The following is a 232,043-nucleotide window of genomic DNA, read 5'->3' as shown; positions in this document are numbered from 1 at the left end:
AATTGAATCTCTGGATGAAAGATAATCCTTGCCCTTAATACATTTAGTTTATTAAAAAATTCATGGCAGCCTCCCTATTTTTTTCACTTCACCACAGACTAGTGACAAGTTTGTCACAGACGGATATCTGTTGTCATCCAGACTTCTCACTTTGATTCCTCTGTGTGATCTAGGTTGTAATAAGCCCAACTTCCCCAACTGCAATATAGGGATTTGAGTGAATCCACCATTTTGTCATTCATTTGTATGACAAAATCTAAAATTTCAGGGTAATTGGGTCCATCCATCCATCAGAAAGATATTTACGTTCTTTCTACTGCATCGCCAACATATAGTTACCCAAACTGACAGCTTGACAACTGGGCAGTTCTCTGCTTGTGCTATGCTTTAAAATGCTTATTTACCACCAGCTTCCTCTTACAAACCCCTTATCAGTGATTTAGCCACTCTGAAATGAGACCGAGAAACATGAATGTGATGAAGTATATACATTTGACGTAATACAGATAAGATGCCCCATTTTTGCATGTTTAAGTTGTCTCCATTTTTTCAAAGCTCAATGCAAATGTGCCCTCCTCCAGGGAGTCTTCCCCATCTCTCCTGCCAGAAGCAATCTTTTGAACCTCCTCCACAGTGTTCGACCATATCTTATGGTACTACTTTCCAGTTTCTTCTACCTTTGCATTACAGTAAAATATGTGAAAATCTTATTTCCTCTATTTAATTGCAAAGTCCTTGGTGTCAAGAACTATGTCTTTGAACGTTCACGCAAAGCCAAATGCATTTAGCAAAGTATCATGAAGGAAGCAGACTGTAAATTGAGGGAAGAATGAAGCAAAGGAAGAAGGAAAAAAGTCTATTATATACAGGAGAGACCTTCCTACATGGAAAAGACCTTTAAGGGAATAAACAAAGGGAGACTGAACATAAAAGTGATCTGAGTTAAAAGCCAACCCATCAATGAAAGGGATTACATCTAGACAAATAAGGAGCAGAGGTTAGTTTGGGGGGGCTGTCTGGAAACATGTTATCATTATGGGTGATACTTTAATAGCCTGACTTTCCTTCTTTCCTCATCTGCTGCTCTCAAGTCCACTTGATGAATGAGTACTTGCTGCCCTTAAAGAAAGTCTGAGGTAGCAACATGCAATAACCACAGGTAGGCTTAAACTCTAACAAGACAGATTAATTCCTTCCCTAGAATGTAAGCGCCATCTCTCTGAGAGCAATCAACTGACCGAAGCAGAAACTTTTCTCCACTGCAAATGCACAGATTTGTTCCTACAACTAAATCACTGGAACATCTTGTTCAGCCAAATTACTTCTTTATCAAGGAAACCTATGCCAGTGTTCATGATGCCAGACAGTTCTTCCCCAACCCAGGACACTGTCTTGACAAATCAACTTAGCCTGAGTCAGCAGGGGCATTGGGCAAACCCTCTGTCTCCGATTAGATGATAATGCCCCTCGGAGCACCCCTCCCAACCCAGAACTAATTTTCCTTTGTCCCTAGCTTGGTTTCCACCACTGAGCCCATCAGTCCAGGTCTGGCTCCCCATGACTAGAAGGTCCTCAAAGAGCCAGCACCTCAAACTCAAGTTGTCCATAATGGAACCCTTCACCTCTCCACACACCAGGTATGCTCTTCTTCCTGCTTTCTCTGTCCTTGCTAAACTTGCCTATTTCCCAGGTCAGGGAGTCTCACAGATTTTTCTACTACCCAGCCCCCAAGGCTCTTTCTTTCCTGGGTTTACTCAGAGGCTGGAATCTCCTCCCATCTTTGCTGCAAACTCCAGGGATGAAGCCAGCGTTCCCCTCCTCATCCCAGGGTTCCATCAAAGCCAAAATGAAGCCAAAGAATACTGAATCCCTTTTCCTAAGAAGGGTTTTCTAGCTACTCCCATGGCACAGGAAACATTGGTTCACTGTAAGTAAACAACACGTAGTTGATAGAATTCAAAAGATCATAGTCTAAAGGGGCTTCCAGTCTCTGTTTCCAAAGCAAAGCTCTCCAGACCTCACTATTCCCCTTCCTTCTGGCCTACCCTTCAGCCAGGAGTGTGCGATACTCACAGAAGAGATGAGCTGTCCTCCCTCAAACAGGCGGTTTGTATTTCTAAGACTCTCCTGTTTCTGGGGACTCCGCTTGAACAAAAAAGATCACTTTGCATTTTCTTAACATCTTTTTTTTTTTTTAACCAACAGTCTTAAAACTTTAGACTCTTCCCTCTTCCTCTCAAAATTGTAAGGCTCTATTCTCCATCCTTCCCTTTCTGTTCCCATACAATTGTCCTGGGTTTGGCCCTCTTCATGGTTTCACTAGACTAGGCTCTTGCTCTACCCTCTTAACTGGTCACCTGATTTCTGATAACACTCTAGAATGGTACTTCTAAAGCACATTTTGATCATGTCACTACTCTTACTCCCTCCCCCAAACTTCCAGTAACTCTCTATTGCTCACAGAGCAGAGACAAGATTACTTAGCATGGTAGTCAAGGCTTCCACGTTTGCTCCCAACCTGCCAGTGTAGTCTTACATTCTCATACTCTAAATTCCTGCCAATGGAACAAGCTCTAAGATTTTAAACCCACCTCTGCATGGAATGTATATCTACCTATTAAAACACTAGCAATCATCCACACAAAAACCTGCACTTGGATGTTTATAGCAGCTTTATTCATAATTGCCCAAACTTGGAAGCAACCAAGATGTTCTTCAGTAGGGGACTGGGTAAATAAACTGGTACATCCAGACAATGGAACACTATCCAGCACTAAAAAGAAATGAGCGATCAACCATGAAAAGCATGGAAGGAACTAAAACACATGTTACTAAGTGAAAGAAGCCAATCTGAAAAGGCTGCATGCTGTGTGATACCAACTATACAGCATCCTGGAAATGGCAAACTTTGGAAACCATAAAAAGATCAGTGGTTGCTAAGATTGAGGATATGGTGGGGTGAGAGGGATGAATAGACAAGAGCACAGAGAGTTTTTAGGGCAGCGAAAGTACTCTGTATGGTACTATAATGGGGGCTACCTGTTACCTATTTGTCTGAGTCCACAGAATGTCCACACCAAGCATGAACCCTAATGTAAACCATGGACCTCGGGTGCTGGTGATGTGTCGATGTGGATGAAGACTCATTGACCGTAACAAGTGTACCACGCTGGTGGGCGAAGTTGATAATGGCGGAGTCTGTGCAGGTGAGGGAATCGGCATGTACGGGAACTCTTTGTACCTTACTCTCAATTTTGCTGTGAACCTAGAACTGCTCTTAAAAAATTGAGTCTATTAAAAACAAACAAAAACCTTTAGCTGTCTTTCAAGGCTCAGATAAAGTGACACATGCTACACAAACCTTCCCGACTTTTCTCCGTCTGAAATGCTCTCCCTGGACTCTGAGGGCCCACGACACTCCCACATGCCTCCTCCCGAGCACTTGTCACCTCTCAGTGAGTATTATGGTAATTGGCGTGTGCATTCTATCTCCTCTGTCAAATATAAACTCCATAAGGTCAAGGAAAATGTATTGATTTTTATAACCCTTTCAATGCCTCACACATTCCCTTATACAAATTTACTTAATAAAATACTGGTTAACGCCATCAATACACTATCGGTGATGTTAGTCAACGACTTTTGTTTATAGGTAGATAGCTTCAACTTCAACTTACCACCTTTTTGAATTTATGTACATTTTGGCAGGAAATTAGGTTAATCATTTCTTATGTAATCATATTCTCAGTCCAGAGGTTAATCCATATGGGGATGGACTTTAATTACAAATTCAAGTGAGTTCTATTCCAGATAGCTGTGGAGTGCCTACTTAACACTCTATGTAAAAACGAACTCCTTTGTGTTCCTTAAGTGTCAGGGGAGGGAAGGAAACCAGATGGGTGAGGAACACAGTCAAGGTCCCCAGCAAATGAGGGCAGAGATTAGATATAGAACATTGCGAGGTTGAGGGAAAGGTTCGTGTTGAGTCTCCGGGGTATCATTCTCTGAGCAGTTGGTGAGTCACCCATAAAGGTTCTGATTAATACACAAAGAGGTTTGGCCAGCATTGCACATACATGCCAAAGAGAGCTAGCTTGTGGGCAGATGGCCAGCCTGTCAGTGTGGTAGGTGGAAGGGTGAGTTCTGGCCCAGCAGTCAGGACAGCTGGGTTTTAGCTAGTCTTGACCCCTGTGGGTCTTCAGGGAACTCATTCACCCACTTGTCCAAGTTTCACTGCATCTCCAGAGAATGGTAAGGACGTCAGACTTAGGGAACCATAAGGCTCTTTCTAGCTCTACGGCTGTGATTTGTAGGAATTCATTCAGTGAATAGACATTCTGAGTGAGTGCCTTTGTTGCATCCCTGGGAAGAAAAAAAAAATGCCTGGAGCCCAAATGGGGAGTGAAAAACTAACACACCTGAAAAAGAAAATTAATATCTGGGTTGGGAATAAAATAGGGAAGGAATAAAATGAGGCCAATTCATGGAGAGTCTGGGGAGTCAGGCTGTGAAATCCCAGCTTGACATAGGAAAGGGTAAGAGGAAGGTGAACAGAAAATATCAGACTTTGGATTTTACAGAACCTCTCTTATCTCATCTGAGCTTCACAGTTGGGTGAGATATAGGGACAGTGAGCAGGTTCACTAGAGGTGAATAAAATATTTCAGGACCCAACAATAATGTCCCAGCTACAAATCTTGATAGGGGATAGATTCCAGGCCCCCTGGACCAGGAGCCTCCTGAAATTCATACTGGCTTTTCACTAGCACTGGTTTCATACTACACCTCCCCAGATTCCAGCAGATGAAGAACCTAAAATGAGAGAAATAACATGTTTGCTAGACTCTTGATTTGAAGTTCACTGCTTCCTTCCACGACCCTGACACAGGGGCATGATATGATAACAGTGCTGTTTTTGAGAGGTAAGTTAGGCAGCCATTCGTAAGAATGATGAGCACTGGAAGAGGAGGGAGAAACAAAGGTAACCAGTTAGCAGGGGTGGCAATTCATAAGGGCTGGGGAAGGCATTGTAAAGAGCAGAGATTGGGTTTTTCTTGGTGATGTATTCAATGTAGGGGGTGAAGGAATAATCATATTGAGATTCCATTGTTATCTATTGAGCATTTATTAGATTTCTAATTATACACTTGGGTGCTTTCACATGCCCATTTAATTTGGTCTTCAGAGCAACCATGAAGAGATAAGCTCGACAAGGGATGTTGAGAGAATCACTTGTGATCTCTGACTAGTAAGTGCCAGTGCAGAATTTGAATCCAGCTGTCCTAACCCCCGGTCCCATGTTTTCTTCATGACACCATGGATCTAGAGAGATGTGGCATTTACAGAAATGGCACAGTCAAGAGGAGTGGCCCACGGAAGGGGAGTATGCTGGGTTTGACGTTGGACCCACAAACATGAGCCACAGTGAGACAATCAGCCAGTCGGAGACATTCTGTACTGACTTGGCTCAGCCTCGCCTTCCAGCCTAACTCATAAACGCAGCCCTTTCACAGGGCCTGTGACCTCCAGTGCATTTCTCCCCCTGGATCGCACCAATCCTACCATCTCAGACAAGTGCTCCGCCCCCCAACCCGTTTTCTGCCTGTGACTCCCCAGCTTCCTCAGCTTCCAGTTTTCTTACTCCCATTAAAAACGCCTTTGACCTTTTGGAAACATCAGCCCTTGATCTTTCTCTTTTCTTTCAACCTTTTATTAGTTCTTCCAGGTTTCCGCATCTCCCCAAATCACCTTAGACTCCGTGGCTGATCATTTAAATCACGCTCTTACCAGCACGTTCAATTCCCCTGCACCCCCTCCCTCTGTAGCATCTCTCAGACAACATCCCAAGCTTGGCTCAATACTATCATCCACCTTCATGCATAGCTAGTTGCCAGAGAAAAAATTCTCAGTCTTGCAGAGAATACTTACAGATCTGTGATCTCCAAACTCAACTGGGCCCTCAGCACTTCCCTTCATCCTTTCCCTGCCCAGGGTCCCTCTCTGTTGCCTCCTACATTGTAGAGAAAACCTCGAGCTCATCATGCGTGCTCTCCCTATGTCCCTTCTGTCTATACATGTATCAGTATGTACCCCTCCTCCCTGCTCGTCCTCCCACAACAGAGAATCAGCCATCCCTTCTGCCTAAGGCCAGGCCCCATCCTCTTCTGCTCCCTCAGGACTCTGCTTCTTCACAGCACCATGGGTCACCTCTCCTCCTTGGCTGGCCCCTTTCTTTCAGCTTCTAAACATTCTCCACCCTCTCCTCTTTGACCTCCCTTGACCTCACCATCCTCTTAGCCTTTGTCCAACTTCTCTTCCCCTGCTTGTCCAAACTTCCCAGAAGAGAGTCAGTCTTTACTTCCTCACCTCACACTTGCTCCTCAACCCACAGTAGTCGGACTTTCGCTTCCAACTAGCTCATAAAGCTACATTCCTGTGAGCTTAAATGCCCTCCTAATTGATACGTATAATTCTTATTTTCCTCGAGTTCTCTGCTCTACTTTTTTTATTGCAGTGAAATACACGTCACATAAACTTTACAATCTTAACCATCTTTAAGTGTAAGTTTAAGAATGTTAAGTACACTGTTACGTAACCAGCTTACAAAACTGAAACTCTGTGCCACACTCTCCTTAGCCCCTGGCCACCACATTCCACTTTCTGGTTGCTATGAGTTTGACTACTCTAGATACCTCTTTGTCTTTTTGTGACCGGCTTATTTCACTCAGCTTAATGTCCTTAAGTTTCATCCATACTGTCGCATGTGTCAGAATGTTCTTCCTCGCTAAAGTTGGATCATATCTCACTGTATGGATGGGCCCCATTCTGTGCATCCACTCATCTGTTAATGGACACTTGTGTGCTATGAGCACAGGTGCACAAATACCTCCTTGGGACCCTGTTTTCAATTCTTTCAGATACATACCCAGAAGCAGTATTGCTGGGTCATATCATCTACAACATTTTTTAAAGTTTATCATTTCCTCCTTCCTGAAGCTCTCTGCTACACTGTTTCCATGAGATACTGTCCTCATTCTCACTCCCAGTTCTTTTTGTGGCCTTCCTTCTTCTACCTTCTCTATCTCATTCCAAGGTCTCCCTCTGCCTGCCCAAGGGGTCTGTGTCAGTCAACATCCAATTAGAAAAACAGAAACCACATTTCAAAGAGAGGGTGTTAGGCAGACTGTTGGCTCCATAGAGATTGGAAAGCTGAAAGAGTAAAAAGGGGAATGTTGAGGTAGCCCAAATCGGTAACTGTGGGGTTAGTCGCTGCCGCTCCCACCACAGGGTTGGGGAACAAAGGAAGAGGTGAGGTTGACCCTCACCACCAACGCTGGTGACTAGAAGTTCTCAGAAAGCCCCTGCTCTGCTGCATGGTGCTTGGACCCTCACGCGTGGCACTCAGCCTGCTGACGCTGGTAGCTCTGACTGAGGCACCTTGGCTGGTGCTGGGAGTGAGTGAAGAAGCCTGAGACTGGTGCTCTGGCCATCTTCTGTAACTTGAGTGACAACGACAACAATTAGAATCAGGAAGAAAGTCAATTCTGTCCTCTTCATGCCTTCCCGTTTCCCCTTAGTGGTTCTGTGGGCAGAAGACAGTGGGGATCCACCTGGCAAGGGAGACTGGGGAGAAAGCAGCTTGCCACTCTGGCCATGGCCTCTAAGAGCACAGTAGAAAGGTGACTGGGAGCTGAGAGACTGCACAAATGACCAGCCGGGGCCCCACCCTGGGTCCACTATTCTCGCTAAGTCCACGTCCTGGGAGTGGTCGCGGTTCTGTGGGAGTAAGCTCTCACAGCTCCAACCACTACCTGCGTGCTGACATCCAGATCCGCCCACCCAGTGCAGACCTCGGACTGAACTTCAGATGCACTGTTTCTTCACTTGCCTGCTAGAAAGCTCCACCCTGGTAGTTCTTGATGGAAACAGGCTACAAACTGGACTTGTCATCCTTCCCCTCAGCCTGCTTCTACTCCTCTGTTCTCTGCCTCAGCTGTTGGCTTCACCTCTGCCAGTGAGCTACTCCAGAAGCCTGGGGGGTCCCCCACACTTCACTGGCTCCTTCACCTCCCAAATACCTCTGCAGTCCCTCCCTCTCCTCTGCTCCCTCTGCATGACTCTCCCAGCTCAGGCCTTCATTCTGTTCCCGTCCCCTCCACAACCTCCTCAGTATTCAGTCGGACTTTCTTCTTGCCTACCTCAAACCCACACAGCTGCCTAAATGATGGCCTCAAAATCCAAAAATGACTGTGTCTCCCCCTCTCTTAAATAAAACCCTTCCGCAGCTCCCAATAGTCCTTCCCTGGGCTGGCCTTCCCCTCTCTCCAGCATCATCTGTTGCCCCTCCCCACCCTGTTGCCCGCTCTAGCAATTCCAAATCCCTTGAGCTATGCTGTTTCTCTCATTCTGTTCCCTCTGCCTGGAAAACTGTTCCTTCTCCACACTCCCTCTCTTCCTTTAACTTAACCCTACTCACCCTTCAAAACTCAGGTCAGATGCCTCCCCCCAAAATCCTCCCCAATATTCAGATAAGAAATACTCAAGTCATGAGGTACGGCAAGTGGTGAGGCATGTGGAGTGGCATCTCCAGCCCTCTAGCCACTGGTCTCCTGGCAGCACCATGGTCACATTACAGCCACCACTGGACTCCCTTGACAGTTCAGTCCTGCCATCTGGCCACATGCTACTCCGGCCCTAAAATCCCAGTACTCCTAGGCCACTGTCCCTCTACCTTCTTGGAAAAGCAGCTTCTCCTATGAAGTTTTCTATCTATACCTCTCTGTAATCACCAACATCCAATGACCAGGCCCCATAGTTTCTCCTTCCCACACATTTCTCAAATATGTCTGCTTCTCCCCATCTCTATTGCCCCCCCCCAAGACCAAGCCATCCCTAACTTCTTTTTTTTTAAGATTTTATTTATTTATGTATCAGAGAGAGAGAGAGGGAGTGCACAAGCAGGGGGAGTGGCCGGCAGAGGGAGAAGCACGCTTCCTGTTGTGCAAGGAACCTGATGCGGGGCTCAATCCCAGGACCCCAGGATCATGACCTGAGCTGAAGGCAGACGCTTAACTGACTGAGCCACCCAGGCGTCCCCATCCCTAACTTTCATCTAGAAGATTGCTATAGTTTCCCTCCTCATTGGCTCCTGCCCCCTCTCCAATCTATTATCCCCCTGTAGCCAAACTGACCTTTCCTGAATGGAAATTTGATCTTGTCATCTACCTATTTAAAAACTGTTGGAAGATTGGTCTTTTTCTTTTTTTTAAGATAAAGGCTACATTATTTAACTGCAAGGGCCTGCAAATCACCTTGTGCCCTTTGTCAAATTCTCCTTCCTCTGAGTCATCATATACCCAGCCTGCTCTTCCCTCCCTTTGCCTATCCTCTACACAACTTCCAGCCTCTGCTTAAATGTCACTTCCTGAGGAAAGACCTCACTGATTTCTCAGCCAGATTAGAGCTCCCTATTAAACACTCTCTGGCACTTTGTGCTTACCTCTTTGCGGCACCGATCACAATTATAAAATTGTATGACTCATCTAATGTCTCTTTCTCCCATTTAGTCAGACTGTAAGCTCCATGAAGGCCAGGACCAGGGCTGCCTTGCTCACTCTCATGGTCTTAGTGCCTGGCTTTCCTACTAGTGCATAGCAGATCCCTGCTACTATTTGTTGAATAGATGTTAATGTTTGTTGAATTAAAATTAATAAGTTCCCCCACTCTCATCCCTGATGGGTCAGGTGTCTCTTCTCTACATCCCCATCATACAGTGGAAGACTCATTTCTGTTAGTGCACTGACATCATTATCTGTACAGGTGTCTGCTCCCCCCTCTTCATTCTTCAGTCTTTCACCCACCGCCCCCTCCACCTCCTCAACACTCCTTCAGGGCGGGGACAATTAATCAAGTGTTTGTGTGAAACCAAGTAGGCACTCTAAAAATGTTTCCTGAATGAACGGAAACTTGGGGAGGTAAGGCCAGGATCAAAGGTGAAAATTCAAGCAGAGGACCCAGACTTGTAAGCCTTCAAGACGGATTAGTTTAGTATTGAACCTCGGGGATCACCCTTCATTATGGGGCAGCAGGAAGGAGAGATGGTAAAGGTGTGGCCAATGAGCGAGAGTATTGTGCCACGGACACCAAAGGAAGTGTTTCAAGAAGGAAGGGAAGGCCAGCTGGGGCAAATTTTGCTCAAAGAATAAGGATTAAAAATACGGTTTGGGGCATCTGGGTGGCTCAGTGGTTGAGCATCCGACTCTTTGTTTGGCTCAGGTCATGATCTTAGGGTCATGGGATTGAGGCCTGCATCGACATGGAGTCTGCTTGAGATTCTGTCTCTCCCTCTCCCTCCATCCCTACCCTTCCAAATAAACAAATAATTACAATCTTTTTTAAATAATAATATTTTTTATTACATTATGTTAGTCACCATACAGTACATCCCTGATTTTTAATGTAAAGTTCCATGATTCATTAGTTGCATATAACACCCAGTGCACCATGCAATACGTGCCCTCCTTACTACCCATCACCAGCCTATCCCATTCCCCTACCCCTCTCCCCTCTGAAGCCCTCAGTTTGTTTCTCAGAGTCCATAGTCTCTCATGCTTCATTCCCCCTCCTGATTACCCCCCCTTTCTTTATCTCTTTCTTCTACCGATCTTCCTACTTCTTATGTTCCATAGATGAGAGAAACCATATAATTGTCTTTCTCTGCTTGACTTATTTCACTTAGCATTATCTCCTCCAGTGCTGTCCATGTTGCAGCAAATGTTGAGAAACCATTCTTTTTGATAGCTGAGTAATATTCCATTGTATATATGGACCACATCTTCTTAATCCAGTCATCTGTTGAAGGGCATCTTGGCTCCTTCCACAATTTAGCTATTGTGGACAATGCTGCTATGAACATTGGGGTGCATATGGCCCTTCTTTTCACTACATCTGTATCTTTGGGGTAAATACCCAGTAGTGCAATGGCTGGATCAGAGGGTAGCTCAATTTTTAAATTTTTTTTTTAAGATTTTATTTATTTATTCGACAGAGATAGAGACAGCCAGCAAGAGAGGGAACACAAGCAGGGGGAGTGGGAGAGGAAGAAGCAGGCTCATAGCGGAGGAGCCTGATGTGGGGCTTGATCCCATAACGCCGGGATCACGCCCTGAGCTGAAGGCAGACGCCCAACCGCTGTGCCACCCAGGCGCCCCTCAATTTTTAACTTTTTAAGGGACCTCCACACTGTTTTCCAGATTGGCTGTACCAACTTGCATTCCCACCAACAATGTAGGAGGGATCCCCTTTCTCCACATCCTCTCCAGCAATTGTTGTTTCTTGCCTTGTCAATTTTTGCCATTCTAACTGGTGTAAGGTGGTATCTCAGTGTGGCTTTGATTTGAATTTCCCTGATGGCTAATGATTTTGAACACTTTTTCATGTGTCTGTTAGCCATTTGTATGTCTTCATTGGAAAAGTGTCTATTCATCTCTTCTGCCCATTTTATGATTTGTTTATTTGTTTCTTGTGTATTGAGTTTGAGAAGTTCTTTGTAGATCTTGGATACCAGTCTTTTATCTGCAGTGTCATTTGCAAATATATTCTCCCATTCTGTGGGCTGCCTCTTAGTTTTTTTGACTATTTCCTTGTCTGTGCAGAAGCTTTTTATCTTGATTAAGTCCCACAAGTTCATTTTATCTTTTGTTTCTCTTGCCTTTGGAGATGTGTCATGAAAAAGGTTGCTGTGGCCGATGTCGTAGAGGTTGCTGCCTATGCTCTCCTCTAGGATTTTGATGGATTCTTGTCCCACATCAAGGTCTCTCATCCATTTGGAGTTTATCTTTGTGTATGGTGTGAGAGAATGGTCAAGTTTCATTCTTTTGCATGTAGCGGTCCAATTTTCCCAGCACCATTTATTGAAGAGACTGTCTTTTTTTCCACTGGATGGTTTTTCCTGCTTTGTCAATGATTAGTTGTTCAAAGAGCCGAGGGTCCATTTCTGGGTTCTCTATTCTGTTCCATTGGTCTATGTGTCTGTTTTTGTGCCAGTACCATGCTGTCTTTGTGATCACAGCTTTGTAGTACAACTTGCAATCCGGCATTGTGATGCCTCCAGCTTTGTTTTTCCTTTTCAACAACTTCTTGGCGATTCAGGGCCTTTTCTGGTTCCACGCAAAGTTAAGGGCTGTTTGTTCCAGTTCTTTGAAAAATGTCATTGGTATTTCGATCAGGATAGCATTGAAAGTGTAGATTGCTCTGGGTAGCATGGACATTTTAACTATGTTAATTCTTCCAATCCATGAGCATGGAATATTTTTCCATCTTTTTGTGTCTTCTTCAATGTCTTTCAAGAGTGATTTGTAGTTTCTAGAATATAGATCCTTTACGTCTCTAGTTAATTCCAAGATAATGTATGATTTTTGGTGCTACTGTAAATGGAATGGATTCCCTAATTTCTCTTTCTTCAGTCTCATTATTCATGTATAGAAATGCAACTGATTTCAGAGGATTGATTTTGTATCCCGCCACATTACTGAATTGCTCTAGAACTTTTAGTAGTTTGGGAGTGGATTCTTTTGGGTTTTCCATATAGAGTATCATGTCATCTGTGAAGAGAGACAGTTTGATTTCTTCTTTGCTGATTTCTTTTATCCCTTTTTGTTGTCTGAATGCTGTTGCAAGGACTTCTAGTACTATGTTGAACAATAATGGCGAGAGTGGGTACCCTTGTCGTGTTCCTGATCTTAATGGAAAGGCTTCCAGCTTTTCCCCATTAAGAGTGATATTTGCTGTAGGCTTTTCATAGATGGTTTTTATGAGATTGAGGAATGTACCCTCTATCCCTACACTCTGAAGGGTTTTAATCAGGAAAGGATGCTGTATTTTGTCAAATACTTTTTCTGCATCTATTGAGAGGATCATATGATTCTTGGCTTTTTTCTTGTTGATATAATCTATCACACTGATAGATTTGGGAATGTTGAACCACCCTTGCATCCCAGGGATGAATCCCACTTGGTCATGATGGATAATCCTTTTAATGTACTGTTGGATCCTATTAGCTAGGATCTTGTTGAGAATTTTAGCGTCCATATTCATCAGGGATATTGGTCTGTAATTCTCCTTTTTGATGGGGTCTTTGCGTGGTTTGGGGATCAAGGCAATATTGGCCTCATAGAATGAGCTTGGTAGTTTTCCTTCTGTTTCTATTTTTTGAAACAGCTTCAGGGGAATAGGTATTATTTCTTCTTTGAATGTTTGGTAGAATTCCCTGGGGAATCCATCAGTCCCTGGAGTTTTGTTTTTTAAGGGTTTTTAATCATTGTTTCAATCTCTTCACAATTAATTGGTCTGTTTAAAAGTCTTGGGGGGCGCCTGGGTAGCGCAGTCGTTAAAGCGTCTGCCTTCGGCTCAGGGCGTGATCCTGGCGTTCCGGGATCGAGCCCCCCTCAGGCTCCTCCACTGGGAGCCTGCTTCTTCCTCTCCCACTCCCCCTGCTTGTGTTCCCTCTCTCGCTGGCTGTCTCTCTGTCACATAAATAAATAAAATCTTAAAAAAAAAAAAAAAGTCTTCGTAGTTTATAGGTTTCCAGGAAGGCCTCCATCTCTTCCAGGTTACTTAATTTACTGGCATAAAGTTGTTGATAAAAGTTTCTAAAGATCCTTCCTATTTCATTGGTGTTGGTTGTGCCCTCTCCCTTTCCATTCATAATTTTATTAATTTGGGTCCTTTCTCTATTCTTTTGGATAAGTCTTGCCAGTGGCTTATCGATCTTATTTATTCTTTCAAAGAACCAGCTTCTAGTTCTGTTGATCTGCTCTACTGTGCTCCTGGTTTCTAATTCATTGATCTCTGCTCTAATCTTGATCAACTGCTTTCTCGTCCGTGGATTAGGCCTGTTCTTCTGTTGCTATTCCAGCTTCTTGAGGTGAGAATATAAAAACTGCATTTTAGATTTTTCTATTCTTTTGAGTGAGGCTTGGATGGCTATGTATTTTCCCCTTAGGACTGCCTTTGCAGTGTCCCATAGGTTTTGGACCATTGTGTTTTCATTCTCGTTGGTCTCCATAAATTGTTTAAATTGATTTTTGACTTTCTGGTTTATCGAATCATTCTTTTTTTTTTTTAAAGATTTATTTATTTATTTATTTGACAGAGATAGAGACAGTCAGCGAGAGAGGGAACACAAGCAGGGGGAGTGGGAGAGGAAGAAGCAGGCTCATAGCAGAGGAGCCTGATGTGGGGCTTGATCCCATAACGCTGGGACCACGCCCTGAGCCGAAGGCAGACGCTTAACTGCTGTGCCACCCAGGCGCCCCTATCGAATCATTCTTGAGCAGGATGGTTCTTAGTTTCCAGGTGTTTGCGTTTCTTCCAAATTTTTCCTTGTGTTTGAGTTCCAATTTCAAAGCATTGTGGTCTGAGAATATGCAGGGAATAATTTCAGTCTTTTGGTATCGGTTGAGACCTGTTTTGTGACCCAGAACATGATCTATTCTGGAGAATGTTCCATGTGCATTAGAATAGAATGAGTATTCTTTTGTTCTGGGGTGTAGTGTTCTATATATATCCATGAGGTCCATCTGTTCCAGTATGGCATTCAAAGCTCTTGTTTCTTTGTTGATTTTCTGCTTAGGTGATCTATCTATTGCTGATAGTGAAGTGTTGAGGTCTCCTACTTTTAACGTATTTTTATCTATATGTCTCTTTATTCTGGCTAAGAGTTGACTTGTGTATCTTGCTGCTCCCCTGTTCGGGGCATAGATATTTATAATTGTCATATCCACTTGTTGGATACATCCTTTAAGAATAATATAATGCCCTCTGTATCTCTAACTATAGTCTTTAGTTTAAAATCCAATCTGTCTGATATGAGAATTGCTACCCCAGCTTTCTTTTAAGGTCCATTGGCATGAACGATGATTTTCCATCCCTTTACTTTCAGTCTGGATGTATCTTAAGGTTCAGAATGAGTCTCTTGTAAACAGCAAATGGATGGGTCATGTCTTTTTATCCAATGTGCAACCCTGTGGTGTTTATGGGAGTGTTTAGGCCATTCACATTGAGAGTGATTATTGAGAGAGATGATTTCAATGATGTCATATTGCCTGTAAAGTCTTTGTTTCTATAGATTGTAATTTTCTGTTCTGTATCACTCTTGGGGCCTTTTTACTTTTATAGAACCCCCCTTAATATCTCCTGTAGGGCTGGTTTTGTGGTTACGAAATTGGTCAGTGACTGGCGATCTTGGAAGGTCCTTATGTCTCCATCAATTCTGAATGACAGCCTTGCTGGATAAAGGATCCTTGGCTGCATGTTTTTCTCTGAAAGAGCTTTAAAAATGCCCCCCCCCCACCCCTTCTCTCATTCCAGGTCTGTGTAGACAGGTATGACGTAATCCTAATAACCTTGCCTTGGTACGTGAGACATTTCTTTGCCCTGGCCGCTTTCAATACTGTATCCTTGGATCTAATATTTGCAAATTGCACTATGACGTGATGTGGTGAAGGTTTGTCGTGGTTGAGCTTGGGAGGGGTCCTCTCTGCCTCTTGGACATGAATGTTTGTTTCCTTTGCTAGATTAGGGTAGTTTTCAGCTACAATTTGTTCAAATATCTCTTCTAGACCTCTGTTTTTCTCTACCGCCTCGGGGATGCCGATGATTCTGACATTGGAACGTTTCATTGAGTCAGTAATCTCCTGTAACCTACATTCTTGAGATTGGATTTTTTTTGAGCCAAGTTTCTGTTTTAGCTTTCTCTTCTACTAACCCTTCCTCCAATTTGCTGATACGTTCTTCTGCCCCATTTACCCTGGCCGTCAGAGCATCTAGTTTTGACTGCATTTGATTCATATCATTTTTAATTTCTGCCAGATTCGCTCTCATTTCTGCCCTTAGAGATTCTATATTCTCATTAATATTTTCGTTAATATTTTTTTCAAGTCTACACGTCGTCTTGACCATTGTTACTCTGAACTCCATTTCTGATAATTTGGTTATATCCATATCCATCAGTTCTGTGGCAGAGGCCACAGACTCATTGTCTTTTCTTTGCTGGGGGGGATTTCTCCTTCTTGTCTTTCTGATGAGGAGAGGTTGCAGGGTTATCCAGAGCCCAAATTATTGACCAGGACCCAGGCAGTGTGCACTTGTTTTATAGGGACCTTAGGGATGTGGGCTTCTTGATTTTTCAGCCTGCCTTCTGGGGGGAGGGGCCTGCCACGCTGATACCCTGTTTGGGTAGAGTCTCCGTGTCCCCTGAGATGGGGGATGGGGATGGGCACACTGTGAGATGGTATTTCCAGGCTTTTGTTCTCTGGCGGCTTTCCCTGGCGGTTTTCTGTGGCTCTTCTGAGAGTCTGAGCAGCAGTGGCCGAATCCCAGCCTCTGTCTCAGAACAGAGATATCACAGTCCGCTCTCCACTGAGCTCTTCTGGCCACTTTAACTCTGTTTCTGTTGGTGCTGCTAAGCCCTGCAACGTCCCGGGATGTGTGCCCCACACCCGGCGTCCCAGCCCTCACTTCCAGGGCCAGCATGTCTCTGTCCTTTGTGTTTCTAACACCGCCAGCCGCCTGCCGCCCCCACGCACTCCCGGAGCTCCGAGCTCCGTTTCAGTGTGGTTCCTGCGCACTCCAGGGCTCAGGTTTTTAGACTGGTCACGCGCGTTCCCAGCTCACGGTCTCAGTCTGCTCTCTCGAGGGTGGCGGTCCGCGAGTCAGCCCGCTCCCCAGTGCAGGTGGCTGCGGCTTCCTGGTACCTGAGTGGGGAGGCTCCCTCCCCCTTCCGTTTCTCTTCCGATATCTGTGCGCGGATTCACGGCTCTCCGCTTTGTACCTCAATACTCAGCGCTGGAGATGTTAGTTTGTAGAGATCCAGATGTATCTTCCTGAATCTCAGGCTGATTCCGTGGGTGTTCAGGATGGTCTGGTACCTATCCAGCTCGACTCAGGGGACCAGCTGAAAAAGGGGACTCCTACTCCTCTGCCATCTTAACTCCCGGCAATAAATACAATCTTTTAAAGAAGGTTTGAATTCCACCCAAAAAGAGCAAGTTTGCAGTTTTAATAAAGCTGGGGAGAAGGAAGCCAGACTATGTGCAATAAGGAGGGGACTGGTTTCCACAATGAGATACCACCTCACACCGGTCAGAATGGCTAAAATTAACAAGTCAGGAAATTACAGATGTTGGTGAGGATGCAGAGAAAGGGGAACCCTCTTACACTGTTGGTGGGAATGCAAGCTGGTGTAGCCGCTCTGGAAAACAGTACAAAGGTTCCTCAAAAAGTTGAAGATAGAGTAACCTATGACCTAGCAATTGCACTACGAAGTATTTACCCCAAAGATACAAATGAAGTGATCCTAAGGGGCACTTGCACCCCAATATTTACAGCAGCAATGTCCACGATAGCCAAATTGTGGAAAAAGCCCAGATGTCCATCAACAGATGAATGGATAAAGAAGATGTGGTATACACACACACACACACACACACACACACACACACACACACTGGAATATTACTCAGCCATCAAAAAAAGTGAAATCTTGTCATTTGCAACTATGTGGATGGAACTAGAGGGTATTACGCTAAGCAAAATAAGTCAATCAGAGAAAGACAATTATCATATGATCTCACTCATATGTGGAATTTAAGAAACAAAACAGAGGATCATAGGGGAAGGGAGGGAAAAATAAAACAAGATGAAATAAGAGAGGGAGACAAACCATAAGAGACTCTTAATCATAGGAAATAAACTGAGGGTTGCTGGAGGGGAGGGGGGTAGGGATGAGGTAACTGGGTGACAGACATTAAGGAGGGCACATGATGTGATGAGCACCAGGTATTATATAAGACTGATAAATCACTGAACTCTACCTCTGAAACTAATAATACATTGTATGTTAATTGAATTTAAATTAAAAAAAAAAAGGAAGGGACTGGTTTCATAGGAGCAAGCAGAGCTGCAGGCTATTTGTTGAAAGGGCTTAACACTTGGAGACAAGTCAAGCTCCCTCATTTGGATAGAATAAAATGAGTTCCAGAATGTTCCTTCTCATATTTTCTTCTCACTTCTCTTTTCCACCCTAATAAGTACAGAATGGGCTGAATTCATGACCAAACAGTTCGATTTCCCTTTTTTCATTGTTGGCATAATGCTTTTTGAATGTTATTTTCACAGCTGGCATGAAATAAAATTCTATTTCTTTTCTAAACTTACAGAAGGATGATAGTTGATTTTCACGTCTACTCAGAAAATGTGAATGAAATTAAAAATATGAACAAGTCATTTTTCTTCTCGAAAGGAGCTAAGGTACATTTTCCTACCAAGGGAAAAAAGATTGCAAAACGCTTTTTAAAAAAAGTCCTCATGGTAGGCTTTCAAAAATGTATTTTAGAACAATTACTCCAAGGGTAAGAATGTCAGTAATAAATTACTTTCTTAACATGTCTAGCAGCATGTGCCTCTGGCACAAGGAGAGACATGAACAAATATCTCTTATCAAGGAACAGGAGATGACTAAGGGAAGTTTCCTAAATTATCAGCCTGGGAGGCTGGGAAATTTGGCCAATTTTCAAGTTGAAAGCAACCTCTGCAACGCGAACCAGGTAAACCCGAGTTTGTGTCGTAATGCTGAGTCAGTGGGCCAAGGGAAAGCCCAGGTGGCACTGTCCCAGGTAAAGCTCAATAAATTGAAATGGAGATTTACTGTAAGTCACAAAAGACCTGTTGACAGGGTATGTCTCCGCATATCCTTGAAACTGGAGATCTGACAAAAGAAACTGCTACAGGAAACTATTTTCCAGTTTCAGAAGTTGAACTCCTAAATTGCTGACAGGTAGAAGGAGGTTCTTAGCTGAACTTGGCTAAAAACAGTCCAGTACAGGGGGTTCTTAAGCACAGGTGGTAGGTGAACTTGGATTGAGAAAAATGTTGGGGCGCCTGGGTGGCTCAGTCAGTTAAGCATCTGCCTTTGGCTGAAGTCATGGCCCAGGGTCCAGGGATCAAGCCCCAAGTCCAGCTCCCTGCTCAGCAGGGAGCCTGCTTCTCCCTCTCCCACTCCCCCCACTTGTGCTCTCTCTCTCTTCAAGTGAAACATAAAATTTAAAAAAATATATGTTTATTTTTTTTATTTTTTTTTAAAGATTTTTTATTTTTATTTATTTGACAGAGAGAGAGACTGCCAGCGAGAGAGGGAACACAAGCAGGGGGAGTGGGAGAAGAAGAAGCAGGCTCATAGCGGAGGAGCCTGATGTGGGGCTCGATCCCATAACGCCGGGATCACGCCCTGAGCCGAAGGCAGACGCTTAACCGCTGTGCCACCCAGGTGCCCCTTATTTTTACTATCTCTAACTGGAATTTAGCATTTTGTTCAATTATGGATGAAAGCAACAACTGCTAGGATTAACCAAAGCCACAGATTTTTCATACCACCTTACGGTTATTGCAGATACTTTCAAATATCATTTATACTCATCATTACTAGCTATTAGACCCACTATTAGATTTTTATTTAATGCATTATAAAGTAGTACATGTACTATTACATCAGAAATTTGGGATTTAAAAATATTTTGGGGGCACCTAGGTGGCTCAGTCGGTTAAGCATCTGCCTTCAGCTCAGGCCATGATCCCAGGGTCCTGGGATTGAGCCCCACATCAGGCTCCCTGCTCAGTGGGGAACCTTGCCTCTCCCTCTCCCTCTGCCCCCAACTCATGCTCCCTCTCTCACTCTCCCTCTATCTCAAATAAATAAATAAATAAAATCTTAAAAAATATTTTGATCATTTTATTTTATTATAATTAGATTCTTTGGTTATTCTACATGTTTTATTTTATACATTAAAAAAAAACATTCTGAAGAGTCTGTAGGCTTCACCAAACTGTTGGTGATGTCCATTGCATAAAAAAAGATGAAGAACCTCTGATCTGATATTTTATAATAAAGCTTATGGTTCATCATTTCTAGTTGCAGGCACAAAGATATGAACAAGAGATTATGTTTGCACAATTTGGTGCCCTTAATAAGCTGGAATCCAGATATAACTTTTCCAAGGTTGTGTTGTTTAGGGCTAATGTTTTATTCTATATTCTTTTTTTTTTTAAAGATTTTATTTATTTATTTGTGTGAGAGAGAGCACAAGCAGGGAGAGTGGCAGGTATAGGGAGAAGCAGGCACCCTGCTGAGCAGGGAGCCCAACGCCGGGATAATCCCAGGACTCTGGGACCATGACCTGTGCTGAAGGCAGACGCTCAACTGACTGAGCCACCCAGGTGTGCCTTATTCTGTATTCGTCTGTGCAATATACTTCTGGTTCCAGTGCAATGAAGGAAAGATATTCTACTTCCCTTTGGATGCCTATTAAGACAGAATGCTCCAGTTAATTGCTGCCATTCTTTACAGACCCCACAATGGCCAAGTTCTAATGTGAACCATCAGCATTGAGTCAAACCTCCAGGGAGGCCCTGGGGTCCCCAAACATTCATGAGGTAACCAATGGCCATGGAAAGGACACATGGAGGAATGCCCAGCCCAGGAGTGCAGCTTGGTGTGGGAGATGATTCACTTTGAGAAACATTTCAGAAAGCTAGCAGTAGACTTTGCATACATTCTATTTGGCGCAAATTTCTATGTGGTCAAACAGTAAAGGGAGGAAACGCATGCCTGGGAGATTTCTTTTGTGTTTAGACCACATCATCTTGTTGATCTAAAAGATATGAAATATTCAACTTAACAATATTAAAGCTGTTTTTAGGATTTTGATATCCCTTGTGCCAAAGAATCCACCATTTATTGCTCAATAGGAAAATATATTGGATAATCAAACCCAATTTATGAATTCATGGTTTTCTTAAATTACTGTATCTATTATAGCTACTTTCTTGACCACAGAAATTTTGAAAACTTTGTAGAAAAATGTCCCAGTACTGCCACCAAGAGATAGAATCTCAGAGGTACATTTTCATCCAATCTGGGCTAAGAACTACGAAGTGTGCAGGGTCTATTAAGGACCCGTATGTAAAGTAATGCTCAAGATACCAGGGGTGCTATTTGGGTGATCAAGGCAAACATTTCTGGGACATTTTTCCCCTGACATCAGACAGAGACTTTGCATACATTCTATTTGGCGCAAATTTCTATGTGGTATCTAGACCATAACTACAGATCTGGTGAATGAAGAATAAAATTGTGCTGCTCATGGTTAAAGCATAACATATTCTCAGCATGGGAAGAAAAGAACAACTGCCTTGGCACAGGAACTTCTTGAAGATAAAGTTTCATGGGTTTCTCATGATCCCATATCTAGAAATAAAAATTCTTTCACAGCAGCATAAGTTCACAGAATCTAGAACTTCAGAGGTTCTCCATGCTTCTCAAATGTTAATGTGCATAGAACAGCCTGGGCATGTTGGATTCTGATGCAGTAGGTCTGGGGTGGGGATCTAGATTTCATTTTTCTAATAGTCTTGTGATGCCAATGTTGCTGCTCCTTCAATCCCCTCTTAAGGGCTTATAGATAATGATGGAGCCAGACTAGGATTTAGAATGAGTAACACCAAGTGGCCAATGGCCCAAGAAATTTTAGAAGTGGCATTAGTAAGACTGAATCACCTTCATAAAAGAAAGAAGGTATTTCCACAATGATATGACACTGGCAAATTTTGCTCTCTCCAGGTTACCTAAGTCCTAAAGGAAAGTCAAGAGGTAAAATATCCATAAACATCAAAGAGCTATTTTTCTTTAAGGAGTAAAAGTTCTTCTATTGTTAATAAGCCTGTGATATTAACTTCTTTGTTCTTTACAAGTTTTTAGAACTTCCCTTAAAATATTTTGGTAATGAAGGTACTGCTTATTATGGTATTAATTACTGCTTATTATGGTGTTAGTTTACTCTTTTAGTAGACAGCCTGATAAGTTACATAAATCATATAAAAAACAGTACTGCTTTTTTAGCGGTAATTACCATCATTGGCACTTCAATGTATTTTAAAACGTCATTGTTTTTTAATGATAGTACTTGCCTATACCAAATGCCTTTTTTTCTTAACATCAAATGCTTGTGTCACTTCCAAACTAGGCTGACTGGAGGCTTGTTTCTGCCATGTCTAGCATAAATGCCTTTAGATACACTGTTTATTTTCTCTTTCATTTTTAAAGAGTTTGCATTTTTAATGGACCTAATTTATTGAAAGATAATTCCCAGTGGTGCAGTCAGCATTCATTATTAATGTTTCCTAGTCTAAGGCAGATGGGGTTGCATAAACCTAAACATGTGATTAGCACAATCCATCTGCTTTTGCTATAGATGATGTGCCAACCTAAAACCAACGATCCTACCACACATATTCTCATTATGAGAATGACCTTCTATAATTCTCTGAAAACTCAATCATATGGATTTTCCTTAAGGAGACACACTTGGTGCTTAGATGAAAAAAAGTTGTGCTATTTTCATGGCAACTGGTACTAAAGTTTTTCCAAGCATCTTCCTTTAATTTTGAGCAAGGTGGGCAAAAGTGTGTCCATCTTGAGATAACTGGCATATATAACACTTTAAGCTGCCTACTGAAGAGCTTTATAGGGAAGTCACCTTGTCAGGTGAGCCCTGGAAGCCTGCCCCTTTACGGCTCCTCCCACTTCCCAGGTGAACTAGCCAAACCAGAGACAAAGACTGAGATAGCAGCCTTGACTCCCAAAACCACAGGGCTCACACAAACTCATCCACACCCATGTCCTTCTCTATTTGTTTAGTCAACAGGCCCTACTCCTATTTCCTCCTCCTACCTTTCCATTAATTTGGGCCTTGGCACCTTGTTTTACCAGATCCCCTGCCTTATAACCTATCTTTCTTGGAAGAGCTTGTGCCTTCTTTCCAGGCTTGTATATTCTCTGTCGTTTTGACAACTCTGCAAGGCCTGGTGAGCTACACTCTGGACAGCCAGGAACGGTCCCCTGCTTTTTCTGAAAGGGTCCAGTAGGGGATACCAAGGAAGAAGCCTAAAATGAAGTTACGGGATCCACAACTGAGTTTAGAGTTATTTACTCCAAAATGAAATAGCAATGCGCAATGCAAACGGTTAGTTTATATATTGGTTGGGTAGATATAGAATTCATGCAGTGAGGTGTGTAAAGCACCTCACTCAAGTGTGATGAACTTTAATGTATGTATACACCTGTGTAGTCATCATCCAGACTGAGATATAGAATGTTCCCTTGTCTCTTTTCATCCAACCCCCCCATTAAAGCTAAACACTTGGGGCACCTGGGTGGCACAGTCAGTTGAACGTCCGACTCTTGGTTTTGGCTCAGGTCATGATGTCAGGGTCATGAGATCGAGGCCTGCGATGGGCTCCACACTCAGTGCAGAGTCTGCTTGAGATTCTTTCTCCCTCTGCCTCTCCAGCTCATTCTCTCACTCTCTGTCTCTCTAAAATAAACAAATCTTTAAAGCTAACCACTTTATTGACTTCCATCATCAACAATTTCTCCTTAAAAGCTAAGTTCTTATAACTCACCCAATCAGTCATTTTTGTGCTCATTGCACCAAGTAAAATGTCATAACATTCTTTGTCATTCACAATAGATTTAGCTTGACTATTATAATAAGTAATATTTACGTAATAAATTATCTGCTCAATTCCAGCAAAATTGAAATTAAAAACTATACATAGCCTTCCACTAATTTATTGTACCATAAGCATTGCACTTTTGGATTACACAAATGGATGAAGCCCTTGGAGCCAGTTGGACTTGAGAACTTAGGAAATCCCGGATTCGAAAAGACATGAAAGGAGCATATACTATATGTTATATACTACCTGCAGTGGGGTCTAGGGCAGTGTGCCTCATGCAAACAATAATTATTGAAGGATATGCAATATGCAAATATGTAAGAACAGTAATATAAATACAAATATTTACATTATGTTGGGGGCATACAGGCCATAAATAGCTTTGTGACAACTGTTATTTGCCATCAAATAAGTTCTGGCACCACCAAAAATTACAAATAGAAACCTTTGGATTTGAAATTATGGATAAGAGTTTGTGGACTTGTAGGTAATACATTACTTAAGGAACTTCTCTAGGTAAGTCAAGCCTTGCTTTCATAGTATGTCCTCCACAGAGCTTTCTAGGTAAACCAAGTATAAGAAGTGGTTACTTCTTTTGAACTACTAGAGCATTTTTAGCTTATTTTTCACATATTGCTTAAAAATTTTTTTTATAATGAAGTATTCAATTATACAAAAAGTGGAGAATATAGTATAATAAATTCCCTTAAAGATATCACCCAACCTTAATAATAGCATTTTGTCAGTCTTGTTTCATCAATCCCCATTTTTTCCCTAGAATAATTTTTAAAAGATTTATTTATTTATTTTAGAGAGAGAGGGAGGGAGAGAGAGGGAGAGAGACAGTGTGCGGGGGGCAGGAAGACAGAGGGAGAGGAAGAGAGAAACTTTAGCAGACCCTGTATGAAATGGGGAGCCCAATGCGGGGCTACATCCCAGGACCCTGAGATCACAACTTGAGTTGAAACCAAGAGTCGGCCACTTAACAGACTGAGCCACCCAGGAGGCCTTCCCTAGAATAATTTAAAACAAACCCAAGACATCATGATCCTGTTACCTCCCCTGTAAATACTTAACAACTTGTTGCTTATTAAATTACACTTACATGAGTAAACGTTTTGTCTCCATATTATAATGTAGACTCCGTGAGGGTAAGCACTGTATCTTTTTCATTCTTGTTTCCCAATGAGCTCTTCTCAGTAGGAAATTCTACACAAAAACATAAATTAGATTCTTGATCAATGCATGTCATCAGACAACGGTTCTTAAACTTGAGTGTGTATCAAACGCAACTGGAGGGTTTGTCAAAACACACAGTGCTGGGCCCCAACCCCAGAATTCCTGATTCAGTGGGTCTGGAGTGGGGCCCAAGTAGTCGCATTTCTAACAAATTCCCAGGTGGTGGTGGTGGTGGTGGTGGTGGTGGGTAATGGTTATGATGATCTAGAATCACACTCCGAGAACACCTTCACTGGAACAAGGAAGATGTTGACATTTCTAAACCTATTAATTAATCAAACATTAATCATATGTAAGGGCTTGAAAGGAATACAGGGAGAAATAATCTTTATAAGCCCCTATTCTCATGGAGCTTTTACTACATAAGTAGTACAGAAAAAAGAAATACAGGAGAATTATTAAGAAACACAGGTGCTGGAGTCCCATATCAGAAGGATTTTATTTAATTAGTATAGGATAGGCATCTTTTTAAAAAAATTTTTTTTATTTTTTTGTTTTTATTTTTTAGTGTTCCCAGGTAATCCCAATGCGTATTTACATACTATCACACCAGGCCTTACTGAAGAGGTGAGATTAGAATTTGTCGTTGAGTTATGGAGAAGATTTGAATAGACAGCTCAAGTGGCAAGGGCCTTCCCACTTCCTGGGTTGGGGGTTGGAGTGGCATTATGTTCCAAATGCTTTTTCTGGTCTTTCCAAGACGTTGAACTGTACATAAAGATATCCAAAAATATTCAGAGTTTGTATAACATAGTGTGTATCCCCTTTTTCTTGGATGAATCAACCACTAAATCCTCAGATTTCCCATATATAAAATGGGAATAATAATTATACCTACATCATAGTATTGCTGAGACAATTAAATGATTTTAGTATATATATAACAAACCTTAGGACAATGCTTAGCAAATAAGTGATCAATGAATGCTAATTATTATTTATTGAACATCATCTATACACAAGGCAGGGAACCAGACAAGAATACTTCGCATTTGTATCCCTTTGGCTTTACAAAGCTGTTGTATATTTTCTATCACACTTCCTTCTTTCAGTGACCTTTGTGATAGGTAAAGAAAGTCTAATAACACCTACCTGACAGGAGAAAGTTGTTGAGTGACTTAATAAGAGCGCAAGAGTACTAGAACTCCAGTGTTTCAAACTCCCAAAGTGTGCTCTTTCCTTCAATATAAATAAGCAACAAACAAAACAAACAAAAAACGAAAACAAAAGCAAAAAACTGTTGAAGAACGAGGCATTTGCTCAGATAATTTGCGCACATACCCCACTATACCTAGACACATGTCAATAGGAATCTCAACAATCTTCCTTCTATCATTCCCAGGTTATCCATAAAGGGGACATTTAATTAGTGGATGATCTGTATTCTGCTTGGAGTTACATTTCTTTTTTTTTTTTTTTAAGATTTATTTATTTATTTGAGAGACAGCAGAGAGAAAGAGAGAGGGCACGAGCCTAGAGGAGGGGCAGAGTGAGAGGGACAAGCAGACTCCCTGCTGAGCAGGGAGCCAAGGATGTGGGGCTGGATCCCAGGACTCTGAGATCATGACTGTAGCCTAAGGCAGGCAGATGCTTAACTGACTGAGCCACCCAGGTACCCCTGGAGATACATTTCTTATTCAGCTGTGTTTCTAGTCAAGGATTGTCAGGTAACTGCATTTACTGGAGAGAACCTGCATGTAGGAAAAGTTCTTTCATTCTCTTAAGGAACATCCAGAAAGTGGAAAACCCAAAACTAAACAAGTTTGAGCAAGAAAGTTTTCCTCTTCAACACACACATACAAAATGGAAAAGTTAATATAACAATTAACATGTTCTTTCATGTAACAGGTACTTGGTGACGTCTTATTATGTATATTATATTCTTGATCTGGACAATGCAAGGGTAGGAAAACAACAAGTATAATTGGAAAACAACAAGTATAATTGGAAAACACGAGTAATCATTAATAGAAACACAAAGCCTAAAACCTCCCAAAGTTTCCTCTACTGGTTTCTACAGGTGGGAACTGCAGTGAAGGATACAGCTCCTGGGTTAGATAATGCGGCCATTACTCTGTAACTGCAGGTAAATTTTCTGTATGACTGAAAACAGATGTGTGGAAAATCTATTGTTATTACTACTGCTGCTGCTACTACTACTACTTTGGGTTTGTTATCCTCCATTTGAGTTATGAGCTATTCTAAAGAAAAGTATTATGGCAGGGAACACAATTTTTGTGCATTTTAACAGTACTTGTTAGAAATTACTTTTAGTCCCAAACAACAGAAAACCTATTTGAGTTGATTTATACAGAGGCTTATTTCACAAAATAATAAATATAAGGCTAGGAACCAAGGCTGAATGTGGTTCAATAATACTATCAGGGATCCAAGTTCTTAATCCTGCCAATACCCTTAGAGTATAAGCCTTCATCCATTCGCTTGTCATCTTATGGTCCAATGATGGGTGCCATGCCTTCAAAGTTTTCTGGCAAGAAGTGAAATGAAGCAAAAAGCCAAAGGTACATGCCAGTTGAGCCTATTTTTTAAAGCCTTTCCAGAAGTCCCACCCAGCAGCTTCCAAGATTGTGACTTTAACAGGGTCTTCTTGGATTAGTATTGTCCAACTGAAATATAATGCAAGCCACAAATGGGAGCTAACACATGTAATTTTACATTTTCTAGTAGTCATGTTAAGAAAGTAAAAAAAGAGGAAATTAATTTCAATAACATATTTCATTTAACCAAAAATTTTTTGATGTGTGATCGATATTTTAAAAATCAAGATACATGTTTTACATTCTTTTTTTGTATTGTTTTCATACTCACTGTGTATCTCAATTTAGACTAGCCACCTTTCAAGTGCTCAATAGCCATATGTTACTGTCTTGGATAGGAAGCCTCAGACCAATCACCAAAGTGACTCAGGATAAATGAATTGGGATGGGCCAGCCAAATAGCAGTGTTTGCCTTCTTGACAGTAAGAAATATTTCATTTAAGGAATGAAATGACCTCAATTTAACCAAAATAAGTCCCATCCATGATAGCTCTACAACCCTTCAGACTAGGGTTATTCTAATGTAGGACAAACTGTCTTTCAAAGACAAAACAATTCTATCTCTATTAACGAAGCATTTATGATGCTTGTAATTTTTGAAGTTTCCCTCATTCAGCTTGATGTTCTTGACAATTTCCCCAGAGCAGGGTTATTTTAGGTGATGCTTATTTACAGTCCTTCTTTTACTGCGGTGGTTACTATAGCAGCCACACCTATCATTTATCATCTAACTACAGTGTTCCCAAACATGCTCGCCCTTTGATGCTCACAGTGGCTGGGTTGCTCCAGATTTCATGTTATTGTCAGCGTTTAGGAAGGGACAACTTACTTTTCTCTACTTCCACTTAATTTTCTCTATTTTACATTTCCATCACTTTCAGTTTTCTTATTCCATCTTCCCTTGACTCCTTTTGTATTCTTTACATCTTCGCTTTAAAATTATGATTACCAGAGGCACCTGGCTGACTCAGTCCATGCAGCATGCAACTCTTGATCTAGGGGTTGTAAGTTCGAGCCCCACTTTGGATGTAGAGATCATGTAAAAATAAAATCTTAAAAAAATAATAAAATTATCATTACCATACTTTAAAAGTGCACAAACTCATTTACAACAAAGAATTTTTGGTGATAAGATTTTTCTGAAAAAAGAGTGAAGAAAAATCCTCCAATGTCATAACCGTGAATAGGTAAAGAGGTACTAAGGTACAGTCCCTGCTGCTTTCAATTTAGTGTTCCAGACCTTTTCTGAGAGAGGACACTGAACATCTATTTATGGTGACTGTGAGGATAGAGATTAGTAAATTCCCTGCGGGACAGTAACTGTGCCAGCAGGCGTGGAGAATGGCAAAGAATTCTGCAGAAGATCGAGGCCTAGACACACAAACAAAAATTGCTCAGAAATAGAAAGCGTTCCTTAAGTGCAGAGGCCTCACATTTCCTGGGTTCCCCCTCTTCTTCCCAGCCACCTGACCTGTATCCAGCTCTTTATCTCTCCTTCACCTTCTGCCTGCCTCCGCTCTCTGCCCACGATGGACCCAAACTCCCAGCCTTCCCCTGGACTACTGGGGCTGGGAGACTGGTACCCGCGGATTTTCCCCGGCCCGCCCGCGCCTGCGCAGAGCCTCTTCTCGCGCGAACGCGCTGCCATCCCCCCTCGAGTACCCCGGCAATCTGGGGGATGCGGGGTCCGCCGTAAGCCAGCCCCCGCTCCTTTCGTGGAACAACGGGCGTCGCCTGGGTCTTCGGACTCCTTCTCCTCTACACGGCCCCTCTCGTATTCCTCGAGATCGCGTCCACACTGGCGCGCGCCCGGCCTCAAAACAGTAACCTCAAAGAAAGATCGAGGAAGGTCCTATGGGGAAGGAACCCGGGCGCGCCCGCCGCGAAGTCGCGGCCGGAGCCCCGCCCCCCGGACCGGCTTTCTGCCTTCGCATTGGCCCGCGCGCCCGTCAGTCTCCGCCCGAGCCGCGCCGGCCCGCCTCCCGGCTCCCGGGCTCACTACGCCGCTTGACTGGCTGCCCAGCCGGCTGTCGGCCGCCCATGCTTGTCCGAACCTGAGCTAGCGCCGGCTCCGCGAAGCTCAGGGAAGAGGTGGGCCGGATTCGGCCTCAGCTGAGCATCGCCTGTGTGGGCGGCAGAGCCGCGGCCTCTCCGCCGGCAGCACCACCTGTCGCGGGGCCAGACTTAGGGTAAGGCTCCGCGCAGCGCGCGGTTGCAGGCGGCCTGGCGCGGCGGGGCCCGGGCGGGAGCTCCGGGAGCGGAGCGGGCGCCGGCCTCCTCCCGCCCGGTCCGCCGAGCAGATTGCGGACCCGCCGGCGGCTTTCACGAGTGCGGCCGGCACAGACCCGCTTGGCGGATGGGCGGGGCGAGGTGAAGGGAAGCGTCTTCCCGAGCCCGGGCTGAGGGCGGGGAAGCGGTCAGGTCGCGGCGGTCCCCAATACCGACGTCCGCGGCTTTTCCCCGGGCACGGTGTTGAGGTGCGACTTCCCCGTTTCTCGACTCGCTGGTCCCAGCGCGGCCCCCTTTCCGCCCCGGAATGAGGTCCTGTGGCTTCCAGACCACGAGCGTCGCTCCCTCCCGCGCCCTTTAAAGACCGATTTTGTGGCTTGATACCTTTTATCAAATCTCCTGCAAGGATGAATTAATGACAGGAGTTAGGCTGTGTGTGTGTGTGTGTGTGTGTGTGTGTGCGCGCGCGCGCGTGTTTGTTCGTTCGTTCCTTTCTCGCTTTAAAGGAAGTTTGCTACAAGCTAGAAAGTTCTACGATTGGGACGGTTCTGTCCATTCATGTGAAATGGCATAAATAGACCAGAATTGTCAGGTGTTTCTTTGACACTGGTAATAACCACCTCTGCTTGTGTGGTGGTGGTGTTACATTTGCGTTCCTGGATTTGACTTTCTTTCGTGGTTACGAAAATAATTCTAGAAAACTTGTTGCCTTTTGATGAGAAGCATAATCAAAATAATACATCTTAAAGTAGTGCTTCCTTACAAAATGCGTTATCTCCTTATCTGCTTGATTTACTTTCCTAATGCTTGTGGCAGTCACTTCTAAACAGAATAGTTAATAGCATTGTTGTTTCCTTTAGTGTTGCAATTGGTAACAATAGAAGCACGTATAAATTGTCGGTTATGGGCTGGACATTGTTCTGTACATGAATCATCTCAAAATAACTCTTTGAGGTTGGTACTGTTATTTCCACTTAACAAATGGAGAAACTAAGGCTTAAGAAGGTGAAGTAACTTGCGCAAGATCACAGATTTTAGGTGGCCAGGTCTGGACTGGAACTCAGGTAATTTAACATAACAGCTCAGCCCCCTCTTAACCCTGTCACTCCTTAAGCATTGTTCATGTTGTTAAATTAATTGCAATGTTGTACTCATGAAGTTTAATCTTAATCTTTACTCATGGATTTATTCTTTAGCTTCCAGGCATCCTGGAAGTTGGAGAAGAAATGGTTGCCCACACTTCCCCTCCCCACCGTCCCCCATGTGTGTATTTGTGTGTGTATGTATACACATATCACACACTGACAAAATATAGATAAATATATAATCTATTGTGTAACTACTAAAACAAATTGAGTTAAATGTTACTATGTTGCATGGTCTGCAGAAATACAGAAAAAACAGTTTAACTCTTGTCTTCTAATGTTGGACCTTTAATTAGCTTTGAACTTTGATTTGCAATCTGTATTTGACTCTTTTATGGTAGTTATAAAGGCTTAATTAAAAGTTAAGCATAGATCCCAGATATGCTGATAGAACTTTTATTATTTATTAAGGAAATATTGAGCTATGCTTTTATAGAAGTTCTTCATTCTCTTGAGAATTAAATATACTCTTGCTTGGTACTTACTCCTGAGAAAGAACTACTTATAGGTTTGAGCTTTACAAGGTGTTTATGTATGTTTTTGTCTTTTATAATACACTTGTTATGGAAACATGTTAAAAATTCATAAAAGAAAAACTTATTTACCATTTGAGAATTTCGTTTGCAAATTAACTCCTATAATGCTGCTCATGCATAACTTGTATTTAATTTCCTATAACAACAAGGTATTCTAAACTATATTAAATTTTATATTAAGTGAAACTAAAATAAATTATAATTAACTTTGGTGAATTTTCGGCAAACTTAGTCATATTTTATTTTATAAGTAGGCTCCACACCCAATTCAGGGCTTGAACTCACAACCCTGAGATTGAAACCTGAGCTGAAATCAAGAGTCAGATACTTCACTAACAGAGCCGCCCAGCCACCCCAAACTTAGTTGTATTTTAAAACAAATAATAACTGAAACCTATGGTTGTTTACTGAGGATCAATTTTAGAAGGTGGACAAAATTCATACTATCAAAATCACTCTATGATTTTCTAAAAATCTATTTTATAAAAAGTTAACTTTTATTTTAAAGTCACCATTTTGATTATATGGCTGTATATTTCCTTTGATCAATACATACAAATTTCAAAAGTAATGAAAAATACTATATTGATTCTGTAGATGTTGTTCAGAATGACACTGATGTTGCCTGGATCTGTATACCATCCAAATTCTCATTACTGACCTAGAGATTTAATTTGAAATAGTTTAAATAAATGCTAACCATGACTATCCTTATAGCCTCTTAATAAGGATTTCACAGATGTTGATGCAGAAACTAACAGGCATTCAGAAGACACCTGACTACCTTAATCTATTACGACTACTAATAGTGCTTAGATAACTAACATTTATAGAGCACTTAGAGGGCACTGTGATGAGCATCTTACGTGGATTATCTAATTTAAATCTTAAAATGGCCCTGTTTAGTAGGTCCTGTTGTTTATCATCCCCATTTGAGTGATGAGAAAACTGCAACAGACTTATTCAAAATCAGAGTTAGCATTGGCCAAGCCAGGATTTAAATCCAGTAGTCTGATTCCAGAGCTTGCCTTTGACTACTCTGCTAAGCTGCCTGGATATGGATTTTATTGAATAAAGTTTCATGTCAAGTAGTCAAGCTCTTTATGATGATGATAAAGCTCTTAATTGCTTGATACTTAATAAATATCATCATTACTACACAGCTCTGCAGAATAGAGTTTCCCCTCCCCTGTTTCATTGATGAGAAAAGTGAGACTTCTAAGGCAGTCCCCAGACTTTTGGACTTGATGGGCAGGTGTGTATAGGGGGACAATTGGGACCAGACACAGACTGCCAACTTTTAATTCTGTCAAGGTTAAGGACCCTTTTAAGAACTATTGCAGTCCACCATCCCCATCTTTTCATAAAAGAAAAGACATTTTTATCACCAAAAAGGTTGGAAGATCATAATTAGAACAGGAAAGCAAAGAGAATAAATTTTGTTTTATGAATGACTATATTGCATTTGGCCACACATCAGTGAAAAATGTGTTCCAGGCTAACACCAATTCAGAGACCATTTGGGAATGCCTGGGTGACACACTGAATCCAAAGCGGTGATGAGCCGAGTCCAGATTCAGACTCCAGTCTGACTGCAGAGCTTGTGCTCATTGCACCTAATCATGACCTCTAATTTCTGTCTCCCTTGCACTGACCTCCTTTAACCCCAAGTAGGGGGCCAGGGAGAGTAGTCTCCAGCAGCCAGTGGCCTGGCAGTTTCTGGCCCGGTCCCGTTTGTAAACACCAGAGAGTAAGTTCCAGGGCAAGACCATGGGAATGACACACCAGGAGGAGAAACCAGAGGCATATCTCAGTTTCCCAGAAACTGTCAGGTAAGCAGGCAGCTTAATTTTACATATTAATTAAAAATTAGAAGCCCTGCCTTTTGGTTCCTGTTTGTACTTCACTGATTCTTAGAGTTTTCCTTCCATCACACCTGCATAACATAACATTTTATCTTGTTGCCTCTCATTGTTCTCATTTCTGGTATTGAAGCCTCCCTGTCTATCTCTTAGTGCTTGGTTCTAGTTTGGGCAGATTTTTTGTCCTTAATATTTTTTTAACTTATGAGCACTGTTTTACAGACACTATTAAAATTACTTTATATTTTATCTTACTCTCTCACGCTTCCTAATAAAGTAATTTCAGTGATAAAACATTCTGTAATTATAATACTTTTTTGCATATAGTCTCATTTGATCATCATAAATATATGTAAAGTAGATTTGATAAGTAGTATTATCTTTATTTAACAGACTAAATTCAGTATTGGATAGAAGCAAAACTTTTTTTTTTTTATAGATTTTATTTATTTTATTTGAGAGAGAGAGAGACAGCCAGCAAGAGAGGGAACACAAGCAGGGGGAGTGGGAGAGGAAGAAGCAGGCTCCCAGCGGAAGAGCCCGACGTGGGGCTCGATCCCAGAACTCCGGGATCACTCCCTGAGCCAAAGGCAGACGCTTAACAACTGAGCCACCCAGGCACCCTGGATAGAAACAAAACTTTAACCAGGAGTTGAAAATAGATTTCATGTATTAGAATGCTGTTCTTAAGTTAACTACTGAAAGGGAAAACTTTAATTTTCCTTACCTGCAGTCTAAATTCTTCTGGCCACTAAACCCGGGATTTTTTTCCCCCACACCCAGTAATTCTCCAATTCTCAGCAAATGCTGTCTGGGTTTGCTTTAATTTAACTTAATTCTAACACTGTTCATACGAAGATAGCTTCAGATCCCATAGGTTAAGAGTTCAATCCCAAAAGACTGCCCCTACGTGAGATGCCAGTTACGAGTCCCAGGTTGTGACCCACACTTCTGACCAACTCTCTATAAATTGAGGCTTCCCACAACCCCCTCCTGTTTTGATGATTTGCTATAATGGCGCACAGAACTCAGAGAAATACTTCACTTACATTTGCTGGTTTATTATAAAGGGATACAACTCAGGAACAGATGGAAGGGATACACAGAACTAGGTATTGATGGGGTGGGGGTGGGGAGACATAGAGCTTCCTTGCCCTCCCTGAGTGCGCCACTCCCCCCGGTACCTAATGTGTTCTCCAACATGAAAGCTCATCAGACCTTGTTGAACCAACTGAGCTACCCCGGCACCCCTCAGATCTCCTTGTTAAAGAGTCTTCAGCCCCTGCCCGCTTCCTTTTCTGGAGGCTCTGGAGTGGGGCAGAAAGTTCCTACTCTCTTAACCACTTGGTGTCTCTGGTGACCAGCTCTGTCTGAGGCCTTATAGTGGTCAGCCCTAGGTCACCTCATTAGCATAAATTCAAGTGTGATCAAAAGTGACTTCTTACGAATAACAAAAAATACTCCTATCATTCAGGAAATTCCAAGGATTTTTAGGAGCTCTGTGCCAGAACTTGGGGACAAAAACCAAATATATTTCTTTTTTTTTGAGATTTTATTTATTTATTTAGGTGGGGGCAGAGGGAGAACTAGAGGCGGAGAATCTCAAGCAGACTCTGCAAGCCTGTCTTGGGGCTTGACCTCAGGATCCTGAGATTACGACCTGAGTGGAAATCAAGAGTCAGACATTTAACTGACTGAGCCACCCAGGCACCCCCCCCCAATATATTTCTTATTATACCACAAGTACTGATTACAAAATGAAATTTTTTTCAGATTGTCTTTGATGTAAAGTAAAAAGTATTCCATACTATATCTTAGATTTGCCTACCTCACCAATATACTGCAATACTAATCCAGTCTTTTGGTACCAAAGTTTTGATTTTGACAAATAATGCTGTCTCTCCTGGAAGAACCACATGAACACATAATCAATGCTACCATTTCAATCTTTTTAAAATTTATTTTGAAATGATTTGAAAGGCTTTGGTTGCATATATCATACTTCCTGGCTCCTTAATACTTCACTGTGTTTTCAGAACAAGGATATCTCTTCCATACGGTTATCAAATACAGAAAATTTAACATTTTACAGTACTTTTATTTAAGCTACAGTATATCTTCCAGTTTTGCCAGTTGTCCCAATAAGTGTCCTTGATAGCATTTTTTTAATTCAGGTTTACTGTTTGTCTTTCACTAACATTTTAAAGTGACCCAATTATTTTGTTGTATATCTCTCATAATTCTTTGTTATTATTATTATTGAAGTATATTTGGTGTATGGCATTGTATAAATTTAAGGTGTAGAGCATTAATTTGATATATTCATATATTGTAATATGATTGCCATTGTAGTGATAATTATCACCTCTCATGCTTTATAATTATCATTTCTTTTTAGTGGTTAGAACAATTAAGATCAGTCTCTTAGAAAGTTTGATGACTATAGTACAACATTGTTGTCTATATTCACTATACTATGCATTAGATCTTTAGGAATTATTATTTCTTAGGACTCTCACTGCAGGTTTATACCTTTAAACATCTGTCCTATCCTCCCACCCTGCAGTCCCCATCTCTCATGATTCTTTTTTTTTTTTTTAAGATTTTATTTATTTATTCGACAGAGATAAAGACAGCCAGTGAGAGAGGGAACACGAGCAGGGGGAGTGGGAGAGGAAGAAGTAGGCTCATAGCAGAGGAGCCTGATGTGGGGCTCGATCCCACAACGCCGGGATCACGCCCTGAGCCGAAGGCAGACGCTTAACCGCTGTGCCACCCAGGCGCCCCCCATCTCTCATGATTCTTGATGTCCTTATAATCATACAGATTTTTTGTTTTTGTGGCCACATTTGTGCACCACATTTATATGAAATATCCAGAATAGGTAAATCTATAAAGACAGAAAGCAGGTTGGTGGTTGTGGGCACTGGAGGAGGGGGAAGAACTGTTTAATGGGGTAGTGTTTCCTTCTGGGATGGTGAAGATGTTTTGGAACTAGGTCGAGATAGGTTGCACAACATTATGGATTTTCTAAATCCCTCTGAATTGTTCACTTTAAAATGGCAAGTTTTATGTGAATTCACTTCCATAAAAATTAACTTAAAAATAATCCCATTGTAATGGTTTGCTGTACCCCATCTACAAACCTTGATTTCTAAGCAAATAAAAATTCCAGTAAAAACTTATTGTGGGATAATTGCAGTGATTTGTAATGATTAAGAAAAATGGGCTTTGCAAATTGATTTTGGGTAGCAGAATTGATATGCAGAAGAATCTATTATAGTCCCATTTTAAATATTTAATGTGTAATGTATTATGTAGAGTTTCCAATTTTGAAAAATTCCCATGTGTTTGTGATGTTTGTGAAAGGGCAAAAACGTGTTTTCTAGCCAATCTGCATGTTTTTTAAAATATGAAATAACAGAGTTTTTAAAAACAAAACAATTTTAGTACATTATATTTAAACACTGATTATATTAGTACATTAAAATTCTACAGCTAGATTAAGAATTTGAATAGCTTCTCTTCCTCTGAATGTTTATGCTCCAGGCTTCTCTGTTACTTACTTTTCCACCTTCAACCTAAACTCCCATTTGCATTTACATGGACCACATATCTTTGTTTACTAGAAGTTACCTTGTTTCTTAATCTCTGGATTTCTTTCTTTCTCTCATAATCAGGAGATATATAACTTGCCACACTTGTGGTTTATCACACTGTAGTATACAGTATATACAAAATAGCAGTGATTATTAACTAGGGACTTGGAGTATTGTCAGGAAAAGTCAGTCATTGTCTTCACCCAATTCTTACTTTTTTACAATGGTTACCACCTATAGAAACATAAATGGACTTTGATAAAGCTTTTTCAGGTGTGGAAAATTAAGCTTTCTTCTATCTGCTTTTGAAAACTGATACCTGATGTGCATGCAGTTCTATAATATGTTTCTCATCCTTTATTTGCTTCTTTTTCCCCAGGTGAAAAGAAAGATGTTGTCCCGGTTAAGAATAGTTGCTACTCCCTATACTCTAGTATGCCGTCATATGCACATAAAAGAAAAAGGGAAGACACTCATGTTGAACCCAAGAACAAACAAGGTTAGTAACATTAATACTAACATAACATTTTCTCTCTTCCTGGTAAAGATTTGATATATTTTAGACTGATAAAGTATGACCTTTTTTTATTTGATAGCTTTACACTAAAACTATTCAGAGGTATTTGCTTTTTCTGCATGACTTTCCACATTTCTCCACATGGCAAGAATCATGACTGCTTTATGGCTCCCAGTTTCACCCCTCACAACTTCTACCACCAGAAAAAGATAGACTTTGTTTCCTAGTTTCAGCTCAAAAACTTCCCTAGAATAGCAATCTGGCCAGGTCTTTTGGCCAGTGTAGGATATTTAGATTTACCCAGTTCAAATCCAGTTGAGCCCTTGGAAGATGGGGTTAAAATTGTAGAATGAAATTTTGTCTAATGTCCATACTTCCACCAGCTTTTTGGACACAAATCATTGCACACAAGTGCTTTTGCCCATTAATCTCACAGTACTGCTTCAAAGTGGAGAGACTTCTGACCCCTCATTATGCTCTTGGGGCAGAAGTGATGGGCATTATCTAGTCTTGCCTTTATTCTGTGTCCAAGCTGTGTTCAGTGGGCAAGTCCCTCTCTGTTTTCTAGTGGTGATAATAATTAGTAAGTACACATACTTCTAGAAAGAGACGTCTTACCAAAAGCTTTTAAGAGGATACATTGAGCTCATTGTAATGTGTGAAATTTACCTCTTGGGAATAATGCATTCAGATGAAGGCGTGATTTCTTTTAAAACAACAGTCATCAGAAATTTGCCAATCCCATTTGTTTCGCATGATGGGGGTTGAGGATAACTAATTGTACAGTATGATATATTTTCAAAACACATCAGGCCTACAAAGGGAAGTTAACCGGGGGTCATCCAGAGTGCCTTATCTTTGCATTTTTGGTACCTTGGACAGAGTGAGAATTCAGCAGGCAGTAGCGAGTTAAATGAAGCTTAAAGAGGTGTATTCTAATCCTCTCTTGTTTTTGCCTCGCTTCCCCATATCTTGCTTAATCTTCAAGATGCAACTCATTCAAAATCCAGTTCTCCTGTAGAGCCTTTTCTTACACCACAGACTGAAATAATCGCTCCCTTCTATGAAACCCTGTAGCAGTTTTTATCTTCCTGTTCCTATGGCAAGTAATCGATATCTGTTGCTGTGTGCTTCCTTTCATGTCTTAAGTTGTCATTGTTGGTATTTATGTTTCCATGAATTTGTATTTCTTAACTATATTTCAGGTTCCTTTGGCGCAGGGACCATTCAAAATACTGTATTTTTCTACAATGCCATGGGTATAGTAAATATTTGCTAATTATGTTGGTTTTATTTTATTTTTATCCTTACAGAAACTATTTAAAATGTACTATGAGGGAATTATGAGAAATTTATAAAGTACATTAAGTGGCAAATTAATTTTAAGGAGGAGGGTAGTCTAAAATGCATTACAGTACTTCTGTAAAGAAAATAAAATCTAATGCTCTGGCCCTCTGAAATCTCTAAGGTTGGGTAGCATCCGTAAGGTTACCTCATCGAAAGATCATTTTTGGAAACCCCTTAAGCATCAGGAATAGTTTTTTGTTATGTGTTCAAGAAGGAACATAGACTAGTGATTCCTGATTTGAGGGTCATGAACTCCTTGGGAACTTAAAAGAAATCAGGTTTGTGCTTCAAACGTTGTAGGCTAAATGTTTTAAGAGTATGTTGCTATCATTAATAAAAGAGTAATTTTAGGCGGTATTGAATTCTTTTAAGATTGTCTGTAATCTTTTAAGATGTCTGTAATCACTGTCTACTAAAGGCAGACCTGTTACTATGTCTTTAAGACTTTTTCATTGTGGTAAATAGTGTACAGTTTACAGTTGTAACAGTTTAAAAGTGTATAGGTCAGTGACATTACGTACATTCAGTGTGTGCATCCATCACCTGAAATGGAAACCAGATGCCATTCTGCAGTCACTCCCCCTCCCCCTTCTCAGCTCCTGGCAACCACGAATCTGTTTTCTCTTCCTATAGATTTGCTTATTCTGGTATGAATATGAAATTCTTTATGAAATTTTTTAAAAGTCCTTATACTTTAAAGGATTGGACGTCATTGTGCTAGGTTATAAGCAGGAGTTTCAGTGTGAATTTGGATTTACTAGCCATGAAACTTTGACTCTTCATTTAACCTCTCCAGACCTCAGTTTTCTCATTTAAATCATGTAGGTAATACAGCATTTTGAAATGTTCAAAAGACTGTGCAAGTGGAAGATTGGATTTCCCCTTTTCTCCTCATTTGGTAAACTTTTTAGATAATTTTTTGAAACTCAGCACTGCATCCTTTCCTGTAGGAACTATGCACTTTCTAGTTTGTACCTGGAGCTGTGGTTTTATGGTTCTTAATTCTGCGAGGGTTTTTGTTTGTTTTTATTTTAACTTCCCCTGGCTAGATGTCTAATAGTAAACTAATTCAAATTTTTCTTATTATTTTCATAAATAATAAGAATTATATTATGACTAATAAAAGAAAGAAAAATCACATTCCTACCATCCCAGCATATCATCTGTTTTTATTTTGCCAAATCCCCTTAAAAGTGTATTTACTTTGAAGATCATAGGATACAATTGTATATGCCATTTTAGTACTGGGAAGAGTATATTATAAATAATGTCCATGATGGTTCATAAGCCTTCTATATATGGCTGCATCATAGTCCAGTAGGTAGATTTGGAATCAGGGAGACTGAAGAGAGACCCAGCTTGACCCTTCCAGGCTGCGTAATCTTCAGCGTAATCCACTTTGGATCCCAGTTTCTTCATCTAAACTGTTACGGAGGAAAAGGAAAATTGTAAAGCTACTTAAGGCACTGTAAATTCTATGTGAGTTGCTCCTTTCAGGGGATGTTTTATAATTTAGTTAGCCATGATGCTATTGTTGAATATTGTTTTCAGTCTTGACATTATGAATCATTAGTTACTAGTTATCAGTTTTATAAATAGGTATTTGGTAACTTCCTAATTCCTGACAGTTTATTCTAATTGCACTTGGAGGGAAACGAATAGAAGGGGCCTTTTCTTTCTTCCCAGTATTCAGATGTAGTTAACGGATGTTTATCAATATTGGCTTAGTGAAACTGGGTGTGTCTAAAGGAAAATAGCATAGGGGATCTTTCAGGATCAGCCAAAGGAGGCACACTTACCACTGTGTTAATTGGGAGGGCATTGCTGTGGCATAGATGAGAAAAGGGCAGACATGGTGGAACAGGTGGCCCAGGGAAATGGACAGAGGTGGAGAAGTGGACTGTTAAAGGTGTTCATTTGAAGCTAATGTTATCTTTGCGGGGCTTGCTTCACTTGTTAATACCAGGCTAGCAAATTTAAGCATTTGATCAACTATTAACATAAATATTTAATATATAAAATTGTTTTTTAAATCACTTTAACTTCTCTGCATTATAAATAAAATGCTTTCTTTTTAAACTTTTTTTTTTAAGTAGGCTCCACGCCCAACGTGGGGCTTGAACTCATGACCCTGAGATCAAGACCCAAGCCGAGATCAAGAGTTGGACAGCAGGGGCACCTGAGTGGCTTAGTTGGTTAAGCATCTGACTCTTGATTTCACCTCAGGTCATGATCTTGGGGTCGTGAGATGGAGCCCCACGTCAGGCTCTGCACTCAGCTCAGAGTCTGATTGAGATTGTCCCTCTCCTTCTGTCCCTCCCACTGCTCGTGCTCTCTCTCTTTCTCTCAAGAAATAAATAAAATCTAAAGTGTTGGTCACCCAACTGACTGAGCTACCCAGGCACCCCAAATAAAACGCTTTTGAGTGTCCCTTAAGCCTAAATAGGAGATAGGCAGTGACACCTTGTGTAGCCAACTCATTTATCTTTGGCAGTAGGGTAGGTAAAGCACCTTTAAGTGAACTAATTAGTTCATTTAAATCTAAAGTTAAGGGGTGCCTGGCTGGCTTAGCATACGACTCTTGATCTCATGGTCATGAGTTCATGCCCCGCAGTGGGTGCAGAGATCACTTAAATAAATGAATGATTTTAAAAAATAAATGAAGTTTAGCTTTTCCACTTTAGCCTTGTACTAGAGTGGGAAAAGGAAGTAAGGGTGACAGTTTGGGTTTTACCTCTTTTATATATCCTGGCCTTAGGTGAAATCTTACAAGGAGAAACATGAGTTGCAAAGATTTAGTGATTTCAGTCTTCTCCCTTTTTTTCCTTTTCCAGTATAGCTAAAGGTTTATCAATTTTGTACATATTTTCAAAGAACCAGCTCTTGGGTTCACTGTTTATTTTTCTAGTTGTTTTTCTGTTTTCTATTTCATTTATTTTCACTCTGATATTTTGTATTTCCTTCTTTCCTTTTTGCTTCAGGTTTAGTTTGCTCTTTCTCTCCCCCACTAGTTTCCTAAGGTAGAAGTTTAGATTATTGATTTGCGATCTTTCTACCTTTTTAATGTGGACATTTATAGCTGTAAATTTTCCAGTAGGCATTGCTTTCACTGCATCCCCATAAGCTTTGGTATGTGTGTTTTAATTCATCTCCAAGTATCTCCTAATTTCCTTTGTGATTTCTTCTTTGGTCAGTTGGTCATTTAGGAGTGTGTTGTTTAAAATCCGTATATTTGTGAATTCCCCAAATTTCCTTGTATTATTGATTTTTGATCTCATTGCATTATGGTTGGAGATCTTATTTGGATTATTTAAATCCTTTTGAATTTATTGAGACTTGTTTTATGGTTTAACATATGTCCTGGAGAATATTCCATGTGCACTCGGTTGGAAGGATGTATATCCTGTTGCTGTTGCATGGAGTGTGTCAGACATGTCTGTCAGGTCTAGTCGCTTTACAGTGTTGTTCAGGTCTTCTGTCTTCTTCTGAGTTTTTATGTAGTGGTTTTCTCCATTATTGGAAGTGAGGTATCAAAGTCTCCAACTTGTCTTTCTTCATGGATTCTGTCAGTTTTTGCTTCATGTATTCTGGGCCTTTTTCACAGATGCAAAAATATTTATAATTGTTACACCTTCTTAATGGATTGACCTTTTTATCATTATAAAATGTCCTTCTCTTTGAACAATGTGTATTTCACAATCTATTTTGTTTGTTATTAATTTAGTCATTCCAGTTCTCTTTGGGTTACCATTTACGTGGTGTATCTTTTTCCATCCTTTTACTTTCTACTTAATTGTGTTTTGAATCAAAGTGTGTCTCCTGTAGACAGCATAAAATTGGATCATGTTCTCCGTCTTACCAATTCATGCCTTTTTATTGTAGATTTTAATTAATTTACATTATATAATGGTTGATAAGATACAGTTTATGTCTGTCATTTTGGTGTTGGTTTTCTAAAGGTCTTGTCTTTTTTGTTCCTCTATTTCTCCATTGTTCCCCTCCTTTGTGTTAAATTGATATTTTCTAGTATACCATACTCATTCCCTTGTCATTTCTTCTACTGCCTTTTTCTGAGTTATTTTCTTAGTGGTTTGCCGTGGGGATTATAATTACCATCTTTATAACAGTCTGATTCAGATTGATTCCAACTTAATTTTAATAGTACATAGAAACTGTTCCTGTATAGTTCCAGCCTTTCCTTTTATCTGCTTTGTCATAAAAGTTATATGTTTATGCACTGTATGACCATCAATACAGATTTATAATTATTTCTTTATGTAGTTGTCTTTTAAGTCAAGTAGGAGAGATGAAGAGCTATAAACAAAAAAATATATTTATACTGACTTTTATATTTACCTATATGGTGATCTTACGTGTGTTCTTTATTTCTTCATGTAGATTTGAGTTACTGTCTAGTGTCTTTATTTCAGCCTAAAGGACTCCCTTTGATATCCTTGTGAGACAGGCCTGCCAACAATAAGTTTATTTGAAAATATCTCAATTTCTTCTTCGTTTTTGGATAATTTTGTAAGGATTTAGAAATTCTTGGTTGACAGGTTTTTTTTGTTTGTTTGTTTGTTTTTTTTTTTTTTTTTAAAGATTTTATTTATTTATTTGACAGAGATAGAGACAGCCAGCGAAGAGAGGGAACACAAGCAGGGGGAGTGGGAGAGGAAGAAGCAGGCTCATAGTGGAGGAGCCTGATGTGGGGCTCGATCCCACAATGCCGGGATCACGCCCTGAGCTGAAGGCAGACGCTTAACCGCTGTGCCACCCAGGCGCCCTGACAGGTTTTTTTTTTTTTCTTTCAGCATTATATGTCATCCTACTGCCTTATGGCCTCTGTGGTTTCTGTTAAGAAATTAGCTGTTCCTCTTTTTGAGGATCCCCTGTACATGATGGGTGACTTCTCTCTGCTTTTAAGTTTCTTCTTTTGTCTTTTAACAGTTTGAATATGATGTGTTTAGGTGTAGATCTCTTTGAGTTTTTTTCTGATTGGAGCTGTTGAGCTTCTAGGATGTGTGTTTCTTCCAGGGGTAATGTTTCTCATTGATTTGAGAAGCTTTTGGCCATTATTTCTTCAAATATTCTTTTGTCCTTTTCTCTCTTTGCCTTCTGGGACTCCTGTTAGGCATACACTGGCACAGTTGATGGTATCCCACAGGTCTCTGAGGCTCTGTTCATATTTACTCATTGCTTTTTCTTTCTGTTTCTCAGACTGGATAATCTCAATTGACTTTTCTTTATGTTTGCCAATCCTTTCTTCCACCTGCTCAAATCTGCTGTTCAGCCCCTCTGAATTTTTTTATTTCAGTTACTGTACTTTGAATTCCAGAATTTCTACATTTGGTTCTTTTTTATATGTTTTCATTGATATTCTGTAGTTAGTGGGATATCATTCTTATACTTCCCTTTAGTTCTTTAGATGTGATGTCTTTTAGTACTTTGAACATATTTAAAATCCCTAAAGTCTTTGTTTAGTTAGTATAATGGTTGACCTTCCTCAGGGACAGTTTCTATTAACTACCCTTTTTCCTGTGTATGAGTCAGCTTTGTCTTTTTGCATGCCTTAAAATTTTTTGTTGAGAACTGGACATATTCAATAATGTCGCTGTTCTGGAAACCAGATATTCCTCTCAGGGTTTGTTGTATTGCTGTTGTCTATTTAGTGACATTTCTGAACTAATTCTTTTAATGTGTGTAAAGTATAATTGAACTACTTTTTAAAAGTCTTTATTCTTGTTTTGATATGCCCACTAAAGTCTGCTTTGTTAGCTTAGTGGTCAACTAATGATTAGACGGAGACTTAAATACCTAAGGGCTCTGTGTACCTGTTGGGGCATGCCTTTAGTACTCAGGCAGTTTACAATTACACATCAGCCCTACACAGAGCCTCAAGGTTAACCAGAGGTGGGAGCTAAGGGCCTTCCCAAGTCTTTTCTAGACTTGCCTATAGCTCGTGGTGACTATCTAGAATCTTAGGAATATGTCAAGCTTTCAAATTCCCATCTACCCTGTGGACATTTTGTTCCTCAGCTTTTCTTTTGCAGCTTTTTGGTTAGTCTATTGTTTGCTGTTATCCACTGCCTCAGACAGCTGCCATGTTAAATAATTACCTCTGATTGTTTTCAACAAGCTCTTCTGGAGAAAAAGCTGTTCACACGGGGTACTCCAAATCTGATTAAATAAAGACAGCCTTGCAAGTGGGGTCTTCCACCAAACCACCAGACAGGTCAAATAATGGCAAATTTCCTGAGTATGGGGCTTTAGAATTATCTCTGGCCTCCCTTTAGTAGCTGCCAGGCTCTGTTTTTCAAAGTGATTGTTTCATAGTGATTGCTATTTTCTAGGCTACAGGGGGCTGAGGAGGGAAGCATAGGAATAAGACAAATAAAAATGTCATGAAACTTGCTGTTCTTATGAGAATTCAGTTGTTTTTCTTGAATAAAATGTTCCCTGATTGCTGAAGCCTTTGGTTAGTTTCCAGAATTCTGAAGAAGTTTATTCTGATCACTTGGCCAGTGTTCTTTTTGCTTTTATAGAGGAAAAGATTTGGGAAGTCCTTACTCTGGCATTTTCACTGACATCACTTCTATGAAAAGAATTTAACACACAACTGAGTATCAGAAATTGGAAAAGATTTTCTTATGATATAGGTTAATGTCTTCCTAAGTATCATTGTTTCCTTTGCCCTCTTCAGCTCAGCCTCACCTTTTTCTAGCAAGGGTAGCTTCTGTCATCACTTTGGTCTGTGTTCTTTCAAGCTGTAGTCTGTTAATTTTATTTCTAATGTATGCATGCAACTGTGTATAATATGTACTTTATGGGGGTTTTCTGAACACAACAGTCAACAGTGAGTATGTTTGATTTGCAGCTTGCTTTATTTTCTTAACTATGTGTCTGGGAGATACTTCTACATAACTGGAGATCTGTGTTTAAGTGTATGGTATTTCATGGTATGGAAATACCATGGGTTCTTTAACTGTTCCGTAATTGATGGGCTTTTAGTTAGTTTGTAATAGTCAAGAGAACTAGAAACAGTACTATAATTAATTTTTTTGTATATGCCTCCTTATTTTATGTATGAATATTTCTCTAAGATGGCTGTCTAGAAGTAGTGTATGTACATTCAAATTTAAAAATATTTTTAAGTTGTTTTCTAAAAAACTAAAACCTGTTTACATTTCCAGCAATGGTATGTGAGAGTAACTCTTTTACCACACCCTTACCAATACTAGAGATCATCAGTCTTACAAATTTTTGACGGTCTGGGCAAAATGATATCTTAATGATTTTTAAAAAATTTACATTTAAATTACATTTTGCAGGATAGCACCATTGCAACCTCAGTAAGCAATAATTTTTCATCTTTTTCTCCTTTTTAGGGAATGGCATTTACATTACAAGAACGACAAATGCTTGGTCTTCAAGGACTTCTACCTCCCAAAATAGAGACACAAGATATTCAAGCTTTACGATTTCATAGAAACGTGAAAAAATTGAATGGCCCTTTGGAAAAGTAAGAGTTGTTTAGATGTTTAGTTCTTTATTGATGCTCTGATGAGAAAAATTAGGAGCATTATGGTTATTATTGTGTAAGAAATATGCAGTCTTATAATGAAGCTTGTGTTTTAGGCAGTTAACTATTATTTTTATAGTGATTATGTTTCCTTTATTTCACCGAATACTTGTGTTCACTATTGTAAAATTTAGCAGAAATCTGTTTTTTAAGCTTAAAATCAGAGAGCATTTCAGGCTTCAATGGACTGTTAGAAGCAGAGTATCATCTGATTTGTACCCTTTCTATTCAACAACTTTATTAATCCTGTATTTTGTGTGTGCCACTGTACTAGCCACTGAGGTTGTAAAGTAGGTAAAGGATAGCTGACAATTTAATATATCGTCCAATCCAGGGAAGTGAAAAAGAGAAATAAATGAAACTGTCCCAGGCAAACTAGAATGTATTGCCACCCCAGTAACATCCAGCCCTGCCTTCTAGAAGCTTATCAATAGTTATATTGTGATCATCATTGTACTCTATATGGCAGTGTGCAGAACAATGAGAAAAAGGAATATGCAGAGGATATTCTGAAAGCACAAATAGGGCTCCTAGCCGAACTTAGGGAGTCCATTAAAGCTTCCTAGAGGAAGTGATACCTGAGCTGATTTTTAAACAGTATGTTACAGGTGGCAGGTAAAATGAGAAAGAAGGGCAAGGTATTCTGCATAGAGGGATCAGTCTGAATGCAGAATTAAAAATACCTTTTTGGGTTTGTTAAGTACAGGAGATTGTTTGATGACAGGTGAGAGTGGTTTCTTTGATCTGATGGGGCAAAAGGAAGAGTACAATAGACTGAGAAATGATTGAGATGAAAGGAAATGCAGACTCTTTCAAGAAGTTAGGTAAGGGGATAGGAAAGATGCTGAAGAGTAAGGAAAGCAAGACTTGGATTTATAGTCCTGTTTGGGGATTATATTTGAGGTGGTATATTTCAGGCTAGGAGAAAATTAAAGGTGCTTGCGCTGTGAGGAATGAGCCCAGAAGAAAGGGTAATTGATAGAACAAGATCCCAGAGAATGGAAAGGGACATATAGTCAAGTGCAAAAGTAGAGCTCATAGGGTCAAATGCAAAGATAGAGAGCATTGGGTTGAGTGCAGAGGTAGAGGCTGGCCTTGAACAAGAAAAAAGAACAGTTCATTCTCTAAGGCAAGAGCGAAGATAAAATACAGGCACAGGTAAGGGTAAACTATGCAGCTGGTAGAGCAGCGCTTGGAGATCTCATCCCACCCGATGACCTTGATTTTCTCTTTGATGTAGAATATGAAGGTCGTGGCTAAGATTTATAAAGGCCAAGCCGAGGTTAAATAAAATTGGTAAGGAGAGTGATAAATGTTCAGAACAGCCATTTATTTATTTATTTATAGAGAATTCTTTTATTTAAAAAATTTTTTTAAGTAATTTTTTATTATGTTATGTTAGTCCCCATACAGTATATCCTTAGTTTTCGATGTAGTGTTCCATGATTTGTCATACACAAATAATGAATCACAGAACAGCCATTTAGCCAAAAGTGAAGCTAAACAAGGACAGATTAAAGGCATGGGTAGGCCCGGAAGGCCTAGTGGCATAGTCTTGTTTGTATTGATGCCATTCTGCCCAGCAATGTTATTTTTTCCACAGAAAAGGTGAAATGTAACAATAATTCAGGTTTGGGGTTTGCTGAGCTGGCAAAGATGCTACATTAATTCATTCAGCTAATATTCATTCAAGGCTCTTAATGTGCCAAGCATTATTTTAAGCTCTAGAACTACAAAAATGAGAAATTCCAGCCCTTGCCTTCCGAGAGTTCATGGCCGGAAGAGACAGACACTGTGGCAGGGTAGTGCACTGATAAAGCTGCGGGCGTGTTCCACAATGGTGAAGATTTGTTGAGAGTGAGAGGGTCGATCGTGGGATCCAGAGTAGGGAAAGAAGAGATGCTAGGAGGGAACCTAATAGAACAGGAGAAAATGAAGCGATCCAGGAGCCAGAGATCTCCCTAAGAATTGTGAAGCGGGCCATTGTATAGCTAGCCAAAGGGGAGAGGGTTGTGATCAGAGTACTGCGTTAGTGGCATTCAAGATTTCTGAGCTGTAACAATCCTCGGTGGAGACAAGATTCAGTGGGAAGCATTCAGTTCAGTGACCAAAGTGAAATGAAGGTGAAAGTGAATCACATGTGCCTGATAGTTCATCATCATCTGTTCTTGACATCTCTGCTGTTTCATAAAGCTGTTCAATCTTAATTGTTTTCTTCCTTAGCCTGAGGAGCGATCTTCTTCCCTTTACCACCTACTGGTATTATTTCTACCTGCAGTAACTACATAGAAAATATTATTCCTCTTACAAATAGAATCACTTCTCCCTATTTATTCATCAAATATTTGCACACCATTTACATTCCATTTACTTTGCCAGATACTGGAAATACAGACTTCTATAAGGCAATAGTCCCTAGCTCATGGTATCATCCAGGCTAGAGGGAAGACAAAGTCAGGAAGTGGAGTGAGAATCGCAGAAGTAGGAGTAGGGTGCTGAGGGACCTGAAAACAGGAAAATCTGTGTATATATGTGTGGTGCGGGAGGGGAACGGGCAGAAAGGGAGAGCGTGCCACCTGTGTTGCATTCGGGGGGTGTAAGTATGGGACTGTGCATGGATAGAGGGTGTTCCAGGCAAAGGGTGCCTTGTATATAGCAACACTAAGGTAAGAGATGTGTGCATTTGAGAAACTGAAGTAAGTTCAGTAGGAAGATGAGGCTAGAAAGTAGGCAGAGGTCTTGTTAACTATCTTAGAAGCATAAGCTTATTTAATGGGTGTTCGGAAGGCATTTAAGGAGAATAGAAATGGACAGAGTTATTTTTTTTAAAGAGAAGAATAGATTGGAGCAGGGGGCAAAATTGTGTATATAAAAACTAGTTAGAAAGTTCTTGAGGTGTGGCGCATAGGTGGCTCAGTCAGTAAAGCATTCAACTCTTGATTTCAGCTCATGATCTCAGGGTTATGAGATTGAGCCCTGAGTTGGGCTCCATTGCTGGTGCGGAGCCTGCTTAAGATTCTCTCTCCTCCCTCTGCCCCCACCTGAAAGAAAGAAAGAAAGAAAGAGAGAGAGAGAGAGAGAGAGAGAAAGAAAGAAAGAAAGAAAGAAAGAAAGAAAGAAAGAAAGAAAGAAGAAAGAAAAGAAAGAAAGGGAAGGAAGGAAGGAAGGAAGGAAGGAAGGAAGGAAAAGAAAGAAAAAGAAACAAAAAGAAAAGAAAGAAAGTTCTTGAGGTAGCCCAGGTGAGAAATGATGCTGGCTTGGACAGGATGAGGTTGGAGGGGAGATATAGGTATATTTGAAAATTATTTAGCAGGTGGACACTGTAGGTCTTTTTGATTTATTAGACCAAGGTAAGACAGAGTGGGAGAGGAAGAAATCAAGAATGGGATCTCAGATTCCCATTTGGTCAGATGATAACAGGAGGAGAGACAAGTTTGAGTAAAAAGTAGTGAGTCTGTTTTATACATATTTAATTCAAGGTGATCACTGGCTTTTTTCTTTTTCTTTTTAATAGTGGAAGCATCTACGGCTTTTCTTTTTTAAGTTCATTTATTTTATTTTATTTTTTAGTTCTCTCTATACCCAACATCAAACTCACAACCCCGAGATCAAGAGTCATACACTCTTCTGACTGAGCCAGCCAAGTGACCTGTCACTGGTTTTTTCAAGTCAACATTTCCCAGTTTTCTAAGCTTTATTCTTGAAAAGCCATTATTTATATATGTATACGAACTGACCATTGCCTTTGTGGAACCTCTGCGCTCTATATAGACCTTATAATGCCTTTAAGCTACTGGATTCTAACTCCACAAGGACAGGGGTCACTTCTTTTTTTTTTTTTTTTAATTTTTATTTTGTTATATTAGTCACCATACAGTACATCCCCAGTTTTTGATGCAATGTTCCATGATTCTTTATTTGCATGTAACACCCAGTGCACCATGGAATATGTGCCCTCCTTAATACCCATCACTGGCCCATCCCAATCCCCCCCTCCCCTCTGAAGCCCTCAGTTTGTTTCCCTGAGTCCACAGTCTCTCATGGTTCATTCCCCTTTCTGTTTACCCCCCCTTTCATTCTTCCCCAGGGGTCACTTCTTTTTTTTTTTTTTTTTAAGATTTTATTTATTTATTCGACAGAGATAGAGACAGCCAGCGAGAGAGGGAACACAAGCAGGGGGAGTGGGAGAGGAAGAAGCAGGCTCATAGCTGAGGAGCCTGATGTGGGGCTTGATCCCATAACGCCGGGATCACGCCCTGAGCCAAAGGCAGACGCTTAACCGCTGTGCCACCCAGGCACCCCCCAGGGGTCACTTCTTATATCCTGGGAATCTAAGTAGCGCCTGGCACATAGTATATAGTAAATATTTGAATGAATGCCACTTTATTTTGCTTTCATATTTACATGTCAATCACCTTGAAAGTTATTTCCTTAAGAGTAGGGTGGTCTAATGGTAGTCTTTGCATTTCTAGTGGCTGGTATAGAGCCTGACTCATAGTAAGGGCTGAGTAAATGTTAGCTCTTGTTTCTTTTTTTTTTTAAAGATTTTATTTATTTATTCAACAGAGATAGAGACAGCCAGCGAGAGAGGGAACACAAGCAGGGGGAGTGGGAGAGGAAGAAGCAGGCTCATAGTGGAAGAGCCTGATGTGGGGCTCGATCCCGTAATGCCGGGATCACGCCCTGAGCCGAAGGCAGACGCCCAACCACTGTGCCACCCAGGCGCCCCAGCTCTTGTTTCTGCTGTTCTCCTCCTCCTCCTCCTCTTCTTCGTTATCATCATCTACCATTTAAGTACATTTTTATTTTTGTTAATTTTTGTCCTTGGTGTTAAATAATGATAATTTAGGGTTTTGTTTTCTGGTAGGGAGGGAAGTCCTTAGTTTTAGATGTTTACATATAACTTCTAATCCTAAAGGCCAAAACTTCGAGTGTAAAAGCTGACTGATGTAGACATTATTTACTATGCTTAATTTCAGATACATCTATATAATGGGAATACAAGAAAGAAATGAGAAGTTGTTTTATAGAATTCTGCAAGATGATATTGAAAGTCTGATGCCAATTGTATACACACCAACAGTGGGTCTTGCCTGCTCCCAATATGGACACATCTTTAGAAGACCTAAGTAAGGCTTATTTTTAAAGATATATTTGTAAATGGTTATTATATAGGAAAAATAGCACTCACTAACACCTCTTACGTTTCTCTTTTATGTATTACAGTCTTAATGTCAATCACATTTCCCACCTCGCAAAAGCTTAATTTGGACAAAAAGGAGTTAATAAAAACCCAGCATGTTCATATCTTGTTTTTGTAGAAATGGCAACATTCATTCCTAACCTTCTGCAAGTTATTATGATTGGTAAAAGAATCGTGCATTTCTGTACAAAAAAAGGAGGGGGCACTCTTAATTTTGGTGGCAGGTTCTCCAGAGTTATCATTAATATCAGTTTGACAATCTGCCCAAATTAAAAGATTCTACTTTTTTGTAGGCTTTAATTTCTGTAGTTTATTCTGTTTTATGACTTTCCCCAAATTTTAATTTCATATAGTTCTAGCACCTCAAATATTGTAAATAGAAAGAGTATGGGAATGGGCATCTACTTAAGTCTTTCCGTAAGTCACTTTCTGCCTCTGAATCTGTTTTCTTGTAAAATAGGAATGCTAGTACCTATTAAAGAGGAACCGAGAAGGTCAGATGAGGAACTGATGGGACAATTCTTTGTAAACTTAAGATTAATTTGTGTTTTCTTTTCACATTCCTCTAATGTATTAGCATTTTCAACAGTCCTCACACCTTCCTGTCTTTCTTACATACTGATACAAATGAAGACCTTCAGACAATGGATGATAGCATTGATCTTCACTCTGCCCTCATCTAGCCTAGTGGCTTTCAGAATTTAATGTGTGTGCAAAACACCTGTGGGACTTAAAATGTTGATCCATGCCAACCTTCCTCTCCCTCCCCTTCCCAAGATTCTAATGAAAAAGAGAAAGGTGTGGAGGTCTGGATTTTAATGAACATGGTTGGTGACAGTATTGCAGGTGTTCCCTGGAAGACACTTTGAGAACACTGTCTGTTCTGTGTGCTGACATCAATTAATGTGTATTAAACATTTGTTAAGCTAACCCAGCTGTTCAGCTCTTTTATGGTTTATTTTTCATTCAGAATAGTGGTTCTCAATCCACATTAAAGGACAAAGAGAAACTTAAAAATTTATTTATGCCTGGGCCCCACTTAGATTCTGGTTTAGTCAATCTGGAGTTGAGCCCCCATGTAGGTGTTTCATAAAAGTTCCTGGTGTAGTTCTGATGGGTACCCAGCGCTCAGAAAGGACATGAAGCATAAAGAACATGGCTTTGGGGTGAGGGCAGATACTGTGTTTTTTACATAGAAGATGGTCAGTAAATCTTGATCTAAACTCCAGGTCAGTTAAATCAGAATTTCTGGGGGTGGGACCCCTGGCATTTTTTTTTTTTTTTAAAGATTTTATTTATTTATTTGACAGAGATAGAGCCAGCGAGAGAGGGAACACAAGCAGGGGGAGTGGGAGAGGAAGAAGCAGGCTCATAGTGGAGGAGCCTGATGTGGGGCTCGATCCCAGAACGCCGGGATCACGCCCTGAGCCAAAGGCAGACGCTTAACCGCTGTGCCACCCAGGCGCCCCATCCCTGGCATTTTTTTTAAAAGCCCATCAGGTGATCCTATGATGTAGCTATGGTTGAGAAACTATTTAAACTGATTTGAGTTAGGAGAGTAATGCCAAAGTTGAGAAAGTTAAGTGTAAGAACCAGTTTGAAGGCACTGGGGGCCTGTTGGACTTCATCTCTACCCAACCCATTTTCTACGACCTATGTTTCTCCCCTGCCCCTTCTTCCTTCCTCTCTTCCTTTTTAAAAATCTGGATGATTTATCTCAACCAGATAACAATATACAGTGTGTTTAAAATAACTTTTCACTTTTTCCTAATGCTTCAAGGACATTCTCTTTTGTGTGAAGTTACTATACTTTTCTTCTTTCCCTTCTTGCTCCTTCAAATTTTAGATTTTCAGTTTTAGTGAATTTTAATAGTAGTTTACATAGCTTTATTATGCTGTCCTGCGTTGGTGGTTTATTTTTATACTGCGTTCTACCAGAGGTGTATCGAGTTTCTTCTTGGGTAAAACGATCATGTCATTTAATAATGATCTTTGTTGCAGCTACTGTGTGAGCAATGCAATTACAGTTTGGAGTAGTTGAAAATATTTGAAAATAATCCAGTGTGATTTAGCTAAATCTGCTTGGAAATGATACTATGTCTTGATGTTTTATTAAAATATCTAAATATTCCAGTTGTGAGCAAAAACTTAGGAGAAAACAAAAAACTGTTGTGAAATGCAAAGGTGTTTTTGTTCTGTTGCAGGGGATTATTTATTTCAATCTCAGACAGAGGTCATGTTAGATCAATTGTGGATAACTGGCCAGAAAATCATGTTAAGGTACTACTAATAGCACAACCTTCCTCTTCATAATCTTTTTTTTTTTCCTTCTTTGTAAGTTATCTCTGAATTTCCAAGAATAGTTTTCATTGTTGCTGTGATTTATTTTGCACTTGCATACATGCAGATTTAGTGCTCTGAGGAGATCTTGATAGTAATAATTGCAAAATGGGTCACCAGTACAGAGTTCAACTCTGGTAACAAAACGGGAGTTAGTTCACAAGGTGAACCTCTCACTGTTGATCCCATTGGTGTTTCTTGCATTCTCTGTGTTCCTTTTCTGTTTCTATTAATATGATTCTAGGTAGAGAAAACACATTAAAATGCTATGAAAACTTTCATTTTGGTGGGTGGTGAGAAGATTTATGACATCTTTTTTCTTCAAAGTCTCAGATAGATTTAGATCCTTAAGCAAATATAAAACTCTTAGCGTTTCAAATGTAATAAATATAAATCTTGGCCTATCTGGCTGTCTTTCATAAAATAAAACCTAGTGATTTACCTAAGATCTTTTGGCAGGCTTTAGTGCTTGTTACAGGCAGTAATCCTACTTGCCTTTATAACATGTCTTCCTCACCAAAATAATCTTTGATGAATAATCATGAATTCTAATAATCTAGAAAAAATTTGGCCAGATAATTAAACTCATATCATCTTCAAACCTTGTAGATAGGTGTATTTTTTAATTTTAGATCTACCCCCCCCCACACACTATTGTTAAGGTGTTTCTTGTTTGGCCTCAGTTATTATGTGAAAGCAGCATATTGTTCATTTCTAACCTTGTTTTTCTCTTCTAGTTAATCTCTATCAGAAGTTTGCCTGCCTTTCCCTCATTTAGTTTTGTGAAGATACATAAGTTGATCCTCCAGTCAGAGACACTCTGTTTCTAAACCAAACACAAAGGGAAATCAGATCTAGTTCATCTTTATTTTACACCTAGATTCCAGAAATCCTAGAATTTTAAATATGCTTGGTTGGTTTACTTTGGAAGTTAGTCAAGAAACAATTTTATTTTTAAAAGTGAGAGTGAAAATACATGAAGAGGATCTTTTTTCGAATGCTTTTTAGTACCCCACTTTTGACAACTTTTAATTTATATATATATATTTTTTGTAATTAAGGCTGTTGTGGTGACCGATGGAGAGAGAATTCTGGGTCTTGGAGATCTGGGTGTCTATGGAATGGGAATCCCAGTAGGAAAACTGTGTTTGTATACAGCGTGTGCAGGAATACGGCCTGATAGATGCCTGCCTGTGTGTATTGATGTAGGAACTGATAATCCAGTGAGTAAACCCATTTTCCCCCTTTGATCTTCCTCCCATATTTAAAAAACAAAAGTTTTACTACAACCTTCTTTTGAAGATAATATAAGATGGGAAAATTTTGTGATTAAAGTTAGTCTTTGTCTTAAACTGTGCTTTTATTTATACAAATAACAGTAAATTAAGTCTATTAAGAGTTTCTTAAAGGAAATGTAGTAAGGTTTTAAAAATTACATTAGTAATTTTTTATTTTGCAATTTTTTTATAGAATATGTTTAAGCTGGTTATGTAATAACAAAATGATTTTATTTTTACATTTGGTCTTTTTTATAGTCACTCTTAAAAGATCCATTTTACATGGGCTTATATCAGAAAAGAGATCGATCACAACGTTATGATGACCTGATTGATGAGTTTATGAAAGCCATTACTGACAGGTATTTTTTTTTTTAAGTTTGAGTAAATGAAAGCGTCTTTAATTAATAAAAGAAAGGAACCACAGTTTTGTTTTTCTTTATCACTTTTGTAGATGCATAGAGGGAGATTACATTTTTGAGAGCTTGGGTTCTGTCCTGCCTGCTTAGATGTGCTGATACTTGTGACAGCCTTCGTATTCTGCCTTGCTCTCCTGAGTTGTCTGACCTCTTGTGGGAAGTCTGCACTCCCCGCTCCTGCCAGATCCTCACTGTTCAGTTCTCGCAGCCCTTGGCATCTGGGCTTCCTTCTACCATTCCTGGGACTCTTTGCAGCTTTCATGTTTAGAATTCACTGACCATTGATCCTCGTCTCTCTCCATTTCTGCGGCATCTGATCAGGTTTTCCACTTCTTCATCTTTGAACTTCTGTCTTCTCTTAACTACTAAAAGGCTTTCCTAGCTTGGTGTTTCTCCCACCTCTTTCTGTCTTTGTCATCTTCACTGGTTCTTCTTTCTCACTTTTATTAAATGGGGATGAATCCATAGTTCTCTTCTCTTTGAGCACGTAAGCTATGGTTTTATGCATGTGACTCCTAAACCCATGAAAACCCATCTCTAGTCCAGCTTCTCTCCGAGGCCAACATACAGAATCCTCCACCTAGACATTCTGTTTCTCCTTCATGTTCGTGTCCAAAATAACCCCTTCCCTTAGCAAACTGCCCATCTTCTGTTTAGCCGGCCTCTATTAATGGCAGTAACATTCACACTCTGGCCAAAACTTTGCTCTTAATATTATCTTTGATTTTTCCTCCTTCTCCATCAACCCTCTACAGAGTCCGTCAGTCCTCAGACCCAGATGGTACCACCACTTACATGCCTCAGAGATACATCTCCTCTTCTCCATTGCCACAGCCTTTCTGCAGATCTTCCTTTCCCTCCGGGATGCTTCTAAACCTGCCTCCAATATCTCTCCTCTCCATTTCATCTCCACCTTACCTCCATGTTAATCTTTTAAAAATGTGCACTTCATCATGTCGTTCTATTGCTTGAAATCTCTCAGTGGTTCCCTGTTGTCATAGGGTAAAGTCCAAACTCTTTATGATCCAACTTGGCCCTAGTTTTTACATTGCTTGTACATAGAAGATACTAGAAAATTAATGCCTTTTTAGAGTCGAAGTTGACTTATCTAAAACTAAACTTTTCATCTTCGCAGAAATTGCCATCTCCTCCCTTCCCTCCCTACCTTGGACAATCAAACAGTATCTTCTTAGTCATCCAGATTGCCCTGGCACTTGAACAGCGTTTCGCTTACGTCTCAGGAGGTCCTCATCAAGTTCTGTTTGTTCATTCTAATGTCTCATAATTGTCCCTTTAACTTCCCATGGCTTCTCCTTCAGATTTCTTGTCCCCTTACCATAGGAGCCTCCTAGGTGCTTCTCCACACACCAGTATGGACTGCATATCACTCACAGGTCTGTCCTTCCTAAAGAGTCTTTCCTTCCCTGAAGCCTTCAGCGATTCTACACTGGATACAGAATAAAGTCCCCATTCCCTAATTTTGCATTCAAGAGTCTCCCTTATCTGGCCCCAACCTGCCTTAACCAACTTCTCCTTATTCTTTCATATAAACCCTGAAATATATAGCCTGACCGTTGAAATTCAGGGTCACCAAAATACACCTTGCTTTTCTTCCTACCTCTTTACTTTTTGTTCTTTCAGGGCCCAAATAAAGTCTTTTTTCCTTTTCAAGCCTTCCCTTACCCCAGCTCACTAAGATGATTGGGGTCTTTTTTTGAATGCCAATGAACTCCTACAGAAATTATTTTTTAACCTCTTATTTAATATATACTTTCTTATGTTGCTGTTTAACTGCTAATATAATAAGAATACACATATCAAATATATACTTTATGATACTCTGATAAAAATCTCTTTCTTTTTAGGAAGTTATTTCATGCTTATATATGCTGGGCAACCTTGTAGGCACTTGGAAATAGTTTATACCATAAATTTTTCTGATTGAGTAATAGATTTCTGCATTTCAACCCCAGTTTTTATAGCTCTGAAAATTGCCAGGTGGCCTTAAATGGACTAACATGATACATTATTTTTAAACGGGATCATAAGGAATATTAGACAGGAAAGCTGTTTAATAATGGTATTTTCAACACAGCCATTATGGATTTTGCTGTTTTTAGATATGGACAGAACACACTTATTCAGTTTGAAGACTTTGGAAATCATAATGCGTTCAGGTTCTTGAGAAAATATCGAGAAAAGTATTGTACCTTCAATGATGATATTCAAGGTAAAGCAAAAAGAAAACCTTAGGGTTTTGATCCCTACCTTCTTTAAATATTTTTAATCTGCCCATTTTTTATTTTAAAAAATCTTTATTTTGGGGGGTGCCTGGCTGGCTCAGTTGGTTGAGTCTTGATTTTGGTTCAGGTCATGATCTCAGGGTCATGAGTTCAGGCCCTGCATTGAGCTCTGCACTCAGTAGAAAGTCTGCTTGAGATTCTTTCCTTCTCCCCCTCTCCCCCTGCCCCGTTTGCGAGCTCTCTCTCTCTCTCTCCAAAATAAATCATTTCAAAAAATCTTTATTTTTCCTACAGGGACAGCTGCAGTAGCTCTAGCAGGCCTTCTTGCAGCACAAAAAGTTATCGGCAAATCATTCTCAGAACACAAAATCTTATTCCTTGGAGCAGGAGAGGTAAGTTGTTGTAAACTTTTAGAATTTAAAACTAATACTCTCTTTCAGAACTGGAAAAATGAGACATAATGAGCTTCTAATTTTGTTGCGATCTTGTATGAATTGAAGATCTCTGTTGTAAAGTAGATCATTTAGAATATGTTTTGAGATAATACTGTGTTTAGAGAGGATATCACAAAGAACAACTTTTGCGTGATTTGTTAGAGAATAAACCAAATATTCCTCGTAACATATAATTCTCATATATATAAAGTAATTCAAGCATTGTATTATACCCTCGTCTTTACTTTTTTTAATTTATGTTTTGTTGGACAGGCTGCTCTTGGAATTGCAAATCTCATAGTTATGGCTATGGTAGAAAATGGCCTTTCAGAAGAAGAGGCACAAAAGAAAATTTGGATGGTTGACAAGTTTGGTTTATTATTTAAGGTAAGGTATTTAAATTTTGGAGAAGCAGAAGAATGTTACAATGATACTTTTATTTTGACTTTTTAAAAAATATTATCAGTTCTTAAAATATTGTATCACACTGGACAATCCAGATTGTACCATTTGGGGACGTTCCAGTATATTCTCAACAGAAATCCTCCAGTCTCCTTTTTGTCTTTTATAAAGACTCTTGCTTCATATTCAAGTCATAGTCTCCATGTTGGCACCAGATGTATTCTTTCTTGCTTTGTTCTCTGACTCTTGAGAGATCAAGTAACCATGCGAATAAGATTGTACTTGACCTTTCTAAAACTAGGTTTTTAATTGGAACTCAAACATTTCTTATTAAATTGTTAGCAAGACATCTGACATTTGAGCAGAAATTCCTTAACCATTCAGAGATCATAATCCCTTGTAACAGTCTGAGAGAAATCCATGGACCCTTTCCTGAAGCCAGTTCATGGATTAATTTAGTATCCTTTGCACCTGCCTGCCTTCCTAGCATTGATTGCCATTTTTAGTAGCTTAAGAAATGGGTTATATCTTACACTGTGTAACACATTAGGTAATCCATTTCAGAGTTGAACTTATCCAGTACACAATGCTGTTGTATTTTTGCTGTATATAATGACATACAGCCGTTACTTGAAATATACCTCTTTGGAGCAAGCTTATTTCAACGTACTTTGTTTCAGTTATGCAAGCTTTTCTACTTAACTAGTACTTGCAACTGTTGGTACAAAAAATAAAATGAAAAAGTGTGTGAATGAAAAATCTTGAGTGCTTGAATTATACATAATTTAAAATAATAGTTTAAAATGTACCAGATATTGTGATAAGACTCTACAGGTATTATCTCATTTAATCTTCTCAAAAATTCTGTGAAGTTTTATAAATAAGGAAACTAAGGATTTAAAAGGGCAGGTGACTTTTCCAAGGTCATCAGCTTATAAGTAGTGGACGTAAGAGTCACATCTAAGCAACCTGTGAAGCCAAGTGCTTGTATATAAGATACAAGGATTATAAACTTTGTACTTTTAGAAGGTTATTGGTGGAATACATATTTTTACTGGTATACAGTTTAGTGCTTCTTTTTTGTGGAGTTGATTTTCACAAATGTTTTGTGTTTCTTTTTTGTATTTGTAACAAGTGAAATCTAGAATGAATATGCTGTTGGTTAGCATAAATGAGAATCCCTGTATATCTGCAAGTTAAGGGTGTATTTTTCTTTTAGGGTGTGTGAATAGCTTGACCTATGGGTTTTAGGCATCTAGACTCTCCTGCTGACCCAAAACTGCCCTCCTTTTTGAGACTTTGAGAGTTTCCTGTTGAACCTGCATATTGGAGTGCTGTGGTCCTCCTGGGGGCAAGCATAAGAAGCCACTGTTCTGAGAACCTGGATCTGTTGAGGCTATATGTCAGTCCTTCAATTGACTTCCCATCAACTGATGATGGTGTGGTGCTTTTCCCAGACCCTGCTAGTTACTTATCTGGGGTTACCCCAGAGTTTTGATGGAAAAATTCACCTCTGCAGTGGGGTCTTCTCTTTTGCCAAAATAAGGGTATGGATTTCTCAGCCTGGTTGTTTTTTTGCATTTGATACGTTTTTGACTGCTTTAAATTGTTGAGAGATTCTTCATTGTTATAGTTTGTCAATATGTTTCCTGGCCTTATAACACTACTAAGGCTTTAATTTTTAGAGTTTTTGGCTTTGGATTTCGGGAAGAAAGCATGTTTCTTCATTCAGCCATCTTGAACCAGAATTCCCTGTTCCTCTTGTTTCAGAACTCTTGCTAGTACAAGTCCATGATGTCTATTAGCAATTCTGAAATCCTAAAAGCTCTGAAATTCCAAAGTTTTTTTGAAATTGGTAACAAATACGATTGACTTGAACTTATATAGCAAAACCAGAGAGGGTGTTTGTAGTCTTGACCTTTTCTACTTAGTGTACTAAATTTTGTTCAGTTTGGGGTGCTCATGGTGGGGGGGGATTTATAATATTTGATATATTACCATAATACATGTCTAAAATATGAAAATATTTTACATCTAACCCAGATGAGGGATTGTAAGTCTTTGTGCCATATTGGATTTAGAAGCACTTCACAAAGTAAATGAGTCTTTGAGAGGGACTTGGAAGTTTCTGGTTATGACCGGATTTGATTTATGTTTTATATCTGGGTTTTGTAGACACTGCAAGATAGAATTGGAAGATAGAGGCTGAAGAGGAAAGTAAATAAGAATGAAAAGACATTGCTATTGTAGAAACAATATGTGACTCATAATGATATCTTCTCAATTAATCCTCAGTAAGCATTTACTAAAAAATACTGTATTTTTCCCAAAACTTCAGGGGCGGAAAGCTAAAATAGAGAGTCATCAGGAACCATTTGCTCACTCAGCCCCAGGGAATATACCTGATACTTTCGAAGATGCAGTAAATATACTCAAGCCTTCAGCTATAATTGGTAAGTAGAGTTGTTGGCAACTCATCGTATCACTTAACTATATGTTGCTCGTCATAACTACCATGCAGGAGTACTAAAAATGAAATGACCTATTTTATCTAGCTTTCAGCGTATATAATGTGTTTTTCTGTGATAGCCTTTTGGTCATAGTGTGTAAAGTTCAATTAACAGATGTTGCCTGTACTCTTAAGTGCGGGAAGCTGTGCAATTGATCATGCTTTGCTTTTAGAGTTGGTGTGACTGCTGTGCTCAACACCTGAAAAAGACCAAGGTCATCTGACAGACTGAACCAAGAAAGTCCTATGCAGGGTCAAAGCTTTGCACTGGCAACAAAGCAGAAAGCTTTGGTATGTTTTGAGAGTCAGGCCCTGCATAGCTGACATCAGACTATGCCAAAATGTCTCATGGGGTTCACTCCAGAAAATGTAAAAGTCTTTATTTTTTTAAAGATTTTATTTATTTATTTTAGAGACAGAAAGAGAGAACATGCGAGTGGGGGGGTGGGGGGGTGGGAAGAGCAAAGGGAGAAGCAGACTCTGCGCCAAGCACAGAGCCTGATACAGGGGGACCCTGAGATCATGACTTGAGCTGAAACCAAGAGTTGGATGCTTAACCAACTGAGCCACCCAGGTGCCCCAGAAAATGTAAAAGTCTTTAAAAGAGGAGCTATTTAATTTCCTATATAGCTGTGAGATTAGAATCCGTAAGTTTTTAATAATTTTATCACTTTCTTGTAGAAGCCCTATTGAATGTTAAATAGTAAAACAGTCACAAACAGTAAGTTTCTATGGTCATTAGCTTCTTCATTGATTAGAACTCTTAATTTCTTAGAGCAAGAGGACATCTTGAAGATCACCCAGTCAATTTCCCTCAAAACTCAATATGAAAACCTAAGAATCTGTCCATGGATTCTATCTCTGGAGGGTCAAGGAAACAAAAATTTTAAATGTTTAATTCTTTTAGAACTCATAGACTCCTAAAAATATGTCCACATGCTTCTACATGGAGAAACACTGAATATAAATTCCTTTTTTACATAAGAAAAACAAGCACAGAGATGTTAAACAACTTGCCCAAGATTTGTGAAAGTTTCATATAGCCAGGAATGGCAGAGCAAGCACTAAAACTCTAGTCTCCAGATCAGTATTTTTCTTTATTGCATATCAGTTTATAAAGTGGAATTGAAAATTAATTATTTTGACTGTTGAATATAAGTCTTCTTACTAGACGAACTGGCAAAGTACTCAGCTGAGGTATTGCTTGGTCATCCCCAGATTCCCATCACGGGCTGAGTACCCCTCATGCTTCCATAACACTGCATACTTGGCACCTGTTACAGGTTTTCTCATTTTCTGCTTACTTTGTTTTTCTCTCAACTGTAAGCTGCATTGTATTCATATTTATATCCCAGTGGCCTAATGCAGTGTCTGAGGCATTGTGGGGGCTTAGGAAAAGGTCATTAAATTGCATCAAGAAAGCAGATTGCTTTAGTCAAGATGATTTTTTATCCCTTCTGAATTCCTGTTATTTTGTAATGAATACCAGAGTTTAACAATTTAACATTTGAGATGCAAGTTTTTATCTTTTTAAAATTCATTTTTAATTGTGGTAAAATACATATAACATAAAATTTGCCATCATAACCACTTTTTTAAAATTTAAATTCAATTAGCCAACATATGGTACATCATTAGTTTCAGATGTAGAGTTCAGTAATTCATCAGTTGCGTATATCATAATTCTTTTTAAGTGTACGATTGGGTAGTGTCAAGTGCATTCACATTGTTGTGCAGCCAGTCTCTAAAACCCATTTTGAAAAACTGAAGCTCCATACCCATTAAACAAATACTTTCCCTAGCCCCTCACTACCACCATTCTACTTTTTGTGTTTATGAATTTGACTACTCTGGGTATTTCATATAAGTGGAACCATACAGTATTTGCCCTTTTGTGACTGGCTTCTTTTGCTTAGCATAATGTCCTCAAAGTTCATTCATGTTGTAGCAAGTTTTATCTTCTTAATTAGACAGTGATGGAGATAGTCATACTCTTTTTTTATTTCCTACAATTTACTATGTTTGGGGTAAACAATAAATATTTTAGTGAAAACTTTTGGCATTTTATTGTTGTTTTCAGATTTGAGATTGTGTTCCATGGCATTTTCTCAGCAATACAAAATCTGTGCTTTCGTTGTATTAAACCTATTATAGAAATGTTGATAAGAATTGTTTTATGTTACATGTAAAGAAGTTGCTTTTCTCCCCTTATGTATTATAGGAGTTGCAGGAGCTGGCCGACTTTTCACTCCTAGCGTAATCAAAGCCATGGCTGATATCAATGAAAGGCCTGTAATATTTGCATTAAGCAATCCTACAGCAATGGCTGAATGCACAGCTGAAGAAGCATATACACTTACGGAGGTACTAATAATTGCACGAATTGGTTATGTCTATTATTTTCCTTCTATTAGCCTTAGTTATACATTCTTGCATAATTCTTTTCATGGATAACTGTAGAGATTACAGAATGCACCCATGGATCACTACTGCGTGTATGAATTCTGGAAGTTATTACCTTATATCTTCGTTTTAACACATTCATGTCTTGTGTGCTATTGTTGTGCATTTTAATTATATTTTAAATCCCAAAAAACGTTATTGTTCTAAACACAAAATATTCATTTCGATACATTTTAATATCTTCTCTTGCCATTCTGTTCATCCTATATGTCTGTGCCTTTATCTTGGGTCATTTTCCTTCTACCAGAAGAACTTCCCTTGAGTGTGGGTCTGATGAATTTCTCTCAGTAATCTCTTTATTTTGCCTTCATTTTGAAGGATATTTTTTCACTGTACATAGAAGTAAAAGTCCATAGAGATATTATTCTACTGTTTTCTGACTTCTGTTTTCCTTTTCATATATCATTTTGTCTTGGGTTTTGCCACAGTGAGCGTAGTTGTCTTTGTGTTTATTCCATCTGGGACTGCACGGCTCTCTCTATTGATGCCCTCTTTTGGGGCCTGTGTTGGAAATATCTGAGTTGGCTGCGTTCTCTGTCTCCCCTTGTGGGTCTCCAGTTGTAGAGTGTCAGACTTGTTCGCATATCTCACTTACCTCTTACACTACTTTCTGCATATTCCATCCTGTTGGCATACTGTGTGGGTTTTTTAAAGAATTTTATTTATTTGTTTGAGAGAGAAAGAGCAGGAGGAGGAGCAGAGGGAGAGGGACAAGCAGACTCTATGCTGAGCACAAAGCCCGACGCAGGGCTCGATCCCATGACTCTGAAATCACAACCTGAGCAGAAATCAAGAGTCGGACGCTTAACCGACTGAGCCACCCCGGCACCCCTGCATACTGTATTTTAATCTGGTGATTTTCTTTGGGTTTATCTTCCAGTTGCATATACTATTTTTAGCTATGCTAATCTGTTGCTAAGTTCTTAATTTTATTGTATTTTTCATTTGTAGAATTTTGATTTGACTATTTTTCTGATCAGTGACACAGACTTACAATGATATGTTATAGAAATAATCAATTCATGAATAAATTCTTCTTTCTTGCCCTCACATTAAATAAAACAATTCTTTTTACACTTCAAACGTATCTTCACTGTCGGTATTTGTCTTTATGAAGGCCATTGTTTTCAGTCATCTAACAGCCGTCAGGAACAAGTGTTTACTTTCATCCAAATCATTTAAGCTTTAGTTCTTCTGAATTTTTTGACACTGCCACAGGGTTCTATCCCAATTACAAGTATCTTCATTTGCCATTAGGACAGTTGGGTTTTTCCCTACTGTTCTGTAGGGATATATTTTTAATCTCCATAATGTAGTCACATTCTGTATTGTTCTTGTACGTGATCTTTAAGTGGGCCCAGGAAGCAATATTTAAAGGCTTGTTTACAATGATACCCAGCAGGAATAATTATTAGGTCATGTCCTTCAGAATAGGTAACAAATCTGTGATAAATGTTTTTGTCTCCACTCTTTTAAAAACGTCTTTTATTATGGAAAATTCCGAAAATATACAGAGGTGGAATAATCTGATCACCTCCTCGTCAATGTTGTTTCTTCTACATCTTTCCCATCCTGGGTTTTTTTGAAACAAATCTCAAGACATCATATAGTTTCATTATAAATATTATAGTGTATCTCTTAAAAGTTAAAAGTTCCTTTAAAGATATAATCACAGTATCATTATCACACCTCACAACTTTTAACAGTAATTTTAAAATACTTCATCTTTCTGCATAGCTTATAGTTCTGCTCTAAAATATTCTGTCTTGTTATTTAATTTCTGAAATGTCTGAATCATGATTAAAGTTAATGTCTGATAGCAAGAAATACTTAACTTGGGACGCCTGGGTGGCACAGCAGTTAAGCATCTGCCTTCGGCTCAGGGCGTGATCCTGGCGTTATGGGATCGAGCCCCACATCAGGCTCCTCCGCTAGGAGCCTGCTTCTTCCTCTCCCACTCCCCCTGCTTGTGTTCCCTCTCTCGCTGGCTGTCTCTATCTCTGTCGAATAAATAAATAAAATCTTTAAAAAAAAAAAATCTTAACTCTCTGTAAGTCCATTTCTATTATCTGTTTTTGTTTTTCTTGGTTATGCGGTCTTTAAACCTAGTTTTATTTTTGTTTTTGGTTTTCTTATTGAATGCTAGATGGTGTGGGTGAGCAATTGTAGCAGTAATTTGCGGCTCTGGGTGAAGGGGTCTTCCCTTTTCCTCTGGTGAGTGTTGCTCTGGAGCAGCTCAGCATAATCTAATCAGGGTGTAGTCCATGGGGTGCCGGCTCTATTGCCACAGTTCACCCTTGCTCCCAGTGTGTACCCCTTTGAGCATGAATCAAAAGTCCTGGGGTATTTATTAGCACTCGTCATCCCTAGCAGCCCCTGAACTTTACTTTTCTCTTTCTCTCATTGTGAGGCTCCTGATAGCTTTGTTGCTCAGGCTCCCAGCCACAGTTACTCCTTTTGAAATTCACGATCACCTTGAGCGGGAAAGCTTCAAGTGCTGGGCTCACAGACCTTGTTTTCCTATTCTTCTGCATCTGCCACACCCAAGCTTTCACTATCTTGATAGCACTGCTACTTTCTTAACAAATATTTTTAATGTATTTTATCCAGAATAATGTATATTCTCCAGTTATCAGAAGGAGAATTGGTGTGAAACAGCCTAGATCATTGCCAGAGCAGAACCTTCTCAGAACTTTCCAGACTTAGTGTTCACGCTCCTTATGCCTTTAGCATTCTTTTTTTCTCATTACCGAAAAATTTATTTTGATACATACATTCCCCCTCTAAATTCCTTTCACTTCATATTGCCACTCAGTTTAGTCAAAATAAATTCTCCTGACTATTGGTTTCCAACAGTTATAGTAGTCACTGAAACTTCTAATAGTTATTGAAATCTTTTTCTTTGAAATCATCCACAAAATCAGCATCCAGATATTAAAAAAAAAAAATCAGTCTCTTTAGTATACTGTCTTATCGTTTTACCAAAGTGTGGTATCCTGTTTACCAGTCTTTACTACTTAAAACTAATGGTTATTGCCCCAAAAAGTAAATCTTAGTCTTATACGACGACTGATAAATATACTTATGTATCAGTGGGTTTTGGCATTTTAGAAATAGAAAAAAATGTAAATGTTTTGGGCAGCAGTAGTATATCACTAGAAGATTGCCCAAACATTTAAGAATTTTTTTTTGAATAAATACTGTTGTAAGAGCTGTGCATTATTGGAATGAATAAAAATCCTCCAGGGAGACTAGTTTGATATATTGTATTCCATCAGTTCTAAGATGAAATTTTTTCTCAATATTGTATTACGTCCTAAAAATGATAAAAAAAGTATTGTGTCATAGTTTAATTTTACATAATTGCTTCTTAGTGTTACATAAAATAACGGCATAAATTACGTATTTGCAGTCACCTCTTAAATTTTTAGCGTCCTTTTGTTTTCAGTAGAGAGAAGTCTTGGTGTTACTCCAACACCCTCTGCTGCTTAGTGAGAGAAATACTTTATTTTAATTCTTGAACTTCAGAATGAACACTTGGTTATGGTTAAGATCCAGCTACATTTAAACTGTAGGTTGATTATGAAAGAAAAAAAAATAGCCTGAAGAAGATGAACTGCTATAGAATCTTGCCATTCTAGAGAAGATACCCAAGATCTTTCTAAATCTCCAAATTTACTGCTATCATGAGAATGTAACATTTTTCTTATAAAGAGTTGATATTGTATAAGCCATGTTATAAAGCTATTAAAATTAGTGGTATCACAAACAGAATCTATATTATTACTTGCATTATCATTGTAATGACATATGGCTTTAACCATGAACTGATTTTAATCTTCAAAGAAACACAATTTCATCACAAGTACAGCTGTGCTTAGAACAGGTAGAGAATGATCATAGCTATCTGTAGAAAATGATACAGCCGCCTGACACTGTAGCTTCAGGATGGTCACCTGGGCGCAGCACTAGCACAGTTAGATAGCTTCTACCCTTTGTGTCATGTTGAAACTGAAAGTATGTCTTATAAAAGTAATAATTAATACATATTGTAGACCTTCAGATGGTCCAAAGGGTCAAATTGTTGAGTGTTAAATCCACTAATGCAAGGATCCACTATACTTCAAAGAATAATTAGCCTTGGTATAACACACATTTTTGGATCTAGAGATAAGACAAGGCATTGTCTAAACACGTACTATTCTGTCCAGTGTTCAGGTGCCATGTCAGTTTGTCCATCCTACTGTGTGGAGATAGTTCAGTTTTCTGTAAACCATTTCTTACTTAATCCAGGTAGCTGTTTAAACATGACTTACTTTTGGTGTACCTGGGTGGCTCAGTCGGTTAAGCAGCTGACTCTTGATTTCAGCTTGGGTCATGATCTTGGGGTTGTGGGATCGAGCCTGGTGTCGGACTCTGTGTTTAGCATGGAGTCTGCTTGGGACTGGCTTTCCCTCTCCCTCTCTCTAAAATACATAAATAAGTCTTTAAAAAATAAATAAAAATTAAAAAATAAAAGAACTAAACATGACTTACTTTAGTCATACTTCAAGTATTCCGAGATAGATTATCCTGTTTGAGAACTACTGTTTTCTTGCTCTTTGTGGTTTCTTGCCAAGGAGGAGTGGAGCAGATGGGATTTGTGGTAGGGAAATGATATTTAAAGGATTTATAGGGGCATCTGGATGGCTCAGTTGGTTAAGCGTCTGCCTTCGGCTCAATCCCAGGAGCCCTAGGTCCCTGCTCAGCGGGGAGCCTGCTTTTCCCTTTCCCTCTGCTGCTCCCCTGCTTATGCACTCTCTGGCTCTCTCTCTTTCTCTCTCTCTCAAATAAATAAAATCTTTAAAAAAAAATAAAGGATTTATAAATTTACTTTCAGGTACTCTTCAATTTCACAGGTATCAAATTCTTTTAGAAATATTGACTATGGGGTGCCTGGGTGGTTTAAGCGTCTGCCTTTGGCTCAGGTCATGATTTCATGGTCTTGGGATGGAGCCCCAGTAGGGAGTCTGCTTCTCCCTTTGCCCCTCCACTGCTCATGTGTGCTCGATTGCTCTCTCTCTCTCAAATAAATAAATAAAATCTTTTTTAAAATAAAGAAATAGCGAATATTCTAGCAACATTATATGCCATTGTTGAGCACAGTGCTAAAATTTGGCGACTTATTTTTCTTCAACAAGGCAACATGCTGTATTTTTCTGGGGTAATAGTCTAGTTATACCATACATCTGTTACGTAAACTGCCCACCCAGGGCATTATTAGCATAATAGAGAGACCATGGGCTTTGGAATAAAAAAAAAATCTGGATTCAAGTTTAACTGCTTCAATTGTAATGTGTGACTTTTTACAAAGTACTTGGAAGTCTAAGCTATAGTTTTCTGAGATTCTTTTTTTTTATATCAGTGAGATGGAGATGATGATAATCTCGTAAGGCTTTATGTGCAGGCTAAACTGAGTTAACACATACAAAGCACCTGGTACAGAGCCAAAGATAGACGTACAGTCAGTGATCACAGTTTAATTTTTGATGTGTTCCCCTTCATTCACAGATGTTGAGAGCCATGTGTATTATTCAGGATGGTATTTGTTGGCCCATCTACGTTTTAAACTTTTTAAAGGAAATAGAAATGTGAGGTTTTTAGTTTATTAGTGGACCATTTTCAATTTTATTTGAATGTGTGCTATGCATAAACACACATTCTGATAAGAATTTTAATGGAAGATTATGTTATATAGTAAATTATGCCTGTTTGCAAGTAATATATTGGTCTGTTTTAGTACAGGATTTAATTTTGTTTTGATTCACCTCAGTGTTAGTCCACGTGAATTTACAAATTGAGCTTATTTCATTTCTTAACAGGGAAGGTGTTTGTTTGCCAGTGGCAGTCCATTTGAGCCAGTGAAACTCAGTGACGGACAACTCTTTACACCAGGCCAAGGAAACAATGTGTATATTTTTCCAGGTAAGTGCCACCATTATTTATGTTAAAAATAATGGTGTTACATCTTTTTAAAAAAAAAGATTTTATTTATTTATTTGACAGAAAGAGATAGCAAGAGAGGGAACACAAGAATGGGGGGAGCTGGAGAGTGAGAAGCAGGCTGGAGAGGGAGAAGCAGGCTCCCCTCTGAGCAGGTAGCCCTATGCAGGGCTGGATCCCAGGACGCTGGGATCATGACCTGAGCCAAAGGCAGATGCTTAATGACTGAGCCACCCAGGCGCCCCTATACCACATCTTCTTTATCCATTCCATGTAGTTGATAGGCAACCTGCAGAATGAGAGATATTTGCAAATTACATATCTGATAACCCCGAGATCATGACCTGAGCTGAAACCAAGAGACAGATGTTTAACTGACTGAATCACCCAGGCACCCTGCACAGCAGACTACTTCTTGTGACCCATGTTGTCCTCTCTCTCATGCATATGTGCTATTTCTGTCTTGGTGCTATATTCCTCTCTGTCTTGGTCTCATTTTTCTGGAGTACATCTTTTGAAAAAGCGTGGATGAAAACTTCCTGAGTTTTTTTCCATATCTTAAAAATGTCTCTTTTGTCTTTTCACTTGATAGTTTGGTTGGATAGAGATTTGTAGATTGAAAGTCCATTCCCTCAGATCGTTGAAAATATTTCTCCACTTTTAGTGTTGCTGTGAGAAATCTGATGTCATTGAGATTCTCATTTCTTTATCCATACTAGCTTTTTCTCCCTAAAAATATTTAAAATTTTCTCTTTAGATTTCTGAGAGGTTACCAGGATGCATCCAGGTTTGGGCTTATTTCCATTTATTATGCACATCTGTATGGGGGCCAGTTCACTATATCTTCTTTTCCAAAGGATTTTTTTTTTCTTTCTTATTTCTTTCCTTACATTATTTCTGTTTTTCTCTTATAGAACTTTGTTAGACCATGGTCAATTACCTCAGTTGTCCTTGACTTATAAATTTTATTTCACATTTTCAACTCTGCCTTTTTTAAATTCTGTAATGTGGGGGACTTCTGTGGCATTCATTCATTCATCTGTTTTTTAGCACTTTTTGTGTACATTTAAAAAATCTTTTTTTATGGGGTGCCTGCCTGGCTTAATCCATAGAACACGCAACTCTTGATCTCAGGGCTGTGAATTCAAGCCCCACGTGTGGGCATGGAGCCTACTTAAAATAAAAACTAAAAACAACAACAAAAAAAGTCTGTTCTTAATTATAAAAATTTTCAAACACACACAAAAGCAGAGAGAAGAATGAAGTCCCATGTTCCAATCTCCCACATTTCAGCAGTTATCAACATGTAACCATATTTTCCTAACCATTCCTTCCTCTTTGGGTTATTTTAAAGCAAATCAGAGACATCATATAATTTCATTCATAACTACTGCAGTATGTATCTCCAAAAAAGTAATTTTTTAAATTAAACATAACCATAATGCTCATATCATACCACATGAAATTAACATTTGCTTAATATCCTATATCATCTGTTCAGTAGGCTCAAATATTATTTTTTCATTCCCAGTACCGTTATCTTATCTTAAATCACTCTTTTCAAATAGCCACTTTTTTAAAAAAGGTTACAGGATCCTTTTGAGTTTCTTCTGAGAGCTAAGATTCTTTTAAATATTTCTTCCTTTGTGCTGTTCATTTTCTATAAATTTCTTTTTTAAAAAATATTTTATTTATTTATTTGACAGAGATAGAGATGGATGATTCAGGGAATCGAATGCGTATTTCAGTGTGAAATAATTTTAAGTACTGAAAAAGTAAAATAAGGAGAACAGGACAGTAACTTCAGGGAAAACCAAAAGTTATGTAGAAGAGTAGAAATAATCACGACAGTGTTAATAATGGCTCTGCTGTGAGTAACACTCATGAAGCCATAATAATACAAACGTTGACTACTGATTGATTCAGCCAAAATGGTGCTCTAACCATCCTGGAAGAAGGGACGAGGCTGGAAATGTGAAAGAAAGCCAAGTACTTTTTTCCTACAGGAAGGAGTGGGTGATCTATAAAACTCAATCAGGAGAAATACAAGCAAGCTGTTTGAGAGAAAGAAATATAAAAATCAGCTAAAAGAATTGAAAGTAGCTGCCTCTCTAGAACAAGAAGTGGAAGGGTTAGAGGTGGGCTGGGAATTGATGTTTCTTGTAACAAGTGTTGATGAATTGTATGCATTGTAATTTTGCTAATTGTAAAAACTAAATTGAGAAGAGCCATTTGATATTTCTAAGGTTATTCTAGGAGATAAGAATTGTAACAGTTAACAAAGATCATTTGATTTTAACTCTCAGATTTGTTTTCTCTTGGCTGCTTTGTTTGGGGGGGGTGCGTCTGGGGGTAGTGGTTACCATTAACTTGCTTTAAGTCTGGGAATTTATTTGGTTCCTTTCATAATTTGAAAAGTGACCTTACTAAATTAACTATTTAAAATGTTTTGTAGGCGTGGCTTTAGCTGTTATTCTCTGTAACACCCGGCATATTAGTGACCATGTTTTCCTAGAAGCTGCAAAGGTAAATGTTTTAAATATTGTTTGGCTCTTTTATCAGGTTGAATTATAAAGATGAGTGGATCTTAATTAAAAGCAGAGAGAGAAAATAGGTTAAATCTGCCTTATGAATGGAAAGGAAGTTATTCATTTGTTGCTTTTTTGATTTGGCTATCTACTTTTGCATAAGATTAATTTTTTATCATGATTTTTCAAATGTTTGAATGTTAAGGTATGAATCCTTTCATATTTACAACACGTACTATACGTGTTGCGTATATACATCTGAAGGTAATATATTGTGACAGCATAGATAAAATGTAACACCTTCATTTTTTTAATGGACAAATACTAGTTTATTTGGAGTGTGCTGGCCTATTAGAGTGCCAGACCATAATATGAGTTTTGAAGAATTCACATTAATACAGATTTTAATGTTTATTTTCATAGTAACTGATGTAATTATGCCAAACTTTGTATGTATTAAGTAGAATATGTCAATAAACCCTTCAGTCTGGTTATTTCTTGTTTAGTGGTGAACAATTTTAATCTCTGCAATGCTTTAAGCATATTCCTGCTAAAAATAAGGAGAATTATGTTACCTGTATTATTTTCTGCTCCCCAAACCCCTTTTCCATTTTATTAGGTCCTTAGCCTGTGTTATTTAAACAAACAAAAATAAAATGTTATTTTTCTCTTCAGGCTCTGGCAAATCAATTGACAGATAAAGAGCTAGCTCAAGGGAGACTTTACCCACCACTTGCTGATATTCAGGAAGTTTCTCTTAACATCGCTATTAAAGTAAGTATTAATTTACACTTCATATAAATTTTAATGATGTTTAAGATTTATTTATTTGAGAGAAGGAGAGCAGGGGGAGAGACAGAGGGTGAGGGGAAAGAATCTCAGGCAGACTAGACTCCCCTGCTGAGCAGGGAGCCCAATGTGGGACTTGATCCGAGAACCCTGAGATTATGACCTGAGCCAAAGGCAGACACTTAACTGACTGAGCCACCCAGGCGCCCCTGGGGGGCATCCACACCTTTTAAATTATTGTGGTATGGGGGTACCTGGCTGGCTTAGTCAGTAGAGAGTGCAACCTGACTTGGGAGTTGTGAGTTGGCTGCAAAGATTACTCAAAAATCTTAAATAATAATTATTATGGTATGTAATAATGTGTATTATTTGATACTATATGTTTCCCATTATTATGGTTTTTCAGTATTTTCTTATCTATTTAAACTGTGCATTCTTTTGGATGAATTTTTCTATCAATTTTTTTAATTCAAAGGAAACTGTGCATCTGTGTATGAAACTATCGGACTTACAAATTAAATTAGTGAAATTGAGTCTTTGGTCCTGGCTCTTCCCTTCCCAACAGCACCTCTTCCCACACAGCACAGTCTGTTTCTTTTTTTAAGTCATTCAATATAATTTTGTTGTTTTCTTCTCTAAACGTGGTATGTTACTTAATACTTACTTGCTTTCCTAGATATTTAAAATTTTTTGTTCTTTATAATAAATGAAGATTTTTCTTTCCATATCTGTTTCCTCGCTTGTCATTTCTGGCATATAGGGAAGGTATTAATTTTTATGAATTTACTTGATAACTAGTTTGTTGAGCAATCTTAACTCTTTCAATTAACTGTTTTGGAATTTTGAATTTTGAATCATTTGCAAGTAATTTTTTTCTTCATTTTTTATGTATTGCTCTTTTTCTCCCCCCCTTAAGAGCAGTTTTAAGCAACTTATTGATAAGGCCATCCTTGTATTTTAATACTAAATGTGATACTAGCTTTTGGTTGAAGTAAATATTTTCTATCTTTTTAAAGAAGTCATCTTCATCCCTAGTTTACTAAGATTTTCTTAAACATCAGGATCAGATGTAGAATTTATCAACCACATTTTTGACTGTATACTGGTGATCATAAAATTTTTACCCCTTTGACTATAAATGTTATTCTTGCATTATTTTAACACTCATAAACTAAATAAAGATTGGGAATTAGAGGATGATATGTTTAAGAAATAACCACCGGGGGCACCTACATGCCTCAGTCAGTTGAACATCTGACTCTAAATTTCGGCTCAGGCCATGATCTCGGGGTCATGTAAAGCACGTGGAACATGCCGGGTACTCCATGATGCAGGTGGTGAGTTGGCATGTGTAGGTCCTAGCCCTAACTTTACTTGACCTTATAGTTCTAGTGTCCAACACCTGATTTATAATAATTTCTGTGTCTCTTAATCCAAATTCTAGAGCAAAAACACCTGGCTCACATTAGGTTAGGTTTTCACCTCAGTCCAGTCAGCTGTGGGTAGGAAGTAGACTCTCTTACATGGTATTTGAAAGTGGGGGAAGGACATGGGTAGGCAGGTCACCCATGTAGGGCTCCTTGGCTCACACAAAGCAGAGCTTAAAATTGTTTGTTATATTGAAGTATTAAGGAAATGCCAATAATGGGGGGCGGTGACTTTAAAACACATAAAATTTACGGTAAGATTGCAGATTATTTTTATTTCATCTTTCAAGTTTTTAATAGTTTCCAAATGTTTTGAAATGAGTCAAAGTAATGTTATTTTTTATTTTGAAAAAAGAAAAACGTCATTCTTCTAAATTCATTTCTTTGTGTTTTAATAGTACTTTTCCTCTCAGATTAATACTCAGAGCCTACACAGTAATCTTACTTATTTTTCAGGTTACAGAATACCTGTATGCTAACAAAATGGCTTTCCGATACCCAGAACCTGAGGACAAGGCCAAATACATTAGAGAAAGAATATGGCGAAGTGAATATGATTCCCTGCTGCCGGATGTGTATGACTGGCCAGAATCGGCATTAAGCCCTCCCCTGATAACGGAATAGAAGGACATCCACTGAAAAATACTTCCCATGCTTCAGGGAACCTCCCTTCTTTTTCAGACAAAAAGAGATAATGTTCTCAAATTTATGGTTTTTTTCTGTGTTTTATTCTCCCCCACTGCTTTGCTTGACTTCTTTTTTTCATGAATCTGTACTTCCATTGAGGATCAATGTGTTGGCTACTTTGTGAATGCCCACCAGCACCCTGCAGTCAAATAACCATAATCCTTTTCTTCTGATTTGTTAACTCCTACCACATCAAAGAGATGTTACAAGTGTATTTGTAAATGTCTTCACCTTGTGCTGTTGTTCATGCTTGCCAAAGTATTTGCTATGTACTATTACACTAATAATCTCTCCCCAGCTTACTTTTAGGGTTACTAAAATAGAAGTTTACTTCTGTGGATATGAGTATAGAATTTTAAACCAAATTTAACCAGATTATAAGGACAAGCTGTCAGTATCTAAAAGTTCTTTTATTTCAGCCTCATTTTATCTTCATGCTCTGAAATTCCTTTGCAGTTGATAAATCTAGAGACATGCAAAAAATCTACCTTGTTTATATTCTGGACCTAAATTGAGGCTTAACTATAACATCATGAGAGAGAAATGGGAAGTACTGCTGTCTTTAGAGAAATAAACAAAATAGTCATTGTTTTCAACAGTGTATAAAAATCATAGTGTAACTTTTTTATTTAATAAAGGTAATATCTTAAATTTGATTGCTTCAATTAATGCGATTTTATTGCCCAACTAGAAATTTAGGTTTGCTTATTATGAAAAACATCTATTTTCATTTTATTTATTTCTAGATGATTCAAAGGAAGGGATATAATGCATAAATTATAACTGACATCATGTGACTTTTAACAAATTAGTCCTGTTTCATATTTGAATGAAGCATATTTAACTGGAAAGGCTACACCCCCTGTTCTAATAGTGGTGCTCTTTATTATTTGGATAATTTTGAAATGTCTTTTTTTTTTTTTTTAAGATTTTATTTATTTATTCGACAGAGATAGAGACAGCCAGCGAGAGAGGGAACACAAGCAGAGGGAGTGGGAGAGGAAGAAGCAGGCTCATAGCGGAGGAGCCTGATGTGGGGCTCGATCCCAGAATGCTGGGATCACGCCCTGAGCCGAAGGCAGACGCTTAACGACTGAGCCACCCAGGCGCCCCTGGAATGTCTTTATAATACATTCCTTTGAATACCATTAGTGACAACTCTTTCCACTGAAAATGGATTTAATTTTTTGAAACCACCAAAATTAGAGCTAAGTGGGCATGAGTGAGGTAGGTGTACAGACCAGGAAATGCCATTGTTAATCCCAGTAAAATGGGTAACTATTGGCTAGTGAGACCAGTTTTCTGAAGTGACTATTGCATCTGGAGAGTTAGTAGTATTACTTTATATGTGCCTAACACAATTGCTTTGAAGGAACAAAATTTAAGTGCTCATTTGAGAAGATTAACTACAAAAAGTTATTCATACCTACATGTAAGGGTACACGTTATTTGGTATTTCTCTCCACAGTCCTTGGTATGTTAGATGTGATATTCTGTAGGGAAAAAGGGCATCATTTGTACGTTCATATGTCCTTCTATGTACAGGTAGAGATTGAGTCATACTAATTTGAATATAATTTAACATTTTAAGAATGCTTGAAATGGCACTGCTGTTTGGAGTATTTTAAAATGCAATTGATTAATTTAACAGATGAGTAAAGTCAGAAATCTGTTATATAAATCTGTTTTATAAAATAAGCAATCAGATCACTATTTGCTTCTTTAAATTAAAAATGAAAGGTTTATGTTTTTCATGTTACCTTCGTCAAAACAAAATCACCCCCAAAAATACTCTTGATTTGAGTTTAACGTTACAAGTATAATTACAAATCCTGTTTTTTGCTTAGTGCTTACTGAAGGCAGGACCATATGCTGAGTTAATGTAATTTTACTAAAATGTTTGCTTAGTAAGTATGTCTAGTACAGTCTTTATGGAAATTATATTTTAAGGAAAAAACAAAGCCAACTGGCATATAGCCTCCTTATTTAAATAAGACAGAAATCATATATATATATATAAAACCTGTAATATACTGATTGGTAAATAACACATGAGAATAGATGGCTTTTAATGAATACATATTTATCTGGAGAAATAGGATATATTTACACATATACTATATGAGATACATAATAAATATTTTAGAATATATATATATAAATATATATATATAATGTATGTTTATTAAAAGCCACCTATTCACATGTGCTATTTACCAACCAGTATTTTACCAACCAAGTAACAACTATTGGATGTAAACTGAAGAAAAAATTCAAGAATACAGGCAGGGGCTACCAGCATGGTGGGAAGGAGTTGGTGGCATTATGGCATCAGATTGGAAAAGAAACAAACATTCAGATCTTCTATGGAAACTTTTACCGAGCAAGAAGATAATTATTTTTAAAAACAGCAATGGAGAATCATTTTCATTCTTTTGAATAGAGAAGAAATTTTGTAAGAATTCTGTCAGAAATTACTTAATAGGGAAAAGTGAGAACACATGTTCTCATCTGGCACCAGCACCCATGCTGTGAAAGAGACTGGGTGAGTTGTGGGGGTAAGCTTTATTGACTTTAACGTGGTGAACATGTTACAGATTTTGGTTAAAATCTTTTTTTAAAGGATGGTTTCTTAACCAGGAAGTTGCTTCAGAATCACCCTGAAGCTTCTTTAAAATGCATATGCCTCTGCCTACCACCCCCCCCACCCCCCCACCCCCCGCCTCCTGGACCACCAGGGGCAGAGCGCTGGCAGGTGTATTTTCAGCAGGTTCCCAGGCGACTCTGACACACACTTCCCCTGCCTCTCATTTGCTGCCTGAAAGTGGACATCCGAATCATCTGGAGAGCTGATTACTCCTCATGATGCAGTGGGTCTGGGGTAGGGCCTGAGATTCTGTGTTTCTTATCAGCTCCCGGGTGATGTCCAGGCTGCTGGTGCAGAGAAGACATTGAGTACTGACTGTGCCGAGCAGTTTGTTTAGTGCTCACAGAGTACATACTTCGTATGAAAAAGAAAACTGAAATTATGTTCTTACGTGGAATTGGTTTCATCTGTTTTTGTTATGTCTAGTTTTTATGGGATGTTTGTAGGGACAAAAATACAGAACTTTTAAACAGATTTCTCTGAAAAGACATAACTAGAATACTGTTCAGTTCTCAAGTATAGTTTTTAAATTCACTTATTAAGTAAAACCTAGCAACCAATTTTCATTTTTGAAAAGGTTAGCTATCAAATGGATAATCGTTTCTTCTCTATTGTCTTTTAATTTGACTTCCCCTATCCTTTGTCTTTTCTTTTTCTAAAATTACCAGCTTCTGGAGAAATAAAATTCTGCATTCTCCTTTGCAAAGGAGTTGCTAATGAATGAAGATCAAAGCATAATTATTAAGGGGCATTATTTACTGCTTTCAGATAACTGAGGAAGTCCAAAGGGGCTAGGGGAGTGGGAAAGCCTTGCCTTCATCCGGATGTTCTGTAGCTTTCTTCCCAAGCCCATTCAGTTCCCTCAAAGAGAACTTTATATTCTTGAACAGTTCCAGGGTTCTGTTGGACTCACCAAAATGGAATCAGTTCTGCCGAGCATAAATAACACTTAAGAACATTCATGTAGCTATCAAAGCTCTCTACTGGGATTCCATATAAAGGAACTGTCGTAAATAATGAAACAGCATCAACATGTTTCCATTCAAAACAAGACCACGTATGTTCAGGTGCAGGCACACTGCTGACTTTATAGAAAACACAGATTCATTATCTACTTTGGTTCCTAAATGATGTGTGGCTTGCACTTCGATGTGCATCTAAAATGTTAAAATGAAATAAACCCTCTACAGCCAAGCTAAATGAAGTAACACTTAATATTTAAAATATTCAAGATAATTTGACTACAGACAACTTCCCCCTCATCTGAAATGAGGATGTTTTAATATGAGCAGAGAAAAAGCCTAATGCTTTGTTTCAAATTTTTAATAAATTCAACAGGGCCTAATTAGGACATGACTCTTACTTATTACATAATTATTGCCAGGGGCTTCTCAGGTAAACTGGGGATTAGATTTTAAAGTAACAATTATTTCCTTTTTTTAGAAAAGAAAAATTGTGCCTCTCAAAGAGAAAATTGACATGAGATGATATTATATAGAAATGTGTTCATAGTTTGGTTGTGTAAAATATACAAATTAAGTCAGATGACTTTGGATGGTTCGTATATTTATGTAACAGGTTTTTTACCAATAAACACTTTTACATATGACTAATCTTGTTTTTTTTTTTTTTTTTTTCCAAATACAAGCTTATTTGCCACTTCTATCTTTGGGAAGTTATCCCTACATTCAGAACACTTTTTAAAGTTGTATGACTAAGGGAAAATTTGTGGGTATCTATTCCCCGGTTTTCAGTATGTCCTTTTATGTCCTAGAAAAATTATTTTCCCTTTCCTAATTTTAAGTGTCTGTTCTAGTAAATCACTGATTCCTACAGAGTCACTGAATTGTCACTAACATACTAGGTATGTACAGTTAGCAAACAACACTAAAGTAAATTTTATGGATAGCACCAGGCCTTGTTCTAAGTATCTAACAAGCATCAGCATAATTAATTCTCAAATCCCTTCCTGTCACTGCACCTGTTTTACAGAGAAGACCACAGGCACAGAGAGTTTAAATGCCTTGCCCAAGATCTCGGCTGGTGAGTAGCAAAGCCAGGGCTCCTAACCTCAGCCCTTCTCAAGGAAAAAGGGCCTCCGTGACAGGTGATTTTATCTGGATCTTAAATAAAGAATTGTTATTTCAAATGAAAACTCTTCACCTATTATGAGATTAGGCTTAGGTCTTTTTTTAAAATGTGTTTTAGCAGTTTACTTATTTTTACTTTGTTCCCATTTATAACTCAAATACATTATAAACCTGTTTTATTCGTTAGTCTTCAGCATTTTAAGTACTGGATGTAAACGTAAAAGATTTGGTTTTGAATTTGGTAAGTTACATCAAAGATTCTCTCAATAGACAGTTCACGAACATCTTTAGATTTGGTAATCTTTCTTGCTATCACTTCTGTGCAAACCAGTTTCAATAATGCTTATACAATTTGTGACTCTGCCAATGTCAATGTGAATTGTAAGATCTATCTCCCTATCCTGATACAATGATATTCTGATACAATGATAGCTATTGTATTATATACATACATATAACTTCCTCCATTAAAAAGTAAGAACAGCTGGGGTGCCTGGCTGGCTCGCTGGTACAGCATGCAACTCTTGATCTCGGGCTGTGCGTTCAAGTTCCAAGTTGGACGTGGACCTTACTTTTTAAAAAAAAAAATATGAGAACAGTTAAAAAGAAATATAAAATGTATGTGTGGAATAAAGACTTTCTGAGACTTATTTTAGCTATTTGGCAAAGTAACATTTTTGTCTAATGTTTAATATACTTTGCCTAATGGCCTTTAAAATTAACTGAAATTGGGGCGCCTGGGTGGCTTAGTCATTAAGCGTCTGCCTTTGGCTCAGGGCATGATCCCGGTGTTCTGGGATTGAGCCCCGCATCAGGCTCCTCTGCTAGGGGCCTGCTTCCTCTCCCACTCCCCCTGCTTGTGTTCCCTCTCTTGCTGGCTGTCTCTCTCTCTGTCAAATAAATAAATAAAATCTTTTTAAAAAATTAAAAAAATAAAATAAAATTAACTGAAATTAAAATCATATTTTTGCAATTGATATTGTGTTCCTTTTGATAACATCCCAAGCATTAAGTATTAACTTCGAGGAAACTACACATTGCTTAGCCTTTCTCACCTGTGCATTTAAGATAAAAGGACGGAATAAACATGTGGTAATTGCTTATGGGAACACCAGTTTAAAGGGGAATGCACTGGGGGCGCCTGGGTGGCTCAGTCGTTGGGCTTCTGCCTTTGGCTTGGGGCATGATCCCAGGGTCCTGGGATGGAGCCCTGCATCGGGCTGCCTGCTCTGCTGGGAGCCTGCTTCTTCCCCTCCCCTCCCCCTGCTTGTGTTCCTTCTCTCACTGGCTGTCTCTCTCTCTGTCAAATAAATCAATAAAATCTTTAAAATAAAAATGGGGGGGATGCCTTGAGTAGAGTGGATTATACCAGATCAACTTATTACAGATGGTTCCAGGAATCTGCCTAAATGCTCCATAATGATGTGAATTGTTTTTTCTCTTTTGTTTTATATAAATTATAATGAGATGTGTACATTTTCTTAGTAAAATTTCCCATGCATAAAAAATGTGTTAGGACCTTGTTTTTAGAGGCTGCTGTATAGACGGCACTTTTAAAACTCAGTATTAACTCAATCCTTTACCCTCCCCCAGCACCCTCGGGAGTGCTCTGTGGTTAGACTGAGATTCACTCGTGGGGCACTACTCACGCTCGTTATCTTTTCCTTTCCTTTTGTTCGGCGGCCTACTTTATGTCTCTCCTCATTTAGTTTAATCATAGCAGTAAAGGAACTATTCCTCAGCCCTTCTCCCCACCACGTACACATTCCAAGACCGGAATGTTAGAACACTAAGTCAGGAAAGGTGGTATGTTGGTAAGGGCTGGTAAAGGGATAAAATGGTATAACGGCTAATACCTACCGAGTGCTTGCTTCAAGCCAGATATCAAGTACCTGATATCTATTTACTCATTTCACCTTCACGACAACTTTCTGAGGTGTAGGTGCTAATACGTCCCCCGTTTTGCAGAATGTGAGGTGCAGAGCCCTTAAGATCACCAGCAAAGCCAGGATTCAGCCCTCTTGCATCTGATGCTGTATAGAGGACTCAACCACCCGCACTGAGCACAGCGCACGCAGCAGAATGTGGCTGCTGCCGGTCTCACTCAGTCATCACGAACTTCAAGAAAACCTGTAACGCTGCTGGCACTACGGGCATCCAGTGACTGACGCCTTCCCTGCATCAGACCTCGGACATCCTCCTGCATCCCCACTTCGGCAGACAGTCTTGTTTCCTGTTTCACAGAAAAATAGAACAGTCAGAAGAGAATGTCCTCAAGCTCCCCTTTCCCCATCTCCCCCGGTTCCTTGAGAAAGGCAGAGGCAGGAGCTCCAGAAGCTGGCCTGATACAATCAGCCGGCCTCGCCGGAGCCGGGAACTCACAGCTAGGCCTTGCATTCTCCTGTGGAATGGGAACCATCTCCGAGAGCATCAGCATCAGACAGGGCTGCTCTGAACGTCGGTGCTTCCTCCCCACCCTTCTCTTCTGGTCTCCCGGTTTACAGAAATGTCTCCAGTCAAAAGCCGCAGAGTTATCCTTGACTCCATCCCTTTCTCTCACACCTCCCATCAAACCCATCAGCAATTCTTGTGGGTATCTTCAAGTATCTTCAGAACGTGGCCACTTCTTAGCATCTCTCCTGCTGACTCCCTAGACCCATCCACAGTCACGGTCACCTGCGTGACTGCAATGCCTTCCTCCCTGGTCTCCCCACCCCGGCCACCTACAGTCTATTCTCGGCAGAGCAGCCAGAGTGACCCTCTTCAACATAAAATGGAGCAAGTCACTCCTCTGTTCAAAACCCTAACTGGCTGAGCCAACGTCCTTATAGTGCCACAAAAGCAACTACATGATCGCCCACCACCACCACCACCTACTTCTCTGACCTCACCTGCTGCTCTCCCTGCTCTTTCGCTCTCTCTCGGCACTACTTGTCTTGAGCACGCCAGGCAAACTCCAGACAGGACTCGGCATCTGCGGCACTCTCTGCAGGGACAGTCCCAGTGTCCCCGCTGCTTGCTTCTTCACCCTCTTTAGGTCTTTGCTCAGATGTCACTTCTCAGTGAGGTTTTCTCTAACTCACCCTTTTAAAGTTTGCAACCCGAACTCCCCAGCATTCTCTCTCCTCCCTATTTTTCTCCATTGCACTTATCACCTCCCCACGGGGTATAGTGTTGCAGGGGGTAGAATGTGCTCCTTTCCTCTGTGGAAGCCAAAGCTAGTGGGGGGAAATCTTCCATCTCCCTACTTCGTGGCTGCCGAAAACAGTGGCCAGTTTCAAGTGGTGGTTCGTCAATGGCGGTGCCCTAAGAAGGCACTGAGGCAAGACCTTGGCTGTGCTTTCTCCATTAGTTCATGTTTTCTGTCAGTTCTGTGGGCTCTCTAATCTCCTTTCAATCTGCAATTTAAATTAGCCAAAATTGATTTCTATGCTTATAACCAAGAATTCTGATTGACATCAAGTTACGATGTCAGCTACTTATAAGTATGTAAATATTAGCCCGTCCAACAGTACTTTGAGCAAATCAAGGGCTGGGTCATGTTTTTTGTTTATTTTGTATAGTCTCAAAATCTCTTCCTCACCCAGTTCAGGGCTCTTTCTCTATATAGGTTTCAGCAGTGACCGATTTCAAATAATGGAATGATCAACAAAAGTTTCTGAATGTAAGTTGAATGAGAAAAATAAAGTCATGGAGTCGGCCATGTTATCCCTTTGTTGGCTCTGAAACTTACCCACCACTTTTACTAATTTGTGATTAGAGTCATTATCCTTCCCCTTAATTCCGAGTCAGTTACAACTGTAGATGTAATGATAGGTCAGTTCGTTTACTGACTTGAGAAAACCACTATTATATCACATCTAGGTTACCTCTAAGCAGAGAATGGAAGAGAAAAGAGAAGCCAGGTTTCTCCTACCTGTATAAATTATATTATTAGATGTGCTAGGTATCACTTGGGAATGACTCATATTTGAATAACACTTTACAAGCCATTTTCAACAAACACCATTTAGTCTTTATAACAAAAGTTTGAGGCAAGGAGAGCAATTATTATTCTCATTTCACCAAGGGAAAAACAGAGGCTCAGGAAAGTTAAATAACCTGACCAAGGTCACCCAAATACAAAGGGGTAAAATCAAGACTCGAACTGTCTTTTGACTCAGAAGTTCACGTTGTTAAGCAATGTAAAAAGACAGATGACAAATTTGGAAAATATTTGCATCTTACATCATAAAGAGTTATTATCCCTAATATTGTAGGGATTTCTCAGGTCATTGTTTGAATTTTTCTTGACCTCAGGTAAGCTCCTGCCATTTGTCTTGTGCCCACTGCCCCTCCTTAGGAAAACTAGCTGCTGACAATTTAGCCTGTATGTCTAATGACTCTACCAATCTCCCTTTCACTGTCATCTCCATTCATTTTAAGAGTGCCCTCAAGCTTGGGGTCTCCACAGTCCATTGCAAGTGAAGCCAACATGTTGGAAGAGATTAAAACGTACATTTTCGGTCTGCTTCTCCCTTTAGGCAAAATCTCTGAGCCAAATCTGTGAAGCTGGAGACAATGGCATGTACTCATTTAGGGACACCACCAATTTAGGAGCTGGGCACTTGAGTGGGTCAGAGACCTCAGGTCTTTTTGGCTGGCCTCTCCCTGCATGGAACCACCACTTTATGAGCCAGGGCAAGGCAATCAGGGTCCTAGTATTCTCCCTAGGCCGTGCCTAAACTAAAGCCTCCATCTCACCTCTTAGCAACACTTGTCTGGAATTTAGCCTCACCAACCAGTAGCTGTGGGCAGCATGAGAAACACTGCTGGGCTAGCCCTTGCTAGAAGACAGCTCTCTGACGGAGAACTGGGAGGAGAGGGAGACCTGTGTTATTGGTTGCACCAGTCTAGAGTGGAAGTTCCATCTCACTGATTAGCGAGGGGAAAGGAGGCAAGCAGGTCTCAGTTCAAACACTATAAACTTTCACTGTTCCTACTGAATTTTGGTAAAGTTTTTGAAAAAATGTTTCTTCATTTGCTAAATTCCTTAGGACCATTTCCAGAGACTTTAAATGACTGTTTTTTTGGTTGTTTTTTTTTTTTTAATCATTTTAACCAGTTTTTCTGGGGATAGGGTCCATAGAGCACTTCATGCTGTCATATTGGAAGTTCCTCCAAAACTGATTTTAATAAAGTGTCACCTATGAAGGGAAGGAAGTAATACTTTTCTGAATATAATTTTGACTTTGGAACCCATGTAAGTAATTTACATAATTTAAAACAAATTTTTAAAAAGAAGTACCTAGGGGCGCCTGGGTGGCGCAGCCGTTAAGCATCTGCCTTCGGCTCAGTGCTTGATCCCAGAGTTCTGGGATCGAGCCCTGCATCAGGCTCCTCCGCTGGGAGACTGCTTCTTCCTCACCCACTCCCCTGCTTGTGGTCCCTCTCTCGCTGGCTGTCTCTCTCCCTGTCAAATAAATGATAAATAAATAAAATCTTAAAAAAATAAAAAATAAAAAAAATTAAAAAAAATTAAAAATATCTAAAAATGGAAAATAAATAAAAGAATCTAATTGTGTATCAGGTTGGTGGCATAACAACATGGAAAAAAATAATTCTTAAGAAATCTGAAAATAGTTTTTTGACTGTACATACCTAGTGTGATATATCCAGTAGTTGGCTGGAGTTCCTTTACCAGAGCTAAATCAAATTATGTTAATGTCATTAGGACCCAAGATTTTTTATATAAGTGACATCAGTATACAATTAAAGAAATTAAGTAAAAACTCTATAATCTTACACTTGAATTGAAAAAATCAGTATGAATTCATGACTTATTTCACTTTAAAAAATATATATTTATTAGCTCGGTCCGCTAAAAAGGCTTAGAACAAGCCTCTAGATCTATTTCGCATGTGGTAGGAAATGCAAGAGACAGAGAAACATGTTAAATGATACCATGGAGGGGCGCCTGGGTGGCTCAGTCGTTAGGCATCTGCCTTTGGTTCACAGCGTGATCCTGGAGTTCTGGGGTCAAGCCCCACGTCGGGCTCTTCCGCTGGGAGTCTGCTTCTTCCTCTCCCACTCCCCCTCTGCTTGTGTTTCCTCTCTCGCTGGCTGTCTCTCTCTCTGTCAAATAAATAAATAAAATCTTTAAAAATAATAAATAAATAAATAAATAAATAAATAAATAAATAAATAAACAAAACTATGGAGATGCAATCAGCCCAGTCCAGAATTTGGGAAATCATAAAGGACAAGTGACCCAGTTTCTTCCACAAATAAATTACAAGAAGAAAGGAGAGGGAAAAGAAACTATTGAAGTTTAAAAGAGGGGCACCTGGGATGTTCAGTTGGTTAAGCATCTGACTCTTGGTTTCGGCTCAGGTCATGATGTCAGGGTCGTGAGACTGAGCTGCGTGTTGGGCTCTGTGCTCAGTGCAGAGTCTGCTTGAGATTCTTTCTCTACCCCCCCCCCCGCTCCTCCCCCTACTTGTGTGCTCTCTCTCTCTCTAAAATAAATAAATAAATAAATAAATAAATAAATAAATAAAATCTTTTTTTTAAAGTTCACAAGAAACTTTAGAAACTTATACTAAATGCAATGTAAACCTTTTTGGAATACTGATTCAAGCAAACCACTGACATATGAGACTCTTTGGGAATAACTAGCGAAATTTGAACACTGAAGAGTTATTAGAGGATATTCATAAGTAACTGGGTATTTTAACAAATCATCAGGTGAGACAATAACATTGTAGTTAAGTTTTTTAAAAGAGATTTTTAATGTTTTTATTGTATATTTTTATTTTCTGACTTGAACAAATGAGCCTCAGAAAGTTACGAGATGATCAGGAAAATTTAAACAATGAATGAACATTTGATGTTAAGGAATTATTGTCTTTTTATGATAATATTATGGTTATATTTTAAAAAAATATTTATCTTGGGGCACCTGGGTGGCTCAGTTAGTCAAGAGTCTGACTTCTGCTCAGGTCATGATCTCATGTTGGCTCCCCACTCGGCAGGGTGTCTTCTCCTGTTCCCTCTCCCTCTGCTCCCCCCCCACTCATGCTCTCTCTGTCTCTCTCTCAAATAAATAAATCAAATCTTTAAAGCAAAGAACAAAAACCAAAAAACTTATCTTGAGGTGCCTGGGTAGCTCAGTAGGTTGGACAATGACTCTTGATCTCAGCTCAGGTCTTGATCTCAGGGCCATGAGTTCAAGCCCCACATTGGGCTCTACACTGGGCATGGAGCCTACTTAAATAAAAGTAAATGAATAAATAAATAAATAAATAAATAATACTTATCTTTAATATTTATATACTAAACTTCCCACCATCATTACACAGTGATGAAACTTTACCAAAAAAAGGATCCTTAAATATTAGAAGTATTTATGGATAAAATGATAGTGTGTCTGGAATTTGCTTTAAAATAATCCAGGTTTTTGTTGCCTTTAAAAGGGAAGGGTTTGGTTGTAGGTGAAACAAGATGAACCAGATGTTACTAATGAAGGTGAGTGATTATTACACATAAAGGTTCATTAGACATTTTCTCAACTTTTGTGTATGTTTACAATTTCCCATATAATGGAAAGTTTTAAAAATAAAAAGTTCTATCCATGATTCTCTAAAGATATAACAACCTTGAGAAGAGGAGTTGTAGGAAGCCTTGATGGGTAAGCAGGAAGCTCCAGAGGGATTTAAGTCTGTGGAGAGTACTGCTGTGGGCAACCCCTCGCTAAGTTGTGATCAAGACCCAGCTATGGAATGATGTGTGTCTTTCTGGGCCCTTCTGAGCTAAGCAAGTGTCAGGATAAATAAAGTTCAAGTTCTGGTGTTTAATACTTTGCTAAGTCAGACCCCATGTAACCAAATCCAACTTACTGTTCCATTTTGGCAACACCAATTCAAGTCTCAACCATCCTACCAGACCCAGCTCAAGCCCCACCTTTTCTTAAATAACTGCATATCCACTAAGCTCCCCTTTTCTATATTCTTATCACTCATTTTGTCTTCTCATTTGTTCCCTCATATGGTTAGTTGCTGGCTTTCCAATACATACTTTTCCAGCCTCAGTGTATGCTCCTAAAACCAGGGGCCATGATATACTTAAAAAATTCTTTTGGCCTCAAAAATAATATAATCCACAAAACTGGAGCTCAATTAATACTTGAATTAAAGCTTTGAAGAAGCCAAAAAGTAAAATATGTAATGGTCTATTGGGCAAAGCAGTTAGGGTGGGGCAAAATGGTTCTTGATCCCTCTCTTCTGGTAGTTTCAAAAACCCCACAGGCACAGCACCTCTATTCCTGTTATGAAGCTGCTGGATGCTTAGACCACCTCAAGTACGTCGAGCAAAAATCAAGGAGCTTGAAATAGCCTTTTTTGTTTGTTTGTTTACGTTGGAATTTAAACCAAGTTTTTTGTCCTGGTGGTGATCACCACGTGCAGTTTCTGCACAGAGCAGGCCCGGGCGTCCAGCAGGCTCTGCTGTGCCCAAAGAGAACACACCAGCGATGCTTGTGTTTAGGGTATCCCTAAATAGGATAAATAAATAAATAAAGTGGAATAGAACGGAGACTCGAGATCTATAGTAATGCCGCTGTGAATTCTGATTCCAAGGCACACTGCTTTTTCTTACAGCATCCAGGCTTAAACGTTTACACTTAGTGATTAAAAGACAGAAAGATTCATCCCAGCGAAAGATTAGAAACTACACAAACATGCAGGAACAAAGTATAGGGGACAATACTCCTCGAGGAGCACTCTGGAAAACAAAAAGCAGAATAGGAAACGTTTCCCTTTCGGGAGCTCTGGTCCTCATAGGTGACCGCTACCACCTTACCCAGAGAACGGTGCGGTCGACTTAAGGCGGACGGGGACCCAATGGGGACAAAAGGGCCCCCGCAATCAGTCGCGAGCCCACCCGCGCGGCCCGGCCTGGCCGGGCATCACCGAGCGCGGACCTCCGGCGCGTCCTAGAGCGGCCACACGCGGTCACAGCCCGCGGCGCACTTCCGCCCGCGCCGGCGCCGCCCCGTGGACGGCTGGGCCTTGCCGCGGGCCTGCGCCTCCCTCGGCTCCTGCCGCGGGCCTCGGGGAGTGGGTGAGTGGGACAGGGCGCGTCGGAGAGGGGCGGGCCAGGGTCTGCGCCGCCGCCTGCCTCGCGTCCGCCGTGCGGGCCGAGCCGCGCGGGCGGGCACGCTTCCTCCGGACTCGCGGGCCGGGCCCGGCTTGGAGGACCCAGGCCCGGGGAGCGCCGGGGAGCGAGGACGCGCCTTGTCTACCCCCCCCACCCCAGGCGGGAGCCCCCCGCCGCCCCGCGGTCCTGCCGCCGCCCACCCCTCCTTCGGGAGATTGACATTGACTTGGGGAGAGCCTGGGCTCGCAAGTGGTCGGAGACCTGGCTTCTGGCCCTGACTCGGCCTTGGCCTCTCCGTTTGTCTCTCCCCGGGCCACGGTTCTTTCATCTCTAAAATGGAGGCAGGCAGTATCCGCCCTCCCTACGCCACAGGGTGATTGCAGGGTTGGCGCTGCCTGTATGGAAACTGGTTCTCGACCTGGCAGCCTTTAGAGTCATTGGGAAGTCTTCCAGGTGCTGAGTCCCCAGAATCACCAGGAGATTGTGATGTGCAGCCGGGACGAGAACCACTGGCCCGGGGAGTGTCAGGTGACAGTACTGTGGTCGTGTGCGATGTTCTCGACCGGAATGTGCACTTGATCCAAGGTGGATAATAGCCATGAGAAAGCAAGCGGCTGGTTTTATGTTCAAGAAGACAGGGACCAAATCTGGTCTGGTTACTTTTAATTCCTGGTGCATGTCACAAAATATGAACCGTTGATTAAATAAATTAATTTCTGATTACTTCCCCACCTGGTGGAAGGGTTTTGATTATTTGGCTCATTTTTAATCTTTTTATTATGGAAACTTTCAAACATAGGAAGATAAGATCAATCTTGTTTCATCTCTTACCCTCACCTCATTGGATTATTTGAAAGCAAATCTGAATGTACCGTTTTATCGGCGAAATACTTATTTATGTTTGTAAAACACAATAACTCCTTTTTAAAACAAAGCCATTATCAATTTAATAAGCATTTCGTGTTATCATTTATCCAGTCAGCGTTTACATTCCCTCAATTGTTTCTTTTTCTCCCAATTCTCTCTTTTTCAGTTTGTCCAAATCCAGGTCCAGACAAGCTACACATACCACGTTTGGTTGACGTCTTTTCTATTGCATTTAATCTCCTTATGCCTTCCCTCTTTATTGTTTTTTCCCCTTGTATATTACTTGTTAACGAAACCTATTCATTTGTTCTGTAAAGTTTCCTACATAACGGATTATGCTTGTTCCATCCCTGTGGTGTCCTTTAATAAACTGGTGTTTAGATTACAGTTTTTTTCGGTTTCAGGTTCTACTTTTTGGCAAGAAAACCTCATAGGGTTATTGTGTACTTCATACTGCGCACACCCGGAGTTAGATAAGATCTTGTTTCTCTTTGTGGTGTTAAGATTGGTCACTGGACCTTTTCTGTGCAGATTGCACCACAGGGTAACTAAATAATTGACCCAGGATTTACAGAAGGATGTCAGCTAATAACTTCAGAGGAATAAGAGAATATCACCTTTTGGCAACCTCGAATGAAATAGTGAATCCTGGCAGTGAACATTATTGGCTGTTAACATCGGAAAGAGAGGGACAGCCAGACAGCATGTGCTTCCTAATGGAAGTACCCAGTACCACTTAAGTATACTCAGATGAAAACTTATCAAATAGTCTTGGATAATGGGTGGGAGATATGCACCAAACAAGATTGTCCATGAGTTGATAATTGTTGAAGCTCAGTGATGGTTATATGGTAATGCATTACACTAATCTCTCTACCTCTGTGTTTGAAATTTTTATAATTTTTTTTTTTTTAAGATTGACTGCTTGACTAGTGAATTCAGGTCAGCCTGATCTATCTTTTGTAGTTCTCCATTAGCCTTTCACTAAGTGATTCTCAAACCTGACTGCACGTTAGAATCACAGGGGAAGAAAAAAAAATTTTTTTTTAAATACTAAAACACGTCTTACTTGCAGAATTTCCTTTTTAATTGTTCTGGGATGGAGCCCAATTATTGATATGGTTTAAAAGCTCTCCAGGTGATTGTAATATGCTCCAGGGTTCTGTACCACTGGCCTAGATCCATTATTTGTTAAGGATTGCAAAGTGATTAGATTTTATTATTCCTTCTGCATTTATTCGCTTTTAAAATGTTTAACTTTCTACATTCTGTTATTCTCACCTCTGTTGCAAACTGCAATCCAACAGGAAAGCCTCTGCAAGTTAAATTACCCAATTATCAGAGGAAGCCTTGATCTTGGAAATGAAAGTGTGGAGTGACACATGGAAGGGACACTAGCAGTTACCTAAAACCTGTGCATGGGTTGGGGAGATGTACCGTCTGTGTGTGTGAGGAGTGTGTGGGGGGCGAGAGGGTGGGAGGGCTGACCGGATCTCCAAATGGTAAGAAAGATTAGGTGATGTATAGTTAGAAAAGTATGTTCAGCCTTATGACACATTTTTTTAAATAATATTAAATAAATTGAATATAAAATATATGGAAAATAAAGACATCAGATGCTGTTCATTGCAACCAAAACCAATCCGAAGATTTAAAAGAAAACCACTCCCCACCATCACCATTTTAATCACTCCTGAGATAACCAATATTAACAATACGGTGTGTATCCTTCCACACAGACCTTCTCTGTCTTATGTAAATGCAGAGGTTTGGGGTATTGTAAAAATGAGATCATACCATAGCCATCTATAACTTTTCTCACTGTCATCCCTCCAGGACAAGAATTACAGACCTGACTTAACTGCAAAATAAATAGTTCGTGGTTATGAATGTACAATAAAATATTCAATCATTTCCCAATTGAAATATATTCAGATTGCTTCCAAATTTTAGCCACCTTAAAAGTACCACCAGAAACATCACTGTACGTAGGTCCTTTATTTCTGCAGGGCAGATTCCCAAAAACGGTGTAGCTGGGTTAAAAAGTGTTGTTATTAGCAGCATCACTGTTGTCGGTAGTATATACTGCCAGCTCACTCTCCCAAAACATAAAAGCAGTATATACCTCCACCATAGTAACATGAGAATACCCTTTCCCCTGTGCTTCACCTATTCATCCATCCCTCCTTCTCCCCAAACCACTGTCAACCATTGGTGTTTTTACCATCTCCATAGTTTTACCTTTTTCAGAATATCATCTAGTTGGGATTCAACTATAGTTTTTAATTGACTGGGTTTGGCAGTTTTTTAACTTGTTTTTGTGTATGTGAACAGTCATACAAGGTTTGTAACTTGTGGTTTTAACTCACTCTAAGAGTTATTAAAATTTTACTTGGTATTTCTATGGAAAACTATTAGAGAACAAGAATCCAATCTCTTCTGAATAATTTATAAATAATACTTAAAATAAATAACAGTAAATCTCACAAGAACATGTTTTTGGTGATTTTGAGCAGTGATGTGTAATAATCCCTGGATGATCTTTTCATTGCAGGGTGGAAGATGTCTATGGATGTGACATTTCTGGGTACGGGTGCAGCATACCCATCCCCAACCCGGGGTGCCTCTGCTCTGGTCCTTCGGTGTGAGGGCGAGTGCTGGCTCTTTGACTGTGGGGAAGGGACTCAGACACAGCTTATGAAAAGCCAGCTTAAAGCAGGTTAGTATGCATTCAGCTATCTCATTAAGACTATTTCTTATTCCTTGTGTTGGCTCTCCTTGGGCCTTTAGCTCAGAAATAGCCCAGACAGTTGCATCCCACTTCAGTGCTAGAGCCCTGGCAAGATTTGGGAGGCCCTCAGGCATCCGGCCACATCCACTGAACTTTGTTTATTTACTTTTTGTTCTTCCTATAAATGTTGAGAGCAAGGATTTATATAAGCATAGGGGTTGGAGGATGGAGTGGGATACATGAGGCATATTACACGGATAACTGCAGAAGCAAAGGAACAGCGTACATACTTATTTCCACCAGGAGATAGTTGTACGTATCACAAGAGGATACAAAGAGCAATAAGTGTTCAGGAGAGTGAGGTGTTCTTTTTCATTTGGGGTTATCAGGGTAGGCATCTCAAGGTGACCCGTGAGTTGTTGAAGGAGGAGGAGGGATTCACTGGGCTGGGAAGAAGATGAGCATGCCAGCCAGTGGAATTGGCATGAGCAAAGGTCCAGCACCAGAAACACCAAGGAATACAGTAGTGCAAAGCCTTGGCCCAGAGTCAGGCCAGCCTGGGTTGCAGTGCCAGCTGTGTCTTGGCTTGTGGCCTTAGCAGATCAACAAACTTAAGCTTTATTTTCTTCATCTTGAAAATGAAGATAAAAACTCAACCTAGAAGGGATGTTGTAAGAATTACAGATAATAATCCCTTCTCTGTAGAGTTGTCTCTCAGTTAAATCTTAGTTCAAATGCCGTCTCCTCAGAGGCTTTCCCTGAACCTCTGGGTTTAAGTAATTCCTTGTTCATCCCAAGCATTCTACTGTTTCATGCTATTTTTATTGATTTCTTAGCATCAGTATGTAAAATTGTTATTTAAATAGTTGTTTCTGTGTTTACTGTGTATTTCCCTGTATGATAAAGTAAGCTCAAGGATCATGTATATACCTAGTAGATGTCTAATAAATATTTTTTCAGTTGATGCATGAATAATGTGTTCAGCCCTTAATGTGGTGCTTCTCACTTATTGGTCTTGATAAATGATAGTTCTTGAAATTGTGTGATTCATCACAGTGTGTGGCATTGATGACTAAAAGAAAGTTAGTTCTAGCATCCAGGGATCTCTTAGTCTAGTGGTGGAAACTGACATGTAAACAGAGGTAGTGTAATGTGATAACAGTGGAGCTATTTTCTAAATACTTTTGGAGCACAAAGGAGGGGGACATTAACTGTGTGTTCAGAGAAAGCATCCCAGAAATGGTAACAGTAGAGCTAAGGTCTAAGAGTTGATTAGAAGTTTCTCTGGGGAGAAAAGTGGGGATGGACATTCAAGGAACAGACAATGAGTGAGCAAGAAGTAATAGAATTTCCAGGACAGAAGTGAAATGTTTAGGGAATGTTGAACCATCCAGAGCATTGAGTGGTTGGCCAGGATAGATGAGAGATAAAAATGCTGAAAAAGTGAGGGCAGAGTATGAAGTCCTCCATGGTCTACTAAGGTATTTGAACCTTCTTATTCTATTGGCAATAAAGAACCATTAAAAGTTTCTAAGCAGGGGAATGACATGGTCTGATTTGTGTTTTAGGACAGAGTTTTTCTATGGCAAATATACTGGGAGAGACCAGTTTTTGTTTTTGTTTTTTTAAGATTTAGTCATTTTAAAGAGAAAGAGAGAGAGGGGAGGGGCAGAGGGAGACAGAGAGACTCTCAGGCAGACTCCCCGTGGAGCATGGAACCCAACTTGGGGCTCAAGATCACAATCTGAGCCGAAACCAAGAGTCAGATGCTTAACCAGCTGAGTTACCTAGGCGCCCCTGGGAGAGACAAGTTGTTTTTTTTTGTATGTGTGTTTTTTTAAGATTTTATTTGTTGATTTGAGATAGAGAGTGCAAGAGAGAGAGAGCACAAGCTGCAGGGAGGAGCAGAGGGCGAGGAAGAAGCAGTCTCCCTGCTGAGTGGAGAGCCTGATGCAGGGCTAGATCCTAGGACCCTGAGATCAGGACTTGAGCTGAAGGCAGTTGCTTAACCGACTGAGCCACCTAAGAGCCCTGAGAGAGACTAGTTTTAAGGCAGTTGCATTCATCTGAGAGAAGAGATAGCGGATGAGGATGTTGAAGAAGGAAGTAGGGATGGGGATGAAGATGAGAGACTCAATTTAAGAAATACTTATACAACTAGCAGGGGGTGATGACTGATTGAATGTCTAGGATGTGAAGAAGTGTAGGATTACTACAAGTTAATGGAGCTGGTGTCCCAGACCTAAATAGGAAGTCAAGAACAGAGCTGTTGGAGGAAGGAACTAATGCATATCAGTTAGGACTCAACAGCCTTGAGGTGTACACAGTTCAACCTAAGACCCTGAGGTGAGGGCAGGTACTATTCTTTATTTCCCTTGGGTCACACAGGGGTTCCTTTCATGAGAACTCTCAGGGACGAACAGGCTAGAGTGGAGGCTGTGATATTTCACATTTTAGACAGTAGGGATTGAATTGGTGGGATGATTAAAACAGAAACAAACTGTTAAGTGTGGGTACCAGAGGTTTGGGTGTGGAGATAAGTCTTTTCTCTTTATTTAATACCTGTATCAGTTATCAATGCTGCATAACAGATGATAAATTTAGTGTCTTATTTGCATTTATTATCTCATGGTTTCCGTGGGTCAGGGAGTTCGGGCCTGAGTTGGCTGGGTTCTCTGCTTCGGGGTTTCAATGGGTTGCAATCCATGTTTGGCCAGGGCTGAGGTCTCATCAGGGGCTCAACTGGGGAAGAATCTGCTTCAGAGCTCACTCGAGTTGTTGGCAGAATCTTTACAGTTGTAGGACCAAGGCTGCCACAGCTCCTCGAGGCCTCCTCTGGTTCCTGATCATGTGGGTTTTGCTTCGTGGTAGCTTGATCCCTTACTGCCAGCCAGGGAGAAAGAAACTCAAGAGCAAGTCTGCCAGCAAGATGGAGTCTTATAATGTAATCACACTGTATCCCTGTGCCGTATTTTACTGGTAAGAAAAGTCACAGGTCCCACCCACACTGAAGAAGAAGGAACTGTAGAGGGACATGAACATCAAGAGGCAGGGGCTGTGAGTACCACCTCATGTCTATTTGCTACAATACCTTTCTCTAATATTTTATATTTTGTAGCCGTATATATGTTTTATATATGTTTTAAGTAAACATTTTGCAAAGCTGAGCCTCACAAAGAATAAATAAAATGAAGCCTAAGGGAACCTTTAGTTTACTAAATTCTTACTGCTAAAAAAATACCTGGCCTCAGAGACGAGGGTTAAGATGGTAATCATAGAACATTATCTCTGACTGTAGCGTTTCAAAAGCCCCCAGTCTTAAACTGGAATGGAGTACTTTCAAGTCATCTGCATTACTTTCAACCCAATATGGACCTATCATTATTTGATTCACTCAAACCCTTTCAGCTTGTACTCCTCCTGGGATAATAATATTTTATGAGTTTCATAAGGAAGTACTTTTTATTTATCTAAACACACTTCTTTTAAGCTCCCTTGGTCCTAATGTGCAAGGATCTGATTACCAGTATGGGTTTGTCAGATCTATTTCTTTCATAATTTTAAAGAGTGAGCTTAAGCCTTCCTTTTTCTTCCCTTAAAAATGATTATTAAAAGTATTACAAAAGTAAAATGAAATGATTATAAAAAGTATACATGCAGGGCGCCTAGCTGGCTCACTCAGAGGAGCATATAACTCTTGATCTTGGGGTGGTGAGTTTGAGTCCCACATTGGGTGTAGAGGTTACTTAAATAAGTAAAAAAATTTTTTAAAAAGTATACATGCTCATTGTAAAAATTCAGACAAAGCAGAAACATAAAATAAGGAAAGCCTGAATTCCCCTTATAGGTAAAATTACGTTATAGGTAAGTTTTTTGTGGATGTAGATATGTTAATGGTATAGTTGTGTGTGTGTGTATATGTGTGTGTGTGTACAATTTGTGTAAATGGTATCATACTGAACAATTATATTGCAGATATTTTCCTATGGCAGGAAATATAACTGCATCCTCACTTAGGGGATGTTTAGTATTCTGCTTCTCTGTGGTGGCATATCCCCCTGTAACTTTCTTGTTCTCAAGTGAAAGGAAATTCGTGTACTCTGCTTTCTTCATTTGATAGCATCTCCTAACTTTGATCATTGTGGTTGCCATTCCTTCTCCCTCCGAAATCAAGTTTCTTGAAAAATGAAATGTTTGTCTTCCCTGAAACTGCGATAACTGTGGGAAGCAATTTTTGACTTACCTAATTTGTCTAACTTGCTTTGGGCTCACAGATTGTTTTGGTGTTCAGTGTTGGCTTTGTTGTGCACTAGATAGGGAGAGGGCCCAGAACGTCTGACTTGGCAGTGGTAAGGTCAACGTGAGGTCATGACTCAATAACCATTATAGTCTGTCTGCAGAGGCCTCGGGTCACATTTACGGGCGCCTCAGCAGCCCGGACAGCAGGAAGGGGAGAATGAAAGGGTTTCCAAGAAGTCAAAAGACAATAAAAGCAAGGCCTAAAAAGAGAAAACAAAAAGGAACATGCTGAGGAAACTTCTAGAGTGCTTCAGGATTCTCTAGATCTCAAATTAGCCTCTACCCAATCTATTGTTCCCTGACACAGGGACCTGGATTTGGTATATTAACTCTGGAAGACTTACTTGGAGAACATTTTTGCCTTGATGTCACTGGACAAATCACTTTACAATAAACTGTTCCTGTTCTTTTATGGTATCAAATGTTTGAAATAGGTGGACCATGAGGCTAGGATCAGAATTCTGTTACACTAAAATTGTGTTAATTGTGATTGTTACTTTTAAGATGCCCTGGTGCATCTCAGAAAAATGCTAATGTGGCATCCTGCCACATACCAGCAGTAAATTCAGTTTACCATTGGCTAAGTCAAGTTACAACCTAAGCCAATATGCACTGAAAAAGCCATTGTGTTAGCTCTCACTGAAAAGAAGGGATGGGCCCACATACCTTTATATAACACCCTAGGGGATCTGCCCTCTGAGCTATATTCTAGCATCTATTGCCCACCTCCCCTCCGGTTCTTCACCCCCATTCTCTCCCACCTCCTTTCTCCCTCCTGCCTCAACGTCTTCCTTATTCTCCTCCCTCTTCAAACTCACTCAGACAGGCAGGCTCTTTCTTGGTTAGTTAATCTCTGTCCAGTGTGGAGAGTCCTTAAGTGGCAGTTTGGGGTTCAGGCTTTGGTCAAGTTGGAGCCGGGGTTGCTGGAAGTATGTATTTGTTATTCTCAGAGGGAGCAGTAGAGGGCATTGTAACTGTCAGATGCTTTTGACATTTGAGGCCGGTCTAGTTTAAGTGAACTATTTCAGTACGCTTTCTTATTTTTCTCTCTTACTTTCTCCTTTCTTTCTTCTTTCTTTCTTTCTTTCTTTCTTTCTTTCTTTCTTTCTTCAAGAAGATATGTAGAAAATACTCTTTTTTTTTTTTTTTAAAGATTTTTTATTTATTTATTCGACAGAGATAGAGACAGCCAGTGAGAGAGGGAACACAAGCAGGGGGAGTGGGAGAGGAAGAAGCAGGCTCATAGTGGAGGAGCCTGATGTGGGGCTCGATCCCATAACACTGAGATCACGCCCTGAGCCGAAGGCAGACGCTTAACCGCTGTGCCACCCAGGCGCCCCAGAAAATACTCTTAAAACTGCGATACTATGTAATTTGAAGATGTTTTATGGAAAAAGTTATATCTTATTAAAACCATAAAGCCTATCTTCCTTGCTTCTAGAATCATGTAGCAAAATATAAAGAAATAAGTTTGTGGTGATAAATAGGACTCTAAATTCATTTTGCTGCTTTCTATGTAAGTTGTTATACATGTTTTAAGTAGCGTCGTATGGGTTTTTACTTCTGGAAAAATTCCCAATTTTATTTCTCTGCCTCAATCAAAGGGAGAATTACCAAGATCTTCATCACACATCTTCATGGAGATCATTTCTTTGGCCTTCCTGGCCTCCTCTGCACAATCAGCCTGCAGAGTGGCTCTGTGGTCACCAAACAGCCTATTGAAATCTATGGCCCTGCCGGGCTTCGAGACTTTATCTGGCGAACCATGGAACTCTCTCACACAGAGTTGGTCTTCCCCTACGTGGTCCACGAGCTGGTGCCTACAGCAGATCAGTGTCCTACAGAAGAACTAAAAGAAATTATGTATGTGAGTAAAACAGACAGCCATCCCAAAGAGGGACAAGGAAGAACTATCCTGTTAGACTCAGAAGAAAACTCATACCTTCTGGTTGATGATGAACAGTTTGTTGTAAAAGCATTTCGCCTCTTTCACCGAATTCCCTCCTTTGGGTTTTCAGTTGTGGAGAAGAAACGCCCAGGTAAACTCAATGCACAGAAACTGAAAGACCTCGGTAAGTGGTGGGTTTGTTTTTTTCCTCCCTTCTCATCAGTTAAGCTGTTGTTAGCTGAAGCTGCTAGAAGTGTCATAATAACCTTCCTTTCCTGTGTCCCAGGCCTAAAACTGACATTTTCTCCACTTATTTCTTTTGCCCAAAGTTTGCTCATTAAGGGAAATACGTGGGGCCAAAAGCTGCTATTCAGACCAAAACCCAAGTATATATGTGAATCCTTTTCTCTTCACCCCCTGGATCCACATTTTTAGTCTGTCTTACCTTCAGCTGGCTATCTTGCATGGCAGGGTGGTGGTGGTTGTCTTAGGTCTAGGCTTTGATGTTTTCATGTCTTCCTTTTGAAGTATGTTTTCGTTGACTTATTTGGCCTGAGAATTTTTGCCATAGTTCTTAGCTGTGCAACTGCAACCAGCTACTTTCAGGGTTTTCCTTCTTTATCAGCCTTGCCTACTCATTCAACCTTGATAAGTTAATTTGGTGTTCAGAACACCACGCCTCAAGTGTTTCACACGCCTGGGTTCCTCATAGGCGGGAGCCAGCACAGAGACAGACTTGGGCCCCCTCTGAGGCTTTGTACCTCCTCCATGCCGGGCCGTCGTGCGTGAGGGGGTCTTCACCTGTCTCGAAGCAGCGTCCAGGTTCCTTCCACGCCCAGCATCACTGCCTTCCTTGGCATGGCCACAGCGGAGCCTATAAAAAGATGATGGTGTCTTTTGTATATTTGTTTCTTTTTGCAGTCTCTTCCTTCTTCCCCAACTAAAACAAAATATTAAATAATGAAGAGAAGTGACTTAGGCCAAAGATATTTTTCTTATCTAAAAACCTGTGGAAATACTATTACATTGGGAAACTTTAAACATGATGCATGATGGAATTAGTGAACACGTTCTGTTCATAGATGTTGTTCAGAGTGATGGTCACGTGTCATTCTGGATGCATATGAGATAATTAATATAAGGTTTACCAAAAACTGCCACTGTCTACAAAGAAGACTGATTATGTATGATTGCCAGAAATGCTTCTTGATCTGATTCAAATGATCCTCTCAAACCATTTTTTTATTGTTAGTCAGTTTATAGATACTCTGTCATTATTTAAATGGATTCATTGAATTTATTCAAAGATGAGCTTGTTAAGTAAAGTGGTCTCAAAAACTGTTACTCCCATTCACAGCAGAGAATCAAAGCTGGTAGCTTGACTGGAAGAAGGTCTTAGTCTTAGTGGGACTTAAAAGCTTAAAGCTCGTCTGACACGTGTGCTTGGGAAATGTTTTAGGTACTAGGCCATCACTAATATCAATAGCCAACACTGAACTTTTAAAAATGTATAAATGTTCCAGCTTTCCACGAGTAGTAAAATATTTATAACAATTATGAAAAGAATTGGATGCCTTTTCCGTTTGCTGTGCTGTTAAAACAGACTCTGTTAACAAGTCATAAATTCCATTCCTGTGATGTGATGTTATCTGCCTCCATCATTAGGTGTGCCACCAGGTCCTGCCTATGGGAAGCTGAAAAATGGCATTTCTGTTGTTCTGGAAAATGGAGTTACAATTTCTCCCCAAGATGTCTTAAAAAAGCCTATTGTTGGAAGAAAAATCTGCATTTTGGGTGACTGTTCTGGGGTCGTGGGTGATGGAGGAGTGAAGCTGTGCTTTGAAGCAGACCTGTTGATCCATGAAGCAACCCTGGATGACGCTCAGATGGACAAGGCAAAAGAGCATGGCCACAGCACGCCACAGATGGCCGCCGCGTTTGCAAAGTTGTGCCAAGCGAAGAGGCTAGTTCTGACTCACTTCAGTCAGAGGTACAAACCGGTTGCCTTGGCCAGAGAAGGAGAAACAGATGGGATTGTAGAACTAAAAAAGCAAGCTGAATCAGTGTTAGATCTCCAAGAAGTGACTCTAGCAGAAGACTTTATGGTGATTGGCATTCCAATCAAGAAGTGAACCCGGTATTCCGGAATGCATACTAACATGCCTGTGAATATGTTACTGAACCAGCAGTCAAGTTGGTGGTGGTGGTGGTGGTGGTGGTGGTGGTGGTGGTGGTGGTGGTGGTTTCGGTCTAAAATTATTTGGGTCCTCATAATCCTAAAAAGGATAGAGCTGCATTGCTGAGCTGACTCAGCAGTGAGAGGGAGCAAGCTTTTTGATAATAAATCATTTTGAAAAGAAAGAAAAAACCAGCATCCTTCTTAAAGTCCAGATTTGACAAAATGATAGACAATTTAGGTATACTTTTTGTTTTGTGGCTGCTGCCTCAGATATAAGCCAATACCCCCGTGCAATCCTGGGCTTGCTTCTGCCCAGTTTTATTGCTATTGTTGGCAAAGTACAGAGGGCTCAGCCCTCTTGGCTAAAAATGGTATTTTAGCAGTTTGTTGAATCTGTTCATGTTATTAACAGAATAAAGAGAAATGTATGAGACATTATACATGCAGGATTGAAGCTAGCATATTAAATCTTGATTTGTTTGCTGGAATACTGAATGCAGGGTCAAGGTAGGTGTTTATCCTTCAGTGAATGTTTTTTGGAACTTTCTGGTTTGTTGTAAACCTGTGGGTCTCAGCCAGGGGTGATACCACTCCCCTAGAAATTAGGGGGATGTTTCTTGTCAAAATGACTGGAGGGCTGGAGAAGAATACTACTAGAATTTAGTCAGTAGGGGCCAGGGATGCTAGCTCCTACAAAGTTGGGGTCAGTCCTGTACAACGAAAAATGATCTCACCCCAAAATGCTAATTGTAGGCCTATTGAAATATATAGAAAGTTAAAACTTATACTCCCAATGTGAATATACTTTATCAAAATTAGTGACGTGAATTGAACTGGTTAAGTCAAATTCTTACAACAAACTAGAGAACTAGAACAAACATTAGAAGATGTTGGGATTGGAATATCATATCAAATATTATTTGACAGAAATGAGCCATGAACTATAACTTCTGAATCTGGAAGTAAAAAAATGATATTTGTTAAACTGAGGCTTAGTTTATGTGTCCCTATTAATAATTCTTTGAGCACAGTTTTAATAAGCTAGCTTTTCCTTCTGAGCTCCCTTCCACCTCCCTTCTGTCTGCCGTGGGATATCTCTGATTCATTTGATCCACAGTATTTCTCAAAATGGATTACATGGAAAGCTAGTCTCAAGCACAGATTCATTCAAAAGGATTTTCTCATCCCAGTTTGGGAAATGCTTTATGTTGTGTGTCCCTCTGGAGGTGTTCTAGTGCCCATCGATATCATAAAAACAGTACTCCTTGGATGATCACAAACCCGTCTTTGGTGCCAGAAAGATGTGATTTCAGAGTCCCATTCTATACCTTGTGGTCTGGTGCAGATTACTTACTCTTCGTGAGGTTCAGCTTGCTCATTTCTAAAATGGGAAAAATAATAAGACCAACTGTGTAGGATCGCTGTGAAGATTAAATAAGACAGGGTGTAAAAGGAACATAGCACATTGCTTGCAGGTGTTGAGAAGCCCTGCAGTGGAGGGGTCTGTCAACTGTTTTGAACCCGTCTCAGTCCTGTTTCACCATATACTATCTATTAACATTTCAGGAACCTTGGGAGTTTTATTGTACACGTATTTAGAAATTCTATCATGGTATATACTATTAAATTCTTTAGGGTTCTGGGGCTTCTCTCAAAAACTTCTGACTCCTGGATGGACCTAGAGTCCCTAGAGTAGTGATCATCAGGATGGTCTAGTTACTCAAGATCTCAGTCATTCTGAAACAGTTTCCAGAATGGTCTAATTCTACCCTACTCTAGTCTCTTGGACCACCAAAGTTTGACCAGCTTAAAGTGTATCTTGGTTTCTGGACTCAATTAAAACAAGCATTTATTAGACACCTAATGTGTGCCCAAACTTGTACATCCAGGAATGGCTGATAGTACTACTATATGGAGCTCTTGAGGGCGAAGACTGTATCTTAGTCACCTCTGCATTCTTGGAATTACCCACTCATAATAAGCACTCAAATGTTTATTGAATGAAATGAGGCCTTAATATCGTGATAGCATAAACTTTAGCACCTGAAGTTTAGGACCTGTGCCTAGCCCATTTCATTACTCTATTTGTCCAAAAAATTTTGACCACCTGTTTGGTGGTACCTTGTTCAACTGAGTACCAACTAAGTGCCAGTGCCAGGTTTTACTGTGTTGGGACTATGTAAGTGAATATAAGACAAAATTTCCGGCTCACTGTCTCGGTGATAGATACTGATAGTAAAAAACAAAGGTGAATACACAGGTCCTTCACATATTCTAATCTTGTAGCCTGGCTCAGCTTTGCTGTTCTTGAGCATTGTTTGTAGCTGACTTGAGCTGTGCCCTTAGAATCAGGCCCTATTAACCTATGGGCTAAGCCCTCAGAGACCATGGGAATGTGGGAACAAATTGATACGATGGATCGATCAAGCATAGGGTATCAATCCATGGTGAGAATTGCTTCTTGGGTTCTCTTCTGGCCTAGAACTTTGTTCGTAATGGTAGGACACATTCTAAGAATTTGTGGAGCTAGAATTAAAAATGAAGCTTATACTGGACTTCCCAAAGCCTGTAATCTGCTCGTGGTTGTATGACTCTAAGAAGGGATAAGAAAATGTATTGTGCCCCAAACTTATTTGATCACTGAATCCTCTTTTGCCAAGGAACATCTTGGAACACAGAGAAATATTATTACCTAATACTTCTCAAAATTATTTTATTTACATTTTTTATCTGAACAATTTATTGAGGTAATGAATTCCATATCTATGCTTAGTATTTTCCTTGTCCTAAACTGGCTTTTCAGTTGTCAGGAATCTATAGGTACCTGCTTACTTTAGATTTCCAATTCTCGATATCTACCAATATCTCTTGGTAGATAATTTTTTTTAGGGATTCCAGAAAGAAGATGATTACTCATAATTCTACCACCCCAAAAGCAACTACTTCTCACTCAGTGGTGTTCAAATGAAGGTGTGAGTCAGTATTAGTCAAGGTAGTATGTAGGTGGACAAGGTAGTATGTGGGTGGACAAGGGTGTGTAGGTAGGCAAAAATCCCTGGGCTGTGATTCCAAAGCCTCTAATTTAGTTGGTCTGGGGTGGAACCCAGTGATCTGCATTTTTAGCAAGCCCTCTGTCTGGGTGATTCTGAGATACAGGGTAGCAAACCACACTGGGGAAAAAAACTGTCTTTTTCTATGCACTTAAAAAAAAATTGAGTGTACATAGATATTTTATATATATTTAAGCATACTATGTTTATGTATGTGTGTATGTTTTTACATATAGGGTGACCTCAACTGTTTTTCTCATTTAACATTATGAGCATCTTCCCACGATGTTAACTGTTCTTTGAAAGCATGAATTTAATGATTTTATAGTATTCCATTCTATAGATGTAACATAATTTTCCTACTTTGGGGGCATTGAGATCGTTTTCGATTATATGTAAATAATACTATCATGAATATTCTTGTGCGTAAATCTTTGTATCTCTGAGTATTTCCTTACGGTTGATTTATCTATCTTAAGGTCAAAACATCTGACTTGTGTTAGATTCTGCATGGGAATTACCCACTTGTTTTCTAGCTCACACCATGCAGCAGCATGAGAGAGGCCTATTTCGCTACTCTGGGTAGATGATACCGTTCATCAATTAATGACCTTTCGAACACTTCTCTTCTAAGACATTTGTCTTATAAAGATTATTTTGGCCTCCTGGTGCAAATAGCTTTATTATGTCTTTCGACTAGCACATGCAATTCAACTGTAATTTCCTTGAATATTCTATGCCAACTTCAAAATTTGAACAGTTTTTACTTTCAAGTTGATCTTGGGGTTGTGGGATCTAGCCCTGCGTCAGACTCCAGAGTTGGCTTCAGATTCTCTCTCCCTCTCCCTCCAGCTCGTGCATGCTGTCTCTCTCTCTCTTTCAAATAAATAAAGTCTTAAAAAAAAAAAGAGAGAAAGAAAAAGAAAAGGGACAGAGCAGAAGGGAGAGAATGAGACAACCCTAAACTAGTATAGTTCACAGGAGCTTGAGTCAGGCGAACACAGAGCCTAAGTCTCCCAGGAATTTTCAGAAAATTTTAAGGAGGGCATTGACCTTTATGTAACCCATGGGAGGGGGAGGCAGGAGAGCTGTTGAGCCAATTTCATGTGTATCTTAAAGAACAGGACAACTTTAGCTAACAGCTAAATATAGATATTTCTGTGCCCTTGACAGACATACTCTAAGGATTAAAAAGCTGTCATATCCAGGATAATAAGGAAGTTGAGGGGGGTGCCTAAGTTTACCCAAAGTAAAAAATATTTCCACTCCTAAATAAAGCTAACTGAAAAACACTGTTGCTCAGATGTCAGCATGCTAATTATACACTCAGCAGACATGGCAGGTACAAAGATTAAATTCGCCCACAAAAAAGTAAAAGGGGAAAGGCAAGGGATCAAGTTTCCCAGCTATATAAATCCCCCTGTAACTGCCAGAAACTGTTCAGGCAACCTCAGGTAGAGCTAAGCAACATTTAGTTCAGTGTCACCAAATGAAACCAAAGTTATTTTGTCTAGGTCATTCTCTACCTTGTTGTGGCTTCCAGAGATCATAGGTTTGTCTGAATGAGACCATATCTCTGTCAAACATCCTAGACTGAAGCTGACCTTGTAGAAATACCCACGTCTGGGTCAGCAACCCAAATGCTGTTCCTAATTGGCCAACAAAAGCCTTGCTGTAGAACACATCTTCATACAGCTAGTAGATACTGGAACATGATTGATTTTCTCCCACTTGCCTCTGCTAAGAGGCAGTATAGTCTACTGCAGTGGTCTTCAAACTAGGGTATTTGTATCTCCAGGGATATGCAAAGACTTTTCTAAGGATACACAGGCATGCTTCCATATGAAATATTTCCTATAATCAATCCTCCTGAGAACTAGTGTAGGCAAAATACCTTTCTGAGCCCATTGCACAATTCTCCAGGATACCAAAGAAGGGGATAATTGAAGTATTGGCATTGGGGCTAAAACATGAATGATTGGGTATCAGTTCTTTTGCAAATTGCATAAGTAGTTTCCAATCTGTTCTTTGAACAAAATTGAAGGAGGATCTAATCAAATCTGGATCAAATCTGTCCAATGACAGATTTTTTAAACTGCTTTGTTGAGATATAATTTACATACCATGCAATTCAGTGGTTTTTCTTATATTCACTGTGCAAATATCACCACTATCCATTTTAGAACATTTCCATTATCCCATAAAGAAACTGTACCCTTTGGCAGTCACATCCACTTTCCTCCCAAACTTCATAGCCCTAAACTACTTTCTACCACTCATCTACTTTCTAACTACTAATCTGCTTTCTGTCTCTATAGATTTTCCTATTCTCAACATTTCATGTAAATTGAATCATACAGTATGTGGTCCTTTGTGATTGGCTTTTTTCATTTAGCGTAATGTTTTCAAGATGTATCCATGTCGTAGCTTGTATCAGTACTTCATTCCTTTTATAGCCAAATAATATTCCATTGTATGGACATACTACATTTTATTTATCCATTCATCAGTTGATCGAATGATAGATTATTAAAAATACTTTTAACATTATGCCTAAATCAGAAATGAAAAAGGAGACATTGCCACAGATCTTACAAATATTAAAAAGTTAAAAGAATACTATAAGTAACTGTAATTTTAGATAAAATTACTAAAAGAACTTCCTAAAAAACACAACTTGCTAGAAAAAATATAGGACTATTCGGATTTTCTGTTTTTTAAAGAAATTGAATTTGTGGTGAAAACACTTCTTACAAAAAAACTCCCCGAACCCAAAAAACTCCATGCTTAAATGGTTTCACTAGTGAATCATTCTAAACAATTAAGGAAGAAATACACCCTTCCTCTAAAAATACTTCCAAAAATGGAAAAAGAGGGAATACTTCCCAACTCATTTTATGAAGTCAACATAACCTTGATCCCCAAACTTAAGGACATTAAAAGAAAGGAAAATTTCACAGGGCACCTGGCTGGCTCAGTTAAGCATCTGCCTTCTGCTCAGGTCATGATCCCAGAGTCCCAGGATCAAGTCCCGCATTGGGCTTCTTGCTTAGTGGGGAGAGTCTGCTTCTTCCTCTCCCTCTGCTTCTCCCCCCACTCGTGCTCTCTCACTCTCTCTCTCTCTTGCTCACTCTCTCAAATTAAAAGGAAAAATTACAGTCTAATTTCTCTTAAAAAAAACCCTAAGGAAAATAATTAGCTAATTGAATCCAGTAATATACAAAAAGAATAAGGCACCTTGACAAAAGGAGTTTATTCAAGGAATGGAAGATTTATTTAACATTTTGAAATCAATATTATTCACAACATTAACAAAATAAATCGAGAAAAAGTGGTAAGATGACCTCCATAAATACAAAAATGTTTCTGATAATTTTTTAAAAAGATTTGTTTATTTATTTGAGAGAGAGAGAGCACAAGAGCATGTGAGTTGGGGGAGGGGCAGAGAGAGAGGGAGAGGAAGAGAATCTCAAGCAGACTCCCTGCTGAGTGCAGAGCCCAATGTGGGGCTGCATTTCATGACTCATGAGATCAGGACCTGAGCTGAGACCAAGAGACAGACGCTCAACCAACTGAGACACCCAGGGACCCCTCTGATAAAATTTAATACCCCATGATAAGAACTCTTAATATATCAAGAACAGGAAGGAATACCTTTAATCTGATAAGTGTCTACAAAATAATAGAGTAAATATTATATACATTTAATAATAAAATATTGAAAGTTCTCCTCCTGGGATGAGAAACAGACAGCATTGCTTTGAAGGTCTTTGTGTAATAAGGCAAGAAAAATGAATTAAAGGTATAAGGATTAGAAAGGAAGAAATAAAACTGTCATTGTTAGAGGATATGATTATGTACATAGAAAAATCCAAAAGAATAAGCAGATAACTTGTTAGGATTATAAGTGAACTTAGCAAGATGTCTGGATACTCAATCAGTATAGGGAAAATCAATTTTGTTTCTATATTCCAATAATAAACAGATTTAAATTTTTAAAATAGGGGCGCCTGGGTGGCGCAGTCGTTAAGCGTCTGCCTTTGGCTCAGGGCGTGATCCCGGCATCCTGGGATCGAGCCCCACATCAGGCTCCTCTTCTGGGAACCTGCTTCTTCCTCTCCCACTCCCCCTGCTTGTGTTCCCTCTCTCGCTGGCTGTCTCTCTCTCTGTAAAATAAATAAATAAAATCTTTAAAAAATAAATAAATAAATAAATAAATAAATTTTTAAAATAAAACCATTTACAGGAGCATCAAACCATCAAAAACCTAGAAATAGATCTAATGAAAGAGATGCAAAAATTAATTGAAAACTATAAAACATTATTGAGATATATTAAAGAAGACTTAAATACATGGAACTATATACCATGTTAATAAATTTGGGCTATTCAGTATTGGAAGATACCATTTATCCCTAAATTTATCCGTAGTTTCTTGGTCTAGGTGGGAGTTACATGGGTCCCTTCCTGGTGTGAAAATAAGCTATTAAGTTGTGATTTGGACATTTTTCTACATGTACATCAATGAAAATTTAAGAACATTTTTGAGTTGTATGTCAATTATATCTGAAAGCTGGAAAAAAAAAAAAACAACAACCCAGGGGGAACTTTTTTGAACTGTTCGAAGAAAAAATTCTAGGCAGAATTCTAGAGATTCTTATTTCCTGTTTACTCAATCAAGCACCAATCTAGGTATTGCTGTGGATTTTGCAAATATGATTAAAGTCCCAAACCAGTTTACCTTAAGATACAGAACTTATCTGTGTCCATCTGACCCAATGAGAAATGCTATTTGAAAGCAGAGAATTTTCTCTGGGTAGTAGCAGAAGGGTAATTTAGAAAAGTTCGAAGCATGAGAAGGATTTGAGAGTCCATTGCTGGCTTTGAAAATGGAAAGGACCACATTCAAGGACCTGAGAGTGGTGCCTGGCCAGCAGCCAGCTGGAAAACAAGACTTCAGTCCTACAACTGCAAGGATCTTAATTCTGCCAACAATATGAATGAAATGTTTCCTTCCCCAGAGCCTCCAGATAAGAACTCAGCCTTACTAATACCTTAATTTTGGACTTGGGAGACCAGAAAACTCAGTCAATAACTCTAACCCTCTCTACCCACCTTGGACTTCTCATCTACAAAATGGTGAGATGATAATAAGGAGGTTTTTTTTTTTTTAAGAGTATTTTTTTTAAGATTATTTCTTTATTTGACAGAGAGAGAGCACATGCAAATGAGCACAAGCAGGGAGAGACAGAGGGAGAAGCAGACTCCTTGCTGAGCAGGGAGTCCGATGCGGGGCTCGATCCCAGGACCTTGGAATCATGACCTGGGCTGAAGGCAGATGCATAACTGACTGAGCCACCCAGGTGCCCCTAAATGGGTGTTGTTTTAAGCTGCTAATTTTGTGGTATTTTGTTATGCAGCAATAGAAAACTAATACAATCACTATGTAATTTTAAAAATGTTTTTGTTTTATGGAGATATAATTCAGATACCACAATTCACTCACTTCAAGTGTATAATTCAGTGACTTTCACTATATTCATAGAGTTCTACAACCATCACCACATTCAATTTTAGAACAATTTCATCACCTCAAAAAGAAACTCCTCACTCTTCAGCTATCACTCCCTAGCTTCCCATCCCCCTAGCCCTAGGCAACCACCAATCTACTTTCTGTGTCTATGGATTTGTCTGTTCTAGACATTTCATATAAATAGAATCATACAATGTATGATCTTTTGTGTTTGGTTTCTTTCACTCAGCATGTTTCAAGGTTCACACATATTATATCTGTGTAACAGAACTTCGTTTCTTTTTGTTACTGAATAGCAACTATTCCATTGTATGGACATACCGTATTTTGTTTAGCTATTAATCAGTTAATGGATGAGGCTTTACTCTTCCTTCCTTCCTTCTCTCCTTTCCTCCCTCCCTTTCTTTCTTTCTTTCTTTCTTTCTTTCTTTCTTTCTTTCTTTCTTTCTTTTCTTTTCTTTTCTTTCTTTCTTTCTTTCAAATGGTAAAAACAACAAACACATAACATAAATTTGCCCTAACAATTTTTAAGTGTGCATCAGAGTATTAACTATTACTAATAACACGTTATTGTACAACAGACCTCTAGAACTTTTCACTTTTCATGATCGAACCTTTATACTTATTAAAAATCAAATCCTCCTTTCCTCCTTCCTCCCGCCCCTGACAACCACCAATCATATAATATAAAATAATAAAAAATACATGGTAAATATTACATGAGGTTCTAGGACAGTCTATTCCTTCCTATCTATGTCTTTCTAAAAGAGCTGCTTAGCATGGTGGCTAAGAGAGTGATCTTTTAAATCCCAACTGTATTACTAGTCATACAAAGTCCCTTAAGCTCTGATTCATTGGGCCAAGTCCCTGAATCTCTGATTCATTGTTCTCCTCCTCTGTACACTGGGTAATATGGTAGTATCTATCTCACAGGGTCATTGGCAGGTTTAAATGAGCTGATAAGAGTATAACATTTAGAATAGTGCCCAGAACATAGTGAGTCCTCAATAAATGCTAGCAAACAGTATTATGTCTAAATTATATAGATTATAAATGCCTCAAAAGCAGGGCCCTTGCCTTCTTTACAGCTAACATGTAGAGACTGCTCAAGCTTTTTCTACTTGCTTGGCTCAGCAGTATTAATTTATTAGCAGATGCAGGCATTGTCTTGCTTGCTGCTTTCTCCATCTGCTCTAAATTTAGGACTAAATAAAGACAGTTGTGGGGGTGGAGGAGGTTTTAGAGATCTCTGGTCCAAATCCATTGGGTTCTTGTTTTGTTCGAAAGCTGTAATCCAGAGAGAATTTAGAAGCATCTGCTGAAGACCATTTTTAGGCATGTTTTGCAGAAATTTGTAGCATCTATTGACATTGTTATGTACATCCATACTTTGAATCTTCAACCATTTGCGTACAGTAATATCCTAACTGGTGTTCCACATCTGATGCTACTCTATATATGGTAATTCCTAACTCATTATAACATGTGGATATTAAGTAAATTGATTTATGAGAAGCAATTCACTTTTTCAATCTTGGTAGTTAGAATAGTCACAATCTTACAATCCCAGATTTGAATAAAGATGTATAAGAATAGGGCATCATAATTAAACTTTACATTTGTGTGGTACATAATAATACCTTAATCTGTATATCTTATTTAATGCTTATAAGCAGTCAGTGAGGCAGGCAGGTAGGGGAAGATGATGAATTCCATTTTATAGATAAAGAAATTAGAATTAAGAGATGTTAACTGGCTTGCCTAAATTTACTAAATGGTAATAAATGGCAGAGCCAAGACTATGCTCCAGTTTCTTAACTGCTATCCAGTGCCCTTTCCATTCTGCTGGGAGAGGAAAAAGTTAGGAATTCCCACTTTCTTCCACCAGGTTTTATGGCCTGACTCTACTAAGAACCAGACAGTACTTGCCAGCAGTGGTCTGTGGGTGAGTCTTCAGTAAAGCCCGGGTCTCCTTTGGTCAATCCCATTTTGTAAATGCTACAGCCTCATCCCCCTGGCAATGATTTATACCAGGCAAATGTTGCAGATAACAGCATTTAACGGCATTGCTAGAACTGAGAAACTTGGGAATTGAAAGATCAAAAACAATCATCTATTAAGTAATTTGATTAATGGGAGAGAATCTTCTAGTCAACACTCAATCTCTTTGCTTCTCACTTCAGGCTAAAGATACCTGTGAAAATCCCATGTAATATGGCTGCAGAAGGTATTTTGTAGACAGAACTTTGGTTTTTTGGTTTGGTTGTTTTTGTTGTTGTTGAAGATTTTCTTTATTTATTTGACAGAGAGCTAGAGAGCACAAGCAGGGGAGAGGGAGAAGCAGGCTCCCTGCTGAGTAGGGAACCCAGTGCGGGGCTCGATCCTGATCCCAGGACCCTGGGACCATGACGCGAGCCGAAGGCAGATGCTTAACCGACGGAGCCAACCAGGCGCACCTGTAGACAGAACTTTGAATAAAAGCAATCATGGGAGTTTTGTAGTTTGTTTTCTCTGGAAGAGAGCCACCCTCCCAGAATTGCTTGTCATTGAATAGATGAGAAGGAGCAGGATTAGAAGTAGAAAGAGAAGTAGCCTGAACATCTAGGGGCAGGCGACTGCCTCTATGTGGCTGAGAGAAAGTATTTATACTCTAAAGGAGTTAGCTTGAATGGCAGAGACAGAATGACTAAAATCTCTGTGCAATTAGCATATAAATTCTGACCCGACAAGTATGTACTGGCACAGGCAAGTATGAAGCTTTTGATGTTGGGCATAGAAACGGGTGAAGAGAAAGCCCGTGTAAAAGATCCATTTCGCATAACATGCCAGTGTGATAGGAGTCTGTATTTCAGAGGACTAAAACCAAATTGAATGAGCCTAAACAATAACAGAATTTATTGATTTCTTATAAGTCAAAAGAGTAAGGATGGTATGAGCATCAGAGGCAACTGGATCCAGAGCTCAGAGGATATCAGGGTTTTCCCCCCTTTCTCCTTTTAACTTTGAGCTTTGCTGCCTTCTATGAGCCTCTTTGCTTATGCAGATGAACTTCCTCTGTGTAGTTAGAAAACATGGTTGCCAGCAAGGGCAGACTGATGCTCCATCCTGGCATAGCAATCTCAGCACAAAGAAAGAGCATGGCTTCCATGTATAAATTCCCAAAGAAGGATTGTGATGGGCCAATGTAGGCCATGAATCTCTCTGTGAACCAGTCTAAGACTCAAGGGTAACCGAGTGCCAGAACTGGTCAATTCTTGCTCATGTCTCCACATTCAAATCAAAGCAGATAGAGTCTAATTACCAGAAAATTGTTGGTGAGGAATCTGGCTGGGCTATCACAGTCCACTATAGCCATAGCTTCTAAATTTACCTGAGGATAAAAATCACCTTGACTCTTGTTATAAAACAGATTCCTAAGCTCCCCACTCAGACCAATGGAATCAGAATGTACAGGAGAGACAGATGGTAACTTGTATGTTTAACAAGTACCCTAAGTGTGTTAGTTTCCTGTTGCCACTGTAACAAATTACCAAAATCTTAGTGGCTTAAAACAATGTGAAGGTACTGTTGTGTAGTTCTGGTGGCCAGAAGTCTAAAATCAGTGGACTAATGTCAAGGGGTTGATAGGACTGTTTTCTTCTGGAGGCTCTGAGAGAAGAATCCATTTGTCTTTGTCAGCTTCTAGTGGCTTTCTGGTGGTGTTCCTTGGCTTGTGGCCCCTTCCTCCATCCTCACAGTGCAACATTCCAATCTCTCCTTCCATCATGACATCATTTTCTCTGACTTTTCATGTGTCCCTTCGATGAGGACTGTTGTGATTACCTCAGGGCCCACCAGAATAAGCCAAGATTATCTCCCCACCTCAAAATCCTTAACTTAATCATGTCCACAAAGTCCCTCTTGCCATATAATGTAATATTCATAGGTTACAGGGATTTAGGACAGGGACATAGTTGGGCCATTATTCATGCTACCATACCACCTAATTATTACTACATTAATCTGAGAAACACCAAAAGGAATGGCTAGTTAATATTAGAACTGCAGTGTAAATATTCCAAACCACAAATACACAAGCATAATTAATTCTTTAACTGTGTATAATATATAGATGCCCAGACACCACACTTTTGCGTGTATCAATAATTAATGCCATTTTATTTTTGCGTAGTAGACCACTGAATGAATTTACCACAATCTGTTCGTATATTCACCCATGGATGGACATTTGGCTTATTTCCTTTTCTGTTTATTTTGAGTAAAGCTACTGTGAACATTTGTGCACAAGTCTTTGTGAAGACATACATTTTCATGTGGGGGTGGGGGTAAATATCTACAAGTGGAATTGCTGGGTCATATGATGAATGTGTATATCACTCTTTAAGATACTGCCGAACTGCTTCCCAAAGTGACTATCACCATTTTACTCTCCTGCTAGTATTCCAGGTGTTCCACATCCTTGTCAACACTTAATACGGCAAATCTTTTAATTTTAGCTATCTTCGTGGCCGTAAAGAGGTATCTCATTGTGGTGTTACTGGTTTTTTTAAGTAAACTCTACACCCATTGTGGGGCCTGAACCCATGACCATGAGGTGGTGAGGCACGAGCTCCACCGACTGAGCCAGCCAGGGCCCCTCATTGTGGTTTTAACCTGCATCTCACTGAAGACTATTATGAGTGAGCCTCTTTCCCTGTGCTTTCGGCCATTGTATATCTTCCTTTGGCTTTTTTTTTTTTTTTTTTTTGCCTTTTTAATTTGTATTTCTCCCCATCACCCTTTCCCAATTTTTTTTTTGAGATCCTGTTAATGCAAATGCCCTTGAGGTGGCAGTGGTAGCTCCATAGGGGGTGGTTTCTGCTAAGTGAGGCCTTGGGAGGAAGGGATGATGGTAGATGAGGTTGGGGAGGCCTAGGGACAAGTGTGGTTCATGCTTAGGGCCAAGTGAGGAACAGTGAGGGGCTCTGGATCTGGAAAGTCAAGACTGGAGCTGCTGTCATTTCGGTAGAGATGAAAGGGTATACAGTGTTGATGCTGCTAGAAATTTAACCTGGACGCGATTGGTGATCCCTCGGTGTGTGAAAGTGCATTTCTAGATCCCTTTTGGCAACCTCATTACTGCCAGGTGAAAATGTCTGAGAGCCACTTGGAAATAAGAGTTTGCCAAAAAGGTTGGGACAGAAGAACAAATATGTGACTGATTCCTGAAAGGAACTCACTCGGTTATCACAACAGCCTTAAGTCTCTTTTGAGGATGAAAGCTCAGGAGTGGAACCACTGGGTTTCAGGGATACCTCGCCCTATTTCCATAATGCCAACTGCTCTCTGAATGACTGCCCAGTTTACGCTCCGCTCCCACCAAGAGCACCTTAAATGTCCTGTGCCCCCTCACTGCCCGCAGGGAATGGTATCTGATTCTCCTTTTTCTTTCTTCCAATCTGAGACATGTAAGATGGTATTTAGCTTTAATTTACATTTCACTGATTACTAATGAGCTTAAACATCTCTTAGACTTGTTAGTCATTCAGATTTATCCTGTGAATTGCCTCATCATATCCTATGCTCATTTTGTTTTCTGTCGGATTTCCTGTCTTTTCCTTAAAGCTATCTTGGAATTTTTAAAATATTATAAATATTTTGTGTTGATTTTGAATATGACAAATAACTTCTCCCATTTGATCGCCTTTTAGTTGTGTTTATGATGGCCTCCATAAGACAGAAATAATTTAATTTAATCAAATCTATGGATTTTTTTTGTCCCCTTAAAATTTGTACATTTGGCATCTTTTTTAAAGAACATTTTCCCACCCATAGTGTCCTAACAATATTCTTCTACATTTCCTTCTATTGGCTTTATAATTTTGTTTTTCAGATTTAGGATTTTTAAAAATATATTTTATTTATTTGTCAGAGAGAGAGAAAGAAAGAATAAGCAGGGGGCCTGGCAGGGCAGAGGGAGAAGCAGGATCCCCACAGAGGAAGGAACCTGATGCGGGACTCAATCCCAGGACCCTGGCGTCATGACCCGAGCTGAAGGCAGACACTTAACCAACTGAGCCACCCTGGCATCCCTCAAATTTAGGATTTTAATCTGCTTAGAGGATTTTTTTTTCTTTTGCATATGTTGTGAGATTCAACTGAATTTTTCTCCTTAGAGCAAGACAGTTTTCCTGTCTATCTACTAAATAATTTTAGTAGACGCACTGATTAGTGGTGTCTTTGTATCCAAGTTCCCCATATTAATACCTGTTCTGTTTCCTTTTGCTATGCCGGTACCACACTGCTCTGATTATTCTAGATTTGCAATATATCTCATTATTTTGTAGGGTGCATTCCCCCACCTCCTTTTGCTCTTCTTTTGAGATGTATCTTAACTATTTGTAGATATGTATTCTTCCATATATATTTTAGAATCAAATATCTCTTCCCTTAGGATTTTGATGCAATTACATTTAATTTATAGGTTAATATTGGGAAAATTGCATTTTTATAACGTTAAACTCTTCTAGCAATGAACATAACAACATGTTCTCATTTATTCAGGTTTTCTTTTATGCCTTTTAATTGAGTTTTACATTTTTATGTGTGTTATTTAGTAGTTTAGTTTCTGTATATTTTATAGTTTTATAACTACTGTAAATGGTATCTTGTTTACTAGGTTTTGAAGGTGTAGAGGAATGCTATTGATTTCTGTATGTTGCCCTGCTTTGTGGCAACCTTCCTGAACTTGTGTAAGATCTAATAATTTATTAATTCTCTTGGGTTTTCCATGTAAGCGACAATAACACACTTCTCTCTTTCCTTCCAATGCTTGAACTCTCTTTCTCATGACATTACATTGGTCAGTCCTCTATCTTAGTGTCAAATAGCAGTGGTGGTTAGCAGGTCTGTTTTGTTTCTGAATTAAAAGTGGTCACATCTAAGGGTTCACCATCTAGAGTCTTTGACTTCTAGATCCTCTTTTAAAGGGACACCTGATTAGATCAGGCTCACCACGGATAATCTTCTTGATTGATTAATTAAATTAATTAATTAATAAGATTTTATTTATTTATTTGAGAGAGAGAGAAAGAGCACGAGCAGGGGTGGGGAGTAGGGTAGAGGGAGAGAGAGAAGCAGACTCCCTGTGAGCAGGGAGTCAACGAGGCCTTGATCCCAGGACCCTGGGGTCACAACCTGAGCCAAAGGCAGACATGTAACCAACTGAGCCACCCAGGCACCCCTCAATTAATTTAAAGTTAACTGATTTCAGAACTTGAATTATATGTGTCAAATCCCTTCATATCCTTTCTTATCATACCCGTTTGCCATACAATGTGACCTAAGCACAGGAGTGATACCTCCTCATTTTCCCAGGTTCTGCCCACATTCAAGGGGAGGAGATTATACAAGCATTTGTCTCTGTGGGGATCGTATTAGAATTCTGCCTACCACATACTTCCAATTCAAATTCAGGACACCGTAACCTCATCTACGTAACAGCTATATCTCCTTTCTGTCATGTCAAATCTCAGTTCTCAATGACACCAATATAATTACTCATTTGCCTTATCCTGCAGTGCACACCACTAACAGTCTCAGAATAATAATGCCAAGACTCTACCACCAATGTGATTGTCAAAAATAGGTTTTAAGATTTGTATGTGCGTGTGTGTGTTTGTATTACAGTTCTTTTGTCCTTAGGCTACATCCCGCTAGGGAGGTAGGGTCAAGTTCCTTTTTTTAAAGTTTTAAAGTTTAAAGTTTTAAAGTCACTTCCAAGAGCTCCTGAATGTGCCACCCACTTGAAATAGAGTGAGTTTCATTTGTTTCAATTTGTTTTCACTTCTGAGGGATTGCTTTTTAACTTAAATTTAATTTTATTTCATAATTATGTTAAAGATTTATGTAGTTTTACAGTAAAATTCACACAACAAAGTAGAGCATTCTAGTTTCTCGCTCCTTGTCTCTTTCCTCCTCATAAGTAGTTTCTAAATTTTTTTATGACTTAGTTTCCCATTGTTTTTTAATATAAGCAAGTATGTATATATGTTTATATCTGTTGGGGCAGGGGGATCTCATCACAATTTCGAATTTCTTAATGGTTATTTTTCTATTTAAAGTTTTGTGTTTCTCTTTGGGTCAATAGGTGTTTTCTGTTTTTCCAGCTGTGTATCCTTTTCATCGATGTTTTTGAATTTATTAGTATGTAGTAGTTCATAATCTTTTTTAAAATGCCTATTTTGGGGCGCCTGGGTGGCACAGCGGTTAAGCGTCTGCCTTCGGCTCAGGGCGTGATCCTGGCGTTATGGGATCGAGCCCCATATCAGGCTCCTCCGCTATGAGCATGCTTCTTCCTCTCCCACTCCCCCTGCTTGTGCTCCCTCTCTCTCCGCTGGCTGTCTCTATCTCTGTCGAATAAATAAATAAAATCTTAAAAAAAAAAATTTAAAAAAAATGCCTATTTTGTCTGTAAATTACTTTTTCCTTTTAATTTTGTGTTCTGTTTACTTGTATATCTTCCTGTTTTTTATTGATCTTATGATAGAATTTTTTAAAAATCATCTTTTGAGGGGCGCCTGGGTGGCACAGCGGTTAAGCGTCTGCCTTCGGCTCAGGGCGTGATCCCGGCATTATGGGATCGAGCCCCACGTCAGGCTCTTCCGCTATGAGCCTGCTTCTTCCTCTCCCACTCCCCTTGCTTGTGTTCCCTCTCTCGCTGGCTGTCTCTCTCTCTGTCGAATAAACAAATAAAAAATCTTTAAAAAAATATTTAAAAAAAAAATCATCTTTTGATTTTGTTATTCATATTTATTGCTTTTCTCCCCTCTGCCCCAGCACCTCACACCATTGATTTTTGCCATATCTTTATTATTTCCTTCCTGCTTACTTCTTTGGGGTTTTGCACTGAACACTTAGCTCATTTGATTTCAATATTTCTTATTTGTTAAATAAATGTATATAACACTACAAATCCCCTTTAAGTATTACCTTATGTACACTTTGACACATGATACTTTCATTATATTTTGTAATTTCCCTTATTATAATTTCTTTATTCTAGTATTTAGGAGTATTTTTTACATCTCCAGATTTTTAAGAGTTTGAAACTATTCTTTAAAAAAAAAAACTTTTATTTATTTATTTATTTATTTATTTATTTATTTATTTAAGAGAGATAGAGAGTGAGCGAGTAGGGAGGGGGCAGAGGAAGAGGGAGAAAAGTGGACTCTCTCCCCAGCAGAGCAGAGCAGAGCCCGACCACGGTGCTGGCCCAATCCCAGGACCCTGAGATCAGGACCTGAGCCAAAATCAAAAGACCACGCTTAACCTACTGAGCCACCCAGGGGCCCCTTGATGCTATTCTTTTGTTAATGATTTCCAAATTCATTGTATTGTGATAGAGCACGTGGGCTGTATGATGCTGATTGTTTGGAATTCACTGAGGGGCATGACTAGTAGGTGACTGATATTTGGAGTCTTCCTTATATTCTTGAGAAAAATGTATATTCTTTATTTGCTGAGTACAAAGCTGTTTATTAGATTGAGCTCACTAATTGAGTCATTCAATTGGCCTACACCACATATAAAATCTTCTTTGTCCCTTGTGATGTTTTCCACCTGAAAGTCTATTTTGGGTGATACTGAAATTGCTCCTCTGGAGGTTTTCTGGTTCATATTTATTCATTATTTTTTTCCATTTCTTAATATTCAAATAGTGATTCGCTGGGCACTTTCCTGGGCAGTATTGTATAACACCACAGTAAGCATGAGGATGCCCTTGAGCTAAGTTCAGCCCCTCCGCTTGCAGGAAGGGGAGCCTCAGCTGTCTCTGACCCTGCACCACACCCTGCTCATTTTCTTATTGTCCTCTCCCACATCTGTCCTGTTCATTTTTATATTCCTATCTCGTAGCACAGTACCTGACATCTGGTAGGCACTCAGCAAATATTTGCCCTATGAATGAATGCATTCAAAGAGCATACAGCCTTGTTAGGAAAATAAGACCCCTTTAAGAATAGAATTTATGGAGCAGTGACTACCTGTTAAAGCTTCTCCCCACATATTACCTTTCTGATCCTAACTCCTACCTTGTTCCTCTCTTGTACTCTGCCCTAGCTAGCTGCGCTGGTGTTATGTTGCTCCGTGAACACATCGACCTCATTGCTTCTTCAGGAATCTTTACGCCTGCTCTCCCCAGATGTTTGCACAGCTAGCTCACTCCTTTACATCATTCAGATCCCTGCTCAAATGTCACCTCTTCAGACATCCTTCCCAAGTCACCCCATCCAAAATGCTCCTCTATACCTCTCCAAATCTAATCACTCTCTATGGTCTTTTTTAAAATAGCAATTATCACTAATATTATTTGTTTGGCTACATGTTTATTGTCTGTCAGTCACCAGATGGTAAGTTCTTTGAGGACAAGGAGTTTGTCTTGTATACTTCTGTACCCTCCGCTCCAGTAAGTGCCTGGTAAATGGTAGACACTCAGTATATTTTTGTTGGATGAGAGAATTTTCCCTTAATCCTCAGGGAAATAACATTTTCAAGAAGTGTGATTATACCTACTTTTATAGAGGAAGTAATTAAAGCCGAGAAAGGTTCAGTGACTTGCCCTGGAGCACACAGCAATGGAGGCAGGATTTGAACCCTGCTCATTTGACTCCAAAGCCCATCCCTAATCTCGACCTCCATGCTCCTGTCTGCTAATGAAGGAGAATGTGAACACACAGGACACTAGGAAATCAAGGGTGGGGTGGGGGGGCCGTGGCTTGTGGCTTTTTTGATGAGATCAGTTGGTAGGAGAGAGCTGGGCCTCTGAGTGAGATGTGGAATGGCGCAGGGAGGGAGGGAAGGAAGCAGGGCAGGCAAACCCTGGGCCTGGGCTCAGGACTGTCCACGTGGCCTTTTCCTTGGCTGAGGAATCGGCTGGGACTTGCTGCTGGGGAAGCAGTGAGGCTGGAAGGCAGGCTGGAGGGGAGGACGGCACAAGCCTGCATTCCTGTGCCTTTGGGTCAAACCCCTGCCAAGGAGCCTTTGTGGACCGCCGCTAAGGGAGTCAGGGCCAGCATTCTAACTAACCCATGTGGCCTCAGGCAAGTTCAGACCAACTCGCAGCTCCCCTGCCATGCCAGCGATCTGCGTGCTGGGGAGGGCCGGCCTGGCGTCCAGGCTGCAGAGGCGCTTCGGAGCCAGGGCATCTTTCTTGGGCAGGGTCGGTGTTATTGTTGAACCAGGTGGGAGCCGCCCCGGGAGCCAGCCTCCATGAATCAAAGCGGATGGGGCGGGGGAGGGAAACAGCGACTACCATCAGTAGCCTGCCTGCCGCCCGCAGCGTGTGGAGTTCTCACTTCCTAGTTGATGAAAGATGAGCGTGCGGGGGCGCAGGTAGCCAGGCCAGGGACGAGGCTCCATAGGCAGCAGCGCTCCCCCGCGAGGGGGGGGCAGTGTCACCGTGCGTGGGCGGCAGGGGGCGGAGGGCAGGAAGTGTGGGGACAGTTCAAAGGCAGCAGCTGGGTGCAGCTTGTTAGAAGGGCCCGGGAAGTGAAAGTCCGCCAAGCAAAGGAAAGGGGAAGAGAAAACAGCAGAGAGGGGAGGTGGCAGCAGCCACTGGGGGCAAGGGAAAGGCAAATCTCCGAGTGGCAGGTGCTGTGGGAGCTTCTGCAGGGCACCTTTTCTTGGAGGAGAGGAGCGCAAGGCTGAGTCTTGGAACCAGCCCGTTCCTGAGGTGCTTATACCAGGTAAGTGCTTTTCAAACGCACACAGCATCCTTCAAATACCTCATTTTCACCTCTGAAAAAGTGGCACTTGATTATCCTTGAACCCTTTAAAAGAAAATAATGACTGCATTTTTCGTCCAAGGTAAAGTTAATTACTTTCCTCAAGACAATCTCCCAAGAAAAATGCTTTAAAAATAAGAAAAAATTTTGGAGATGTTAGGGTAAGATGTTTTCCCCCTCAGAGTTGAAAGCTCAAACCCTTTGCACAAATATTCATTATAAGATTCTTTTATCACTAAGAGGATGCCAACCCTACCTTTTTAAAAAACGTTTTGTTTTTGCCTTTGATGAAATTGTTATTTCCAGCACCCTCCTCCCTGCAATGTTCCCTCTTGTGCCTGTGACACTGAGTGAGACAGTTAGTTAAGATGCCACATTCACTTGTTTGGACCAAAAACTGTGTAGTTTTAAGGCTGATTTGGAGTCTCCTAGGGGAAGGGGAACGGAAAGGCTGGATAAATTTTAGGTGGTTCAATTAATGTTCGTCACCGTCCAATTCCTCACCCGAAATAAAGCATGGCACCCAGTAGGCTCACTCTGCATGGTTCCTCAATGAAGGGATGTTGGAAAAAAGAAAGCCGAGCTTATTGTTGAAAAGCACTGGAAGTAGGTAGCATCACAACTGTGGACTGCCTCCTAAATCAGTTAGTGTTCCTTCCCATTCCCCTCCTCAGGAAATTTTGCATTTGAGGCCCTAGAGGTCTGGGCTCTAGAGTCTAGGGTCTTGCCTCTAGAACTTTGGTCCAGGGACCAGCTCCTACCTTGGAGTCACTAAATCAGAATCTGCACTATCATGTTAAAGATCATGTTCAAGTGGAAGAAACACTGTTTGAAGGTACCTGGGCCACTTCCTTCTGCAGACACCTGGTCAGGAGGCCCTTCTGGGTCTTGGCTTCAGATGTGGACTGCAGGACAGCGCCGCATTGCGCTCTGTGTGGAGGGCTGGAGGCTGCAGAGGGTTCTGATTCCAGCTCTGCTATTAAAGGAACTTCATTACATGGGCAAGTGACTTTAAAAAAAAAAAAAAAAAAAGTCAGTCTTACAGAAAACTTACAAGAATAGTACAAAAACCTTTGCATATCCTGTACCCAGATTCACCAATTGTTAACATTTTCTCTCTCTACTTATATATTATTTCAGAACTAATGGAGGGCTAATTATACACATAGGTCTGCCTTTCCCCTTAATACTTCAGTGTGGACTTACTAAGAATAAGGGCATTCTCTTACATCACCAAAACACCAGGGCCAGATTCAGGGGAAGGCAAGCAAGGTCTGAGTCAGTGGCCCTGAGAGGGCTTCCCTTGCTTGCCGCACCCTAATCCTGGCTGTGCACACTATACTTGCCCAAATCAGGAAACCTAACATGGGTTCAATACTATTATCTAATCTACTGTCCATATTCCAGTTTCATCAATTGTCCCAGTAATGTCCCAGTTTTCCCATACCCAAATCAAGACCATGCACAGCATTTCATTGTCATGGCTATTGAGTCTCTTTCAGTCTGGAACAGTTCTTCAGTCTGTTTTCCATGACATTGACATTTTTTAAAACTATAGACCAATTATTTTATAGAATGCTCCTCAATATGGTGACAAGTTATTTTTAGTCTCTTGGTAGTTCAGTTTCACCACCTATAGATTGAGAATAGTTCCTACTTCATGTTGAATTGAATAAATTCAGACATACACTTGACATGGCAGGTGTATGTGGATTTAAAAAGTTAGCTAATACTGATTAGGTTCTTGTCAGTACCATGTTAAGTTACAGGCATGGTCTCACTGAGTCCTCCCTGCAGCTCAGTGACAGAGGTTATGTATTTATCTTTGTTTCATAGGTGAAGAAACTGAGATTTAGAATGATTTGTCTACTGTCTTATAGCTAGTAAGGAGTGAAATGGGGACTTGAACCAAGTCAGCCTGCTTCCAAGGGCTAGTTGCTTAGTAACCTTGCTGGTGATGCTTACCTAAAATGTAAGTTTTGTTTGTTTGTTTTTAAAGATTTGTTCATTTATTTTAGAGAGAGAGAGAAAACACAAGCAGGGGAGGGGCAGAGGGAGAAGGAGAGAATCTCAAACAGATTCCCCGCTGAGTGTGGAGCCTGACTTGGGGTTCGATCTCATGACCCCGAGATCATGACCTGAGCTGAAATCAAGAGTTGGACGCTTAACAGACTGAGCCACCCAGACACCCCTAAAATGTAAGTTTGTTTTTTTTTTAAGATTTTATTTATTTATTCGACAGAGATAGAGACAGCCAGTGAGAGAGGGAACACAAGCAGGGGGAGTGGGAGAGGAAGAAGCAGGCTCATAGCAGGGGAGCCTGATGTGGGGCTCGATCCCATAATGCCAGGATCACGCCCTGAGCTGAAGGCAGACGCTTAACCGCTGTGCCACCCAGGCACCCCTAAAATGTAAGTTTTTAAGGTAAAATTTACATAACATAAAACTTACCATTTTATTTTATTTATTTATTTTTTTTTAAAGATTTTATTTATTTATTTGACAGAGATAGAGACAGCCAGTGAGAGAGGGAACACAAGCAGGGGGAGTGGGAGAGGAAGAAGCAGGCTCATAGCAGAGGAGCCTGATGTGGGGCTCGATCCCAGAACGCCGGGATCACGCCCTGAGCCGAAGGCAGGCGCTTAACCGCTGTGCCACCCAGGCGCCCCAAAACTTACCATTTTAATCATTTTATTTTCCCCCAACTTTATTGAGATATAATTGACATACAACATCGTGTAAGTTTAAGGTATACAACGTGATGATTTGGTGTAGGTATATATCGTGAAACGATTACCATTATAAGGTTAGTAACACATCACTCACCTCACATAATGACAATTTTTTTTAGGTGGTGAGAATATTTAAGATCTGTCTTAGCAACTTTCAAGTAAATAATACAGTATTGTTAACTAAAGTCACCAGGCTATATGTTAGGTCCCTAGAACTGATTCATCTTATAACTGGAAATTGGTATCCTTGGACCAACATTTCCTCTTGTCTTTCCCAGCCCCTGGTAACCACCATTCAACTCTTTGTTTCTACAAATTTTAACCGTTTTATTTATATGTTTGTTTATTTATTTATTTTTATTGAAGTACAGTTGACACACAATGCTATGTTAGTTTCAAGTCACGTGTTTTAACTATTTTAAAGTGTACAACTCAGTGTCTTTAAATATACTCACAATGTTGTACAATCATCAGCACTAATCCAGAACATTTCCATTACCTCAAAAAGAAACCCATGTCTTTCAGTTCCCCTCCTCCTATCCCCTGACAACCACTACTCTGCTAATCTTCTTTCTGTTTCTATGGATTTTCATATACACACAATGGAATACTACTGAATGATAAAAAGGAGCTAACTACTGATATACACAGGAATGTTTTGGATCTCAAAAACATCACGCTGAGTGAAAAAATCCAGATGCAAAAAATTACATGTGGTAAGATTCCATTTATATGGAATTTTGGAAAAACCAAAACCTTAAAAACAGGAAGCATGGCAGTGGTTGCCTGGGGCCAGGAATATGGGGGTGGGGATTGACCTGACTGCAAAGGGGCCGAAGGCAATTTTCTGGAGTGAAGGCAGTGTCCTGAACTGGATTGTGTGATGTATACCTTTACCCAAATCCATCCAACTCTCTATTTTAAAAAGTTTGTAAATGTAATTGTATCTCAGTAAAACTGTAAAAACCCAAACATATCTGTCCTCCACACTTATTTGCATAACTTCCATCATAGTCTGGCTCCAAATCTCTTTCCAGCCTCACCTCTCACCTCTTACCTCTCTCCTCTAAGCGTTAATTCAACAAACATTCTCTGACACTTGGTGCAGAGAAAGCCTTCAAGAGAACCTCTGTCCTCAGGGAACTCACAGCCTCGTCAGCCCAGAAAGATAGGGCACTCAATCCTGATAAACATCAGGGATCCTAGAGGATCACTGAATCTTTTTTTTTCCTTTCAGCTTATTTATTTATTTTTTTAATTAAAAAAAAAAGATTTTATTTATTTATTTGACAGAGAGAGAGACAGCCAGCGAGAGAGAGAACACAAGCAGGGGGAGTGGGAGAGGAAGAAGCAGGCTCCCAGCAGAGCAGGAAGCCTGATGTGGGGCTCGATCCCAGGACCGTGGGATCAGGCCCTGGGCCGAAGGCAGACACTTAATGAGTGAGCCACCCAGGTGCCCCATTTTTTTAAAGTAATCTCTACACCCACCATGGGGCTCAAACTCATGAACCCAAGATCAAGAGTCCCATGGTTTTCCGACTGAGCCAGCCAGGCACCCTGATTATCCATTGAGTCTTAAAGGAGAGGAATGAGCATATACGTTCCAGTCACTTTGAATTTCAAGTTTGAATCAAGTTTCAGTTTAATTTTTTGAGGAGGTAATGCATTTACAGGGTTCAAGAATAAAAGAAATTATACAGTGAAAAATTTCCTCCCATCCAGTTCCCACTCTACCCTATACAACTATCGTTGTTATAAACACATATTATTTTTCCTCCTTTTTAACAAAAAAGATAGCATAATATACGCACTGTTTTGGACTTTTCCTTGTCATTTGGCAGTAAACCTTGGAGATGTTTCCATATGGGTACAGCAAAAATTACCACTCTAATTATAGTTATATAGTATTTCAGTGTATGGATGTGCCATAATTTATTTTATCCGGTCTCCTTTGGGTAAACATTTGAGTTTTTCCAACAGCCTGTTATGGCAGCAATGTTGTAATGAATACCCTCTTATAAGTGCTGTATTGTGTTTTGTTTTGTTTTGTTTTGTTTGTATATGGCAAGTGTGTCTATGGCTATATGTTGAATTCTTTTTTCAACCATTCCACAAACATGCCAACCACTGTCATAGGTGTAGCCTGTTTTCTCTGCCTTGAATGTCTTCACTCAGTCCTTTTCCACTGGCAAACTCCTACTTTACCTCAAAGTCCAGTTCCAATGTCACTTTCTTATGAAGGCTTCTGAAATCCTGCAGGCAAGATTAGGTTGCTCCTTCTTTTTTTTCCTCACAGTATTCCATGTCCACATTATCAGAATTATCTATCAACACTTCATTCTTGCCCCACTAGTCTGGGAGCTACTCAGGGGCATGGACTATAGTAAATTTATCTCCGAATCCCTTATTAATTGGTACCTGGTAAGTACTGAATAAAATGTGCATTGCACGGATGGTTAGGGCTGACAGAGGGGTTTGTACTGATCCTGTCCCTTGCTTTCAGTGCCTCTTGGTCTCTGTTAATACTTAGAGGACTGGCCAGACAAAGGTGGGCTGTGATTTCCCTTCCCCTCCCACCTAATTCCTTCCTTCCTGCCTCCACCCCTTCCCTACCCTTGGGATTCTGTCCACAGCTGCCTTTGTGGCCCTGCTGGGTCTGGCATGGATAACAGTTATTATAGCTTTTCAGTAAATTAAAATAAATAAATAAATAAAATGGAGCGTTGGCTCCACCCATCTTCTCTTTTCTTCATCAAGTGTTTGGCCTCCTATAAAGCTGAAAGAACACATCGCTTGAGAGTCAAATGCATATCAGTCACCCTCAAACATAATTTCCAACACTTTAAGTCAAACGAGATGACAGAGTTTACTATAGGGCTTTAGGAATGTGGGAAATACTTATAGTGTTTAGGTTAATCAATGTTAAATGATTTTCAAGGGCAACTTAGATTCTTTTTTAAAAACATTGGGTTAACTCCTAAATGTCATGATACTAACTCATGCCTGGAGCTGTCAATTGCTAGGCCACTTCCATATTAAAAATTATTCTGTTTCTTCCTTGCTGGGCAGTGAAGGAGGTGGGAGATCTCTGTCTCCACCTCTGGAATGAAAAGCCAAAAGCGGAATGAAAAGCCAAAAGCTCTATATTCTCCTTACCCTGGGGAAGCTCCAAGTCAGGGAGGTGAGCCATCAAATAAAACAAAAGGAAGAGAAAGCCTTCAAGCCTTTGCCTGCCCAGGTCAGAGATGGATATAGGATTGAGATGGTTCACCTGAAGAAGTCCCAGGAAAGGTGGTAGCTTAGGTCCCTTGGAGTGCTTTGGGACTGTGGTCTTAAAAATTTCTTGCTTGCATGTCTCTTAAAAGAAAATTGAGAAACCACGTCTCTTCTTGTACTTTTAAAGGTCATATCTAAAACGTTTCATCTTAAGTTTAAATAATGGCAAAGTTTGTTATTTCTGGCATAATAAGTATTGGCATTTTAAAATAAGATTGTTACATCATTCTCTAAATGTATCCAAGGGAATCTAAATATCATATTGTACCTATCATCCATTCAAAAAATACATGAACAAGCTTTTCTTAAAAAGAAATTCTACATCAGTCTTTTTCTCCTTATCTTGTATTTCCATTCCACTTGCCCCTGAACATTATAATATGAGATTTGAGGCTGGAAAATCTTTTATTGACCAGCCTATCCTACTTCCCTAAAAATTAAAAAAAAATCTTTGATTGAGTTTCTAAGTTTAAAACATTCATCTTGGGGCACCTGGGTGGCTCAGTTGTTGGGTGTCTGCCTTCGGCTCAGGTCATGATCCTGGAGTCTCAGGATCAAGTCCCGTGTTGGGTTCCCTGATCAGAGGGGAGTCTCCTTCCCCCTCTGACCCTCACCCTACTTGTGCTCTCTCTCTCAAATAAATAAATAAATAATCTTTAAAAACATAAAACATTCATCTTGACTGTGTTATTAATACAATTTTGAAGGGTACCTGGGTGGCTCAGTTGGTTAAGTGTCTGCCTTTGGCTCAGGTCATGATCTCAGGGTCCTGGGATCAGGCCCTGATTAGGACTCCTTGCTCAGCGGGGAGTCTGCTTCCCCCTCCCTCTGCCTCTGCCCCCCATTATACTCACTCACTCTCTCTCTCTCTCTCAAATAAATAAATAAAATCTTAAAAAAAAATAAATTTGGATACCTAATTGGTATAAACAACATACAATATTATGAATTTTGATGAACTATTAAAATTAAAATTTAGAATACTTTTTGCTGGAATAATATACAGTTTAGAGCAACTCTATCCCTAGTTTTCATTGTTTATGGATAGAAGCATGAAACACCTTGTTCATTTATTCAACAAATACTTATCAAGCACCTCCTATTTGTCAATAACAACTCTAGTCACTTGGGATATATTTTTTTAAACATTATGGGATAAATTCCTGTCCCATGGAGTTTATATTCTAGTGGGGGGTAATAGATAGTAAGCAATAAGCATAAATATAAGTAAATAATATAGCATATTAGAAGAGCTATGAGGAAAGATAGAGCAGGGTAAGAGGGATCTGGGGTATAGCATAGGGTTCAAAATGAGTTGTGATTTTAAAAAGGTTAGGGTGGGCCTCATTGAGAAGATGACGTGGGGCTAAAGATGGCTAGGGAGTTAGCACTGCAGGTATCTGGGGGAAATGTGTGCCAGGCAGAGGGAAGAGCCAACGTGAAGGCTCTAACTCAGGAATGAATGTGGCTGGTATCTTCTAGGATCAATAAAGGAGGTTAGTAAGGCTGCAGGAGATTCATCCAGGAGAATAACAGGAGATGAGATTAGAAAGGTAATGATGGGGTGGGGTGGCGGTCCAGATCTTGTAGAACCCTGTAGATTGCTTTAAGGACAAAGACTTTTACTCTGAGTGAAATGAGAAGCCATTGCGGGGATTCAAGTAGAGGAGTGACACGATTTGACTTACGTTTTAGGAGGATCACTCTGGTTATTACGTTGGGAACAGACTCTAAAGGGTAAGACTGAAAGCAGAGAGAGCTTTTAGGAGACTAATCCAAACATGAAATGATGGTTGACCAATCCAAACATGAGATGACCAGGGGGTAGCCGTGGAGATGGTAAGGGATGCTCTGAATTCGCACTAGACATGAGATGTAAAAGAAATGACCCCAGCATGACTCTAGGGTTTTTGATCTGAGCAGTTTGAATGATGGACTTGTCATCAACTGAGACAGGAAAATTGGTGGGTTGAAAAGGTTTGAGGGAGAATATTTTTCAGTTTGTGGCATAAGTTTGAAATGTACAGTAGACTGCTGGGTATCAGAATCTGGAGTTCAGATGAGAGGTCTGGGCTGAATATATAAATTTGGAAATGCCATCATATATGATGATATCATATATCTCTAATGGTACTGAAAGTTAGGAGACTTAATGAGATCACCAATGAAATGAGTATAGATATGAAAGAGAAGAATCCAAGGAATGAGCCCTAGGTCATTGCCATTCCCTGGGTCTGGGAAAAGAGATAGAATGAATAAAGAAGAAATAAGACAGGGAAAGAAAGACTAGTGATGAAGGAGGAAAACTGAGATGATGTGGTTTAAAAAAAAAAAAAAGAAAAGGTGAATCAAGTGATTAGCTGTGTTAGCTGTTACAAACAGGTCAATTAAGATAAGAATTGCGTCTGTTCATATCTTCTGCCCATTTTTTGATTTATTTGTTTCTCGTGTATTGAGTTTGAGAAGTTCTTTGTAGATAGGATGTGGAGAAAGGGGATCCCTCCTACATTGTTGGTGGGAATGCAAGTTGGTACAGCCACTCTGGAAAACAGTGTGGAGGTCCCTTAAAAAGTTAAAAATTGAGCTACCCTATGATCCAGCCATTGCACTACTGGGTGTTTACCCCAAAGATACAGACGTAGTGAAGAGGAGGGCCATATGCACCCCAATGTTCATAGCAGCATTGTCCACAATAGCTAAATCGTGGAAGGAGCCGAGATGCCCTTCAACAGATGACTGGATTAAGAAGTTGTGGTCCATCGATGTGAGACAGGAATCCATCAAAATTCTAGAGGAGAACATAGGCAGCAACCTCTACGACATCAGCCAAAGCAACCTTTTTCATGACACATCCCCAAAGGCAAGAGAAACAAAAGATAAAATGAATTTATGGGACTTCATCAAGATTAAAAGTTTCTGCACATCCAAGGAAACAGAAAAACTAAGAGGCAGCCCACGGAATGGGAGAATATATTTGCAAATGACACTACAGATAAAGGACTGGTATCCAAGATCTACAAAGAACTTCTCAAACTCAATACACGAGAAACAAATAAACAAATCAAAAAATGGGCAGAAGATATGAACAGACACTTTTCCAATGAAGACATACAAATGGCTAACAGACACATGAAAAAATGTTCAAAATCATTAGCCATCAAGGAAATTCAAATCAAAACCACACTGAGATACCACCTTACGCCAGTTAGAATGGCAAAAATAGACAAGGCAAGAAACAACAATTGTTGGAGAGGATGTGGAGAAAGGGGATCCCTCCTACATTGTTGGTGGGAATGCAAGTTGGTACAGCCACTCTGGAAAACCGTGTGGAGGTCCCTTAAAAAGTTAAAAATTGAGCTACCCTATGATCCAGCCATTGCACTACTGGGTGTTTACCCCAAAGATACAGACGTAGTGAAGAGAAGGGCCATATGCACCCCAATGTTCATAGCAGCAATGTCCACAATAGCTAAATCGTGGAAGGAGCCGAGATGCCCTGCAACAGATGACTGGATTAAGAAGTTGTGGTCCATATATACAATGGAATATTACTCAGCAATCAGAAAGAATGAGTTCTCAACATTTGCTACAACATGGACGGCACTGGAGGAGATAATGCTTAGTGAAATAAGTCAAGCAGAGAAAGACAACTATCATATGATTTCTCTCATCTATGGAACATAAGAACTAGAATGATCAGTAGGGGAAGAAAGGGATAAAGAAAGGGGGGGTAATCAGAAGGGGGAATGAAACATGAGAGACTATGGACTATGAGAAACAAACTGAGGGCTACAGAGGGGAGGGGGGTGGGGGAATGGGATAGACCGGTGATGGGTAGTAAGGAGGGCACATATTGCATGGTGCACTGGGTGTTATACACAACTAATGAATCATCGAGCCTTACATCGAAAACCGGGGATGTACTGTATGGTGACTAACATAATATAATAAAAAATCATTATTAATAAAAAAAAAAAAAAAGAAGTTGTGGTCCATATATACAACGGAATATTACTCAGCTATCAGAAAAAACGAATTCTCAACATTTGTTGCAACTTGAACGGCACTGGAGGAGATAATGCTAAGTGAAATAAGTCAAGCAGAGAAAGACAATTATCATATGATTTCTCTCATCTATGGAATATAAGAACTAGGATGATCGGTAGGGGAAGAAAGGGATAAAGAAAGGGGGGTAATCAGAAGGGGGAATGAAACATGAGAGACTATGGACTATGAGAAACAAACTGAGGGCCTCAGAGGGGAGGGGGTGGGGGAATGGGATAGACCGGTGATGGGTAGTAAGGAGGGCACATATTGCATGGTGCACTGGGTGTTATACGCAACTAATGAATCATCGAACTTTACATCGGAAACCGGGGATGTACTGTATGGTGACTAACATAATATAATAAAAAAATCATTAAAAAAAAAAGATGAGAATTGCAAATAGATCATTGGACTTAGGCAATATGAAGTTCATTGTTGACCTTGAATAGTTTTGATAGAGTGGTAAGGATGAAAGCATGAATGGAGTTGCTTTAAGAGAAGGTGGGAGACCTGCTCAGCTGGATACCTAAAATATGCCACATATGTAACCTTGTGTGCATTGTTTTGATTCTATTACATATGTATATGTAGTCCTATCATAGACATTGTATTTGGTCTGTTTTTGAACTTTATATAAATTGTATCATATGGCATATATTCTGCTACAGAGAGGGGGAGAACTAGAGACAGAAAGTGTAGAAAACTCTTTTAGAAGTTTTGTTGGAATTAAAGTAGAGAAATGGGGCAGTAGCTGACAGTGGAAATGGGCCAAAGAGATTTTGTATTATTGGAGAAAGAACAGCTGCTTATAAACTGATGGGAATGACCCAGCATAGAGGAAAATATTGATAATTAGACGAGGGGGGGATAATTGTTGGAGTGATGGTGATGATCTTGATTAGGCAAGCCATGATTGGGTTGTTGCCTTAGCAGAGGGACTGTCTTTGGCTAGGAGCATGGAAAATTCAAATACATAATGGAGGGTAAGGTGGAGAAGAGGTTACGGACGTTGGTATGTGGGTATGGGTAGATGAGATCGTGGGATTCTGTGGAGATTTTCATCTCATTGCTTCAATTTTCTCAGTGAAAAAGGAAGCAAGGTTATTAACTGGAAAATGAGGATGAAAAGGAAGGAGCTGTAGGTTAGAGGACAGAGAGGTATGAAATCCGGAAGAACGGAGGAGGGAAGTGGGATTCTGGAGGAGGACTAAGGGCCCATTAGAGGTTAAGAATGATGAAATTGCAGTGAAACTCACTAGCGTGATTGTGTTTTTCTCTAGCCACTTTCAGATGTAGGGGTGCTGGTGTAGAGTAGGTGGAGAACTGGCTTGATCAGGATTGTGGTTTTGCCCAGCACGCACAACAAAGGGGGAAGAAAGTACTGGGGTTGAGGGTGTATGCAAGGGAGTGATGCAATGATTGGCCAGGGGTTTAATCTGGGTAAGGATGGGAGAGAGTGGATATGTACTTTAAACAATCGCTACAAGGAAATTTGGAATATGAGATGGTGTTAAGAGTATAAGATGTTGGGGCGCCTGGGTGGCTCAGTCGTTAAGCGTCTGCCTTCAGCTCAGGGTGTGATCCCGGCGTTCTGGGATTGAGCCCCACATCAGGCTCCTCCTCTGGGAGCCTGCTTCTTCCTCTCCCACTCCCCCTGCTTGTGTTCCCTCTCTCGCTGGCTGTCTCTCTCTAATAAATAAATAAAAATCTTAAAAAAGAGTATAAGATGTTTGAAATTGTAATTATGATGAAGTTGCAAATTTGAGAAGGCTTCTGTGATTATGCTCATGAGAGTGAGTGACTGAGTTAGGGTAGGACAAGATCCCTGGAGGAGAAGTCAAAGAACTGAGAGGTCAGGGTATTGGGAAGATCATCCACATGTACATTAGAAGCACCTAGAAGTAAGAGAGAAGTGGTATTGGAGTGACTGACAGGAGCAAATGGTGAAAAATGAAGGGGAATGAAAGCAATGAGGAGGGGTACTGGTTAACAAGATTTAAAGCTGCAGGTTAGGAGGGGAAGAGGAGGATGGTCTGCTGAAGAGCAAGGAGGACATCTACTCCACTTCCAGGCACAGTCTGAGAGGCTTATGGTAAAAAACACAGTTGCCACTACTTGGCAGGATGGCAGGGGATACACTGTCCTAGGGGGAAAGTCAGGTTTTCCTTAAGCAAGAGAGTGAAGACAACCTGACGAGAAATTCTGAGGAGGTTGGTGTTGAAGGGATTATTATTTGCATAAATAAATAGATGGTGTAGTGGGCTCTGATGTAGCCCCACATGATCCCTGCCTCCTGGCATTTGTGCCCTTGTGTGGTGTCCTTCCCTTGAGTGAGGGTGGGACTTGTGATTTGCTTCTGGCCAATAGAGTATGGCAAAGGTGACAGGATGTATGTGATTATGCATACATGATTATGTTACGTGAGGTTGTTACCAGTGTCTTACACTGAGACTCTCCCCCTTGCTGGCTTTGAAGAAGGAAGCTGCCATATTATAAACTTCCCTATGGAGAGGGCCACATGACAAAGAATTGAAGGGACCTCCAGCTGACAGTGAGCAAGGAACTAAAAGCCTTCAGTCCTGCAGCCAGCAGGTAACTGAATGCCAAGAACAGTTTGGAAGTGCATCCTTTCCCAATCAAGCTTCATTTTGTGCTCTTGCAGAGAACCCAGCTAAACCCTGCTTAAACTCCTGATCCGTAGAAACTGTGAACTAACAAATGTGTGTTGTTTTAAGCTGCTAAATTTGTGGTTAAATTGTTACACAGTAATAAATAACTAACACAGATGGGAATGGAAGAGGTTTAGTTATAGGAATGTTACTGTTGGCTCCACACACACCCAGGGTGGAGCCCAAGGTGGGGCTTGAACTCCTGATCCTGAGATCAAGACCTGAGCTGAAATCAAGTTGGATGCTCAACCAACTGAGCCACCCGGGTGCCCCTATAGTGATGTTACTTTTAACTCCTTCTGAGGTATACTGCCTAGGAACCACATGTTAATCTATTACCAAATCACTTAGTTAGACCTTCCTTCAATTTTGTTGATAGCAAAGAACTGGAAACCACCTGACTTGCAAAAGAATTTATAACCCATTCAGGTCATTCACTTGCTCATCAAAGACACCAATTTATTTCTTTTTCTTTATTTTCTTTCTTTCTTTCTTTCTTTCCTTTTTTTTTTTTTTTTTTTTTTTTTTTAGATTTTATTTATTTATTTGACAGAGAGAGAGAGACAGCCAGCGAGAGAGGGAACACAGCAGGGGGAGTGGGAGAGGAAGAAGCAGGCTCCCAGCAGAGCAGGGAGCCCCATGCAGGGCTCAATCCCAGGACCCTGGGATCACGCCCTGAGCCGAAGGCAGATGCTTAACAACTGAGCCACCCAGGCGCCCCAAGACACCAATTTCTGAACTGTCCCTTTGAATTGCCCTGAAGGTTTTTACATCTTGGGTTGGGGTGCCTGAGTGACTTGGTTGAGTGTTGGACTCTTGATTTTGGCTCAGGTCATGATCTCAGGGTTGTGGGTTCGAGCCCCGCATCGGACTCTGCTCTCAGCAAGGAGTCTGCTTGGGATACTCTCTCTCCCTCTGCTCCTTCCCCTGCACTCTCAAAATAAATAAACAAAATAAAATAAAAAAAATAAATACATCTTGAGTTGATGCACCTTAAGTAATGGGTGAGAGTTTTATTTTGTTCTGTCAGGTGGGAGGAAAGTTTTGAAAGGGGATGCTCTGTCCTCAGGTAATTTCTCAAGTTGAACAATTTTATTAAATCGTACATATAGCAGTGGAAGATCTGTAAATGAATTACCTTAAAACTAGTCTTGGAAAGTCTTCCTGAACCCCAGGAGTAAGGACCAGTGAAAATGACAGTTGTAGAGGCTTTCTCGTAGAAGAGATAAGAGCACAGAATGTGATGGTGGGGAGGACAGTATGGGAATAGGGGGTAGGACACTGTGTGTGAAAGGGAGGAGGGTGACCAGACTTAAGAAATGATTTTAGAACTTCCCAGTAATTGGGGCACCTGGGTGGCTCAGTCATTAAGCGTCTGCCTTCCACTCAGGTCGTGATCCTGGAGTCCTGGGATTGAGCCCAGCATCAGGCTCCTCCGCTGGGAGCCTGCTTCTTCCTCTCCCACACCCCTGATTGTGTTCCCGCTCTGGCTGGCTGTCTCTCTCTCTCTCTGTCAAATAAATAAATAAAATCTTAAAAAAAACCCAAACTTCCCAGTAATTAGTTTTCATAGGACCCCCCCCCCATGGAAGTATCTTCTAGGTGGTAACAAAAATATAACGAAAAATAAAAATTTGGTAACAAAAATAAAAATTTAAAAATATATAATTATGTGTTTTCTGAAACTTTAAATATAAAAGAAATGCATGCATCTTGGAAAACTTTCGAATAAAGTATTAATTCTAAAGCAGAATTTATGCTTTTCCCTACCCAACAGGTAACCTAGTTAACAGGTGTGTTGTAGGTCCTTGAAGGTCCCTTCCAACTCTGAGCTTCCACCTAAATCTCTTCCACTCACTTTTCGTAACACCTGGCCAGACTCTCAAATGTATGATTCCTTGACTCTCCTGTGCATCTCTTAAGCCCAAAAGGGATTTGGCAAATTTAAACACCTTTGGATCCAGTGATCCAGGGCTGGAGGAAAGGGAAGGTGCGGTCATTGCCAGTTTCTTCCCAAAGTAAACCGCTACAGCCACCTTCACCCTGGAGGTGGCTGTCCAAGTCTAATTTTTGTGCCCTCAGGTCCTCAAAACACAAGGGCCGGCTGATCGCTATTTATAAACACTTACTGGATGCCCACTCTACTCCTAGCTCTCCCGCTGCTTGAGTACTTTTCTGCAAAGGGATGCCAATTTCTCTGATGAACTCCCTCCAAGCAGCTTTGTGCGGCAGCGCCCTCAGCCAGGGCCGGAGCCCAGAACGGGACTCAGGGCATCCAGCCGACTGGTGCTGTCTCACCGGCGCAGGCGCAGAGCGACCCTCCCGTCACTCCGGGCGGGAGGCGGGGGCAGCCGGGAGAAAGGAAAGCTGCGGGGGGAAAAAGGGCCAAACCCTGAAATTACCCGGATGTTGTCTCCGTGCGCGCATGCTCAGTGTCCTTTCGACAAGTTGGCAGCAACAACACGGCCCTGGTCGTCGTCGCCGCTGCGGTAACGGAGCGGCTCGGGTGGCGGAGCCCGCGTTCGCGCCCGCCTGCTCTCCTCGGGAGGCCCTTCCCACCCTCCCCTCAACTCCACGGCCGCTCAGGGGGCGGGAGCGGGTGAAGGGAGCCGGGCGCCCCGCGAGAGAGGCACCCCGCCGCGGGGCGGCCCGGGAGCTCGAGGCGGCCCGCGCGGGCAGCGGCGCGGCGCCGAGGAGGGGCGGCCTGGCCCGGACGCGGCTGGGCGGGGGCCGAGGAGCGCTCCGGGCCACCCGGGGAGCGACTGGCCCGGCGTCCCCGTGGACGAGCCGCGGCGGGAGAGCGGACACTCCCCGCCATCGCCCGAGCCCAGGTAATGCGCCATGTCCCCTCCCCTTCCCCCGGCCGGGCCCGCGCACCCCGCCCGCGGCTTCCCCGCCCCGGGGCGGGCTCCTGGCGGCGGCGGCGGCGGCGGCGGGGAACGAGCGGGAGGCCGGCGGGTGCGCCGGGAGAGCGAGCGCGGTCCCCTGACGGGGCCGGCCGGCGGCCCCAGCGGAGGGCCGGCGGGGCCGCCGGGCCTCGCGTCCCCTTGGGCTCTGGGCTCGGTCCTCCGGCCCCGAACTCCCCTTGCGGTCTGTGGCAGAATCAAGTTAAACTCGGACCGGGACTCCTGCTGCGGCCGCCGCTTCTCTTTGTTGTTCTTGAGTAGTTGCACTGTCCGCCCCAGCCGAGCGCGCTGGGTAGGCTGGAGTGTGTCGCCTTAGGTATAAATGAAAGTTGTAAATGGCCTGCCTTAATTTCTTTTCTCAAGGTAATTTTTGTTTTCTCTTTGTGCTTTACTTTCCCTTACTGATTGTGTCATTCCAGTTCTTGTTTCTGGCTTTGATTTGTTTACTTTTTGAGTATTGTGGGTGATGGCGGTATGCGGGAAGCATTCTCAGTACCTAACTGGCCGCCACCCCAACCCCACCCCACCCCACTCCTAATAAAAAATAAAAGATATAGTTTATCCTACTGCTAGGACTACAAGTACTGAGCGTGAAATTGGTGTAGGATGTAGGGCGGTGGCTCCATCACATGCCCCAAACTGAGGTTATAATTTCTCAGGCAAGATTTTCAAAGAAATGGGTGTGTGTGGTTAACTTGAAAGATTTCTTTGCGGGTATAGGGAGGTTTTTAAAAACTCTGCTGGTAATTGATAGCTATTTTCCCCCTTAAAACCCTAGCAATTTTTTTTAAATGAACAAATGTATTTCTAATTATTTATTTTGAATTTAGTTTCTTAATGCCTTTAATTTTTGTACCATAGTTTAAGGGCAACCTGCCGGTTATTCCGGAATTATAAACACAAGATAATGTGGAATCATTTTAATTTGTTTGAATTAATTTTCTAAAGGCTTGTAATCTTGGCTAATTTTTGTTAACAATCTTTGACTTTTGTCAGAATTAGCATCTTTTTAGTCTCAATAGCAATTCGATTATGTGGGGTTTAAAAAGTAGGTTCAGTATTTTTGTTGGAAGAGACCATGTAGTCTTTAGAGAAAATAAAGAAATGCATACTTTCAAAAAGTAATCAGATTTAGAACGTTGCATTGGAATAAATTTTATTGTGGATTTCATAAATTGCCGTTGCCTTGTTGTACTGACACTAAATATATTTCGATTGAAATATAGCATAGGAAGTTCTAATGTGTAACTTTTCTTTTTCGGCTAAGGACTTCTTATTTTCTCTTTTGAAAAGTTCTGATATGCTTAGTATATGACATTTCACGTTGTAAATGATTGATATAATTAACATTTAAAAATATGATATCCTGTTAATGTTTCATAAGCTATGATTTTGTTTTCTTAAAAGGGCTTGTTACAGAACAGAGTAATACAGGCAGGCTAAGCATTTACGACTCCCAGTATTTTAGGTCTAAAGGTGATAATAAATTATGTAGGTTTAAGTTGTTGGAATTAAAACTAAAAGCCTTTCTAGAGGCTTTTATATATATATAACATTTTGTGAGTCTGTTAACAGAAGTGGCTTTTTCTTTGCTTTCCAGGTTTTTGGGTGAGGTTGCTTTAAAGAGGTATTACATCTTAATTTTTTTTATTTTTGAAGTGGGAGTGCCTAAGTAGAAGCTTCTCTGTTTAGCTAAGTGCCATCATTGTAAATCTTAAGCTTAGAAAAGAACTGCAAATCGGTTGCAGATTTAATGAAAATTTGGGCTGAGAAAGTGAATTTGAAATTTTTAGAATACATTTTATATGGATCATTGGCCTTTCTGATGGCTTTGCTGCTTGAAGCAGTTCTGCTTATACTCTGAAGCAGCAAATCTTATTTCTAAAAATCTATGTATGGTTCACTTTCTTAAACTACATTTTAGTTGATCTGTTTCTTTGTGTGTGAATTATTTTTTCTGCATTCCCCTTTAGGTCCTTCCCCCCCCCCCCACCCCCCGCCACCCCCGGCAAATTAAAGAGCAAGTATTAAACTAATTTATGCTGCCTAGTCACACTCCAGCTCTCTGGCTTGGAAGCTGTTTTTTTTTGTATATATATTTTTTTTTTCTGATTGAGCTGGTGTTATAGTAACATCATTAGACACTATTCTAATTGAGCTGTGAATTGCTGAGGCCTCTACTAGGGCAGTTAACCCTACAGGATCTGCCTCGTTCATTACATTTAAATTGCATAATACGTCTCGTCTAAAATTTTGCCTATTTTGGTGAGTACGTTATTTTTCTTACGTTTAAACTTGTTTGAGTTCTACTTTGTCCACCTCTAGCTCATGCCTAACTTTTTTTCATTTTTCATTCAGTGATTTTTAGCATGAATGGGTCTTTAAAATCTTAGGTTGGCCATTTCAGTACTCATTGTACATGTTTTGATTTCCTTTTTTTCTAGAAGATTGTATAGTTGTCTAGAAATTTTTGTTTTGCTTACGTGATTAAAGGTTGACTCTGAAGTGATGCTTAATTATGTGTAAAACTAACATGATTAAAACGGTTTCATTGATGTCGTTTTCTACACTAAATCAAAGTTAAAGGACTTGGGTCAGCATAACACAGGATATAATATAGTTTTGTTAAATTGTCAAATTTTGGGCTTTTTGCTCAACAGTTGCTGAAGATTTGATTGTTTTAAAAAGAAATTCAAACAGTTAAATATGTGTAGGTACTCATTTGAGCAGCTTTCAGTATGATACCGTTTGCATCATAATATGACAAAACATAGACGTGGTAATGAGTCAGATTTAGAAATTTTGGATTTTTTTTCTCATTTTAAAATGTGTAATTTTGGTGATGGGAAATGTGGCTAAATTCCAGTTTCTCAGGAACATGGTATTTTGGGTTGTGTCACCTTGACATTATTTTGTAGTGTGATTGGCATCCAGGAAAATTTGTTTTAACCATGAGAGTGGATAGAAACTAGGGTAGTGCTTACTTATGTAAAACTGAGATGATTGGTGGTCAGAATCTTATAATTTAAGTCTTGGTTATTTGCTACTGCAAATTATATCATAGGTCAGATAGATAGAGACCAGAGACTGATTGTAAAGATTGCTGTAACATCTTAATTTAAAGTTGGTGATAATTGTAAATACATTTAAGCTCAAAGACTATATTATTTACATTTTAAATGAAAATTGTTTGCACTTTGGAGAACTTGTAACTGTGTGGGGTTCATCTTTTTATTGCTTTTTTACTCCCAAGGATGAGGATGGTGGTCTCAACCTTGGCTGCGTTTTGAAATCTTCTGGGGAGCTTTGCAAAATACTGGTGGCTGGATCCCACCTCCAGAAATTGTGATTCAGTTGGCCTGGGGTGCAGCAGGATTGGAGTTGGAGGAGGCTAAGCTATTAAGGTCCTCTAACTTTGTATTTTGAACTGTTTCACTTGTGTCAGCTTTACATTCTTTAATACAATGATGTACATATGTACTGTGTAATCATCTCACATCTAACTTAATGGGTCTCGTGGAGGTATTGCCATGTTAGTTTTGCTTAAGTGTTTGTCCCTTCATTTGTCCCACTCTCTCCTCTTTTCTCTTGTTCATTTTTTCAAGTCCTTTGAAATGTCTCGTAGCAAGTTTTAGGGACTTGTATTTCCCATGATAAGAAGTTGGTATAGCATTACTATTCTAAATAGGAAGTTGATCTTTTTCTTAAAGTATTCTAAAATGCATATTTGGGCTCCTTTTAGAGACTTAGGGCTTTGTTTAGGTGTCAAAATTATCATCTAAACTCCCAAAGGAATTTGGTTTTCAAGGGGGGTTAATCTGCTTGGAAACCATACATTTTCTAGGCACCAGTTAATGGGGTCACTTCATTGGTTCCTGAGAGGCAAATTTGCATTTAGCTTTTGCTGTCAGGAGTTAACTTACACGCTGTGAGACAGTTGCTCAGCAAGCCCAACTAGTTAGCATTTCTTTAGAAATCATAAAAAGAGGGCATGTTCAGTTCTCCATTTACATCATCTGCAGTAGTTTGTAAGTGTTGGTCGAACAGTAGTTGAATCTTCATCTCTGAAATAACTATTTTTTTTAAAAAATTATTTTTCTCTTTCCACATTCCATTCCAGCACACAAACACAAGTTCAGAATGGAAATTGAGTGGAGGAGGTGTGGGAATCTGTATGATTTAAAAAAAAAGTACTCCTTGATTATAAAGGCTTTGGATATTTTATCCTTATTGCTTTGCCTAAGTATGGGACAGGCTTTATTTTGCAGTCACTGATGCACTGCAGTAATTTACTTAAAATCCATCAAACCGCAATTTGCATGGTTAGAATGCATATCATTTATTTTTCTTAAGGACTACTACGGAATATTTGTCTTTTGTAATAAGGTATGATTTCTTTATTTTAATGTGAATGAATTCAGATCTTTTTCAAATCAAAATGTATTTCTAAATGTAAAACTTAATTAAGGATATCAGTAGTATTTGCTAGTGCATTCTAGAGTATCAACAGATGCTAATCACTGTAGTAATTCAATCATCTGATGAAAGGATGAATGGAAGTAGTACTTAATGGAGTAAGATAAACCAGGTATCATTGTATATAAACACACTAGATACATCTGTGTCAGAGATATGCCCCACTAAAATTAAAGGAAGAACTGTATGTGTATAGATGTTGAAATTAGGCAGTTAGTTAATAGTAAAGAAAAATGACATGACTTCTGTGTAGTTAGTTTTGTAATCAATTCCATATGTTCATGATATTGTAATTTGTTTCACTCTCTTTTTGGTAGTTTGTAAAGTGAAATGTGTAGACTAGCATAGACTAGATCAGTGCTTTGTAAAACTGACAGCACCTCAAACTCCTAGAGTGCTTTTTAGGTGGGGCCCCACTCTTGAAATATAGTTAGTAGGGCTGGGCTAACCTGCAGGGGATTCTGAAACACCACTTTTGAAAGAATAAGCTAGATGAATTGATAGTTTCCTTCGTTTCAGAGGTTTTATGATATGTATTTTTCAGTTATTAGTTATTAAAATTCATCTTAATTTTCAATCTTTTTAAATAGTGTTTCCCAAAGTGTAGTCCACAGACTCCTGGGGTCCCTATGATGCTATTCTTTTAGGAGGTTCATGAAGTCAAAATTGTTTTCATAATAAAACATGTTACTTGCTGTTTTTCTGTGTTGACATTTGCATTGATGGTGAAGAAGCAGTGGTGCGTCCTAAACTGCTGGCACCTTAGCATGAATCAAGGCAGTGGCATCAGACTGTATGAATCTTTACTGTGTTCTTCACAGCCAAACAAACGTTAAGCATTTGAAAAAATGTTGTTTCACTTAACAGTATCTTTGGTGAAGCAGTAAAAGTTTTATTTTTAAAATCTCTACCCTGGAGTGCATATCTTTTTAATATTCAGTGTGTTTAAATGGAAGTGTGCATAAAGTTCTTATGCACATCCAAGTACAAGGTTCATCTCTAGGAATAGTACTTGTGTGGTTGAACTGCAAGGTAAATTAGCTGCTTTTTTTAGTGGACTACCTCTCATTTTTACTTAAAAGAACGACTAACAGATGAACCATACTCACTCAGACTTGAATATTTGTCAGGTATTTCCTTGGAAATTAGTGAAGTGGGCCCCACACTCAAGGAGAATAACTAGTTGTTGCCATGATAAAATATGATCTTTCAAGTGAAAATTTTAGATTTGAAAATTTGTGTCTGCCACATGGGCTTGCCAGCTGTGTAATACTTAAAGACTTTTCTAATGAGATTGGTAGTGATATTAACGAATATGATTTTTAAAAAATATATATATTGTGTAAGGAAATGTGTCAGCATTTGGAAGATCTGTATAATTCGGTGAACCAGTGTTTTTTAGTGACCAGTGCATGACGTTACAAGATCATGCATGGGTAGGAGATCCGTTCAAAGTACAGTATACAACAGAGCCAAGAAGTTTATTGATACAGTTTCAGATTCCACATTGCAGCTAACCTTTAAGGATTGCCATTTGTTGCATTTTTGTGTTGAATAAAAGATGAATAACCATTATTATCTAAAAAGGCCATTAAAATACTTCTCTCTTTTCCAAGTATGTATGTATGGCACATTTTCTTCTTGTACTTTAACCAAAACACCGTATCAGAACAGATTGAATGCAGAAACAAATATGAGAATCCAGCTGTCTTAAGTTAGACATTAAAGAAATTAGCAAAAATGGAAAATAGTGTCACTCCGAATACTGATATTTTTGTCTGTTTTGGAAAGTAGTTTTTTTCATAAAACATTAATTATTAACACACACTGGGCTTATTATTTTAAATTAATTTAATAAATACATATTTAAATACCTTTTAGTTTTAGAACATAAAAGCTATTTGGAATTCTCAATAATTAAGAATGTAAATAAGGGGACCTGAGACCAGAGAGTTTGACAACTGCTATTTTAAAGTAACTAATTATCTGTATTATTGGCTAGGTTACTGATTGGTTCCAGATTTTATGTGGTTTGTATTATATCACTGTTATTTCTGAGAATGTTAATTTAATTTTTGTTCAGTAATTATGTACTGGGAAACATGTAGCAGTCAAACTTTGTCAAAAGGGGAATTCATTGGCTTGGTCTGGAAATAGAGCTGGTCTCAGAGTGCTGGATCCTGGGTCAAACCAGCCAGTATCATCAGGACTCTTTGTCTTGGCTTTGCTTTTTTTTTTTTTTTTTTTTAAGATTTTATATATCTATTTGACAGAGAGCACACATGCACAAGCAGGGGGAGCTGCAGGCAGAGGGAGAGGGAGAAGCAGACTCCCTCCTGAGCAGGGAGCCCCACATGTGGGCTTGATCCCAGGACTCTGGGATCATGACCTGAGCCAAAGGGAATGCTTAACTGACTAAGCCACCCAGACGCTCTTGGCTTTGCTTTCCTTTCTGTTTAAATCTCAGGTCAGCTCCAGGCTACTCCCAGTATCAAGTCCAGCAGAGAGATTTTTTTCCCCTCTGTAGTTCCAACAGAAGTCCTGGAGCTGTGTCATTGATCTGATTTGGGTCCTTCCCTATCTTTGAAACCACTAATGTGGCTAGGAGGTGACCGTTGCTGGTGAGGTTGGGGATTATTCCACCTGCCTGGAGGGGTAGAGATTTTCCTTGGAAAATCAACTACAGAATTTTTGGCCAACAAAAATCAGGTGCCACCTAGAGGACTTTGTTGATTCTTTTCTTAACAACCTCTAATTTATGAATTCAGAAAAATGTTGGGTTTTTAAATTTTGGTTTTTTTTATTCTTTGCTTATAAACAGAAGTTTATTTTCTCACAGTTCTGAAGGCTGGAAGACCAAGATCAAGGTGTTAGCAGGGTTGGTTTCTTTTGAGGTTTATCTCCTTGGCTTGTAGATGGCTTTGTCTTCTACCCTGTGTCTTCACATGGTCTTTTCTCTGTACATGTCTATGTCCTAATCTCTTCTTATAAGGACAGCAGTCATATTAGATCAGGGCCCACCCTAATGACTTCATTTAACCTTGATTAACCTCTTTAAAGCTCTGTCTCCAAATACGGTCACATTATGAGGGGTTAGGTTAGAGTTTCAACATACGAATTTGGTGGGGAGAGATATTTTGGCCTGTAACACCCTATCAATAACAGTATTTGAAACTGATATGAAATACTCAGATCAGGCACATCTTATACTCCTTCTAAGATTCTCTCGATGCCATCACCTCCAAGACCTTTAGCAGCTTGTTCTGTTTTAGCTGCTGCTCCGTTCTTCCTCTTCCGTTTGTGACCGCATGGCTTTACCACATGGAGGTGACCAGTCATTGGGCCTGCTGCACAGCCAGACTGACCAGTCACCACCCTGAGTTTCTGGCCTCTTCCCTTCTTCTGGGACCTGGAAGAGATGCTGTGTGGTAGGGCATGGGATCTTGTTTCTGGTGCGTCAACCAAAGGGGCCAGATGATGCAACTCAGAAATGCAGAGGGGTCAAGTCCCCATTGAAGCAAACTTTTTTTTTTTAAAGATTTTATTTATTTACTTGAGAGAGAGAGAGAGAGCACAAATGGGGGGGGGGTGGCAGAGGGAGTGGGAGAAGCAGACTCCCCCCTGAGCAGGGAGCCCTGCATTGGACTTGATCCCAGGACCCTGGGATCATGATGTGAGCGGAAGGCAGATGCTTAACCAACTGAGCCACCCAGGCGCTATAGCAAACTTTTTTTTTTTTTGATTGAGGTGTAACTGATATACAATATCCTATTAGTTTCAGGTGTACATCCTGGTAATTTGATATTTTTATACATTACAAAATTATCCCCAGAGAAAATCTAGTAACAAGGTTAATTTTTAAATAAGATTATTTAAGGTAAAGCCTGGTACACCAATATGATACTTACCCAAGACCTATGGGAGAACAAGAAGCATATCTCTAAATTTGTCCCTTGTAATTCATCTTAAGAGTTACAACAAAGACATTCTTTTTGTTTGATTGTATCATTCGCATCTCAGATTTTATAATCATTAATACCTGTGCACATAATCCTTTGTGCTTTGGGGAGTGCTTCTCCATTTACCTCAGTTTAAGGAACCCCAATTTTCAGACCTTCCTCTATTTAGAATTGAGGCTGTAACTTCTGCTATAGGCGGTTGAACTAAGCCTGCACACCTTTTTGTTTTTTGCTTCTAAGGCTATACTTAGAATTTCTTTTTAATGGTATTTCACCAGGCCAGGTTTTTTTTTTTTCTCCTTGTTAAATGTAAGCACTTATCTCATATTCCCATATTAAGTAGTTTATTGATCATTGATCAAAATACCTATAATTTCTAGAAAATATGTTTTGTTTCACATGTATGATACTTTCAATAATTCAAAAGTAAACAGACATCTGAGAAATAAAAAAATGTCAACATGCTTTAAAGTTTATGAATTCCCATGAGAACCTCTCAGGCCAGCTCTCAACTTTGATTTTAGAGCATTTGTTTCTTTGTTTGTTTATTTATGAGAGCGAGCATAGGCGCAGGCACATGCACATATGGGGAGGAGGAACAGAGAGGGAAAGAGAGTGTCCCAAGCGGATCCCTTGCTGAGTGCAGAGCCCTAGGTGGGGCTTGATCTCAGTCCTGAGATAATGACCTGAGCCGAAACCAGGAGTTGGACCGTTAACTGACTGTGCCACCCAGGTGCCCCCAATTTTAGAGAGTATCTTAATTAGCCTGGTTATCTGGCTTTGTAGTCCATGGAGTTCCTGTGAGACCTGTGGTCAGTAATAGGTGATAGCTTATGATTAATAGCAAGTCTAGAGACAAAATACACAATAGGTAAGTAGATGTAAGTATGAACCTCTGTCCCTTTTGCTGACTTTTTCCCTCCCATTACGCCTGTCACCATAGGATGTTTTCTTCTATTTTAGAGACTTTATCTAATATCTGTATTTTAAAGACTTTTGAATAGGCCTAACTCTCTACTGAACTCTTCAAACTCAGTGTATTTAAAACCAAATATGTTACTTAACCTTTTTAAATCTTTCATTCTTTCATCATTCAGTTAACTATGAAATAGGTCCTCTTTTGACTGTCCCTTCTTTTCACCCCTTATACTTAGTTGATTAAAAAACCTAGTCCGTTCTACTTAGAAATATTGATTCCCCCTTTGTTTCCATTGCCCATGCCCCTAATCTAGACCCTATCACTTTGCTGATCACTGTCTCCTAACTAGTTTTGTTTCCCTTTCCAAAGTTATTCTCCATGCTTTGATTTTAGTTTTCTTTCTGATGCAAATCTAATGCCATTATTCCTTCCTTTTTCCTATGATGAACCAACTCTAGAAAAACAAATGCACTTTTATCCCTCTGCTTTTCCTGATTTTCCTTCAGCCTGGCAAATTCTTACTCACATGTGGTAGTTATTAGTATTATTCCACCAGTAAGTATTCTGATGGCTCTTTTCTGGCACATGGTAGTATTGCACTTCTGTCTCCCTTCCCCACATTGAAATTAAGCATGGTTCAGGATTTCTCAGTTTCAGCATTGTCGACATTTTGGGCCGGTTAATGTCTGTCATGGCGTGCAGTCCTGTGCATTGCAGGATATTTAGCAGCAGCTCTGGCCTTTACTACTTGATACCAGTAGTTCTCTGTTTCCCACCTCTCCATTCCAGTTGTGACAATCAAAAATGTCTTTAAATATTGTCAAAAGTCCTCTGAGGGACAGAGTTTTCCTGGTTGAGAACCACTGGCATGCCATATGACGTTGGCCAATCAAATGTGAGCAGAAGTGACAGACTTTAAAAGACAGTGCGTGAGTTATCCTGTCTTTCCCCCGCCATTTGAGGACATACGTAGTGATGAAGCCTTTGTTTTGTTAGCCTAATTTCTGAAAGATGATCTTGAGCAGTGACCCATTATCTGTGACGGACATAGAGTTTAGCTTATGCAGGAAATTAACTCTTGTTTTAAGCTATTGATATTTTTGGGTTTGGTTGTTGCTGCAATGTAGCATAGCCCAGCCTTATTGCTAAACCATGGTAAGACTTATCTTACCTCTGGACTTCCCATGCTTTCTCATTTATAGTACCAAATCAATTTAATACCTACTTCTACATCTCTTACTTAGTGTAGTGATAAATTTGGATCTTCTAGATTAGTGGTTCTCAATGGAGTAAGTACTGTACTTTAAGGGATGTTGTGGAAATTAGAGGAGCATTGGTAGATGGGGGCAAGGAATGCCATCCTATAATGTGAGGGACTGTGAAGAATTATCATGCATCCCATAACACTTTCACATGCCCCAGAAATTCATGTAGGAGGTAAACATATAATGATCTAACTCCATCTTTTTTTTTTTTTTTTTTTTAAGATTTTGTCGATTATTTGACAGAGAAAGAGAGAGTACAAGCAGGGGGAAGGACAAAGGGAGATGGAGAAGCAGACTCCCTGCTGAGCAGGGAGCCTGTTGTGGGGCTCGATCTCAAGACCCTAGGATCATGACCTGAGTGGAAGGCAGATGCTTAACCGATTGAGCTACCCAGGCGCCCCTAACTATATCTTAATATATACTCACTTTTTCAGAAATTAAGTTTCTCTTAATTCTTTTTCTTAATTGAAGTTGTTTTGTTTGGAACTCTATCAAGAATTCACCGTTTGGGGAAATCCATGTTACCATCTGCAGTGCCATTGTGCTATTTGAGTTGCCAAAACAACACACCTGTCTTGGAAAGTCTGAATTTGTCATAATTGTGCTGTCATAATTATGATGATTCTACATATAAGTGAAGTATCATGCCTGAGCAATTTTTTATAAGTTGGCTCCAGTGCCGGGCTTGAACTTATGACCTGAGATCAAGACCTGAGCTGAGATCAAGAGTCGGACGCTTAACTGACTGAGGCAACCAGGTGCCCCATGCCTGAGCATTTTTATTGAAATGTGCACTTTATTATATATTAATCTTTTTCTCCTTTATGTTACAATTAAATTATTTTATTTAAAAATATGTGCGTGTTAGAACTTTGTTTCAGGATGGCTAAGAGGGGGTGATATAAATTATTTGTTACAAAAATGGGATGTTTGTCTGATAGGGTTGAGAACCACTTTCTCATTATGTGCTACTTGTTTTTTGTATCTGGAGTGCTTTGCACATAGTAGTAGATACAGTATTTGTTGAATTGGTCAATTTATGGTTCCCAGATTGCTTTTATGTATAGTGTTGTATTTGATTACCGTAGAGAATCTGTAAAGTTGGCAAGGCAGAGCTCGTTCCCATTTTACAGAGAGAAATGAAAGACATACTAACTTGCCCTGTGATACTGCTAGAGTTTTAATCGGAACTAACAAATTTATTTATACCATTCTAGGACTTTTGTGTATCTTTGCATACCACTCTTTTTTTTTTTTTTTAAGATTTTATTTGAGAGACAGAACACAAGCAGGGGGGAGTGGGAAGGGCAGAAGGAGAGGGAGAATCAGACTCTGCACTGAATGGGGAGCCTGATTCTGAGCTGGACCCCAAGACCCCGAGATCATGACCTGAGCTGAAGTCAGACGCTTGACCTACTGAGCCACCAAGGTGCACTTATCATTTCATAACATTCCTAAAAAATTATTATCTAGAGCTATTTAATGTAGGAAAACATCTATATACCCCTGTTGGTATTATTATTATTATTATTATTTTTTAAAGATTTTATTTATTTATATGACAGAGAGACAGCCAGTGAGAGAGGGAACACAAGCAGGGGGAGTGGGAGAGGAAGAAGCAGGCTCCCAGCGGAGGAGCCTGATGTGGGACTCGATCCTGGAACACCAGGATCACGCCCTGAGCCGAAGGCAGACGCTTTAACGACTGCGCTACCCAGGCGCCCCAGCCCTGTTGGTATTATTTTTATGCAGGGAACTTTATGTTTTAGGTACTTGTAGTCGTAGGAGTAAAACAGACATAAAATCAAGAACTTGGTGTTTGAGAAAGTGAGGACATTTTTTTTCTTAGAGATTTTGTGTATTTATTTGACACAGAGAAAGCACAAGCAGGGAGAGTGGCAGCCAGAGAGGGAGAAGCAGGCTCCCTGCAGAGCAGGGAAAGCCTGATGTACGGTCTTGATCCCAGGACCCCGGGATCGTGACCTGCACCGTAGGCAGTCACACAACCAACTGAGCCACCCAGGCGCCCAGTGAAGACATTTTTGCTAGTTTTCAAAGAAATGTGCAATTAAAACATTAGGCTCCCAAATAGCTTAAGTTTTAGGGATTTGAGTGTGGTGAAATAGTTAAACACTGTAATTACATTTTAAATTAGCATAAATTTTTTTGGAAAGTAGTATCAGAAATGAATTCAACAACAAAAGTATTTATATTCTTTAAAATTCGTTGCGAGGAAATGCACAGAATAAAAAAGCTAATCTGTGTTTGCCTCATATATGTCAGGAACTGTGCATGGTGCTGGGGATTTCTAAGATGAGAAAGTTTTGCTGTTTTCTTGAACTTCTAGATTTGTGGCAACAGAGTGTGAGACAAATACATAAATAACGATAATGTGTTGAGTTGTAATTGGGGTGTGTTTTAAACTTGAGGGAGGGGTAATTAACATACCAGGGAATACACAGTAAACACACCAGGAAAATCGTTCTCCAGGATTGGGGGTGGGGAGGGGCATTTAAGCTGCATTTTGAAGGGTAACTAGGATCTAACCAGGTGGATAACATGAGACTGAATGTTTTAGGCAAAAGGAACAGCATGAACATGAATCCGAAAGCATGTACAGAAACGTGTTCATTTGACAATAAAGAGCACTTACATGTCCTAGGAGTTGGGCATATATGATGAATAAGACAAGTACAATCCCTGTACCATAGATCTTCCAGTCTAGATATTCAAATTTTTATGAGGTTAGCATTCAAAGATTTCAAACTGGTGGTTCTCTTGGTTCAGATTTGAATTGAAGGTGTGTTCTGTTTGGCATACACAGTGGTTTTTCTTTCTCCCTCTTCCTTCCTCCCTTTTCTCCACAAATAAGTTGCTGATACTTAAAAATGAGATTTCATATGCAAATGAGCATTGAAGATCTGGCAGCAGTGGGCTAGCATTTTCACATGCCACTTCCGCTGGAAGTAAATAGTGGCTACCTACTTTAGATGGGTGTGCACTTGTGCTCCTCAGTACTTTTCTTTAAACCTGACACATTTTATTCGTTTATATAATTTGCCAGGCTCCTATATGCCGCTGAGTTGTGAGCCTTGCATGAGTGGTTTACTTCTTCTGTCCTTGCCCTTCTAAATTTCCTTTGACATATTTTAATAGGAGAAATATAGAAAAATGCATGTTGTATTTTAGGAAAATAATTGTTCAACTGAAAGAGGAATCAACATAAAGAATACTAAATTCACATATCAGTCAACAAATTTATATTTTTTATCTTTCTAATTCATGTTTCCTTAATCATATACTTTGAATTTGGTAATAATCCGTGTGATAATTACACTAAGAAAGCAAACATCTGGGCTTTCATAGTGCCCTGTTTTATCTATAAGAACCAGATGGAAGAATCTGAAATAAACACTGAAAGAATGTGTAAAAAAATAATCCGCTTTTAAATTCATCATTTTAGTATTCAGACTATAAACACTGAACATTTTAGTACTCAGACTATAGCTTCCTTTTTATTTTCTAAAGTAGGCTCCATGCCCAACCTGGGGCTTGAACTGATGACCCTGAGATCAAGAGTTGCATGCTTTATCAACGGAGCCAGCTGGGTGCCCCTGTAGCTGCTTTTTACTGAACATTATGTGCTAGGCACTTCATGTAGGTTTTCTCCTTTGAGCTCTGTATACACCTTTTAACACAGGTTAAGAGAGTTTAACGTAATGTGTCCAACTTCTTAGTGTGAGAGCTGGGATTCTAATCCAGATTTCTGACTCCAACTCCCCCCTACCACCCCAGGCAGGTAATCTTGGGTTATTCAGAAAGTGTACCTTCAACATGTATTTACTGAATGTGGGCAAATGCTTAGTGTTCAAAGGTATAAGAAAACTAGTTCTCAGCATTGGGCTTATAATTAGTTGAAAAAACAGGCATTTATGTAAAATAGATAACGGTAGAGGGGAGCATGAGTTAAATACCAAGTGATGGATAGAAATGCCAAAGAGGCCCGAAACTACAACAGCATCAGGGAGAACAGAAACTAGGAGACTGCTAGAATTGACTAAGGTAGAGAATCATGTAACTTTGTGAGAGAATGTGAGGGTAGTGAATCAGAGAGGTAGGTCAAAGATGATTTACCAAGCTTTCCAATGCTGGGTAGTTGAGTGGAATTAATGCTTCACAAGTAAAGGTTATCAGAAGAGTAGGCTTTGGTAGAGACTGATGAGTTAGTTTTTGTTTGTTTGGTTTTGTTTTTTGTTTTTGTAAGCTCTGTGCCCATTGTGGGGCTTGAACTCATGACCCTGAGATCAAGAGTGGCTTGCTCTACCAAGTGGTTTGCCAGGCACCCTAGTGGGGGATAGATTTTTAATGATTCACGTAAATAGCAAAAGAAAATAAAAGAATAAGCATGGAATACAATATTATCAACAAACAAAAAACAATTTGGCATAAGGTATAGTCTCCACTCCTGCTTTATCTCATTTGTTCTTAGGCTGTTGGTCTTTTCTTATTCCATGTAAGATCTTAAGGTTAGATAAGTTACTTTAGTTTTGTACATATTGAATAGATTCTTCATTAATATTCATTTTCTATATTTTAATTTTTTTAAGAAATAATTTACTGCTTTTACAGGTAAAATCTTTTGAGGAATTCAGTGGTCTCTTAATAATAATTTTATTAAAATATAATTCACATACTCTAAAATTCACTCTTTTAAAGTATATAATTCTATGGTTTTCACTATAGTGGCAGAGTTGTGCAGCCATCACCACTATCAATTTTAGACCATTTCATTACCCTGAAAAGAAACTCCATAGTCATTAGCAGTCACTTCTTGTTTCCCTTCCCCCTAGCCTCTGGCAACCACTGATCTACTTTTTCTTTGTATAAATTTTCCTATACTGATATTTCTTATAAATGGGAAAATGGGATTATACAGCATGCGGCCTTTTTTGGCTTTTTTTTTTTTTTTTGGTTAAGATTTTATTTGAGAGAGAGAGAGAGAGACAAAGAGCGTGATCATGGGGGAGGAGGCAGAGGGAGAGGGAGAAGCAGACTCCCCCCTGAGCAGGAAGTCTGCTGTGGGGCTCAGTCCCAGGACCCTGAGATCATGACCCCGATGCTTAACCGACTGAGCAACCCAGGCACCCCCATTGTGACTGGCTTTTCTCACTTAGCATGTTTTCCAGGTTCATCCATGTTATAGCATGTATCAGTATTTCATTCTTTTTTATGACTTTTTTAATATTACATTGTATGGATATACTCATTTATATAGTCATCAGTAAATGGACATTTGTACTGTACTATTGGGCTATTAGGAATGATACATCCATGAACATTTATATATACTTTTTTGTGTGGACATAGGTTTTCAATAATCTTGGGTGGAATTGCTAAGAGTGGAATTCCTGGGTCATATAGTAACTCTGTGTTTAACATTTTGAGGGATTTTCCATTTTGCACCAGCGATGGATGAGGGTTCCATTTCTCCACTTCCTCACCAATGCTTATTATTGTCTACCCTTTTAATTTATTTAACCTACTGAATGTGAAGTGGTATCTCCTTGTGATTTAGCTTTCCCTAATGACTAATGATGTTTGAGCATCTTTCATATGCTTATTGGCCATTCTTTGGACAAATGGGTATTAAATCCTTTGCCCATTTAAAAATTTGTATTCATCTTTTTATTGTTGTCAGTGGTCTCTTTAAAAGGATGGGTGTTTTTTACCTTATAAACGGCATTTCACAACAGGTGATGGTAAATTTTTCATGTGTGTTAGTAGACTTTTAGGCTTAAGAAGTAGTTAATCAGGCGTATTTTAAAGCACTGGTCTTCATTAGAAATCATTTTAAGAAGTCTTGTTAAGATTTAACTTTAGGGTGACTAGTTCAGTCCACAAGACTTGATTGAGCATGCCCCTATAATAACAAGAAGACCTAACTTTAATATTTTTTGGCATGTCAAAAACAGCAACATTTTAATTTATTTAAAACTCTAAGCACCAATGTTAAATTATGTGCATTGAGTCTTTGACTTAACTGGAGCAATTCCATTTTTTCCCAGGTAATTGAATCTACTTTGTGAAATGTGTTTTAATATCTATGTTGCTTTTTTTTTTTAGGTAATCCTGAATACCATATGCCTAATAATTTGCCTTGCAACGTTAGCCATTGTTTTTCACTGCCTCCAAAACATCAGAATTTCTCCGGAAATTGGAGACATATTTGATTTAAAAGAAATAACTTTAACAAATGGACAATATGTCTATTACAAACACACCAACAAGTAATGATGCCTGTCTGAGCATTGTACATAGTTTGATGTGCCATAGACAAGGTGGAGAGAGTGAAACATTTGCAAAAAGAGCAATTGAAAGTTTGGTAAAGAAACTGAAGGAGAAAAAAGATGAATTGGATTCTTTAATAACAGCTATAACTACAAATGGAGCGCATCCTAGCAAATGTGTTACCATACAGAGAACATTGGATGGGAGGCTTCAGGTTAGTCTTGTTTGAGAGTTTTTCTATGTCTTTTGTAGTGGTAGATTTAAAAAGTTCTTTCTTTCTCTTAAGTTACTATTAGATAATTTAATGTTTGCTCCATCTCTTCAGATACTGTACATCCCATACCAATATGCATTATGGGGATCTATGGAAGAATATATTCTTCCATATAATAAAGATATATCTTAAAAGTTTTTTAATGTTCTAAGAAAAAAATTCAATGTAGAAAATTTGGAAAATAAAAATAAAAAGCAGAAGAAACCCCATACCTTTAGCACTTTGATATTCATCTTTGTAGCTTTTTTCCTCTTTTTTTGGTATTTTATGTACATTTTAAAAACTGAGTTATACTTGGTCCTTTTGTAATTTAGAAGTCTGATATTGTATGTTTGGTACTTGTATATGAAAAAGACTCTAAAAGAATTCAAGTATATCTTTAAAACTCAAGGAGTTAAAAGCAAATATCTTATAAAATTTTATCTTTCATTTTCACTGATTATATTTTTTTATATAGAACTACATCATATATCTCCTGTGCTGAATATTTTTAAACATGCAGAAATATTTTGTCATTAGATTTAAAAATTTTATTTCTAGATTTTAGGAATGGTTACTTCAATAGACTCATGCTTTTTTTTTGCATTTTAAAAAAGTGAGCACAGGTCTTGAAAAAATAACAGTTCATAAATGTTTCTCATTTATGAAATGGAGATTATAATACTGACTTTGTAGGATTATATGAATTAAATGAGAACGTATATAAAGTGCCTTGTTTAATGTGTGATGCATAATTGATGATCAGTAAATGGTCGTTTATATTTCCTAGGTGGCCGGTCGGAAAGGATTTCCTCATGTGATCTATGCCCGTCTCTGGAGGTGGCCTGATCTTCATAAAAATGAACTCAAACATGTTAAATATTGTCAGTATGCATTCGACTTAAAATGTGATAGTGTCTGTGTGAATCCATATCACTATGAACGAGTTGTATCACCTGGAATTGGTAAGTAGACTTTGCTTTTTATCCTCAGATGTACAAAGGGAAAAGATCTCAGTAGTGTTTTAATTTTTCTGTGTTAAATTATAAATTTGGACATAGCCCAGGACTTCCAGTAAGGTTAAAGAATCAGATTTTTTTAATGAAATATAAATATTTAAATTTGAACTTTAGAATAGACTTGTGTTTTGATTGCTAAAACTATGTATACACTATAGTTCATGTTCTGTCCATTTAGAATGTTGTTTTTGAGAGATAAGATGGAAGGCATTATTGTATTATTTATGTATTGTCAGATAGCATTTATACTGCTCTTCTTGAATTGAAATGGTTTGTGAAGTTTTGAATCTCTGGGTTAAATTTACATTTTGTAATTTTAAATACGATGGAAAATATTTTCATGGTAATGATTAATGTTTCATTTTCTTTTCCCCTTTAAAAAATTAAGATCTCTCAGGATTAACACTGCAGAGTAATGGTAGGTAATCTGTTTCTTGTAACTTTCTCTGTTTTCTTTTATTCTGTACCCTCTTTTCTTTATTTACCTAAAATTAGTTTGTGTGGGTGCTGGTAACATTTACAAGAAAAATACTCATTGCTTTGGAAATGTATGTTTTTTGGGAGCGTGCATCAGTACTTAAAACTGGATTTAAGTAGGCTGGTGGTTCTTTGGATTTGAACTACCATTTATGCACTCAAGTGATCTAAAAAATATGATAGGGGAATATAAAACATACAAAGAAAGAGTTTTTTTTGAATTGGTAAAATTCAAAATTTGGAGTCATGTACAGCATGTCGTTTAGAAATACCAATATTCTAATTTTTCTTTGTTTCTCCTTAATTTTATGAACGATTGAAATTTTAAGTATGATTTAAAACTACATATATTAACATTTTTTTCAGTCTTGTTACATTTTGAGTAAATAAAGCAAGGCTACTTTCACTTTTGTAGATGATCTAATTCTGTTTTTAAGTGTGTTTTGAGGTAGGGAAATGAAATCAATGGGTGTGTGTTTTTTTTATTGTAATATTGGAGAACAGAGATCTATTAAAACTTTAGTTTTGTTACTTAGAACATGTTAATGAACTAAAGTTTTTGTAAGAAGCAATTAATTTGCAGAGCAACTCTGATAAAGAACCACCATTATCTTAGAAAGGTGTGCAATTGTTCTGGAGGGAAATTAGTGGTTTGGTACTTGTTGCAGAATCTTAGAGTTGAGTCAGAAATATCATCTGACCTTAAACAAAATTTAGGAAGAGTATGAAAGTCTACTTGTTTTTATTGTCCACTTTTCTTCCATGTCAGTATAATAGAGGAAGACTGTAGTGCCTTTTGGTACTTGCCAGTGGTTATTAGGTTTCTGAGAATAGCGGGTTGGTAATGTGATAGTGGTCTGGGAAGGGTAGCTCTAAGATTGGTTAAATTCCTGCCTCTTTGCTACACAGATACTGATATTATGTCATTTTTTTTTTTGAAAGTAAATACCCTTCAGATCTTCACCATTCTCCATCCATGATTTTGGAGAGTTAAAGTATTCAGCTCAGTAGGGATTAAGGATTGGGGGCCTATAGTGATACCTATATTAGAATCTCCTTAGTGGGAGTGGTTGTGAGGAGATCCAGTTTTGAAGACTCATTACATTCCCCGCTTATCCTGACATGCTACTGTTATGATTAGCTGTCTCTGGTCGGGTTGTGTGGGTGATAGGCTCTTTTTAGTGGCTCCGAGATTGTTTTAGCCTTGCAGATCCCCCTAGTGGTGGATCTGAAGGCCAGCTTCAGTGGCGTATTTCCTCAGAAAACAACAGGTGTTTTTCACAGCCCCTTCTAGATTTGGACGAAGAAATAATACAAAGCCAGGTAAAGAAAATGTTAAGAAAATGGGATAATTCCTTCGCTTCTGAGTTGGAATCTTAGGGTAATCATTTCCAGCCTATCTCATATCTTCTGTGAAACTTTCCGTGACCGCATCAGTCTGCATATTCATTTTAAGAAATATTTGATGAGCATGTATTGCTTGGTACTGTGTTAGAATCTAGGGACGATAGGATAAGTAAGGTGTGTTTTCTCCACTCTAGGTAGCTCATAGTTTAGTGGAGGAAAGACAAGGTAAATAGGACCACAGTAGCATCAGACAAGTGTTGTGCTCTGCCTCCTGGTGGTGATGAAGAGCGCTGACTTAGGGTGAGTCCAGTGGCTTCAGCTTTTCTGTCCCTTATACATTCCTTTACCCCTCATAGAACATTTTACAATTACATGTACGATTCCTCTAAAAGTACGCTGAAAGCATAACAGCTAGCACTCGCTAAGTACATACTTTGTGTCCAGTACTGAGCTATATGAGTTACAAATATTGTTTCATCGTTCTCATTATACCCCCACGTGGAAGGTGGCATTTTCCACACCTGATTAGATGAAGATCAAAATAGACAGCTAGGGGGAGCTGGAGTAATGTGTGTTCAATATTAGATATTTAAGCAATAGAAAAATATTATAAAAGAGTGTAAGTTCCATGAGGGCAGAGATTTTTCTTTTGTTTATTAATGTATCCCAGGTGCTAGAACAGTACCTGCAACATAGATGCTCAATAAATATTTATTCAGTGAGTGACTTTGTTGAATGCTAGTCCATAAAGAGAAATAGTTAATCGTTTGGTGTCTGTTATTCTGGACTTAAAAAATATATACTATATGTTTTTTAATTTTATTTTTTTGAATAGGCAATACATGGTCCATAAATCAAAATACTATAAAAAGGTATACAGTGAAAAGAAGTGCTCCCACCCCTGCCCCCATTCCCCCCCACCTCAGGTAATCACTTTTATTAGTTTCTGGTGTTTCCTTCCAGGGTTTCTTTATGCAAAAATAGATGTGTTATTTCCCTCCTTTCTTACATAAAAAGCATATTGTGCACTTGTTCTGGACCTTGCTTTTTTAATTACAGTTTGTGATTTTTTTAAACATGCATGTGATCATAGTGTACAATAGTGTTTTGTAACCTCCTTTTTTTTCTCTTGGCAAAAATATACTGCAGACATCTATCCTTGATTCCTACAGTTTTACCTAAGGGACATGTTTTAAGTTATTTGTTTGAGGAGACTTGTAGTCAAGTAGAAGTCTCAAACTTACCTTTGGGGAAGGTTTAGTCAATATACTAGGCAAGAAAATATTATGAGGCATAGCTCTTTAAAAATAGAGTTTAGTCGTTACGATTGCACATTAAGTGGAAGGGTCAGCTAAAAAGCAAAAATGATGAGTATCAAGTTGACCAACTATTTCCTCAAATCAGTAGCTTTCTCCTTATGTACTAGCAATACCAATGTCTTGGTAAAAAGATCCTTTTCACTATAATAACAAAAAACCCCTAAAATGTCCAGGAATTACATGGAGCTGTAGGGTCTATACGAAGAAAATTATAGAACTTTGAAGAGTATAATTTTTTTAAAAAAGATTGGATAGATACAGTAATATCCACTTTGTGTCCCAAACGATTTTTTCTTTGTATTTTTATAATTTGGCTAACATTAGTGATGAATGGTTGGGTCCACTTCCTTACTGATACATAGTGATGTGTTAAGCATCCTTTTGGTTATCATTTTGTTTCCCTAGAATTTTTTAAAGAAAAGCTTTTTGTGAAATCTTCATGACTTTTTTTTTTTTTTAAGATTTATTTATGAGAGAGAGAGCATGTGCATGTGTGCACGGGTGGGGGAGGGGCAGAGGGAGAGATAGTCTTAAGCAGACTCCGTGCTGAATGTGGAGCTGGACACAGGGCTCGATTTCACTACCCCAAGATCACCACCTGAGCCGAAACCATGAGTCAGACGTTCAACCAACTACGCCATCCAGGTGCCCCTTCCTGACTTTTGATGCATGAAAAGAGCCCTTGTACATAGAATTTTGAACAATGGATTATTCTTACTGCTTTGAAATAGTCTCCAAAAAAAAGGGCCATGTTGGGGCACCTGGTTGGCTTAGTAGATCATGTGACTCTTAATCTCAGGGTTGCGAGTGCAAGTCCCACTTTGGGCATGGAGTCTACTTAATAAAAAAGGGCCATGTAATGAATTGGTATTTATGTGTATTCAGTTTTTTCAAAAATTGACATAGGGAAAGATAAAGGGGGATATATGTTGATTCTTTTTTTTTTTTTTTAAAGATTTTATTTCTTTATTTGACAGAGAGAGACAGCCAGCGAGAGAGGGAACACAAGCAGGGGGAGTGGGAGAGGAAGAAGCAGTCTCCTAGCGGAGAAGCCTGATGTGGGGCTTGATCCCAGATCGCTGGGATCACGCCCTGAGCCGAAGGCAGACGCTTAACAACTGCGCCACCCAGGCGCCCCTATATGTTGATTCTTAATGGAAAAGAGAGTGTCTTGTTGTGGACTATTTATTGACTGTTCTAAGAAGAGAAAGTAGTACTGGAATTCAGTGGATTGTAAAATTCTGGGGTAGTGTTAGTTTAGAAGCGGTAAAGAGTTGTTTGCTAAAGATAAAAAGCATACCCAAAGTAATAGCCTAAAACAAATAGGGAGGTTCTGAGCAGAGAACAGTTGATATCAATGCAGTTTGTTTTCTTTTTTTCCTTAAAGGCAACCATTCCCTAGTTTGTTAAAGGAAAACTGTTATGTTGTATCAGCTAGAGTTTAGGTTTGCTTATTAAGGTGTAACCACATAGGTGAAAGGTGTTGATTGAATTTTTTCACGACATATATTTATCAAACATCATTATTTAATTTGGGTTTTCAGAAGGAAATTTCAGTTTGACTTACCATTTAGAATTTTTCTTTCTGGTTCTAACCCTGTAGGGGACATTCAGTACCTTTCACTTTCAAAGCATGTCACTTAACAATAAGTCTAAATCCTGGAATTGGATAGCTATCAGGTCCCATTCATATTTCTACACTGTGAAATTAGCAAAAAAATATATCCAAATACTTGATCTCAGTTTGGTCTTCTCATGAACTAACATTTCCCTAGCTATTTACTTTTCATCTTACTCATGTATTTAAGATGGTTATTACTTCTAGGTTAATCCAGAAACTAAGGAATACCTCTTGAGGACCATTGCTGGAAGTTGTTGATATATAGTCTAGCTTCAAATTTCAGGGGGTCGGTCAGGTTGATTGATAGAATATATCTGAGGTCTCGACTTCTTTTCTTTTTTTTTTTAAAGATTTTATTTATTTATTTGACAGAGATAGAGACAGCCAGCGAGAGAGGGAACACAAGCAGGGGGAGTGGGAGAGGAAGAAGCAGGCTCATAGCGGAGGAGCCTGATGTGGGGCTCGATCCCGGAACGCCGGGATCATGCCCTGAGCCGAAGGCAGACGCTTAACCGCTGTGCCACGCAGGCGCCCCAAGGTCTTGACTTCTAAATAGTTTTTGCAGATAAAGTACTATTCTTTTCAAATATGAAAAAATTCTGAGAGCTATTTACACTATAGTTGATTTTAGGTGTTGTCATGTTACTTACAAGATTTTTTTTCCTGGTAACTGAAGCTTATAAGATTTTGAAATGTGTTTAATTTTTTTATATAGCTCCACCAAGTATGTTGGTGAAGGATGAATATGTTCATGACTTTGAGGGACAGCCATCATTATCCACTGAAGGGCATTCAATTCAAACCATCCAGCATCCACCAAGTAATCGTGCCTCAACGGAGACATACAGCACCCCAGCTCTGTTAGCTCCATCTGAGTCTAATGCTACCAGCACCACCAACTTTCCCAACATTCCTGTGGCTTCCACAAGTGAGTAGTAGAATCAAATGTAGTCAGTGAGTTGATCTCACCCTCTTTAATATTTATATGTAATAATTATATCTACTTGGAGGAAAACTCCAAGTAAGTAAAAATTGAAAGTAGTGTGGTATGTTTTATAGGAAAAAAATATTAAATAGGTTTTTCAGTTGGTCCTGGAAAAAATCGTGTTTGTAATTTACTTAAATGTTTTTATGTTGATGTACAGTCACTTGGAATTAAGTAACGACTTTGATTATAATAGTGATTTAAATTAGCGGTCTAATTTGTACTTTCTCTGCTATTACATGCAGAAGTAAGAATCGTCTTGCAGTTTCAGGTGTGTTCTAGAAAAGTGTTTAAGTAGCTAACAAGTAGTTTTGGACCAAGATGTTTATAAAAATCAAAAAGCATATAGTCAAATTGTACACTTTCCTTTAATCAGGGTTTCTTTTGTGCTTATCTGGCAGAACATTACTTAGAAGTCATTTCACTCTCCCATTGTACAAACTTAGAAAAGGGATCTTGACAAAGTTGTTTATAACATATATCCCTCAAGATAGACATTAAGTATTTTAGTCAATTTTGAAATAAAGCTAAATTCTAAGTATCTATTATTATTATTATTATTGTTGTTATTTTTAACCAAGGTGTCTTTTTCAAAAAGATTCTTTCCATGATAGAGATGCCATTTTCTTTGCCACATTATAGAGGCAGAGGGCTATTAGGTTTATCTTTTCTTTGGGCCTGATCAAGGCAATAATGACTGTTCTGTTAATATTGCTGTTTATTTTCACCATTGCCAAAGGTTGCACAGTTTGCTGTTTGGCAAGTGGAGTTGTTTTTCTTTTTTTTCTTTTTTTTTTTTTTTTTTTAAGCTAACTACAGAGCAGGGTCTTGGCATGTGTGTAGTTATTTGTACCTGGTTGCTAAAGAGATTGTATCTAAGCCCACATCAGCAGTAGATTGTTGATAGATCTGGGATGGTACTTTATTAGCAGCTACCAAAGGGAGCACTATTCTATTTACTTTAATGTCAGATCAGATTCAAAATAGAAATTTGATCTTTGGAATAAATAGAGGACTGATTTCTCTAGTTGAGTTTATAAGTATGGTATATCAAATATCGTCCCTTTAATTCATTTCGTCTCTTCAAAGCAATATATTTTGAAATTGCTACATGAAATGACAGTCTCACCATAGACAGCATATTCTAAGTGGAGTTTATAGGTTAAGCACATACTTTAGAACCTGGACCCTCTTAATCACTTAGTGCTTCTGTTATCTATCTACTCTTTTTTAACCAATTTGGGAATATAGTTGACAGAGTGGTCAGTGATGGAGAATGAAAGAAAGCACATTACAGCCACCCAAGCACAGGTTAGTGAGAGCGCAGCCACTTACTACTTCTGTTGATATTATCTGGAGAATGAATTTGCAAGCCTTTGTTGATGCTTGCTAAAGTAGCTTAAATGTTCTATCCCCTGGAATCAAATCCTGTTGAAAACCAGAAAAAGTGGTATTAGTGAGATTCCAGTAATTTTTCTTGGTATTCTTTGGATATATTTTTATAATTGAATAGATGATTATTTTTAGAATTTGTCACAAAATGTTCTTGTAGATCTCAAAATGTGTCTTGATAGAATTAAAAAAAAAAGAAAAAAATTGGACTAAAACAGGAATTTGAAGACTATTTCAGATGAGCTGGTATAGTTGTATTATTTAATTTCATTTTATATGCTTGGAATTGTGTAATGGAAATATTCAGTACAGATAACCACAGTGGGCTACTTTATAGTCTGTGTTCATTTGGCACTTGGATATCTTCAGGTTTTCTTTCTAAATATCTGTAAATTCAAATAATTTCATTTCACCTGTAGTGACACTTTTTATAAGTTAGTTAAGAGTCTGTGGCATGCATAGTTGTTAAAAGCAAGAGTAAAAATATAATTAACATTTAAAGATAACTTGGAAAAAATTTGGGGGATGAGTAGGGACGGAGGTTGCTAAAAACATTTTTAAAAGTAAATAATTTGGGGATTATTGCAATAATCTCTTTAACTTTTAATTTTATAATCCTCACCTTAAGAAAATGTGATTTGCAGAGAGATTTAAAGTGTTCCTTTTCCTTGATGCTTGGAGCAATCGTGTCCTTTCCTTTCTTCTATCTATATGCCGATTTAGATGAGATAAGATTGAAGTGATGCCAGTGATAACAGTTAGAAATTTCAGTGCTTTCCATATGCGATAAAGTTGACTTAATTAATGCGTGCTTGAAGAAATCAAGCTTTTTCCACTTAAAAAAAAAGCCTTAAAAATGTAGGTTGTTGGGGCACCTGGCTGGCGTGATCGGTGGAGCATGTGACTCTTGATCTCAGGGTCTTGGGTTTGAGTCCCAGTTTGGGGGCATAAATCACTTAAAAAAATAAAAAATAAGATAAAATCTTAAAAAGTGAGTCAGTAAGCAATATTATAAAATGGTTTTGAGTAGACTAGAAACCAGACAGATCTTACTCCTCCTGGTATATTACATATAGAAAGGGTAACTAATTTCCTGTCAATCCAAGAAGGTTGTGGTGTTCTTGGAAGGAAATAATTTTTGGTTTTTAAAAGTACATGAAAAAATTGCAAAGTAGACCTATAGTTTGTTGTTGTGGTTTTTGTTTTTTGGTTTTGTTTTTCTTTTCTTTTCTCCTTTTTTACTAGCAATGCTCTATTGATTGAACAGTGGAGCTTGACCTTTTCTAAACTTCACCTTACCCATCACATTCCATTTAAAATATTTGCCTGCTCTGCTTTTCTTTGATCAAACTCTAGCATTTTGCCATTACCAGTACCAGTGCTGATAATAATGAATTTCCAGTTTTCAACATTTTTTTGAGCCTGGACTTTTAGAGTCCTAATCAGAAAGGTCCAGACCTACATGGCATGGCCAGGGATGAGCTAATGTACTTCCGAAGTTGTTATGATAGACTAGACTTACAGTGGGATTTTGCTGGCATTTGAAGAATATTTATGAAGGAAAAGTCCTCTAAAATTAGCTAGATATTACTTAAAGTAGAACAGTTTTGGACATTTTCAAGTTAAGGTTTGCCTTCATAGATGACTTTAGGGTTGGTTATTTTATAGTCCATGGACGAGTTTCATTTTTTGCCCATCTTTATAGTTGTGATTATCAGATTTAATTGGTCCTTCATTTACTGTATAAAAACATAGGATTGCATCGATAAATGTACCGTATTAATGTCTTCTTGTTCCTCTAGGTCAGCCTGCCAGTATACTGGCGGGCAGCCATAGTGAAGGATTGTTGCAGATAGCTTCAGGGCCTCAGCCAGGACAGCAGCAGAATGGATTTACTGGTCAGCCAGCTACTTACCATCATAGTATGTACATACTTTTTAAAATCTTTTAAGTAGTTGAGAAAAAATAGGCAGACTTTCTAAAAGCAAATTAATCCATGTGGGCCTTAATTTTTAGACAGCACTACCACCTGGACTGGAAGTAGGAGCGCACCATACACACCTAATTTGCCTCACCACCAAAACGGCCATCTTCAGCACCACCCGCCTATGCCGCCCCATCCCGGACATTACTGTAAGCTCTTGTTTTTGTTGTAAGGGCCTTTTCTTTTGGAGACCTGGTTTTCTAATTTTTTTTCATGTTTTTACATCTTTTATTCATCTTACAATTTAGTTTCATTAAATGATTACTGCTTTTCAGCATTTTTGGTAAACAGTATTATTTACTTTTTAGAGTTTGGTTATCATACTTTTGTTTTAGAGGAGTGATGTTTACTAAATACATTTATTTCTCTGTTGCTGATGTTTCATTAACACCACATTGATTTCCATTCATTTGTTTGTTTGCTTTGTATATGTTCCTAGATCTCATGTATATCTGTATATCCACCCTAAGTGGATTGAAACCCCTTGAGTGTCAAGATCTCAAGGTTTCCCTCATCATTACTATTCAGCATACTGTAGACACTTAGATATTGAATCTGTCATTACTCTGTGCAGGCTTGATTGGGAGGGAGACTCTACTGATACTCGTAGCTTGTAGTTTCAGGCAGAAGAGGAACATTGTTCATCTGGTTTAGTGAAGTCAAGAGCATAAATTTTTTTTTATGTATTAAATTCCTTTTCCTCCATTATAAGATTAATAATGCCAAAGAAAACTTGGAAGATACAGAAAAGTGTAAATAAGAAAATAAAAATTACACAGAGTCCTCCTACCTAGAGATATCTACTTCTAATATTTTGTCATATTTTTTCTTCCAGTCATATAAATGGGTGTCTATACACTTGGGAGGGAAAAGATCATACTGTGTGTATATTGTTGAATTCTTCTTGTTTTCAATTATGTTACTATTTTTCCATGTCTTAGAGAATATAATTTTTTATGGCTGCCTGGCCCAGCGTAGTGGTTAAGGTGCTGAGTTTGGACCCTTAACTAGCTGTGTGACCATTGGCAAGTTACATAACCCTCACTAAGCCTTAAGAGTAACAATAGTATCCATCTCAAGGAATGCTGTAAAAAGTAAATGTAATAATTCTTGTGAAGTGTTTATCACAGTGTTTTAATACTTAATAATCTCTTAGTTATCTAAGCTACTGTTCCATTATGTAAATATCCTTAATTTAATAAACCTTAAACACTTGTTTTTAGAATGGACCTAACAATTTGAATTATTATTATTTATTGCATTGTAAATTATACTCTATCACATTACATGAATAATTCATTTATAATTTACATTAAATTTTCCATGTACAATTATTGTAAATTGCTAATAGCACTTGGCACATAGGATTAAAATGTTAGCTCTTAAATATCCACAAAAGTAACTCAGGAGTATTTGCTTATTATAAAGTAATCTAAACAAAGCTTTTAAATTTTTAGACACTGCATAAGCTTGATCTAAACAACTCCTAAGGTACATTAGTTATATTTAAGTAAGGTTTATTAAAAGTTTTAGCATTGGAAAACTTTTAATAAATAAAAATGGGATTTTTATTGTCTTTTCTTTAGGGCCAGTTCACAATGAGCTTGCATTCCAGCCTCCCATTTCCAATCATCCTGGTAAGTGCATTTCAACATTGATTCCCTATATTTAGATTTTCTTTAGAGTAATTAAAACACACACACAAACACACACATTTTAGTATAATTACAGAGTAACCTAACTTTTTAGATAAGTATAATACTCCTTATCGCATTAGCTAATCAACAGTTTACAGTAGCCGATATAGTCACACATAGGGTGTCCATATTTGATTCTTTTTAACTGTTTGGAAGAAAAGACAAGAACTGTTTGGTTTTTTTTTTTTTGTTTCAGCTAAAATATGAAGTTACAAAATGCTGGTTTTAGCATTGAATGCATAAATATGCAGCAGAAGAAAACTAGGTTTCAAAATAGAACAGCTGTAAAACTGTAGCTTAAAAAGCCAGGGAAGAATCTCAAGTAGATGCTGAAAATAAAAATAATTCACTGTATCTGTTTTAGAAGATAGATTCAGGAATTTCTAGTTAATTGGGATTTTTAGAAACTTTGATTAAATAATCTTCAAGGGAGTAAATAAGTAGATTTCCTCAATTTAGCGTTTGAATATATATCTTCTTAAACTTCAGAAGTAATAAAACAAAATTTAAATAAAATACTGAGGGCTTCTTAGCATAAACGTAGGATTTTGATTTTTTTCCCCCTATCCCTTTATATCTACTTTTCTTAGAGTAAAAAGTTGCAAATATTTAATTTCCACTCATCACTTAATTTTCCCCCCAATTAAAAATAATGTTTTATTATGAGGAATTTTAGACATATACCAAATATCAGACACCCCCCCCCCCCCATATAGTCATCCCTCAGTTTCAGCTATTATCAGCTGAGGGCCAGTCTTCTCATTCATACCCTCACCTATTATTTTGAAGGAAATCCTATAAAATTGTTTTGTGTGTGTGTGTGTGTGTATATATATATATATACACATACATATATGTTATATATATATGTTATGTATATGTTATGTATAACATATATATAAGCATATATTTCCAATAAAAACTTTTTAAAAACATAACTACAATAAGCCTAATAATCAGTTTTAAGGATAACTTAACAGGTCTTCAAATAGATCTACATAATTTTCTTAAGCAGTGTTCTGTTTGTTATTTTTTATCTTCTAACGTTTCTTCCAGATGTTAAAAAAAACCCAAACCATTGAGGGTAAGATTTTTAAGCTTGTAACTCTTCTCATATTTCAGTTTAAGAGATTTAAAGAGTTTCTGAATCAAAAGACCAAATTGCTTTACAGTGATCGCATCAGAATATGAGAACCAGTTTTACCAAGCTCACCAGCATGGGTGTGATAGTTTGATAGACTTTTTTTGATTTAGGAGGCAAATAATATTTGTTTTGATGAGAAGAAAAATGCTATGGGTGGGGCAGAAATACTTTTTAACCATACATAATTACTAGTTAAATAATCCACTTTAGTAGATTATCTGTATGTTATTTGTGTATTGTGGCTTTAAACATTTTTTAGGGTTACGGAGCCTTGCCTTTTTATAAACATTTTTTTTTTTTTTTAAAGATTTTATTTACTTATTTGACGGAGAGAGAGACAGCCAACGAGAGAGGGAACACAGGCAGGGGGAGTGGGAGAGGAAGAAGCAGGCTCCCAGCGGAGGAGCCTGATGTGGGGCTCAATCCCAGGGCCCAGGATCACGCCCTGAGCCGAAGGCAGACACTTAATGACTGAGCCACCCAGGTGCCCCTTTTATAAACATTTTTATTGAGAAATATACAGAAAAGTATATAAAACAACTAGACGTACAGTCTTATGAATAATTGAAGCGAACACCTTGGTAACCACCACCCAGATTGAAAACTAAAATTTGCAACACCCCTAGAAAACTTCCCATTCCTTGCATTTTGTTTCAGTCAAAAACTTTTCTTCATATCTATTTTTGGATATGCACTGTTCTGCTTTTTGTGGATACTATTTTTTTTTTGCTCTTTGAAAGTGATGAATGCATCACTAGGCAGTCTAGTTCAGTAGATTGATTTTACTTGTTTTTGAAATCATATAAATGAAATCATATCAGAATCTTAATTTGTGAATAAACATATTGTGATAAGGGGGAAATCTAGAGTCTTAAGAATAAGAATTTTTTCTGGCTTCAAGGCAGCATCATTGAGAGTCAGTAGTGGTTCCTGGCACGTTGGGGGGCCTCATTGTCCTTATGGCTTAGTGGAAGGTGGTCTGCAGGAGGGAGGATAACCAGAGCTCAGAAGAAAGACCTACCCTGGGGCGCCTGGGTGGCTCAGTCGTTAAGTGTCTGCCTTTGGCTCAGGGCGTGATGCTGGCGTTCTGGGATTGAGCCCCACATCAGGCTGCTCTGCTGGGAGCCTGCTTCTTCCTCTCCTACTGGCCCTGCTAGTGTTCCCTCTCTCACTGGCTGTCTCTCTCTCTGTCAAATAAACAAATAAAATCTTTAAAAAAAAAAATGAAAAAGAAAAAAGAAGAAGAAAGACCTACCCTGAATGAAATGAAGGTGAGGTTGGAAATGGTTGCATTTAGCTGGTTATTTGGACTCAGTTTGGTTTCAGCAATTGCTTTTGGCTTCTTGATAGATTTTTCATTCTTCTTGTGGTAGAACTGATGTTGAGGTCTAACAGCTCCTGGTGGTTAGGGAATAGCATTAACTAGTTATGAGGATACACATCTGGAATACCCCCCATTGGCATGAAAGCTTTTGTCTATGAGTAGAACAGGAAGTGACTTAATGGTGAGAATGATCCTGAAAGGTCTCTGAGTGGTTGTGAGAAGGGATTAGCTCTCTGCATACACCTTTAGTGGAGTCAGCTGGTTGGAACTCTTTGGCAGAGAAAGTGAGAGAACACAAGCAAGGGGAGCAGCAGAGAGAGAGGAAGAAACATGCTCCCCGCTGACCAGGGAGCCCAGTGTAGGGCTCTATCCCAGGACCCTGGGATCATGACCTGAGGCGAACTGACCGAGCCCCACCCAGGCACCCCTCTAGTATTTTTAATTCTACTAAATTACAGTTGTTAGTTTACAGCTTTGCAATCTTGTTTCATAAATGAACAGAAAAGAAAACAAAACTAGTATTTGTTTTAGGTGTCTGATCAATGCAGCGCCTTAAGGTCCTAATAAGAAATGCTAAAATATCCTACCACAGACTTAGGGCCATTTAGATAGGAAATAAGCCTACACCTCTGAATATGTAAAATATTTGAAATAATGAAATACCACCAATATATAGTGAATCTATTTTGAAAAATGATTTTTGAAGACAGTTACAGATGTTTTTAGAAATAGAAGTAATATAAATTGTAGAAAATGAAAATAATTATCGGTCATTACCTTGGTGTTAAGGATTTCAGATAGGTCATATACTTGGTGATTTTTATGCGTTGACTTTGATAACTAAGTTGAAAAAATTTTTGGAAAAAGTCATTTTATTTCTTTTTTATGGACTCTGTTTTTGCTTTTTCTTAAAGCTGAGGTATATTCATTGAATTATGTATTGATGACAAATTAAAGTGAAGACTTTCCTCAGTGTCTATAAGGTGGTTTTGGTAATTCACAAATGGGTTCAAAATCCATAGATTTCCATATTCAGGTTATATTCTAGTACTTAGGAACTACCTACTATTCAAGAGAGTGCCTTTATGTGTCGATAAAAGATTCTGTAGGGCATCTTATTCAGATCTAAATAATAAAAGAAATAATTCATAATGAGTCTCTTGGACACTTCAAGTTACTTCTTGAATGACTTTATTTCAGAAATTGAAGACAATGTCTTCGAGACTGTATTTTTCAATGTAATTGTGCTTTATAATACATTTCCCCATTATAAAAAAATATTTAGCTTAAGTTCTTTTATTGTAAAAAAAAAAATTCATGTTGTTATCTCAGTCTTTTAAAAACCTTTTCTCTGGCCAGCGGTGAGTAGTCTTATCATGAAACGTTCATGAAACCTGCTCAACTTTACTAATTGAGCAACAAGAAGCTAAAAATATCAACATCAGCAAGCACATAACAGTCCCACTCACTTTCGTATGAATTGGGACATTAAGAAACTCTCTGAACTGAGTAATTTCATCCTGCTGTTAGTACTGGTTTTGAGAAGCTGCAGGCTTGTCACTTAATATGACATTTGGTCCTTGGAGCAAAAGAGCAAAGAGAGATCTACAAAGTCTTAATGAGTGTTTCCTGTTACCTTCTCCTGTTTAAAAAAAAAAAAAAAAGTTTCTTCCTGGCTGTTTAGCAAATTGAGAGTGGAGTAGAGAAGTTTTTCACATGATGTATTGTATCCCAGCACTTCCAAGTGTTCTGGAACCTACTTAGATTACTTCTAGTTCTCTGTCTTCACAGATAGTAACCCCCCTTCCTCTTGCTTTCTTAGGCCCTAATAATCTCTTAACAGGTGGTTGTTTTTTCCTCCCTGGTCTAATGGTGTGCAGTTCTGATTCTGATGCCAGTTTCTGTTAACGTCAAGTTTCTTAAAACTCTTCCTCTCAGTACTAGCAAGTCAGCTCATTCAGAGATGCAGCTTTATGTACCCATCATTGTTGTATGGTGTCTGAGACATTAGGCAAACAAACAAAAACCCCTTTGGTGACTTGAAAATAATAAAATAAAGTTTAAGTGCAGTTGCAAATGTTACAATTTATGATGATTACAAGCACAGAGATTATATACAACTCTCTTTTTCTCTTCTGAATTGACTCTCATGGAAAAAGGTTGCGAACCGTGGCACTGCACTTCTGCTTAGTGTTCCTCTGAACTAGGAAATGCATGTACTTGGGCCTTATTTTCTTACCCAGCATTATAAACATTCATGACTTCAGGGCATTGTTTGTAACAGAACTTACTGTTTGGATTTTTTAAAGACCCCTTTAAATGCTATTACTGTTTTTTTCTTCTAGAACATTGGGTAATTGTTATCTTGTCTTAGACAACCTCTTTAGTTTTAGCTTCAACTAATATAATATACCTGTCAGTTTTGTTTGCTGAAGTTTTTTGTTCATAGCATATTGGGATGTCTTTAATATAGAATAACTTCAAAAATATTGCAAAACTGGTTTTTAAAGAAGGGACTTCCGTATATCCCTACTTTTTCATGTTTTAATGATAACGAAAAATATCTAAAGAAATGTTAAGTATTTGTGATTAGTTGATTTGATCTGTGTGGCAGAACATTTGAATTGTTAACGTTTTTGAATCACCATTTTCATGTGGTCTGTTTTATTTGTTCTTCATTGAAAAATACTTTCTTCCTTCACAACATTTTGAGAAGCAATTGAATTAGGTTTTACAAGATTTTAAAAAATATATATTTTATTTATTTGAGACAGAGAGAGAACACAAGTGGGAGGAGGAGGGGCAGAAGAAGAGGGACAGCAGACTCCTTACTGAGCGGGGAGCCAGAAGCGGGGCTCCATCCCAGGACCCTAAGATCATGACCAGAGCAAGAGTCAGATACTTAACTGACTGAACTTCCCAGGCGCCTCAGATTTTACAAGATTTTTGTTTTTTTAAAGATTTTATTTACTTGTCAGAGAGAGAGAGAGTGCGCACAAGCAGGGGGAGCAGCAGACAGAGGGAGAAGCAAGCTCCCTGCTCAGCAAGGAGCCCGATGTGGAACTTGATCCCAGGACCCTGGGATCATGACCTGAGCCAAAGGCAGAGCTTAAACGATTGAGCCACCCAGGCGTCCCTGCAAGATTTTTAAAATATATTTTAAGAATTAATCATATTTCATTTTAAGATATTTTGGGAGTTTGAAAAGATCTATTTTTTGTCATTCTAAGTATCTACAGATTGTTGAAAGTTTTATTGCTGCAAATTCTAGTTTTAGTCAAAGTTCATAAAGAGCACATTGAGAAGCAGAAAAATAATTGGTTTATCAACAGAAAACTTTATTCTCTAATAAGTGACACTGGCCTTTTCCCCCCTTAAATATGTCATCCATTTTTACTCCAGGGCCTTTGCATTTGCTTTCTTCTTGAAATGTTCTCTTCACAGTCTTTACATAAATACATGGTTTTTCAGATTTCACCTTTTTGGATAGGATGTACCCCTGCCATCTAGTCTGAAGGATTCTTTCCAGTCATTTTCTGTCCCACACCCCATTTTATTTTCTTCACAGTGTTTATCATTACTGGAGTCACCTATTTATTTATTTCCTTATTTGTCTGCCTCTGCATCTCTGCGAGAATAGGGACAATAGCTATCTTATTTTTATCGCTGTGTACGTCGTGCCTAGAATAATTCCTAGATACTCTCTCTATATATATCTGTTAAATTAGTTAAAAAAGGAAAACCAAATAATTTCCATGTATGTTATCTCTTTGTAAAACTAGTTGTATTCAAACAAAAATTAGAAATACTTGATCAACCATATTTGCAAACTACACCAAATAGTGCCCTCCCCCCCCCCCGATCATTTAGAGTTTTTTAAATCATTTATTGTTGTTCAAATGAATACATTAAATACGCCTGCAAAGTTAAACTTGTAGTAGTTAACATGAATCGACTTCACTAAAAATACAGACAAGTGACCTTTCACCCAAGAGATAGTTGAGAATTCTTGTTCACAGCAACTGTATAGTGGAGTGTAATTAACTTTGACTCTAGTCCAGGATGGCTGACTTGCTTATACCCTTTCTCTCAATTAGGAATCTATAAAAGTATGTCATAAATTGATATTACTCAAGAACACTTCCCCGGAATATGTCTTAGAGTCAGTGTGTTTTAAAAAAAAAAAGTTCAGACTATATAGAAAATATGTGCAGTCAAATGAAACATGGTGATAATTTATTTTAGAATCTGATTACTTCTTTAAATTCCGAGTTGGCTGAGTTCTTTGAGGTAAGAACCAATTTTCAGATTTTAAAAATGACTAGAAGTTTCAAAAATGCTTAGGTACTGAGCTGAAAAATGGAAGACATGGAAGTGCCTACTTTTTAATGCATTGTCATTTTAATCAAATTCTTTTGGGTGCTTTTCAGATGCCTTTCCCCTTCCTTCACCGTTTCTTTTAGGAAAAGCTTTGTCTTAATGGGATGAACATGAATGCCGTATATCTTTCTTACATGGGTAGATGTTCTCTCCTCTTTACCTCCTGTAGCTCCTGAGTATTGGTGTTCCATCGCTTACTTTGAAATGGATGTTCAAGTAGGAGAGACATTTAAGGTTCCTTCAAGCTGCCCTATTGTTACTGTTGATGGATATGTGGACCCTTCTGGAGGAGATCGCTTTTGCTTGGGTCAACTCTCCAATGTTCACAGGACAGAAGCCATTGAGAGAGCAAGGTATTGTTGATTGTGTAGTTATTTTAAAACTTGAACATAGTACATTGTCATTTATTCGAAGGTACGTTTTTCAATGTAGATTTATAAGATTTTGAATATAGATAAAGGTCATCTTGAAAATTCAGAATTTGTAAGCATTGCATTGTAATTATAGATGTTTTGTTATTTTAAATATGGTAAAAATGGTCTTTTGTTTAAGTTAGTGACGTTTCTATGTTTTGAATAGTAAACGAGACCTTTTGGTATCCAGTTTGAAACAGGTTTGTATTTCCTCTTATCGTATATTATTTCTACAAATCTATTGAGAGGAAATAACATAAAGTGAGGACATGTTTCCGCAAGTATTGTTTATAATGTTGGAGAAATGATAATAAAAGGGAAATGGTTAAGTAAATTTTGATGAACTTTTTCATGTATTAAAATGTTGATTAAAAGTTTATATAGTGAATGTAAATGCTTAAGATGAAATATTACAGGAAAATATGCATAGTTTTAGGTACTATATGATCTCAGATTTTTAAGGAAGTGTGTGTGTGCTTAATCATAGCTCTATCACTAGCTATGTGACTTTGGCAAATTACTTACTCTCTAAGCCAGTGCTGTCTGATAGAATTTTCTGTGATGAAGGAAATAGTTTATACCTGTGCTGTTCACTGCAGTAGTCATAGGTGGCTACATTAAAATATGGCTGTTGAGTTGTGTATATGACTCACGTGATTAACTGAATTTTGTAATTTAAATGGGCACATGTAGCCAGTAGCTGTTGCTTTGGACAGTGTAGCTGTAAGCTTTTATATGCCTTAGTTTCATCATTTTTAAAATGGTAATAATAGTATTTACTTCACTGAATTGTGAAGGTTAAGTGAGAATTTACATTAAATATTTGGTACACAGTAAGCGTTATATATATATATGCTCATCATTATTATGTATGAATGAGATATTAAAAAAAGAAATATACAAAAATGTTAACAATGGGTATCTTTCAGTTATGGTGTTATATAACATCTTTTATTTTTAAAAAAAATTTTAATATTTGGTATGCTGTATAATCTGAACCAAAACTTAAATAGTTATCAAAACAAAATGTGATTCCCTTTTTCTTCCTAAGGTTGCACATAGGCAAAGGTGTACAGTTGGAATGTAAAGGTGAAGGTGATGTTTGGGTCAGGTGCCTTAGCGACCATGCAGTCTTTGTGCAGAGTTACTACTTAGACAGAGAAGCTGGGCGTGCACCTGGAGATGCTGTTCATAAGATCTACCCAAGTGCATACATAAAGGTTAGTTGCAGTTTTACTCAAACATTTTAGACTTAGAAAGCTCTGTTTGTTGTTTAAAGAATTGAGATGGAGATGGGAGGAGAAGAAAAATGTCTTTCTTATGTGTTAAATAATCAGAAATTATGTTTGTGTATAAAACACATTTCCTGGGGCATTTATTGACATGATTTGCTATATCTAGTTTTATGGTTGCATTCATGCCCTATTGTTTTATTAATAAATTTGTTAAATGTTTTAGAGTAATAACACAGGCACTTGAAAATATTGAGTGAAATCTCCAAATTTGTATTCCTTTGATACATGATAGGTAAAAATCAGACTCTAGAAATTTATCTTAGCCAGTCTTCAGGATTGTATGGAGGGAAATTCTAAAATTAATAGCTTTTCAAATTAAGAACCTGAGAAATGAAAAATTCTTCAGTACCAGGTTTTTAAATGTTGTGTTTTGTGCATTAAATGAGTTTTATTTATTATTTTGCATATTAAGCCTGAGGTGTTTATCATTTATTCAGCTCATTTCAATTTTAGTTTATAACATACACTGCTTTTGAAAGAAAGATAGTTGGAATTAGAAAGCCTAAATATATTTTTAATTTCAGATTTTTTACAGTCATCCTAAGCATCTTCATTGTTTGGCCATTGTAAATTAGTGGATTTAAATGTAACCCATCACTTATTCCCAGGAAATTGCTTAGCGTACAAATAATATAGTCAAACAGCATATACAGAAATGGAATTAATTGCTTGATGGCCTCACAACAACAAATCCAGTATCTCATTTTCAGTTACTGCAGTTAGTTAAAAAGGATATAGGGATCTTTTTTTAAAATGAAACTTTCAAATACGTCAAGTATAGGGAAAATAACAAACCCTCGTGTACTCACCATCCAGCTTCAACAGTCATCAGCATTTTATCAATCTGTATTGTGTTTATCACTGTACTGTTTTCTCCAGTAATTTAAAGCCAATTCCAAATATTATATTAGTTCACTCACAAAATACTCTTGTGTGAATTGCTAATTGGTAAGTATTTTTAAAAGACATAATCACAATGCTATTTATCACACCTAACAAAATTAACAGTAATTCCCTGTTGAAAGTCTTGACAATAGAGAATCTTTATAGTTTTGATTTGTTAGAACAATGAATAGTATAGAACAATAAAATATTAAAATACATTTATTGATATATTTATGATGTCGAAGTGTTGATTATTAAACAATATATAGAATGTGATCTTATTTTTATAAAGAAATAATATCAAGGATATTTGTATTCATTTATATATATACCTACAAGTCTAGAATCATGTACACATTGTCTTACCAGGAATTTTCTCTTGGAGGTGGAATTATCTTCATTTGCATTTTCCATTTTTTCCACAAGGAATTTTAGTTATTTGTGCTTTATTGTTATTTGTAAGTGGTGTTGGATTTCCTTATATGCTTTGCAATCTATTTTATGTTGGTTGGCAATTTTGTCTTAAGAGAATTAATTCATCTTATTTTTTATTTTTTTCCTCCCTGTTATTGCTTCTCCCTATAGGGCAGTTTTGCCTTAGTCTGGCACCCTGGGATCCACATCTCAGAACCAATTCTTATATTTAGGAGGTAGAGGAATTTTGTCCCATGAGGAAATTGAGTTCCAATCCCCAGGTATGCTCAGGGCCTAATTCCTATTACATAGGTTTCTGATGCTTATCTCTGCCACGGGCAAGAATTTTATTCCTAGGTGCATTTCCGAATTAGCTGTCAAAGTATTTTACCAGCACTTAATTCATGGGCAGGTACCCAGTTGCAGCCCTCAGAGAGCCTGGCTATTGTCTCTTTCCATATTACTATAAGAAGTCAGATTATTAACCTCTACACCTTTTTTTGGTCTTGGTACCCCAAGTACCTCCTGTCTTTAGATCCTGCTTTCCACTGTAGATTTTGTTTATCCATCATCAGTAGGTGGACACATGGATTATTTCCACTTTTTGGCTATTATGAATAATGCTGCTCTGAACATTCATGTACAGGATTTTAGGTAGATGTTTGTTTTCCTTTTTTTGTATGTATACGTAGGAGTGGATTTGCTGGATCATAAGGTTGATTTTGTGTTGAACATTTTGATGGACTGCCATACTGTTTTCCCAAGTGGCTATATGCCATCTTATATTTCCACCAGCAATATATATATGAGAGTTGCAGTTTCTCTGTACTCTGATCAACACTTCTTATTATCTGTCTTTTTTATTTTAGCTATCTTAGTGGATGTGAAGTGGCATCTCATTGTGGTTTTAATTTGCCCTAATGGCTAATAATACTGAACATCTTTTCATGTGTTTATTAGCCATTTGTATATCTTTTCTGGAGAAATATCTATCCAGATCTTTTGCCCATTTTTACATTAGGTTTTTTTGTCATTTTATTATTGAGTTGTAAGAGCTTTTTATATATTTTGGGTATCAGTCCCTTATCAGATATATGATTTGTGCATATTTTCTTCCATTCTTTGGCTTGTCCTTCATTTCACTTTCTTGATGGTATGATTTGCAGCACGAAAATTTTTAATTTTGATGTAGTCCAACTTATCTATTCTTTGGTTGCTTTTGCTTTTGGTGACTTAGCTAAGAAACCATTGCCTAATCTAAGGTCATGAAGATTTACTTTGATGTTTTCTTCTAAGTGTTTTATAGTTTTAGCTCCTTAATTTAGGTCTGTGCTCCATTTTGAGTTAACTTGTGTGTATAGTGTAAGGAAGGGATCCAGCTTTGTTCTTTTGAATGAGAATATCCAGTTGTTCTGGCAACCATTTGTTGAAAACTGTTCTTTCCCTTATGAATTATCTTGACACCTTTGTTGAAATTCAGTTGACCTTGAATATAAAGGTTACTTCTGTGCTATCAATTCTATTTCATTGATCTGTGTGTGTGTGTGTGCGTGTGTGTGAGTGTGTGTGTGTTTGTATCCTTATGACAGTACTACTCTGACTAGATTACTGTAGCTTTGTGGTAAGGTTTGAAATTGGGAAGTGTGATCCAACTTTGTCCTTTCTCAGGATTGTTTTGGCTATTGATTGCTCTTTGTATTTCCTTGTGAGTTATACTATTGGCTTAAAGGATATATACTTGTAATAGTTTTTCTGTCCTTTGTGCTCATAGCAGAGAGAGAAGCTGTTCATGCATACCTACTCATCCATCTTGACTTGGAAATCTCTGGATTACTTGTGTAATTTGCAGTGAATGGACAGAGAACTATGGTGTTGATTATCTACTGTGTGTCAGATGGGAGTTATGAATTTATTTGATGTAGGGTCATATTTAAAACATTTGAGCTTTAAAAATGTGGACTCTTGTATATGTAAAGTAATTTCTAGGATTTTCAAATAAATGTAACATCTCTATTTTGGTACAAATGGCTCTTGAAAAGCCCCTGAGGTATGAGACATACCATCACTTGATAAAACATTGTCATGGATAGATTTTTATAGTAATCTCAGACTTTTGCCATGAACAATAAATAACTGTCTTGTGGGACATTTTAGTGGAGTGAAAAACAACATCCCATTTTTGTCATAATAACTGTTTAAGGTTTAAAAAGAATTATTTCTGTTTACCAAGCATATTGTTGTTCAGAAGAATCTCACTAGCCAGAAAGAGATGCAAGTATACGCTAAGTCTTAACCTTTGGCATTTTCTTCACATTTGAATTTTTTAGGCAGTAGTAACTGAAGATCTGTATAGTGCTGTTTAAATTGTCATATTCCCACCAGAGATAATATTACTGGAGTGAATTATATTTCAGATAACACAAACCTCTGGAAGGAGTGCCCACACGTTGGAAATATACCTCTCTCTAAACATGTGCACACAAACACATTTTTCTCTTCTTAATTAAAATGAAGAAAACGAAGGTTTGGAGAACCATGCTTTTTATTTTATAAACCAAGAAGCTAGAACTAAATTGTGGGGGGGATTTCTTCTAAGATGCTGATGTTTTTCCTTTCATCTTTCATGACATTCGTAGTCCTCTTACATTCATGAAAATCTGATCTAATGAATGGCATTTTATAGCTTTACATGAAGCAAAGGTTTGAATTCTAGGTGGCCTTGTTTTGCTTTCAAAAGTAAGATCTGTTTTGTTTTGTGGTGCTTACTCCTTGGCAGTCAGGTTTTTTAACAGCTTTATTGAGATATAATTCATATACCACGTAATTCACCCATTTAAATTGTACGATTCAGTGATTTTTAAAAATGTATTCACAGTTGTGCAACCATCATCACAATCAATTTCAAACATTTTATCACTCTAGAAAGGAACCGTGTACCCTTTAACTGTCATTCTTCAACCCCTCATTTCCCTCAGCGTTAGACAACCACTCATCTACTTTTTCTCTCTACAGATTTGCCTATTCAGAACATTTTGTGTAAATGAATTCATATAGTGTGGTCTTCTGTGACTTCTTTCACTGGGCATGTTTTCACACTTCTTCCACATAGCATATATCTGTACTTCATTCTTTTTATGGCGGAATAATATTCCATATACCACATCTTGTTTATTATCCATTCATCATTTGATAGATACAAGTTTCCACTTTTTGGCTATATTATGAATAATACTACTATGAATATTAGTGTGTACAAGTTTCTATGTGAATGTATGTCTTCATTTCTTCTGGATATATACCTAGGAGTGGAATTGCTGGATTATAAGGTAACATTGTGGCATTTTGAGGGACTGCCAGACTGTTTTCCAAAGTGGCTTAACCATTTTACATTCTCATCAGCAGTATGGGAAGGTTTCAGTTTCTCTACAGTCTCATCAACACTTGTTATTATGTCTTTTTGGTGTTAGCCATCATGGTGTGAGGTGTTGTCTCATTGTGGTGGTTTTTGATTTGCATTTTTCTGATGCTGTTGAGTTGGGTTTGTTTTTGTACACATATGTGTTAGGGGATGCTTCTAAACCACAGGTGGCCTAGGTTGAAGGTTACTATAATCTCAGCTTAAGTTGATTCTCAGTTACCATATATTTTGATTCTTACCTCCAGGTCCAGTAACTTAGCAGATTCTTAATGCAGTCTTATGTTCAGATGCCCAATATACCAACACAGTTATCTGTTTCTCCTTCTGGGTTACCAGTTCTTGGTGTTGATTTAAACTGAGAGTACTGTAATTAAGCCTTATATGTGAAAAATGCCAAAATTTTGAGTCCTGTTTGAAAGGCAGTGTCTTGAAGATGTTCACATTGAGCTTTATAAGACACTCGCCTGTGTTCAGTAATAGGTTTGTAATAAACTTAATTGAGAGTAACCATAGGAAACATGCTTAAATGAATGAAAATGATTAAGTCAGGAATGGTGATCAGAAATATCTTTTGGGAAGTGCCTGGGTGGCCTAGTTAAGTGTCTGCCTTCAGCTCAGGTCATGATCTCAGGGTCCTGGGATCGAGCCCCATGGTTGGGCTTTGGGCTCAGTATGGAATCTGCTTATCCCTCTCCCTCTCATGTTCTACCTCTCTCTCAAATAAATAAATAAAATCTTTAACAAAAAAAAAAAAAAAAGGAAGAAATCTATCTATCTGTCTGTCTATCTATTTATCTTTTGGATCTGATCCCAAAAGGATATTTAAACCTTTGGTTCCTTTGAATTGTCTTTACTAACAACTCAGTCAGATTCTGAAAGGAAGATGATTGCATTTCAATGATAGCGTTAATTTTGCCATCCAGTATAATAGATAAAAATATTATGGTTTAATGGATCAGACATAGTATAGAGAAGCACCCCAGGTTTCACTTAGCAGTATAGCCAGTAATTATAAGTTTTCTGGTTTGAATGCTTTAATTTCCACTGTGGAAGGATTTGCTGAGGTGCTTAATGAATCATTTCTACATCTGCAGGTAAAAGTCATAATATTTTGAAATTTTATTTTTGTGGCTACCTATAATAATGCATGGCTGGCGTTTAGCATAGATTTAGGCTAAGACATTCATAATTGTGATTATTTACAACATATTGTAAGGAATCTGTGTGTGAAGATTTATTGGTTATTTTTAATGATTCATGGTGGGGAGTTGGGGGTATGTTGAGAACGTATTTGAACCCTAGGAATTTATAAGTAAGTTATATTCCCTGTTCCCAGATAGATTATATAGGTACTACTTCATTAATGATAGTTAAAACAATTTTTTTTAAGTGGTTGTAAAGACCCAAATGTAAAACACAAAATTAGAAAACTCCTAGAAGAGAACGTTGGAGAAAACCTGGATGACCTTGGGTGGGGCAGTGACTTTAGAGAAGATACCAAGGGTACAATCCATGAAAAACAGTTGATAGGCTGCACTTCATTAAAATTAAAAACTATGAAAAGCTGTCAAGAAAATAATGTAAGTCACAGACTGGGAGAAAATATTTGCAAAAGACACACCTAATAAAGGATTGTTATCTAAAATATAGGAAACTTTAAAACTCAGCAATAAGAAAACAATTTGATTTAAAAAATGCAAAAGACCTGAAGAGATACCTCACTGAAGAAGATACACAGATAGCAAGTAAGCATATAAAAAGATGTTGGACATCATATGTTATTAGGGAACTGCAAATTAGAACAATGACATACCCTTATATACTGAGTAGAATGGCCAATCTAAAACCCTGACAGCCCAAATGCTGGCAAGGATGTGGAGCAACAGAGAGTTGGATTTATTGTTGGTGGGAATGCATAATGGTACAGCCACTTTGGAATACAGTTGGTAGCTTCTTACATAGCTAAACATATACTCTTACCATATCAACCAATAATCACATTCCTTGATATTTACCCAAATAAATTAAAAACTTACGTCTACACAGAAACCTGCACAAGGATGTTTATAGCAGCTTTAATTGACAATAATTACCAAAATTTGGAAACAACCAAGATGTTCTCCAGTAGGTGAATGGATAAATAAATTATGTACATCCACACAGTGGAAAGTTGTTCAGCATGGAGAAGATACGAGCTACCAAGCCATGAAAAGACATACAAGACCCTTATATGCATATTACTCAGTGAAGCCAGTCTGAAAAGGCTACATACTGTATGATTTCAACTATGTGACATTCTGGGAAAGGCAAAACTCTGGAGACAGTAAGATCAGTGGTTTCCAGGGATAAGCAAGGAGGGAAGGATAAATAGGCAGAGCACAGAGGATCTTTAGGGCATTGACACTACTGTTTACGGTACTACAGTGTTGGATATATGTATAAAACCAAGAGTGAAACCTAATGTAAACTATGACCTTGGGTGATGATGTGTCCGTATGGGTTCATTATTATAACAAATGTATCACTGTGCCAGGGGACGTTCTTGAGTGGGGACAGAGAACTCTCTTTACTTTCTGCTCAGTTTTAGCATGAACCTAAAACTGCTGTAGAGTATAAAGTTTATTAATTTCCTTCTTTAAAAAAAAGTGGTTTTAGAACGATTTGGCTTTTCAAATATTTGAGTTCCTGTTTTGTGCTATGCGGGGTAATGCCTTTTTAGAGGTCATAGCCCAGTGGAAACATTCAGAATCTAATGGGCTCTTGGGAAATCTTGAAAAAATAGTGGTTCCTGTTCTGGGCATTGTGAGATTTCTGATTATCAGACCTGACTCTCATGCTTTCTATCCTGCAGTCTTTTAGAAGTATAGTTTGTCTGGGTAATACCTATATATTTGACAAAGTCATACTTCTTCAGAGAAGGAGATAGTCTAAGTTTTGTCCTTCATTGATGCTAGAAGATTGACGTTGAATAGAGAAATAAGTAAATAGAAATATAATTTGCAATTTAGAGAGGAGAGTTCTGTGTTCTTCTTAATACCAAATACCATGATTAAAGAATCAGAATTTCTTTTTTAAGGCATCTGAAAATTAGTGGTTTGGGTTCCAGACTTGTTGTTTATCTGATAAAGTAGTATATTATGCATTCTTTGATTTTTTTTTCTTCTTCTTTTTTTGGGGGAGGGGTCAAGGATAATTATGCTTGTTCATATTGGGTTTTGTGCATACTAAGAGGATTTTTAAAAATTTAATGTACTCTCTGAATAAGGAATATAGTCACATGGTTCAAAAATTAAAATAGTATAAAAAGTTTGCATTGAGCAGCCTGTTTCTACTCTGTCCTTGTTTCCTTTCCCACGGCTTCTGTAGATGACCACTCTGCTTGTTAATCTTTCAGTGCTTTTAAAAAAAGATTTATTTATTTATTTTTTTAGAGACAGAGAGAGCATGAGTGGGAGGGGCAGAGGGAGAGGGAGACAGAATCTCAAGCAGACTCTCCACTGAGCATGGAGCCTCACACCGGGGCTCCATCTCACGACCCCAAGATCACAGCCTGAACCAAAAGCAAAGGTTGGACAGTTTACTGACTGTGCCACCCAGAAACCCCTTTCAGTGCTTTTTAAGAAAGTAAATATAAGCAAATACATTGTTTTAGGAAGTTGTTTTTTGGTATGATTTATCATTCATAACTTGTTGCTTACTTAAAGAGCATGTCAGTACTTTTGTGAGGATAAGGATAAAAGTTGCAACCCCTTCCTCAGTATACCATCCTTTGGTGTGGCTGGTAAACAACCCTGAAATTACTTATGAACTCCTTAACTCGTCCTGAAAGGTAAATGGTTCAGGGGAGGCCAAAACCAAAATATTAGGTAACATTTATTGACAGCTTACTGTGTATTATGCTAAGTTTACCACAACTCTGAAAAAGCATGTACACTTAGCACTCCCATTTTATAGATAAGAAAATTGAGGCTCCAGAGAGGTTAAGAAACTTAGCCCATGTAATTAGCAGATATTAGTGATAGGATTCAAAGCTAAACTACTTTTTAAAATTATGAGCGTTTTTCAACATACAGAAGAGTAGAGAAACTAGTTTAATGAAATCCTTTGTACCCATCACTGAGATTCAGTAGTTGTTAAGATTTTACATTTGTTCGATCTATCCTTTTTTCTTAAGTATTTAAGTATTTAAAAAATTTTATTTATGAGACAGAGAGCGGGGGGTGGGGGCCGTGCAGGGAGGAGCAGAGGGAGAGGGACAGGCAGACTCCACACTGATCATGGAGCCCAACATGGGGCTTGATCTCAGAACCCTGAGATCGTGACCCGAGCAGAAACCAAGAGTTGGACGTTTAACCGACTGAACCACCCAGGTGCCCCTATTTCTTGAGTATTTTAAAACAAATCCTAGATAATCATGTTATTTTGCTCCTATGTACTAAAGTATACATCTCTAAAAAATATAGAAGCTTTCTTAAATAGTGACAGTGCCATTTATTACACTCCTCGAAATAGCTAGAATGATAAACAAGTTGGCCATGTGACCAAGACCATCAATACAGCCTAAAGAGCAGTCTTAGCAATTCGGTTATGGGGGGCCGTTCACAGGGACAGTGACTGACCCGCACTGAACTAGACAAAGGCTGTAGAGGCGTGTGGCAGCCAGAACTCTCCTGATAGTGAAATGCACCTTCTGCTGAGCCTCCAGTGCCCTTCTCTCTAACCACTAGTAGAATCTACATAAAAACTTAGATTTTTAAATTAATTCTTTTCTTAGAGCGTGGAGCTATGAATTTTACATAAATTGTGCGTTGATTTTTGATATGTGGTGGCATCGTTTCTGATGGATTCCTAGCATTGAACTTAAACTGTTTGTTTCAAGGTCTTTGACTTGCGTCAGTGTCACCGTCAGATGCAGCAGCAGGCGGCCACCGCGCAGGCCGCAGCCGCCGCGCAGGCAGCAGCCGTGGCGGGAAACATCCCCGGCCCCGGATCAGTAGGTGGAATAGCTCCAGCCATCAGTAAGTATGCTTTTGGTTTTTTGTCTTAAAGTGTAGTAGTTGGCATTCTATCTTGATTCACTCGGTTGATTAGTTACTTTAGGCAATAATAGAAAACTAAATTTTTTTTTTTACTGGGATAATAACATTTTTGAACTTTAAAAAACTTCTGTAATAGTTGCCCTTTGTCTAGGACCCCGTTTTCATTCTTTTTGTATCAAAAAGGGAATATGGGATAAAGGAGAAAGGGGGTTATTGTTGGATTATATTGATCAATCTCCCGTTTTTTCTGTTGATGCTTTTAATTCTTGCCTCACCAGCAAGGGTGGGTTGTAATCACTGACGTGCTTGGCTTTATTCTAGAAGGAAAGCATATTTCAATTTCAGAATTAGGTATCTCTCCACGTTTTTTTTAAGTATGCTAAGCATGGAGAGAAAACTAAGCGAGGGTGGTATTTTGATAACTTGTAGACTTTTTTTTAATTTTAGGGTAAAATTGAACTGTGTGCCAGGTTTCACACTGATGGGGAATTTTTTACTGCAGAGTTAAACTCCTGACTATAGACTTTTATGATGGAAACACGTGGCACCCATCTTCCACGTCTGAAGGCATAACTAGTGATTCATTCAACCCCTGTTCTTAACCTCTTCAGTGTGGTAAGCAAATCACACTGGCTAAGAAAGCTGCAGTGGCCCTGCAGGTTTCTCTACAGCACATGCAGACTCCTCCCCGTAGATTCACTGTGACATTGATGAGTGGAGATTGACTACATGACTGTATGTTCTGACTGGAAAATTAGCTGCAGAATCTCCTTTGTGACTTATGTTCAGGAGTTTACAGTGTAGAGGTAGATTAGACATACTCATTTAAAGAATTTGACTTTTTAAAAAATTTGAGCATCCAAACCATTAATTCACCAGTTTTGATGTTATAAACATGCTTTTACTAAAGAATCCAGAACAGTTATTAAATTTCTCATTCTTCTCTACTGCCCCCATTGAGTAATTGCACGGTATCTCTGACATTGTGAAATTGAGAGACAGACATCCTCTGGGTCATCTGAGAAGTCTTAGTGGAACCAGGACTGTTAACTGTCTCACTGTTACCCAGGTCTTACTTTGAACGAGGCTGTTCAGACAGACAGTAAGGTTCTTAGAACCAACCTGTGGACATGTGCTACCTCTTAAAAACAAGTCGTGGTTTTTTTTCCCTTCACCTCTCCTTCTAAAGAGAAAAATAGGTGGGGTGTTGGTGGATTGTGGTAACTTACTTTATAAATGCTGGTAGCTAGAAGACTCGTGTGGAATGTAAATTGTCTTAACCAAAAGTTTTCAGTCCTTGTTGATAAAGTGTAGATCTCCACGTACTTCTTGGCACTTTGACAGAGAAGTTGTATGCTGGGGAGCATGAAGTAAAGAAAGCTGGTCACTTTATTAATAAGGTGTAGGGAGGATGGAAGATACCAGCCTGTGTCCCTCTGACGTCTTCCAAATCTTCTCCGCTAGGTTTGTCGGCGGCTGCCGGCATTGGCGTTGATGACCTTCGTCGCTTGTGCATACTCAGGATGAGTTTCGTGAAAGGCTGGGGACCGGATTACCCAAGACAGAGCATCAAAGAAACGCCTTGCTGGATCGAGATTCACTTACACCGGGCCCTCCAGCTCTTAGATGAAGTGCTTCACACCATGCCTATTGCTGACCCACAGCCTTTAGACTGAGGTCTTTCACTGTTGGGGCCCTTAACATTGTCAGGATGGTGGACTCTAAAATACAATCCTGTTTATAATCTGAAGATATATTTCACTTTTGTTCTGCTTTATCTTTTCATAAAGGGTTGAAAAGTGTGTTTGCTGCCTTGCTCCTAGCAGACAGAAACTGGATTAAAACAATTTTTTTTTTCCTATTTAGAACTTTTCAGGCATGGCTCAGAGCTTGAAGATCAGGAAAAACACATTAAATCATCACCAGTTACGTATGAAGGAATCATTCCAGTGCTGGAAAATTTAGCCCTTTAAAATGTCTTAGAGCCTTTTATATGCAGAACATTGATACGTGTATTATTCTACAGGATAAATTCAATATTACTGATTTTTAAGGAGAGAAGTTCTCAAAGTTAATTCACCTATGTTATTTTGTGTGCGAGTTGTTATTGTTGAACATACTTTACTCCAAATATTGTGCCATTTGGGTGAGTTAATTTTACCAAGAGCAACTTCACTCTGTGTTTAAAAAATAAGATAGTAATGTATTATAACCTTTTATCCAAAATATTTTTTTGCAAGTTAAACTAGTGAAGACGATTTCAATTCAGATGGTCTTGCAACTTCAATTTTATTTTTGCCAAGGCAAAACACTAATCTGTGTGTATATTGAGAATTCCTTACAGTTACCCCACAAATAAATACCATTTAAAATTATATTTGTTATCCCTGTTGAATAACTATTTATCAAGAAATAATCTTTTGCCCTGTTTTACAGTTGATGTATTCTTCTATATTTCTAGGCACAAGGTTGGTCACTAAGAAGCCTAGAAAAGGAATTTCTTTCCTTCATGAATTCATAAGGGAAGGTTTTGTATTTTTAAAAACACTAAAAGCAGTGTCACTCCACCGAATATCTCACTGTTCTGCAAAGGTGGCAATGCTTAAACTGAGTATTTTGGAAACTGCTAAATTCTATGTTAAATACTGTGCAGAATAATGGAAACATTACAGTTCATAATAGGTAGTTTGGATATTTTTGTACTTGATTTGATGTGTGACTTTTTTTTCGTATACTGTTTAAATCATGTATGTTATGACATTGTTTAAAATTCAGTTTTTGTATCTTGGGGCAAGACTGCAAACTTTTTTATACCTTTTGGTTATTCTAAGCCCTTTGCCATCAATGATCATATCAATTGGCAGTGACTTTGTATAGAGAATTTACGTAGAAAAGTTGCAAATGTATTGACTGTACCACAGACACAATATGTATGCTTTTTACTTAGCTAGTAGCATAAATAAAACCGAATCTCAACATACAAAGTTGAATTCTAGGTTTGATTTTTAAAGTTTTGTTTTCTTTTGCACTTTTGAGTTCAACCTCAGAAGCAAGACACCTTCTACTAAATGACAGGCAGCAGCCAGTACTATCCGGCAGCTTTGGTTTCCCTCAGCTCTGCCAGGACTTCCCCATGGACATATGTATCAAGTGTAGCATTGGTTGTTTTTGTTTTTAGCTCTTATTTTACTGTAGCAAAATAGGCCTGATTGTCTACAAGATAAATAGGTTGTCTACAAGATAAATAGGTTGTCTACAGGATAAATAGTGTGAACCAAGGGTTATCTTTCAGATGCTTTTACTTTTTGCTTGGAAGGCCTTCTTAAGTGTAATAAGATTCTTTAAGGTGTGTTGCAAGTTTGAGATTTGAGAAACACTATGCATAATAGTCATCCTTCTGTCGACTCAAATGGGTAAGTCGTCTACGTCCCTGCTCAGAGAAGGTCTTGTTCATAAGACCATTCTGGAAACCACTGAGTTTGCTTATTGCTGTGATGTAAATATAGATCTTGATCCGAGCTACGTGTCTTTTGTTTTAAAATGATTTCTCTCCTGGCTCATTTGAACTCTTGAGTACTTACAGATACTTTTGTTGAAGACCTAATTTTAATCTATAAACGTTTGGCGATTTTAAGTTTTAGTGGCAAATTTTTTAAAAAAGATACCTTCATTCTCTAGAAGTTGCTGACTTTAGGTCTATTTTACTGTGAATGAAGAATAGGAGTGAAGGGAGAGATTTTTAAAAATTAAGATTATTTGATTAGGATCATTAGCATGCTATGATATCATCCATTGCCTCCTTTTCTCCTTTGAGGAAGGTTTCATGTTTAATCATCTGGGGAAAGTATGTGGAAAATATTTGCTAAGAAGTCTATCTTTGAAGCCAAGCCACCTGTCTTGGTTTCTTTCTGCTAAGAGCCATAATGTTACTACCCGTACGTAGGAATACTTCTAGTTATTAATTGCTTTATATTTGTACCTAGAGTCAGTCACATGCTTTTGAGAACACAGTTTTAAACAGTATTTCCATTTCTTAGAGGTAGTCATCTTTGATGAGTAAGACTCAAGAATCACTAGGTTTAACATTTTATGGCTACTTCAGGGTAGGATAGTTTCCGCAGTTCTCAGAATCTGATTATTGTGAAGATATGGTTCTGGGTAGATTTTCTCTAGCTATTTCATATCTCAAAATGTTGAATTTCATTGAAAGCTGAGTGAGAGTTGAACCAAGTACCTTTATAATCCAGTACGAGGCCATTCGACTTTGGTCCAGTGCCTTTCAGTGCGTTATCAAAGGGAATCCTTAATGGTGTTGCCTTTATTTTCCAGGGAGTAGATTGTTTTATGGGATATAGCCTATCTCATTTTTTATAGTATGCTACCCCTGGTATACAAAGATAATGATAATAAATCACTGCCATATAATCTTGTTTTTCTAGAAGCACGGCTCATTTGTATCGACCTACCCACTAAGTAGGTCTCCTATCCCATTCCTCCTGTAATCATCATAGGTTTACAGGCTGGGTGGTTAGCTTAAGGATTACCATACTCGAATTATCCCAGTAAACTGAAGACATATTAGCTGTGTTGTATTTCAAAGTTAAAAATCCATTTTTGTGGGGAAGGGTGCGGTGTAAAGGGGGATATTTGTAATAGAAATTTTGAAGGCAAAATAAAATGCTCTCTCTTCCAGATGATAGACATCTTACTTTAAAAGTTTATTACAGTTATCTTTTTGACTATGCCCATCTGGAGAAGGGAAATTTTACATTTTCCCATGGTGCTCCTTACGCATCTATGGAGGTGAAATATTTCTATTCCTGGTTTGGTGGTAACTGGTTAATAGTTACTATCTATTATGCAAAATTAGATTAGTTCAGATCTTTTTTAGAGCCTTTTGGAAGCAGCAGGTTTATTCTGAGTACAGGGCAAAATCCTTTTTGTTGATAGTTTTCTATAGTTTGCTCCCTTCATCGTTAAGTCATTTTACTGGCATTTTATTTTATGATAGCAGATTGGGAAGATGATGGATTTTAGGTTATTGAGGTAAATGAGTATGTGAAAGCAATTACCTGTAAAACCACCTAACAACTTTTAATAGATGGGGCTGGGCTAAGACTAGCAGACAATAATAACATGAAGAAATCCTTTTTTTTTTTTTTTCAGTTTTCAAAGCTCTTCATTACACTATTTCACTTGGTCTTTACAGTAACTCTCTGAGAAGGGTTTAGAGGGAAAGAAATGGCTTAATTTTTTTCTTTTCTTTCTAAAGGCTGACCTCATATTATCGCAGGTAGCTCTTTGTAAATAGTTGCTTAAATTCTTCTTTGCAAAGATTATAGAAGATGGGCTCTGAGACTCTTGTGCAAGGCTTTCCTTTTTTTTTTTTTTCCTGACAACTAGCTAATTTCTCCTAAGATGTATCAGGAAGGATGTATATGGTTAGTGGTTGCATTCATAGAAGCATCCTTGGCTCGGTCTTGTCCCTAGCACCTGTCCCAGTGCTGCTGCGTTGTGTATCTTGTTTATCTGCTGTCACTGTGGAATGGAATTTTCTGCATTATTCAGACTTGCCTTATTTAAGCAGTAAACCTTTTTTATTTTAGCCATTTTTTTTTCAGATAGAGTTATTTAATATGTATATCAGAGAACATACGAGGCATGTTTCTTTTGTGCCTAACTGTCTTTGTAGGTGTCTGGGGCTGCTAAGGTTTTGGCTTGATAAACTAAATGGTCGTAGACTGCTATGGTTTCGAATGTTTACTTTTTTTTTACACACATACCCTCCAGTATTCTCCCCTTCTGACAGACCACTTTGTGTGTACCTCCCCTTAGGAGTTTCTTCCTTTCTGATTCATTTTTCCAACTGCTTGGGCAAGAAAACCAGATAACTAGACTTATTAGAACTACCTTTAAAACACAAGGAGAAACTGGGACAGGTCCCAAGAAACTTTCCTGTAAAGTATTGAAAAGGCCTTCAGTGCTTTGGTGTCTGACATCGGTTTGACTGCTTAGAATGTTTCCTGATTCTTTGCTGAGTTTCAGGTAGTTGAGGTAGGGAGAAGTGGGTCATATTCATATTTTCCCCCTTTGAAAGATTTTGAAAGGTTTTGTTGCTTCCACCTCAGTGCTGCTCATACAAAAACTGGGGTCATAAGACTCACTAAATTAGCTTCAGTAGTCAGAGCAGTACTGTTGCCTAGAGGATACCAGCAAAAAAACCCAAACAACAACAAAAAATAAACTTGGGAAGTGAGAGGGTTATTTTTGTTTGCTTGGACATCCCCTTTGAGCCCTATCTTCTGGCTTTCCTCCTCTACAGATATTTTTGACCTATAGGTGCCTTTATGAGAATTGAGGGTCTGATATCCTGCCCCAAGGAATAGCTAAAGTAATTGCGGATGTTTTCAGGGATTTTAACATCAGACTTGAATGAATGAATGAACCTATTCCTCCCTCCCTCCCTCCCTTTTTCCTTCCTCCCTCTCTCCCTCCCTTCCTTCCTTCGTTCCTCTCTCCTTCCTCTCTCTCTCTCTCTCATAGGAAGGACCGAGGTGGAGACAATCATTTCTCTCTATTGATGTGGATAGTTTTCTCAGTAGATCTCAGAGCCCGTGTTCTTGTTCATCCTGAAACTAGTGGCTCTGGGTTGGCACCAGGTACGCTCTGGCTTGCATTGCACTCTGCCACTAATCTGATGTGTGACCTTGGGCAGGTCATTTACCTTATCTGGGCCTCAGTTGCCTCATCTGTAAAATGACGGAGTTGGATTAGATGTGTTCTTCCAGCTCTGAAATTTAAGTGACCTTGCCTACCTTGCAGCAGGTTTTGATTTCTTCCTTACTTTGGCTCTGCTGTTTGAGGGGGCTTTTTACTTATTTCCATGTTATTCAAATGAGATTAGGCTTGATATTTTATTACTATTCTCCTATGGACAAGAAGTTACATAATATGTCCTTGAGACTTAAATTTAACCAAAGGCCTAGCACCATCTTGGGGGCTGCAATAAATACTTAAAAAACAAAAAAAACAAACTGAGAGGAGGGGAAAAAACCTTCATTTTATTTTCCCATCATCTCTATTAAAGGTTTCTTAAGGCTCTTTTTGAGTCATGGCATTCCACCTTTTGGGTAGGTATGTGTGTGACACCATCCTCTTAAGTGCTGTGTGCTGGTAATTTTTTTTCCGACTAAAATGAATTGAAAACTTAACTGTAAATGCCTAATGATATTATAGGTCATTACTTCTGGTCTTTGGTTTCTCATCTCTTTCATGTTCAAAACAGGGAAATTCCTCTGAATCGCATTAGTTAAAATGGTTCATATGATAGAAGAAAACAATACCAGTGGTGATCATTCACTTTATTCTTGGCTCTTTTTAGGTCCATTTTGATTAGAAGACTTTTGGGTGGAGTGTTCTTTCAGAGTACTTTTCCAGCCTATTCTTAGATAAGTATAATTAATGAACTTGGCTTTTTCAAGGACCTTGAGATCTTTCCTTGGGAGTGGGTCAAGGCGGGGGGGTTGGGGAGTCCTGGTAGAGACCAGCTCTGTGCTAGCTGGAGAGGAAGGAATGAAACCAACTGCTGTTGCCATGGCTGCTTGTCATTGATAGAAGGACTCATGGGCTTGGATTGGTTAAAAGGCTAAACAGAGTTGAGAAACTTCCTCCAAGTATGGGGTTCTGGCCAATGCCTTGGGCATGTGACCTAAGGGAACAGCATGAATGCTTGTAGATGATGCAAACCTGGTGGGCTGTAGAGCCATTTGGAGGAAGTGACTGGGGGGTTGGGGACCGATTTGGTGGTGGTATTTCCCAATTCTGTCTCCTCCCCTAAAATCAGCATAATGCAGCTATGCCAAAACCCAGAGAAGAGCCACACTTAGCTTCTGCTTTTGGGAAAACTGGTCAGCTAAAGCTCCGGTAGTTCCTTTGTGGCTTTCTGTATACTTTTGCCTGGTTGAAGTCTGTGGCTAAAAAATAGTTGAACCTTTCCTGAGAACTCTGTAACAAAGTATGTTTTTGATTAAAAGAGAAAGCCAATTAAATCATTATGTGCTCATTCTTTTTCTTAAGCTTGTGGATGTCTTGAATCTGGAAAGAGTTCCTAATCACTTAGAGAATTCTCAGACTTGAGGACAACAGTTTCCTTCACTGCTTTGTGACCACTGAAATGGAAAATACAGCATTTGAGATATGACCATGGAAGAACAGTCCCCTTTCTTTTCTCATTTCTAAAAGGAAGACAGGGTAGAGAGATGGTGGTTGGAGAAGAGATGGATACTAAAGGATTATAAGAACCAAGATGCTTAAAGAGAGACAGACATTGAAAATTGGAGACCCTGCCATTGCCCATGTAAGAATTAAGGCTATTAGCCTTCTAGCTCCCTCTTCTCTGAATGGAGAATTGAGGTAGGGGGGATGAGGTCAGGTAAGGTGACTCTGGCCATGCTTTATAAGTTGCATGACCAAATCAGTTTTTTCTTTCTGATCTTGCTGACCTGAGTTCCAGAGGTATTTATTAGGCTGAGAGGCTTGTTCTCACCTGACCTAAAGTTTACAGTATTTTATTTTAGGCTAGAACTTGAAAGGGGTAGTGGCTTGGCATTCTTTGGGGAAATAAAAACATTTCTTTATGAAGCACTTAAGGATAAAGGGCAGTTGTATGTATTCATCTCTGCCCTTTGTTCTTGACCTCTAATTCTTTATGCTTTATTAATGTCCTGCCTCATCAAAACTCCCACAAATGGTATCCTCAAAACTCCAAATCCCCTTCAAACCCTTCCTACCCCCATCATCTCACTGTGGTAAATTGCAGTGCCTTTTCTATTCTGAAAGAGTAATTATTTTTGGTTCTGGCCATACTTTGGGGATGGCACCCACTTCTATATTTTGATGTAGTTCTGTTGAGCCACCACTTGGTCTCAGACAGATGGACAGAATGGGTTCAGAAGACCAGAGAATTTTTCTCCAGCAGATGTATCCTAAGAGAATGGCTAAAGGAAGTTCTCTAAACAGAAAGGAAATGACAAGAGAAAATGGAAGAAAGAAAAAACATGGTAAGCATAAATACAAATACAGTAGGCTTTCCTTTTCATCTTGAGTTTTCTAAATTTATATTTGATTGCTGAAGCAAAAATTATAACACTGCCTATGGTAGTTCTAAATATATAGAGAATATTTGAAACTACTAAAAAAGCAATATAGAGACACTCAAATACTATAGATAGGTAAAAATGGAATTACAAAAAAAGCTCAAGTAACTTACAATGAGGCAGGAAAAAAACAAGCAGAAAATAAAATGGCAGACTTAAGCTTTAACATATCAATAATTACATTAAGTGTAAATGGTCTAAATATACCAATTAAAAGACAGTTATTGGCAAGTTGGATTAAGAAACATGATCCAACTATAACTGTCCACAGGGAACACACCTCAATAATATAGTCATATGGGCAAGCTGAAAGAAAAACTATGGAAGATATATATCAGGTAAAAAAAGCAGTAGTGGCTATGTTAATATCAGATTTCAGAGCAAAAACAATAACAACAAAGCAGAGACAAAGGGACATTATATAATGATAAGACCAACCCATCAAGAAGATATAGTAATCCTTACTATGTGTACACCAAACCACAGAACTGCAAAATGTGTGAAGCAAAAAGTGATAGAACTGAAGAAATGAACATCCACAGCTGTAGTTGGGAACTTCAACATCTTAAACAATTAAACAAAAAACTAGATGTAAAATCGTCAAAGATACGGAAGCCACCCAACAACACCCCCAAATGCATATGCTTTCCAAGTGCAAACATAACCATATTCCAAGATAAATTATATCCTGGATAGACCCCAAACTCAACAAATTTTTAAAAATTGAAGTCATATATTCTCTGATCACAGTAGAATCAAACTAGGAATGAATAATAGAGAACAGGAAAATTGCCAAACACACAGAAACAACATACTTCTAAAAACAATCCATGGGTCAAAGGAGAAGCATCAAGGGAAATTAAAATAAAAACAAAGACAAAACCACATAAAACACTGAACTGAATGAAAAGTGAAAATAAAACATACTGATATTTACGAGATACAGCTAATACAATGCTGAAAGGGAAATTTATGACACTAAATGCAAATGTTGGAGAAGAGGAAAAATCTCAAATACAAGCTTCAACTTCAGACACCTAGAAAAACCCCAAATAAGCAAGTAAGCAGAAGGAAGGAAATAAAGAGCAGAAATCCATATAGTTGAAACAAAAACAATAGAGAATATCAATGAAACAAAGAGCTGGTTCTTTGGAAAGATTAGTAAAATCAACAAGCCTCTAGCAAGACTGACCAAAGAGAAGATATAAATTACCAGTATGGGGTATGGGATATCCCTTCCAGACTCTGGAGACATTAAAAGGATAGTAAGGGAATGATAAAACAACTTCATGTCCAAATTTGTCAAATTTCATGATTTTGACATCTAATTTTCAACAATTTGTTGAAAAACTTTCACAACTCACCTATTACGAAATAAATCATTTGTATAGCTCTCTAGCTATTAAGGAAATTGATTCATAATTATAAAATTCCCAAAAAGAGGGGCACCTGGCTGGCTCAGTTGGAAGAGCCTGTGACTCTTGATCTCAGTGTTGTGAGTTGGAACCCAACTTTGGGTGTAGATTACTAAAAAAATAAACTTAAAAAATCCCAAAAATGAAATTTCCAGTCCCAGTGGAGTCCCACTGGAGATACTACCAAAGAATTGTAATAATATATAATTACAACAATTATACCAACTACACAGTCTTTTCCAGAAAATAGAAGTGAACACTTTCTAATTCACTTTATGAAGCTAGTATTCTCCTGATAAAAAAACCAAAGACAATGCAAAATTCCCCCATGAATATACATACAAAGAGGTCCTTGACAAAATTTTAGCAAATAGAATTCAGCAACATATAAAACATACAGTGGTTGCCAGGGGCTGAGGAGGGGCTAGGCTGGTGACAGAGGGATCTTCATAGTGATGACGATGTGTATCCTGACTGTTGATGTGCGTGTGCTGGTACGGTACTGGACTATCGCTTAGCAAGGTGTTAGTGTGCGGGACTGCTCTGTATCTTTCTTACAGCTGCTTGTGACTCTATGCACTTGTTTCAAAAAAAACGTTTAACTTATGTCATTACTGAGTGTCCAACTCCAAGTTGGGCCTTTGGGCCCCAAATAGCTCTGTGGTGAGTGTGCACCCAGCAGCAGCAGCCTGCGGTTACTCCTGAGCAAAGGCAAGAGTGGTCTTGAGTGGTGGGTCATTTTCTGGAACCTGCAAAGTTCTCACGAGCAGCACATGGTCCTGAGAACCCTCAGGACTCCCTCTCCCTCAATCTCCGTCTCCACTTCTTAGATCCTCTTTTAACTGCTCCTCATCCGATGCTTAATACTATATTGTCCACTTAAAACATTTGTTTGGAAGGTAGATCTCAATGTTCAGTGTTCTTACCACAGTAAAATTTTAAAAAGAAAAAAAAAAAAACAAAATTGGGGGCGCCTGGGTGGCTCAGGTTGTGATCTCAGGGTCGAGCCCCATGTCAGGCTCAGTGTGGAGTCTGCTTGAGATCCTCTCTCCCTCCCTCTCCCTTTGCCCCTCCCCCTGTTCATCCTATAAGCAAATATTTTAAGTCCTTACTGTAACAACAACCTGAAAAAAATCATTACTGTAACATGTATAATGAAACCATCAGTTATCTTTTAAGAAATTTAAAAAGCAAAAGGAAGATCCTTTATTTTAATCTATACTTACTATTTCTGGTGACTTTCTTTTGTGTAGATTTGAGTTTCCATTTGGCGTATTTTCTTTGTGTCTCAAGAATTTCCTTAACATTCCTGACAGTGCAGGTCTTCTGGCAATACATTTTCTCAGTTTTTGAGAAAGTTTTGGCTTCATTCTTGAAAATTCCACTGGATAAAGAATTCTAGGCTGACAGTTTTTTTCTTTTAGCATGTTAAAGATTTTATTAGATTGTTTTGTGAGTAAAGATGAATGTGTGTGACCTGAAAGAACACGTCACGAAGAGAAGTAACACCTGGAGTTTAGGTCTATGAGCAGGGATCACTTTGCCAAAAACAAATAACCGAAAAATCTAGGGCTTGGGCAAGGCTTCCCTTTCAACTCCTGTGTTAGTGGTTGGAGCAGGAAACTCAGTCTCCATTGCCAAACTCAGAACATCCCTTCCAAAAACAGCTTTTCACCCAACCAGGGCTGCCTCCCTCTGGACCACGGGACCCAACCAGAGAAGCCACATCCCATTCTGTGTGCTAGGAACCCAGGAGTCCTGGGGGCTTCGCAGGAGGCCAGAGGCCAAAAGGAGGAGAGAACTGGACTTCTCGCCATGACTAGCACCTCACGGTTTTTGTCATACTCCGAAGTCTTACTGTAGCATGTACTTGGCATCTCAGCCAGTAAATGGGGTCACACTTCTACATTCCCACCTACTTGGAAATATTTCTGGGTTTTCTATGCAGTTTCATTGGCTTGCCTATTCCTGTATTATTACCGTGCTATTTCAATTCCTATAGATTTATAATTTAATGCATGTGATTTAATATATAGTATATTAATATACAATGACATATTTAGAATCTCTGAATATATAATAATCTATTTTAAATCTTGTAGGGCTAGTGCATTCTTATTGTAAAAAAATCCCAATACACATAGAGCACAATAACAGAAATTTCTTTACTATTCACATCCCACTTCATTTTTCCCCCTAAAGCTAACTAACCTTTCAAAATGTTTTATATTCTTCTATCTTTCTAATGTTTTCTCATTGTATATTTATACACACGTACAGTTTATTTTCTGCTCACACCAGTGAACTTACATGACAACATTTTATTAGCTGCAAGATGCCATCCATAATAATATACACACATACTACCAAGAAGAGAATATGCTGCCAGGTAAACCATGACATACGCTTTCTCTTCACTTATAATTTTTATTTGACATTTATTGGAAGAGTTTAGACTTACTTACACAAAGTGGTTCTTTTTTGTATTATATCTCAAGTCCATACATTAGATGGAAACATAAGTTGGCTCAGGTGTTTGCTAAAATTTCTGAATGTTCAGAATCCGACTCTTCTGAATGTCTTCTGACCCTCGTTGCCTGTGACCGTGTCCTTCCGTGTGCCATCAAGAGTCCTGTGGTCAACATTTCTTAAAAGATTACTTTGCTGCTCTCTCAGGGAGTTTCTTCCAGGTTGCAGTTGCTGATGCTAGCACTTTCTGGATTTCCCAGGAGTTAACAGAAGCTGTTAGGTGAGAGGACTCCTGTTCCCTCGTCAGATGGTCCTTCAATGGTTTTGTTAACTCAAATCTTTAGGGTTCACATGTGCTCAGGCAACAGAGTTGTATCTCGGCTGGCACTGAGCCAATAGCACTTCAAAGAAGCCATTCGTTGTAAGGTGACTTCTGATTTTCAGAGGGGTTGAAATGTGTTAAGATGTATGTCTCAGAGTCAATTGATAAAATATGTCCGTATTTTTCTGTAACTTCCTTTTCTTACCTAATGATATGTACAGGTGATCTCATGTTCGTTCACGCCGACCTGCCTAAGATTTTACAGGAAAAGCTGCGGTATTCCGCAGTGTGGACGTACCACAATTTATCTAACCGCCGATCTGTTATGGATATCTGTCTTGTTTCTAAATATTATGAATGCTACAATAATTATTCACCCTGAATATTTCTCTAGGATGGAGATTCAGAAGTAAAATAGTTGGATTGAAGGAGTCTGCCCATTTAAAAGTCTGAATTGTCCCCCAGAAGGCCTTATCATCAACCGTGTCTGAGAGTGGCCGTGTCCCTCAGCCTTGCCCCACAAGGGACATTATCAACTTAAACCTGCGCCAATTACATCGGATGAAGAGTGATGTCTTGCTGTGATTTTACTTTGGTTTTCCCTGATTACTAGTGAGATGATAAGCTTTTGTGTGTTTATGGTCCACTTCCATTTTTGGTGAATGGCCTGTTCCTAATCTAGTTGTTTGTAGTTTAAAAAATTATCAGTACAAGCCTTTATATAGTCTGGACCTGGATATTTATCCTTTGCCTGTTATATATGTAAATGATTTCTTCCAGGCTGACCCTTCCTTTTAGTTGTGTTATTGGTAGCAATGTTTAATAGAAAATTTGAAATGATGGAGTCAGATCTCTCAGAAATTTTCTTTACAAGCTTCTGTGTTTTATTTTATTTTTTAAAGATTTTATTTATTTATGTGACAGAGAGACAGCCAGCGAGAGAGGGAACACAAGCAGGGGGAGTGGGAGAGGAAGAAGCAGGCTCCCAGCGGAGGAGCCCGATGTGGGACTCGATCCCGGAACGCCGGGATCACGCCCTGAGCCGAAGGCAGACGCTTAACGACTGCGCTACCCAGGCGCCCAAAGCTTCTGTGTTTTATGTTTTGCTTAGGAAAGCCTTCCCCACTCAATGATTATACAAATATTCTTTTTCTGTCTTGTAACATTGTAGTATTTCACAGGTTGTATGGTTATTAATTTCAGTCATTTAATTCAGTTGTGATTTATATAAATTGTGAGGTTTAGAAGCCAAACTTCCATTTTTTCCAAAGGAATACCTAATTGAGTCAACACTATTAAATAAACCATTTGGTCACTGATTTATGTTTTGGAATGCCTCCTTTATCATGAGCAAACTTTCATATATGTGTGTTTCGTTCTGGGCCCATTATTGCATTCCATCGATCTGACTGATCGATCTGTATCCTTGAGCCAATACCAGGAAAGTTCTTCTGGCTTTAAAATATGCTTTAATGCTTCCTAGGGTAAATTTCCCCTCATTGCTTTTCTTTTTCCATTTGTAGGAGAAGGTGTGTCCAGTCATTAAAGAGTTGACAACCTGGGTTCGTTTTCTACTGCTGTGTAACAAATTACCATACACAGAACAGATTAAACAACTCCCATTTGTTCCCTCCCAGTTTCCATGGTTAGGGAGGCTGGCACATTTTATCTGGTTTCTCATGAGGCTGAAATCAGTGTGTCGTCCTCAGCTGAAGGCTCTGACTAGGGGAACACCTGCATCAAAACTTCCTCACATTGTTGGCAGAATTCATTTCCCTAGGGGTGGAGGACCGAGGTGTCCATGGTCTTGCTAGCTGTTGGCTGGGGACTGCTCCTAGGGGACCCCGGGGCTGCGCTCAGGTCTGCCAGGCAGCCCCTCCATGTCAGCCATGGAGGGCTTTCCTCGAGTCAAACCCCTCACACTTTGAGCTCTTGGACTTCCCCTTCTGTGACCAGCCGAAGGAAACTGTTTTTAAAGCGCTCATACACTTCGGACAGGCCCACGCAGATAATCGCCCTATTTTAAGGTCAGCTGTGTCATATAACGTCACCTCATCACAGGCATGAAACCAGCATCTTCACGGTTCTGGGGATTATTCAGGGAAGGTACGCCTGGGGTGCAGGAAATCTTGGGATCCACCTTACCGTTCTGCTTATCACATCACCTGCAAAGGAGAGACCTTTCACATTGGTTAGGAGGTAATTTCGGAGCCCTGTTCTGTGCTAGGCATGGGTGGGGTGCGTGCGTGTAGAGGACCTCCGAAGAAGCCCAGGTGTAGCTTCTACAAGGAGCTCATAGTCTGATAGGGTTGGCAGTTAAAGGAAGCTGGGCGCACGTGACTTCCCGGATGTCTTCTGTTTTCCAAGTGAGCATCTCCAGCAACCTCAGTTATTGCTTCTAGGAAACAGCCTCTAGACTTCTCTCCATCACTTCTCTCCTGCTGAGCAGGAGCAGAGGGAGCGGGGCAAAGACATAAATTTGCTTCAGGCCAAAGCAGTGTGTAGTCAGAGCCTTAAGTGAAGGTCAACCAGGGTCACCGGTCTTCTGCAAAGGAAGCTGGAGGATCAGGGAAAGCTTCCTGAAGGAGGAGGATTTTGAACTTGGCCTTGAAGATCAGGAAGAATTTCAACAGGGAGAGCTGGACACAGGAAGGGTGATTCCAGGAATGACATGGCAAAGGCATGGATGTGGAAGCCTGTGGGCATTGCCTGGAAGGGCAAGCAGCAGTGTGCAGCCTCCCCCTGCCCCCCGACCCCCCGAGCAAGTGTGAGGAGGAGCAGTGGCCGGAGCGCAGAGTTGGGTCTGGACTATGACAAGGCAGCGTTCAGACTTCGGTGGGGACGCCCGGTCATTGGGACTTTGTGACACTAGAATGATTTTTGCCACTGCCTGGGAGGGAGAGGCTTTATTCCAAGTTAATATTCCACGTTAACACCTAACATGAAAGAAAGAGAGAAACAGGCACCACCAAGACCACAAAAGTATCCCTGATGAACTAATAAAAAGGGACGGGAGTCACAGCTGTAACAGTCCGTCTTTGCAGCGTGGAGCCAGCACCGCCTTGTAAATGCTGCCGGCCTTATGCGGGCCGCGACGAACCACGCCCTGAGAGCTGCGGTTTGAACTGAGACCACAAGCAAAGCGCCACTTGTTATGGGTTGAATTGTGTCCCCCCAAAAAGATATGCTGAAGGTCTAACTCCTGGTCCCTGTGATTGTGACCTTACTTGGAAATAGGGTCTTTGCAGATGTAATCGAGTTAAGACAAGGTCATTGGGATGGGCCGTCAGCCGACAGGACCGGTGTCCTTACGGGTAGGAGAAACAGGCTGACACGTGGGGAGGGGGCCACAGCAGGATGGAGGCAGAGCCCCGAGAGACTGGTCTGTAAGCCGAGGAATGCCGTCCCCGGCCACCCCAAGAGGCTGCAAGAGGCAAGGAAGAAGCGTTCTCCCCTCCAGGGTTCAGAGGGAGCATGGCTGTGCCCACACCTGGATTCTGCACACCTGTGGAACAGTAAGGTTCTGCTGCTTGCTTCTGGTCCGGCACTGTGAGAAAATAAGCTCCTGCTGCTCTAAGCCACCTTGCTTGTGCTGCTTTGTGACTGCAGCTGTAGGGAATCACTACCACATTCACCGTTCATCCTTCAAACGTCGCGTGTGCCCACGGAGCTAGGCTTTGTGCGGGGGGCTTCAGGCCAGCTCTCCGCGGGGTGAGATGCTGGCAGCACGGGTCACAGTGTCCCGAAGGGAGCCCCCTGAGAACCAGAGCCTCAGTCGGGAAAGCCACATGGGGCACGTGGAGCGGGGTGGCCGTGACTCTGTGAAATCACCCAGGACAAGGCTGGAGCAGCGGGACTTTGCTGGAGTCCTGGAGGTGCCATTCCACGGTCGGCTGAGGTCCAGCAGAAAGGGGTGCTCAGGCGGGAGGGGGAGTAATGCGCAAACTCCCCCGAGAGTGAGAACACCTCTGCAGACGTCTCAGCATGGGCCCATAAGTCCGCAGCTGGCAGTCCCTGGAGCCTGTCTGTCCTAGTCCAGGGTCTTGGCACCTGTCAGGCCCGAGGTTACTCATTATTACACCTTCAGCAACTTCTGGGACTTCTTTAAGTTCCAGTTTCTTTACCTGGACAACATTGACAGGCATAGTGGACATCTTAGGTTTGATGTGGGGATAAAAGGAGAACAATGTATGTAAAAGTAGGTAACAATGTGCCTGGTGCTAGGACGCGGTCAATACAGTTCAGCTGCCACCCCCACCCCCACCAGAAGACTCATAATGCATGTTTGGGGGGGGGCGCCCTTTACCTTTTGCTGTACAGACCTGACTATCATATCAATGTGCCCACTGGAGGAGGGCTGTTTTGAGCTCCTCATCTGGGGATGAGTGCCCGCCTCCCCTCACCCATGCAGGTCTGCCATCTGGGACATGTCCTGGGAGCCCCTGATCTGGCCGCTGGGAGGGCTGATGCTCCGAGCTTTGGGGACCAGCGGTCGGATTTCAGGTGACAGCATGAAGCAGAGGACCTCTCGGTCCCCTGGTTGGGAGGGGCTGTTCCTCTGCACCGGCTCTAAATTCCCCAGATCTGCCAGGCGAAGGCGCAGGCAGGAGCGGTGTTCACCGGGGAGACCAGGGGGGTATCCTGGGTGGACAGGTATCCCGGGTGGGGGGAGACTGGAGTCAGAGGTGTGGCCTGCGGGACCCTGGCACCGAGCCGGCTTGTCCCCACGAAGGGCGGAGGAACCGGGGCGAGCGGCCGGGGGCGAACTGGCAGGGGACGAAGGAGCGCGGTCCCAGGGCGGGCAGCGGCCGGGAGCGGAGGGGATGAGCGCGGGGCCCACCCCCGAGCAGGTAGAAGAGGCGGGAGGAGTCTGTCCGAGCCGTCCGCTTCCTGCGACGACCAGCAGGTGTCGCCATTGCCCCGCGAAGGCGGCGGGAGCGTCCGTCCTCTGAGGCTCCTCCCTCCCTCCTTTCCCTGAACCTCCGGAGTTAGACTTGGTCCTGCAAAGCTGACACTCCGGTCCGAGCCTTGAGTCACTCGCCGTAGTACCGAAGCCCGACGGCGGAGGCCTGCGCAGAGTGAACCGGGCCGCCGCCTGCAGACACACGGGCGGGGCCCACCTGCTGCCCCCTGAGGCCTGGGAACCAGACTGACCTGACGTTCCTGACGCCTAGATTTCTGCCTTTTAAGGATGTTTGATTCGATGCTGCAAGGACTCCTGGGAGATGACCTGTGTGACAGCGGTCGTTTTAGTCCACAAGCGCCTCAGAGGAACTAAGCCAGGTCCTTACTTGCCGACGATCTGGAAGTTGGCGGAGTGAGCTCTGCTCAGGTCAGGGGCCCCTCGCTGGGACTGTCCGGCTTGGAGGCCTGCAGGCTTCCTGAGCGCCTCTCTTCCTGGGGCCCAGCGGGGCTCCCGGGGGTCAGAAGCTTCCTCTCCAAGCTAGTGGGGTGGGTTTCAGAGCATCGGAAGGGAAGTCGTTACCCCCCACCCCCACCCAGGCTCAGCTCCCCAAAGAGCCCCTGAGGCTGAAGGGCTGCGGGAGCGCCCCGAGCACGGGGAGCCGCAGGCCGGAGAGGAAACTGGACAGCCAGGCCCAGGCGCAGGAAAACGGCAGCAACGGCCGACGTTTAGGAAGCACTTACGCAGGCCACGCACCGTGGTAAGCACATTATCTGTAATGACTGCAGTGACCGTCCCGGCTGGTGGCCCCCGACAGGCGGGCATTTGAGGGGTGCGCACCACGTGGTGGAGGCGATGTGGGGCAGAGGTGGCACTGAAGGGGCTGGTCAGCGGTGGCCTGAAACCCCACAACAGTCCCACAGCTGTGAACAGTGTGAGAGAGTCTCTCACCAGAGAGGTGAGGACGCGGCACAAGCCTGGGTGTCAAGTCTGTCCCGCCCCGGGCAGGGCGGCCCTGCAGTCACTTCCTTCCAGGCAGGGAGCCCTGGTTCCACAGGGATGGCCTCTGATGCCCCAGGAGGAAGGAGATCATCAGACACCTTCCAGCGCCTGAAGGTAGGGGTGAGGAGCAGGGCAGAGGGCAGGTGGGGGGGGGGTGTCAGGCCTCGGGCACAGCTGCCTCTGCGGGGAGAGCTCAGCCCTGCCTCCAGGCTGCCCCAGGCCCCTGAGCCCTCACAGGGCCCTTCTGGGTAGGCAAATAGCTGTTGGGTACATGGCCCCTGGAGAATGATGTGCTCCCACCAGCCAGGGCGCAGGAACCTTCGGTAGGTTACTGTTGCAACCCCCAGCCCCCCAGTCAATTGCCAGCTCCAAGGCGAGGTGAGGACTGGGGTCTTGTCTCGCGCTCCCTGGCGGCATGACCCTCTCCCAGGATGCTCGGTGGACAGTGGCCGCAGCTCCCCGTCAGCCAGGGGTCACGGGGGTCAACGACCAACACGCCATCTGTACCCACACGCCGTTCTGTTCTTCACTTTTCATTACATGAGCAAAGCAACACTTTCTTATAAAATAGGCTTAGTGTGAGACCCTTTGTCCAACTGCAGGCTCACGTCGGTGTTCTGAGACGTTTACGGGAGCCTAAACTACGGTGTTCCATAGGTTCAGTGTAGTCAATGCATTTCCAACTTCAGGATTTTCAACTTACAGTGGGTTTATCAGGATGTGACCCCATCGCAAGTCAAGGATCAGCTGCCGATGATTATTACATCTGGGCGAGAAAAGACCGAAGAGAATGGTTCAGGTCAGATGCAGGAGGGTTTCCTTTGGAGGGAGCCTTACAGAGGGGGGGCCCAGGGCTCAGCAGCGCTCACCAGCAACAACTCCCAAGCCCCGCGGCTCAGGGCTGATCCTAGCTCTTCCTTTTACGGCCTGGCCTTCCTTCTTCTGAGCCTCGGTTCCTCATCTGTAGAATGGGGATATTCACAGTCCTCATAGGACTGTGTAAGGATTCAATGAATTTGTGTATTGGGGTGGGAGTGCTGGTTATGGGCGCCGACCTACCCGCCGCCACCCCACACAGCTGAAAATCTGAGTATGACTTTTGACTCCCCCAAAACTTAACTACTAATAGCCTGTTGTTGACCCGAAGCCTTAGTGAAAACAGAAACTGTCGATGAACACATAGTTGTATGTTCCGTGTACTGTATACCGTATTCTTACAAGAAAGGAAGCTAGAGAAAAGAAAATGTTATTAAGAAAATCATAAGAGAAAAATACATTTACAGTACTGTATTTATTAAACACACACACACACACACACACACACACACACACACACCCCAAAACCCTGTGTAGAGCAGGACCCGCACTGTTCAAACTCATATTGCTCAAGGGTCAATGGTATTATTTTTTCTTCCAAGTGAGAACTTAGAGAACTAGTGACTATGAGCAGGGAGGGCCGGTGGGGACATCCGGCCTAGTCATTTCTCCTGCAGGTGAGGGACCAACAGCCCAGAGAGCTGCTCTCCCCGCTAGCACCCGGGCCTTGCGCCCAGCACCTGCCGGCTCCTCTCTCTGCCAGGTTGCAGCCAAGTCAGGACTGTTGGCGCCGCGCTCCGCGGAATCCGGGTCTTACCATAGCGCAGCACCTGCGAGGGCGGGGGGCGCCCCATGGCCTTTCTGTGCCTCACTCGGGGTGCCAGGCACAGACAATCCAACCCAAAAGAGTGAAGCCAACAACCGCACAAAGGCGACTGTTCATGTCACTGGCAAGTCCGGGGTGCTTTTCAGGGGCAGGTGATTCCCTCGGGACACGCCGTCTCTCCGTGGTGCTTCCTCGGGTGGGGGTGGGGCTTGCTTCCCAGGTAGGCTCCCCTCAGGGGGGGTAAGGGCAGCCACTAGCAACTACAAGCTTGTGCCGTCTTGCTGTTTTAGAAGGTGGGTTTATGATTCAGATAAGCCGAGGCCAACCAATCAGGAGACGATTGCCATTGAAAAGATCGTTTGTTACTCACGTTTCCCTAGAGATGGCTCACCACGTCCAGCGGGGCCCTGCAGGGTAGGAAGCAGAGCGGGGCAGGGGGAAAACCGGGGCAGGAGCCTTTGCTACGGTTTTGTGGGAATGGCTGAGCCGGGTAGGCAGGCTAAGCAGGTTTAGGATTGGCTATTTTGAATCATCTCAGAGGGCCCTGGGGTGATTAGGGCAGAGAGAGAGAGAGCCCAACAAAGGAGGGGTTGGGGCGTGCGGGCTCTGGATTGGCTAGTTTGCATATGGCAGGTAGGCCGGCTGGAGAGTCATTTGCTGCTTCTAGGAACCTGCTAGGCCTGCGAGGGGCAGGCTTGGCGGGGTCAGCAAGGCCCCAGGTGATAAAACATCAGAAAACAGAAAAAAAACAAAACACAATACACCTCACGGTAAAGTATGTGCCTGTCCACATGGCCAGCTAATGTCCAGGACAGGCTCTAGTGGCCCCCTTGTGCAATACGGTTAACACTAAATGCTAGGGAGGATGCTGGGAAACTGGCTCTCTCAGACATTGAGGACGGGAAGTCAAATGGTACAGACACTCAGAATATGGTCCGGCAGATTCTTAAAAAACTAAGCCGACACATGATCTAGCAATGACACATTAATCCCGGAGAAATGGAAGCGTATGTCCACACGAAAACCTGTACACAAATATTCATAACAGTTTATTTTGGAGTAGCCCCCCCCCCAAAAGCTAATCTCAAATTGTCACATACTCTATGATTTCATGTATACATTCTTTTTTTTTTAAGTTTTTATTTATTTATTTGAGAGAGAGAGTGAGTGAGAGAGAGCACAGAAGCAGGGGCAAAGGGAGAGGGAGAAGCAGGCTCCTTGCTAAGCAGGGAACCTGACATGGGGCTCAATCCCAGGACCCCAGGATCATGAACTGAGCTGAAGGCAGATGCCTCACCGACTGAGCCACCCAGGTGACCCTCATTGATCCATTCTTGAAATGACAAATTTAGATGGAGAAGAGGTTCCTGGCTGCCAGGGATTAGGAATGGGGTTGGGGGTGGGTGGAAGGGGCCATGCCAGGGAACCCTTTCCGGTTCTGGAATAGTTCTTTTGCTTGCCTGGGGTGGTGGTTATGGGAATCCGCAGCAAAATGGCTCAACACTACACACATTGTATCAATGTCAGTTGCTTGGCCTTGATACTGTGCCATACTTGTCTAAGATGTAACCACTGGGGGGAGCTGGGTGAAGGGTACATGGGCCCTCCCTGTCCTATTTTTGCAACTTCCTGTGAGTCTATAATCATTTTAAAATGAAAAGTAAACAGATCTGAAAGAATTCTTAGCTCTAAGGGGTATGAAAACCCTTGGTGGAACTCCCGCTGGGGTGGGTGGATGAGCAATCCCGTGGCCTGGGGGAAAGGCGTGCGTCCCAGCTCAGTTTTTCTGCTGGTGTCCTGGGAGGAGATAGTCTCCGTTTGGTTCTTCCATCAACGCAGCTGCAGCCGTGATTCTGCTGAGTGTTGAGCTTTCGAGCACATCAACCCTGTTAGCTTTAGAGAGGAAGAAATAAAGACTGAGGGTCTTTAGAAATAAGAAAGCTGATGCGATTTTATGTATCCAACCAAAATGAGTCCTACCTGGCGACCTGCGAAACGCTTCTGATATTCAGTGAAATAATCAGGAGACACTTTTCTGAGCTCTATGGTTGTATGCACATACAAAACATAAAAGCAGAGGGATAAAAACAGGAGGAGAATAAGCACAAATGAATACAGTTTTACAGGAGTAGGATTAAGGGTGGGAGTTCCTCCTCTGCTTTTTGAACTATTTATGAGTTGTTGGTGGTATTTTTATTTGGTTTTAATTTTATTTTTAAATGTATGCTCTGAGACGTATTCTTCTCCCTTGTCCCCCAGCAACTACTTTCGTTAGCCTCTAGTGTAGCCTGCCGTATTTTCCTGATGTAAATCCAGGCAAGCCTGAATGCGATTCTCCCCACCCCCCGCCCCATTCTAAACACATCGTTTCTGCGTTTTTCTTCACTCGGTGTGCGTGGTACTTTCCCCCTAAACAAACAAAGGGGGAAAAGAAAGGAGCAAATGGAAATGTGAATGTTGTGATAGCCGGCAGAGCAAAGCAAATGAGGCTTCTGCATTGAGAGCTCACCTGGTTGGTCAAAGATGTTCGCACCACCTCCTTCCACTCCAGAGCTTTCTCTCCACTCATTTTCTAGTGAAATGAGGGACTTATATCCTTTGCCATTTACCCAGCAAGCACGGCTCCCCACTCCAGGCAATTGTGCCAATCTGTTTGCACGTTGGTTCATCGGTTTTGAGGACTAGATGTGAATAGGCGTTGGCCAGCTGCTGGGGGCAGGTACCTACTGAGCACTGGTCACAACAACTGTGAGGGAGCAGAGAGGGGCCCTGGCTCTGGGGGCTGCCCTGTTCCGATCAGGGTGCTGACCTCCCACGGCAGGCCTTGTCTGAGACTTTGCTTCCCCTGTTCTGAAAGCTGCAGGTGTCTGGGTGTGGCAGGCCCTGCATCCTGGAGACAGGACTGGGCTCCAGGGCCCCGAGGGTGGGAACAGAGGATGGTCTGATGGTCGGGAAAGTAGCAGAAATGCCAAGCTGAACATCTCATCGTTGGTGACTGCCCTCAGCCTGGCTGAATTCATATCCTTCTCCTGGATATGGCTCTTGGGAAAAGCCGGGGAAGGGGAGGGGGAGGCTGACTCCATCGAATTTTGCTCCCACCCTGAGATACAGTATCTGTCCTTTGGGCAGAGGAACCAAAAAATGGCCAACAAATGCTGGTGACTTGGCCCTGGAGCTTTAGGCCTGGAAAGAAGCCCCAGACCTCAGACACTCTTGGGCCTCGGGGTCCCCACTCCCCAGCCAGCTCCCTGTATCCCATGGATGGGCACCTCACAGGGCCTCGGTTTTCTCACGGCAACAACTAAAATGGCCACCTTCCCTTTAGTCCTGGGCTGCAGCCGAAGGAAATGAGCTCAGGTGGCAAACTCAGGTGTCCGTGGTGAAGAGGGAGGTAAGCGGGGGCGCTGCCGGGGAGAAAAGATGGTTTCGCTGGACCACGAAGCCCTCTTGGCTTAGCTTTGATTTCTTTGCCTTTTGATGGAGCAAGGTATGGAAACCATTTCCCCTTCCTCTTACCCCTGCTCGAGGAAGAACCGAGGTGAAGTTGACTAGAGCGGAGGCCGCCCCAGGCCCCCGTGGGGAGAGGGCAGGCAGCGGGAGGATTGTGGGGATGGGGGTTCGGAGCCACATCCCCACATCCGAAGGGGAGCCGCTGCGAGCTCCAGCAGGAGGCTGCCAGCAGGAAAACAAGCCTCGTGTCGCCAGAGCTCATTTGTCAGAAGTGGAAGCCATATTTTTATTGACGTTTCCTAATGTTGAAACGTTGGCAAATGATTCAAAAAACTGTAAAACGTCACGAGCCAATCAAAAAAGGTCTGCCGGTCTGCTGACCTCAGGGGCCCTGCGCTGTCTGCGGGCGCACACCCAGCCGGCCGCAGGTGCACACCCAGCCGGCCGCGGGTGCACACCCAGCCGCAGGTGCACACCCAGCCGGCCGCAGGTGCACACCCAGCCGCAGGTGCACACCCAGCTGCAGGTGCACGCCCAGCCGCAGGTGCACGCCCAGCCGCAGGTGCACGCCCAGCTGGCCGAGGTGCGAGGGGCCTGCGGATCCGCTCCCCCGGCCCCCTCCACGGGCAGTCCGCTGCGAGACACTGGCAGACTTCATTCTGAGGCATTGATGCAGGAGGGGTTTTCTGGAAGTTTCGTCTTTCCCACCGTTTCGCGGGAGCAGTTGGAAATCACTTTAGTGCTCTGCGGTGACACTGAGTGACCCCAGCCAAACCAGTCACTTCTCTCTGGGCCTCCCTTTAATCATCTGTAACACGGAAGGGGGCCAACTAGGCACTCATCCAATCAAACCTTTGTTGGCTCTAGGACCAGTTTTTTGTTTTGTTTTGTTTTGTTTTTGGTGGTGTGGGGGGGAGGAGGAGTTTTCCTAACATGATATTAAAATGCAACAATTTCGCTCATTGAGGTGAGTCTTGAAGGCCACCCCGTCCAGCAGAAATATGATGGGAGCCTCAAATGTAACATTTTTTCGGTTTTACATTTAAAATTTTCTAGTAGCCACATGAAGAAAGGAAAAAAATAAAAAGTGAAATTAATTTTAATAATACATTTGACTTAATGCAATATAAAAGTATTATCAGTTTAGCATGTAATCAGCTTTAAAGCTAGTCATAAGGTGTTGTTTTTTTATTGGAAGCCCAGTGCATGGTTTGCACTTACAACACCTCTCAAGTGCTCAGAAGCCACATGTGGCTCGTGGCCACCATATTGACTGGCACAGATCCGAGGCAATAAGTGACAACTATTCCCACATTCCCAAGTAAGACGCTAGGTCCCCCAAGGGAATGAGAATTCTGCACATCACCTAGTGCATACAAGCACTGCATATCTTCCTTCCCCCCACTGAAATTTTCTTTCCACTGACAAAATGTCCTCATAGTGAAGGTGGCCATACCGCATCTGGTTTACCCGGCATGCACTGCTCTCCAACCCAGGCAACCTGACAGGTGTCTGTCTCCACCCCTCGCCCATCTGTCTGGGCACGCTTCTGAGTAGGCAGGACCTACATGGGAGTGAGATGAGGAGGCCATGGTGGGGTAATAGCTGACCTTTGACCGTAGCCTTTGAGAGCCAGTGGCAACATCTCCTCTCTCCCTTATCCCACCCCGGAGGAGCCAGAGGCAACTATAAGCAGGAGGAGAAGGAGAACCTCGAAGTCGGGAACAGAGAAGACAGGCTCCCAGGCTGCAGCAGCCTCAGGTGGGAGAGTGAGCTTCGACTTGAAATGAGGCTTGGAAGTTTGGAGGTCCTAGATTATTTCACCAGACTGAACTTAACTCATTACTGAACTAAGGCTATTTTGTTTCTAAAAGTAACCAGAGGATTTGTTTTAAAATATTCCAGCACGGGGTGCCTGGGTGGCCCAGTTGGTTGAGCGTCCCACTCTTGATTTCGGCTCAGGTCAGGATCTTGGGGTTATGGGATCAAGCCCTGCGTCAGGTTCCCTTTTCAGTGGGGAGTCTGCTTGGGATTCTCCCCCCCCCATGCTTGCGCTCTCTCTCTCTCTCTCTCTCTCTCTCTCTCAAATAAATAAATAATTAAATCTTTTAAAAAAATCTCAAAAAACACACACACACGTAAAGTGTGTGCGCTGGGGGAAATGCAAACTGATAAGACAAGACTGTTCATAACTATTGAAGCTGGGTGACTGGTTACAAGGGGTTCATTATAGCATTTTTGCAAATTTTGGTTGTATGTGAAAATTTCCATAATAAAAGTTTCTAAATAGTGGCCCAGAGGACTTTTTACAAGGAGAGGCACAGAACCTGTCAGAGAGATTCAGTTATGAGTAAAATCAGAGGTAGCCCCGCAGAGCAGGTTTCAATGGGTAAAGTATGGGCAAAAATGGTAAAATAATAAAATTGTTTTCTGAACACATCGCAGGAGGCCCGCTTGTCCCATGCACTGTTTATTTTCTTCTCGGCGGTTGAATGCATATGCTCCCATTCTCCCCATCGCCTCCCTCATTCTATGGGGTGTGCCTTGTTGCTGAGACACCCCAGTGCTCACCCCAGCAGGGTCTGGGCTCCCCGGCTTTTTTGGGTGATTCGATGACATAGTAGCTCCTTGCAACAGGCACCCAGATGGGTGTTCCCGAAGCACAGAGGCCCTCGGAGCGCGGGAGGACGACCTCTGCGAAGATACGGAGCACAGCGGGGGCCATTAGTCACCAAGGATCATTTGACATTTTGAAATGAACTCATGTTCTCTCATAAATAAGCCCGGACACTGAATCATGCCCTGGGGCAGGGTGGCTGTGGCTGGGCTTGGGAGGCCCCCACATTTCCGCATGGACTGCTGTGGGATGCATTGTAGGATGTCTGTGTGTGCAGTGAGCAGCGCGAGCAAAGGGGTCCTTGCGTGTCTCCCCGAGGCCTACTGTTTGGAGCCGCAGCCCCTGGCAGCTCCTGCTGGGCAGGTGGATGGTTTCAGTCACTATTCACGTTGGCGACAAGCCTTTCCTGGCTCCTGTGCACGAGCTTACCCCTCAAGCCTGAGGCCTGGGCCAGTTTGGGCCCATGTGGCTGCCCCTTCTCAGACCTGGAAGGTGTGCCGGCCAGAAAAGCTATCATTCATGTTCAGTCCGTATCTGAAGGTCACCGCGGAGGTCACCAGGAGCTTCTCTGCCTGAGAAATAAGCATTTCATACAGCTGTAACTTTCCCCCCTGAGTAAGGAGCTGATACACTTTGAAGACTTCCAGGTGCCAGGCATCACTCAGTACTTGCACGAATGACTGAATCCTCACCGCAACCCTGTGAGGAGGGGAGTATGGCTTTCCTGCTGCATACACAGATGAGAAACCAGAGGGGAGGCTCTCAGAGGTTACTGCTAAGTGTGACCTGCCTAAGGACATCCAGTGAGCCAGTGTAACCATGTTCAACCCAGCAACCACTGCGTGATCCCGCCTCCCAGGGAGCGGCAGGGAACCAGGCTCCTTTTGGGTACAAATCGAAAAAGGTTACAAATCAAAAAGTACCTGACTCGTGGAAGGCTCTGGAGTGGGGTTCCCCTCTGAGGTCCTGGAAAAGTCCAGCAGCACTGCATTTCTCAGGCCATGCGGCTATGGGACATTCCAGGACATCCATGGTGACATGGGGCCCTTGCCAAGCAGGGATTCTTGGGAGACCTAGAAGAAGAATTGATGACAAAGAATTCGTAATGAGGTCACATGTTCCTTTTGACGTGCAAAAGGACATCATTTTCTGGGCGAAACCCGCCCTCTGCTCAGCTGGCTGACCCCAGCATTTGTTTGGTGGTCCTGCAGAAGCTGTCTGACAATGCCCGACACTTGGAGTTCACACCGTGCTTTCCTTACACGATTCGTTTCTCCTTCACAACATGGCAGCAGCGCTGTAGACCCATTATACAGATTAGGAAGCAGCAGCCTATGGCGGCCAGATCTATGCATGGCAGCTCGGCTGGGAGTCAACATCAGATTTACTAAAAAAAGAAAAAAAAAAGGAAAAGGAAAAGGAAAAGAGTTGCCAATGGGATTTTAGGACAACCACCCCCGTGTGTCCTAAGGATTTCTCTCCAGCCCAGGTCCTCTGGACTTTCGGGGCATACACGTCCCCTTCCCCTCCCGCCTCTCAGCCCTTGGTGCTGATGAGTCAACAAGATACTTGTCACTCACCTTGGGCAACGAGGGCAGCATGACGGCTGGACTCATCAGCGACCGCAGGTGAGAGCAGGCTTCCGGGTCCAGATTTCAAGAAATGTAGATCTTGTCAGGCTGGATGATGATTTAGGATGAATTAAACTTGAATTTTCTTTGCAGTACTTAGATCCATGACAGGGATACAATTAATCGAGCCTCCTTACTAAAGGTTGAGGAAAGTGGGGAGCAGGTGGGGTGGGGAGGGGGTGTGACTTGTCAGACACAGGATCGTCTTGGCCCCATTCAGCCAATGGGAGCCCAGGGCAGTTAGAAGCCCCTTTCTGAGAGGCAGACACCCTTGCTTGCCCTTGTTTGATTTCTTCTGTGGGTTCTTTTGCCCACCCCACCCCACCCCCCACTGTGTCTCCTTGGCCTCTGCCCCTGCTTGCCACCCACTGGCCTGAATAGAAACTTGGTCCTAACCAAGCAGCCTATTAAGACTTTCCTTTAGACAAAGAGCTTCAGGGCAAACCTTCGAGGCTTCCTTTGCTGACTTCCCGATGCGGACAGACGAAGGTGGAATGGGCTTCTCCAAGGTCACACAGAGCCAAGGTGGAAACCCAAATATTCCATTATGAGTCCAAAGTGTTTCTGCTGCAGCACTGAGAGATAAGCCTCCCGCCTTAACCCCTACTGCCCGCGGTGCCTTTAAGATATGTGTGCCTGAGGGCATATTCGTTTGCCAGGAATTCTTAGATTTTTATTCATAAATACATATCTCCCCAACTGGATTCTAAGCCCTTTGAACCAACTCAATATATTATAAAACAAACAAACAGCAAAAACAATGCAAACAGGCAAAAAAAAAAAAAAAAAAAAAAAAGGTGCCACTTGTCCCTGGGTAGGACCTTATCCTTAATTCTCCAAATGCCTCCTATCTTCCCTGTTACCTTCCAACTCCAACAGGTAGTGTGAGCTCTGTGGTAGGGTTTCTGTTTCCAGAAATGCTTCTCAGAGGTGCCTAATAAGGACTTGTCCATTGAGAGCTCCCCAAATCTGGAGAATGCTCATTTGTTTGCTTGTGTGGAGATGAAAAAAGAAGAAAAATACATACAGTTGACCCTTGAACAACGTAGGGGTTAGGGGTGCCAACCCCCTGTGCAGTAAAAAATCCACACATAACTTCTGACTCCCCCAAAACGTAAGTACCAGCAGCCTACTGTTGACCGGAAGCTTTACTGATAACATAAACTGTTGATTATCATACTTTGTCTGTTACATGTTATATAGCCTATATTCTTACAATAAAGTAATCTAGGGAAAAGAAAATTATTATTAAGAAAATCATAAGGAAGAAAAAGTACATTGGCAGTACAGCACTGTATTTATTGGATAACATTTGCATGTAAGTGGCCTGCACAGCCCAAACCTGTGTGGTTCAAGGGTCAATGCAAGTCGTGCACAGAGAAGGGAAACTGGTGGATGGCTTTCATGTTTCACCCGGTTCGGTAATTGTCCTTGAGACTCAAATTGTCCCCTATTTGGCCCATTCTACTTGGCTCCTGTGTCTTTGAGAGCTTCTTTTCCATTCCCAGGACAAGATATGCTAGGCTTATCTTGTACAATTCTCATCCCAGACATTTCTCCTTGAGACCCTGGTTTCTTTCAGTGGGAAATGCTACAGCACTATCAAACTTGGGTTACTGACAACAGCTGAAAAGATTACTTTGTGTGTGTTTGCTCATTCCATTCTACCCCTTTCTCCTCTTCTTTTAGGAGCATTAATACATATGACTCTCTTTTATACCCTTCATGCATACCCTTTCACACACACACACACACACACACACACACACACACACACACCCACAGCTGTCATTTTGGTTGCCTAAACTTCATTCTCTAGTAGTTTCCTAAGCAAGGGCTATGGAACCCACATTCCCTGAATTTTTGCACGTTGTTTTTGTAATATTTATATTTAAGAGCCAGCTTGGGGATGCCTGGATGGCTCAGTCGGTTAAGCATCTGCCTTCGGCTCAGGTCATGATCTCAGGGTCCTGGGATCAAGTCCCATGTGGGGCTCCCTGCTCAGCAAGAGAGTCTGCTACTCCCCCTTCCCTCGGCCCCAACTCCGCCTACCCCCCCCCCCCCCAAGCGCTCTCTGTTCCCTCACACACAAAAAAAGAGAGCCAGCTTGGCTAGGTAAAAAAGGCTTTGGCTCTCATTTTCTTTCCTTGAGTATCTTAAATATTTTACCCATTTTCTTCTAGCATAAAATGTTGCTGTCAAAATGTTTTTCAACAATTGAATTTTCTTTTCCTTATGTGTTACTCAATCTTTTTGCCTAGATGTCCAAAAGATGTTTCTCCTTTTTATTTTTAAAGTCCAGTATTTCACTAAACAATGGCTTGTAATTGGTCATTTGGGATCAATTAAGTGGTATGTCCTTTCAATTCCTTTCAGACTTTTTGTTTGCCCAAAGTTTCTGGGAGAAATGTGTTACTATCTCCTAACTATAGTTATAAATTTGCTATTTTTCCTCTTAGTTACCAACAGTCTGCTTTCTACACTTTTGAGTCTATTTTATTATGCACATATGAATTTAGATTTGCTAGATCTTTCTGGTGAATCAAAATTTTTATCCCTATGAAATACCTCTTTACCTCTAATACTGCTTCTTGATTTTAAATCCATTTTCTTTTCTTTTTAAAGATTTTATTTTTAAGCAATCTCTCCACCCAGCGTGGTGCTGGAACTCACGACCCCAAGATCAAGAGTTGCACACTCCACGGACTGAGCCAGCCGAGTCCCCTGAAATCTATTTTTTTCCTGATTTTAATGTCTACTCTGACATTCTTTAGGCGTTTGATTGCTGTCTCTTTGCCCATACTTTAACTTTTAACCTTTCTCTCTTTTTTTATTTTAGGCATGCTTCTTGCAAGCAGCTTATAATTGGGTTTTGTTCTTTACCAAGTCAGTCTATCTTTTATTTGGAGTATTTAGTCTATTTACATTTTAATTTAATTACTAATTCACTTGGGCTTAAATGTTGTTATTTTCTTTTCACCCCAGTCTAAGTTTCTTTCTCTTTTCTTTCCTGCCTTCTTTAGTTCTTTTTAAATGATTTCATTATTTCTTCTCTTAGTTTGGCAGTTATATACTTTTTACAAAGTATGGTTTTTAGTGATCAAACTTGGAGATCACAATACTTTCTTGAGCTGTCAAGTTTCTAAAAGAAATTACTTTGATCTCTTTTTCTTTTTTCTTTTCTTTTTTTTTTTAAAGATTTTATTTATTTGACAGAGAGAGACAGCCAGTGAGAGAGGGAACACAAGCAGGGGGAGTGGGAGAGGAAGAAGCAGGCTCCTAGCGGAGGAGCCTGATGTGGGGCTCGATCCCAGAACGCGGAACGCCGGGATCACGCCCTGAGCCGAAGGCAGACGCTTAAGGACTGCGCCACCCAGGCGCCCTCCATTCGCTCATTTCTGATACATACGCTGCTGTAGTTAACGTGGGCCTGCCCAGCAGCCCATGAAGCTTTCCAGAGCAAGGCTCAGTCTCCCGCCTGCCGTCCTCTGTGTACCCGCGAACGCACCCAGGCTCTGGACGCCTGCCTTACCTACCCGAGTTTCTGCTCTCCGTGAGATCTCGGTCCAGTACGTTTTCCGTCCCATGTTAGCTCTCTGATGCCTTTAATGCTTTTTCCATCGCATCCAGCTTTCCTAGTTGGCCTTGGTGAAAGAGTGGGTCCCACTGCCCTGGTCTGTCGTCAGTGGCCGTGGAAATTGCATGCTGTTCCCTCCGGTCTCGTTGAGGAAGACCGTCGAGCAGCCCTGGAGGCTGGCACTGCCGCTAACACAGTCGTCCGAAGCCGTAGCTCTTCGCGTCGGCGGCGTCCGAGCGGGGTGACTCACAGACCCAGCATGTGGGGCACGGAGGGCGGTGTGTGTGACAGCCGGCCCCGCGAGCTGGCCCTATGGCCTCGCTGTCTGAGTAAACATAATCCAAGAGGGCACCGGAGGTGGCCTGTGCCGTCCCGAGCAGATCTGGCAGCAGGGCCCAGGGCCGCTGGGGCTCCCTGGCTTCTACAGGTGAACACGGAAAGAGTCTCTGTGTTCCACTTTCACAAAGATGGCTACAAGCGCTCAGCGCTGGTTCAACAGCCTGTAGTTCAACAGCTGGCGTCTGCGCCAAAGGTCAGAGTCGGGCCATCCTGGCCAGCGGCTGCGGAAAGGCGAGACAAGGCACTCCGGGAACTCGCGCACAGGCTTCTCACGAATCTGAACCAGACTGGCATGGGGGTGGCTCGTTATGACCTTCACGGGCAAGGGCACGGTGTGGGGCCAGAATTTCCACACTTGCTCAATGCCGTCTTCTTGGTGTTGTGGACTGAACTGCACTCCCCCGAATTCCCATGTTGAAGTCCTAATCCCCAAAACCTCGAATGCAACTGTATTTGGGGTTAGGGCTTTTAAAGAAGGACGTCTGTTCAGTGAGGTTGTACGTGTGGTCGTTGACCCAGCAGGACTGGTGACCTTATTGGAGGAGAGAGAGACACCAGAGATGAGCACACACAGAGAGAAGGCCGCGCGAGGACACAGCTAGAAGGTGGCCACGGGCAAGCCAAGGAGAGAGGCCTCAGGAGAACCAAACCTGCCAACACCTTGACCTCAGAATTCCAGCTGCTAGGACTGTGAGAAGATAAATTCCTGTTGTGTAGGCCTCCCCCCCCCCCCCCCCGCCACTGCCCGCCATCTGTAGGGCTTTGTTACCGGCAGCCTGGGCACATGAATACACCTGGGGTGGGGTCAGACACTCTCAGGTGACAGAGGTGAGGGTACCAAACCCTGTGCTCCCTGGAAACACTCCCCACCCCACCTGGTCCTGCAGTATCCGGCTTTGGAAAAACCCCTTCCCAGGGCTTCGTATGCTCCATTGTGTCTGGGTCTGTTTGCCAGCCTCGGCCCATCTTCCTTGACCAACCATGCCCTTCCACCTGAGGGCATTCCAGCAGGTTTCTGTCTCTGAAGGCAGAGAGCCCAGAGCTCTGGGGTTTCTGTCCTGAGGGTTGCTGGCACTTGAGTTCCTGGCTCTGCTGGAAGCAGCACAAGGACTGTGGATCGGATTTGCTCTCTTGGCCGGGGGGTGGTTCCGGGGGCCGGGACACTTTGCAGCCTCATGGGCTGCCCATGACTTGCCCAAAGCTACCATTTCTAAACCTCTTGCCCTGTGGTTTCTTGTTCTGTTCCTGTGAGCTGGAGCTCTTGGTGGTCTGAGAATGACCCAAACCAACCTGTGGTTCTTGCCCTCATGGTATGACAACAGAGACCTGACATAGGTGACCCACGACCCACAGGTGAGGAGGCCGGGGAGGACTGGAAGCTCCAGCGCCCTGAGAGGAGGAGGCGGGGGCGATGATTCGCTCCTGGGTGATGATGACCTTGCCTGCCTGCCGCTACTCCAGGGTGGGGGTGGGGGGCAGACCGCACATGCGTGTGAGTGTGTGTGTGTGTGTGTTCAAATCATATTTCCTTTTGTTCTGTAGGCAATGGCACATGCATGAAATTCACTTTTTACTTACTGACCACAAAGCACTAGAAACTAAGATTTCAGGCACAAGTAAGGACCCTGGTAATGAACAGTTTCTGCTTAAACTCCACTCCTAGTAAACATACAAGTGATAGAATGCCTCCCACGTGTTCCCTCTCTTTGCTAGTCCTAAACCCTGAAAGACTGCTCCAACATCAGCCTTCATTCTAGATAATTCTCGATATCTAATTCGAACACCAAAGTGATAATTTTAAAATCTGAGTCATGTATAAACCTCTTTTAAAGAAAAGAAACCAAGACACCTGGGTGGCTCAGTCAGTTAAGCATCTGAGTTCGGCTCAGGTCATGCTCTTGGGGCCCTGGGATCCAGCTTCGTGGTGGGCTCCCCGCTTAGCGGGGAGTCTGCTTCTCGCTCTGCCTCTCCCCTGCCCCTCCTTGCTCGCGCGTGCTCTCTCTCTCTCTCAAATAAATAAATAAGACCTTTAAAAAAATAAATAGAAAAAGGAAACCAAAAGTCTCATAATCCCCCCCAGGGATGACCAATTATTTCACTTACGTTACTGAGATAACTATGGACACAACCAGTATTTAAGCTCTGTGCACTTAATAGCCCTTACAGAACTAACCAAAACCAGCATAAAATGAAAGGCAGGAAGTCTCTACACCAGTGACACTCCAGGTAGCGTGCGTTCTCGAACACAACGTGCCATGTTATTTTTCTGAACCGAACACCGAGTATCGTGCGTAGCGGCACCACCTGGGTGCTGCGCTGAAGCCGTTACTCTGTGTGTTTCCTCCACTGGAGAAATTGCAAACATCCCACTTGCACAGAACACCGTGATGAAGGAAGTCCTCCTTTCCATTCTTTTTCTAAAAATACGACGTGGTTCTGAAATCTCTAGAAACACTCAGTTATGAGACTATCTTTTCATATGATGTGGAACATGTTTACATTAATTTTTAAGATTTTGGTTCAAATGAAAATTAAAGTTCTCATAGAACAGGCGGGGGCCTCCAGAATCTATCTGGTGCTTCTCAGGGTGTTTGTAGATCCCAAGTTAAAAATCTCTGGATTTGAGGTTCTGGCTTTCCTGTGAGAAACTTTCTAGCTGCTTCCCTCTGGCCCGAGTTTGTAACCCGCTACCCTCAAGCCCTGTGGGGCCGGGTCCCCAGAAGGTGCATGGGCCTGGCTTGTTTTTATTTTGCTTTTCCTGGGTGGGGCCAGGTGCGCAATGCAACCAAAACCCAAAGGGCCATTCAAGTGCCCGAGGGAAAGCTCCCTGCTCCACTGGGGCACCCCAGCTGTCTGGCATGGCGTGGCGTGTCCCCCCCCCCCCCCCCCCCCCCCCCCCCCCCCCCCGTCTCTGGGCTGGCCCAGGGAGGGGCCTCTGCCACACAGCTGATCCTGGCTGGGGACTGCCTGCTGACCGCGCCTCCACCCGAGGAAAAAATAGCAGTTCGGTCCTTGGAAAAAACGAGCGCCTCACACGACCGGAATAGCAACTGGAGACGTATTTAAAAACAGAAACACCTGCCTCGGAATGGTGACAGGAAATGAGATTTCAGAAATGCCGCCCCAAGCCAGGGAGGCAGCAGCCCCTCCCTCTGCTTTGGTTGCCAGCTGGGACCTGCCCCCAGGGAAAGCCTCGCCCCCCTCTCACCCCCCCACCCCTGCCCCGGGCCTCCCTGTGGCCCAGCGGGGGCGGGGGCGCTGAGGCAGGTGCCGGTGGGGGGGTGCTGCCTGGTGCTGTCGGGCAGCTTGTGCTGTGGGGTGGCTGAGACCCCAGGCTCCCGTGTTCTGGACCTCCTGGCCGGTAACAGAGTCAGGGAAAGCGGGTCATGGAGGGAAGAGGGATGGGTGGCCCCCTGAGGCCCCCCGGGCAGAGCCTGCCTTCGGTGGACCCTACAGCTCCCAGCGGGTCCTCATGAGGGATGATGTCTCTTCAGAGGCCTCCATGGGGCTTTTCGGGGAAGAGGAGGAGTGCTGTGTTCAGTCTGGGGCAGGGTCTGCAAAGCGGGGTGCACACGTTCCAGAGGGTGTGGAAGAGTCTCTATGGGGTCCAGGAAAGGGAGTGTTTAGATTAATGTTTCCCTTCAATGAAGGAGAAATCCGTGCAGCGTTATCAACGTCAATGCCTATGAACTCTGGCCCCTGACCCCTGACGGTGGTGAGGGTGGTGAGGGAGGGGAGCCCTGAGGGAGAAGTGGGGGCAGCAGCGCCTGCGTGCTGAAGGGAACGGAGAGATTCTATTCCCTACACTCAAGTGAACCAACTGTCGGAAAGTGACACGTGGTCTTAAAACATCGCTGAAAGGGAACCTGGGACTGGAGAGAACGGTGACACGGAATCATGGCGAGCAGCCCCTGGGTGGCGGAGCTGACTTGTCTCGCCTCAGCCTGAGCTCGCGGGGAGCCGCGTTAGGACGCACGAACCACAGCGCTTCAAGCAGAGCTGACCAAGCGATGGCCAGGACTGCATTGTCCAGAAGGCGAAACGAGATAGGCCTTTACGTCCACAGGCACTGGTGTCGCCTGTTGCCTGACTGGCCAGAGAAGAGCAAGACATCTACGAATACTGTTTTATAACAAGATGATGAGAACCGGTGCGGAGGTGTGAACAGCACTTCGTCCCCACGTAAGGGGGGGCGGGCAGCGCAAACACTTGAGGACGGCTGAGCTAGTTTTTCAAACTTGAGGTGCCTCAGAATTACCAGGAGGCTTGTTAAAACGGGTCACTGGGCCCACCTCCAGGGTTTCCGATTCAGTCCCTTCGGGGTGGGACTTGAGAATCTGTGCTTCTCCCAGGTCCCCAGGAGCCGTCGGCGCATCTGGGGCCTGCGGGGTCTATAGGAGAGGGCCCAGCCCGAGGGAGGCAAGCCGACGCTGAGTGAGCCCCACCTTGGCCGTGTCAGCCTTCCTCACGGTGACGATCAGGGATAGCCACCGCCCAGCCGGCCACACAGCCTGGAAGTCGCCCTCACGGACAGAAGCCCGAAGCCTGGCTTTGCAACCACATCCAGAAAGAGAGGAGCCAGAGAGAGGGCTTAGGGACACTTTGGCTGGCTGGGGCAAGGCGGGGGCACTAGGGGCGTAGAGCCCACCTACTTGCCTCGCCTGAGGACGCAGGGCTTGGAACTCTCAGGCTGTGATGTCGCAGAGATCTGGTGGCTTCCTGGCAGCGCCACTCGCTAGCTTTCGACCTCAAATCTTCAATAAGGTAAAGTATGTGCAACGGGACAAAAATATCTTATTTTTCACTCTCTTGTGGCCTTCTGAGAAGGGTGGGTATTAGTGGAGGAACTGAACTACCCCTGGGGGAAGGCGCGGGGGCAGGAGCTGGGTGGGGTGGGCTGCTGAGGGGGACAAGGAGGAGGAAGCTGTGGTCAGCACGGGGGAGACTCGAGAAGGAAGCTGTGAGCAGTGTGTGTGTGGGGGGCCCACACGGCTCCTCTGTCCCCTACACTCACCAGCAAGCAGGGCAAAGAGGGGCTGAGTCCCGCATCTCTCATCTGGTGCAGAGGCCCTGGCCCCGGCGCGGTATGGTGGTTTTTCCCATCTCCCTCTGCTCTGGGCTCCCTCCTACAAATATTCACATCCAGTTTCTTTTTTTTTTAATGCATTTTTTTACAGGGGTCTCTTGAAAACCAGAAGCAGTAGCACACCAAGGGATGTAGTTGTGATGGCAGGATTTCAAGCTCAGGCTGGGGGGTAAAGAGTCAGTGTCCCTTATATTGGGCCCCCGTCACATCCATCCGTAGGCCGTGTACTTCTGAGGGAAGGCCTACTGTCAGATCGGTTTTCTGCACCTGCCTACACTGGCTGCCAATGAAGAATACTAGAATTCCAGCCCCAGGCATGCAGCCTGCAGGGACAAGCCCAGCTCCCAGTGCAGCCAGGTGCTGGCACCGACCCGGCCAGCCTGCTAGGGGAGGCGCTGGTGGGGGCCTGGGCTCCTTCCTTCCTCAGCACTCTGCATGGGACCCAAGCTTTGTCTTTAGGGTTCATTATGGTGCCTCCTTTACCCACAACGTAGGGCCGATAAGGGGCCGGTGAGAATGGTGTGGGGTCCGCGAGACTGGGGTCCGAATCCTTACCACCAACCCCTTGCCCCGAGCGGCGGATGATGAGGGCGCCCACTGTGGATGGCCATGAGGATGAGGTGAATGTCTGCAGGGTTCCAGGCCCTTTGGATGCTCTCTTGCCACCTTATTACGTGCTGATTCAATTTGACTAAATTCGAAAAGCCCTTGTGGGTTACTGCACTGAAAGCTAAACTTGGAGGAACTTTTCCTGGCTTCCCGGGGCATCTGAAGGTGAGAGACATTAACTCATTCGTTCATTCGTTCGTGCACACGGAAATCTTGAGTGCTCACTGCAGGTCAGACAATAAGCTAATAAGTATATAAGAACAAAGAACAATAAAAGCCTTTCTTGGAGGGGCGCCTTGGTGGCTCACTCGGTTAAGCATCTGCCTTCAGTTCAGGTCATGATCTCAGGGTCCGAAGATCCAGCCCTGAGTCAGGCTCCCTGCTCAGTGGGGAGTCTGCTTCTCTCTCTCCTCCCCCTGCCCCCACCGCCCTGCTTGTGCTCTCTCCCTCTCTCAAATAAATAAAGAAAATCTTAAAAAAAAAAAAAGAAAGCCTCTCTGGGAGGGCTATTCATGCAGAAGGGCCTTGAGGCTCGGGCAGGTCTCCCTGGAGACTATGCTGCTGGGGGATTTGGGGAGAGGGAGGTAAGGCCGGGGCAGGCAGCGGGCACTGCCTGTAGACGGAAGCCCATTTCCACCCCCAGACGAAGTGGCAGAAGAATCGCAAAGGGGCTGCCAGGTCTAAGGGCTCACAGTGAGACAGAGGGGAGGCTGAGGCTGGAGGGGTCTGAGTCGGGGCGAGGCCACTGGTCCCTGCAGGAGCCCTTCTCTGCACACCTTACCCCCTAGAGGCACCCTGGTGTGCCGAAAGTCAGGGCTTTGGGCTCAGATGTGGATGCAAATCCTGCTCTCCTGTTTTGCGCTGGGAAAGTCATTTTAGCGCTCCGAGCCTCAGTTTCTCCATCTGTAAAATGGTGCTAATTAAATCTCCATATTCGCTCCGCTCAGGAGATGCAGATGAGATCATAAGAGGAAGTGCTTTTAGGACAACAGCATGTTCTACCCGATACTTACCACGTGGCAGGTGGAAGTGCCGGTCTACAGTGACAGCCTCCTCCTCCAAGCGGCTTCTATATATTAAAAACAACAAATCAATAACAAAACCCCTCAACCGTCACAACAGCATGGAGCAATCGGACTTTCAGCCTCGTTACGGCGAGGCAAGGACCCCCACAGATGGACGGAGCCAGAGGAGAAAGCTGATTATTGGTGCAGCTGTGCACGCGGTGCGGGGCGGACACAGCTGGACGCCAGAGTTAAAGCCACAGCTCTTGTGAGGCCCGAGAAGCTGCAGTGAATGCCCCAGATGCAGTGGCTGCACAGGTGGACAGTGGGCAGCTGCTTCCCTCAAGATGGGCCCAGGGGACCGCATCAAGACCACAAGGGCCAGACTGCCGATGGCAGCACCTGTCTGCATCCCACCTCCCTGCCTGGGGCGCTAGGTGCTCTCCTGTGGTCTCCCCACCTCATGCTTTCATCTGAGCCTTTACCCCGCCAGGTATAGCCACTGACCCAGGGCACCATAGAGCAAAGGTCTGGCCCTCTGCCTGCCTTTGCACGGCCTATGAGTTAAGAAGAGTTTTCACACCCTGAAACGGTGTGAAATTCTTTAAAAAAGAAGAGTAATATCTTGTGACATGAGACAGGCATACAATTCAAATGTCAGTGTCCATAAATAGGGACTTGTTCATTTGGTCTGTAGTCTTCGGCCACTTTCACGCTACAGCCGCAGAGGACATATGGCCTGCAAAACCTAAAATACTTATTATCTGGCCCTTTGCAGAGAAAGTGTGCTAATCCCCGACTTAGATCTTTCCTTCCAGGAGCATTTGAACTTTAATTGACTCTCCTGTCTTAAGCAGGAGAGATGAAGCTCTTAATGGTGGACCCAGATGGCTATCTATGGCAAGTGGCTCCCTCTGGCTGACTGTGCCAGGAGAAGGTGTGGGGAAAATTACAGCCGCGTAACAAAGAGGCAGCAGGATGTAAAAGAGAAGACTGGAGTTTCTAATTCCGGCTTCAACTAACTAATAATTATGTGATCTGAGCAAAAAGGCGCCTCACGTCCTGGTGCTTTTCTCATCCATTCAAAATCTGCCCTCTTGGCCTCAAACAGGGAGATAATAGCTGTGAAATGTTTTGCCATCTAAAGCATCACTCAAATGCAAAGCTCAGCCAGGCTCTAGAGTCCTGGTAAGGTACATTTCTTCCTCTCCAGGCGAAGGCAACAGAAGTGACTGCGAGTGTCGCAATCCTGTTCTCATCCATCCCAAGTCAAGATGCTTGGTTTGGCAACAAGACTATTAGAGACCCTTGGCATCTGTGCAATTGACATTCAGTCATTCCCAAGCCACCCGGAAGGCCCCGACTGTCTGCTTGTCATTTTGCTGAGACACAAAACTGAGCTACTCACCTGCTACTTGCTGAGTGAATCTAGTGCATGGCCGAGTAGCCTTGTCCCGGGATGGCTCACTGTTCTCTCCTTGTTGGAGCAGATGTAATAACTAATAAAGTGATTTAAGACTTCCTTTATAAATAAATGCTCTGTATTCATGACACTGGCCCTCTCAAAAGTCTGGGGAGGCACTCTCTAGGAGTGCTGTGGGTCGACAGTAAAGAGTTTATTTGCCGTCAGGAGACCTTGGCCGGAGGCAGCCATGTCTAGATTCTGTCTAACAAGCCTTTAAGAAAAACTCCAGGAAGTGGCTTCCTTTTATAGCAGTCCCGGTTTCCGGTTCCTAGAAATAGCTGATTCCAGCAGCACCTGATGATCACAAGTCACAAGTCACCTGAGGGGGCCCGAGGCCAGGAATGGATGACAACCGCATTTTATTTGGACACTGAAACATGTTTCGGTCCGAAGTGCAACCACGCCCCGCGATGGTCCCAGAGCGTGCAACAGAATTTGCAGCTAATGTGTTCATTTCCACTCCGCTAACAGACATGTGTGCTCTTAAAAATGCAAACCCACACTGGAGCCCAAGCCAAAGACAGTTGTGACAAATTGCATCACCTGGGTTCTCTTGTTTAGAATAGCTAGCCCGTGCTGGCAGTGCGAATTGGCCAGTTGTGTGCTATTTTAAACCCTTCCTGCTCTTTTTCTCATTTGTGCCAAGGGCACACAAAGCTGCCCAGAAGGAAGGAATTCAATCAGCATTAGAAGAATGCACTGAAGTTCTGTTTCCTAAACCCCAGGGGAGATCTGAGTGGGCGGGGAGGACCCAGCTAGCCAAGGACAGAGTCCTTTTTATGTGTCTGTTTCCCCAGGCCAAGCGCGGGGGCCCAGCTGACAAATGCTAGTGGGAGGGAACCATGGAGGGTGGCTAGTAGCAAGGAGAGGCCTGGGAAGGAGTGGGGACCAGGAGGGGGTGGAAACACTTCCTGAGGCTTCATCCTGGCCCAGAGTTTTCATCTGCCACCCCCAGAGTCCCATCCCTCTGCCTGGCCAGGTCCCACCAGCCCTGGCAGAAAGGGCTGCAGGCAGCACCAGTCATCGCCCTGTCCTCACCCTGGTCCTTACCCCCACCCAAGGCCAGAAACCTTATGGAGCCACACTGTCTTTATTGGGCCCTCCAGTTAAGTACCTGGACCGCTGGACTGAAGGTTACCCTTTTCTCTGATCTCCCTCCCTGGTCAGTCTCAGAATTAACACAGCTTTTTCCTCTCCCCAGTCTCCTGCCCCTTTCTGAAATGATATGCACATCCCACTCTACACACACGGGGCCCTGGGGACGGCGTGTTGGATGCCTTGCACCCAGCTGACACCTCCGTGTGGCCAGCCCATTGCCTGGTTCATTCTGGAAGCTGAAGTCTGCACCACCAGCCTGCCTCCAGTTCTGAATAGTGCTGTTCCTTAGCTCTGTACTGGTGCATGAGTGGGGATGGGAGTCCCTCTGCAGGCCCAAGTCCCCATAAGGCCCCAGGCTGTCAAAGCACAGGGTTGCCTTGTGGGAATGATAGGAGGGGAGGCAGCAATGTGGGGTCAAGTCCACCCTAAAAGAGGCACCGTGAGGCTTTGTAACTGCTAAGGGGGTCAGGCTGGCCTTGCGGATAATAAGCTACTGTGTGTGGACCGCTGGTGCCAAGCCCACAAATGCTAGAAGATACGCCGATGTCCAGGAGTGTCAGATTACTGTGAACACCGTGGAATAGACAGGTATTTTTATGAATGAAGTACTTTACACGCAGGGGACTCTTTGGGACCACAGATAATATAAGCTATGAATTCAGAGACCCTTACATGCTAAAACGTTTTGGGAAAAGGTAGGTTTCAGGTTGGCACCGTGGACGGTTGTTCCAACCAAAGGGCTGGCGTGGGCTCAGCTTCCCCGTCTGTCCTGGCCTCAGAGTCTCCTGGGGTTCCGTTCTGGCCACCTCACCGCGCCTCGCGTCCCCTCTCATCTGAAAAATGGCGGAACTGCCCCACTTCATAGGATTGGCAGAGGCATCAAACACGGTCACAGAAGGAACTCTTTCTGGGATGAAGCCATCAAAAGAAAGTGGGGCTTTGGAGAGACCAGATGCCCCCAAGTCTGAAGACGGGAGATGGAAAGTCTTTCCCTGGCTCGGGCTTCCTGTCCCCTGCCAGACTCTGGCAGGTCCTCCCCCTTTGTGCCATCTCTCCTGATCAAAATAGACGGTTACTCAAGTACATGGCTTCTTGTTCCTCTTTTGTGTTTAGAAGCAACTGCAACTCGGCCGCCTGTGAAGCCCCCGAAGAGCCCGACCACGGGGAGTCCACGCGCTCATTTCTAGGAGAAGGGGTTCCTGGAAGCCCAAAGAAAATCATCTGCTGGGGAGCCAGAGGATTTCTTCTCACGACATAGTTTTGTCGACAGCAACAGCACAAAGGGTTCCTAGAGATCTCGATTCCATCTGCCTCGAACGAAAGCACCAACCCCAGGGGTCTGTGGTACGTGAGAATCACCCAGGCGCATCGATTCCACTCTTGGAAGTGCATGTGGGGAGTTAGGTCATTTTAATATCAAATATGGATGTTGTTTCGGAACATGCAAATTGCTCATTGATCAAGATTAAACACAAGGCTTCAAAGAAGTTTCGGGCTTGCAGGTTAAAGCAGTAATCCACCAGTATGGCTTCGGAGGGCTCTACACCTCCTCCCCCCACCTCAGCACACACCTGAGGTCCGGCATCAGGGCTTCTAAAAAGGCTCCCAGGTGACTCTCATGTTCAGATGAAATTCAGCAGTGCGGACTTGAGGCGGCACTTGCCTTTGAAACTCTGGGTGGGAGATGGAAAGTTCTGGAGCACACTCCCTCCGCACTGCTTTCTGGTCCCTTTGTAGATGAGCTAGAGCTCTCTTCAAGATCCGAGTGACAGAGTGACAGACCCATCGGGGAGCTTTGCTGGATCAGACCAGTGCTCATATCAAGCCCTAAAGGATGAGGAAGCCCACCGAGGAGAGCTCCAAATGGCCTTGGTCCTGCGCAGCATGCCGTGACACTGGGTAGCCATCTGGCAAAAGGGACCAAGGAGTCACACTTAGGTGGCTTTTTCCATCTTTTGATGATGGACAGTGAATGAAGAACGTCTTACAAAGCCCTGCAAAAGTAAGAGAGCAGCCCCTGACTCCTCCCAAGGCCTAGGAGTGATGTTTCTGAAGAAAGACCTCTGCTTCCCTCATGGAACCAGGGTCAAATGGATAAACCACAGAAAAACAAGACTTCTCAGAAAGGTGTAGATGTCCTAACTTTTCAAATAAAATCTTAGCACCCAGAATATAGATTTTTTTTTTTTTTTTAGGCTGCTGAGTCCTTCACTGTTTGCTCCACAAACAGCACAGTATCCTTGACCGAATAGATTATGAGGTGCCCCAGTGCACCTGCCAGGCTCCCGGACAGCCTGTCCAAGGTGGCAAGTGAAGCAGAGGGAGGACCAGGTGAGCTACAAAGCAAGCCGCTGGGGCACAGTGGCCACAGAGATCTTGGAGTCCCCGGAAAGGCCAAGAGAAGGCTTCATGGAAAAGGGGGCCTGAGACTTAGGAATACCAACTATGGTATCCCAGTGGGAGGTAAACTGCTTAATGGCTAGGAAGCAGTGGAGAGCAGGGGTGATGGAGGGCCTCTCAATCCCCCCGCTCTGCCCCTCCGCGTGTGACCTCAGGCAGGTGCATTCATCTGAGATGGTCTTCTCATCTGTAAAAGAGGGAGTGCTTCCCTCGAAGAGTTTAAGGATTAAATGTGACTCTATAAATACTTCCTAGCATGCTTCACTCAAATACTCATAAATGGAGGCTATTTTCACCATTTAAAAGTTTTTGTCACTTGCCCGTGGAATGTCTAGTACCTAGGACTTGCTCAGGTTGACTGGCTGAATGAGGGCTCGGTCAAATGTTTATCTCAGGTAATGGTTCTCCAATGGAGCAATTTTGCCCGTCAGGTAATAATCGACAGTGTCCGAAGGCATTGTGGATCGCTGCCACTGGGCGTGTGTGTGCGTGCACGTGTGCGTGCGTTTGTACAACTAACAAGCAGGTGGAGAACAGGGGTGTTTCTAAACACCCTACAACACCCAGGACAGCCCCAGCCCCCAGTTACTGCCCCAAACGTCAGGAGTGCTGAGGTGGAAACAAGGGGAAGCTGGAAGTTGCCCGCCCAGATGAGGGGAAGGAGGGAAGCAAATAGGTTTACAAGTCTGGGATGTGGTAGCAAATGAAAACTCCTGCAAATATCCCTGGAAGAGGAATCGTGTTCTCAGTGAGGGCAGCTTTAGCTGCCATAACATACCAGGGTAAGTTGGAGAAACTGGATTCTGACTTGAAACTCAGAGATCAGTGGAATGACTTAAGCTCTTTGGTCAGATGTGAAAAAGCGTTAGAAATGAGAGGGGCAGAATGGGAGAGCAATTGGAGGATGCAGTGGGGTCCAGGAAAGAAAAAAGGGCATCACATGTTGGTAATAGATGAGGTCCATCTTGCATTTAAAAAAAATTTTTTAAGATTTTAAGTAATCTCTCCACCTGGTGAAGGGCTCAACCTCACAACCCCAAGGTCAAGAGTCCCATGCTCTACCGACTGAGCCAGCCGGGCCCTCTCCATCCCCCTGTTTTAATTTTTTTCCTGGGATAAGGCAAACTACATACCGAGAGACTACAAAGCACTAAGGGAAGTTTCCATGATTCGGGCAAGACAAATTCCTCAGAACGTCAACAAAGGTATCTGGAGGAGCCAATATCCGCTCATCATAGGGCCTTCAAGATGAAATTAAAAACCTAAGTAAAAATCCTGACTTAAACAGTTTTGGCCATTTTCTGACATTTCCATTGCTGGCAGAGCACTTTGGGGCTCAGTGGGAGTCCACACATCAATTCTGAAACGAGAACTGGCATCTTCGCCCAGCCCAGGTCCTTCGTGGTCACGATAGTTTGAGACTACAAAGTAACCCTGTTGTATTAAGAAGTGCTATTGAAATCTTTGATTGGTGTGCCTAGGAATTCTGGAACAGAATGCTCACATCTCAGTTGTATCATCTTTCTGAAAATGCTTTTAGATTTGGGGATTTTTATTTTTCCCTTAAGGTAGTTAAAATTTTAAGCCTCAGTTGTTTCCACCCGCGAAATGGAAAGAAGGGTCCCCGCACGTCTAGGGCTGCGGTAAAGATGAAGTAAGATGACGCACCTGAGTTCACTTCGTACTGACTGGGTCACCCCCTAGACGTAGTGCTTTAACACCCAAAGGCTTCTTATTTTTGGTTAATATTGCTCTTTAGCAGGACTTCCTATTTTCTCAAGGCTGTACTGGGTTTTAAGAAGAACCAGAACGAGAGGGGCGCTACTCAGGAACGCGTATTAGTCACCTCACCGCATCTCGAGAGCTTTGTTTCTGGAGCTACATGCAATCCTCACGGCGAATTATTCCCATTTCACAGATAAAGAAAATGAGCCTCAAAGTATACAGTCTGCAAAATATGGGATGAGGTGCCCTCTATCAAAGCCAGAAAATAAGAGAACTTGAATTGAAACAGAATCCAAAGCTGAAAAGTAAGCTTTGTGGGCCTCATTCAGAAGCAGCTTCCAAGATGAAAGGACCAAGAAACCGCAGGAAATGACTAAAAAATGAGATGTAGTCTACAACGTGGCCTGCTCAGTTCCTGTCAGTGTTCCGCTTGGATTTCAGCCTCAGAGAGACAGACTGAGAATCTGTTTGACCCCATCTTTTACCTGGAAAGGTTTACCTAAGGGTGTCCAAATGGTGGTGATGGAAGGGATGGCGGAAGAATGCTATTCCTGGCAAAGTTAAAAGAGGTAGAGGGCAAGAGCTGAAGGAGGTTACTTGAAAGGGTTGAGGAAATGAAATGACAGCAAGTAAGGCTGACCTGTTAGTAAAGAAAGTAAAAGCGAAAGGACCATTTCTGTAATCCTTGACCACAATCTTTGACCTGAGGCTGTATTTTCCAGAAAGCACTTGGAGCCACCTGCTTGGGAAGAGAAAACATAAAATGTGCTCCTAAGTCCAGAGTCCTCACCGCAAGCTTCCAGGCATGAGAATAAGATTTCTTTGGTTTTCATGTGGATCAAGAGAAGCCACTGGGATAGGCCAGGAAAATGAGATGCTTCCGGAGCTTGCTTCCTCAACTTCAAAATGAGACGGTGGCTCTCAGGTCGTCAACTCTGGGAGCCTTCCCCAGGTACCGAAAAGACAAACCTAGGAAGGACAACTGGGCAACTGGGACTTCCAAAATTAAAAAGAAACATCCAAAGCCATACCACGGGTGACTTAACACGTGTGGGAAGAAGAATGTACTTTCCAAGAAGTATGGATTCGGTAATTATGGAGTAATGGAGGAAAGCTCACTGAATCCAAACCCAACCAAACACCCATTCATAATCTATTCTTGGTTTTTATCAATAGTCAGATACAGAAAAAAAGTCCTCGGCTGAGGTACTACAGTTTGAAGAAAGTAGCTTTAAGAGCTGCTTTCAGACACCCACACAATTATTTTCACACATATGCAATTCTTAAAATTATTTCCAGTGAGTTCTTGCAGGCTCCACCAACATGGAAGAAGTGAACCAGCTCATCTCTCCTGTTTTTCTCTGTCGTTTTAAAGTCTTACTTTCAGAAGATTTTTCTGCACAAATGATATTAACCAGGCTATTTCTTATCAACTCTATTATTATCATATTCTTCTAATTGTCACCCAACAGTGACCCTCGAAGACTCTAAAGACTAAATAAAGACATCAGCAAAATTCACAAGCTCCCAATCCTTGTTTAAATCTTATTTTTCTAGTTGTAAATTTATCTTTAAAGTACAATGCCTCGTTTCCCTATTTCAGTACATTACATCTATGACTCAGGTAGATGGGAAGTCACTACCCCATTCAGGTCACTTGTTATGATGTCTTGGTAATTCCCCTGAAATTGCAGCAACAGATAATGTCAAAAGTTCCACTGTTTGCTTTTGATCTTGGGAAATGTCATGGAAGATACAAGCCTTGGCGCTTTGAAAGAGAAATACCTACAATTTATTTCCCAGTTTTGAATAATAATTATTGCATTCTTACTGTGCCAGGATCACATTTAAAAAACCCTCTCATGTTTCAGTTAGTAGAGGCAAACGGCAGTTGACTTATCCAAGAACATTCTAATTTAAGAGCCCCTCCGTCTGTCTCTGGGGCATAGGTCATACCTGTATTTTGAGGTTTTGTACAGCCTTTAAGATGGTGAGACTGACCTTCCCCATCTTGATGTTCACTATTAATGTATGCAATAAATTATGTATAACACTGCTCGAGGCTTTGGGTAAACATTGAAATATTGCTGGTAGGCACTGAACAAAGATTTATATAATCTTGGCC

At 40.7% G+C, this 232,043-nt stretch overlaps 3 protein-coding genes and 1 long non-coding RNA gene across 11 annotated transcripts; 3 read left to right on the top strand and 1 right to left on the bottom strand.

Annotated features, from left to right (window-relative positions):
- Nucleotides 1-29,350: 29,350 nt before the first annotated feature.
- Nucleotides 29,351-75,541, top strand: ME2 (malic enzyme 2). The gene is made up of 16 exons (XM_026496329.4): nt 29,351-29,557; nt 37,119-37,238; nt 45,989-46,122; nt 51,162-51,311; nt 53,590-53,665; nt 54,787-54,948; nt 55,261-55,364; nt 57,542-57,651; nt 57,959-58,056; nt 58,372-58,485; nt 60,839-60,953; nt 63,231-63,373; nt 69,334-69,436; nt 71,910-71,980; nt 72,658-72,756; nt 74,655-75,541. Exons 2-16 carry the CDS (start codon nt 37,131-37,133, stop codon nt 74,820-74,822), a joined length of 1,755 nt encoding a protein of 584 aa, XP_026352114.1. The 5' UTR covers nt 29,351-29,557; nt 37,119-37,130; the 3' UTR covers nt 74,823-75,541.
- Nucleotides 39,753-88,651, bottom strand: LOC113253421 (uncharacterized). Of its 4 annotated transcripts, none has more exons than XR_008959693.1 (7): nt 88,461-88,651; nt 85,948-86,870; nt 85,566-85,736; nt 84,910-85,074; nt 77,681-81,855; nt 67,789-76,378; nt 39,753-40,027 (listed from the first exon to the last, which is right to left on the bottom strand). It is a non-coding gene; the product is annotated as an uncharacterized LOC113253421 (long non-coding RNA). The 4 variants fall into 4 exon arrangements; XR_008959694.1 differs by lacking the exon at nt 39,753-40,027 and having other exon boundaries at nt 63,878-76,378; nt 77,681-78,461; nt 80,075-81,855; nt 88,461-88,612; XR_008959691.1 differs by lacking the exon at nt 39,753-40,027 and having other exon boundaries at nt 63,878-76,378; nt 88,461-88,612.
- On the top strand, nt 88,633-104,202 carry ELAC1 (elaC ribonuclease Z 1). Its single transcript, XM_026496335.4, has 4 exons — nt 88,633-88,721; nt 92,179-92,343; nt 98,259-98,726; nt 100,208-104,202. Exons 2-4 carry the CDS (start codon nt 92,187-92,189, stop codon nt 100,672-100,674), a joined length of 1,092 nt encoding a protein of 363 aa, XP_026352120.1. The 5' UTR covers nt 88,633-88,721; nt 92,179-92,186; the 3' UTR covers nt 100,675-104,202.
- Nucleotides 92,245-192,057, top strand: SMAD4 (SMAD family member 4). Of its 5 annotated transcripts, XM_026496332.4 has the most exons (13): nt 136,224-136,621; nt 139,950-140,100; nt 153,439-153,817; nt 154,647-154,821; nt 155,264-155,293; nt 160,355-160,567; nt 163,819-163,938; nt 164,033-164,149; nt 165,587-165,637; nt 172,715-172,898; nt 174,010-174,178; nt 183,850-183,988; nt 185,474-192,057. In XM_026496332.4, the coding sequence occupies exons 3-13, from the start codon at nt 153,569-153,571 to the stop codon at nt 185,683-185,685; spliced, it is 1,659 nt and encodes a 552-aa protein (XP_026352117.1). In that variant the 5' UTR covers nt 136,224-136,621; nt 139,950-140,100; nt 153,439-153,568; the 3' UTR covers nt 185,686-192,057. The 5 variants fall into 5 exon arrangements, with proteins under 5 accessions (XP_026352116.1, XP_026352117.1, XP_026352115.1 ...); XM_026496331.4 differs by lacking the exons at nt 136,224-136,621; nt 139,950-140,100 and adding an exon at nt 92,245-92,343; XM_026496330.4 differs by lacking the exon at nt 139,950-140,100.
- Nucleotides 192,058-232,043: the final 39,986 nt, after the last annotated feature.

Source organism: Ursus arctos, unplaced genomic scaffold, assembly GCF_023065955.2.
Source record: "Ursus arctos isolate Adak ecotype North America unplaced genomic scaffold, UrsArc2.0 scaffold_17, whole genome shotgun sequence".
NCBI lineage: Eukaryota > Metazoa > Chordata > Mammalia > Carnivora > Ursidae > Ursus > Ursus arctos.
Note: the sequence above shows the minus strand (reverse complement) of the source record. Positions and strands in the feature narration are given on the sequence as shown.

Bases quoted from the DNA above. Each gene is read 5' to 3' on its own strand.
- ME2 (XM_026496329.4), top strand. From the start codon at position 37,131: ATGTTGTCCCGGTTAAGAATAGTTGCTACTCCCTATACTCTAGTATGC. The intron at 53,666-54,786 runs GTACTACTAATA...TTTGTAATTAAG, and splicing joins GGCCAGAAAATCATGTTAAG to GCTGTTGTGGTGACCGATGG. The intron at 69,437-71,909 runs GTAAGTGCCACC...AATGTTTTGTAG, and splicing joins CAATGTGTATATTTTTCCAG to GCGTGGCTTTAGCTGTTATT.
- SMAD4 (XM_026496331.4), top strand. From the start codon at position 153,569: ATGGACAATATGTCTATTACAAACACACCAACAAGTAATGATGCCTGT. The intron at 163,939-164,032 runs GTATGTACATAC...CTTAATTTTTAG, and splicing joins GCCAGCTACTTACCATCATA to ACAGCACTACCACCTGGACT. The intron at 174,179-183,849 runs GTTAGTTGCAGT...GTTTGTTTCAAG, and splicing joins ACCCAAGTGCATACATAAAG to GTCTTTGACTTGCGTCAGTG.
- ELAC1 (XM_026496335.4), top strand. From the start codon at position 92,187: ATGTCTATGGATGTGACATTTCTGGGTACGGGTGCAGCATACCCATCC. The intron at 92,344-98,258 runs GTTAGTATGCAT...CCTCAATCAAAG, and splicing joins GAAAAGCCAGCTTAAAGCAG to GGAGAATTACCAAGATCTTC. The intron at 98,727-100,207 runs GTAAGTGGTGGG...CTCCATCATTAG, and splicing joins ACAGAAACTGAAAGACCTCG to GTGTGCCACCAGGTCCTGCC.